The 214114-nt window shown below is 41.9% G+C and overlaps 4 protein-coding genes and 1 long non-coding RNA gene across 14 annotated transcripts; 4 read left to right on the top strand and 1 right to left on the bottom strand.

Annotated features, from left to right (window-relative positions):
• The first annotated feature begins 2062 nt into the window (after positions 1-2062).
• Positions 2063-23074, top strand: HHIPL1 (HHIP like 1). Its single transcript, XM_039552351.1, has 9 exons — positions 2063-2329; positions 7090-7736; positions 10049-10192; positions 10476-10804; positions 12602-12728; positions 13034-13179; positions 16071-16152; positions 17989-18071; positions 20729-23074. Exons 1-9 carry the CDS (start codon positions 2063-2065, stop codon positions 21250-21252), a joined length of 2349 nt encoding a protein of 782 aa, XP_039408285.1. The 3' UTR covers positions 21253-23074.
• LOC120410043 lies at positions 21336-29441 on the bottom strand. The gene is made up of 3 exons (XR_005601968.1): positions 26102-29441; positions 25244-25397; positions 21336-21410 (listed from the first exon to the last, which is right to left on the bottom strand). It is a non-coding gene; the product is annotated as an uncharacterized LOC120410043 (long non-coding RNA).
• A 19-nt stretch (positions 29442-29460) lies between these two features.
• LOC104686436 (cholesterol 24-hydroxylase) lies at positions 29461-43346 on the top strand. Its single transcript, XM_010394859.4, has 15 exons — positions 29461-29611; positions 31437-31514; positions 32019-32100; positions 32647-32720; positions 33390-33476; positions 34073-34211; positions 34805-34915; positions 35680-35836; positions 36158-36220; positions 37431-37503; positions 37950-38034; positions 39845-39955; positions 40216-40304; positions 41194-41260; positions 42078-43346. Exons 1-15 carry the CDS (start codon positions 29484-29486, stop codon positions 42237-42239), a joined length of 1506 nt encoding a protein of 501 aa, XP_010393161.1. The 5' UTR covers positions 29461-29483; the 3' UTR covers positions 42240-43346.
• Positions 43347-48404: 5058 nt separating this feature from the next.
• LOC104688779 (extracellular tyrosine-protein kinase PKDCC-like) lies at positions 48405-56850 on the top strand (the record flags this gene model as incomplete). Its single annotated transcript, XM_039552352.1, has 7 exons — positions 48405-48908; positions 49076-49198; positions 51310-51581; positions 52705-52784; positions 52879-52983; positions 54439-54615; positions 55988-56850. Coding segments are annotated over 7 exons (1365 nt in total), but the record flags the coding sequence as incomplete, so codon positions are not given.
• A 34571-nt stretch (positions 56851-91421) lies between these two features.
• EML1 (EMAP like 1) lies at positions 91422-213857 on the top strand. 10 transcript variants are annotated; one of them, XM_020583442.2, is made up of 24 exons: positions 91422-91623; positions 161413-161595; positions 166777-166909; positions 172527-172577; positions 175887-176021; positions 182409-182437; positions 183873-183899; positions 187018-187147; positions 191271-191420; positions 192949-193018; positions 195255-195365; positions 197191-197286; positions 197800-197934; positions 199033-199132; positions 201252-201406; positions 202623-202748; positions 203008-203139; positions 204418-204485; positions 206046-206134; positions 206639-206736; positions 206862-206949; positions 207134-207229; positions 211879-212009; positions 212297-213857. In XM_020583442.2, the coding sequence occupies exons 1-24, from the start codon at positions 91596-91598 to the stop codon at positions 212420-212422; spliced, it is 2487 nt and encodes an 828-aa protein (XP_020439031.1). In that variant the 5' UTR covers positions 91422-91595; the 3' UTR covers positions 212423-213857. The 10 variants fall into 10 exon arrangements, with proteins under 10 accessions (XP_020439031.1, XP_020439025.1, XP_019149570.2 ...); XM_020583436.2 differs by lacking the exon at positions 91422-91623 and adding an exon at positions 112524-112712 and having other exon boundaries at positions 172530-172577; XM_019294025.3 differs by lacking the exon at positions 91422-91623 and adding an exon at positions 112524-112712.
• The last annotated feature ends 257 nt before the right edge of the window (positions 213858-214114 follow it).

Genomic DNA, 214114 nt, shown 5'->3' with positions numbered 1-214114 from the left:
CAGAGAACTCATAAAAAAAGAAAAAAAGGTGGTTAAAAGTGTGAATAAAGTACACCTTGAGAGATTGCCATGGGGTGGATGAGCATTGACTGCCCTCATTTATGAATGGGAGAATCCAGGCAGAAACAGAGTATCTTGGGAATAGTAAGTTAAGTCTCCAGGCAGAGCTGGAAAGAAAAGTCAGAGCTGTGTGCTCTGTCCACTACACCACAGATCCCTCAAATGCAGCCCATGAGCTCCTACCTGTGGCCTAAGAAGTCTCAAAACTCAGCTCACAACAAGCTGTAAAATAAGCCATCTTTAACAGAGTGATCTCGTTATTGAGCCAAGGCAGCTCCAGTCTCTGCTTCAGCAGTGCCTTGCCCATGAATTGCTGTGCAGTCCACAGCCTGAGGGGTAACCAAAAAATTGCCCTGCCTGAGAGAGTAAAACAGTGGTAGCTCTGGCATGGGAGTGTATTGTAAATGAACACAGAGGACTTCCCAAAGGTATTCTATGCTGTTTCACAGTGAAGAGCAGATCAAATCTATAGTTCTTGCTCTACAACTCACTGCTAAATATGCACAGCACTTAATTTTCCTTTCATTTCTGAAACATTTCATGGGTGCCGAACTAATCAAGAGCTGCAATAGCAAATCAAGAGGTTATAGGATAAATCTCATTATCCGAAATATGTTTGGCTATTGCAATCCATTCTTTATATATTAAGCATTGTTTCAGTGTTAATTAACAGTGTCTAATAATCATTATAAACACTGAAGTGACAGCCACTGTTAACCACAGGAATAAAATATTAGCTGGGATGAAGAGGGAGATGTCTTTACATCATGTGTTTTATGCAATATGGAGTTGCATAACTGCATACTCATTTTTTGCACGGCACGCAAACTTTTCAGGGGCAGCGACTTGATCATGTGCTTTCCAAAGCGCTTGAGAAGGGCGTCTGTGAAAAAAGTGGTTTTAAGTGACCAATAATAAAAGGGCAGAGAATTCTCAAGTGAAATTACCAGGTGTTCTGGTTGCCTGCACATTTGCAGAATTTTGAGTGACCTTAACAGCAGTTACATAAGCATATGGAGAGAAAATAAACTCGTATTAAATGTGTAACACATACAGTTGCCTGACAGGATGTTCCAAGCCACGCAGTGATTTTATAGTCCATACGCACTGTACAGTAGTTCTTTGCTCTCAAAGTAGGAGTCAGAAACAGTATATCAGCACGAACTCCATTCTTTGTTTTTGGGGGGCAATCAGTGTATTAATATTAAAATATACACTACACTTTGGCTAGCTGTGTTTAACAGCAAAAAAGTGCCCTCTATGTGGGACTAGATCTTACTAGCTGATAACATCACATGTGATATGGCTATGTGATGTGCATGTGGAGTAACTATTTTCCTGGGGTGTGGGGTAGGGAAAGTGTCATCAGCAGTTTTATTTTATTTGGGCAAGGGAGCACTTCTGAGTGCTTCACAGAGCAGAGTATGTCACCTGAGCTGGCTAGGGCCCCACGGTGTAAAGACTACACCAGACCTATTCTTTCCAGCCTCAAAGCTATATCTAATCAGTCTCAGCCCAGGATGAGGTTGGCAAAGGACACAGAAGCACTAGCTGTACTGAAGTTACTTTTTCTTGTTATTAGATATATCCATCAGCCGTATAAACTCCGAATGCTGTATTCTGTTGTGTTCGGGTCGTACAAAAGCCCCAGCGCAGGAGACGTCACTTGAGGAGTCGGTCTAAGGAATTAGCTCCCACTACGATCCATTCTGCTGCTGCATGCTCCACTCCGGCGCTGTGTGGCACCCTGTGCCGGCTGTCCAGCCAAGTACCTGCCCGCCTGCGGTCTGGGCGGAATCAATAGAAAATCGCGGGTCCAACCCCACCACCGAAACACGCGCGGCGAGCGCGCGGTGCCGCCGTCCGGGCGCGGACAGCCCTCGGGGCGGCCGCTCCCCGCGCTCCCCGGTGCCGCGGGCGGAGCGGGGCGGCGGGGCCGGCCGAGCCCGGGCGCAGCCGGGCGGGGCAGCGCCCACCTCTCCGGCGGTGCCCCAGCAGCGCCATGCGGGGCCCGCGGGCGGCCCTGGCGCTGCTGCTGGCGGCGGCGTTGGCCCCGCGCTCGGCGCGGCCGCACCCGCAGTGCCTGGACTTCAAGCCGCCGTTCCGGCCGCCGCGGGGCCTCGCCTTCTGCCGCCGCTACGCCGAGTTCGGCTGCTGCGACCCGCGCCGCGACCGCGCCCTGCTCCAGCGCTTCTACCGCCTCAGCGCCGGCCTCGACGAGCGCACCTACGCCGCCTGCGCCGGGCACCTGCAGGACCTGCTCTGCCAGGTGAGACCCTCGGGACTCCCGGAGCTCCTACTGCACAGGGGGCATCCCGCCGCGCGGGGTTCAGCCACGTGGGGGCCTGCCAATGCGCAGGGGGCATCAGGGGTATTCAGCCCCTGCACGGAGCTCTGGTGTAGGCATGGATGCTTCTGCCCCATCGAGGTGCTTTGGCCCACGTGTGTGTGCGTCTACTCATGCGGGGCTACATCAAGCCCAGGTATGGATGGCTCGGCCCAGACATGGGTGCACTGATCCCATGGGTGCATTGATCCTGTGCACTTGTCCAGGCACAGGGACTTTGGACACTCCAGGGGAGTGTAAGCCATGACGTTAATTCCCAAGCCCAGACTGGAGTACCCACCCACATCAGGTGGCATCAGCCATGGCATTAGTGCCTGGGCACATCAGCCCACACATGGGTGCATCAGGAATAGCGCAGCAGCCTAGGCATGTGTTCCCAGGCACTGGAAGGAGTGACTGTCCATCATCAAGTATCCCAGTGGACTTTTGTCCATTTGCAGTTGTCTAAAAGAGGAACAAGGATGTTGCTCTTCATTAGTTTAGGAGCAGCAGTCTCTGAGATAGGTATGTGGACAGTTACAGCTTGCAGACTTTCCTCACCCTCCTGGGGTTAGGACACCAGACCTGGTGAAGACATCCACAGGGGACCTGTCTGCACAACTCATGCTGCTTGTTATGACAAATGATGGAGTCAGGTGGGGTTTTTTTGTATTGGATTACAGCACTTTGAGATACTTTTAGCATGTACCAGGTGCTAACAGTCCTGGTGATGGATGCAGAGTAATGCCTGTGGATGTGGCATAGGAACCTCTGTGGTGGCCATCCTGCACAGGGGGGAATTTCTACTCAGGGTTGATATTCTGTGGCCAGATATGATAACAGGATGATCACAGTCTGCACAGAACAAAGTGTCTGACCCTATTATCAGTGGAGGCCTCGCATGTCTGAGAATGCCCCTGAGACACAGCAGTGGCAGCTCAGCACTGTGCAAGTGTAAACCTTAAATTAATTCAGACAATGGAGTCTTGTCTGCTGTGCTCAGATGGCTTTTCAGAAATGCTACTCCTAACATTTTGCCGGTACCTCTTGGGTTCCCTAAAGTGTGAAGAGAAAGAAAACACTTTACCACACCAGGTTCTAGAGAATTGACTTCTATTTCATCTCACGTTGCACTGGAAGCAAAAACCATTTGAATATATTTCTGAAACAAGCAGTGTCTAAGAGTCCATTTGCTGATAGGAAACCAGTTAGCAGTGTGTGCTAAGCACTCCTGCTTCTGGAAGAGATAAATAAGTCTCCTGTGTTTGTCAGAAAGCCAACCATTGAAAATGTCTTCAGAAACAGAGAAATATTTCAATGTGGGAGTCAATGATTCACTGAAATGTTCTGATGAGCTCAGTGCATCATCAGCCCAGATGTGGCTACAAACCACCACCTCTGGCTGCACAAGCATGTAAGGGATGTTCAGTCATTGCAAACACTCTAGAACATTCTGCTTCTATTCATTCATTGTATATACAATTTATATCCTAGACCTGAATTAATAAGTGTGTTTCTGTGACTTATTCAGCGTGCTTCTGTCTCTTTCTGCTCACAATTCATGGTTTCTCTCAAATGTGATCAAATTATTTTGACAAGTGTCTCAGCTTGTACTTGTGGATTCCTGCATTTTCTTGAGTTCTTAGAATAGTAGAATAGTTTGATTTGGAAAGGACCTAGTCAAACCTCCCCTGCAATGAGCAGGGACAGCTTCAACCAGATCAGGTTGCTCAGAACCCTGTCCAACCTGTCCTTGAATGTTTCCAGGGATGGGGCATCTATCACCTCTCTTGGCAACCTGTTACTGTATTTCACCACCCTCATTGTAATTATACCTAATCTATATTGACCCTCCTTCAGATTAAAGCCATTACCTCTTGTTCTATTGCTACACTGCCTTGTAAAAAGTCCTTCTCCAGTTCTCTTGTAGCTCCTTTAGATACTGGAAGGTGCCACAAGGTTACCTTGGAGCCTTCTCTTCTCCACCAAACTGCAAGTGAACAGATGCCTCACTCTGCTTCTTGGGAAACAGCTTGCTTAAAGGCTTGAGTTTCCAGATGGAGGTGGACATGGAACATTAGGGATAATATGGAAGTTAAACACTTTTTGGAGGAGTCCTGTTGCTTCCTCCAGGCTGATAGCAGCAGTAAATAAGACATTGTTTGATATGGGTGTTCCATCAGATTCAGACTGTTGTAATTCCTCAGATAAGGAGCTGCCACTGAATTCCTGGAACAAATAGGATGCATTTGGCTAGCCTGTCTTAATGTAACTTGTTTTGTTTTCTGATGAGTTATTTTCGTAGTACAAACTAGTTCCAGCCCTTCTGAAGTAACTGATCATCTGCCCATTAGTTTCCTCGGTCTTCGGATCACAACATAGTTTAAAATTAATGAACAGACAGCATCATTTGGAAATGAGAATTTAGATCTAATATTGATCCTGGGCTCTGACTAAGGGTAGAGCTTCTTGGTATTTTGAGTTACGTGAACAGGACAGGAAGATGTGAAGGCTAAAGGACCACAACATTTGCTTCAAAAGCAGAGAAATTCAGCATAAGGCATGAGGCTCCATCTCTTATGGAATAAAATTTGGAAAATATTTCACATGTGTCTTGAAAATACCCTAGGACACGCTTGGGTACTTTCAGGCTAGTGACAGATCTCTGAATATCACTGCCAGTGTAATGCTGCTGTAATTAGCAGTAGGCCACCAGGAATGTGGCAGGGAGGGAGGAAGTTGCCCACAGCTTCTATTCAGACACACCCGAGGCTGTGGTGAACAGCCTGCAAAGACAAAGAGACAGGGAAACCATATCTCCGGGCTGTTTTTAATTCTGATGCTGAAGCCAGGGCATTGCTTTATACTGCATAAGATCACTGCTTGCTTTGAAAGAGGCTTTCAGAGAATGAGATACACCTGAGTACTCAAGTGAGGGGCCTCCTCTCTCTGAATGGGAAACCTCCATAGGCAACAACAGATTCAGCTCCCACTCAGCCTTCCCATCAAATTCCCGTTCTGTCTCATTTCAGTTTGTTTTCTAAGGCAAATTTTTCAATCATTACAAGTGAATTGACAAATGCTCTGTCTCTTTCTGTCCCTGGCACACCTCATGTAAGCAAGCGAGTGTGTTACCCAATCTGCCTGTGTAATTTCAGTGTTTTGTGTCACAAGCAGTCTTCTTTTTACCACATTAATTGCTGCTCATTTGAAGGCATAATAACCTTCATTTTGCAATGAATGGCTTGACATTCCAGGAGGAAGGCTTATTGTGCACTAATGATCTGTTATATGGCCTCTCAGTTCATTATGGTACGTAATAGAAAATAAAATAAAAATTAAATATTGTGTGTGCTTATCAGCCAATTTAAACAGTTCGGAATCTCAGATGTTATATCTTTTCAGCTATTGACTAGTGTTGTAATCTGCATTAAGAAATAGCTCCCTATAGATCTAGAAACAGCTCCCTATTTTTTTTTTTTTTTTAATTAAGCTGGTTTTGCTTAGTAAAAAAATGAAGAAATGCCAGCTAGGAATTTAAAAATACAGAATTTATTTAAGTAGTGGTTTCTCTTCTGACCTTTCTTGCATTAGTTATTTATCAAAATACAACTTTGAAAATAACTGAGCCTCCACAGAGACATGTTGTGTTATTTGAGGAGCACCTTTGAGGTGCTCATTGAGAAGATGCATTATAACTGGAAAATATTGTGTTTGTTACAAGGAAAAACCCTTGCAAAGCAGAACTGAGTCACTGTGGTCAGTTTGTAACTTAGAGTTTTACTGGATTTCAGCTTTTTCATAAGGAAAATGTGTCTGTAGGCGTTCTCATAGTGAAGAATTCAATGAGATGTGTGAACTTGATCCAGTCCTTAGGCAGATTTCAAGGCTGCACTTTCCATAAACAAGGGTTGAGCTGCAGCTGCTGCCAGTGGGCCTTGCCTGGATTATGGCCATTTTGTGCTCACTGTCTGAAATCCTGCAACCTCAGCATCCCTCAGCATCCCTTGCAGAACTTGGTGACTCCTGTCAGGATTATGAGATGTCTTTCCCCACTCCTGGCTGGGGATATAAATGTCTGTAGGCAAAGGTCCACCAGCAAAGGCAACTGGACACAAGCAAGGATGGTGTCCTCCCCTCCTCCTCCATTTTCTCATCCCACTCCTTCCAAGCTGTAAATCACACCCATGTTTGAGGTGCATGTTTGGATTATCAAATGATGAGGTATGAATGCCCCAGGCTTTGGCCCTGATGGCCTTCCCCATTCTCTTGTCAGTGTGGAGATGCAGGGCCTGAATCTTCTCAGCTAACTCTTTGATTTCACTTCTGTTCTGTGATGGATCTTACTATTTCATAGATAAAGTCAGAGCATCCAAGGAAGAAAAGTCTCTTTTTTCTCAGTACAGTCTACTAGGGTGATGTAGCAACATAGGCATCATTGCAGGTTTTTTTGAAAAGTTCTGTTGTTAGAATAAATGAGTAACAGCTTGAGGAAGTCAGCTTTCACCAGGAATATTGAAGATAATTTCCATGAGTGCTGAGACAAACCCCCTTTCTCAGATCTTTCCCTCTGTTAATATAACTTCAGAATAAACCACAACATATCTTTTAATTAAGATGGAGTATCTCCAATTAGTATCACTGCTCAGCTGTTTCAAATCTGGTCCAAGAAATGACTTGAAGCTTTTTCTCCCTCCCTCTAGGAATGCTCTCCATATGCAGCTCACTTGTATGATGCTGAAGATCCCTCCACCCCCGTGCGGACGATACCAGGACTATGCCAAGACTATTGCATGCAAGTGTGGCAAAACTGCCGCTCCATTTTTCGCTCTCTCTCTGCAGACCCGGAGTTAATTGCACTGGAAAACAACATGGCAAAGTTCTGCCGCTACCTGTCCCTGGAGGACACCGACTACTGCTTCCCACACCTGCTGGCCAACCAGAACCTGAACCAGAACCTGGGGCTGGTCACCGCTGACGCCGAGGGCTGTCTCCAGCTCTGCCTCATGGAGGTCGCCAACGGGCTGCGCAATCCCGTTGCGATGGTGCACGCCAACGATGGCACCCACAGGTTCTTCATCGCAGAGCAGGTTGGCCTGGTGTGGACCTACCTCCCCGATGGATCCAGGCTCGAAAAGCCTTTTCTGAACATCAGCGAGGCCGTGCTTACCTCACCCTGGGAAGGAGATGAGAGAGGGTTTCTGTGTATTGTCTTCCATCCTAAATTCAAATTTAATGGTAAAGTGTACGTCTACTATTCAGTTGAAGTTCGTTATGAAGAGAGAATCCGAATCAGTGAGTTCAGAATTTCTCCTAGTGACATGAATGCCTTGGACCATAGTTCTGAAAGGTATTGTACACGTTTCTCTGACAAACAAATTTAAGATCTTAGAGGGCAACTTGTGCATTTTTAAGGACTATTAATGAATGAGACTTATTTAGCTTAATGTTTTTGCATGCCGGATTGGTAGCATGTTAGTCCAAGTCCACGTCTAGGGCGTTGAGGTACAGAATGTGTGTGTCCTCCATGGATGGAGTACAAGTGTTCAGGGATAAAACACCTATAGCTCTCAGTTCTGGCATGTCAGAGGATTTAACTAAACATGGATTAAACATTATTTATACTTAGTATTTTGGGGGGGGTTTTGGGTGGGGCTTGAAGGTTTGTTTGTTTGCTTTGTACTTTTACAATTACCCTTTAAAATGGACTTCTGCAAAGCATGAGTGAAAATCATTTCAAAGCCAAAGGTTTCCAAAATTAGTATAAACAAACTAAGTGATACCAGACCAAAGATGGATTTGGTCCCATATTTTCTCATCTGAACAACAACTCAGCCCTGTGATATTACAAATTTAATATCAAATTAAATAAAAAGCAAGTCACTGTGTTATTACTGAGTGCATTTTAATTGGAAGTGTCACTTGTTTGAGTCTGGCCTTGCAGTTGTTCCACACTAATGCACAGATAATGAGGGACTTGTTTGTGGGGTCAGTTTATAGATTTACAACCTGTTGCAGAACTATGTTATAGAACCATCGTTTTGAGAGACCCTTGAATATTACTAATGCTAAGATTTTTGCTTCCTTATTTGGATTTTATTAGGGGCTTTCCAAATACCCAGCTGTGGATGATTCTAGCTCAAAAATGTATGTAGCCTAATGATAGATAGGGGATACTGGTTTGTAAAGCAATTACAGCAATCCAGTGTAAGCAGCACTGTAGATGACAGGTAAGGGGAGTTACAACCTGGCACTCAGGAAAGTGAATCAGAAACCTGCAGATATCGACAGCCCATGAGTTGTCTTGTTTAAGAATCCTCAGGCTCTATGTTTGTAACAATTTCTTTGCTTATTTAGCTTATGGTTAGTACGGCAAAAGCTTAAGAAAACAAAATTGTGGTCCTGTTGTGCTTGTGTAGGCACAGGTCCCACTGACTTCATCCTGAGCTGCTGCCCAAGAGGGAGCTCAGGCTGACATGTGGTGTGCACTGTCTCGGCACAAAGGCGTGTGTCTGTTTATCCTCAGATGTTTGCTCAGTGCATTTTGGTTTTTTCCATCTTCATTGGGAGGCTGAGGAAGATTCACCTTTATGTCCACACAGAATCGTCTCTCACTCCTTCTGCCAGATGGAGCCTGTGCACTCTTGCACAGTTACCTTATCACAGAGGCACTGACATTTAACAGGCGGTGACAATCACTCCGTAGTCAGGTTCCCTCCCACAACTCACAATAGCTATCAACATTTCAGAAGGGAAAAAAAACTGTCTAAAAATGAGGTGATGTAAGTAAATATTATAATTTGCTTTCATAGCTATTAAGATGCACTGCCAGCATGAAATTCAGACTTTTTTAGAAGCTGGAGTAAAATGAACAATCTTCAGTTGTTATACCTGGGAACCTCCCCTGCATGTATTTATGGCTTTACCATTCTATAAAATTATACTTTATATATTTCACACTTTCTTGCTATGAAAGGGATTCCAGATGCATAAAGTAAAAAACTAAAATAGAGATCTTGGGGTTTAAATTAAGGTAAATTTTGTTGGTACTGCTTTGAATAACCTTTGTCAAAATGTCAGTTTGTTGGTGGGGCTGCTTTTAACTGCTCTTTAAACTCATAAGGTCCTGGGTGTGTAATTATATTTTAAGGATTCTTCTCTCTTTAAGAATTTAACTATTCCTTAATGTTTGAAAAGTTTTATGTTCTCCTTGAAAGCTCCTGTCAGGATTGTGCCAAAAGCTGTACAGATGCACAGATGGACTGGAGTCTTTTCTCTTACGGTTTCCAATTGGTTATAAGCTCAGATACCATTTCTTTAATAAAATATAAAGAAAAATAAAAAAGGAGTTTAACAAGGAGGAAGAAAGAATCAGAGGAAAAGTTGAGGTAATTAAAAGTATATTTTGTCATGTAATTTCCCAGACTTTCCATATTACACAATTTGGTGTTTCTGTAATCTGGAAAATATGTTGAAACTATTTAAGGTTAGAAAATCAGCAAAGCCCAAGAAAAATTCAGTAACATGGATATGGAGGAATTTGTGTCAAAACCAATCTGTAGCTGCTTCCATCTGTCAAGAACAGCATTGGCATGACATTGCTCTGCCCTTTGCTTAGTGCTTGTGCAGTAGGTAATTGCTTTCCTCCCTGTTTTCTCATAGGATAATCCTTGAAATAGAAGAACCTGCTTCCAACCATAATGGAGGGGAGCTGCTCTTTGGAGAGGATGAGTATCTCTATATCTTTACTGGAGATGGAGGCATGGCTGGGGATCCTTTTGGCACCTTTGGAAATGCTCAGAACAAGTAAGAGTGGATCCATCCCTATGGCAGCTCCAGGCTCCCAGCATGTGTCTGCAGGGCAGCAGGGTGTGGGAAATCAATGCCAGCCACATGAAGGCTGGCATTGTTCGGGGGCAAATGAAATTATCTTGAAATGATTGTTTTTTCAGAGGTATTCAAAGACTTCTCTTTTCTGAAACATAAAGAATGAAACCCTAGACTTTCCAAACCCCCCATCTCTGATTTTTTACCAAGGTCTAGTCTTATTTCATTCTCTTTTTCTCTTTCATTTCTTCTCCCAATACAGATCAGCCCTGCTGGGCAAAGTGCTGCGGATCGATGTGAACAACAACGACCGCGGGCCCCTGTACCGCATCCCTCCTGACAACCCTTTCATCAGCGACCCTACGGCTCGCCCCGAAGTCTACGCCTACGGAGTGAGGAACATGTGGCGCTGCTCTTTTGATAGGGGGGACCCTCAAACCAAGGAAGGGAAAGGGCGGCTCTTCTGTGGAGATGTGGGGCAGAATAAATACGAAGAAGTCGACATCGTCGAGAAAGGGAAAAATTACGGCTGGAGGGCGAGGGAAGGGTTCAGCTGTTACGATAAAAAACTTTGCACCAATTCTTCATTGGGTAAAGAGATGGGCTCTCATTTTTAATTCCTGCCTTCAAAGCCTAGCTGCTTGGTGGGAAACACACCTTTTTGGGATGTAAACCTCTACTGTCTCGGTTTAGAAGGGAACTGGCTTGGCATAAGTACTGAAAGTACAAATGTTACCGTTTCTGAGTTAGGAGGAAAGTGAAACATGCTAGCTGTTGTTTTTCTAGGTGATCGGTGTTGTTAGTGAAATTATTTGGTGATTCTGGGGTTTAGAGGGACAATTTAATCTCTGCCACATAAAATAAGCTTTCGTGCAGGAGCAAGAAAAATTTGGAGGAATTGTAGTTTTCTCTGTAACTCACAAGTTTTGTCCTTATTTTAAAAAAAGAGAGAAAAACATCAACTGATCAACCCTTCTGCACGCTGCCTGCTTTGAGGCAACTGAATGTCCAGTGTATTTTTGTTTCTTTTAACTATGCCAAAAAGGAAAACCTCATTTTATTTTCATGTCTTTGAACTGTTCAAAATGGGATTGAGAATATTTGCTGGCTGGCTAAATTCCAGTGCACAGGTGAAGTCAGAACATATTGAATTGCAAGGGCTGATGTGGACCATGTCTTGTGCTGGAACCTCTTTCCAGAGATCAAGGGGGGCAGTGGAGCGGGCTGGCACTGATTTTCATTAGCTGAGATTCTGATTCTTTTCGCTGTGCTGTGTGTTGTTGTTTAATTTTCTTCCTATTATTAACTCAGTTTAAATTCCTTCCTTTTATTAACTTAGCTATAAGTACAATGAGAGTGATTAAGTATTTTTTTATAAAAATGTCAAGAGCAGGGAACAGATTTTTTGCACTCCCTTTGCTGAAGCAGTTGTTCAGAGAGCTCATTTAGTGCTCTCCTGTGTGACAGTACCCGCATGAACATTCATGGCAGACACTTTACTGAGGTCTCCAGGGATTCAGAGCAATTTTTGATGACTTTAGAGACCCTTTTGTTAGAACAGTGAAATGTCACAGCCCCTTTATAATGATAAGCACAGCTGAAGTGTAGAAAACACCTGCTTTAGATGAAATTCCCCTGGTGCAAATTCCTCACTGGCAGAGCTGCTGGGTTTGCTACTTGCAGCATCTGCTACATGGGCAGGGAGAAAGGCTGCGAAGATGAGGAGGAGAGGGTACCACGAGGTACCTGTAAGCCAGGAGTTTCAAAAGAAAGGGGAGGAAGCACCTAATGGAGGCCCTCAAAATCAGGACAGCTCTTTCTGATTTACATCTGTCTTACGTTTTAACTTATATTTCATAATGAATATGCCAGTACTACATCATTCATGCCTGTGCCATCCCATAAATATTTGATGGCCCTTTCAAGTTGCTTCTCCATCTCAGAGGAACAGAAGCTATTTGTGCTGACATCTGACATATCTTTTCATCAGTGCCTGTAGTCTGGAGTTACCCATCTCTTTTTTCCTTTTACTACCTAAACAAAGCTGCATTTCCTGCATGGGTGCAGTGGCTCTGGGGGTAACTGTGAATTCATAGCTAAACCAGATAAGCTCTGTAGAAATGTGCCAGAAGTGGCACTAACAGAGATGGACTGTAGTGGGAGGAGAAGGGCTCAGGAGAGTGCTGAGGTGTCTTGGTGGGGGGCAGGGCGATCAAATGTGGTTCTGAAAAGGTGAAAATCAAAATAAATACAACTCCATCTGCACTTCATTTAAATAGAAGATGCTCCAGTGAACCTGGTTGTACTCTGCCAGTCTCAGAACAATCTAGATAAAGAGCTACTCTGCAGCATGTGCAAAACAAGTCACAGATCTTTTCTGCCCTACAGATGATGTGCTTCCAATTTATGCATATCCACACAAAATGGGGAAATCTGTTACAGGAGGCTATGTCTATCGAGGTTGTGAGTCTCCAAACCTGAATGGCCTGTACATATTTGGTGATTTTATGAGTGGGTAAGTAAACACTTAGGACACTCACTAAGTTGTACCCCCAGCCAAAATCCCCCCAAAAATAGCCTGATAGCCCTTCAGCCCTCCCCTCTAGCTTTTTCATGTGCTTGTGTTGCCCTTGAAAGACAAGGGGTTGCAGGGTATATAGTACATTTGGGTTAATATTAACAATCCTTCACTTTTCAGAGAAGCTGCAGTTCCTATTGCAGCTAGGATGGGTAGGAAGCATTAACTGTCCTTTCAGATGTCCGTGCTAATATTCATAAATCTTCTTGGTGGGGTTGTGGAAGTGCTCTTTTGCCTTGCAGACGGCTGATGTCTTTGAAGGAGGATCATGCTACTGGAGAGTGGCAGTACAGTGAAATCTGCATGGGAACAGGACAAACGTGCATGTTCCCTGGGCTTATCAATAACTATTACCAATACATCATCTCCTTCGCTGAGGATGAAGCAGGTAATCTTCTAACTTTATGTCACACTGAATGACATGTTTGTGGTATCTCTTCAGATGAAAACACCAGAGAAGAGATCAGAGAGGTCTCCTGGGAGGCAGCGGGTAGTGGGGAGGCAGAGCATGAGTCTGTCAGTCTTTAAAATGCCAGTGAGTGAGATTCCCAGCATCTCCCAAATATCAACCCAAAGTTACAATGCTAATTTTGAGGTCTGTGTGCCATGCAGTGCCTGCAGTGGGAATTGGAGTCAGTTCTCTTGGGACTGAGTCTGGTGTGCTGGACGTGCTGCTGCCCTCACACCTCTCTGGAGAACAGGGAGAAGAGGGGGCCAAGTAGAACAAAACAAAGCTTAGAAAAGAAACCTCAATTCTTCACAGTGCTGTGCCATGGAGAATGCAGGCCCTGAGAGCCTGAGAAGCTGATGCCCAAGGGAGAGCAAGTCTATATTCTTGTCTAGTCAAGAAGGCCGCGGGCATTATTAATGGGTACAGGGAAGCAGATGTCATGAACAGCAATTATGTATCTGCTCACCCTGGGCTGCGATATTTGTACCTGTCAAGGTGAAGCAGAACGAAAGCCTATGTCATGTCTTGAGTGAGGCGTCAGCAAAAGGCTGCTTAAGTCCATACTTTATTAGTGCCGGCTGGGATTTTGCCTTGTAGAGGACTGAAGGATACAGTCTCAGTGGGGCTTTGCTGTGTTTTCATGACTGGAGACATTTTGCTTTCTAGAAGGTAGCTGCTGTGATCTGAAGAGGAGGAAATCAAGAGTTCTGGGGTGAAAGCTGGTGGTATTTCCTGTTATTTGTACATGGGTGTTGCAGAACGTGCAGCCCGTGCAGCCCCTGGCTGGGGGCGGGGAGAGGATGAGCCCCACAATGTTCAGCACCATCACTAAGGAGCTTCATGTGCAACCCAGCAATGCAGGAGTTGTGCTCTGTCCTGTTCCAGGGACTTCCTGGCCTGTGGTCACAAGCACCTGCTTCCAGAATGCCCCAGCTTTTAAACATCTGTTTTTTCCTGCAGATTATGTCAAGTTTGGATGTTGCGCAAATCATATAAATGCAAATTTTATCACATAAATGCAAATCCTCCAAGTTAAGTATTAGCTTGAAAGGTTGACTTTTTTTTTGGAGTTAAATTCCATTTTCTTTAATGGCTAATATTCATGGAATTTAGAGCTATTTCACAGTGCTGTAGTGAGAAGGATATCTTACCCTAAAATCAAATAACTTAGTTCAAATCAGCTTTATACTAAGTGCAATATCAAGCTGTTGATTGCAACCCTTGCTCATGCTCATGAGGATGATCTCCCTCATCCTGTGCTTGTCAACAGTCTGGCGGTGGTGAAAGCAGGGGTGAAACACTGCCACTTTTTTTCCCTGCACTGTGCTTTGCATGAGTATGAGAGCTGAGTGGAGATTTGGGCTGGATTTTCTTTCCAGAGGTAGTTAATTGCCTTGTGTTTGCTTTTTAGTAATGGAAAGAAATCTTTTGATAACATTGTAGTGAGGTTGCTTTATCTGCAGTGAACAGTCTTCTCTTGCACCTTTTTCTGTGCTGGGAATCTCATTTTTTACAAGTTTGCCATGCAGTTTATTTTAACAAGGTTTTGTTCACAGAAGAATTTAAGTTTTGGCATTGTTTCTCTCATGAATGTTAATCTACCTGGTGCAGTGGATGTGTGTATGTGGTGGGGAGAGCTCTATTTCTGGTTCATTGCACAGCCATTATAAAGCCATCAGCCCCATCCCTGGCCAGCAGAACATGTCAGAGACACCCCAGGCACTGTATCTGTGCGTCATATGTGTGTAGCCTGTGTGCTTCATGGCCTGAGCACCCACACTCCTGCCTGATAACTTCCAGGAGAGAGGGGCAGGGTGTAAAGCACACATCACCACAAAACGCAGTGCCAGGTGTTTCCCATTCCCATTTGGACCAAGGCTGTCTCTGGCCTGTTGTTAATGAAGCTCACCAGAAGAAGGAAGAAACCAACCAGGGGTAGCCAAAGGTTTCTGCCCTGAGATTATCCGGAGGAGCTCAGCCCAGGGCAGCACAGGAGAGCAAGTAGGAGGAGAGAAGGTCAGCCCCAACTGCCATGAGCTGCCCATTCCTTTGCTCACTTTAACCTCTCCATTCCTTCCCCTCTTCCCCTTGGATTACCCATAGGCCACCCAAAAATATCTGCCTTACTAAGCAAGTCCATGTTGCCTTTTTTTCTATTTTCTTTTTTTTTTAATATTGCAAACTTTTTTTTCTCTCTGATCCTTTTTGTTGCACCACACAAGCACTTGAGCTGTCAAAAGAGAAGAGTGCCAGGACTATTTATCCCAGTCTCCCCTGCACAACAGGAGAAGGATAGAAATTCAGTTAAAAGAAAAGAAGTCAAATAAATGGTGCTGGACATTGTGTGTCTGAAGGTCAAGCCCTGTACTTGTGACCTCATAGAACTGTGACAAATCAATGCCTTTTGTGTGAGATATGTCTCATTTTGTAGGTGTGCTAGAGAAAGCAAAAGCAAAATCTTGTTCTCCTGTAATTCACCCCAAAGGAGTGCTTCATCCAAATGAGCAGAAGACAGTGAACTTTCTTAATTTCCTTTCATTTCATTTCATTTCAGTAATTCAGGGTTTGACTGTCTTACATTAGAGAAGTCAAAGAGCACAGATTAGAATGAGATGACAAGTAAAGTCTGGGCAGGTGAACCTGCAGTGGAAGTTTGTCCAAATAGTACTTCATGATGATTTGTAAAAGCTCCCACTCACTAAGAGTATTATATGCCAATGGACTGCCGATGAGCTCTCAGACCTGTGATGCAGAGTTAGCACCTTTGTGCTGCACAGGACAGGAGCTCCATGGACAGTTTTCATGGCTGTGCCTGGTTTTTTTCCCAGGGGAATTGTACTTCCTGTCTACTGGTGTACCAAGTGCCACAGCTTCCCATGGAGTGGTGTACAAAGTGGTGGACACGTCCAGGTATGAGATGTCCTTGCTGCAAATACCTGGTGATGGTGCAGTGAGTCCTGGCATGGATGGTGTGGATGTGATGGTGTGGATGTGATGAGTGATCTTGGCTGACTAATTAACTCTTCTCCCATGCTGGGCCCTTCCGGGGAGGTTGATTGAGGAACATCTGGAGCAACTAATTGTAGGTCTGCTTTGCTCTTGCAGTCATGGGGACCTACACTGCCTGGTGCCAAATTTTTATGGGGCCTGTTGGTGTTATGTGGGTTGGGAGATTTCCTGATTGCTAAAGGTGTATTTTATGGGTGGAATGTCTTTCTTGGGCAAAGTTTCTCTAGATTCCTGTCCAAAAGGAGGCAGTTTTTCTCAAGCTGTTTATTCTCAATTCCTCTCCACCCCTTTTTTAATCTCCCAGAAGAGCCCTGTACCCAGCCCACTGCTGCCAAAGCTGGACCAGTGTGACCTGCAATGCTTTCTAGGGCAAACCAGACATGAATATCAAAAAGTACATGCTTTTTAGTGCTTCAAAGAGGCATATGGATTGGACAAGAAAATTGGACCATCGTTACACCTCCTGGATTCCATGTGCCTGTATCTGAGACTAGGCAAGGCAGGGAATAGCTGAGTTTTATGGGAAGACTTACAGCTGTTTTTTCCATCTTCGTGTTTTTTAAGTGTTACTATTATTGGCTAAACACCAAGCTACTTTCAGCCAGAAATTGAGAGTGAGATTTTTGTAGCTTTTTTTTTTTTTTTTTAATGGATTAAATTTACAGCTTTATCTATCTGGGCATTTTGAACCAAACCACTTGTCTAGTTTTATGTTGAAACCAGCCCCCAAAGTTAAAGAGCCCCCGGATCTATCATGTGTTTCCTCCAACTCTCCTCTGTCAGGAGCATTTTCCATTATCTAATGCAATGGAAGAGTTCCTGTAAACTATGTATTAAGAAGCTGGTATTACATAACGTTTTCAAAAATAAAGAAAGCAGAAGTCAAACACAAGTCTTAAGTTTAAGTTTAAAAAGAAGTTTTGTTCATGTTCAGAGTACAAAAAATTCATTGGAAAATTCATAAAAGTAGGGAACATAATTTTTGTAGATAGTTGACAGAGAAGCTGTCTGCCTTCCACAGAAATGAAAACAATCCCATTACACAGGAGTTATACCCTCCAAATGCAAACATCATGCATTTTGAACCAATTTGAAAACCTCTGAAGAAGTCTGAGTATTAACAGGACAGCCATCATAGGAAAAAGTGGTGATGAACCAGATGTGGCTTGCCAGAAGTGAGATACACCTCCATGGCAAACAAATGCGTGTCAAAATAATGCTCCATACCAGGAGAGAGCCTCTGGAGGAGACACTTGGAGTTCTTTTCTGAAACTAATGCTTTTTTGGCATGACATTTGTTTGGGCTTTCTGTATGAATAATAGTGTGTTATTTTGCTTCCGTGAAAACAGTCTGAAATCTTGCATACACATGACCTTTGTGTCAGATGTTCAACGTATACTGTCTAGTTTTGTAATTTTTATTTTCAGTTTGATTAATCTCTTTCTGTAGTGCTTGAACCTGCCAGTTTTTATTTCCTTAATGGCTTCAATAGTGGCAACTGAAAACACAGCCAGAGTACTCCACTGCCTTGCAAATTTTTGGACTTTCATCAATGGCGATCTGTGATTGTTTAGTTATGTTTTCTACTGTAAGAGATTAGTTGCATCGTTTAAACAGACTTTTTTTTTTTTTCCCCAATAAGCATTATGTTCTTAGAAAAGCAATGGGAAGCAAAGTGTTGCAATGCCAGAGGAAAGGAATTAATTGTGCAGCATATGTGTCCCTTTTTTTTCAAGGAGAGCACCACCAGGAAAATGCCGAGTTGAGCCATCGCCAGTGAAAGTCAAAAGCAAGCGCATCCCATTTGTGCCAAAGGAGAGTGAGTGTAACTCTTGCTGTTGATTATTGGTTCATGTTAGCTGGCAGTAGATACAAACTCCAGACTTGCACTATGTGTCCACATGTGTGGAGACCACCCACAACTTCACTCTTCAGGGTATCTTCAAAATTAAATCTTACCAGCTGTTTCGGATCTGAAGATCCAAATAAGTTCAAATAAGTCATAAAGAATTTCCCCTTTCCTGGCCATGTGAAATTTGCTTTGTAGTTTCTGACCCTGTTCATTTTCCCTTTTTCATGCTACATTTGTACACATTTCATTACCACCAACTTGGCTTCCCTGTAACTGTTCCTGTCCAGAGACCTTGTGCTCAATGGTGCTTTTCAGTGACAAGTGATTTTTTGCAGTAGCTTCAGGTAGTGGGGAGGATATCATGGGTAAAGGGTTGGGAGGTAGCTCATTGAGCAAGATGAGGGCTGAGTCATTGTGAGTTGAAAGTAAGAAAATATGGGAAGAGAAAATGTTCCCAAAAGAATCAGTGATCACGCACTGAGGTGAACTTTTGGCTTACTCAAACCCTCCAGGGCTTTTTGATTGCTTCATGCTGCATGAAGTATTGGACTGCTAAAGCTGGAGTAGTCAGTGGTGGAGCTGAATCTGCAGCAAGCCAAGTACTACTTATGTGAGGTGCAAAAACCTAAACACGATATTAGGATCTCAAAAGTAGACTGGGCACTCTCACCATTCTTTTCTCCGGTGCATTTAATTTACTCATGTAAGTACCTGGGCAGTACTCTAACAAATTCCCTTCCAACTCAGCATAGTCCCTGAACTTTGTCACAAAGCTAATGGTACTGCAGGAACCCTAAAGTCAGGATACTTTTATTTAATTTTTAATTACATTAATCACGTTACACTGCATTTGAGTCACTAACAGTTCCTACAGCCTTGGCTTCAGGGAATAATGAGGGCACTCTGCACCTTGCAGCATTGAGTCTTTAAGGTGGAACAAACTCAAAGGCTAATTATTGACTGCTGACATGCCTGAGCACTCAGCACATCTTCAGAGATGTTCTCCTTTTCTAGCTGCACAGGCTGTTTCCAAATATTAGTAACTTGGTTCATGTTCAACCATTTTTGTGTTTCTGCTTATGCATTATTCTCCATGCAAGTCCAAAGTTCAGATTTTTAATCTATACTTATAATTAAATCTTTCGGGCCTGTTTACAGGGTAGTTTTCATCATAAATTAAAACTTAGAAATGGTGAGAGAGATTCTACCAAGTGTCTCAAGAACTACATTCACTTTTTGGTGAAAAATAAACAGGACCATTTTGATTCAGAAGCACACAAACATGGAAGTGTAGCTGTAAATATTTATTGTTTTAGTTAGTATTTAGTCTGAATGGAGCAGAATCACCAGGGCATGTGCCTTGTATTAACTATGAGTACATTTTTTGGAAGTGTATTTAATAAATAATTTAACAAAGAGTATTATATAATGACAACTTGATCCAGTGAGGTGAAAAGCACTCCCCAGTGACCATTAGCTTTCAAACAGTCCTACACAGTATTCTATGAGTTCCGGGGGTTTTAAGTACTTTGCCAGATCAGGCTCCATCAAATGAGCTGTGCACAGGTAAGGCCTTCAAATCTGTTTCTTGCCGTGAGAACCTCAGCTTCCAAAGGGAGGAAGTATTTCAATGTCATGAATACAATTCCTATTCAAAGAGTGTTATTTGGAAAAACATGGAGCGCTGCAAGGGTTTGTCTTTTTGGGGGCAATAGATACTAAGCACAAATAAGACAGTGATATTTTTCCTCCTCTCTGTACTACAAAGCAAATGATGAATGAGAGTAGATAAATCTGGGATATAATTCAAAAAGTCATGATGTCTTTACAAATGTCTGTGACACTGTCCCAGCTCTGTTGAATGTTATTCCATGAAATTCTGAATTGCTTCCTTCTGGCAAACTAAAACTTATTCTTAGGCTAAAAATAAAGCACATGTGAATAAGCAAGTCCAGTAAGGCCTGGAAACTGTGACAGCAAAGAATTTTCATCTCTTCAGAGTTCAAGGCTCTTTTATTTTTTTCTTTTTTTTTCATAAGGAAGAACACAAACCCAACCTCAAATCCTGTTTTATGTGTTGTCCTGGCAACTCCGTTCCTCTTGCGCATTCCAGTTGCCAGAGAGAATTGATTTTGAATGTTCCTGATTTCAGCTCCTCTGAATAAAGCATCTGGCCCAGTGGGGAGGCCACGCTCTCCTCTGGTAATGATCCAATTCTTAGTAATGAAGAGAAGAGCAGAAATAGTGCCTGTCTGTAAAACGCTTCTGGCAGCTCTTCACCATATCCTGGTGAAGAGTTCCTCTCCTGACTTTGAAACTCCAGCACCTACCCTTTAAGGGCCAGGCTGATGTTTGCCAGTGAACCACTCGGAGCTTCCTTTTTGGGAGAGGCTCACGAGTTGGCATTCAGCCCTGCAGTCCTCTCTACTGACTAACAGCAGCCCACATTTTTCACTGAGGAAATACTGGGTCACTAAGTGTTGTTGCTTCTCAACAGGGTCAAGTAGGCAAATTCCACGAAGTTAGTTAAATAAGTCAAAAATCAGCACTGGTTTTGTACAGTTGTCTTCAAGCATTGCCCAGAGAGTGACAGACTCATGGTTTTCTGGCTTTTCCCCCAACAGAGTTTATTATGAAAACACCAACACCAAATCCCCGGCTGACGACCACGACCGAGGCCCCGTGGGGAGGCGTCCCAGACCCCAAAACCCCCCGCACGCCGGCAGGGGACCGAGTCAGGACGCCCAGGCCCGGGAAGGGCGGAGAGCAGAGGGGGCAGCGCAGGAGGAAGAAGCCGCCCGTCGATGGCTCCGTGCGGCTGATGCGGCAGGGCCGGCGGGGCCGCGGCCGGGGCAGGGTGGAGATTTTCATCGACGGCCAGTGGGGCACGGTGTGCGACGATGGCTGGAGCTTGCCCGCCGCCGCCGTGGTGTGCCGCCAGCTCGGCTTCCCCTACGCGGTGCGGGCCACCAAGAAGGCAGAATTTGGGGCAGGGACCTCGCTCCGCATTCTCCTGGATGATGTGCAGTGCTCCGGGCAGGAGAGGACGCTGCTGGAGTGCTCCCATGCCGATGTCGGCACGCACAACTGCTCGCACGAGGAGGATGCTGGTGTGGAGTGCAGCCGGGAGGAGGTGACAGACTGGTGACAGAAGAGCTGGGGAAGGCAGCTGAGGGACTCGGAGTACATCCCTTTCTTGTCCAACCCTCTAAACCAGCTGCAGTATTGAGGAGGGTGTGTCCTGCCTTGAGGATGCTGCATCTGTTTAAAGTAATCTTATGTTTTCTTCATGTCGTCCTCATGCATCTGCCTCAGAGGGAAAAAAAAAAAAAAAGTAAAATGAAGCACTGAAATGAGGATGTTGTGGACAGGGACTGCATTTCTAAGTGGTTTTTTGTAGGAACATCAGCCAAACATCAGCCTTTATAGATCAGAAAAGAGATGCATCCTGTTGCCCTTTCCCATTTCAAAATACAGCATTCCTCAGCTGTGTTTCACAATGTTTTGCCAAAAAAAAAAAAAAAAAAAAAAATCCCAAATGACCATGTTTCCCTCTTATGGAAGCATTTGCATTGTTTGCCTTGCTTTGCCACCTGCAGCTGTGAGCTGAGGTTTCTAAGAATGTGCCTTTCTAAATCTGTGCCTTTCTTTGAAAATTACAAAAGTATGAACTTTTTAAACTTTCCACCCGCCAGTTTAAAAGAAAATTATTTTTCTGTAATGTTTTTTATTGGTATAAACCTATTGGTCATCAAGGATAAGCAAAATCAGATAATTTAGAAGAAATCACAGCGTACTGCATGGAAAGTATTTCTGCAATTTACATTAGCCTAAGTGGAAAGAAAATCTGACCCTTTTTACATGAAAAGAATTGAAAATCTGTCCCTTTTTAAGTGAACAGGATCATTATCCAGTTTAACTCTGAACATACTTTGTGCGTCCACTTTCCCAAACTTTATGAAGGCACATGTTTTTTCATTCAGTTTTTCACAGGTGTGAATGACTAGATAAGAGGTAATGCACTGGGGCAATAATCCTGTAATATTTACCCCTTTTTAGAGGATATTAAAAAAAAAAAGCAAACAAAAGCAACCCTATTTTGTCTGAAATGTGTTTTTCACCTGAGTGGTGATTAGAGACATGTGTTCTCTTATGAAAGCATTTTGCCTGGTTATTTGTTTTGCCTGGTGTAATCAGGATAGGTTTTGTCTTGCTGCTCACACAAGAGCATGAGAAAGACAAAAAAACTCCCAAAAAACTCAAATGTAAAATGACCAGTGTGTCCAGAAAAGTTCACAAACAAAACCTTGTATCTAAAACTCTTACTGTGGATATTTATTTTAATTCCCCAATTTCATGTAGACAATATCTTATTAAGCCTAAAACATGTATAGGGTAAATAATTTGTTTTAAATATTTTTCCTGAACTTTCTGATAAATTCTCATTAAATTCTTTTTGATGATGAAGAACACCTTCAATATACAAAAGCAGATGATCCAAAAAAAGTATTTCCCCCTACTTCTTATGAAGTATAAAGGGGGAACAGATGTATAAAGTGCCTTCTGAGAAGTACTACTCTCATTTCATTTGAAAACCTACAAATGCCATCAGGCACCAGACTATTATTAGGCCTTTCCCACTGCAGTGAAATTGCAAACTCCTTTGTTTCAAGTGCAGAGATTCACTTCAGGCACATCAAAACGTTCAGGGAACAGGAGAGTCCTTTGTAAATTCTTCTGTTAAAAGAGTTGGAACCTATTGAGCTGGTGGGACTAGAGGACTGGAAGGAAAAGGAAGGTGGAGACAAGAACTTTCTTTCTCCAAATTCCTCTTCCGCTTCTTTTGGCTCCTTAGCCAAATTTCAGCTAACTCTGTCTGGGAGATTTTAAGGGTAATCTTGGTCATAGTTATACTTCAAAACTTCTGGGTAGAAAAAAAGACCTGCACAATAAAAGTTATCCTAAAGGAATTGAGGTGATCCCGGGATGTCTGCCATAGGAATTTCACCATCATTTTCCTAAGTATTAAGTACTCTTTTTCTAATTTAACTATAAGTTACCTGCTTTAGCCCATTTGAACCTCCTGAGAACAAGCAGAGGCCACATACACCTTGGATATTGCTGGTGGCGATTGCCACCATCCCTGGCTGGCAGGCAGGGTGACACACAGGCTCTGGTGGCAGCCGGAGCACAGGGAAACCAGCCCCCGGGGAGCAGCTGCGGGTGAGAGAGCTGTGCCTGGCTGTGCTGGCAGCGAGCACAGAGCCCTGCACCCCCCGGGTTTGCTGGTGAGGAGTTTGCTGATGCTGGTACGTGGGTGCTGCCAGCTCCACAGGGAAGTATTTATCAGCAGAGGAAGAGACAAGGCTTGTAAGTAAGGGGTTGTTTTCCTCTTATCCTTTCTCCTAGCCTACACTGAGTGGGGAAGGCATTCAAATAGGATCGAGCCAGCTCAGCACAAGTGGCTGTGTGTGCCTGTCTGTGCCTGCCAGCTCAGTGCTCTGCTATGATGCTGGAAAGGTATTTCTGACCATTGTGGTCCTGCCAAGCTTAAAAAATGTCTGTTCTAAATCCGTGTATCTGTCAGTCTCGTTCACTGGTATTTAAATTATGAGCCTGTACTATTTAAAGCACACAAGTACACATGCATTTAAATACCTTCTATCTCATCTGTTGTTTAATAGGATTCTTATTGATATCATTTTTATATAGCAGGATGTGACACCAATCAAGCATTAGATAAACTAATAAACCCTGCTGCTACACTTGAACATGACAGTATACTTCCTGGATGCTAATTCAGGATAAATCTTAAAATAGCCCACAGTGCAACCAGTCTTCTGCATGTATTATGTGGCAGTCCCAAATTTTTGTCTAGTAGCAGTATGGTTTATTGCCTTCTCTCCTGATTCAACTCTGTGACTGAGACTGGAGCACCTGCATTTTTCCTTACATATCTTTCCTTAAGTTAGCACAGCTGCATCACATAGAGGACCCAGCATATCTCTAAGGGAACAGTGTAAACTCAGCCTTTCCATGTCTTTTTCTCTACCTCCAAGGCAGAGTAGCTCTGCCCAGAGCTCAGGATTTTTTGCTTACGTCCTTGTGGTGCCCAGCAGCCAGACTGAGCACTGCCATACTGTGTTGCAGTCTGTGGTATAGACATTATCTTCATTTGGACTTACCATGCTCTTTCTAAGAAATCTAATAGATAAATCTTCCCAACATTTCTAGGAATAATCTTTAGAGCTTGCTGCCCAAGCAGTGGAGGGATAGTGAAATAGGTGGGGTGTTGTATCAGGGGTTCTCACTCAAATGCTGGCAAAACCCTCCTGGGTGCTGAGCCCTGGATGGAGCACACCATGAGGATGTCCTCCATGTCAGGGCAATTTGGGCTGTGTCAGACTGCAGGGTATGAACAGCATGAAGTTCGTGTATCACATCAATAAGCACAGAGGTCTGTAACCAAATTGTACTGAAGGCATGACTCAAGCTCAGAAAGCTCAGCAGTGTCACTGTGGGGGGCACTGGCACTGGGAGCAAAGATGAGCCTGGGGCCCCAGCCTCACATGCCATCATCGTGTTTCTCCGGCCTCTATCTCCTTTATTAGCCTCTCCCCCACCTCTCACCAGATAGATCTTTGTGTTGGACTTTATGATGGCCAAGGGAGAACAGCAGCTCAGGTACTCCTGCCCTGCCCCAGGGCCCAAAGCCACCAAAACCCTCCCAGGGATGTCCCGAGCTCAGCCTGCCTCTTCTTCCATGTGTTAGCATTGATATGGCTGTGGGGGGGACAGTCCCCAGAACTAATCAGTCCCTCTGTAGGAGAGCTGAACCTGTTGCTGTTTGGGTGTGGTCAACATAGAAATTCAGAAGCTCAGAGGAGAAAAACAGTCACAACATATCAAAATCCAAGTCTGCCTTCCTCTCGGAAACATGCCAATAGTCGTCTCTAAAAGGTCAGCATGGCCCCCTTAGATACTTTCAGACAGAAACACACATTTTTCTATATGAAAAGAGATGTAAGCATCTTCTGATAACTACTAACTGCATTCCAAATTTAAGCTTTAAGAAATCATAGTTTTTTCCTCTGTAAACAAACAAGACATGGAACCCATTTGATGTGTTCAGATCATACCTTGCTGCCTCGTATGCGACTTTCCCAAGGTTCTCATGTCTGGGGCACAGGTGTAGCTATAGAACTGCCTCGAGCAATGTTTCAACGTTGTCAGAAAAGCAGCTATGATGGAAATGTCAATCATTCCTGTACAATAATGTGGTAAATAGGGATGCTGTTTTTAACAACAGCAAAAAAAAAAAAAAAAAAAAAGAAAGAAAAAAAGAAAAAAAAAGAAAGTCTGTAGTGTTCAGTCAGTTGTACAAGTATTACACCAAGTAGTTTGTTCCTCAGGGGCATTAGCTGTTGGCAATCACTAAACCCTTAGACTGTTTTTGTTATTATTAACAGCTTGTCAATTGCCTGTCCACTCCACGCTGGAAAATTTTATTGACTGAGAATGATCAGGACCTCAGTATATACGGGCTGGGGGACAACTGACTCAGGGTGAAAATCACTGCAAAGGTCTGTACTTGGCAATGTTGGGTAAGTAACATCTAACCCCCTACAGATTTTGTTTTGCAGAGTTTGACTCCTGTATTCAGTGTAATCTGTGGCAAAACAACTGGGTTTAGATCAGCTCTTTTATTATTATTAACTTTTAATGAGCGTTTTCCTGTGCACATCTGCCATGGTAAATTCTGGGTGATCAGGACGCCCAGCCCTCTGGCTATTCGTGTGCTGCTGAAGGCATTTCCCAGCACAAGAGCTGCCTATGCTGTTTCTTCTCCTTGCTGTCCTCACTTACAGCTTAAACAATGCTGCACCTTCAGAGAGAAAACAGAGTATGTTTTCAAACCTAAATAGCCACGAAAAGCCAAGCATAAGAGAGCGGGACTTTCGGACCAACCCTGTGTCTCACCAACTTTTCAAATTCACCTTGGGACTTCACTTGTTAACAGTTCCCAGTTCTCTGCTCTTCTGATCGGCTCCCAAATCTCTTGCTCCTCGTATTTGCGGGAATGTGCAGGTTGGCAGAGTGTCCACGCGGTGGCAGTTCGGTCCCCGGCAGCACGGGGACACGGGGAAGCTCAGCCCAGCCTTGCTCCTTCCTCCCAGAGCAGCGCGCAGCTGCCGGGCAGATCATAAACACGAGAGTTCCTTGGGGTCATGTCCTTCACTCAAGGGTATAGAAACACGTTAGAATACAAACAAAGGGCTGTATTAAAGTTTGTTGGATCACAAACAAAAGTTTTTATAAGAGCTCATCTTTAAAGCATGAAAAATAAGATAATTTCTGCAGTGTACCCAGGCTGAATACTTGGGGGAGTTATCAGCTGATAATTATAATTGCCTGAGAAGGTTAATTTTGAGAGCTTACCTGATCTACTCGGGGTTCAGAACTGTATCACATAGCCTGTCTTTCCCATCAAAATGTATAAAATACCAAATATTATATCACCTCCCGGTGAGCTGCTCACAAACAAGATACAAGCAGGAATTTTTCACAGGAATTATTCTGAGACTGATTCCAAAAGAAAGAACAACTTACAGATAGTTACAATCTATTCTTGAAGTATGCTGAAAAAACATTGATGAAACTCAGAAAATCAATGTTTCATCAGGAAGGTCATTGAATGTCTTTAAAGACGTGGCTTCATCAGCCAACCTTAGTTTTTAAACATCAGCTAGCTTTAGTTTTTAAACTTTGTCTGAGTGATGCTGTTCTTGCTATCAGCTGTATCTTTCCTAGTGATGGATATTCATACCATGGTAGCATTATATGTACTGCCTGACCAGTGGGAAGGAATGGTGGCTTTTTTCTGAAAACAAGCAATTTTAAAACCACAGCCATAACAGGGAAAAAAAAAAAAAGTAGTTTCAATTAAGATAAACAAAAACAATAGTTAGATAATAATGATGGTCTTCTAGAATATGTACTCAAAACAGAGGCGGAAATAATTAAAGGTTGTTAGGCAATTATTTTAAACCAAAGGAGGAACTACCAGGTCGAGAAAAATCAATGTAACATTGAATGAAAATTCACATTGAATGTAACAGAACAGCAAATAATATTTTAAAAAATACCACCAGCTTTTGCTCCATTGTGTTCCATTGTAACAGCTGGAGACTCTGGTTTCCAGTATTTTGTACCATTTAACTGTTATTAAGAGACACTATTTCTCTGAGGTCGTTGTGTGGTGTCACTACCAAACCCTTCTGCTATGTGATGTGAAGCCAGAAGAGCAATGCTGGCCTCCAGGCATGTTCCCTGGAGCTCTGCAGCAGCTCTGCCCACCTGCAGGCTGGAGATGAAGTGGTCAGGTGTATTTGTTCCCAAAGGACAATTCAAGTGGTTTTTCCCTCCCCTCTGCTGAGCATGGTGGCCAGCAAAAAAAAAAAGCTCAGGAACTCCTGATGGGTTTTGAGAGCTTCCACGGTTTTCTGATGAGTTTCTGGTCCTTCTGCCTCTCCAGGGCCTCCTGGGCTGTTGTGACCCAGACATGGGCAGGCTTCAGCCATGCCTACCGGGAGAGGTGCTGGTTCCTGGGGACTTCAAAAGAAGATTCCTGTCACCCTCTAAGGTCTGTGATACCAAATCTTTCTTCAGCCTAGATCACACTATACAGCCAGTGCAATTCCTTTAATCTGCTCTGGTTTTCCAGCATTTTGTGATCTGTGTTTCCATGACAGGTTTAGTTGAAGGTGACCAGTAGATGTTAGCCACTAAGTTGCTCTGAGGGATACATGGGCACACAACCACACAGGAAAACAGCATAAATAACACATAAAATTTAAGTGCTCCTTAAATTCCCCATCACCATTGACTCCCCTCTTCCTCTGTCACTAACAGTCCATTGAAAATTACTTAAGTTTTGAAACAAAAATTAAATCTCTCACCTTACATCAGCATGTGCTGTGGTTGCTTTGATAGTCTTTCCCTGCTCTCTCTGATCTGCTAGTCTCAAACACCAGCATAAATGACCTAAGAAAACCAAGGAAAACCTGCAGATTGTGGCCTTCTAGCACAGTCAGTTTCCACCTGGAAACTGTAGCAAGCTGACTCTTGGAGGTGCCTGGCAGATGATTGATCCATCAGATGGACAAAAACAGGGGGTTCCACGACTTACATCTACTCCCTCCTTCTGCAGAGAGGCGTGGCCAAATGGGAGCTGCTGTGAGAGAGGTGCAGGGAAAATACACCCCATTGGAAATGGGATGAAAACTCCTGCAGTGTCTTCTATGGTGCTGCCAAACAAGGTAGAGACCCAGGAGTGGAAAATACACATGATAAAATTCCAGGTAGCTTGGTATGCTACCTCCAGATGGTTGAGCAAAGCTTGTGCAGAGAAGGAGCGTGTGATGGGGTTGTCCTGTGAAAGTCTGATTGGCAGCGCTTGCTGTCCTTTGGGCATAGTGGGGCTGCAGGGATCCTGCTTCTGCTTCTCCTGCTGCACTCAGAGCTGTGGGAATGGTGGAGAGGAGCGTCAGCCACCCTGCATGAAAGATAGGCGACCTTCAAAGGGACGGTGTGGGCACAACCTGCTGCAGCATTGGTAGAGGGAACTAGCAAATCTCTGAGGAGGAAGGAAGAAGGGGAGGGTTTATAGAAGGCCATGGAGGTTGTTGCAGTGATTGAAAGACTGCTGGACTAAGGTGCAGCATCCTTCCTGACCTCCTCATGTACTTGTGCAGAGCATCGTCTCCACCCAGGAAAGCATATACCCATACATACACACACACATACCTGTATCATAGAATTATAGAATAGTTTGGATTGAAAGGGACCCGGTTGCTCAAAGCCACATTCAACCTGGTTTTGAACACTTCCAGGGATGGGGCATCCACAACTTCTCTGGGCAACCAGTTCCAGTGCCTCACTAGCCTCACAGTAAAGAATTTATTCCTAATACCTAGTTTTTAAGTTAATCTACGTTCTTTAAGTCCAAAGGCATTCCTCCTTGTCCTCTCACTACATGCCCTTCCTTATAACAAGTCCCTCTCTTGCAGCCCCTCCAATAAGGTCTCCCTGGAGCCCTCTATTCTCCGGGCTGAACAGCCCCGACTGTCTCAGCTGGCTTCACAGGAGCGGTGCTCCAGCCCTCTGAGCATTTTCGTGTCCTCCTCTGGACCTTTTGCATACACGTTCTCATCGGCACACGCCGTGGAGGTGTGTTTGAACGGCGCCGGGCTCTCAGCTCAGGCCGCCGCCGCCGCCGGGCTCTTTAAGCGGGGCCGTCCCCGCCCGCAGCCGGGGATTCTCCGGCCCGCCCCGGCCGCTCTTTGCTCGGTGCGGGAGGAGGCGCTGCGGGCGGCGGGGATGGAGGCGCTGTGGGCGGCGGGAGGGCTCCTGCTGGCCCTCTCCCTCTTGGCCTTCGTCCTGTACTGCTGCTACGTGCAGTACATCCACGCCAAGTACGACTACATCCCCGGCGCCCCGCGGGAGAGGTAAGGGGCTGGCCGGGCAGGCGAGGCGGCGGCGGGCCGGCTCGGTGTCTCCGCAGAGCGCTCGCTGCCCGGCTGGAGCCGAGACAAGGTCAGAGCAGAAAATAAACCCTCCAGCCGGTGTCCATGGGCCGGGCCGGGCCTGGCGGGTGCGGGCAAGGGCAGCGGCGAGGGGTCACGCAGGCTGGGCACAGCGCTCACGTGTGCCCGCTTCCCGGGAAGCGCCGGCACCGCCCGGCATCGCTGAGGATCCTGCTCAGCAGCACGGCCTGGCTGGCCGGGGCTGCATGTCCTGACCTACATCTCCCGGCTGGCCACAGCGGCGTGAAGGGGCGCTTTGGAGTCGCCCACCCGAGCTGTGCGTTTGCTCATGACCCTGAACAGGGACTTGACAGCAGCACCAGCCGTCCCACACTGCTCCAGGGGGCACATTGACACTAACTCCACCAGGCATCTTCCGTGCTCTCCTTCATAAGCCAGGTGTTTGGTTTCTGCCAAAAATAAATAAAAATGTCATAAGTGATAAAGAGTAGTGAGAAAGCTGCCAGCAAGGCAGTGGCAGCACTGTCACAAAGAGTCGTCGTTCCTGCAGCAGCGTGTGGGCTTCCCATTTAACCTCACCTGTGGGTGCACATGCCCTCCATGACATGCCACAGGAAGAGACAGCAGCACTCATACACAGCCTCACAGGGACACCACACCTGCCCACCTCCAGGCTTCAGCCTACTTGTGTAATCGGGGTTGGATACCAAGACTAGAGAGAGGATGATCCTGTCATACCTGAACCTCCTTGTCCTTAGGTTCATTTTGTGGTGTGAAGTAACACTGTAGAATGACGGCATCCAAGAGGAGCTGTGAGTGGACCTTGTTTCCTGTGCTGCAGATAGAGCAGTTTCCAGAGCTAACAAAGGACTTGTGTTGTGTTTGGGGCTTTCACATCATTTTGGAATCCAGTTACAGTGGAGGAATCAAACAAGTAGAGGATTAAAAGTTTCTGTAGATATTGAGTAACTTTGTTGAGTTCTTCTTATTTTAAGCACCTCCCAGTTCCAACAGTAATAAAATAAGAGCCTGTTTTCCCCCTATAGCTTATTTATACTGAAAAGGATGATAGCATGGCTCTCTGTCTCTCAAATGGAAAACAGATCTTGAGTGCAGCTTGATTCATTTAGCAAGGAGCTTGGCCAAATCTTCCCTCAGATTTATGCAAAGCTGGTGGGAATTTGCCACTCACAGCTGAAGGAAGGAATTGATCTACAGGTTTTTAATGCAGCTGTTGAAGAGTTAACATTTTTTATTAATCTCTTCAGTTTCCGTATTAACCAGTGATTATCCTCCTCAGTATTTTAAATTACATGGCTTTGGACAGAAGGAGATGGTTCCTAATTTCCCTTAACAGAAATCCATTGACAGAAATGAAGTTACACTTACCAGGGAGGAGCATGTATTAAAGAGTATTTAATGCAAATGTCAGTTTCATGTACAGCAGCGTAACAGCTGCAGTCGAGATTCGGTCAGCCAGGCAAAGAGCAAAGCAACTTGTGGGGAGCTCCCACCCAGACCCAAACATCTCCTATAATACAGCATAAAAAAAAGACCTCATCCTTCGTCTCTGTACTGGTCTTCCTGGCTTCATGCAAGCACCAGCCTATCTTTGATACCCAGTTTACCAGCTTGGTGAGGGCTGGGCATTGGCACAGCTCAGAGTTATTTGCATCTTCCCTTATGAGGAAAACATGAGCAACACTCACTGAGCAACAAGGATTGCAATCCATACAAAACCCCATGCTGGCATCCTCATGACACTCTTAACCTTCATATTCTGCAGCTTTTTATTTGGACACCTGCCAATCATATGGAGAATGCTGAGGAAAAAGGAGTTTACACCAGATCTCTTCCTGCAGTGGTAAGTTGAGGCACATCAATAACATTGAACGGGGTAGTCCTGTAGCACAAATGGAGAAATCAAGGCACAGAGACCCTGAATTACATAATTAGCATCATTCGGAAGGTTGGTAGAGGAGCTAGAGAAAGAGCATTGATCTTTCAGATCAGATTAGATATTAGAAAAAACTTTTTCACTGAAAGAATGGATAGCCACTGGAATAAGCTGCCCAGGATGGTGGTGGAGTAAGTTTGTGGAAATGTACAAGAGGCGTCTGGATGTGACACTTGGTTTATGGGGTGATTATGGTGGTGATGGGTTGACAGTTGGACCAGATGATCTTGAAAGTCTCTTCCAGCCTTGATGATTCTGTCCTTCTGTGGTTCTCTTAATGGCTTTGTTCACTGGGGACTGTGGTAGTTCCCACTGCATGTGCTCTGGTCCTTCGAGGTTATTAGGTCTGAACTGTTACATGTTGGTAGTTTGTACCATAATTCTCTTTCTTTTAATTTTCTCTTCTTACAGGGCAGAGAAATATGGACCTGTTGTACGAATTAATGCCTTTCACAGAATCTCACTATTGATTGTGAGTCCTGAAGGAGTGAAGGTACTGAAAAATAAAGCCAGATCAATAGTGGGGATCAGCCCATTCCTCCATAAGGGGAGAGCTGGTGCCTGACGATCAGAGCAGCACAGAGCAGCCAATCTGTGCTTGGCTCTGGCTGGGTTAGGAGGATGAGGTGCTTTGCTCTCTGGGCTGCCCCGATTTATCTTTTTCTTGGTCAGTTAATTTATTTTGTTACTTTTATTTGAACAGCACATATAGCAAACATTTACCACTTGTGAAAAGCAGGCTCTCTGCAAGAGCTTAATATCTCAAATGAATGAGGTACAAGAGACCAAATTTCTTTCTCTTAATCTTTGCAATTACAACACAGTGAGATTTCAGGTCATTGGGCAAAAAAGCACTAGAGGCATGCAAAGCAAGCTAGCAGCACAGGAACTGGGGAATCAGGGCACACAAAGTAATTCATCTACTCTTCAGACTATTGCTGCAGAAGGAAGAGAGCTAAAATGTGTGTAAGTGACATTTTGTGTTTTGTCCGGGAAAAGGATTGCACTCAGTATTCACTGACCTGAGGTTTGATTTTAGGAGTTCTTGATGTCACCACAGCACCCAAAGGATCCAATCGTGTATGGTACTCTCTTCAGCCTGTTTGGTGAGAGGTAGGCAAAACCCATCTGAAGCCACTGTGATCTGAAAATAAGTGCAAGATTAATAATATCACAGGCATGACATTTTGACTCAGACCATTTACCTTAGTGTGGGGATTAATTTCTAATTCCAGACATATGTAAGCAGCATGTACCTATTAAAATACATGCCAAGTCAAATGTCTTGCCAGTCAGGGAGGAGGATATGTTGTTTTACCTTGATCATGTATCTTTTTTCCCCCTGGGGATATTCAGTTAGTCTCAGAGCAGTCTGCTCAAGACCATCATCAAACTTCTCAGATTTTAGAGCACTGACTTTAGGGCATTCCATAAGTTATGGCAGTTTGCAGCTTCTAAATTCAATTCCAAAAAAAGGGAATTTTTCTTTGTTTGTCTGAAGCTTTTAAAAATATAATAATCCAATTATTATATTAATTATTTGCGTAACAGCTGTAATGAAACAGCATCTTATTGGACTCAGCAGTTCACATCTACCTGACAAAAATATCTGTGGTTCAGTTGTTGTCCACAGTGATGCAATGGTTTCATACTCAATGGTGCTCCCTACACATGGGAAAAATAAAAGAAAGTAGATGTGAAATACTTATATTTGTGACTACACAGGGTTCAGCTGGCTCCCTTGCATAAAACTGTTCCTTTCCTTGTTTTCCTATGTGCTAGGTTTCTAGGGAATGGCTTGGTAACTGTTTGCAACCATGAGCATTGGCGCAAGCAGCGGAGGATAATGGATCCAGCTTTCAGCCGAAGGTAAGGCAAATATTTCCAGGATGATCTAGTTGTTATTTTTACTGTATTGTCATGCTTCTCCCTGCCACTATTTGTTACTTAGAGGGAAAAAAAAAAAAGTTTCGTGCCAAAATCACATTTAATTTAGAATCCAGCACACTATTCCCATGCCAAGTATAATTTGACCAGAATTCCCATGGAACAGTGACACCCCTATGAACTCAGCAATGGTAGAAAGGTCCCAGGGTTGTGTATCCTGGAGCATGGTTATGGCTGCCCTTATCCTGCTGGAAAAGATAAGGCAGAGGGTTGGTCTGGTTTCCTAGTGTGCCTTGATGCATTGTATGTAGGGTTCAAAGATAAAGTCCATGTGCCTTGACAGGCACAGGCCACAGCCCTTTGCAATGACAGATGTTAATTACATGGCAGGGCAGAGCTGGGCTGCTATAAGAAGAATGTAGCTCATTTTATCTGTTTGCTTTTTAATGTATTAAGAAAAATAAATTATAAATTTTAAAAAATTTTACAATTTTCTATGGAAGATAACAAAAGTTATTTTGCCTGAGCAAAGATGTCCTCTTCAGAGCCCCCATTACTCATCTTTATTGATTGTTCAGCTACCTGATTGGTCTGATGGAAACTTTTAATGAAAAAGCAGAGGAGCTGATGGAGAAGCTAGAGGAGAAAGCAGATGGAAAAACAGAGTTTAGCATGCTGTCGATGATGAGCCGGGTGACTATGGATATCATTGGCAAGGTACCAGCTGTCCCTCTCATTTCCTCTGCAACTGGCAGGAAGGAATGGAAGTAATGCCTACCAGCAGCAGGATGGGATCAGGAGCTGGAGGCAGGGAGAAAGACCTTTACCCAGCAGTGCCAGAAGACCTGCAGGACTAATTGTGCCACTTCCATTCGGGCTGAGCCTTGGGAAGGGGCAGTTAGGGAAGGGTCTGCGTGGTCTAGGTGTGGCTCACAGGATGGGGACCCTTTGCAAAAGTCCTTTCAGCCTCGTACCTCCCACCCCTCCATGCCAAAAGGGACACACCAGGGCTCTTTTCGTGGGTGGAGGTTGTGTTACTGCCATTACACGCCAGCATGAAGTCTGCCTTACACTGCCTTTTCCCTTTCTATGCAAACCAGTTTGGTATGAATGGAGAGCAGTAGTAAATTATTAATCCACCCAAATAAGGGTGGATTAATAACATAATGTAGATATTGCTGTCCCCTTGCAGCCTTCTGCAAGGTAGGATCTAGCCTGAGATATTTTTAGGGGAAAAGGCAGCGGTGTGAGGCTATCCTGCTCTTTCACCCCCGCCCCAGCAAGTTGCCTTTTTCTCTCCTGCTCCTCAGGTAGCCTTTGGCTTGGAATTAAATGCACTGGGCGATGACCAGACACCTTTACCAAACGCTGTGACTAAGATTATGGAGGGGCTGAACAAGGCACGCATCCCCCTCATACGGGTTTGTACTCTCCTCACTTCAGTCCTCTCTCCTCATATCCAGCTGCTCCTGCTTGAGTTTGTGGGCTGAAGATGGGCAAGGTCATGTTGGGGAAACAGTCGTCTGTAGATCTTTCCCTCCAATGTGCCTCAAGATAAAATTCATTAGTGCTTTAAAACACTTGCAAAATTAACATTAATATTTAATGCTTCTTTTTTGTCTTTTCTTCCCCCCTGCATGTGTCTCCTTCTGATATGGTTTTACACTCTCATACCCATAAAAACCTGAGATTTTTGCCATTTGTACAAGAAGGACAAATTTGTTCACTCAGAGTGGAAGAAATTTGAGCATTCTTGCCATAAAAAAATTACATTTTCCACCCAAATTCATCTACTAGGAAATTATGGATGTAATATGAAATATTTAAGTAAAGAATTATTTCAGTGTCTCATGAAAGCTGTAGTTCAGGCTTTTAGAGCTCCTGTTTTCCTTTTTGAGACTGGGGTGAGATTCGGCATTGCATGCTGCAGTTTCTTTCCATGGAGAGGTGAGGAAATTTGCTCACAGTGCCCAAAACACCAACAAGACACAACATCAGCATGCACAAATTGAAATATTTCAGCCCAAACCCTTCATCCTGTAGGCATTCAGTTTATTCCATGGAGAGCAAGTGTTTTTGTGACAATTGTCATTTTGCAGAAAACAAGGCGCTCACTTGTAAAATAACACTGACATTATTTTTTACCAACAAAAGGAATAAAATGACTCAGGAAATTCTGTATCAGTTCATGCCAGGGCAACGGAAACTGGTAAAGGAGGCCAAGGAGAGTGTGAGGCTGTTGAGACGTGTGGGGAAGGAGTGCATTGACCGGAGGAGAGAAGCCATCCAGAATGGGAAAGAAGCCGCGCTGGATATTCTTACACAGATTCTGAAAGGAGATGGTAAGGGACACGTTGCTGTTTGGGTGAATTTCTCTGTGGCATGTTTTGCCATGAAGTTCAGGGAGGATTGTTTTGGGGATCTGAACTTGAATCCTCCTTTAAAGTTGTTTTCACACTGAAGATAGTGAGAGTTGCTTTGAAAATTCCCTGTTTCTTTGTGTTGGATCAAATATTGGTCACAAGTTATCCCTGAAATGCGCACTCTCTCAGTGTCCTCTCTCGATGCCACCTCAGCCAATATGTGCCAAACAGGGCAGAGTGAGTGGTCCAGCTGGGGCACAGGGGCATTTTCTAATCCCATTTGTTTTTCTATCTTGACAGCTCTGGAGGAAAGTAGAGATGATGAAAACATTCTGGATAACTTTATCACTTTCTTTGTTGCAGGTTGGTAGCTATTTCAGTGCTTGTATATGTCATGTGGGAAGCTGTACTCATTCTTGAGCTGTCTACAGGGTCATGATTAACATCCTTGTTAATCATAATTAACACCGTGATTAACATCATCACTCCACATGATGCTGCTGCAACCAGGAGTTTCTTGGTTGGAAGACAGCAGTATTACACTGGCACAGTTCCAGCAGGGTGAGGTCTGAAAAGAACTCTTAATTTCTCATACACAAATGATATATTGTCCTCTTTCAGTGATATCAACACAGCAAATCTTGCCAGGCTGGTGTTTTCCAACCACTGGCTTCCCACTCTGTTTTCCAGCCTCTGTCTTTCCCCTGCCCACTGGGGTGCAAGGCTATTCCTTATGGGGTTCTGGCCCTCCCACCCAGATCCCACTAAACCCCACCAAAAGCATCTTTTACTTATTCCCTGTGTCTTTGCATTACCTCACCCACATGATTAAATGCCATTCTTGCCTAAGTAGGAGAAGGCACTGTCAAGCCAATCAGAAAATGTATGGGCCAAGTAATTATGTGAGAGAAACAACATTTTGCAGATCAATAGGATTTAGGTTCATAAGAAGGAGAGGTCAAAATGCTGTTCTTTGGCAAGAAAGATATTATTGCAGCAGACATCTTTGCAGAAGTATTTTTTCTGTAATGCATTAAAATAGTACATATGCCTATCCATGAAAAAAAGGGAAAACTGTCCACATCACAGAGTCAGAAATGGGTAAGGTTGGAAGGGTCTTCTGGTCCAACCTTCCTGCTCAAGCAGGGTCATCCAAACACGTAAAGCAGACTTTTCAAAGGAAGATGGTAAGGAGCTCTGCTTTCCCTCAAAACCAGTAAATCCTTGTGCTTTGGCAGAACTGGGTGTCCCATAATATGACAAAACAAATACTGGACCTCACGAGCCCTCCTGTTAGGGAGCTCATAACTAATGGGTGCTGCATGCAACCACTGCAGCTTTGACGTGGACAAGATGGGTCATATCCTTACCAGCTATATCCTTTTCTTGTCATTCCTGAAAGCTCTTTATGTAGACTTTACATCCCTTTTATTATTTCTTTTAATTTCTAGCATACTTGAAATAAAACATTTGGGGTTTGATGTTTAAAGTTTCCTATTCACAGTCACCCTAGTAGACCATCTTTGTGTCATGTTATTGTACTAACCTTTAAACTGAGTTTTGTTATCATCAGGTCATGAAACCAGCTCAAATCAGATGACATTTACAGTAATGGCACTGGGCCAGCATCCTGAAATACTGGAAAGGTATGTGTGCTCCAATTTGCAGACCCAGCTTGATGTTAATTTCAAGGTGAACTTAATTGTAAGGATTATTAAAAAGATAGGATCAGTTCCCAATGAATTCTAGCCTCCCTTCCAAAATAAACAGTTTCATAGTACCAATATATCCAAAATTTATAAAAAGAAAAACATTAAGATGGATTATTTCAGTTTCACCTAGGTGACTTTTTTCAAAGCCTTTATACATGCAGGTCCCAAATCCCACCTGATTCAGCTGCCCTATATGCACATTGCCTCATCCTGATATGAGGTACAAGTTCAGGAAGCCTGGTTGGGAATTGGTAGGCATTTTGCCTGAGGATGGGTGTGTAAGTCCAGTGTCAGTGTCTGGAAAGTAAAAGAATGTAATTTGTCACCTTGCCTAGCAAGAAACAGGCATCTGCAGCTAACGAGCTTTAATTGAACTGCAGGGCTCAGGCTGAAGTGGATGAGGTTCTTGGTGCCAAGAGAGACGTTGACTATGAGGATCTTGGCAAACTCACCTACTTATCACAGGTACTGTGGGAGTGAGGTAAGACACCAGGCAAAGCTGTTTGGTAGCACCTCTGACATGTAGTGGAGGAGCCCCCACACTTTTAAAATTTTAAAAGCAATGCTAATATTTTATCCTGATAGTGTTTGTTTCCAGAGAGTCAGCAAGCAGGTAGCCCGAGACGTTTGCAGCAGCCCAGCCTTATTGTGAAGGATGCTCCTCAAATTTACAGGATTCCTTCACTGCTTTCCTTAATTATTACCAATTTGGGAGCTAGAGTAGAGTTGCATAATCCCTACATGTTTAAGGTGAAACAATAGCTGTAATTTTAAGAAGGGTGTGCAAATTTGAGCCCAACCTGTGTGTGAATCCCACACACTTTCGTAATTCACAGGTCTGGTTTTGTTTGATTACTGTTAAAACATTTCCAGCTAGGATCTCACCATATGCCATAAAGTGGGATTTGAGGATAGACAAAAGTTATGGCTGGGTTTTCTAATGTCAATTTTTCATTATTTAGTCTAGAAACCCTCTTCAGTCACTCGGGGGTGGGGGGTGGTAGGGGAAAGAGTTTGGTCCTAAAAGAGGTCTTGTGTATAGAAATGCTGGTTGGTAATGAACTGCAAAGCCAGGGCTGGCTATTAGCCAGTGTTTGTGTTGCATTTCCTTTTTTACAAGATGGGGGACACCAGTAGCCCTCAGGAGAGGCTGAATCACAGTCCTGGCAGCTGTTCTGCATAAATTGCCCAGACTTTAGTAGTCTGCCATGATCCTTTTTCTTTTAAACTGCCCTGCTGAGGTGAGCAACAGTGTTTTACCGTTTGGCACATCCCATCCCACAGATTACTGTGCTTTGATAGCAGATAGATTTCATAGGTCTATTTCTCATAAGGAAAAGGCAACTCTAGGTGATTACAGAAATCAGCAGGCTTCCTTAGGCTTCTCCAAACACCATCACAATTATACCACTCCAATTAAGATGAGGTATCTAAGCCTTTCAGTTTTAAGACAGATCACATGAGAGCTTCTCAAAGCAGACCATTTATTTAACACCAGCTTGGATCTGTACAACCGAAATCAGTAACCCTTGGTCAGAGCCAGTCCATCACTGGAGTATCAGAGACTGTGGGACTCCTCTCCTGTTGTTCAGGCAATTCTGAATCCTTTTGTCCAGGTTTCTTTTTCATTAGTCCACTCGTGCATGCACGCAGTTAATTGCATTTCAGTGTGATGCTCATGTGCACTGTTAATTAGGTTTCACTTTGATGAAATAAGCCATTCTTACAGCTCACTGACACCAAAAGAAATAGTCTTGTTCCATTTTTTTCCTCAACATTCCCTATTCATTTTCCTTTACCAGGTTGTTTTTTGTCATTTTGGAGCTCTGGCCTGGCTCCTCAAGCAGCAGAACCAGGACAAAGGCAGGAGCTGAGAGTGGGAAGGAGGTGGGAGAAATCACCCACCCTCATGGCAGCCAGTGCCCAGAACAGCTCATTGGGGCAGGAGACTTCACTCTTAGATATTCCCTTTGAGTTTGCCTTTTCACTTAGTTGTTGATCTGACTTGAGGTGTTAGATCTCTTCCAGGATTTCTTCTGGGTTTTGTGTCTTTTTCTCTGTATTTTACCAGCTGTAAGAAAGAACTAGGCCTGGAGGAGCTGACCTAGCCATGTATTTTGCCCACAGGAGTCCAAGGCAGATACACCAGCATCTGTTTCAGAAGTCAAAACCTCCCATTTAGCTAAACTGAAAGGCCACAGGGAGGTAATTAATTATATTTCTGCTTCCTACAGTCTATGAACTAACTGACCTCCTGTGCTTTTTGCTGATGAAGGTTTTGAAGGAGTCACTGCGGCTGTACCCACCCGTCTCGGGGACGCTCCGCAGGCTGGAGAAGGAGCACGTTGTCAATGGCATCAGAATTCCTGCAAACACCACAGTCTTTGTGAGTCCCATCCACCACCAGCAGCTTTTAGCTGCCCCAGTTAATCCAGATGTAATGGACCTGTGGTTGAGAGGGCCAAAATCTTCCCTGGGCATATTTGTACTGGCTTCTCTAAAATTTTGACCAAAACTGGGGTATGAATTAAGACTCTCAGTTGGGACTGGAGAGTGGAAAGCATTTATGGTTTTATACCTCTGACAGCAAAGAAGCATTTTCAGTGTGATGCTGCTGACTAACAAAAATAAACTCTTTCTTGCCAGCTCAACACTTATATAATGGGAAGGATGGAAAAGTTTTTCAAGGATCCACTTACTTTTGATCCAGATCGATTCAGCAAAGATGCACCTAAGTGAGCTTCTTTTTACTCCCATGTTATTAAATATGTATTAAGAAACCATTACAGGAAGAGGTTTCAAGGGAAAGAAAAGTAGAATAAAACTATTTTTCCATTCCAGTATGAGTAACACTAAATCATCTGAATGTAAATAGAGAGCAATAATGCACAGCTTTTGTTCAAAAATTCTTTAGACCACATTACCTTACAAAAAAAGACGAATATTATTGTTATTAAATGTTTATATTGAGGTCAAAGCTTTGGGCCCAAACCAGGTTGAATATTTACCTTAGAACTGTACAAGCATTTAATGTGTGACAGCCCTGGCCCCAGAGTGCTTGAGATGTCTCCATATTAGAGAGGGGAGGACGGACTGAGGGAGAGAAGATGCTGTTCAGCCACATGGGCAAGCAACCTAAGTCTAGTCGGTGGTCAGGAGTGCAATAGAAGGGACCAGTGACTAAACAGATGCAGAGATCAGCACCAACTACTTCACGAGTCAGGAGTTTTCCTTCAGCTTTAACTTCAGAGTTAGTCTGAAGTTAGTCTGGTCTCCTGAACCAAATGCCTTCTCACTCACATGGTTAAGAGCTGCCCAAAAGACCAATAATTGAGTGGATTTTGACATCCTCATGACAGGCTGGAGAGCATTTAGAGTGTGCTTGACATTCAGCTTTGAAATAAGGCTGGCAGCTGAGCCATACAGTAAGGAGAGATGATGAGGAAACGTGCTGCGGAGATGTATTGCTTCTCTGAAGCAAAAAAAGAGTTAATTTGGAGACTGCTTTAACAAGTCAGATAGGCAAGGGGATATTTAGACCATTTCCTTGCTGCTGTGATGAAATATTTGCTTGTTTCTTTACAAACAAGTTGTAATTGTAATTTTGAACATTTTTCTTTGCAGGCCATATTACTGCTATTTTCCATTCTCTCTGGGACCCCGATCCTGCATCGGGCAGGTGTTTGCACAGGTGAGTAGAGGCCTGGAAGAACACTTTGTTAGCAAGCACTGTGCCAGCTCAGGGTGTGCTGACCGTGGCTGGTGGTGGGCACCAGATGCCACACTGATGTCCTGTGCACTGACCCTCTTCTCTTTAGAGGGAAGATCTCCCCCCATGCCCATGAGAGGCATGTCTCTCAAATGCAAGAGCAGACATCCATGCAGCCAAGGTCTCTGCAGGGAGGAGCAGCAGGCTGCACTCCCTCCAAACTGTCCTGGGTCAGCCTGCTTGAATCCAAACCCCTTAATGGGAATCACAGTCAACATCCCTTTGCCAGCCAAAGTCAAGCACACAGGGGATGTGCAGAGGGCCTTGGGGATCATCCCATGGCTGCCACTGACAGAATCAAGGCAGGGAAAACATCAGCTGGAGGAGGACACAAGCCAGAACTGGAACAGAGAAGGTGAGGAGGGGGCTACATGGACAGAAGGAACAATTTAATGTGTATGAGCATGGCAGAGAGTGTTTCAGGACAGCCAGAGGCCAGCGCTTCGGGTCTGTGCTGTGAGCTCATCTAAGCACCAAAGCTCAGAGTGCTTTAGTTTTACAGTGTGACTTCCAAAATGGATTTAACACATAAACACAAGGACTTAGGGCCTGTCAGTTGTCTTCAAATCCGGGAAGTCCCAGGGTTCCTGCCCAAACTCAGCTGGCTGCATTAACGTAGTAACATTTAACTTTTAAATCTCTATATTAACAAAGCAGTATAAGATAGTAGACTGACTTTAAGCAGCTGCAGTCCAAGCTGTATTTGCTGTCACTGACCATGAGTTTTTCTTCTTAACAGATGGAGGTAAAAGTGGTGATGGCAAAGTTGCTGCAGAGGTTTGAAATCCAGCTGGTGCCAGGACAGAGTTTTCAACTAGTGGAGGCTGGAACCTTAAAGCCACTAGATGGAGTAATATGTAAATTAAAGCCAAGGAGCTCTGCAAGAGGCTGCCAGGCATGACTACTCAGGGAGCAGAGTGTGTCATGATAGTGCTAGTGTTTCTTCTGATTTTGAAGATTGTGACACTAATCAAAGTTTAGATTTTTCAGACCTCTTTAGACGATTACTAGACTGAAGTTATTTCTAACCTTCCTCGTAATTTACTGAAGAAAACCTTAGGAGGGTCACTCTACTGAGCATCTTCAATCTGGAAGCATACCTGGAATTGCCAAGCTTTTTCTTTTCCTGGGGAACTGTTTCATTCTGACCAGACTTGGAAAAGAACATCCTTTCACTGGAGTGTCCCTGGAGTGCCACGGAATCCCACACTCCAATCCCAGCTCATAGTTTCCACTAAGCTTATATACAACACAACATGGTCTAAGTAAACCCTTGTTTGGGGAGTTTCCTACTTACACAATGAAATCAGAAAAGAGTAGAGCATAGATTTGGGCTGAATTTAGGAAGAGATATTTAGAGATAGTCTCTTGGTCAAAGCAATTTTTCTATCCCTGCTCCAAATGTGAAGAACAATTGGTAGGAGCAATCTGGAAAAAAAACCCAAAAAATTTAAGAGTCTGAGGCCACCTACTTTCTCCTGCTGCTACTGCCTGGTTTTATTCAGTCTCTTCTACTTTTCATCTGATATTATGCAAAGTGTAGATTCCCAGTCCACACTGTATAAAGGGACTCTCCTGCTTCCTTCTACCCCTCCACACAGCCTGTGCTCATTCTTCTGAGACACTTTTTTGTTGGGAAAGTCTTGCTGCCTTTATTTTAACCTGGATCATTTTCCCCATCTTGTTTGCCACAAAGCTACAGTAACACTCAGACCAGATGGTCTAGTAGATACAGGAGGGCTGGAAATAAGTGCCTGAACTAAATGCTGCTTAAAATAGTGTTGCCACTGAAAAAATGTGTCTGTAACTTGAGACAGAGACAGGAGAGGGAAGGCCCTGCACCCCCTTCTTCTGCAGATGTGCCCAAATTGCCACTGCAGCCAGGCTCTGCCAGGGAGAAAAACTATCATTTGTAAATGCTGCCTTCCAGAAATATGTGGATACCTAATGGGAGTTTGGGCATCCTCTATAATGAAATAGAGAGAATTAAAGACATTTGATGCTGCCACTTTTGTTTCTTATCTTTCTGAATTAAAAGGGCAAGAACACAGTCCATACACTGTCAGGTTCCTGTGGTGGTTTCCATACCAGTAAGATGCCAGAGCTTTCCCTGACTTTGCTCCTATTGTGCACCATCTCGTTCAGTGCAGCAGTGGGATAGCAGCCTCAGACGGTTTATGCTGCTCTTAATAATACAATCAACACCTTACAGTGTAATAACATGACTTGCACCTGGGGTACCAATACCTGTATTGCAAGGGAAGGTTTAGCCCATCTATCAGTAGACCAGCTCTTCAAGACCTTGTGCTGGAAATCTGATTATATCCTTCTAGACATTAATAAAACCTCATTGGGGAGACTGAGGGTTCTTCAGCTGGACGTGTGTTCCAGGAGCTGACACAATAGGGAGCGGGATGTTCCATGCTGGTCAGGCTGGATGTGCTGGTGGCATAACAAATGGCTGAATCCTGAGAATATGTCAAAGGCAGGGCAGTATCTCAGTGCTGTGGGGAGTGGGGGGGCAGGCTGTGACAGGAGTGGCATATGCTGTGACCAGCACATAGACAGCTTGACATTGGCAAACTGTGCTGTGGAAATGTGAGATGCCACCACACCAGGGCTCTGCTCAGTGCTACCAACGAATGTGTTGAGATTCATTAGTTACACAAACTCCTACTGCCTTCTGCCACATCTGCAATGGGGTCAGGCACCTCCAAGGAGGGCTCAAGGGGGGTGTTAGCACGTTAAAATTCTGCAGTGGGTTCTGTCAGCCCTCATGTACCCAAGACCAGAGCCTTCTGACTGCTTTGGGCTTACGCTTCGCAGAGAATACTCTTCCTGCTCTCTCTGCAAGCCCAAATGCCATCCAGCTCTTCAAGGACCAGTGGCACATTTTGTCCTTTCCCTACATGCAAGAGAGTCTCCTATCAGGCTGATTGCCTCCCAGCAGATGGCAAGCATTCATTGCTGATGCACCCAACAGCAGCAGCACTCCTCAGCCTTCACAGCTCCTAAGTCAGGCTGCCCTCATACCACTGGAGGAGATGATGGCCTGTGGGGCCATGCAAATGCCCTGCAGTGTTCTTGTGGTTTTATCCTGCACCTCTAGCCAGGAGGTCATCTGATCCATCATCTGACGCCCCCCAAAAAAAATAAATAAAAGGAGCAGGTTCAGGAAAGCTGCTTCCTGGTGCCCTATATGCCAACTGGGTGCTGGCATCAGCTTTGCCAAACCCCGTTGAGAAACCTCAGGCCAGAAGTGCCTAGGGAGACACAGCTGTGCCTGCCATGGGCTATAAAAACACCTGAGAGCTGCAGCTGTCTTGGACACCACAGAAAAGGGCAGTCTTTCTTCATGCTGGGGAAGAGAAACACATTATTCAGTTCCAGGGCAATCATTTTTGCACCAAGCCCTTGGCTAGGGTTCCTAGCTGGTAAGGCAAAAAAGCAGAGCAAGGTCTGTCTCCCTAGTTCACTTGCAGGTGCCCTACCTGTAGCTAACTTTCTTCTTATCCTTTTCCTTGCTCTTGGGCAATACAAAGAGAAATCTGGAAATGGCTGGTGGGGTGATTTTTCCCTGGGTGCCACCCAGGCATGGCCACACACGGGCCGGTGTTGCGTGCCTGGAGCTTGGATGCAAGGTTTCTCAGTTGACATGGGAGTGCAAAGCCAGGCTGCTCAGGAGAGCTCCTGCCCCTGCACTCTGCAGGTAAGTGCTTGCCCTCCAGCAGCTGCTCTGGTTTTCACCCTGCCCCAGATGTGTATACTTTCAGATGGACAGGAACTGTCTGGAGACAGCCAGAAGCTCAGCTGGCAGGAGACAAGGTAACTGCTGCCCTCCAAGGCAAGGGCACCAGTGATGACACGTATTCCCAGGAGTCTTTATTAGAGGTGTCTAGGTCTTCCTCCTGTTCTGAAGTGGCTGCTGCAGGTTTCTTTGATCCCTCTCCCAGACCTATAAACTCCTGTTCTGGACTGATGCCCAGGACTTTCATGTATGTGCTCAGAGTGAAAACTTTCCCCCCAGGATTTTTCCCCAGGTTTTTTTAATGCTAACCCAAGAGCTTGATCTTATCCCTTCTAGATCAGTGTCATAAACAAGAAACAGGGAAATGCTGCTGCCTAGATCTCTTGGGCTAGGAGCGAACCAGCTAGGGAAATTGCGCCCAGAGGTGTCTCTCTTTCAGAAGGCAAACACTTTCAGTGCTGGCATGGGAAAATGGGATGCTTTCTCACCCCAACTAGTCCGGAGCACAGGAGACTCCCAATTTTTCATCTACATTTCATGTACAGACTCATACATTTCAAGGAAGGAGCCCAGCTAGCATTAGTGCCAGGATAATTTTTCATGAGAGGAATCTCATTCTAGCCCTTGCAGGAAGCCAGGAGAAGCTAAGAATCATGGGATTCAATCACACTCATTGAAATTACAGCACAGCCTGATACTTTCTGAGCAGTGGACAGCCTTCTACTCCATCTATAGCCTATAAAGGAATGAATGTAGATAAGAAAGTGTAAGATACTGGTGGGCCTAGTGCAAGCACACAGGTTAACCATACATGCGTTTGCACTTGGTGTAGTTGTGTGATGAGAGCTGCAACAGGCCTTCCCTGGATTTATGCAGCCTCTGCTATCAAGACAAGACAATCACAAAGCAGATACCTACAACACATACCCATCTGCTCCACACTGTGCTCACATGCCATCAAAGGCAATAAAGTCAGGCAGAACCCTCCAAGGAACTAGAAGATGCTCAAGTGACCACATACTCCACTGCTACATCCTTGCTGCAGCACTTCGCTGTGTTTCCCATTTCAGGTTTCAGCTATGTCAGGCAAGGCCACCTCTTGTGCCACAGTCTGCAAAAAGCCTTGCTCAGCAGAGCCATGATCTTGGCAGGAATCCTTAAGTGCTACTGTAAAGCACGTAAATAAGCATTCATTGTTATTTTTATGTATCTGTGGGTCTTCTCTAATAGGTCTTGATACTATTACAGTGCTGAGGACAGGCTGAAATTAGATAAGAGTACACACAGCTGGCATCTATTCCCTTGGAAACACAGGTAAAAATGCATTTAATACCTCTCCAGTGACAATGAATATTCATTAATATGACAGAGATGTATATTTGATTTGAAAATAAGAACAGTAATTAAAGAGCTATTAAGGTTAAAATGCAACAAAGGAAATTCAACTACTGAAAGACCTGTTCTGGGATCAGCTTCTAACCTGTGCATGGGTAAGTACTGACAGCCTGAGATTTTCCACTTGATTATTTTACATATAGGCAGACTGTCAGTTTTGCCTTCCCTCCCCAAACTCTGCCATCTGGAAATTACCTGAATTCAGAGTTCATTTTTCCTGTTCTTTTACCAAGCAACTGTGCTCTGCTGAGGCACTTTACCCTGTCTCATTGGCTGTTCCAGTGGTATTGAAACAACAAGAATTGAAAGAGAAACTTTCTGCAGGTTTTTGGGAAGGAAGCTATTTTAAAGTGATAATTTATATTCATTATTTTTATTAAAATAGCCTTGGGGATCACCAGTCATGATAGCTGACTTGCTATAATCTCTGAAAATCTCCATCCCACTGGCTGTGACAATAAAGTTGAATTTCTTAGGGATGTTTCACAAAAGTTCCTTTCAGGGGTGACTTGTGACTGTGACCTGAGCAGGGAACACACAGAGTGTGTTATGAGTGAGTCAGAAGAGAGGCACTGGCACTGTGGTGCATGGAGGGGAGAAGATGGGGCAGATGTGTCCAAGGGCAGCGGCAGCACGGCAGGACAGAGCAGTCCCACTGCTTGATCACAGCCAGGACAAACCCTGTGCAATCTCACCCACTGTATGCTGGTGGGTGACCTGCCACCCTCCTCCTGGTGCAGGCAGAAGCTGCAGGCTCTCAGCAGGGCCGTGTTCCTCAGGAGCAGGGCAGCAGCATCCTCCAACCCCAACTACGCCATGCATCACCCACTCCCTTTCTGGGGAGGGTCTAGTGGCTAGTTATGCCACCGAAAACATTAGGGCAGAAGATGAAGTAGACCAGGTGGAGAGGCAGATGATTATTTTCATTTCTAATTCCAGTAGCATAAACATAAATAAAAAAGTGAATCAACCCATTTGTCTGGTGTTCCAGGCTGCTCAGTGAGGAGAGTTAACTGCATATTGCCTAAATTAGAAGCAGACGAACTGCATCTGCCTTTGCCCTAAGCTAACCTGACTGACTTCTCTGCACAGCAGAGCCCGGTGCAGACACATGTCTAAAACCAGTGACAGAGCCGCGGCAGGCACCTGTCCTGCTTCTCGCACCCGCGTCGGAAACGCTTTCCTCTCCCGCGCAGGTACACGTGTGTCACAGGAGGCAGCCCTGAGCTGTGTCACCACACTGATCGATCTGATCGCCTCACAAACAAACGATAAATGTGTGTTTTCTGCCTTCATTGGCTGGTTCTGCTGGACGATGGGTTTGGTTTGATTATTTTCCCCCTGGAAAAAAATTCCAATTCCGTGCTTAGGCAGTGTATTGCTGATTCAATCTAATAGGGTTTATCCTTCTAATAAGAGAAACTGGCAGTGCTTCCTCTTCTTAGAAACCTAACCTGAGCGTTTTAAGCGGCAGGGAAACGTGATATCCCAGTTCTCACTGATTTTAACCCGGTATATATCCCTCGGCTATACTCTGCGGCACCCTCTAGCAGGGCTGACGAAATCCACGCCCGTGAAATCGGCGTGTTCTGCTATAAACAGCCGCCCTTGGAGGGTGGGCGGGTGTCTACGGGGATGTGCCGCTCGCACCCGGCAGCTCCGGATCCCAGCCCGGGCCACCTCCTCCAGAACCGCTTGCGCCGCGCCGCCACCGCCTCCCCTCCCTGGGCGGTCCGTGCCGCCGCTGCCCCGTGCGCCCGCGGGGCCGGGCCGGGCCAGCTCGGGCCGGGCCGGCGGGGTGGGGGCGACGGGAGCCCGACACGCCCCCTCGACGGCGCTCGGCTTCCCCGGCGCGGCGGAGCGCGGGCGGCAGAGCGGCGGCACCGGGCGGCCCCGCTCCCCATGGCGGCGGCGGCGGCGGCGGGGCGGGCGCGGCGCGGAGCTCGGCTGAGCGCGGCCGCGCTGCTGGCGCTGCCGGCCCTGGCGCTGCTGGCGCTGCCGGCGCTGCCGCCCGGCCGCGGCGGTGGCGGTGGCGGTGGCGATGAGGCGCAGCCGGGCTCCTCGCCGCCGCTCCTGCTGCCGCCGGGCTTGCGGGAGGAGCTGCGGCAGAGGCGGCGCGACCTGCGGCGGCTGGAGGCGGCGGCGGGCGGCGGGGAAGCGGCGGCCACGGGCGGGCTGGGCTGCGGCGACCTGAGCCGGGCGACGGCCGTCAGCGTGCTGGGCTGGGGCTTCACCAAGGTGGTGGCGCGGGCGGCGCTGGCGAGCGGAGGCACCGTGGCCCTCAAGTCGGTGCACGCGGCGGGCCGGGAGGTGCGGCGGTGCGTGCAGCGGTACGGGGCGCCGGCCGGCTGCCGCCGCCTGGCCGCCTACAAGCTGCTCAAAGAGGTGACGCTGCTGCAGCGCCTGCAGCACCCCGGCATCGTCAAGGTACGGCGGGCGCGCCGGGGCGAGGGGCTGCGGGAGGTGCTGCCACGGCGGGGCGGGGGTACCAGTGCCGGGGCTGAGCCCGTGGTGCCCACGCTGTCCCCGGGCGGCCGACGTCAGCTGGCACTGGCAGCGACATCGCCCCGACCGTGGCTTCTACTCTGCCGCAGCTGCACGGTCAATGCTATGACAACAGCGGAGATGCTGAGCTACGGGTCACAGCCATGCTGGAGCTAGGATCCCCGCTGGAGATGATTCAGCTCCTGCAGACCCCCTGGGAGGAAAGATTTAAAGTAAGAAAACAAAGCAAAAGGGTTTTATCAGTCGGTTTTAGACCACAAACTGGGTAAACCGGCGAAGAACCGGTGGTGACCGCTGGGGCAAACGGGATTCTCCTGCCGACACTCTGTTTGATCACACAAATTGTTTGTAAATCGTTTCCTTTTCATTCCTTTTAAATCACGTTACACAGCCCTAGTTTGGTATCTCACAGTTAGTTTCTTTCTCTACAGAGCGGTGTTAAAAGAACTTCATCTGGGAGGAAATAGACGCAAAATCGTACTCGATGCTGGGGCAGTGGTTAATGCCTTTCTATTACACTGTAACGTTAGTTTTGCCTCTATATTGCTTATATATATATATTTATGCAGAAGGGCTTTGGTCAGGAGGCCCCTCAGCAACCCGAGTCTGACTTGGAAAAGCCACCTCACCATGCTCCAAGTCTGTGGTATCCTATGTGTTACCTGTTCTAGGCAACAAGCTGAGCAAGCTGTCCCCACCATGTGTTTGTGTGGTGTTTCTGATCTTGGCCCTCTAGGAATTACTGTAGTAAAATCACTACTAAACTACTTTCCTCCTGCTGTAGGTGCTAGGATTCCAGCCCTGCTGGTGAGATCTGCCTCGTCTCCCAGGCATCCTGCGTAGGGACCCATATGCTCCCCAGGAATATAAATGACTTGTGACGTGGCGACTTTGGTTATAGCTTGTTTTACTGTTTCCCTCAAAGGCTCAGTTGGGGGTTCAATCCTACTTGTTTGGGTGCCAGGAGGAAAAAAAGCATCCTGGAGAAGCAAGGGTATCTTAGTGTCAGCAAGAAATGCTTTGGGCAAAATAAAACAAAACTCCTAAAATAAAATCCCTGTCTGCATGTGGTCCTTAATGTTGAAGGGGAACCTTGCCATCTGAGCCAGAGGGGGAGTGTGGCAAGCACGCTCGCTCAGCTGTGGGATGCAAAGCTAGGATTCTTATGATTGCTTCACTAAGCAAGTTAAAATAGCATCAGAGCTTCTAGAGTAATTTCTCTTGGCTTGTGGAGTTTTCCTTTCTTCAATTCCGTGCTGGCTTCTACATAGCTTTCCTAGCACCTCATCTTAAATGTGCCAAAGTCTCCTGTAGAGCTAGAAACCCATGATGCTGGATCAGCTCCTGGTAAAGTTTGGTATTGTGGCATTAGAGATTTTAATAATCCCTTGACTGCAGAAGACACTAATTCAGAATTTACACTGGCACTGTCTGGTCCTGTTTCCTAATTAGGGTGTCTAAACATATGGGATTCCCCTGTGATGAGCCACATCAGATACCAGGGATTGTGTGAGATGTTCCAAGGGAAAAAACCCTCATGCCTGCACAGATCGCTATCGGCAGCAGCGAAGGGTGACGTGGGGCTGCCTGGCACACCTAGCTGAGGATGCAGCTTTTCTGATGCCAGGGCTCCTGATACTGAATGAAAACTGCTGCAAAAAGCTACTTGAGCAAAGTGCTGGTGCAGTATAAATGCAGTCCTCTAGCTCTAGATTGTTTAAAAATAATTTACCGAGCTTTCTGCTGGGTCAGGTATTGTCTGGCCTTTCCATGCTGCCAGAAAGTTGTCATAAAAGCAAAAAAGCTCGCAATAAATACATTGCAAGCTTTGACTAATTCTTCAGAGTCATGATTGTGTGCCCAAATTCATACTGCTGAGTGATGCAGCAAGGCATGAGTCTGGTATTAATGACCGTGGAGCCTCAGTCTGTATTGAGCAGCATGGGGGAAGGGAGGGGAATCTATTAGTTTTATGCCAGACTGGGAAAAACCCTTCTGATTTCAGCTAGCAAATCAATATAGCTCCTGAAACATGAAGGCTGCTATTGTTTTCCTCACAGCTTTCTCCTCTAGTTCTTCTAACTGCAAATGTCTCTTTTTGTGTACACACATTTTTAAAAAATGTTGCTAAACTACTTACCAGTCAAATCCTGTGACAATGTTGATAATAAATTTTGTAGCATACATATAATTACCTTTTAAGTTCTATAAGCTTTTTCCCCTTTTAATTTAATTGAATGCCCTCCCCTTTGTTCTACTTCCAATTTAATAGCTGTTTTTCGTTTGGGTTTTTTTCCATGCATATTCATCTTGTCTTCCTCAGATTTGCCTGAGTCTTGTGAAGCTGCTGTTTTACTTGGCACATTCCCCCCTGGGTTCAATAGTCCTCTTGGATTTCCAGCCAAGGCAGTTTGTTATGGTGGATGGAAACCTAAAAGTGACAGACATGGATGATGCCAGCACCGAGGAGCTGTCTTGCAAGGAAGATAATGACTGCACACTCGACTTTCCTACCAAAAGCTTCCCTCTCAAATGCTCTGTGGTTGGGAGATGCGAAGGAATAAATGAAAAGAAGAATCTGTTCAATGCGTATCGGTATGTCCAGCTACCTGGGGGAAGATCTGGGGTGTTTGAGCTCATGCTCTGCCATGCAGCCTCTAGCACCTTGTGCTTCTTCAGTGCCGTGATTCCCCTCACCTCTGTCAAAGGGTAGTTAAGGATCACTTTGAAGCAAGTTATTTTCCTTATAAGGCACGAAAATAGTGTAGTTTTTGTCTGATAAGAATGAAGGCATCTTTCTTCTGTTGCTCCCTTTCCCCAACACCCTCTAAAAACTTGCCCCAGAGCTTGCACCTGTGAATTTGCTGTTTGTCAAACAAGCCCTGGTGCCTGACATCCATGGACTGTGCTTGCTGAAAGCAGTGGCAGTGCAGGCTACCTGCAAAAGCCCACCAGCTTTGAGTCCCCATTGTTGGGAACAGGCTGTCCAACTCTTCCCTTCAATTCCAAATCTCCTTATGGGCTCCTATGGGAGAGCAATGGAGCAGGTAACAGGCAAGGGGCTGAGGCTGCTGTAGCACTTCGTGGCCATCAGCTGAAAACGCCGGGACTTTTGCTCACCACTGATGCTTGGCAGGTCAGGTCCTGGAAGGAAGCCTTGGCAGCTGGATATTTACACAGAAGGACTTGGTAAGGGAGCCTGGATTTCCAGGATTCAGTTCTAAAGGGCACTGAATAGATTACTACATAGATTATTCCAGCCTTGCAGTTGCACTTGTCTCTTGTGCACTTGTCTTCCTAGAACAGGAATTTTGTGGAAGGGTCAGGAAATGAGTCATTCTGACTTTTGAGGGGCAATAAGAAGGGCAAACTTTTCAGGGCAAGAGAAAGGTCTTGTATGAGTCTTCTTTTATACAGGTCCTTTTTTTTTTTTTTGGTAGGAAATACATTGCTTAGTATACAAAAATGGCCCAGGGGAATGAGGGGAATCTTTATTGCATGAACCTTTGCAAGGTAGATTTCATGCAGCAAGGACCAGGCTTCCAGCCCAACTTACAGGAACCATCTGAGGCACCAAGGTGTGCTCAAACATAACTTTATAACCAAAGCAGACCTACTAATTGCATGTGGATAATCGAGTCACGGGAAAATGTAGACAACTTAATCACCAGGGAAATGAAGGCACTGTATTCTAATCAGCCTGTGGGATTTTTTGCAGGTATTTTTTCACCTATCTTTTGCCACACTCTGCACCACCAACTCTGCGGCCCCTTTTGAGTGATATTCTGAATGCAACAGGTACCAGCTAATATTCATAAACTTCTTTATTAGAAGACTCTAAATGGTATTTCGAGGAATTGCTTATCTTTGTCATCTTTTTCCTTAAATATAGGTGATTTACGATATGGAATAAATGAAACCCTGAGAGCTTTTGAAAAGGTTTTACATCTGTACAAGTCTGGGCTCTATCTGCAGAAAAGACCTCTTCTTTTAAAAGGTAGTTGATTTTGAATGCTCTAAGTAAAGTAACTGCTGAGGGAGCAAGGCACTTGGTAACTGGTCAAATTCTGATCTCCCATACATTCAGGCAGTCACTAGAAAAAGCACCAGAAGCGCCTTTTTTGGAGCAGGTTTTTGTTGTTTTTTTCCATGGGAGCTATGCATGATTGTATTGCTTTGCAAAGTAAAAGCAGTGCAGACAATCTGGCTTACAAATGGACACGTGTTTGCACTGCTTCTAAATACTCAGAATGAGCATCAGTGTTTCAAGTGAATGTATTTGGGATAACAACGTGAGTGGCTCTTGTCTCAGGATATCCTTATCCTTTGGACCAACAGGTCAGTTTTCTGGGCTGATATTCAAACTTCCCATTTCACTGTGTGGTTTCTGTCTGCTGAGCACAGATTATTATGAAAACATAGAGTGGGGAGATGACAGCATCGAGATGAGTGTGGTGGGATGACTGGGGCCTTGGTGCCCTCTAAGTTCCTTTTCTCTGAAGATCATTTTATTGGACCTGCGGATGGATAAATGTGCCTTTATGAGGTGCATTCCTCTGAAAAGGACCCATTCAGTGGTAGAGATGAGGCTGATCAAAAGGAAGGCTTCAAAAATCCAGTGGTTACTGTGGCTTGAGTTTTCCTGGGTGTTCACATGAGGTGGGGGGTGATGGTGGCTTGCAAGAGGAAATCTCTTTACATGTGAAAGAACTATAATTTGCACCGTTATGAACAAAGATATCTGGTCATTTGCATGGAAGGCCTATCAGCTTTAACAGGAATTACTGGTATTTTCCAACAACACCTGTCTGTTGACTTCACACTGTGCCAAAATGATCACCATCCTAGAGGTGTGGGAAGGTGGGGAGAGACTTAGCAGTCAGTGAACAATAGCCTGAGCAGCACCTGCTCAGGCTTGTCAGGTCTTTTGTCAGGTCTCCTCGTCAGGAGCAGGATCTGGCCTCCCTTTCCCCACTGGAGTTCCTCAGTCTCCTGTTTCTGTGGGTGGCACCATGATGGGTGGGTCAGTCTGTGCCCCATGTAGCTTTGTGCTGGATCTGTGACGAGCTCCTGCTGTTGAGGCTGGGGTGTAGGAGAGGCTATTGTGAGGTTGGTTTCTCCAGGGAAAAGGTGAAGGGCCTGTGGGTTTGCATATCAGCCTTCTCCTCTTATGCAACCCTGTGGTGGCAGCCTTGTCACTTCACCCTTGAGAGCTCTGACCCCTGTCCCCCAATTCCTGGGGGAATTGCTGTCCTGTGCTCCATAGCAGAACCAAAGGCCAAGATTTGGGTTTCTTTTAACTTCGCAGCTGCCCCCACCCCATCTTGGCAGGTCAATTCAGTCTGTCACTGCTGCAATTCTTTTAAGAGTTTCACTCATTAGGTGTGCAGCCTAACTAGTCCCTGAAAGTGCACCTAGAGTGTTTCCCTAGACCCCCTCTTTCTGTCCCCAGACTACATCTCCCTGAAGGGTTTCCGAACGGTGGAAGGAGAAGACTACAAGTGCTGGCCCTCCTACAGCCACCTGGGCTGCCTGCTGTCCATCCACAGCGCCGAGGAAGCTGCTGCCATTTGTAACTCCCAGTCACAGTGTCAAAGCTTTATCGTCACCCAGCAGAGGACGTGGACAGGTGAGCTTGGGCCAATGTGACAGGGTGCTGCCATGTGGTGCTGCTGCCTTCCTCCATAGTACCTTGAGTCTACAGGCACATATAAAAGTTTCCTTCCTTATTCTCAAGATCAGATGGCTGCCACTGTGGGCATCCAGAATTCCCCTGAGTGTTTGTAAGGAGACACAAGAGGAATTATCTCCCTCTGCACCTTTTTTCCTTACAAATTTTGCCCGGGACTGCCAGGTATTGTTAAACACTTACTCATTTCTTGCAGAGATGGCTTCACTTTGGTGTTAGGCTAAACAATCCCTGTGGTATGTATAGATTGCAAAGCTGTGGGGTTTTTAGAGATGAAAGAAGCCATGTAAAAGAAGGTGGTTACTATTGTTGTAATTAAAAGAATCATAGCTTACAAGTTGTTATCCCCTTTATCAAAACTAAAGCCCCAAGCCAAGGGATTTCCAGAATGTCCCTGTAATTAGCTCTGATTATAGCCTCTTACAGTTAGCATGTTTTCAGAATTATTTTAAATTATCTCATTTAGCTGACATTTCAAGTGTGGGCTGAATTGTTTCTTGAAGTGAAACACTAAATGAGGTAAATGAGTGTTTTCACTCACAGTGGTGCTGAAGAATTGTGTTTTGTTGGCTCAATGACATTTAAAAAAACAAACCCAAGCTACCAAAAAAGCAGCTTTTCTGTGGGCATGTGTGCAATTGACGTGTGGTGATCTAATGACATGAGAGCTCTTACACGGATGCAACATAAATCTCTTTGAGACACCAGGTTTCACACCAGCAATGGATTGTGTGAGCTGTGCCTAGCGCAGCACATCTGGCTTCCTCCCGGGGCAGCTGTTAGTGCTGTGTGCAGTGCCTGCCTGGAGGGAACCCTGCCTGAAACCGCGGTGAGGATGCAGGAGAAGCACGTGGGACAGAGACCCTCTCTGCAGTGCCTTGCTTAGGTGCTGATCCCTGACATCCTGCACCATGCCTGAGGTCTTTATTGTTTCCCCTTCCTGACATTTTTCTTCCTCACAGTTTCATAGCTCATCTTTGCAGCCAAAGATGACAAAAATGTGTGACTGAAATGCCGAGTGCCTAAATTTGGCAGCTGGATTAATGAGAGCTGTGGGAACGTGCTGGTCTCTCTTAGGGCTGCTTGGTAAAACAAAGCAAGACATAAAAGCCTCTGGGGTTAGTGGGATGATGCATTCCTTGTGCACACTCTGAGCATCTGGAGTTTACTGGGAGTGTAAAACATATCTATGGCAGGGCAGAGTGACCCTCCATTGTGCAAGCAGTGTGTTCCTGTGTCTTTTACAGTAAATAGCATGGGTCAAGGTGAACCTATCTCCTCTATTAAACTTGTGTTTTTATTTCCTTTCCAGGACGCCCACTCGCCTCATTTCAGAGTAGCTGGACTGATTTAATACCGGATACTAATGCTGTAGTCTATATTAAACGTTCAGCTTCCTCAGGGGAAAGACTTTAAAGACAATGAGATCACATAAAATGATCCTGGGAGGAACAAACCACTGGGGAGAATTTCATCTGCTGGAAAGAATGTCATATTTTATTTTGCTTTGGGATGGGATCTCCCTGCCAGCTCAGATAGAGTCAAATGCTGCTGTCTCCTTGATCAAAGCTCAAATTTCTCATTGCTGCTCTGCTAGCTTCTTTTCTGTTCCCACACTGCTGTTCCACATAAATGGTCTCAGTTTAGCCAAATGTTGCTAGACTGTGCAATACTTAGCTTTGCTGCTTTGGCCAGCTTGTCAGCCAAGAAATAGAAATAGCTGCAAGGGATCCAGCTTGGGTAGGCTTAGTTATTTCAGTCACCTCCAAAACCTACAGATAATGCACTTTGGGGAAGGCAATGGTTTTTTCTGCAGCTACAAACTGGGATTTCTTACTACTGCAAACATAAAGGACTGGATTTCAGTGATGAGGCCAAGGTTGCAGGGTTGGGATCCATAACCAGAGGCTGATGATGGGGGTGGTCCTCCAAGGAGGGTCTTCATTCAGTTCCTTCCAGTGCAGGGGAGTGAAGTGGTGTATAGGTCAACCCTGGATCCAAAGATGTGTGTGTTTGGATGCAGGATTTGGGGTTGATTCTATGTGATTTCTAATACCAGCTCCCATGTATCAACCTTGAAGGTTTTTCTCTGTTACTTTCCGTGAAAGAGCGAAACATTCAAATTATTTATATGTAAGGTGTGACTTATGATAAAGAATGACTGTTTATTCTAAACATGCTGTGAAAAGTTTGTTTTTAATTGCCTAAGTCTTTACTGTAACCAAATGAAGAAATGCCAGTGTTTCCCACCTTCAGCTCACCCAGCATCACTGTCCACTCCTGAGGCTAATCTGTGAGTGCCCCAAGCAGTGAATGAGTATTCCTGAGCCCCCTCGAACACTTAGGTCTTGAAGGACATTCTGCGGCTGTACTTGCAGGCTCCTAATTGTAGACAGTGTGGTCCCAAGATCTTCCTGCAATCGCCCTTTGCTAAAATTGTAAATGAGGCCTCTGAAAAATAGCCGGGGTTAGCATAATTTCAGACAGTAAGAGACGACAGTGTAATGTGCTGCTCCTGGGAGTCCCTGGAAGCAGTGAGCATACAGTACCTATTCTGTAGCACGGTCGGGAAAGCCCAAATCACCACTGACCTCATGCCTCCTCCTAGGGGAAGTCGCTGGCTTTGTGCAGGAGAGCCGCACTACAGCCTCTGTGTTGATGCCACATTGTTTTCTGCTTAGCCCACACAGGAAATTACAGCTTTTGAGACACAGCCAACACGGTGTGGCCATTTCTATGTGGGACCTTGTAGCAGCTGGGGCACCCCTGGACTGAAGATGCTTGATCTCTTGCCTGGGGTCGTGCTGTGTTTTTGATGGTCTATCCCCGTGTTTTGTAGTGTAGGACCACACCTTTCAGCTCGTTAGTACTCAATTAACCCGCAGCCATGCCTTTGCATGGTGTCTTTCTCATGCACTGTAACCCCTGCTGCTTACTCTGGGGCAGGAGGACTCTGATAGTGATATCAATTAGTGAGAGTTCCTAGTTAGCACTACAAGAAGACTTTTAGTGATGGCCACATTGCTGCAGGCTTTGTGACAGCAAGGCTTTTTAAATGGACAGCCACAGACCCTTCTCTCCATTGCAGTGGGTCCTGTGGAAGTTGAAGGGAAGGTCCTGCCAGGGACCTGCTATTGTTTTACATCGACCCCACTGAACAGGGCTTCAGACATCTGCTGTGCTCTACATTAGCAAGGGGTAATGGGAGTTTATTCCATGTCTCATCCTCCTGAGATACACATCAGAAGTACTTCGCCCAAAGCAAGGCCTTGCAAGGGCCAACCTGAGGTCATTTCAGACGAAGAAACAGAATGCAAAAGCTGAAGTGGTTCCAGTTTGTGTTAGAAAGATCTTCCCATCTTAAAAATTTCTCCTGGTAAAAGGAACATTGTGTATTTTAGTCGTGTGATGCTTCTTTCATGTGGCAGATTTTTCTGTCGAGTTCTCATTGTAGGGTTTCTGCCAGTTAGGTCCAGCCCCTCAGCAGATGGCGAAGTTGCAGGGAATGCCAGCGTCACTTGTATAAATGCAGCTTCCAGCATCAGACCTGCAGTTAGACCTGGGACCAGAGACCACGTGATCCTGCCTTGAAAGTTTAGAGCACAGAGTGCTTAACAAGTAGTAATAATAATAATAAAGTAAAGAAAAAAGGGAAGCTTTAAAGAATGACAATGCTTGGTCTGCTGTTGCCACAGCCAGTGGCTTTTGTAGGACATTTAGACTACCCTGTGTAAAGGAGTAAGCGCATACTTAGAGTCTGAACCCTCGAGAGCACATTCATCTGGCTGGCACAGAGAAGTAGCCAGGGCACAAGCATATCTTTATGACCAATGGTGTTCATGTGCTAGAGACTTAGAAGCTGCCACAAATATGCTGGTGCATGCACTGGTTCTCCTCTTACCTCTATGCAGCTCCCCATGCCACTGGTGGGCACGCCAGCTTCAGTCTGATTTGGGGTGACATCCACTGCAGCCCAATGGTGCCCAGTGAATCCTGGGTGATGGAAAATGTTTTCTCACCCTGCCACATGTAGAGCTGTAGTTTGACATGCATTTGAGGAAACACAGTCACTGGGCAAAGCAGTTCCCACCCTGCTTTTTCCCAGCTTCTTGCTGTTATTGTCTGCTAAGAGACTTTTACCAATGGCTGTGCCAGTTTAAAAGCATGTAGGATTATTTCTCTGATAGACTGCCGTGAGCAGCTTGTGACCCCCAAGTTTCAGGCAGCTCACAAGTGGCTCAGGTGCAGCTTCTGTGCCAGGTCTGTGTGAAGCACCCAAGCTGATCCCAGCCCTAAGGGGAGGCTACAGGAGGAAGCATCTTCTCTACCGCTTTTGGGCCCATGTGGCTGTTTTGTAGTGCACTATCTTTATGTCCCATCTCATTCACTTAGCCTTTATCTGTTCTATCCTTTTACTAAGTTATAACTAGCTCAAGCAACTTTAGACTTTCAATGCCACTGAAAATTTCAGTGCATGCCTAAAAACTGTATTTCAGTAATTACGGTACATACAAACTCAGATATAAACATTTGCTGCCCTTAAAACTCCCAGTTGCTGGAGTCAATTTGTCTCTGCTGTCGCTGATCAGTATTTCAGCCACCATTGTGGAGTATGTAACAGAGGAAAGTGCTTGGAAGGAAACAGCAGGGGATCAATTGCAATGGAAACCATGTGTGCTGGAGGAATAATATTTACCTAAATGTGTCTATCACATCTTCCCAAAGGATGCTGCCTTTAGGAGAGACTGGATATGAAAACGTTGCCTCCATAGATAAAAGTTAGGAATATCCTTTTTTTAGACACAAACTTTAATACTCTTAATTAATTCCGTATTGTAATAACAGAGATAAAGCCACATCTATGAAGGATAATACCATGTACTCCAAAGATATAAACCACGGTTTAATAAATAGCAACAGATGCTGCATTACTCATGTTCAGTATGTTTGCAGACGTTTACATGACCAGTGACTGCGTGACAGATTGAAAAGCAGAGTGAGGGAGACAGAGCCCAGTAATGAAAAAGCACATCCTAGTGCATCAGGCAGGGTTTAAGTACCAGTGAGTGTCATACCTCTACTTTGACATGGCATATTCTGCAAACTTTGATGCTCTAAACAACATTCAGAAGAAATTTCAAATTAGTTTGGGGAAAGAAAAGAGGAATTTGTCACAGTCAGCTGGAGGCCCAAACCACACATCTGGATTAACACTGATTTCTGTAAGGGCACCTATAAATTAGTGTACCAAGCACTTAACTTCATGGAACTTTGGTCCTACTGGGTTGAAAGAGCTGGTTTTGAGCTCCAGTTTGAGGAATCAGTGAAGTGCAACTCCAGTATCCAGAATGGCCCCTCATGATGGATTGGTAGGACTTCAGAGTGTCTTTGTGTCAGACTTCATTTCTGCTAACTGTAGTACTTAGAGAAATCTTTCCCCTTGGTTCCATTGCCCCAGTGTACCAATGTGCCACCACTGGCAACATGGAGGCAGGAAAATTCAGAGAAAATAATTTTATGAGAGGTAACCCTAAGCCCCTCTGCCTCCTCTGCAGCATCTACTTACTTCAGGATGGTGGATTTTCCCTGAATTATAGTTCTTGGCTCATGGGAAAGTGTATCAGATTACATCAAACAGGTCTGGGTGTACCAAGGATGGGTGATGGGAGCAGCTGTCAGACTCCTCTGCTTGGAATTCAGCTCCTGGCTCTTTGTGAGAGCTCCAGGCAAGGGCTTGTGCTTTAGGGCCTTCAGACCCTCAGCCTGCCCAGCTGGCCAACCCAGATGGCAAAAGTGCTGGCTTTACTGGTAGAGAAGATTTCTTGGCATAGTTGTGGAGGAGATGGAGCTGCTGATAGTATTTTAAGAAATATATATGCTTGGACTTTCTCAGCATGATTTCATGTCCCTTCAGTTCACCTGCTGCCACAACTGCCTTATCCTCACCCACTCCCAAGGACCACAACCACTATTCTCCCCCAAGCTCCAATCTATTCCTGGTGCCTGCGCACTCAGGTCTCTCCCTCCTGTCATTCACTCACACCCCAGCTCCCCATGTACCATCCCAGCACACCCACTTTTTAACCCCTTGTAGACCCACACCTTCCACATCCACACATAGCCCCACTCCCTCCTACCCTTGCAGCGAACACATAGAATCACAGGGAATCACTGAGCTTGGAAAAGACCTCTAAGTCATTGAGTCCAACCATTAACCCAGCACTGCCAGGTCCAACACTAAACCATGTCCCTAAGTGTCACATCTACATGTTTTTTGAACACTTCCAGGGACGGTGATTCCACCACTTCCCTGGGGAAGTAGAAACACACAGGACTGGGGAGCCCTTTTTTCTATACTGTCAGAGGTGAAATAGCCCCGTGTGTAGCAGGAGGCCACATCTGAAAGGTGTAACCACAGGATCAGCCTGCCTTTGATTTGTAACCTCTCTTTTCATTTACCATCGATGGTTTCTAGATTAGCAAGTGCTAAATATAATGTAGTAATCACTTCCTGAAAAACAACCAGGTATAAAGCCATGCATTAAAACCACATTGCCTTAACTACATTGTATTAGTCACATGGTGTATCACACCTTCCAAATCCAGGTCTAGACAAGGCTTAGGAAAATGCAAATTCCTACATTATGTTACGTTTATCAGTATTTATCCTCAAACCACATAAAAATCAATAGGAGTCTCAAGTGGACTTTTTGGCTAAAATCTGTTGCCCTAGTTACAGTACTGGAAATGCAAGACATAGCCTCAAAATGAAGTTAAACACCAGTAACACCCAAAATTACAAAATAAACACCCAAATTTTCGAATTCTTGTATCTGTAAGTTATATTTCCCACATAATGTCTTTAGCAAGTGAATTGTTTTTCTTTGCTGGGAAAAACCCAGCTGCAAATTCCCTCACTACTTCAGATGACAGATCAGAGAGTTCAGGTTTAGATCAAAAGCTTGATAATGAAACCTAGGGACAAAAGTTTATCATCACAATGGGAAGCCAGAGAGGTGGTTTATGAATGTCTTGGGAACACTGGAGTGCAAAGGAAGATCTCTTGGACCTCCAATGGATAATGTCAAGAAATATTTTGGCACTGCTGCTGTGTCCTGTCCAGTTCTGTTCCTCATTCGCCTGGGGAGGGAGTCATGTACTCCCACTCCTAATTAATCTTGCCCTTGTTTGTTTGTTCTGATTCTTTAAATACATAAGAAACAAACCATGGTCCCTCCCAGTGGAGTTAATGCCATGGTTTGCATTTTTCTGCTCTTGACTCTTTCACTTTATCTAGCAAAACTATTGTTACTTAACTATAGCAATTAACATTACCTCTGAAACAAAGCAGTGGCACCAGCCTAAATTCACTTGTAGCCCAAAGTTGTGTCAAACCCCAAACTTTCACTGGCACAGCTAAAGAGCAGTTCAAAGCGTACTCTGGAAACCACCTACTCATTGAAATGGATTTGTTTGCTTGCTTGCTATATGGAAACAACAATTAAAACCTCTATCAAGACCCTTATAAATCAGCAACATATTGTTGATTCACCCAGAGAACCTTCAGTAGAAGCTGTTTTCAGCACAGAATAATTAACTTTTCCCTAAAAAAAAAGTAGAGTATTTAAGAACTGCATCTCATTAAATGGTTTTCAATTTTGTTTTAACCGAGGGCTTCATCTTTGAAAGAAATCTGTGAATCGCTGTTATTTTAACAGTGCTTCCTCCATCTTACCAAGACAACACAGCAGCATAAGGATTAGTCTCTCATCCTCACCTCCTGTTTTCCTGCTGATAGTGGCTGTCATTCCATGCTAATGGAAAAGCCCATGTGCACATGCCAGTGATGCCTCCAGACAGAGGGAGGATGGTCTGCAAAGCCTCACTGTGAAGGACCCTGCAGGATGTCACCAAGGCTGTCAAGGGAGCTGCCACCCTTAGGCAGAAGAGATGGACACAGCATCTCCCTTGTCACAGCACCTCGCAGCATTGCCCTGACACTGCCCCACCAAGAGATAAGGCACTGGCTGCCGACAGTGGTCAGGCACTGCTGGGATGCATCTGTCCATGGGAGGAGGGTGGAGGCACCTCATGTAGGGAGACAGCCCACCCATCACTGTCTCTGGCAGCATGCATGGAAACAGAGCTCCTGCACCCACAGGGCCCGACTGGGACCAGCTCCCTGTGTTTTGACATCTTTTCAGCTCATGGCCTGAAGGATCACTGTCCTAGGGCTGAATCTGGTGGTGATGTGCTAAGAAATGCAACAGCCAACATGCACTGTAGCTGCTGTTTGAGATATAGATATCAGGAATTCTTTGTTCAGGGCCATTGTTTAGCAAAGGAGCTTCATTCCTGCCAGTCTGTAGATGAGCTATCTTGGGAAAGGGGAACTGTTCCCACGCCAGGAACCAAATCAAAGTTATACCTTCATCCTTAGAAGTGCAGTTTTACCTTGCCTGACCCTCCCATCCTCCGGAGGACCCCACTGTGGAGAGGATGGGCTTTGCATGTTCATGCACAGGAAAAGAATAGGGAGAACAAACAAAACACCCCACCCTCTTCCACTTATGTAAGATCAGAAGGAGAGTGTAGGCTAAGCCCAGAGGACTGGATTTATGGTTTCAGAAAAACCTAGTTATTAAAATGTTATGAAAATTTTCCTCCCCTTTAAATGCATAAATACGCAGATGAAAGGAGCCATGTGATCTGGCCACTGGCCATGCTGCTGCAGGCTCAGTCTAATTATCAGCTGCCAGCTCTGCTGCATTTTAAGTGGTGAACATGATTAAAGATACACAGACAATTGAAGAAAGTTAGATCAGTTTTTCAGGCCTGCTTCTATATTATAACCACATGGCAGCTTGGCCTTGAGACTAAATCTGCCCTTAGAGGCTGAGGGAGAAAAGTTCTGCTGATCAGATGGGTTTTTTCAACCGCAAGCTCCATGTGCTCTTGAATTCATCATTTTCACAGCAAGCTATTTGCCAAGTCAGACTGTTTCCCTTCCCCTCTCCGAGAAAAAGGGGGCTCTGAAGGGGAGAAAGATGCAGGTAGGACCAGGTGTGTGTTGGGGTCAGGCACTGCAAAAGCATGACCAAAATATAAGCCGGAGAGGTGCAAACTTGTTTCAAATGAGTTTCAAAACCAGAATTTCCTGGGGCTTCTTCTTTCTCTTGGGACAGGAAATATCATCAAGAAACCCAGATGGTCTCGTGCTTTTGTGGGAGAGCCACAGTCCTGTGGGCAGGACAAGGAACTAGGACTTCTCTTCCAGAGCTGCCAAGTTCTTGAGTCGAGTGTCATTGCAGCGACAGCGAGGCCAAACAGTCTGCCAGCATCTGTCCCTTTGTCATCCGTGTTCGCCGGGGGACTGAGCCTGGCTCTGCAAAGTGACAGACCCGTCAAATCTCACTCACTGGGTGTGAATCTCACGCTGTGGGTTTTTGCCTCAATGCTTCCCACAGCTATGGCTGGGTCTTGTGCTGTCCCCAAGCTTCACCCCCATCCCAGGGCTCAGCATGGTGGATGCATCTGCTTGGCTCCCCAAGCAGCTGCTGTCAAGCTGCACCATGCCTGGGGACTTGAAAAGTGGCAGGCTTCTGAGTAACTTGTTTTAGTGTTGTTTCATGGCTTTCCAGAAAGACATGTCTTTTCAAAAGACAAAGATTTGGCTGGTTTTTAGCACCATTGCAAGCGTGGCACAGCTACCCATACAGTCCTGGGAGTGAGCTGGTGTCTGCACAGCTGCCATGGCCCAACCCAAGAGTGGCTGGAGCCGCTGCCTGCCTGCACATCCCTTGGATAGCACAGCAGCTCTGCCCTGCCTCGGTCTGCTGGGTCAGTGCAGAGCAGATTGGTGCCCGTGCACTCAGCATCTCCAGACGAGGCTGTTTCTTAAGTCAGGCAGCAATTTGTGCTGGAAGGGTGCACCTTGCTTCAGGCTAGCCAAGATATCCTATTTCATGCATATTCTACTGTTGCTTCAGCAGAGCCCCAGTTTCAGCTGGGATTTGAAGCTGCCTCAGATATGCATTGACTACCCATGAAGGTTCCCTGAAGGGACACCCTTCTCCAAGGCACCATGTGCATCCCAGCTCCTGAGCAGCCACTGTGGCCTTCCCGTGAGCCACCTTGGCCAGGGGCAGTTGCCTGGGTGCCACCAAGCTGTGCCCCAGGGCGCTGCTCTCTCTGTGAGGAAGCTGTGGTTCTCTATAGCCATGTGGCCGTGGCCTCATGTGGCAACACCAAGCTGTGGGTGCTGTGCCCAGACACCTCTGCCACAGCAGGGACACCTCACCAGTGTTTTGGGGGCAGCTACAGCAGAGGCAGCAGGCTTGGCACACCCTGTAATCAATAGAAACGGCTCTTTCTGGGGCAATGTGTTTGACCCCTATTAGGTATCAATTACATCCTCAGAGCACCTATCGATTAGAGAAGCAGTCCAGGGTGACTACTTCAGACACAGACTTGTGAAATGAACCCTACTCGAGCAGCCTGGTGCCAATACTGGTCTGTATAAGCTGAGACATATGGCTGGTGCACTCCCTGTGCTGCTGGAAATGTGATTCTACCCTTCTGCGGAGCCAAGGTCTTCACATGTCAGAGGTTGGGGAGAGGGGAGCCAGACTGTCTCCTTGCTCCCTGATTTACGAGCTAGATGTTAACAAAGTCAGTCTATCCTTTGAAAAGGAGCAGCACATGAATGCATGTAGCTCTCTCTTTCCGAGACTCCCGCCTCCTCCAGTTTCTTGCTGATTTAACCATCACACATCCAACCAATAAATCGAAGGGGGACAAAGCTGGAAGATAAAACTGATTATTATGTCTCATACCTGGGCAGCCCCAGTGACCCCCTGCCCTACTGCACAAGTTTTAGCCTCCTTGTGTTATATTTGTCAAGACATAAACCGGTCAACAAAATGCATCTCCTCTGTGCCAAAGTTATGCCTTAGGAAGCCCCACTGTAATTTTGTGTTCCCCTCAAAAGTTTTCTGTTTCACTGGTGGGACTGGAGCACCACTGTTCTCAGACAACCAAGGATCCCCAAAGGCACAGTTTGTGATTACAGATTTGCTAAGGTGGAAATTTGCATTTTCCCTATTCTGCTCACCCTGCATTAATTCCCAGACCACATTCTCTCTTTTAGGAATAAAGTAGTGTTGTGCTCTAACTGCTCAGTAAAGGCTATTTCAAAACATAATCTCTTTCACTGTTTGACAAAATAAACATGCCTCTTCCTGGAGATTATTCCATTGCAAAAGATAAGCAAAATGGACCAGTTATCAGTGCTAACTCTCCTATAAAGGCCATTCCACACTGATCCAATACATACAGTCAGGCCACAGAAGTCTGTTTTTTCTAACACATTAATAATGCATAAACATGCTACTCTTTCTAGTCTCAGCCAGATGTCTCTGCATTATTAGCCTACTCTCACTAATATATTCTCTGGTAGCGGAAAAGAGGATTAATAACATGCAGAGAATGGCAGGAATATATATATATTAATAATCCTCTGTTTTCTGTTCTCAGTACTTGTTTGCATTTAAACATGAGGATGGGGTGGGAAGGGGCTGCCTGTCAGCCTGCTGGCTCTTCCCTCTGCTCCTCCAGGCTGTCCCTGAGGTACAGTGCAGCCAGGACTTCTGAGATCCTCTGCCCTTGAAGTCAAATGTTATCTGTAGATTTGCATCTCAACCGTGCTATCAACTTACTGTTTATCCACACTGCAGTCATATAATAGCATTCATTTTGGGTTAGTGAGCTGTTAAATGGATTGGTTCAGAGACTGGGGGAAAAAAAAAAAAGACTACATTTACAAGCCCAATTCACATTTCAAAAACTCCATTTTTATCAGTACAGGGGAGGAAAGAACAGAAATAATTAAATTGGAGAGTGAGATCAAACAGGAGCATCAGACTTTGGTCTGTCAAGCCAAAGTAGCACCTCATCACTGCCAAAAGGGTCCCACAAACTCCTTGTCTGCCCTTGCCTCTGTGCATCTGCCAGGTACCTTGAGCTCCTGCTCCCTGAAAATCAATTTCACCCACCAAAATGGCAGAAAATTTTCTGAGCAAAGAAATTAAAATAAGTATGTGAGGTTAGTGAGAAAAAACTGGCTGGATAAGGGCCAGAGGAAGGGGGAGGTTGCTGAAGAGTTAGAATTTATTGATAAAGAAAGGCTAGAGAATGGGCAGGGGGACACGGAAAGGACAGGAGAATGGGCAGAGCTGTGGCCGGTGTGGCTGGAAGCACCATGGTGCAGGAACATTGCCCATGTGGCTTTGTGTTCCACTAAAACCAATACGAATCTGTGTTTCTGGAAAAGCTTCACCACCACTTCCCTTGCCCCATCCCCTGCAGCAGGGCTGCTTCACAGCCAGACAGAATCAACAGACATTAGAGACAGAAATGAACCCGAAGCAGGTGTTAGTGTTAAGTCAGGGAACTCCCTGCTGTGAACTTGTGGTGGCATGAGTGTGGTCTGGAGGCCAGGGAGGCACTGAGAACGTGGGTGCCAGAACCAGAAAGCTGCATGAAACCCACTTTTCCATCCACTGTCAGGGCAGACTGATTCACCTTAATTAAGAAACTGCCCTCTGGCTCTCCTCCCTTGGGCTCGGCCTTCCACCCTGAGGCTCATGTGCATACAGCTGCTTCTGAGCTGTATTTAATGGGACACAGAATCATCACAGAGTGGTTGAGGTTGGAAGGGAGCTCTGGAGGTCATCTTGTCCAACCTCCCTGCTGAAGCAGGACCACCTACAGCTAATAGCACAGGTTGGTACCTGGGGATTTTTTTAAATTATCTGCCAAGAGTGAGATTCCACAACCTCCTCGGACAGCCTACTTGCAAACACAATGTGAACAACACAAGTGCACATATCAGCTCTCTACTACAAGGGATTTCAGGGAAGATCTCAAATTTGAATATGTGAGATACTGCATTTCATCACCATGCCTGGACTCCTGTGTCTAGTTGTCCCTTTGTGTGATAGGGCAACTGAATAAGCTCCGACACATTGCTTCAAAATTACTTTGGTTAGCACTGGCATGGTCCCTCTCTTGCCAAATGGAAATACCTCCCCAAATGGAGATACACCCTTAGAGGCACTCCCATCTCCCAGACACTGCAATGAGCCAGTGCAGGAGCTTACCTAGCAGAAAGCAATTTTTTTTTTGCCAGATCAGTTTTCTGCTGGTTTAGTTTCCTGAGCTGAATTACCCCATGGTCAGATAAGCATCATGCCAGCAACCAGGTATACAGGAGGGACTGGGACAGCACCAGATGAAACACCTGGTTAGTGATGCTTAACTATTGTGCAACTACAGCTTGCACAGTTCAAGTGAGTAGTAGTAAAGGTCTTGGCCTCAGAAACCCCAAATCTCTAGATAAAATACTGCACACAAAGGGATTCTGCAGACCCATTAACTTGGATTTTGAAAGCACAGTGAGAAAGGCCAGGATGGCAGAAGTGCTAAGCATTTTTCATGACCCCAGCTGTAAGAGGCTGCATGCATCTCCTTGGTGTTGACTCTTGGCCTGATTACTGATGGCAGCAATCTGCTCTCTCATAACAGCAGCAAAGACAGTCATGCCCTTCCTCAACTTCCCCAGCTGTGGGGGCTCTGCCAGGCTGAGGTGATGCCTGTTGGGGAAGGGGCTGTCATGCACTGTCCTTGGTGAAGCCCCAGAGAAGGTCCCATGTGCCCTTGGGTGCTTCATATACTGGTTATTGCACTGCTCCGTGTTGCTGAGAGCTTTCTTCTTAGGAGGGCTGTGTTCTCCACGGGCCCTTGTGCTGGGTGTGAGAGCCAGGCATAGAGCTTCCATGATGTCATGGGCTCACCCCAGCCAGCAGCCAAACCCCAGACAGCCACTTGCTTGCTTCCCCACCAGTGGTACATTGGAGAGAATCAGAAAGGTAAAAGGTAGAAACTCGTGAGTTGAAATAAAGACAGTTCAGTTGGGGAAGCAAAAGCCATGTGCACAAGCAAACCACAACAAGGCATTAATCCCTGCTTCCCATGGGCAGGCAGGTGCTCACCCACCTCCAGGAGAGCAGGGCCCTGTCACACATGACAACGACTTGGGAAGACAAACACCATCACTCCAAATGTCCCCTCTTCCTCCTTCTTCCCTCTGCTTTATATACTGCACATGATGTCATATGGCCTGGAATTTCCCTTTGGTCACCTGGGGTCACCTGTCCTGGCTGTGTCTCCTCCCAACCTCCCATGCACCTCCAACTTCCCCACATTGCAGTACAGAAAGGAGAAAAGGCCTTGGCTCTGTGTAAGCCCTGCTCAGTAATAACAAAGACATCTCTGTATTACCAACCCTGTGTTCAGCACAAATCCAAAATACAGCCCCACGCCAGTGACTGGGAAGAAAATCAACTCTACCCCAGCCAAAACCAGCACATATTATCATAAGTATGCTTTTGGCTTGTTTCACCTCGTAGTCACCTTTGCTGGTGGCAGCTGGTGGGCAGCTTTGTCACTGTGGTGCATCTTCTGACAGGTGCTCCCAGGACTGAGGGCAGCTGAGGCTCCATGAGAACTGGCAGGCTCAAAATCACTCTTAATGGGTTTCATTTCCTCACAAGACATTTAGAATTTGGGTCTGTGTGATACACGGTAAATTCGAAAGGAATAAAAGCATGATGGGTATAAATCATTTTGATCACTCAGCCTTCTAATGGAGATGAATTCTTCCCCTTGTATGAGTCAGTAGAAGAGAATCCACAGCCATGACTCAAGCCCACAGCTAAAAATTGTGCAGGAAGTATTCAGCAGCTAAAACAGTCAGAACTCCAGGCCCCTCTACTAATTTCTGAAAAACATAAGAGGAAAAAAAAGGGGAGGACTAGATCAGCAGGTGGTGCCAGGACAGCTGTGGATTAACACTGGTGTACCACATAAGGCCTGGCTGGTAAGGGAAAAGCGCCTGAAAAAAGTTGGAGAACTGAAAATAGCGCTCTGCACAAATGAAAGCAATGGATGTTGTGGTGCATAAATAGCAAAAAAGCGCTGGGATTTAGGAGAAACATGCCTTCTGTGCCCTATTTTATAGCCTGCCTTGCAGTGATGGCACCAGGCTTCCTTTTAAGGTTTCCTGCATGTTTACAAAGGACACCTTTCCAGGAAGAGTTGCTGGAATTTCCAAGTTCTCCTTCTGGCAGTGCTGCTGGAGGCAATGACCCCAAGCTGCATTGCTGCAGGCACTCCTCCTTGCCCAGCTGGCTCAGCCCCACCGCAGCAGAGCTGGATGGAGCTACACTGGCTCCGTGCTCTGCTGCTGTCTGCACAAGGAAAACAGTGCCTGCTACGAAATTATTTTGAGATGATTTAATTAAACTGATACCAATCTCTCTAATGTAAACACAAAACAAGAAAAAATGTATCCTTGCTTTAAATCCTGTGTAATGTAGCAAATGGATGGTAAACAGGTCGAGGGGAGGGTGAGCCGGCTTGTGCAGGCTTAAATTTGCAGGCTGCACTTAGTGTTTGATGTAAAGGCAGGTAAGATGCTGGTAGCGTTGACAGAAGGTAGGACAGCAAAAAGGCAAATTTGCAACAGTGAAAGCAGTCTTATTATTCCTGTTGAAACTGCCAAAATTTCAGTTGTCTATGGATTTTAGTGTGAAATTAGAAAGTTTCCCAGAAAAGGCGAGTGGAGAAAAGAAGATGATGCCTGTGCTGGTTTAACTGCATTTACCCTCAATCTGAGGAGTGCAGGTAGGGCAGCAAAGGAGAAAGCCTGTGGAGGAAGAGCTGCTGTGGAGAAAGAGACGGGGTTGAAAGGAGGCAGGATAGGAAAGGGCAGGGCTGCACTGGCGATGCTTTGAGGAGAGGCTGAGCTGCCTGAGCTCAGAGGGTGGCAGATTGCTGTCTGGAAGGATGGTGTGGGAATTGTTGTAGGTCCTACCCTGGGAATGATTACACTCTGGGAAATGCTTCTCACCTTGGTCTCAGGTGCTGGGCTAGGTATTTCAGCTATTCCCTCTCTGCCACTGCCCTGAGACCATGGAGACTCCTGTAAAAAGTACATAATATAGAACTGGAAAGTAGATGCTCACTGTCTTTCTGCTGCACTCTCTGCAATGAGGCATCGTGGGGAGCAACCACAATCTTGTTCCTTAAAGACCATCTGCTGTGCTCTCCAGACAGGCACCTCTTGCCAAATGCACCATATGGAAGTTTGATTTGTCTACCAGACATGCCAGGGAGTGGGAGAAGCCACAGGACAGGCTTCCCTAAGATTGAGGGAAGGACAGATTACATGGGCTGTGCCACTGGTGTGGAGGTCAGAGGAGCACACAGGATGGGCTGAGAATGTTTGGTCAACAGGTTTCCTTGCCGTTCATCCAAAGTGAACTATTTCACAGTGCTCATTACTTCTCCAGGTACTGACACAATGCTGGTGATGGGCTTGGTAGATCCTGTATGCCATCTCTGGTGCAGCTTCAGAGGAGGAAGAGGATGCTCCAAGGGGTCTGCAGTGCAGGCACTAGCACTCAACGTCTCCTTCCTGCTGCTGCTGCGTGTTGTGCCAACTTGGTCCATTTCCTGGACATATTATTAAGGCTTGAGGTGGAGCTACAATGTGTTATCCCTCAATTCAGTGGACAATGTGGTGCTTCCTGTCTTCATTTTCAAGCCAGATTTGGCAGATACAGCTGCCACATTGCTATCAGCCCATGGCATACCCACATGAAAATCCAGAATCAGAAATGAGTTTCTGCATAGTCCAACCAATGAGAAACAGGGGTTGTTCGGGGCAATTTCTTTATTTGCTCTAGTGAGTGAACTGAAAATTTACTAGTTCAGATGATCCTAACTTGTCCATACAGGCAGTCACCTACCATTACCCTACGAGTTTGTAGCAGAGCTAGATATAAAACACCAAATGCCTCAAGGTATCTTTGCTGGTGTTTCCCAGACTGACTATGAAAAGTGTTTATTAACTTCAGCACAGAGCAGTGCTAGTGGTGGCTGCTCAGCTCCTGACTCAGAGCCACCTTGTATCCTTGCACCATGTGGCATGGAGAAAACAGATCTGTCTACAAAAGATTGGGCAGCTATGACAAATTTCTGATCTTAAACCTTATTTGTGAATTTAGGTATTATCCCCATTGCAGGTGGGGTATTCAAAAGACCCTGATCTTGTTGGTGAACTTAACTCTTGAACATCTACTGTAGTAACTGGTTATGACAGAGAAGAATCATACCTTGTCCTGCGATAAAATGTGGAGAGGGCATCTTTGCTGGGAAAGTCATATGCTTACTTAAAGTCTACAATGCAACACATCAGAGGAGTCATACAATTAAATGATTTCACTCTTTCCACTTTCCATTTAGCAATCAATGAAAGTTCTCCCTTCAGGGAAAAGCTTGATGGGGAGGAGCTCTCGGCTCATTGTTTTGCCTGGGGTGCCAAAAGGAAACACATCATGATTTACATGTTAATGAGGAATTTTTGTTAGGCAGTGCATTCTGCAAGGTGTTGCAATGAGGGACTGGGAGGCTGATCCATTAGAGGAAACTAATTCATCATCAAAGTGAGACAGGGAGCTCCCTGGTGAGAGCTGTAAATAGGGCATTGGGTGAGTGACAGAGCACTGGGTGGCATGTGTCCCCCACCCCGTTAGCACTCCCACTGACAGCCCTGCCACTGCCAGCTTCCAGGCTCCAGCTCATGCACATTATTTATAGGGCATTTCACATTCCTGGTTGGTATCCAGTCGATGTTGGTTTCAATTAGAATAAATGCTTATTGATTGAGGGGAGATGGGCGAGCTGATTAGCTCCTTGGGAAGCAGAGCATGGTTGGCTGAGGTCATGCTGGGCTCTGCGCAGAAGCAGGAGTGCATGGGGCTCTGAAAATCTGTCAAGGAGTAGAAGTCTTCTAGATTAAATCAATTTATTGAAGAGTCCATCTAATAAAGATAAGCGGCTAACTTCATTAGGGAATTAATGATAGGCTTGATTAAAAACTGCTGTGGGAGCCCTGTTGACTTCAACAAGCTTCGGATCCAGCCTAATATTTGCCCTGAAATCACAGCTCCCCACCTCTGATTAAGCTACTGAACGCTGTATTCCTGCAGCCAGGCAGTGATCAGAGCAGGCACACCGTGCCCTGCTTGAGCTACGAAGCATCCAGAAATGGCCACCCAAACCAGACAAACAACTGTATGTACATTAAGGAGGGATTTTTGTTTGTTTGTTTTAGATACTATAGAGAAGAATCTTAGCTGGTGGATAAAAGCTCCAGGAGCATGAAATCACAGCGCATCATTCCTTCCCCCGTCCGGCGTGCGCTGCCGGGAGCGCAGCGAGATCTGGACGCGTGGTTGGCTCTGCCGCGCGTTCGGGCACCCGGCACGTTTGACCGGCCGAGAGCCCCACGCCACGTGTGACGCACCCCGCGGGTGTCATCACACACACGGCTCTCGCTCGGGTCACGGGCCTCGGGCTGCCCGCATTTACCGCAGCCCTTCGCGCACGATGAGCTGAGCACGGCCCTGGTGTGCTGCGGCGAGCCGGGGGCTCCCGGCCGCTCCCTCCTTCCTGCAGCGCCCTGCCCGGGGGCTCCTGCCGGTCCCCCGTCCCGCAGCGAGGGGCTGGGGCGTGCTGGGGCACAACCTTGCTTCCATCAGGAGAGAGCGGGAGCGGCCGGGTGCGTGCGGCAGCGCTCCCCTCCTGCGGCCGGGAGCGGCCGGTGCAGCCGGAGCGCGGCATCTCCTGCCCCGGGACAGCGGGCACGGCAGGGCGGCTCTGGGCGGGACAGGGCGGGCCGGCAGGGGAACTGGGGACAGCTACGGAGCACAGATGGATGGGGGGAACAGTTACATTTTTAAACAGTTTTAGACTTTACATTTTAAATATTTTTTCCACTTCCTTCCACGTTTTCTTGTTATTTGTAGGGACCACTTCCCTTTAGGTTCACGGCCGACTCAGACCAGTGTTGCGTTTTGTGAGATTGGGCAGGGATCTCGAAGTGGCTGAGCTATGGGCTGCAAAACCCTCTCCTGGTGTGGCTTTTCCCATGCTAGGGACAGCATGACCTTTCCAAGCACAAAATGCTCAGTGGGATTAAAAGAGAAAGACTTCAACATGAGTCTCTCATGCTGATGAATCCACAGGAACAGCTATTCTGTAAATGATTAATGAGTCTCTCCATTATTCATGCCTGTGTCAGGTGCTGCCAGGGAAAGTCCCGTTGCAGTCTGCCATGGCCTGCCTGCTGCTTCACCGGCGCTGCTGCTGCCACAGGTGCAGGTGCTCCAGGGATGCAATTTCTGGGCAGTTTCACTTTGCAAATACCAGATGAAGCATCAGTGGCACAGAAGTGCTGCTCAGATACCCCTGCCTTTTTATGGGTCTCTTTTGCCATTAGTGGATATGTTTCAATGTTTAACAGAGTCAGGATATTCATTAGCAGCTTCTGTGGTACATCATGCAGCACACAGACTGAAGGATGATAATGGTGTTTCCAGTGGTTAAAATCCAACAAAAATCAAATCTAACAAAAACCTCATCTACCATTTTGGTACAACAAACAACATATTTGGTACAACAATAAGGAAGGAAGTTCTTTTGGAGCCCACACATGTAGGAGGAGTCAAATCATTTGAGCAGGACTTCCCCTCAGCTGCAGGGTTTTCTCCTCTAGCCTAAGCATTGGGAGGTGAGGCAAGGATGCTCTGCCCAGGAGGGCCATTCACAGCTCACCACCGTAGCTCTCCTGCCCTGAAGCCAGAGCTCTAATTACCCACATAATTATCTCAGCCTGCCCTGCTGGAAATGTTATCACAGAATATGGGGATTCGCTGGGAACATTCCTTCCAATGCAGGACAGTGTAATTATTATTACCATCAGAGAAGGGAATGGCTAATAAGGACCTTCAGAAAGCATTTCGTTCATCCTTTGCTTCATGGCTTCAAAGACAACTTTAAAAGGCATAATTAAGCAGCTCAAGTGTTAAAACTGCCTTGGCTCTTTTAGTTAATTTCTTTCCAATATCGAGATATAAAGTGGACAATAATTTCCCAGCAGGCCAACAGCTCCACCCTTAATGAGCTAATGGATCTTACATCTGCCCACTCTCATGTTTTGTTCTTGCTGTGCATTTTTACCTGGTGTTCAATTTTTTCCCCCTGCTGATTCCAGTGATATTGCCCAGAAGAGGCGATTGGCCCATTTTCATCTCACTCCAGCCCCTCTTTGTAGAGTAGCTCTTCACAGCTACAGCAGAATGCTGGGTTTTGATGACTATCTGTTTGACAAGGCAAGAGATTTGAATGAGCTGGCATGTTTATCACTCAGCACAGGTTTATTCAGCTGTTTCATAGAACGTGGGATGTTCTTCAAGTCATTCTGGGCCTGCAGGGGGAAAAGCTGCACATAGCATTGGTGACTATGGTGATTTCTCCTGTGTTACCTTGACCAACCATTCCTGATGTGATGCTACAACCTGACACTGTTCCGTTACACAGTGTTCTTTGTTTAAAATATTCTACTTGCAACATTTCCACATAGCGTAGACTTGGGGTTTTTGGGTTTTTTTGTTTTGTTTGGTTGGTTTCATTGGTTTTTTTTCCTGTAAGGGTGACTAAACCATGGAGAAATCCTATGTAACACATCCATTAGGCTCTTAGAGCATGACCATGGTGTCCTGTCCCTTCCCAGCTCACCAGTGCTCACACCATCAGTTGACACCAAGGAGCTTTCCCAGCACAGCTATGGTATAGGAGGTAGCAGGGAAAGGGCCACATCTGCTCTCCCACCCCATGGGTTGCAGCATCCCTGTCTCTATTAATAGGAAATAATGATTGCAACTCATCCCTGCTTCTTTTAGTGAATTTGTCCTTGTCGTAGTCCCTGTAGTATCAATACCAATTTTTAAAAAACATGCATAAACCTAAGACACAGCCAGACCCCTAATTCTCATTGAATTGTTTCCCAACATTAATTTTAAAATATGATGCTCTTTTCTGTTAAAGCAAATATATCTGCTTTAGGTTCTTTCTTCAGTAAAATGCCTTAAAATGAGTTATTGTAAATAAAACAAAATGGAAGGTTAAGAAAAAAAAAGTTTAAATAAACCCACGCATGTTTTTCTGACCTTCCTGTATTGAAGTCAGCTTCCAAAAATAGCAAAGCAGGCGTCTGGTATTCCTGTATACCTCTGTGTGTCAAGGGAGGCTGTTAAAATTAATGGAGTAGTAGCAACATAAAGGAGGGACCATGGATTTGATTGGTTTTATTGCTTCACTCCGTGCTACTGAGAGGTACCAATCTGTTTGCAGAAGAGATTGCAAGACATTTCCAGGTGCCTAAAGACCTCAGCCAATGTAACACTGAATATGGGGCAAACCTAATGAGTCTCCTAAATGATTAATTACATATCCTCTTTCCCACACTGGAGACAAATTAAATATTTTAATACAGCAGTCAAAACTAGGCCAGATATTTTGATGTGACATGATGAAACCTGACTTTTCTGCTCCACAGGTGTTTGGATGGGGATTTGAGCAACCTGGTCTAGTGGAAGGTGTCCCTGTCCTTTGTAGGAAGGGTGGAACTAGATTATTTTTAAGGTCCCTCTGAACCCAGGCCATTCTATGATTCTAAGATTCTGAGATGCCCAGAAGAAAAGCTCATATCTGCGCAGAACAATGGTGCTGGGTAACAACAATATGAAACTTTGTTGCTCTTGGTGATCTCTTATCGCCTGGTTATAAGGAGCTCCTTAAAAGCAGATTTAGACAGAAACTAGCACAATCTTCTCCAAACAATTAACATTTATAAAAACATGAAATTAGTTTTTTGTTAAAACCCCTTGTATTAATTACTTAATTCTTTACAGAGAGTCAGATTCTGTGTATGCTTTTTGCTGAAACTGATAAAAAAATAGGTGGCAATCTAAAAAAGCACAATAAATCTATGTGTATCCTTGATTTATACTCGGTCATTGCTATGATTGAGTATATTATTAATGTAATATATAGGTGAGAGAGGGAATGTAGCTTAGCGATGGGTGTACCTGCACCAGTTACTAAAACGTTTTTCAGTAAATCTAGTAGGATGATAATATTGGTAGCTGTGAAAAGAGCAGGTACAGTTATGAACTGCTGCATGAAGAAGTAAATCAGTTTTAACCATGCTCTTAGAATTGCAGAAAATTAATGTATTTATGCCTTACACATATAGCATATAGTTTATATTTATATGCTATATACACAGTATATTTATGTATGTGTTATATATGTGTTGTATATATGATATAACTCTAAAATAGCAAAACAAAAGTAATTTCCATAGGTCTAATGTTTAGCTGGTTGGAGGAATGCAATAGCAACTCCGTCATGTTCCAGGAGAGGGCAGTCAGATATGTCCACAGGGTTTACAAGCCATTTGTAAACCCAGAGCATACGTCTGGTCACCTAACAAACGTGAACATTTATTTCAGCTTTCACGGCCTTACTGATTGCAGTTCAGACTAAAACATGGCCCTGAACTGCCCAAACCATCAGTATGGGATCAAAAATACTCTCCCTAATGTTACAGCCAAAGTTTTCACTGACCTCCTGAACAATGCTTCTTCAAGCAGCTGATATTAAAGCGTTGTATAAAGCCAAATTTGAATACTGTGGAGCAGGTGGTCCATGTACATTTCTCTTTAACATGGCTTCTTCAGGAAGAAGGACTGTGTTGCACTTTCCCTGCAGCTCAAGCATTCCCACAGCAAGTGGGTAATAGCCCAAAGAGTAGCTAAATCACTGGGAATCATCTGAAAGGTGCTATTAGTCTCTTTTGTTATGCTAATGGAAGGTGCAAGTCAACACAAACATTAATTGCAAACCTGTTCAGTCAAAGTGCTTTGCGTCAAGCAGGCAGGGTAATACAGCTCAGAGTCTTTGTGTTTTATATTAATTAACTCAAGAAGAAAGGCAATTGAAATGAAATGTTTTCACTTGTGTTTTCCAGTGTTAATCAGCAGCTCGTTAACTTTAATCACACCGGTGTTGCTGTTCTTTTCCAGCAGGTGATAGAGGGACTGAGCAGCAGTGTATGGTGGTGTATGACATGGGTGGGGTGAGTGCAGCAAGGAGAGGATGAGTGGGGAAAGAAACCCCCTGCCCGCATGGAGAAAGCTGAGCCCTGTAACCAGACACACACGTACCATCACTGGCACCCACCAGACGAGCAGATCCAGCTGTTGTCCTGCCATTTCAGCAGCCTGTGCTGCAGCATTTTTGAGTGAATGTGCTCTAGGAGGTCACATGAGGCCGTGCTACCACCAGGCAGGTTGGTCCCAGCCCTCCCTCTCCCCCCTCATCCTCACAAGGCATTGGTGACTCTACGGGTGACACTGCACTCTCAGAGATGCTCAAATCCTCATGCATGGTTGCAAAATGATGCCTCGCCCTCTAAGGGCCAGTCAAGGCAATAGGATCTGGTTTGGAGGGGTACCCTTTCCAGCTCCCTGCAGGCCTGCAGTGTGCAGCTTGCTTCAGGGTAAGAGCACCTCTGGTCCCCTCAGAAGCAGACACAGTGCCTGAATCATGCAACGGTGCCAAGTCTGTGAAGGCAATGACAGTGACGGGGCTCTCACAAGGTTCTACCCCAGTCCTAGGGGCCTCTCCCTCTGTGCACCATGCAAGGGACCTCCATGACTGTCCAGCTGTTAGTCCAGCATCCCCAGGGTGACCAGAGCCAGCATCCACTTATCTACAAAAATGTGACACTTTGAACTCTTAAGGAAGTTTTTATAGCTTGTCACTGCCTTCAGTTCATTATTTCCCTGCATCTTCATTTCTCTCCAGTATGAGGGGGTTGACTGGGAGAATGACATCTCTGTTAATTCCTGTAGCTTTTGGGTACCAGATCCAAATGGCCTTTTCTATCTCATGTTTCTGTTGACTTAATTCTCTGCCCTCTAAGCCCCCCATGTCCAATATCGATGTGTCTGTCTCCTTTACGTGTCCGTCATTGCTGACTTAATGACCTGTGTCACCTCACCATGGAGCTGTGGTAGTGCCCGTGCTTTGAGAGTCATTTTGGAAACATCAAGTATCTATATGAGTCTCCAGATTTCAAAGTTTGATAGTTTCTCTCATTCTTCTGTGGTTTATATCTTGCAACATTTAGTACTGACAAAATCAATGATGCTACTCAAAATAACTATTTCGAGGGCTATAGATATGAGCTTGAAGCAGTATTTTGCTGTATTAAATTATACAGTAAGAGGTATGTAGGTAGTGGATAACAAGGTGTGGATGAATCACCCAAAATAATGAAATCCTTCTTTGGAAGATCCAAAAAACAAATTAAACCCAGATGCAATCTAGGAAGAGAGGCGATAAAAAGCCAAGTTTTGACCATGGAGTCATAAAATCTCATCCAATAGTTTGAGCTTGCAGAGCCACCCCACATCTGAGATTTTATAGAACCATAGAATGTCTAGAGTTGGAAGAGACCTTAAAAATCATCTAGTTCCAACCCCTCTACCATGGGCAAGGACACTTTTCACTAAGCCAGATTGCTCAGGGCCCCATCCAACCTGGCAATGTATGTATGTATCTGAATCACTGGTAAGAAGAGATAGCAGTGTCAACTATTGCCAGATTCTAGATTAAACAGCTCAACACAATGCAAATGATCAGCAGGATAAACCCTAGAGCCAGAACACCAAACATGCAATTCTGCTTTTGGGTATTAAAAAAGCTCAGGGGAATGTACTGGGTCTCTAACCAGGCTGTCAGAATTACCCACTATTGGGTATTGGCCCAGTACCCTGAGAGCTGGTGGCAAATTTCCCACTGAGCTCAGCTCTTCCTTGTCCAGATGCTGGGTGCCTGCCCAGGCCCTGGACAGGCAGGAGAAGAGCCTGTGCAAACAGGCTGGGCAGAGCCTGGAAGTGGTCCCTGCCACGATGGCACATATTCCTGCAGAGAGCTGCTGAGTAACACTGCAGCACAACACGGCCCCTCAAACAGAGAAACCAGGCTCAGCAGCCCCAGCTTTTGCATGCCACAAAAACTACGGGAAAAGAAAACCTAAATTCTTTCCTGCTCACAGCCTAAGAACCATAAATCAGTGTCTGAGAGCCCTTGGGATCCTATGGTTCAGACCACCTCAGTTCTTCCTGGAGTTAATGTCAGTGCATCTCCATCCTGCTGCAGGCTGACTTGCTTTGTGGTGGATTCAGTACACATTACATGAGCATGGGTTACACCAGGCAGATCTTCCAGAAAGGTTACCACTTTCGGTTCCCTTTTTTTTTCCCCATTTGAATTGGTTAGAAAAAACACAGCTCGTCCAATATTTGGTAAGCACATAAACCTAACTGCAAATTTGTTCCTCACATTTTTGGACAACCTCTGCAACCTTTTCATAAAGAAAAAGGTAAGACCATCGTTGCTTTGAAAAGCATGAGGTAAATGATCACCAGAAATAGTTGTCAGGGATGACAGTGCTCAAGAACTGAAAACTCAATACATGCACTGGAGCACCAGCCACAGGCAGAACCCCCTCGTTTGGATGCCTGTGATGTATTTCAGGTCTCTTGGCTGTACTGTTGGATGCCACGTAACACTGGGGGTCAAGTTCATTCCTGGCATAAGTTCAGTGAAATCAAATCATCTGCCTTTGGGTTACTGGTGCTGCACCGGGGACTAATTTGGCCCTTGGTGTTTCGTTTCGATCGTATTCAGTTTGAATTAGCATTGATCATTTCACACAGCAGGCAGGCTTTACAAACAGGAGTTTTCTCTTCACCTCCTGCTGCGTCTGTCCCCATGTGTCTTCTTCCATCTTTGAAAAATTATTCTCTTTAGTCCTATTGTATCTGAGGGCAGTATTCATCAATGGAGAGAGAAACGTGGATTAGCCTCACATCTGCTCGCCTCCCCGCTATGGAGCGGGGTGAAGCTGAGGAGTTTTGCCAAGGGAAACAGTACCAGAGAGCACTGTTGATGTAGATAGAAGTAAAAAGTCTGCCCTGAGGACAGCTTGTCAAATGAAGCCTCCTGTGCCATTAATTACAGTTCCAAGGTGCAGATGAAATATGTATGTGATAGAAGAGGTTTGCTTTTTAATGTATTATTTGAGCAATTTTTTAAAGAGACAGCATCAAGCTGAGCCTTCAGCACATACACAGAGGGTTTTCTTTTCTTGTTGCTCATAGACTCTTGTAATTTCATTCCTACAACACAGAGAGTAGTTCTGGTTACACCTCCGAAGACTGACTTCTTCCTGGGAAACCTACAGGAAGGCCTCTAACACTGACAGACAGTCTGTGGCCACATCGGCTCTCACATCAATATCCAGAATTGTGAGAGTAATCCCAAAGTAATTTTATTTGTTAGAGAATTACAACTAATTAAATGGAATTGCATACAAAATAAAAGAGCATAATGTGAACTATAATTAGGCTCTATTTAGTATTTTTGTGTTTCATATTAAAAGTGCAACAAGGCCTTTAATGAAAACATACCATGACTGTACTGATTGTAGAAATATCCCAAGATCTCGGCCAGAGCAGGAGCTCCAGAGACAGGAGCAGTGTGAACAAGTTTTATAAGCTAGCTCCCACCCCAGGCAGGTTATAAGAGGGAACTTTGCTGTCTACAGAGGGAAACCGAGGCAGGGAGAAATCTAATCTTTGACTAGTGTTGGAGAGGCGATCCCTGGCAGAGCCAGGAACTAAACTTAGCCTGCTGAGTCCTGGCGGCAGCAGCCCTTTCCCTGGGACAGGCTGCATTCCTCCCGCGAATAGTGCAGAGCAATAAATAGCAGCAAGAAGGGAAAATGGAAAGGAGGACAGGGAGAGCTCAGGGGTCTCCTCTGAGATTGGTGATGACCTGGCAAAGGAGTGAAATTGCCAGGGAGGAGGATTCACAGCTGGGAAAGCTGTGCCTCCCTCCTCTGAGCAGTGCAGGAGGGGGACAGCGGAGGCAGGAAGGTCAGGGAGGAAGGTGAAGATGATAAAGGTGGCTTTGAGAAACAAAGAGATGTGTTTCCAGCTTCATCCTGAAAGGGCTGAGCCCTACAGAGCTTGAGGTCAAGCACAGCCCCGTGGGTGCAGGGTGTCTGTGGGCAGTGGGCCCTGGGCAGGCTGGCTGTGGGATGGGAACAGACCCTGAACCCCTGCAGGGCTAATGAACACTGCCTTGCTTCTTCCTGGCTTTTTATAGCTGCAATGACTCCCTTTTTACACCCAGGCTCTCTCTAGCATCCCCAGCACACTACAGCAGTCCCCCATGGCCCCTCCAGAGGCCCCCACTGTAGTACTGCCTGACACTCCATCCTCCCATTTTGGATCCCCACCTTCCTCCTGTGTCCGTGTAACCCTGCCTGTGCCACTGGTAGGGATAAAGGTGGCACATGGAGAGCAGCTCTGGGGCTCTGCTTGCGTTGCATGGCCACCCTGGCCACACACACTGACTATGGGCCACACTGCCACCTGCCTCTTCTCAGGCACCCTTAACTACTCCAATTTCTTCCATTTAGGGAGTCCCACAGGCTTTCTGGAAGCTGTAGGAACTTTGATGCCCTGTGAACCTCATTTTTACTTGGAACTAGGCTGTGGAGTGAGGATTTACTACCAAAGGGACTATGCAAATCTTGTTTCTTGAGGAAACAGCAATGAAAAGGAATATTTAAATGGCAAGAAAGAACTGGGACAAACTCTGCTTCTAGATGAGTGGATGGGAGTCTCGGTTATTTCAGTGCTGGGCACCGTGTGCCTTTCCAGGGGCTTAACTTTCATCTGGCAAAGGTGTGGCTGGCCTGGCTGTGCCACAGGAGGAGTGGGGAAAGGAGCCATGACCTTTTAAAAATGAGCAGCCAGATTTCTGAATGCATGTGTGCTGAAAGGAAAAGCTCACTTTGCTTTCTCTCCCTCCCCTTCTCCCACTGAAAAACTCAGCTCAAAGAAAAGAACTTCTCTGCAAATGGAAATACGATTGCCACATTGCTCTTTGCAAGAGAAACAACTTGACATTTGACCATACATGGAATTTCCTTGGATGTGGGCTCTGCTGCAAGACAATTTTCTGTTAGGTTTTTGCTGCTTTCTAAATTAAAGGAAAAGAATATCAACAGCGGTTTAATTTTCAGCTCTGAAGCCTTTGACTTCTCTGGTCTATTCCATGCAAGTTTAATACCTTGTCATTAACAAGACTTTGTAGCTGTTAAGTACAATATTGCAATAAATTGTAACTAACTATACACTCACACTGTACTTCAAGAAGGCCAGGATCCCTGATTAGGGCACATTGGCTGCTGCAGTGATGGCCTGGGGATGGCCCTTCAGCACATCTGGGTCTGCCCTGCACAACATAATGATGATTTTATGTGCCAGCCCTGTTGATTAGCTGTAAACCACGTTTGCAGAGACAAGCGTTCACCTGCTACTTCTAATTCCTGTTATTTCTGTGGATTAATAAAGTGATTGATGAGGAATGGATCTGGGATAAAGCAGAAATATTGGCTTGGGTTTGCGCTGAAGGGGAGTAAAGGCACAGTGTGGGCAAGGCATCTCTGAGAAGAGCAAGAGGCAGCCCTGGGGAATGTCGAGAGGCAGAAACAACCCTGGCTCCACCCCGAGATGAGAGTTCTTAGGTTTGTTTAACTGCACGTGAAAATGCTGGAGTTGGCCTCACTGCTCCACTCCAGTGAGGGTACAGCACCTGTGTGCAGGAAAGGCAGAGGGGGAAATTCAGTCCCTACATTCTTCCTGGATGAGACTTGGTGAGGAAGAAGGAAAAAGCAGCTCCATGCATCAAATTAGGAAATTGCAAGGAAGCTTTTCCCTACAATTTTAAAGCATGAAATGTTTGATCTGGACTCCCTGAATGCCTCCAGCTTTCTGAGCAGCCTGGAATGTTTGCTCATATATTGAAAGAAGCCCTTGCTGCTGGATTGTTGAGTATCTCAAGAATGGTTGTAAGATATTTCAGTCACAGCAGTGATTGCAGCTTACCAGAGAGCAGCCAGGTGGACACCAGGCAAATCACAAAGCTGCCATAGCTCATAGTGGTGATGCAGCAGCTGCAGCCAGGCTGGCGAGTGTCCAAAGGGCACTCCTGGACCAGCTGCAGCACTTCAGTACACTGAGGCAGAGGTTTTGGGTAAGTGAAAGGATGTCACATACTTAAAACCTCATTTCCAGCAGTCCTGCAGCAACTGTACCTGTCCAAACCCCAAGACATCAGTGCCAGATCAGCCCATCCCACAAAAATATTTTTCCATACATTCAGACTTTTAATAAAAAAGAAGACTAGAAGTTCTTACACCTTTCATGAGCATTGAATTGAAACATATTTTTTTCCTCTTTTCTTGTTTTATAACAATAAAAAAATTAGACTTTCATGTTTTCAGGCAGCACTCCAAACTGACTGATTTAGTGAGTTCTTTCCTTTGCCCCTTGCCTCCTGTGGAACAGGGGCCAGGCTCCCCTGCCACCATGCCACAGATTCACAGGGTGACCCCAGGCAAGTCACTTAACCCCCTCCCAGGATTTTGCCATCTCCGTGCTGGCAGGGGGATTCTGATTCCCTTCAGGAGCCTGAGTGCCTGTCTCCCTGCCCTGCCTGGCTCAGCTGAGGCAGTCCCTGCTCTGCATCTTAGCCCAGGCTTCCCACCCCCAAACCCAAGAGTCTGACCGCACCAGGGCAGTCTCGAATTTCTTCATGAGACAGCTGGAGATGCCTGTAGTGAAAAACATCAATATCAGAAAATCTAAACCAAATCCAATCCTGTTTTCAATGAAAACTGTTTGAAAAAACTACTTATGTGCTATTTGAGTAGTCACAAGCACGCCTTCCTTTTGCCCCAGCAACATGCCTCACCCACAACGAGACTTAGAGGTTACTTAAGTGGTAATAATCTGCTTAATTCACTGTTCCCAAGGAGTCTTGTCCTCTTTTCAGAAATTGCCAACAAGGTCACCACTTCCGTTAATTGTGACTGTGTTTATTATAAGAGGAGGTGGCTCCAAGTGACTAAGGATGGAAACTCCTCCCAGATCGTTCCTGCTGTCAAACACCAGTGATGAATGTTGCAGAAAGGCAAATGAAAGTGGGCTGTAAAGTGCACCATGTTACAAACTTCATAGACACCCTAATGAAAGATTTTCCCTGCTGTTCGCCTCTGATTCCATTATCAATTTCTTAATCAATTCTGTCTCCTAGCAGTGCAGACCTTCACTCAGTGTTCTGAGGGCAGTGGTTGCTTTGGTAGAGAAAAACAGCTGGACAGATTATCACCTGGACAATTATCAGATCAGATCTCTCTGGTGCTCTGTTTCTGTTGCTGGTCATTCCCAAAAGCATAGTTTGCTCTTGTTCCAAGTTTGGGATGAAAGCCTGATCTCTTGGTTACCTGTTGTGGCTAACCTTGGCCCGTGGCAATTCTAGCATCTCATTTTCAGCTTGGTGAAAGCATCTTTTTATGCTTGACATAGTGCTGAGCAGGGAGAAAGTCTTGGAGATGAGAACGAAACTGAGATGTCATTTGTCTGAAGGTAGGACTGTGCTTGGCTGTTGCAAATATTCTGCCTTGGTTTTGTGCTGTCTGGGGCTGCTTCTAGTAAAGGTAAGTGAAGGTATGGTCTCTCTCTGACCTGCAGTGGACAGAGGATGCTTTCACTCCCTCAAAACAAATTTCAGAGTTCCCAGGATGAGCCAATAGTTCAGCGTGGCTGACACCTCACCTTCCTTTATCACCAAACTGATAACCTTGATCACAGACAGCTGCAATTAGTCCCCAGAGCACTGATAGTACATGACGAACACTGTGGCTTTTGCCTTCCTAAAGGATGACACTCTGCCTCTGTAATTGCTCTCGAGACTTTCCAGCTCTGAAGCCTTTGTCGGCTAACCTTGGATATACAAGCTGTCTAGGAAAGTTATTGATTCCTCTTGTCTCCACCTCCTCCCTGCCCAGTTAGACTGATTTATAGGAATTTTGGTAGGAACCACAAAAATCCTGGCGGAGTTCATTAATCTGTGAATCTTTTAAAGACTTCCCTCCTTGCAGAGACCATCTGTTTGCCTGAGTGCTATTTTTTCAGCTGCCAAATCAGGTTTGCAAGACTCTCACCTTCTCCTCAAACCCACCACATGATACTGTAATATTTACATTCAGGGCTTGACACTTTTTCCTACCAGATCTCTGCAGAGCAAATGCAGCTTTGCTCATCTGTGCAAGACTCAAATCCAGTAAAATAAACAGCAATAATCTTAAAACCGAAAGCAGCAAGATCAGACTGAATCATATAATTTCTCTTGGCTTTTTATATTCACTGGTGTTTCAGTAACACCTGAAACCTCTGCAGAGGGAACTGCCAATAACTGTAGTCACAGCATGAAAATCTACTATGTATTGGTGGGAAAAGAGCTTTGGCCTATGTCCCCTGTGCTGGGTGACTCATGCAGAGCTGGCCAGCAAAGAACCACCCATGTTTGTCAGCAGATGCCAAAAGCTGGGCTCATGCTGTCATGCTCACCTTTTCTTCATCCTTGTGCAAATGCATCTCACTTGAGTGCCATGGCACGCTCATTTTGGCTCAGTGCGTCATAAGACACTGTCAACAACAACTGTGGCAGCTCAGAAACCAGTTTTGTCTTTCAAATGTAGTTTTTTTGTTTCTTCACATCATTGCAGTGGCCTTTCATAGCTCCCCCCCAGAGAATGCAATCTTTTATAAATTAGATGGGATGAAAATGCCACTGAGATTCAGACTATCAATTAATTTCTTCTTTAAGATAAATCATCTTCTGAATCTTTGATCTTATAATTTTATTTACTGTATATTTGCACTTTTGCATGAAATGTTCTCTCTGTGAGCCAGCAACTATCACTGGTAAAGTTCATATTTCTTGGAGATAGCTTCTTCTCCATTTTCTTCCCTATTTCTTCCCCATTTTCTTTTTGAATGTGCAAAATTATTTTCCCTGCTGCTGGATTGGTGTCACCTGACATAGTTAATCTTCTAATCTTCTCTCTGGGCTGACATCAGAGGAGATGATGGAGACATTTCCTTTCTTGAATACAAAGCTCAGATTCAATTCTTACTAGTGAAAACCTTGCTAATAACATAAAAAAAAATAGAGATAAATGCAAAATGATGACATACCTAGTTATTTTGTGGGGCTGCTATTACTTTTGTATTTGTTGCTTCCTAGATGGCTGTTCTAGCTGTCAGTTGTGTCTTGCCTATTTTTACTCACTCTTCCTTCTCTGGATGAGCCCACAGGAGATCTTGTCAGAACATCAGCTCCTCTTGAAGTTGCATTATTACGCTCCCCATCCATCAAGTTGAAATGTGAAGAGAATGTGTCAGAAAACACTAATGAAATAAAATTCCAATTATTGGGACTTCAGGCTCTGCTTCTCACTGAGCCTGGTTGCTTTTCCTTCTGCTGATTGCTGTACAGAGGTTCAGGCCCATCTGACCAGCAGCTCATTTCTCTGCTGCAGGTGCTCGTGACACAGCATCCCACTGGCCCTGGATTTGGCCCGCTGATCCCATGGGTACATCTGGGACCTCACCATGGCCCCATCAGCAACTCAGGAGATGTGGGGCTGACAGTGGGACTGGTGGTGGCCAGCCAGCATGCTCCCCTCTTGCTTCTCTGCACTTTAACTGGGTGCAATTCAAAAGCTGTGGTTAATTTTACCCCTTGCATTAGAAGAAAGGTGCATTCTATCCCCACAACTACAGGGCCTTTCAAGGGGAAAAAACATGTCTTAGCTAACAAATTCCTAACATTTTGGGCTCTTCAGCACTCTGAGAGAAGGTCATCCACATCCTGATGCCAAGCTGCTTATATCAGCCTGCAGTTTCTCTTCTAGCCCTGTCCTTCCCCTCCCCCTCCCCAGGCTGTGAATCCTCCATACCCAACAGTCAGAAATCTCTTCACACGGCAGGAGAAAACCCAAGGGAATTTGCATAAATTAGAAGGGAGAAGCACATTTCAGCCATTCTCTCTTTAAACTGCGTGGAAATCACACTGATGGGAGATAAAAATGCCTGCTGAAGCGGGCAGTAAGGCGCTTGCTTCAATCTCATGGAAAATTGCAGATTTAATAATCAGATCTGACTTGGTTAGCTAAAGAAATAATTCTCATTTCTCATGATTTCCCTCTGTCAGGAGAGAGAAAGGCAGAGGGAAGCAGAGCAACTCGCCCATGCCCCTACAGTGGTGCTGGGCTTAGCAAAGCCCTCCCACCAGTAATGTCAGCAGGCAGCCAGAGTCTGGCAGGGCCTGAGATCCCACAGTGGGAAGCACAGCTCCCTGCATTTCCTATGAGGTTTGGATGAGGCTGGCTGCATCCGTGGCTGAGCGAGAGGCAAGTCAGCAACAGCAAAAGCCCTGGTCCAGCTGGGAGCTTTCAGGTGGATCAGGCTCTTCTCACAGTCAGATGGCTGAGTCGGTCAGGTGGTGGGGAAAAATTATGACCTCCCCATGGCATTTAAAATCTTAAAGCCCAGATTTTCCAGGATATTTAGGTACTTAGATGAGGCACGGATCAGATGGGATGTGTAGATGAGAAATAAAGTTCCATGACATGTCTTACTTGTGTAGGTGACAGTATTTGGGCACTAAGGTGACTGTGTACTTGTGCCATGGTAGGTGCCCCGCACCCAGGTTTCCCCAAGTATGCCCTCTTTCCCTAGGCATATCAGCTCAGCTCCAGGGGTTTTGCATTGTCAGGACTGGCCTTGAACCTGTCCAGGGATGGGACATCCACAACATTCCTGGGCAGATATTTCTTCCTGGAAATCTCCAGAGAGGGGTATGGACACCATAGCAACTGCTTAAGTATTTCAAGATGCATGAGGAAAATGCAACTGTCTTCCGCAGGAGACTAAATGGTCCAGAATTATCTTTTTTAGGAAATTCTCCAGTGACTTTCTTCCATACGTTGCATTTACTACCCCACTCATGGTACTTGTCATGGATTTATGCAGATGGCTCTCTGTCAGGGAGTAAAATGATGCAGAGGGATTTATAACAGGTTCTCTCTGCTTGTTGAGGGGTAAGCATCCTTCAAGTTCCTTGGAAAGCCCAAGTGAGAGCAGTTATTGGCAAATATTTAGCCAATTTCTCACATTAGTTTAATACCTGCTGAAATAATATGTGCTTTACTTCCCACCTTTTATTGTTTAGTTCAATTTTTGGCTTTTGCATTTTTTGCCATGACAGACACTAGGCTTATTCATAAATTCCCAAAACTTTCTCTATCAGACTTAAATTTTCCAGGCTTGGCCTTTAAACAGGAGCAAACATGGCTCTTCTCTTTTCAGGCTCAGAAACAGGGGAATTTTAAAGAAATATTATGTCTTAAGCAAAGAAAAAAAAATCTTATAATTTATCAAAACCCAGCATTGTAACTAAAGTATCCAGGGATCAAAGCTAATTTTTTGATTGAAGTATCCACATCAAAAGGAGGGGTTTGTTTGTGCGTATCATTGTAAGAATTAGGTCTGATCTGTTCAACTTTTGACCTGCTTTAGTATTTCACTGAAGAGCTCTCCCAAGGCCAAATCCTAGTAAGGGCTCTGGCAGATGAGCTCTTGCCAACTTTGCCGTAATAATTTAAGATGTATTTTTCCTTCCCCCTCAGTCTGCTCTGCTGGCTTCTCTGGCCCTCTTCCAGAAGATGCTGACCACCTGCAGCAGACGTGGCCACGGACAATGTAATGGGGGTTACTGAGGCAGAGGTTTCTTAAATCACTCTCAAGGATGAGATAGAGCTGAGACACCAGTCTGTGATTTGGCGTGCCTTCCCTGCAGGCACTTGTCCAGCTCTGCTGGAGGGCCCTAATCTTTGGTGGAGGAGCACCAGTACACAGCTGTGAGAGGTAACTTCAAAACCAGCTGCAGCTGTTTGCTCCGAATACAAGGAGGAATGGGGAGCCCTTAATCCTGCAAATACTTATGCATGTGTTTATAACTGTGAGCAGTTCCAGGAACTTCAGTGGGGCTTGAAGTTAAATTGGCACGTAAATGCTTGCAGAACCAGGAGCCTGCCTTTTCACAGAGTTGAGCTAAGAAAGCTTTGATTCTCACACATTGGAGAAATATGTTTCTGCAGTCAGATGACACTGCAAGAAAAGTCCCCCAGTCCAGTTTAGGCCTTCTTCCTTTCCCCGAGGCATACCAAGATCAAGACCAGACACCTCCCTGACTGCCAGAATAGCTAATGGCCACTCCTTGGGTCTGTGGGCGGCAGCAGGCTGGAGAGGTTAAGCATGATACCCTGCACTTCTCCTCCTCGCACAGCCTCTTTGGCAGAGAGCACAGCCTGTTTCCCTCAGAGCTGCCCTCCAGGTGAGCCTTACACCAGTGAATATCTCCATGTGTGTTGCATGAGCAGATCAAGAAGCAGGCACTGACAAGGGCTGCCCAGGCAGAACTGTGCCAACAGATCCTCATGCTGGCCAGCCCCAGTGGCCACCAGACACTTCTGGCTCTGGTTGCCCAACCCTGTGTAGGCAACATGAGGAATGGTTTGAGGAACATGTCACAATCTACTTTTGCAGCTATTTTAGCTTCTTAGTCAGTGGCCTGACATCCTGAATTGAATCCATGGTTAGCTGTGCTGCTGAGTAACCAGCAGAGTATTAAAAGGCTTCTCGTCAGAGAGAGATCAGGCAGACTCAGCAGTGTCAGCCTTTGGGTGCTTAGACTGAAGCATCTGAGCAAAAGCAGCCCAGGTCGTTCCCCTGAGGGGCTGGCTCTGGCTGCTTGCTCTGGAAGTTCTTCCCAGAGAATCCCCCATGGAGCCCCCCTTGCCTCCTCCCAGCCCTCCCTCCGGCTCTGGGTCCAAAACCCGGATATTTGTGAAGGGCTCAGACACCAAAGGTCTGAGTCAGGCAAAGCCCTGACTGTTCCCAGGAGGAAAAGTGGCAGCAAATCACATCCCCCACCGGGTGCTGAGGCTCCCACCAGGTCCTGCACATGTCTCTGCCAAGCCCAGCCTGGCTCTAACGCTGCCAGAGCCTTTGCTTGAACTTCATTAAGGTGCCTAATGAGCACACCAGTGTGCAGGGGTATTCTTCACTGACTTTGCGAGTCTGGGAATCTCATACCAAGCAAATACCACATAAACATTTTCAAAGATTAAAAAATAAGTCTTAGGAGCAGCCACTAAACTGGCATTAAAATGGCATGTTTTAAGCAAGAAAAGTCATGAAGTTACAGAGAAATCTGCACTCACAATATTATTATAAACCACGAAGCAGCCTTTAGTAACAGTGTCACAAAACAATTTCTCAGATATTACAATATAAACAAAGACCTTTTTTTTTTCCTTCCCCCTTAAAGAGATACACCCTGGCTTCTGCCACCTTTCCAGCAGTGAGTGTTTGTATTCGGACCCTGCAGAACAAGAAGGTGCAGAGCAAGATGTCAGAGCCTATCCCCCAGCCCACCAGCTCCCCCCGCAGCTCCCCGGGAAGCAGGAGAGCCCTGCGGGGTGGCTCCCACTGCCAACCCCACCGCACAGCAATTAGCTCTGTTCTCCCGCGCAGATTTGCGGCTTAGCCCTTAAAAGCCGTTTCATAAATATTCGATGGCCTTTCCGACAGGGTAATGTGCCTCTGTGACATTAAAGAGGAAACTCTGCGAAGGGGAGGGATGACAACAAATTTATCCACCAATAGCACACTCTTTTGGCACAAAAGCACATTCTTATCTTTACATCCCATAATGAGAAGGCAGGGACGGGACTGTTGCTACAGCTCTCTGGGTGGGTAGATGTAGAGTGCAAGAGAAGGGTGGCTGTAAACTGTTAGATATTTTTTCCCCCTCGCCTTTGCAAACAGAAGGACCCGCGCTTGCGGTCCTGCAGTGGTTTTCCTAAGCCCCCGGTGAGGAGGACTTCTCACACGATGTCAGACTGCGAGGGACTGCCTGTGGGTAAGCGCCAGATTTATATTTACCCCAGTGTCCTGCCGACTGGTTCACATTCTCAGATTGCAAAGTCACACGCGAAGCCGCTTGCTTTTGAAGGGAGCCGGAGCCGTAGCAGGGAGAGGAGAAACTCCCTGAAAACACTGCAGATCCTGGTGCGGTGCCTTAAGAGTCCGTGGTGGAGGGCTGGTGAGGGTGGTAATGCCTGGATTTTCTTTGAAGGCACAGGGGCTGGGTAGGAGGAAGGGTTGTGGAATTCAGACAGATGGTCTGAAATGTTGGTGTCCAGAGAGATGATGGTATTGATGTGTGCAGTCTTGAGCTCACTAAGGAGAGTTTGTGGGGATGTGTGCTGCAGGACCGGGCGCTGTGTGTGGGTCCTGTTTGCTCCTTGATAAACCTTCCCGGACGGTAACGGACACAGCAAGGGCAGATAAATGGGTTTATTTGCTGAAAGGAAATAGAAATGTACCTTATTTTTAAAATAAGTGTGTGACGCACTTTGCCTGTATCTGGGAAAGGGTACTTTACTAGCACTTAGGGCTGTATCTGTCAAACTTCACTGAGCAGAAGAGCACATCAGCAAGAAGCATGTTCCTCAGCTGTTTCTTTTAAAACTTCTGTAGGAACTGTAAATATTCTCTAGGCTGCCTCTACCAAAGGAAACTCTTGTCAAAATGATAGCCTAATTCTCTGCCAAGGCATTTTACTAATAAAGAGATGGACTACTGGAAACATCTTTTATTTTATTTTTTCTTTTGCCATGGCAAGCATTTATCTTTTCATATATGTATATATACACACACGTACTGTGTAGCGTTCAGGTTCCATTGGCCTGTGAAAGCTGTGCATCAAAGATGAGGTTCTGAGCTAAAAAGTGGGGCTGGAGAAGGTGAAGGCTGCCGCAGTGGGTTTTTTTTCCTCCTCTCTCTCCTTCCATTTTGCAAAGCAAATCCCAAGTCCAAAACCGCACACTCATAACCAGAGTGGAAAAATATAAATTATGTATATGGTGCAGAGTGAGCTGCACCATGCACAATTCCCTGTGCTGTTGCTATCAGCTAAAGACAAGAGAGATGAAAACAAGTATTTCCTGCTTACCTGCTCAAAGGGCTGATCTTTAACCAGCAAAGTTTCTCTTCTCCAGGCTTTGATTTTAAAGGCCTGGCCCCAATTTGCTTATTAAGCACTCTGAGCTGGGGGTGGGATATTTCAGGGTGACAGTAGCAGTATCAGCTGGCATCTGATATTAATGATGAAACTGATATTGAGTGTGCATGGCATCTTGTGTGCAGAAGTTACTGATATCTCAATTACCTTTGCTGCTGAAAGGACCTAGGAGTTTTCTTCCAGAAAAATATTCATGGATGCATTGAGGGAAGGGATGTTTTTTATGGGCAGGAATAAAAAATAAAGATAAAATGATGTTTAGATGTGGATCAGAAATGTGCCAGCATACACAGAGGGAAAGGTTTATTTCTCTTTGTTCCCCTAAACATGTCCCCCTGCCCTTTTTCCAGACCCTGTCCTAAGGGACATGTGCTTCACAGACCTTGCATAATATTCTGGTACCTGTACTTATAGATGTGTGGATGCATATATGCATATAAAAATAATCACAAAACCATCAGTAGAGAGAGAAATGGTGGTACTGCTTCAGAGTTATTAAGTAATGTTAGCGAGCCAGTTGCTGACAGCTTGCTTTTCATGTCAAGGAATTTTGAAATAATTCTCTTCGTGGCTATTGCTCTTTGACCAGCTAGGTCAAAGTTTAAAACTTTAGCAGTTTAAAACTTAGCACTCCATAAAAAGAGTTGCAAAAAATCATCATCAAACTTCCTAATACACTAATTAGTGACCACTAGTGCAGAAATGCCCTTTTGCTGAGTCCAATGAGCATAGCAAGGCTGGAATTGTACTTCTGAAATCCTTGGTTTTGAATGCAGCCAGATAATACAGCTACAGAAAGTTGGTGCAGTGACAGATATCATTAGCACTGCAATGTGGCTGCAATCCAGAGCCCTGCTTCTAACACAAACCGTACAGCCCTGTGCATGCGCCCGTGTATACACATGCACATGGCTATAAGTAAGTTTAGCCAAAGCACAATATCAGTGTCAAGTGTATGTACTGCTTCAGGAACCTCTTTGCAAAGGGTATGCCTCACGAACAACCTGGAGAGCTGCACTTTGTAGTTACAGGAAATTAATGCCAGAGTTTTTAGACTGCTTTCAGCCTCCACAAGAATGTAGCAGGAACAGCTGCGTAATTGTTCCCTCAGAAAAGCAGCTCGGGGGAAATGGCTGAACACAATCTTTTACTTAAAGTTGGCTATAGCTGGATATGAACGGGTTGATACACCAATCATTTTTCAAGAGACTTTATTCAGTAAGAGTATCCTACTTCAGTGCTGGAAATGGTTATGCAATTTTTTCATGATGAAAGCATTGGATGTTTTTAAATTTCTGGTTTCTGTTCAATTCCAGCGTGGCTGCACCCTTTCACTGTTGTGGAATGGAAAATTAAACATGTGATGCAAACAAAGTTTTATTTTGTTGTTTGAATGTAGCACAGAAGACATAAAAAAAAATCTTAAATGCCAGAATGCAGATTACATGTAAGCAAGTGTACAGTAATTTTGGATTGAATTCATACCAAAAAAAGGCATGTGAAAGGCTTTTGAGATTTGAAAGTGAACAGAATTCTAAAATTTACACTAATAATTTCCTATTGTAACACAGGGAGATAAAGAAGAAAGAAAGATCAGTCACTTCAGGACAAACGCACTCCTATTTCTTCCTCATTAGCAATTATTGACATACTGATGCTATCCATTAGTGCCAGCTACATAGATTTCTTGTCACTCCTACATGCAGATAAAAGAAAAGCACATCAATTATTTAAGTGCTTCCCCTTGTGTGTAATATTTTCCTCTTGTAAGGAGTCGTAGTTCAGTCCCTGAACTACTGAACAGCTTTTCACGCACCCACCATTTTGATTAGGAATATATGAGTCATGATGGTTCTGGTTCTCAACACAAACCTTTCACTTCAGAAAAATCTCTGAAGTCATGCAAAGGTTCTTAAAGTGTCTCTTTTCTTATTTTCCCCTTTCAGTCACAGACTGACTTTGAATAGCATGTGTAATTTCTTGTGGATAACACCACTGCTGAAATAACACAGGGTATTGAGCTATAACAGATGAAGATTATAATGCTGAAGAAGAACCCCAGGAGTCCCATATATGCATACTTTCTCTGTTATTTACTGCAACAGGGCTAAGAAGGGAAGAAACAGAATTGATGCAGCTTGTTCTGGAGCAGGTGGCATGCAAATCTAACTGAATTTCCTTAAAATTCCTCACAAACTTTTATTGGCTTTGTTTCAGTAGAGGACTTTTCATCTGAAGTATGTTCCTGACTCTTTAGCTAAATACTTCCTTTCAAAGCTAAAATTACATATTTCAAACATGTCTTTAAGACAGACTGGAGCCAGTTCATAAAATTGGTGTTTTCAGAATTAGGATATCCCAGAAACCTGTGGGAATTTAGATTTCCTGAAATTCAACACATTCTGCACTGTCATGGGGAGTCCATTTATCTCAGCCAGAGAGGCTGTCAGTGAGCAAGACCTCCAGCTCCCATGCTGGACTGTCTCTAAACAGCTACTGGAAATTAAATATGGCCCACGTACATTTCTGTAACAAAAAATCATGACCCAGCACAGGCATGAGCACTACTCCTGTCAAATTAAATTCCCCCACTTTCACATACTCATATTAGCATAGGACTATGCTTGAAATTAACATTTCATTAGATTTGGTAAAAAATGTCTATCTTTTTGCAGATAAGTCTATGTCTCCCTTAGGACTAGAGCACCACTTCTGCATTACAGTTTGCAGGGTGAGACCCTGAGTAGAAGGCAACAGCCTGAAATCACCTTGCAGAATGGCTGTGCAGACTGCAGTTAGCGCTCTGGGGTAAGCAGAGAAGTGGGAAGGTTTTTCCAGCATATCAAGCCAGTTACTTGCTGCAATTCAGGAATGAAATGGCATGACTTGAGCATCTCAAGAGAGAGGTCTTCAGGATGAACCATAGCTCCTGACTGCACTAAACCCACCAGCACTGACTTGCATGCTCAGAGCTCCCCAGAAGCATCCCCCTGCCAGGGGAGGGTGAGCCCAGGGTGCCGAGGTGATGAGAGCCTGGCAAGCAGCTCTGTTACTTATCAGGGTTTGTAACTGATAAACACTTCACAGAAACTCTGATCTTGGTGTATGGACCCCCCGGCAAGCTCATTTCCTTTTGTGCTTGGGAAGTCAGCTTAGGAGATGAATGCTAGCTATTAGGAGCAGTCACACATTTTCCAACAGAGTGTTCTTTCATCACAAAACGCAGATGTTTACAAATCAAAATGCAATATTTTGTTGACTGTGTCAATATATTAATACATTTCTAAAGACTGTATTTTTGAAAATTGAAATGGAGTGGGAGCAAGACAGAAAGCCTTTGGATGATCAGGTAAAATCAAATCAAATATAATATCTGGGTGTATTGCCCCAGTTTGACGAAAATGGAATTGAAATACCAGAATTATCTTGGCATCTGGGAGTTCTCCTTCTGACCAGCTCAGTTGCTCCCCCAGAAATTCTGTGCCTTCTCAGTCTGTCCAAGCATTGCCTTGAGCAGCAGAGGCTGTGCATTCAGGGGGCAAACACTGATGATGATGATGAAGCAGTCATCATGGTTTAAAGCTTCAGAGAGGTTTTGGAACATGAAGATCAGGCAACCACGCAAGGAAAAATGAACAACTCTGGTGCCCCAGGAATCCATGTTTTGCAAGAAAAACCCCAGAAGCAGATTTATGGTGACAAGCAAGCCCCATGGAGACACCAGGTTGGGAGCCTGTCAGAGGTATGCCTGGGAAGCCATCTCTGTTCATACAGCATTTTAAGACAGCCCCATGAGCCAAAGTATTCAGCCTACAGTCCATGCAGTGTTAAAATCACCAGGGTGCAGCCTTCACCTGCTTCACAGGTGAGGGCTGAGCCTGGGTTAGAGGGCTCCCTGCTGAGTAGGGGTTCTCACCTTCAGACAGGGCTTTCAAAGCCTTGGGGCTGCATGGCTGAACTGTGGTCTCTTTCCATGCACCTCCTTAGATGTTTTGTTGAGAGGAAAAGGGGCTTTTCCATTTGGGAGAAATCTGAGGCCTCCCCAGACCACAAAACATTGCTTCAGTGCTGAGAAAGGGAGAGAGCCGGGAGAGAGACACAGGGCAAGGAGCAACTCCACATTTGCACTTGGGCAAAATGCCACACACGGCAAAGCTGGTTCCTTGTCAATTCAACAGCAAAGATGAAAGAAGGTGGTCTCTGTTGCAGCCAGGTGTGTTTTCAACTGGAGTTCAGCCTAGCTTAGGCAGACTTAGGGTACCTGTACATAGCTGTGTAGTACAAGCCCCCTCTGCTACTCATAAAGTTATTTCTGACAACTAGCTTAAAAGTTTGCAACCTCTGGAATTAGGAAAATGGTAAACTCTGCTGTCAGCTCTGTTTTTCTCCTCCAGTGTGGTGTCCTGTCCCTTAGGTTTGGTGGTGGTTTGGTGGGAGCTGACTATGTTCCAGGAGTGTCCTGAGCACAGGCACTGGGTTAGTCTTCATCTTCAGCCTCTGCCTTTAAAGTAGCAGGTGAGGTTTCTTTCTGTGCACTACTCTAACTGTTCAGATGGCAGGCAGGGGCTGTGTCAGTTCACAGTTCACTTTTCTGAAGCAGAATGTGAGTGTATGTGCTATGTGATACAGAGGCTTCAAGTGGGGCTATTTGACCTAGAAGAGACATTAACACCCATTTTCAGAAAAGAACTGGTTTTGTTTGTCTGTCTGTTTGCTTTTCTTTCTTTCTTTGAGGAGGGGTGCTGAAGGAGGAGAGCTCTTTGAGGCAGTCAATAGAGGCAGTAGAAGTTAGCACAAATGCTTGCTGCTGGGGTGCTGGTTAAGGATCTAGTAAGGAATAACAGAAGATGCTACGTATTTCCCAAGAGCTCCTCCCCTCCTCCCCCATCCCCATCCCCTGATGGGAGGATTTTCCTTATCTGCAGAAATACTTGGAAGCTGTAGTTTGACCCAGGGTCTGTGAGCAAGAGTACTTGCACAGTACAGCACATTTCTGAACAGTCTTATTCCATGGTATTTACAGTAACTTAAGGCATGCAAAAAATGACCAGTGTGTTCTTTCTTCTCCTCTCCTCCATCCCTCATAACATCTGCAATATTTCCAACGTATTCTGTGTTAAGCCATCAGCATTTAGAAGCCATAATTGCATTTAACAATGTCTGGAGCCTTCTCTTGCTACGGACTTTTTATACAGGCAGTAATTTAGAGGGTGGGGCCCCTTCCCTTTCTTTGCCATTCAGGCTGCAAACTGAATGCCCAGTGTGCCCTCCCCAAAACCTGGTGAGTGCCCAGTCTCTCATCATCATATCCAGTTGCTCTTCTCTCCCTGTTATTGCTTTCCTTAAAGACTGTGATCAGCTCCCTCACCACACACTAGTGGTTTCCACAATTAAATGTATAACATTAAAGATTACCTTACATCTCAGACCTCCTCTAAAACTCACATAGAAGACTGGCAAGATCCTCCAAATGCTTTCTTCTTTGTGGGAAAGAAACTCTGGGGCAGAGGAATGGGCCTCCTGACAAATGCCAAGTGCTGGGCATGGAGATGTTGATAGTGCCCAGGATCAGCTCCCCGAAGGAGTCCTGAGTTTCACGGAGCAGCTGAAGTCACCGTTGAGTCAGCAGGGCACACGGGGACTGGTCATAGCTGCTCTTTGGTTCTGCACACGGTCTGTCAATCACACGAGTTGCTTTTGGAAGAAAAGCAAGCCCTGGCTCAGATGACTCCAAACTGGGCTCAGTAAAATATCTGTGGCCCTTGAGGAATCACAACAAGTTCCAAGAAGACTTTGGGAAGCACAATGCTGTCTCCATCACAAAAAACAAAGAGCATTTCAGAGAGGTGCCAATGGCTGATTTATCTCGGGCAGCTTTTCCACACTGCCCAGGAGGGAACCCCCCCAGCACCACATCACTGCTCTCAGCACTGTTTGGATGGCTCAAGTTTCCACCACTTCAGTGCTCCTCGGGAGAACACAGACTCATCCCCACCACGTATTATGAAGGCATGAAATTAAGAGTTTGGAGAGAAGTTTGAAAGGTTACGGCCCAAAATCCCCTCATAAATCCATAGACACTACTTGCAAACTGGCATTTCATGTGGTTCTCACCTATCTTGAAGATAAATATACACTTGCACACTTATCCTTTGTGGTGTGTTCTTTGTGGAGCTGCAGGACATGCTCTGACTTTGCCAGTACCCCTCAATCACACAGTGCACCCAGAACACTTCCCAGTGACTAATATAGTTGCTGTGAAAATGGTAAAATCCTTGCTTCTGAACCAGAAGGTGAAAACTCCTGTAGCCAACTTGCCTGAAGAGGTCTGCTGAGGAAATAAAGAAATAAAGCACACACACATGAAAAAAGACATGTGTGTAACATCTGAACACCTAAAGAGACTCTAAAACCTAAAGAGGTGACAGCAAGCTGAGTGTCTCAGGTTGTGCTTGATCATGTGATTATGAAGGACTTGACTTCAGGTTGAACTTATAATTTGCACATCTCCCACTCATGCTTTGGGAGCATGATCCAGACTTTTTGGAGTCAAGAGAAGCCTTTCCAGGCCAATGAATTAGGACTCTCAAAAATCCTAAAATTATCATTATCGCCCTGACACAAATTGTACAAATTTTGGCTGGGTCAGTTCAGTTCTATTCCTCAGACCAGCAGCCTGAGCCCTGTGCTGTGTGGCTGGTGACATTTGCTGGGTGAGGCCCCTCCACCAAGCACTCGTGGGGCATGGGAAGCACCAGGCATTAGTCATACTTTGTCCCAGCACAATTGCTCAGAGAAATGTATTTATATATGCACTAATTAAAGCTTAGTGAATGTTTTGTGTTTCCCCTACTGAAACATTGCTAGATATGACTCAGCAGTAAGTCACACAAATAGCCATGTGTGCAGAATTATTCAGAGTTTATATGTGACAGATTGGGGCACATCAAGACTAAGCCAAAAACAGTTGCCAGTGCTGTGGGTGTGTAATTGGAGATGCCAGGGAGCTCTTCTTTCAGAGCACCCAGCACACCACTGTATTTCACATATTCAAACTTCACTGGCAGCTGTGAGCACTGGGCATGTCCATAAATAAGACCTGTGGTCTCTGGTCCAGTACGAGGAGATGAGGACCATGCCATTAGTGACTATTTGGGAAAACCTGGGTTCCCACAGTTTCTCCATGGACCAACACTTCTCCCTTTAAGAGCTGCTCTGCAGCTGAAGCACAGATGAAATCCAATTCCCAGCAGAACTTTTCAAGTAACTTAACCTGAAATTGTTCTTGATCTTCCTGGAATGGTATACTTTACCATGTTCAATATCTTTGACAGGTGAATTGGGATATTATGATAAACAACATATTGGAAACACATGTCATAAAATACAAAACACTCCGGGACCTCATAACTAGATCTCTAGCAATAAGAATACTTGCAATAATAATAATATTAACTTGATATTTCACCAATTGCTTGGAGATGCTCTGCAATGTCAATAGCCTCACACACAAACACCTCTGATACAGGCAGCTTGTCTCTGGGACACTAAATCTGTCATCTTCTACACCTCTTTATCCCAAATCAGAGGCTCCCAGGTTCATCTCATTGCTGTGACAGTCAGCTGGTCTTCTGACATCCATCTGACTTAGGCATGATATCACAATCTCTTTGTGCTGGAGGCATATGGACCACATGTGGAAAGGATTTTGAGAAGGAAACTATTATTTCCTGCATCTGTCATAAATTCCAAATGGTATATTCAGGCATAACTGTTCAAAACCAGATAGTGCATTGATGAAATGGAAGCAATTTCTCTGGGAAATCTCCTCTAAACTGTTTAATTATTCTTAGTGCTGCCAACTCTTTGATGTTTATCATGAGCCTCATACAACTTGTTTTAAATTTTTTTCCCTAAAGCCAGGTTTCTTGGGTCGTGAGTTTTTGGTGGCTGTCAAAATGTCTATGCACTGTCCCTTTTCACCCAGTCAGCAACACATAGGGCTTGTTATGACACTGGAGAGTTTTGGCCAGGTATTTGAACACAAAAGGCTTAGGGAGAAGCATCGTGTGGGAAAGTGAGAGAAAATATGCAATGTCTGGAACAGATATGGCAGGCTGAGGCATACAGTGCTCACATATGTAGGCTGGAGAATAATATTTCTCTAACAAAAGCTGTCTTTTTAAACACCAACCACATTTTCTGCATGTTTTCATTTTGAGTCATTTAATGAAAAAATTGGAGAACTCCAGGGAAAGCATTCAATCTGCTCACAGGTTTTCACAGGACAAGTGTTTGCTTTCTCAGCAAACTCCTCTCCTACAATTGTTTGGTTTCTCCAGATCTTTGGGGAGCATCCTGGCACACAAAGGAGCTGGAGAGCCTTTTTGCTGTCCTTTACTACTCTCTGCCTACTCTGATGTCCTATAAAGTGGGAGGAGCAACAAGATAACTCTTCACTCTTCTCCCACTACACTGGCAGGAGAAAATCACTGAAAATCGACCAGATGACACATTTTTGTTGAGGCATGGTGAGTCTCATTCCCTACTGTAGGAGTTTCCCTGCTCAGGCCAATCAAAACATCACCAACAGCAGCAAGGACTCTGCACCATTTTGGGCTTTGGTGATGCAGAGAGATCATCAGACCCTGAGCAAGAGCATCTCCCTCCTTCATTCTGCCATTGGGATTTCAGCAGGACAAAGCCAGTTCCTGAGGCAGCACATGTGCTCCAGGGCCATGTCCCTCATTTCCAAGGTCAGGTGTCCCTGCAGAGGAAAGGAGGCAGAGGAGCACCCCAAGATGCATGAGAAAACTCACTACTCTCTGGCTGTGAGACACCCCAAGACAGGTAGCCAGGAGCTGAACATCTCCATTTTGTCCAAGGGATACAGGATTAGAAAATACTTGTTTGTACTAAACTGATTTTACTTTCTCCCACAGAAATGTGCCTCAGAGTTGAGTATGTGCATTTGCTTCCTTTTCCTAATGAAGTTCAGCAGCTGGGTTATCCTAGATAATGGTGCCAAATCTTTAAAGATTTCCTTGTTCTGAGATGATTGCTCAGTTGACAATATGCCTTGTTAATTAAGCTGCCTTGAGGGACAGTGGAGAATTGGAGGCAACTGGATGTTTTAATAAGGCACACAAAGAGTGAAACAAGGCTGTAGCAGGAGTCCGTCCCAGCACGGCCCCAAGCCCAGCTAAAGAGCTGATCTTTGCCACCTGCAGTGCCTGCGTTCTCGGAACAATCCCAAATGGAGTTGTTCATAGTGAAGAGCCAGCACAGGGAGAACAAATTTATTTCCCACTACTTGACACAGCGCCTTGCCACAGGCCAACCCGCTCACAAGTCGGGGTCCTGGAGAATGCCAAGGAGTGAACGCAGCTGGGCAGGCACCCTCCAGTACAGCTACTCCAGGCTGTGCGAAATCACTTGTTACTTGCAATGAGTCCCAGACCTGTCCTCTCAGCAGTTCATGGCATCTGATGAGCCCATGCATTCGAATTTCTGTGTTGATCCAATATCAAATATCTATAAAAGTTGTGAAAAATCAGCAGGAATGCTAATTACTCACTGAGCTCAGACTATGGTCAGAGATAGCTCTAGGCTCCTGCCCAGAGATGGAGGTTAACTTTAGTTCAGTCAGAGGTTATTAGATCCCTGTTTCTCCTTCCATTATTTCCCAAAAGCCACTTAGCAGAACTGAGATATCTTCCTTGTCTAAATTCTCCGGCTACTGATGATGTTCGGCTGCCTTGTCTGTACTTGCAAGGCCTTATGCTAAATTTAGACAAGGAGGAGAAGTTTCTCCTCTGGACCTTAATTTTGTGGGTTACTCATTGAATGCTGTGGGCCCAGTGTGAGCTAAAAATCCCATTTGCTGCACAGCCAAGTGGGTTGGGGCTTGAAAAATGGAATTCTTCTTGCTACCTACTAGACCTCCATCTGCCCTTCATGTGAAGGGCACATGCCCTGTGCCCTGAGGGATACTGCTGTGATTTTCCAAAAACTCAGGATCACCTCTTTCTTTTTTATATGTTACCTAAGGCAAGCACTTCTTAAAAATTGTCTCTCTTCTACTGCGTGTGGGGCTCTCAAGAGATCCTAAATAAGTGATGTCTCTGCCACAGTGTGGTGTTCCCTGGAGACACTTCCTCTGAGACCTCTTTGGCCTTTCTTTGGTTCTTTGAGTCCTGCCCATGTGCTGCTGCCTTCCTTGTTCTGCCTGCCAGCAAGTCTTGTAAAAATACCTTGATTTTATCTAGAGAGGAAATAGGAGGCATCAAAAAACCAATTGTATGAATTTATGAGAGTGAAGTTTTTGCATCTGAATACTTATGAAGTAGAAATGCAAAGTAATTTTCTGTTTGCAGTGAAGATTGTGAGGAAATTCTTTGTACTTATTAAAGGAAAGCATCTCTTACTGCTTTCACATCTTTAATAAGAGTGTGTTTCTTCAATTCTTATGTGATAAGCATGGAATTCTACCAAGTATTTGATGATGACACAAGCAACAATAGTGAAATATGATCCAGTTGCTCACGTCACTGAAATCTCAGAAGAGAATTACCGCCTTTAGCAGGGTTCATTTGAGGCATACTACTTAAGGTAATAGGGCTGGACAATCTCATTAAGATTTATTTCCACCCCACTTAAACACGGGTTCAAAAGTACAGCTGGAGCTGTACCGGCTTTATCTTTGGCTTACAGAGGAGATTGGAAAAAGAAGTAAACAGAAAACGCGCTCAGTCGCTCAATCGGCCGGGCCGGGGGACTGCAGTTTAGAGCAGACACAGGCTTATGCCCAGGCCTGGAGGCTGAGGAAAGCAGAACAAACTTTCATCCTTATTACATTTTCTTCTTTTTTCTTCTTTTTTCCGCTCCCGTGGAATTTAGGAGATATTGCATCATTCCATGAGGGAGAGAGAGGCACAAAACAATTGCTTCTGTTCTTCTTTAATGGTAGTTTACCATGTTCACTGGATTTCTTCCAGACCTGAATTTCTCCGTACTCATTTGGGAAATGTATGGGTTAGGAAAAAAAACACTTTCAAACATTGCAGCTTGTGTTGCAGATTCCCTAAGTAGTCTGAGATGTTTACAAAGCTCCCAGCACATCAGGCTTGTCCTGCAGACCATGATATGTGATGACAGTAATCCTTCTATAACATTCCAAGTGCTTGTTCTTGCTTCTGTTGAAGCCATCCAGACTGTGAGTTATTTGGAAGCATTTCTTTTCTTTTTCAGTATAAGAGAAGCAGAGGATGTTTCCACCTGGGAGAGGAGAATTTGCTAGATAGCAAATGCAGAAGCCCACTATATTTGCTGCAGTGACTTCCTGGTAAGGGTGAATAGATGCACCCAGATGCATCAAATGCTCAAGGCCGGCTGCTCCTACCAAAACAGACTCATGGTGATCATGCCCTGAAGCCCAGGAGCTTTTGGAATCAGACACCCTGTAATCCAGAGGCAAAGCTCAAGCTGCCAGCACAGTCCAGCTCTTCCTACTGCAGGCAGCATCTTCAGGCTCATCCTGGTGAGAGGATGGACTGCAGGACTGCAGAGCCAGCACCAAGGGGAGCCGTCAGCAGGCAGATGATGGAAACAGCAGAGGACATGACCTCAAGCATGTCCTTGGTGTTGCTTCCACATGCAACCTAGCCAAGCCCTTTGGTCTGGGAGTGGATTTTCTCGTTTGGACATTGCACTCTCACCCTTCTCAGATTTGGACCATCCTTTGTGGTTTACCCAAATCCAGAGTAAATAACTAAATCCAGAGGCCCCTGGAGAACAGTAAGGCAGGGAAAGGCATTTGGCCCTCCCCAACACTTTCTGTGACAGAGTCAGCTGAGAAGTAGATCCAACGTTGCTATTCCCTAAGTTTGATTTCCTTGGCACTTGTTAGATGCATAGAAATGTACAGTCAACACTGCCATGTAGACAAGACTAAAATCTGAATGTTTGGAAAAAAATGAGGGATTGAATAGAAAGAAAAATGAAGTCGGCAGTTCTAAGGACCCATCACCATAGTATCAAGACACTATTTACAAAACTTCTTTGTTAAGAAGTTTCCGCATGCTCTTTCTTTCAATTTCAGTTAAACTCAATATAGTCACTTAAACTGTGCCCTGAAAGGCCTGTAATCCAAACATGGAAACATTTAAGTCATGTGCTAAAAGAAGAAAATGAAGCTGTATCCAGTGCAATGTGAGGACAACTGGGCTGATCCTGGTGGACCCGCAACAGCCCCATTAACACTCAGGGAAAAAACTCTTGCAAGCCCCAGAGCTGCCATGCTGGGAGGAAAACCCAGACATGCCATTCTTCAGTGGGGAAACTCTCCTGCAAGCCCCAAAGCTGTTGTCCCTAGGTAAAAACTCCCCTGCAAGCCCCAGAGTTGGCCTCCTGGGGTGGAAATCCTCATGCAATCCCCAGAGTTGTTGTCTTGGAAGTCCAAGGCTAGGCCAAAGGTAACAAGAGCTGCCCAGGCAGCCTGGTGAGCTTGGACATAACATGGCCCCTCTGGATCACTGCAACTGCATCTCCAGCACTGTCTGGTACATCCATCCCTGCACTGTCCTCTCCTGTGTGATCAAAGTGTGCTCTGGCCTGAGAGCAGCAGAATAAGCCCTGTCTATTTTCAGTGGCTGATTTGTGTGAAATACAGTTCAGACTCTGGCATGAAGAGGGAAAAATTATTTGGGTAGTCAAATTTCATTTTGTTTAATTTGGAATTATTAAGAACATTTATATTTTTAAACGCAATGTTTAACCTGACAGCATTCCATTAAAATGCTTTATATAACCTCATTAGGAGCTTCTGTGCAGTACTATATTTATTGCAATTAGCAAATATAAGTGGCTCAGACAAACTGCAAGATACTTTTCCTGCCCTGCTCCTATTTTGTTCCTCCATCTCCTTGCCTGCCATAACCTAAGCCTAGCCTAGATTAGATACTTTCACATCTCAGCCTTTCTGTCTGACAAGTCTTAAAGAAGGAGAAATAAAAAAAAGGAAAATTAATGGAAAATTAACCATTAGGAGCCTCTGGGAAATCAAAAGAGCCTTTTAGATTAAGTCTCTCACTAGTGTCAAGGCTAGTAGCAGTACCAATGGCATTAGTGGCACTAAGTTACTTAGTTCCAGTATGATTCAAAATTATCTGTAGCTATGCTCTTATCCAGAGTAAATCCTCATTCTCCCAGGTCTTTTGTTTGCCATCTCTTGACAAGCTAGGTTGCATATAAATGAGCTCATAAAACCTGTGAAGGAGGAATATATTTTCATTTGTATTGAAGTTTCATGCACGCAAATGCTACTGTACCAATACTAGTAACGAATAGTATTAGCAGTTAATGAAGCCAACCCTTATTTGGGCTTTGTTTTGGGGGTTTTGTGCCCTTACTCAGTTATGAAATATGTGAAATGAAAGGAAGGTTTCCCTGAATAAGGACAGAGGCTAATTTTAAGAGATACTTAGACCTCGCTCCAGTCAGTGGCAAAGAGTGGCCAAAATGGCCTGTGTTCCAACCACGAAGGATCTCACAGGATGGCTGGAATTTAGCCTCTGAGGTCTTGCATGGTTTGTGAGCAAATCACAGGCTGCTAAGCCACTTTAAGCCCACAGACTGTTCAAGATCCCAAGAAGGAGCAAAGGTTTGGGTACCTGAGTCTCAAATCCTACCACACATGCCAGAACTCTGATATGAGTGCTAGTTCAGACCTTTCAGCCCAACCTGACACTTCTGTGTGTGCACACAAATGCCTGAGTCTTGACACTGATGAGCAGATAAGCACTGGTGCTTGTCCTGCAGCCTCCGGAGAGGTTTCAGTCCTCTGGCAGAAGGCATCCTGGCTGACTGGGCTGGGATGTTGTGCACAGACAGTGTGGAGGAGCACTTAGGAAGCAGTGTAGAAACCACTTCTAGACCCTCCACAACTGACCTTGAGCTTTTCCCTGGCAATGCCGTGTGGCTGTGCAGGGAAGGGCGGCCGCACCCCTGTCAAGCTCCAGCCCTACCTGGCTGGTCTGCAACACAAGATGTTAATGCTCCTTCTGCCCTTTGTGCTGGACTGCACTTTCCGTGAGTGATGATAGCTGGAAAAAAGCCCAACTTTTCTGAGGCTGTTTGAGGTTTTTTACTTTTTCTGGAAAACAATAAAATAAAGGTGTCCATGAAGTTCACTTACTCACTTAACAGTTAGATAAAAATGCATCCAATCATTACCTTCTTGACTTGAATAGAACTTACTTCAAAGGTGCCAGATACGTGGAGCAGCAATCAGTAAAATTATTTTTCAGTTACTGCAAACATCAAAACTATTGCACAAGGTTCAGAGATCAGTTTAGAGGGTTCATTTTGTGGGCTTGGGCAATGAAGGCCCGGGTTTAAAGGACCATTCTTCAGCTATTAATACCTGTATTTGAGGACCCAATTCACAGACATTTTCTAATTCTGTTCTTTTCTATTGGAGTTGCTTGGGTCACTGCTTCTACTCCCAGCTGCTGCTGCCCTTTCCTCCTAATGCCCTCCAGTGGGACAGCCTGCTACTTCACCTCTTGGGAATCAATCTCAGAGTGTCTCTTGCAGGAGATATGCTCCAAGTGCTCATCACTGGATAAGCACTACCCCCAAAGGCCATTGAACTGTGCTATGTGTCACTGCCACAAGTAGAAACTATCAGTCGCAAGATGTGTGGAGGTAGTTTGCATTCCCATCTGGAAATATTCATGCTGAGTCTCTCTCATTCCTCATATTTTCACTGATTTCAGGGAGCTCTGTTTGGGCTCAACTCATGCTCCTAAATTCTCAAGATCTCATCTATTATTTTTCTTGGAAATCTTTTGATCCAAAAATGCGTCAGCTGACAGGTGTATCTTTGTCTTGTGCCTTGTATAAATGTAATCTTTATGGCAGGTACAGGTTGAACTGAAAAATATCACTGATACCTACTTCCATTGCCTTTCCAGGAACTGATTTAGGAGACATTCTCAAGATTAATGCCTTGGCTGATGGTGAGGAGCATTAAGAGTGGGACCAAGATAGGGTCAGATTACATAAAAGGAGAAACACTTGCTGCAAAATCCACTACTATGCAGAAGAGAGCATAATAGCTCATGGATTAATTTATCAGCATTTCAAAGCTGCTCTGTTGGAGATGGAGCACTACAGCTAGAGTCTGTATTCCAGTTGTTTACTGTGATTTTGTACTGGTTGGTTTACAGAAAATTTTAAAAGAAGGACAAATATTGCCTATAAACCCTGTTGCCAAAGAAAATGTGAGAGGTATTATTTTCAGCTTCTTATTCATTAAGAGGGAGCTGCAGCACTTGAGTCTTGCTTTGCTTTTTGGCTGCTGGGAGCCAACAGTTTTCCTCTTTGAGTGTGGAACAGTGCACGCCCAGCTCTTGAAGGAAAACAGGGAATAAATCACAAGATTTCCAAAGTTACCTTGTTAAAATAATATGTATAGTCTAAGCATGTGCAATCATAAACATGCTGTTGGAAGGGAAAATGTTTGGGGAAACTTTTACAAATTGGAAGACAAATATGCTGGTATCTCTAATTGTGCTCCAGTAGGGACATGTAGTATTATGTGCAGACTGCCTGAAGTCATCACTGCCTCTGCCAGTGGTGTTAGGAAACAGTGTTTCCTAACAAAGACAGATTGTGCCTACAGGGAAACATAAGAGGTGACTGCCAAACAATATCAGTGAATGTATAAAGAAAATACTATTTAGTTACAAAAAAAAAAAAAAAAAAAAGACACAAAAATCTGGTTACGTGGCTTGTCTAAACTGAAGAGACTAAACTGTTGGTAAATAAGATTCCTTCCAACCCAAACAATTCTATGGTTCTATGAACTAAGTATAACTGCCCAAAGGATTCATGTATTATTCCCCAGTTTTCCTACTGCAAATTAAATACCTCACAAAATGGTCCTTAGCAGCAAATATTAAACCAGCTGTATTTTATTAGTTACCAGTGAATCTGCACATCACAAGATAAACAATGTCAAAGAGAGAAAGAGAGAGAGAGAGAAAGAGAGAGAGAGAGAGAGAAAGAGAGAGAGAGAAAGAAAGAGAGAGAGAGAGAGGAAGAGAGAGGAAGAGAGAGGAAGAGAGAGGAAGAGAGAGGAAGGAAGGAAGGAAGGAAGGAAGGACCATTAATCCTAGCATCCCAGATTCATTCCCTCTGAAGATGGTGTTCATGGGCACACTAATTAGTGAGTGGTGGTTTCAGTCCCAGGAAAGGCCTGACTCAGCCATGTGCAGCTGCAGGGGTGCTCTGGAGAAAAAGCAGGTGTTGGCTCCTCTGTGTTTGGGGCTTACATGAGTAACAGCAACATACACTCATTGCCCTGCCCTCTCAGCTAAACACCTCTGATTTACCTGCCCTTCACACTGGAGCAGACATAAAGAAGATCGCTGGGCAACTAAAGAAGCAATCTTGTTCCATTATTCTTCCTAGGGTTGCTAGTCGTGGGTAGAGTTTGCATACAAAAAATAAAGGATAATTCCAGGAATACAGTGATATTGGAACAGACAGTAAAAAATCTAACAGCTCTGAACACAGCCCATTTCAGGTTTAAAATGCCTATCAATAAGCTCAGTTACACATTCATAAATCATCACTTGAACTACAAGGATGTCACCAAAGAGCCCAATTTAATTTCCTCCCAGTCCATGACAATTTACAGGACTCTGATTTAAAACCTCGTCATCACCCTAAGTGCATATGTTTGGGGGCTGGGTAGTCGAATCACATGAAGCCTTCCTCAGCTGTACTTCTAGAAGTCATTCTGTGCAATTATTTATTACTTGCATAAATCAGAGCAATGCAAAGAGGTCTGCCACTGAAGTTTAGCAGCATATTCCTGTTTCTGTTATTATTCTAACATATCTAACCCAAGAAAGGGGAAATTCCTTCCTTGGTTTTGTTTGTTGGGACTTATTTTATTATTATGTTTACGGGGGGGGGAGGGGGGGGCTGGTGTTTTGGTTCTTGTTTTTTTGGGAGGTTTTTTTGACAATGTTATATGCTCCCAGGGAAACAGTAGACAGTGATTTATCGATGATCCTACAGCAGGAGGAAGTCATTCTTGGGTCTTGCTGCCATGGAGGGAGATAAATAAACTAACATATTTAGCTAAAGACTATATAACCCATAGGAAAACAGACTGGAGAGATACACAAGCTGGCACGGAAGATAGTGAGATAGAGAACAGAATGTTTAGATAGAGGCACTTATGGGTACTCCCCACCAACAAATGAATCATCAAGGGCATAACAGGCTATTTTTAGCAGCAGTGTCTATGTTACTTCTGCCTTTTACCTTGAGAAAACTGAAGCACTAGATAGCAGATGCTAAAAATCCACACAGCAATGCTGGGCTTCCTTGTACAGATGGGCAGGACTCGGAGCGCTTTTGGCTTGGCTGTGCAGTAGACCTACAGAGGTGACAGATTAGATAGATAGGTAGATAGATAGATAGATAGATAGATAGCTATTGGGGGTAGTACGCTTTCCCAACACACACCATCACATGGCAGGTATAATGGGAGACCTCAGGCACCCTTTGTGCTGACAGCCTCTACTTCCGTGCTTCCCCTCAGCTCCTCTGAAGGGATCAGGGAGATTGCGTCTTCTGATATCCTAATCATTGCTCTGGGCAAAATCCTTTGACTTCAGCTGTAAAGATCATGATTTAATCCAACAATTTAGCCCAGTAATGGAAACCAGCTGGTAACACAATATTTGGTTTTGTCACGATATTCACCATTTGGAAGTAACGGGCTGCAAAGCCCCTTTGATTTGTGGCAGGACATTCCATTAACATGTTTATAAAAACAGCCAAGATGTTTCCATTGACAGCACTTCACAATTTTCTCTATTACTTTGGTGACTATTCACTTCGAATGGAAAGTGCTTTTCCGCACCAGTGAAGCACAGCTAGTACATAACCTTGGAGCGCTCTGAAGTGCTGGGATGCTACAAGAAGTAACGCTTAGGAGAGCACATCCTCTCTTCGGCACGAACTGCCCGGCGCCAGGCCCCGCACAGCTCCCTGCCTGCAGCACGGCTGTGTCACCCACAAACCGGGATGGAATGTGCCCTGTGGCATCGAGGGGGAGCAGAGCTATTTCATCTGCCTTTCCCTTTTGCGTGATTACCAAGTCGATTTTGCATTCAATCCCTTGTATGCAATTGGTGGTAAAATCTATGCAGGTCTAAGCGTGCTTCCCAAGCTTTTATTGGATATCAGAAACAGCGCGTACTTGTCTGGCAGTGGGGGATATAAAGGCTGTAAGTTGAGAGGCTGATGTTCAAATCCAGCGGATCAGCATAAAGCCCTCAGGATATTATTCTTGCTGCAATTACAAGTAACAGCTAAAGAAAGGGTAGGAGACTCTCACATAGTGAATGTTTCTCTTCAGTTGCTTGTAAGAATACTGCAGACAAGGCTAAATAGTTGTAACTATTGTAAAAATTGATCCCCATTTGTGTCTCTAGCTGCCTCCAGCTTTTCCTTATGGGAGGCAGCAGTGGGTCATCAGTGTGGTCACTGTAAGCTTGGTACAAAATAAATCCTGATTCAAGAGTCTCCTTGAGTGACCTTTGCTTATATGCACAAGTGCTTCTCATGCAAAGAGCCCCAGAGATGTCGATGCTAATAGGTAGATGGTAGAGACAATTTCACTGTGACTGTTGGAGACTGGAGACGAGGAACAAAAGCTCCTTTCTGAGAGCTGCTCATCCATCTCGAATGCTCTGACTCACTTCACCTCGTGTGGGACTGACTGCTTAGAAAAACCAACACTGCCATCTTTTTACCGCGTGTACAGGATCACAGCCTTAGCATACACAAAGCATTACTCATTTCAGCTGATCCCATTAACGCTGAAGACACAGGCTTGCACTTACTCTGGATGAACCGTAGAAGAGGCTTCTGTATGAGAGGATTATGGCTACTGTTCAGATGCTCAACATTTCCTAGTTAAAATATATCACAGTGAAGCAATAGCATCATTAAGAGTTTGCAATGCATCAGCATCTGCTTTATTTCTTCTGTTAAAGCCTTCCTAAAGTTTTTGGGGTTTTGTAAAGCTGTGATGAAATAAAACCTAACTGTTGCTGTTCTTGATTTTCACAAAACTACTTACTTAAGAAATAGACGAAAAAATCTCAGGCTCAGTTGTACAATACAATCAGAATATCAATGCAAAATGGCAATGCAGTGCCATGCTAATGGAAGCAATAAGATGAGCAGATTTCTGGTCACCCAACATGTACCTCTCTGAGCCTGCTTGTATGCGAACACAAACTAAGTCTGGCATAAATTAGATGAACTATGTTATCTCACATCAAAATATTTTCCCAGTTCTACATGTTTCCAAATATATCTAATTTATGCATTTCTGAGCGTGTAGTGTGTATTGCTCACAGCTGAAGCAGGTGTAGCAGCTCTTCTCCTATTTAAATCAGAGATGTTGTTACATATTTCAGTAGATAGAAAAGTACTTCTCCAGGTGGTGCCAGATTTGAGAAAGAAAAAGGGGGTTGACAAATTCACGGAAGGCATCCAACACAAGCCCTCCAAACCACAGTCTTTTGCTGCAGGACATGCACTCTCCCTTTCCAGTGACCTTGCTATCCTAAGCATGTTCTTATGACATCACCTTAATGCTGTGGCTTAAATACAGCTTAATTAATTTAGTGTCTATGCATTGCTGTCTGCTGCCATTGTAACATCCACATAAATAAAAAGAAGAGAAGGCGCTCAGCTGCCTCTCATGCAGAGCCCTTTGAGTCCTGGGCATAACCCACCAGCTGCTCCAGGGGCATCGCTGAGGAACATGAAGTCCATCCCTGAGGAACCAGCCCAGGCAGACCACAGTGGAGCACCAGAGTTCTGTGCAGGTCATTTGTTTCTTCCATTACTTAATTCCACATTGCCTTTGAAAAGAGGATTGCCTTATATTTTATAACAGCTGTGATTTTAACTTAATTTACAAAGTAATTAGTTGTCTTCAATTGTGATGGGGGTTTGCTGTTAAGTAGTAAGTAGACAGGGATAGCACAATGATGATTTCTGTGGTCTGGATGCACTACTGTAAGATAGCATCATTTCTGTATAGTCTGTTTAAATACTGTACTACAGAAATAAAAAATGTTCTGATCCTTTGTTTTTATACGTGTTACCTGTTCAGGGTGACTAGTTTAGTCTGAGTTTAGAACAGAAAATATCTTTCCTTTTCTTCCAGTACAGGCTGGAAAGTAGACAGGTGGCAGTAAAAAAAAAAAAAAAAAGCACTACAAATCTAAAGCAAGCTATAATGCCATTAATGGTTTAAGTTACTTTAATAAGAAAGGATTTGTTGCTTACTAGCTTGACATTATATGTAACTACTTTCAGACAGTAAGGAAAAAAAACCAAGATAAGCTATCAATACAATTAATTTTAAATATATTTCATTTTCCTAAGTAGTAGACTTACAGATCTTTTTATTTACCCATTAACAAAAGTAATCTGCATCCTGAGATCTAGGCAAGAAAATCCAATGTTGGAGCTCATGCAGAGACTAATCTGTGAAGATTACATTTGGCAGCATACCCCCCAAACCAGATTTAAAACAGAAGAATGTGTTGCATTTCTACCCCACCCCAGAAATACCAGCTCTCCTGTACCAGGGCACAGGGACCTGTTAGGAAACGGCAGTGGCTTGGTGGTCTGCAGGTGTGACCCTGGGAGGTGCTGTGTACTGCTGGTGCCCTCAGCAGTCCTTCCCTCCACAGCACTGGCTGCCACAAAGCTTCCCGAGCCTGGCAGTGGCCACTCCAGCAGCAAGGGGTGTTACCTGTGTTACAGATCAAACCTGGGCCCTGCACGGCGAGAACAGGTTCAAACCTGTCCTTTGACAGCCCCACTGCTGTATTTCATAGCATGTGACTCGTTAACTGTGAGCACCTGAGACAGCCCAGCTGGAAGGAAAGATGCTTTTGGAGCTGGCTGCTTTGCTCAGAGAGACCTTCACAAAAATGTTATGCCTGATCTTGAGGAATAGGCACACTGAGGATGGGGGAGATCCATTAAAGAGCCAATACATTTTATCCTGGCACAAGCTAAGCATAGTGCTCAGTCAGACACCCAGGAGCTATTGAAAGACAGAAGTACACTGAGGTCTCTGCACCTATCTGAAGCTATCCAGCTGGGAGGTTGAATGCCAGGGTTTGTGAAAGAGCAGACTTTTTTCCCTTTCAACAAAAGTAGTTTATAATAGATGGTGTGACGAATTCACCCTCATGGGTTCTTCTGTGCTCAAAATAAAGAGATAAGATAGCTAGAGGCGGATAAATTATACTACTTATGTCACACTGCTGGAGTTCACATTGCCCAGCATGTGTGGGATGGGAATCCCCAGCATGCAGGGGACCCATGGGAGGTGGGGACAGTGGCTTTTGGAGGTACCACAAAGCTGTGCAGGGAATGGTCATGCTGGGTTTTCTCCCGTATATCTTCTGGTGTTGGCACTGAGCCATGCGTGCACCCAGGTACTTATCTGGCTTTTATTGCATACTGATGTTCTCCTCCTGGCCATGTCATCCTCAAGATGTTTTTCCATCTCCTCTAATCAGATTAACCAGCTGCTCATGCTTTAAGGACACTAACTCTGTGGGATGTACTTCAGACCACGGTCTGTCTCATCTTCTGATTTACTCCTTTGACAGCTGTGTGCCTGAAACAAGGGGATTGTATCTGTCTTGAGTTGCTGGGGCACCAAAATTCCATCTTCTGTTTTCTGAGCACTGTGCTCCCTCCAAAACAGGGCTCAAGGTGGTACCTTCCCTAGGGACATGGCAGGGACAGACCTGTGCTTTCAGCTTCAGATTGGTATTATCTTCCAAGATATTTTAAGGGATGATTTTTTACATCCCGCAGGGTGACACTGGGCACTCTGGGATGGTAGCAAGTGATCGAGATGGTACCTCTGAAGGGAGCAAACTGCCACCACAGCTGAAGTTCCTTGCTTCTTTGCAAGGACATAGTGAGGAGTTAATTTGTTGTTAATTTACTGTAAAGAGGAAGTAAAACGGGTATGTGAAAATGACATGCCTCTGGTGATGTAAGCCAGATTTTTCATTTGTGTCTCCACAATCCATATACATAGTAGTAAATGTCTATGCAAGCCAAGGAATAAATGTTTCCATTGTTGTGCTTACAAACTGAAACAAAGACCCCAGCAATCCTCTGAATAGTATCAAATATATCCGAAGTAGAACATAAACTACTTTTCCATAAATATATTCCTTTCAGGGTGCCTGTAACTCTGTTCTTAAAACACACTCAGAGTTAATTTGCCAGTGAAATCAGCAGTGGCTGTGCCTATTGGTTGACCAGCAAAGAGCTAACACAATGTTCACAGGACAAAGTCTGGGCTCTGCTCTGCTTCACAGTGCTTAGGAGCAGTGGCCATCACTACTTTTTTTTCTGATATTCTCCAAGATCTTTCAGATTTGCAACTGGACTTGTGAAGCAGTAGTTGCTGTGAATATGCATATATCTTCCCTCATAAATTATTTCTGGAACACATGTTTTAAGTAGGGCAACACATATATATGAACTAGATGGGCTGTAATTGTTTATCTGCAGTTATTTTTTATGAAGTAGCTTGGGTTTGAATCACAGGTATTTTTATTGTGGTGTTCATTACAGCATTAAAGTATTGATTTTGTTCCCCTGATCAATAGATACTGTTTTTAATATAAGGTTTTTTTGCATAAAGCTAATACCTGTGATGCTGTGTTTGTTGCTATATTGTTCCTACAACAAACATTAGCTGCAGAAGATGAGATAAGGTACCTGTACCCAGCTCCTACCTCTGCCATACCAGAGCTGAAGGCATGACCAGGTTTACATTTCCTGCACCTTTTTGCACTGCTTTTGCACAGTTCTACATTTACTGTCTGGCTTTACATGGTCTTGTGCTTATAGCACTGCAGATATATTTGTTCTGTGGGTGTATTTGCACTTTATAAAGCTTGGATAAATGGTCATGTGATCATTACTCGTTTGCCCTAATCACTAATAATAGAGCTGTCCTAAAATAAAAGGAAAACTAGCATTATGCTAGTTAGTCTACCAAAACACAACGTACATGGTTTTCTTTCTGTCTAGAAATTAAAATGTTAAATATAATGCTATTTATGAAAAGAATATTTTTAGCATTTCTTCCTCCAATAACCACTGAATACAATTATCAGAAACAAACAGTGAGACGGAAATATTTTCATTTTATAGCCTGAAAAGTCCTCTGAAAACATTGGCTTGTGTTGAAGCATTTCTTAGAATAGTTCTTTAGATCCATCTGTCAAAGGAAGATATTTAAACAGGCATTGTTTATGTATTTATATATTATGGGCCTAAGTTGACATCTTCCTCTGAAGTACATTTCCTGTGGTTTTCATTGCCCTTCTGAAACATAGATGATACCATGTAGGAACATTGCCTGGTACATTTATTTACTCTTTTTGGTTGATTAAATTCTCCACATCATACTTTCTAGGCTTATGTGCACCAGTATTTAGCAGTACCAACTCCTAAGTGTAATCACATTATCATCACTGACTCAGAAACCTTGTCATCCCCCTCCATCTTCTGTACTTGCATTTCCCTGCCAAAATTCTGTTTTCTTTCATATTCTCATCAAGTGCTGGTACCGTGTATCTTTCCAGCATTTTTTGTTCATAGATGGATGCAGCAGCGTGTCGTTACTTTCCTAAAAAGTGCTTGGGCTGGGCAGGATGGGAAGGAAGCTGGAATTGCTGCCCATCAAAGACCTGCTTCTGTACCGTGGTGCAAGGGAGCATCATGACAGCATCCCTCTGGAGTGGAGCTGCACTATCAGCCCAAGCACATCACCTCACTTGAACTCCTACAGTATATAAAATGGGGAAAGAGGTTTTATTTTATTCAAGAACATCTCCATGAAAGGAGTTTAAAGTCATTTCACTGATTATGAAATCTCTGCCATTAAACACTTACTCAGGCAGAACTGTTAATGGGAAGATCCCCATTACAGCTTGAATATTCTTTCTCATAATAATAATGAAAAACCTGATACATATTATTACATTTTGAATGAAGGCTTCTATGCAGTAGGGTTTTAATGATCTCACTGTTGCCAAGTTTTTCTTTCAACATTCCAGTGGAACATTTTTACCAGACCTATTAGGTAATGCACACAACTTTCAGGCACAAATTCACTATCTCCAATTCAATGCCCTCATGCTGGACCTTGCCAATGTCACAGATGTTATTTTTCCATAAATTCCATCAACCATGGTCTGGAAGCTGTGGGCTTTGTTGTTCTGTTCATCACTGCTTCGTGTGCATTTGTTATAGCTGGTCATTACCCTTTAACAAAAATATTTCTGTTTCTCTTCTTTTTAAATAAAATTTCTGAGACAAATTGTAGAAAGATCCTACTCTGCTGTGGGCCAGTTTTGACCCTTTTGTAAGCATCAGAAATATCTTCAGATTTTAAGATGAGATAATGTGCGTTGTCACAACCAGTGAACGAGAATAATTTTTTTCCCCAAATCTCAGAACAACTCAGTTATACAGACTTTGCATTGCTTACTTCGTGCTGGCTTCTTTCTTACAGGATAGTTCATATTTTGTTAGCTCAAAAGTGGAAGCTTTAAAATTTATGAATCTTTCAAGTGCTACGTTCCATAGGACATTAAGCACTTGATATTTTCCAAAGATTTGAGGCTTCCAGGGCCATAGTAAATATATTTGACTCCAAATCAGTTGCATGGAGGTCTTGCCCTAAGAAAAGACACAAACCTAATCAGTGACTGAAGTCTGGGCTGACACTCCAAACCTCAAATAAATGATTGCCCCAGAGCAATCTCAGTTGGGATGGGAGCCGGAGGGCACATAGAGGCTGCTGTCACTGTTTAAGTCTCCTGCTGCGAATCCTCTGCCAAGGAGCAACCAATTCATCTGTTATAGTGGATCCCTTGGTCATTCCTGTTTTATTGCCTTTCTTTCAGTATTGCTTAAGAAACAGTCCTTTACAAACCAGAAGATTAATGACATCACCTAATTGGTTTTGCTATCCTTAGAGATGATGGGCCAAATTAATCCCTGTTAGAGCTCCATTAATCTTTATGGATTTACACCCAAGATTAATTCATCCCCATGATACTAATCACTTGCTGTGTGGTCTGTGGAAAATCACTTAACTTTGCATGTGGGTTTTCCACCCCAGATGGAAAATGGGGGCAATAATTCTGAGTTCAGTGAAGAGAAATGCTCCAAACACTCCTAGGATTGGTTAAAATGTAAGACAGTTTATAATAAAATGCACATTTTATTTCTGAATGTTAGTTTCAGTTTGCACTTGTATTCTCACTTCTTAGTGAACCTTAGATAGAAACATTTCCCTGTGGGGTTATGGATGTGCCTCATATTTATAACCAAGAAAAGTCTTGGTACTGTAGAGCTTGGTGAGAATTTATGTGCTGATTATCCCAGACCTAGGGTGTCACCGCAGGTTTTACGGAAGTCACACGCTCATACCCAGAGGCAGAATTTGGCCTTTCTCATTTCTGCTCCATTTAGGCCAATTTCTACAGCTGTTCCCCAGTGAGAATCTCACTGAAGATAGCAGGAATTTTGCTTAAGTAAGGATTACAGGATTAATCCCCCTATCTCCAGTCATGTTTACTTTGGCAGTCATTTAGCTTGGAGATTTCCAAAGCTCCCTAGCTTAGGTTCTCTCCATTCTGCTCACAGATACACATCTAACTGCACCTCTCATGGCTTAAAGTAGCAATTGCATTTGCCAGGAGGTTTCTATATTTGCAGAACAGTGTTCCGATAATGCCACCAATTAGATAAAATTGGAACTTCTCACATATAATAGAAAAGAAACTACTGATAAGGGTTGCAGCAATTTATTTTAGCTGGGATCCATGCTAGAGGTGAGTAACAAGCAATCCATCAGTCAGATGACAGAAAGTACACTTGAGTTTTACAACTCATTCTCTTTGAATAACCCCAGGCAGTATTACTCAACCAGAAAATATCGGTGTTGAAATCTGTTCTTCTCTATTTATGCATATTTAATGTGTTCAATTGTCTGTATTAGCAAACATGGGCATACTATAGCAAAGAATAGTATAATAAAGTAGTTAAAAGGTCAGTTGTTGCTGTCTTTTCTGAAGAGGAAGTATAGGGTAAGATTTAATAATCTTTGTAAAAAAATAAGGTGCAATGTCCAGTAAAGAAATAATGATAGGGTTTGGACATTTATTTGATACAGAAGCTTTGAGCAATATATAAATTGCTTTGTAAGTGCAAGTATTTTTCAGCCATGCATTTTATTTTACAGCCAGTATTAGTCATTTCTTCTTAATTCTATATATATGAAACTGTTTTACCTCCTTACTGGAATTTGAATGGACATGCTAAATATACAGTGAAATCATCGTCAATTATTTATTTGAGTTGGCAAGGAAAAATATTTTTAAAGTTTAATGAAGCCAGCAGTATACACAGTTTCATGTTGCTGAGCAACAATACTGGTGGCCAGCATTTTTAAAGTAAGGGAATACAGTATAATCATGTTGATGCCTCAGGACTCCATTGTACCTCCCACAGTAAAACTCAGGGGAGCAGGATCAAAGGGTGCCTGGGACTGCATCAGCTCACTGCATTTCTCATGAAGAAGCAGCAGCTTGCAGGTCAGGAGGGGAAGCTTAGGAATAGTCCCCAAATTCCACAGGTCCCAGAAGGAAGGAAGCTCTCACCTCCTTCAGGGCAGAAATGATTGAAGGAGTTGAGTTAAATTGAAAGGGAAGCTTAAGAGGGATGCAGGAAAAAATTGAATGCTCAAGAGTAGTTGATCTGATGATTCTTGGAGTTCAAGGATAAAGAGTCATTAAACTAAGTAAAAGGCAGAACATAGATTTGATTAAAACAAAGGCTTTTGCACAATGCATAACTGACCCATGGGACTACGTCAGAGTGCTACTGAGGCCAAAACCATAAAGGATTCAGAGAATGGCTAGTGCTAATACAAGCCATGAAATCAGCACTAGCTGAAAGATGTAGAAGGTTTTTTTAAAAAGGGAAAAAAATTATTTATATAAATATATCTGCTTGAGTTTGTCTCATATATATATATATGTGTGTGTATATATATGTGTGAGTACATATATATACACATACATATATATATGTGTGTGTGTGTAGATATATATATATTTGCTTCCTGGGACTAAATAACTGAAGAGGAAAACTGGGGAGGAAATTCTCCTGAGGACAAGATATTTAATAAATGCCTGTTATGTGGCAAGCTGAAGCCCATCAGGTACTGGGCCAGTCAGAGCAGAGGACTGGGTTAGCCTGGGAATTCTTGCTCATGCTGTGCTCTGTAGGGATGTCTCCCTGCAGGATGGCTCTTGCCTTGGGCTACTGCCTTTTTATTTGGGCCAAATCCCAATTTGGTGGGACGCGGGTCAGTGAGACAGGAGATTTCACACAGGGGCTTCCTGTGGCCTCTGTGGTTTCACAACTGAAAGGAGAAGGCTTTGTACTTGGAAAGGCCATGGAAGTAGCACGCTGACTTGACTGAGTCTGTCCAAACATGACCCTTACCGATAAACGCAGTTCCAGCCACATAGCAGCCCTGTGGAGAACAGAGCAGGATGAAAGCAGAGAAGAGTGCTGCTGTTTCCTTCACCACCAGCTTCTGTTTCCCTCTGATAACAGAGGGGCTGAAAATATGCAGCAACATGGCTCCTTATTTATTAATTGCATTCCCCAATAAAAAAAACTGGTGCAAAGCAGCAGCAGATTCTCTTTGATTTGTGTGTATTTTTGAGAAGCGTACTCTGTGCCTACTGGGAATTATGTTTCTGAATGTTCCTTTTTCTGTGCTCTCTGAGTCATATTCCCATCATTCCTATACCTCACAATATTTTCCCATTGCCATAGAGACAGCCTGTGAGGAAAGCACAGCCGAGTAACTTCAGGTTTTTACTGAACCCGAAGTGCCTGCCAGACTGGACCTCTGCTTGAGTTTATCTTACATCAAGAAGGTGATATGAAATAAGTAGTGCCTTTTCTTTTTGAGAGCTTCATAGTTCCTTTCAAAACAGAGATGATATTGTCACCTGTCTGATCTAAAACCCCTCTGATCTTAAATCTTCTGAGCAGGCCTGAGTCTGTAAGCAGCAGTGACTCCACACCTGAATTCTCAGAGAGCAGCTAAACAAATTGAATTGCAATAGTAAAGCCTGTACTGCTTGCTTGCATTTGTGCGTGTCCTCCTCTCCCCTTCCATTGAATTCCTTAATCTTAGAAAGAGTTTGGACTAAATCCGTGTTTCTGAACACCTCCCTCTGTTGGACACAGATCCAAATGCCACAGCTTTCTCACATGTCACACTGTGATACCCAGGCAGAATGGCTAACCTGAGTTTTGTAAGTGAGAAGATATTATTTTAAACGTTGTGGTTTAGATTCAGAAATATATAAAAGATTAATATATTTTATTGTTTTAAAGGTGCGTCTTAGATAATGTAAAAGCCAAATTTCTCTTGTAGAAGCTACTTCTGTTAGCACTGTGAAGGGCAAGTACAGGAAATAGGTTGTCTAGCCTTCGAGGTTAATGATCATTTTGAGTGCCTTCATAGGAGATTGTGCCACTAAGAAATAGATCATATTAAATCTTCACTCTTTATAAGGGAAAGGGAGGACAGAATGACTTTATGTGTAGGTGTGTGTGAATGCAGACAAAAGAGATGTATAAATGCCTTTCATCTCATACAAGGGAATAATATAAACACATCCAACATTCAATTCTGTCCGTAGCAGTACTTTGTGATATGAAGACATATATAGGCTGAACCCACTTTAAAATATTTTCAGATCTGCAGATTACAGATGCTCAGGAGCATCAAAAGCCATGACAGCTCTCCTTTCCATAGGTGTACATGTTTGTCTGCTGAATAGCAAATAGTGGTTTTCAACTGAAAACAAATACTTCAGTCAGTGTGAATTGCCTTTCGACTTCATCAGCTTGTCCATACAAGCATTATAGGAGTGGATACAAAAAAGTGAACAGAGTAGAAAAATGAAATCCCAGGCATCCCACACACTGTCTGGGAAGCAGACAGTGAGGACACCTCAGTCCTAATGCCTGGTCAGGCTTTTGGCATTTCACTGTTGCAACTGTGATAGTGATTTTTTGCCAAGTTTTGACTTTGCTTTGTACCCACAAGAGTGAAAGAGGCATTAGCTCATTTTATAACAAGCACTTAGTGCACTGTGATTGCTTCATGTGGACCTGACCTGACACACACCAGTGGCTGTGAGAAGAAAGGCTGATTCTCCATCACTAGCCCCCAGAATAGTAGCACCATACATGAGTACTCAGTAAAGTGACTTGTTTTTTGGTATATCAACTTTATTTTCTGGTGTGATATTAACTAAACTGTTTTCTTCATCACCTGCTCTTGGAGGTGGTAGGAATATATTACTAATGACTTAAATGGGGAAAAACTGATCTCCTTAGAACACACACACACACACAAAGTGGGACAATATTGTAATTTATATTCCAGCTTCCTAGCAACTGAAAGAGAATTTTCAAAGTGAATTGGAGTTATTTGAGGCACATCAGTCAATTACTTGTGAACCCATGTGAGGAGAGCAACAGCAAAGTGCCCACAGAAATTGGCCTGGAGCTACTTTTCCCCAGAAAGCTTAAGGGGTTAGGCAGTAACTCTCAGGAAACCTAGGCTGGAAAAGACCTTGAGAGTTCATGTAGTCAGTCTGACCCAAAGCAGGACCAGCTATGTCACATCAAACAGGACATACAGCTCCCTGGAATGATTTCACAGGAGCTGTTACTTTCCTAGGCAACTTACCCCAGTGCTTTATTGCTCTTACAAATAGGAAAAGTTTTTTATTCTAATATCTAACCTGAATGAGAATCTTTGTTGATATTATTTTAACTGGACCTAATGTTCCAGCTGAAGCATTACCAGTGCTGAGTAGGGTGGGCAGATTTCTTCATACATTTTCAGGATTATTTATCCACTGTATTATATTGCTTGCCTTTTCCACTCTGCATAGCACAGCTGCATGTTTGGTTTGTGGTCTACCCCCAGTCAAGCTATTTCCTAACTGGTTATTACCCACCTTCCAGCAGATAATTCCTGTCTAAATGTAGCCCCTGGTACTGGTCCTTAGTACATTTTATCTTGCTTTTACAGATAATTCCTTCAAGCTGACAAGGTCTTTTAAAAAATTTGATCTGCCTGTTGACGAGCATACTTGCAGAGCTCTCAAACTGTGACCAGCACATTTATTGAGTATGTCTTCCGCTTCCTTTTTCAGCCACTAATGAAAATGTGGACTGTGGTGGGGTGGAAGATGTGCAGACTCATATTTCATACCCTTTTCCATTTTTTGTCACTGTTTAGGTATGGTTATCTCAACAGTCCTACACCTGTCTGAATGGGTGTAGCAGGGTCAGCGAGGCTGTGTTTCCTCATTTCTCGTTTCTAGGAGTGTCATGAGTGTACAGAAAGCCTTATGGAAGCTGAGCTACATGACACAAATTCCCTTTCCCCCATCCACAGCACAATACAGGCATGGGAAGAACTAAGCTGGTTTGAGAGACTTTGTTCTTACAATGAAAGCTGAATGCTACCCACTTCCCTTTTATTACCTAGGCACTCATGACATGTATGTCTAAAAAATCCTAAGTTTTGGAGCAGAAATTTAATTTAATTTAATCAACTGAACAATAATCTCCTACTCTTTTTTTCTCCAATTTAAAATACAGGTCCCATTCTTTCCCACTTCTGATCCTCTGAAACATTAAACATCCAGTCACTCAGAGACTGAATCATCTGCCCTTTAAGCATCATAGGATGGTTAGCTAATTTAAAATAAAACATTGATTGCAGTACAGCTAAGAGATGGATCAAACTGCATAACTAATTGATCTTAGTAACTACCACCTATTTGCTAGATTAATTTTCAGCTGGAGCAGTTCCCCATCCAGATCTCTGCACGCCCTTACAAATCACTGTGACTGAGGGATGAAGGAAGGCAGTGAGGAGGTGGGAATGGAGGTGTAACTACATTTTTCAGCAACAGCATTGTCTTAACACGTTTGTTGAAATACAGCTTTAATGAAGACAGAAACAAAAAAGTCATCAATCACTTGTACTTTCCTCATGTCATCTGTCTTTAGTTGCCTTGCACCCCTGAGTACTGGACCAGCACTCTCGTGGCCTCCTTCCTATGCACTTGTAGCATGACATCTTGTAACCTCACTGTCCCTGCTCAGATCTTATTTTGTGGATTTTTCTTCCTGATTTTACATGAACATACTTCTGCCATTCATCTATACTTATCCTGGATTGTTCAATCCCTTTCCACACACTTTCCTCTGGTCAGGTCAGAAAGGGGCTTGTGATGAAGCCAGGAGCTTTATTACTACATTTCCTCTCCTTCCCCTGCACTGGCAGAACTTGAGTTTCTGAGTTCCATGGAAAAACATGCAGAGATGGAAAAACTCTGGGTTTCAGTCTTCATATACCATAATTCCTAATTTCACATGGAAGGAAATGGAGAATGAATGACAGAGCACACACTCTTCATCAGACAAATGAAAAAACTAAAAAATGCTAAATCATATCAAGACTTTCCCTTAATTGTACTGCTTGAATATGAGGTAACTCCAAGCAGGACGTAGTTGACAGAGGACATGAACTAAGAGAAAATTACGTTTTTTTCTCCGGCCCTTCAGCAGTTCTGATCTGCTCAGCAGAGCTGAATGTAAACAGATATTTTGCGCTGCTTCTGTCCTCTAATTGCATCATTTTCCACAAGTTCACATCTACAACAGCTGAAAATCATGAGTCACATGTATTCTTTTCCAGCATAAAGTATTATTTACTCCTTACTCTTGGATGGTCATCAAAAGATATTTAATGTCATTTATGAAGTTGGAAAAATGTCCCTTACCAGAGTCTCATGTGGGTTTTCCTCTAAAATATCTTACTTATCTGAAATGAATGCCATCGACTTCTTTGAAATGTCTTTATTTTCTTAATTTGTCATAAAATACTAAATTGCATCAGTATTGCAAAACTCTTTTTCCCCCGCTGAAATGACTGCTGAATACAAAAAATATCCACTGATGTCTTGAAATAAAAGATATTATGCACGTTTAAATCTGACAAATCTGGATCCAGAGTTTTGACTTTGCCAAAGGACTATTTAGTTGAATGGAGTCTCTGATGAACATTAAGCAGCTAGGTTATTTGTAATTATTTCTGTGTGTAGTGCCACAAAGCTATATAACACTTTTTCTAATAAATAAAAAGGAATGAAACCAAGAATTCAGCTGAAGCTGATGGTGCTCTGTGAGGTTACGCATGAAGAGTTGGCCCTTGACCTATTCTACCCATCCCTTAATTTAGGGAAACTCATTCACCTTAACATGGGAATCTTTGTCTGAAAGGATAGTTTGGGCAAAAGATGAAAAATTCTTCAGTGCAAGATTTCATGGCCAACACATTCATTAAACAGCTACTGATATGCAAAAGAGCTGTTTAAGAGGAAGAATGCAAAGGAAAAGGAAGCAGACCCCTGCATAACAGGATTGCAGGCTGATGTTTAGAGCAAGATCTTAGTTTGGACTGCATGGTGGTCACAGAATGTCCCTTGGCAACTCCCAGCCCTTCATCAGCCAGCGCACACTGCAGGGATTTTATGTTCCTAATGGTCTTGTTCATGGCTGCATCTGCTTGTATAATTTTTGGCAAAAAATACATATTTTTCTTTTGAGATTGATTCTATTCTTTATTCCAGCATTTATTCTGTCAGAAAGTAGAGGGACAGTGAGGGGTTATCTGGCATCAAAAAGTTGAAAAGTCTTCTTGCCCTTTTTTTCTTGAATTATGACTGCTAATGACAAAATCCGTTTAGTTTTTCTTCTTTCACTTATCTGAAGCTCTGGTTTTCTCTTGCCTCTTTGAAAGCTTGAGAGAGAAATGTCAGGTGGTGAAATACTTAAGAATTAAAGGGCTGCATCAGGAAACATTTTTCAAATTAGGTAACTTGGTATCTGAAACAAACGTACGATTGTTCCTCATGCTTGGATGGCTGGCAGCCAGGCGGCAGGGCCTCGGCTGTCTCTCAGGGCTTCATTCAGACACTGTCATTATTGCCCCTATTACTTTTTCCTCCATCCAGGACTCTCTTGAATGCCACCACCAAAGAGAAGAATGCCACGCATGGCTTACCCTGAGGAGGATTAGTAATTCTACACCTTGCACTGGCAGAGGTGTTTTAAGAACAACCAGAATTCTTTCTCCAAAAGCCAAATATTTCATTACTGTATGGACCTGATCCTGCCATGTAAACCCTAATGCCTATTCAGTGAAGGCTTCTTTGGTTCAACCACTTCCTTTTTTGCATTTTATTTCTTACATTTTATATGTTCCAAGGAATTCAAAAGTGAAATTTATCTAAATTTCTGGATGTACTTGCTATAAACCTGCAGACAGAAATTACTTCAAAAAAACACATTTAACACAAAATTGCTTTGATCACATTGTGGGCCTTGGGTGATTGCACAGACCAGAACAAAAAAAAAATTCTTCCAAGGCAAATTCTGTTCCAAAGTAAATAAAAAAGTTTAATTCAGAACTATAGTTACCCACAAAAATAAAAGCTACAGCCCATGCTGGAAATCAGTGTAAAGAAATGTCTAAAATTGTAGGAAAGGATTATTTCCTATTGCTTTTTTCTCCAGCCAGCCAAGTTTAGATTAGCTGATGGTTTAACTCTTTCCTTCCATCCCCAGGCTGTGTCTTGAGATCTTGAACTGGGAAAGCAGAAATAAGCTGAGGCAGCAAAAGCAGTGGAGGGATGAAGATCACAATGTAGGTGGTCTTGGGCTCTGTAAGATATCAAAGGAACCTGCAAGTATAGTGGACTGAAATTCCTGCCTAGCCCTTGTAGGTCACACTGCAATCCACTCTCCTGTTCCTCCACCCACTCAAGGAAAGCTCATGGAAATTCAATGAGTTTGAACCAGTCGAGCTGGTATTGACCCCTGCAGAAATAACCCACACCACACAAATGAAATACTGTCTTCTTCCTTCCCCTACTTATTTTGGCATAATTAATATTGTATTTGGTAAAAGATACAGGGGGATGGATAAGCAAAACTTGAAGTTAAGTTAGTTGAAGTGGCAAACAGGCTTATGTGATGACAGGAGTTAAGATTACAGGTAAACTCTTTGCAGCTACTTCCTATGGCTTGTTTAATAGCACAAATTAGTTTTTCCAATAAATCACTCACTAAAAGCAAGCATAACATATGAAATCACTAGAAGAAATACAGTATTTTTTCCGGCTATCTCTCAGAAGATATTTGCCAGCCTTAATTTTCTGTATCTGGGCAAATTTCCAGTAACATAACTGCAAATGTAGAAAGGGCCATAAATGAGATTGTCTAGCCCCTTCTAACATTAATATATTGAACCAACATGGTGTTTTGCCTTACTGATACATTTTTATGTGTGCTTTGTAGTTTATGTGGCTGACAGTAAATTCTCCTGGTACGCATCAGCTCCCGTGAGATGCCCTTGATTGTGCTGGATCCCAAAAGCAATGAAACAGTGACATGGGAATGTGGGAAATTTGGGATATCAGGCCTGGTAAAGCACAAGTTTAAACCACCATCCTGCTGATCAGGGAATATAAAAAAGAGTGCTGAGATCCTTCGCTCTCATCACAGGCACTGTGGGTACCTGCAGAGGAGAGCGACTTCTTCCTCACAGTGCAGCTGATGTAACCTTTGGACATATATCCTGTTTGGTACTTCCAGGTTTTACATGTTCCTGTGAATTGTTACAGTCCAGTTAAAATTCTCATTCTAAAAAAGTGAACAGAATGGGTACTGTAGAACCACTTTGTTAAAAAATAGCAATTTTTGTGTACACCTTGAATTATCAACTTGCTATGCTGTTATTTAAATATAATTTAAAAGGAATATATCTACATTATAGCTTGCTCTAGTCTCATTCTTCTCTAATATAATTCAGAAGGCATAGATTTATGTAGCTGTGGCTTTGTAGAACCAAGATATTAAATTTTAACAAACTATTATTTAAATATATGCATAAAATAGATCTCTGGAACATATACTGTCACAGTAACATCTTTATAATCATAGCATAGAAATTAAAACAAAACAAATCACTTTTTCATACTGGCTGAAAGTATTTCCAAATACCTCCATTCCTGGGGCTGCCTGAGGTTCCAGTGGATGCAGGAAAGGTCCTTCTGCTGGGAGGGAATTCCCCCTGGGGAATGACACAAACCTGTAGGGATGATCCTGTGCCCTGAACGGTGAACTGGTGAACCTGTGCCAAAGCTATTGCACCTGAAACCAGAGATGCCCCTCTCACAGGAGGGCACATAGATATCAAAGAGCTCTGCTAGTAGAAGCTTTCAGCCTCTATTGAGGGCTGAAATAACCAAAAATAGGGTTGCAGAACTGAGTTAGAATTGAAAACTTCTAAGGAGTAATTTTGAAGAGTGGATGGATCATTTTGTGTCATGCCATCCATCATTGCACCTCTTCACATCAATCTCACAAGTATTAATATCTCAGAAATGCTGTTCCCATCTGCAGATTGCAATGGAATATGGAACAGGAGTTGTATTCCTGTGTACCTGTAGTATATTTTGCTTCTCATCAGTTTCAAATCACAATGTCACAGCTGTGGATGTAGTAAGTCTGCACTCGGCCATTACATGCATTGATGTGCATTGAACTCAGAGTGTTAGGGGGCCTTGCAAAAATAAGAGTATTTCTACTGCAGTCACTGTGCTTGAAAGCATTTCATAACAAACCATATGAGTAGTATCTTCAGTGTTTACAGGCAGGGTATTCTCAGTAGACTCATATTGCAGTTAGTGCAATAACTGATAGTTATTCTGGTTTGATTCTGTCACAGACTTCCCAGCATGACTTCGGCTGTGTCATGTTTTTCTTCCCATTTTCCAAATAAGCAAATAAAGCCAACATTTATTTCGAAAAGGTGATGCAAGTCTGAAAGCATCAGTGTTTGCTGAGCAGCCTCCCATCTTTGAATAGGAAGAGTCAGAGATGTGGAAAGCATTATTCTTTTCATCTTCAAAGTCTTCTCTTTGTATTTACAAATTAACCAATCTGCAAAGCAATATTTCTTTTTTCCTGGGCAGTATGATTAAGACTATTGTTATTAATTATAGAGAAACTTCCGTAATTCAAATATATGTAGTTCAAAACAACATGATATATACAGACATATTGCAACATATTTTCATTTGGATTGTTAAACCTGCACAGATTTGATGGTTTCATCCTACATTTGTTATACTGTATTTTTAATGCGCTCAGACTGTGCTGGTATAATGGTGATCCTCCTCTTATACCCCATCTTTCCCACATGCATGAAGTCTGCTTTGTAGTGACATTCATGAAGCTCCCTGCTGTGGCTGAAACACTGGAGTCCTGCTACTTAGAATGAATGATTATTCCAGTGGTTGAAGTGTTCTCACAAAAGAGACTGGGCAGCAAGGTACTTCTTCCTTTCCTACACCACACTAGGAAAGGAAATCCTTATTTGAGCCTATGGTGGTATCCTGACAGCCAATACCTGGAGATAGTCTTAGCAACGAGAAAAAGGCACTTCTGAAGAATGAAGACAATTTATTCACTGCATGAAATTCTCTTTAAAAACCCAAACATTCCTGCTGCTTTCGGAATAGAAAGGGTAAACAAATAAATAAAAAAAAATCACTATAAATCAGGATTTCATCAGATTTTGGGAAGCCAAATCCAAAATTTAACCCCAGAGCCTCTCTCTGCTAAGTGCTGATCTCATTCTGCTAGTGCCTAAACCAGGCATCGGCTCTTCCTTCCCCAGGGCTCCTGCTGTGTGCAGCTTGCTCCTGCTGCTCCTGCTGCTGCTGCTCCTGCTGCTGCTGCTGCTGGGCATTGTGCTGCTCAGCCCAGGCGCCCAGCTTCTGTCAAAGCACTGTGTCCTCCAACACTGAGGCAGGGCACTGTGCCTGTGCTCTGATGCCAGCTTTCAGACCATCTAACTCTCAGTGCTGGTGATGAACAGCTGGAAAAGATGCCCATTCCTTCTGTTTTGAATGAGATGATTCAGGGAGAAACACACTTGTGTTTTGGATTGCAGTCTGGGCCCAGGCACCAAATGTTGCAGTGCTTCAGCTTTTTAATGGCTGAAACTTCTGATTCACAGAGGAAAAGCAAATCTTGAACAAACAATTTAAAAGCTTCCAGGCTCAAGCAGAGACCAACTGCTGCATTAAGTAAGACTGTGTATGGTGAAACGGACTCTTACATGTTAAATGGAAACACAGTGAGCTACAGAAATGAGCTCAGCTCCCTTTGATCACGCTGCAGTAGATGTGACCTATCAAATGATTGCGAAAGAGCTTGAGGGGATCTTCAAAAGTTAGTCATGGTAAAATAGATACTATAATTATATCCACTGATAAATTTTAGCAAAACCAGCACATTTGCTGATGGTGTTAGATGCTTTGCCTGATGAAGATTTTTCCAGTTACAATGTATGTTCAATGTGCCCAGCAGCCATCCAAGCTTCCCTGATCTGTTCAGCAGACAGGCTTTGCACTGACCTGGAAGAAGAGCCCTCCAGCCTCTGTGGTGAACTGAGCCTTCACCTCCTGTAAACTCTGCACAGAAGGGCTCACTGCACCTGATAGCATCAGCAGCTCTGCACAGCGGGCTTTGCCACTGACAGCCAAATCACAGCGTCCTTCCCTTAGCAAGTGCCATCACCTCATCCCCCACACAAGCCCGCTGGAAGCAGTGGCATCCAGCACAGACCCAGGGGGCGGCTATGAAGGGCAGACTGTCCAAGCTACCACACATGGTGAAAGCCGCCTGATCCTATTTTCGGGAAGGGATATGTGAAACATCAAAATTATCAGTTGGACACTGATGATCCTAGTGAACCGCTCCCAACTCAGAATATTGTATGATTCTGTGATATTTGACTACAGCCTGTTAACAGGGAGTGAAAGCAAGTCTTCCTTGTCCTAAAATTGGAGTATATTTATTCCTGAAAATTCAGCACGGGATGGGTGAAAGCTTTTTTGTTCTCACTTAGCTAATAGTCATTTGCATTACACTACTCAAGACAAACAAAACTTAAATAATTAGCTATAAAATACAGCTTTCAGAAATGTAACATCATACAGTTTCTGACTGCCAGCAGTCAGTGTGCACAAATGTACAGCAACAAATCCTCTCCAGATATACCAGCCCCACTGTGCTGCTCAGGATGCCACATTCCCATCTATATGGTTTCACACTTACCAAAGAACTGGCTTTGAACTGTACAAACGATGAAGGTTACAGTATACTGAAAAATGGTCAATTAAAAGTGTTTTTGTTGTTTCACCATACCAGAAGAATTCCCAGAGGCACATTAGTGCATCCTTCTAATCCATTGTCCCATTGTTCCCACAGCCAGACAGAATTTCTTTTTCATTTTGCACCTTGTGGTGCAGTTTAGTGTAATGAGATTGTAACATGTCTCAAAATCATTAAGTTATGAAAGTGTTTCCCTTTTCTAACCCTTGCCCTTAGAGTATAATGGCAGCATAACAGCATCTGGAGACTGGAGCTGAGACCATTTTCTGTCACTTCTCTGAGCTGATTTGCAGCACGCTGAGCTGAACGGCTCCACAGACACCTTCACCACTAATTTCAGTGGGTAATCTATAGTAAGGTTTTATATGTTGTATCTCTCTTTAAGGATGGATTAGATTTGAGTTTCTAAGAGACTTTTAATTTCTACTCTCTGAAATGGAGCTGCATTGCCTCTTTCTGGCCTTTATCCTACTTTGGCAAATCTCATAAAAGTTACTGGGCATTTACTTCTCTTATCTTTGTAGCACTCTGACAACACAGTTTTTACTACAAACATAATACTTTTAGATAGCATAGGTTTCATATATTTATTTTTCAAAACCTGCCCATCTGAAGGAGGTATACGTTATTGACATCTTATGGCGAGCACACCTTTTGTCTCAAGATGGTGGAAAATGAGCATATTAAAACACTTCTCAACTTCAAAAATAATAACCAAATTATAGCAATAATGTTTTAACATGAAAGAAATTCTTAGTCAAAATTTTTACTGAAAATGAGCTTCATTTTTCTATTGTTGCAACTCATCTGCCAAAAATTCCATACATGTCTTTCTGTGTGTGTACAATGTTTTAGAATAATATAGGACGTTTGAAATGTTCGATGGCTTATGAATGAAAAGGTCATGAGAAAACCTAAGGGCTCTGTGTTAATTTTAAGGATGAGAAAGAATCATGACTCATTTAAAACACTGAGAAAACCTATATGCTTTTGTATTTTTGAAGTAATTTTCTATTATTTTTTGATCTCAGGGTTTGGGGTTTTTTAAATATTTAATTAAAGTACCACAATTTTTCTGTTATTTATAGCCCACAGCTATAAAATGCAGTTGTTTTTGTCTGATACAAGTTAAGCACATCAGGCTGAGTAAGTACTTGTGCTGGAGATGACTTCAACTCTACCAATATTGGCACTGGCAATTCAGGAGGGAGCACTTTTCACTCCACTTTAACATGGAACTGATATCTCTGCCTAATTTTATAGCATACTTTTGTGTTAGCACTGCCATGGTTTAGTGGTTGGTGAAAAGACTCACATATACCAAACCCACACCCATAAATGGATCCACATGACGGAACTGCCCTGCAAAAAGCTCCTGAAAGGACGGAGGCCTGAAGACATGATGTGTTAAGTGCCTCGGCATTTTTCAAAATGAAAGGTGCTATAGATATGCAATGTGCTATTTCCCTTGTACCCCTCGAGGAGCTTGAAATAAAAATATATTTCAGTCACTGGATACTTCAACATCCCTTAGCACAGAAATTGAAGCCCAAAATGTATCAAATAACTTTTCAATATTACTAGCCACCAGTTTTGGACCATTACCTTTGTCTCACCATGAATGGACATTATGAACATACCTAGATAAAATATGTAAAGCAGTTAAAGCTATTTTAGTATCCTGTATTGGGAAAGCGTATCACTCTTCAAACTACATAGTTTAAACTATATAAAATGGCATAAGGAATAAAAGTGTGTATAATTCTTTTTGGTTTTGTAAGAGAGTATCAATTACAATGTTATCGTGACAGCTCCACACTGTAGCCAGGAGAATCGCCATTGAAATCAGTGGAGGGCAGAAGGTGCAATTACAGGCATGCTGTTGCTTCAGTGGAAGAAACGAGAGGAGCCTCAGATAAGGCAGCCGAGGGATGCTGAGGCTGTGTGCGCGGGGCTCCCCGGCTGCACAGCTGCCACCGCAAAACCCCTGCCCCGCATTCAGGGACGCTCCGGCCTAACTGTGTCCGTGGCCGTACTCCGGGTTAACTCCGGGGTCACCGGCGGGCACATCCCGCCGCAGGGCCGGGCGGTGTCTCTGCTCCACCTCGGCCCGATCGGGACACCCGGTGGTGCCGGGACACCCGGTGGTGCCGGGCCCCGCGGTCAGGCGGCCGCAGAGCCCCGGGCGCGGCAGCGGGACCGCGGCTCGCCCTTCTCTCAGCCGCGGCCCGCTGCCGGCGGGGCTGCTCAGAAGAGATGGCCGCGCCGGCCGAAAGACGCGGCTCCTCGCTCGCCCTGCCGCCCCGGGGTCCCCCCCGGCCCCCGGGCCCCGCCGTGACGGCGGCCGCCCCGCCCCGGCCCGCCCCGGCCCGCCCCGCGGGTCTCCCCCCGCGCCTCGGCGGCGGAGCGGAGCGGAGCGGCCGCCGCCCCAGCCGCGGCGGAGTGAATGGGTTGCCATGGCAACTGAGTGAGGCAGGCAGCGAGGCCGCCGCGGCCCCAGCCGCCTCCGCTCCGCAGCGTGTGGGCGAGCAGGCAGCGGGCGGCCGCCGGGACAGCCGAGGGGACGCCGGGAGCGCAGCGGCAGGATGGAGGACGGCTTCTCCAGCTACAGCAGCCTCTACGACACCTCCTCGCTGCTCCAGTTCTGCAACGGTAAGGGCGGGGGCGGCCCCCGGCGAGCAGCGGGGTCCCGGCGCTCCGGCGGGGCGGAGGCGGAGGCCGGCGCGGGGAAGGCAGCGCCGGGAGCGGGCCTGGTCCAGGCTGCCGGCGGCGTCTTTGCCGCCCAGGGCCGCCCGGCTCCGCAGCGCAACTCGGGGAGAGCAGGAGGGAGGAAACTTCACCCCCTTCAGCCTCCCCCGTTATACGGCGGGAAACCTGCCAGTCCTCGGGGCGCCTCTGCGAGTAACTTCTGAACCTCCTTCATGGGAATATGCTGAGATACGTGTGCGTATGTGGATGGTGTAGATGTCTGTGTGCATCTTTCCCTAAGGCAGATTTGGTAGCTCAAGCGGTCACCCACCGCTGCTTGTCTCCGTTACGCGTATGCCAACGTACACACACACATACACATATATATATAAATATATATATATGTATAAGACCTGTATTTATATACATGTATAGGGCCGAGCTGCCCGTGACCCCGGGGGCGCAGTGGGACACCGCGGCGAGGACAGGTGTCCTTCAGCCCCCTGCCCGTCCCCGCTCCCAGAGCCCACCCGGCGCCTCTCTGCACCAGCGAAGGGTGGTGTTGAGGTGTGAGATGCCTGTGTGGAGTTACGGGAGCTGGCCTTCAGTTACCGATTTTTCTTTCTGCTGTGTTTTAAGGTAGGGGTTATTGGGGCGGTGGCGTCATCACCAGGGTGGCAGCATGGCAGGGCAGCTGCCAGGTTGCAGTGATGCGTAGTAAAAAAGGAAGGAAGTGAGGAACTGCAAGTATCCTCACAGGCAGTATTGGAGATTGGCCTGCATAGTACTTGGGATTATTCAACTAGCTGATGTTTCCCTTGGGGGGAAATAAATCAGCTATTCTAAATGTTACAGAGAGTTCTTCATGGTAAACTATAATCTCAAAATACCTTATTTTGATTGGAGTTACTGCTTTCTAGTAGCAAAATTGTGAGCATTCATAATCCCATATTTCATATTTGTGGATCTCTTCCTCCACATTTTAGTAGTGGTCTTGCTTTCTACTGCTGTCTGAACAGCTGGAGTCAGGTTTATATGAAATTGCTTCATGACAGTAACTGCATCAGACATAGCTGCCTCTCTCTTTGAAAGATACGAAGATGATAAATTTCACATTATTTTCTTTGTGGTGTGGTGCAAGAAATGGACAGGGTTGCAGAAAAGTCTTATGTGTGTGGACCTGGAGACTGAGGGAGCAGTTTTTTCAGGGCAACAGGAGTTCTGTGTGTGGGCTGTGCGTTGTGCGGTGACGCCGTATTTTTGAGCTCTTCAGGAGAGAAAACTATGAGTATGTACGGGGGTTGTACGCTAATAGCAGATGCCTGTTTTGCCTAAACTTAATAAATATTTCATTGTAAGTGTTTTTAATAAAGAAACACACAACAATGTATTTCAAAGTTTATACTCTAATCCATTTATAAGCAAGCTGTCTTCCTATCAAAATCCCTGGGCTTTGCTTTTACAGTGATCGTGATAGTAGCCTGCGCGTGGGAGCAGAAGGAGTAGCATCACTTTCTGAATAGTTTGAAAAAGCAGAGTAGCTTACTCCAGAGCACTGTCCCTTGTGTTGATTTAGTAATTCTGAGCACCTATTACACTTGATGGAAATAAGCCATATGTACTTATACTGTACAAAGGTTTTAAAATCTTAGTTAATCCTTAAGTATTATGTTCTAGAATGTGTTTCTGATGAAATCACTTGCTTAGTTGTTGTCTCATTGTAAATAGTGAGCTCAAGGGCTGTTGTAAGTTTGTATTATTCTGTGCTTATAAAAGAAAGTGGTTGAATTCAGAAGCCCTTCCTTTTACGAGTTAGCATTTAGTGAGACTATATTAAATGAGATGAGGAATAGATAGTCAGGCCTTTGAGTACAGCCTTGAGGTGATCAGGTATTTCACACATGACCCATGAGGAAGAACATATAAATAGAGGATGCTAGTGAGGGCTTTGAGGTTGAAAAGTGGTAAAGAAAAGTGGAAAGCTCTTGCAAGTATAATGAGCAGTATGAAAAATGATGTGAAGTTGGGAGTGGGGCAGACATATAGAAGAAACCAAACGAAGCAAGCAAGTGGTAGAGATATGAAAGACAATATGATTTTAGTGTATGGTAAAGTGAAGTATGGAAATGGCTGGTAAGCACTCAAAGTGATCATTGCTGAATGCTGTAAAGGTTTCAGTTCTGAACAGGATTAATTTTAGTTGTAGAAGGAAAGACACGATGGAATTTTCTGGTGCTCTCAAAGAGAAGAAATTATAAAGAGACTGCCAGTATGTATCATTTTGAAAGATCAGGATGCAAAGGTTGTGCTCCTGAAACAATATCTTGGATCACCTGTAGGGTAGCAACTAAGGTCTAGCCTGAGCCAAGAATGGCTGCAGCTTCTCCCACTACTCAGTACATTCTAGTTGTTTGGAATATAGTGGGAGCCCAAGAGGGGATTGGGAGGGAGGGAGCAGTAGTGAACAGGAGGCTGTGATGGGAATGAGAGAGCAGGATCTCGGCTGGTGGAGGACCTGGTCAGGGAGAGAAAAGTTAATATGGGAGCAGATTTGCCCCAAACTTGCCCCTGGCAACAAGGGCTCTGGGTTCAGGAGAAGAATTTGGGTCTTCACTCATATGCAGATTTAGTTTGCATGATTATTTAGTAATGTGTTTTTATGGCTTGCGATGTGTAAAAAATAAGGTAAATGGAGAAGGAAGAGAGAGAAGAAAGAGGTGAGGAAAATATGTTAGTTTTGAGCTGCATGTCTAAAATCTAGGGCGGATATTTAGCACAGCTAGTTCAAAGACACCTACTTTCTTCAAACTCTTTTACAGAACAGTAAAGATACAGTTGGCATTTGAGAAACACTGTGTTAATGAACACAAGTGTCAGTCTGAGATAACATCAAAGCAAGAAATACAAACTTCCGATGTGATATTAGGCAAGTTATTTCATTCTTGATGCCTGAGTTTCCTTAGTTGTAAACTCAGCAGAAAGTACATGCCTGCTTTGGAGGAGTTGATCACATTTATTGATTTGTTTGGTATCTCCCTCTTCAGTTTCAGAGGACAGTCCTCAGATGCACAAAGTGTTTTGCTAGTTGCTCTGCCTGTTCTGTTTGTTTGTTTATTTTTAAGAAAGACACTAAAATAACTCCTCTTAATGCCCAAGGACAATTCTCGACTTACATCTCACTTTCTAGGTAATGAAGGACTCTGTTGGTTTATTTTGTAGGTTGTAAAGTAAAGCTTAGATAATATTAACTGTGCCTGGTTATAGATACCTTCCTTGGTATTGAAGTTACTTCTAGGTAGAAAGCCAGTGTGTTTATCTACAGTCAATCAGGTTGTTAGTCATGTGTTATTTAAGCTGAAGGTAAAAGTGGAAGGATACTGATAAGGCAAGATAGTGTTGAGGTTTTTAGCATCTGCTTAAAAACTGATGGAGAGAACCATGCTGGACATGAAACGCTACCAAACCAGACACATACTGGAATTAGAGATAGCGCTCATCTTGCCTCCAGCTGATTTGCTAAACTGCAGGTGTGATCAGTACTGATTATAGACAGGTTGGAAAGACCCGTAGGGTGTGGGCAGAATTTTGTGGGTCCTCTGACCACAAATCCCTATCTATCTATTCTCTCTTTATTTATGCAGCCTTCACCACAGTAATTGCTGTGGGCAGGATTATTAGGTATGTGGAATGTAAAAGGTGAAATCTGGGTTTCCTGCAAAATGCCTCTGTAGACTTAAAGATGGAAGTGAGAATTTATGATTTCCTTGGAACTTGTAGCATCTTTTAAATGTCCTTCATGTGGCTCCTGGGAAAATCGTAGCTGTCAAGTGGCCATTCCTGCAACCACAGATCCCTTTTTTTGACAGAAACTTCAGCTTTAGTATATCTGGGTAAAGCAGTAAAAAAAAGTGTGAAACATTATTTCTTAATGAAATTGATATATTTGGCAAGGGATTCCATAATATTAATTGTGGTTCTATTTATTAGATTACCTGAAGTGTAATTGTTAGAAAAATTGTAACTGTAAAAAAAATTTAGATAAAAATTCAAATTGATACAAACTATACTATAAGTTATTTTTTAAAAAGAGCAGAATCACAGAATATGCTGAGTTAGAAGGGACCCACAAGGATTATTGATCATCCAACTCTTAGCCCTGCACAGCACCATCCCCAAGAGTCACACCATGTGCCTGTGAGCATTGTTCAGATGCTTCTTGAACTCTGTCAGGCTCGGGGCTGTGACCACTTCCTGGGGAGCCTGTTCCAGTGCCCAACCACCCTCTGGGTGAAGAACTTTTTCCTGATATCCAACCTAAACTTCCGTTGACACAACTTCTGGCTATGCCCTCTGGTTCTGACACTGGTCACTGCAGTGGCTACCCTTTCTCTTCCCCTCACGAGGAAGTCATAGACTGTGATGAGGTCTCCTCTTAATCTCCGTACCTCTTAAAAAAGTAATGGTTCCTTTTGGCTCCCTCCCCCCAAAATAACTAAATCATAATATTAAGATTTTTGACAGATAATGGCTTTGATAACTGTCAGTTACTCTTAAGTCACGAAAAATAAATTGTGTGACTCAGTTTTTGACAGTCTACTTACAGTTTGAATCATCTGCTTCTGTCTCCATTCCTGAAAATAAATTGAACATATGTACCTCTTCTCTCCGCCTCCTGTATCCACAAGTGGAGCAATGCCCTGTCGGTGAGGAAGTGAGCACCACAAACAGGAAATCTGTATGGACAGTATTATTCTGGTGGTTGTCTCTTCTTTCCCATTTGACTCTCACGCTTCCCCTCCTTAACCTTCCTAAATGCAGCCTGTTACCCTCTTCCTACAGCTGGACCAAAATCACACAATATGGACTCGGTCAGGGAAGGAACAATGGTAAGTTGAGCTTTGTAGCTTTCAGGGCACTAGTTCAAAGCTGTCAAGGGCTGGAAGAGACTGTAATTTGTTTTACTGTGATCACTTCCTAGCAATAATGCAAAACAAAACTGGATTTAATTTGGTTCTTGCTGGGCAGAGTCATGCACCGTGTGTAGGAAAAGGTGTTGCAAGCATGTTCAAAAAGATGTTGCAAACATGTTAATGACATTACTCATGTTGTTTTTCTCAGAAGTCCATAATGACACAGTCAGAGAGACAAATCAGGCTTTCTCATGTTTCATCTCTAGACGTCTTCTCTCCAAAACAGCAGCATGTTTTCAACTCAGGAATGGAGGAGATACCCCTCCTTGAAGCTTCCACCAGTTTTGTAGGACAGAAGATTTTATTACCTTAGGCAGCATTGCTTAGACAGTGTTTTCTTAATTTTTCTTTCAGAGAGATTTGTTCTGGCTCTTACAGTCAAACTCTTAAATAAAATACTGAATTGGACTCTAAATTAAGTGTCATTTTTATGCATTTGGAGATATATGGAGTATAAGTTGATTCTAGACTATTTTTCTTCTCTGCTGGAGTAAAGGGGAGGGGTGGCATAGAGAAACATTTTTTTTTACGTTGGTATGTGCAGTAATTGAATGCAGAATAAATCAGTATGCTATGAATTAAAAATAACTTGCTGCAATGGACACTTGCACAATATATATTGTTAGCCTATTAGTGCTCAAGCTATTATTACTAATAAGACACTATATAAGTAAACTGAATTTGTTGCCCTTTAATTAGCTATTTATTTCCAAAACATGAATTATTAACACTTGGTTTAGTCATGAATGGTGTTAATTATAGTTACTGGAATTTAATTTTTTTTCCTTTTTTTCTTTTTTTAACTAAGCTTCTAAAAACAAATGAAAATGTAGACCAGTCATGAGAGAATCCTCTAGTGATAGTTAAACCTCAATAGAGAATCTGTGTCAGTTAGCAATATGGAGAGCAACTACAAGTATCAAGTATTTTATCATGAATAAAACAACATACAGAATTGCAAATTAAAGCATTGGGCTCTCAGCAGAAAAACATGCTTTATCTGATCTTCAAGGAGTTTTTAAAAAATTTAATAGTGCTTTACAGAGCGGATAAAATATATGTTTTAAGTTCTAATTAAGAATAGCAAATCTGAAATTCTTTTATTGAACCTTAAACCACATGCAAACAATTCAAATAAGGATTGAAATTATATTAAAAGTGCATTATTAAAAAGTGAATATACGTGTGGAGACAGTGAGGGAGTACATCAGTCAGTGACACACATTTTAATAGGTTTTATTCTGACTTCTCTCGTTTCTCCTTTCCTTAGAAATTTAAGATGAAGATTTTAAAGTTGATGCTGCAGTTCTTTTGTTAAGAGAAGTTTTGTGAAGCTGTAATAAAGAACCTGTCTTTTGATCTCTGAAATCTTGGAGATGATGACAGAGAATAAGTAGGAAGGTTTCATGAAACAGTGTAACAACTACATTTCTTGTTGGGTGCTTGATGTTTGCAAATGACACTAATTGGGCAACCATAAGGAATTGTGAAAGCTTAGAGGGAGTGCAAAAGGAGCTGTGGATGATGCTCTTCTTCCATGAAACAATTTAAAATGTTCATCCATTACGTAATTAAAATGTGGAAGTAGGTCCCTGAGGTTTTTTAGGAAGATGGGGTGGGGATAATGATATGTTAACATGATTTCACTAAATTAATTCTTTGGAAAGTAATTAAGTGAGATTGTCCACACTCCATTACTTCCAAAGGGTAAAATCTGACATGGTCCATCATATTCTCGTCTTGCTTTGAAATGACTGATTATCGAATAAATATAATATATTCACTTGAAAATTAGCATTGGAGATCTCTTACACTGTTTCTAGGTATTGTAGAATGTAGAAACTAATCGCCTTTTTGGATTTAAAATCTGAAATAATCACTTCATTGTGATAAAAGCAGTTTGCATTTCTTAACTGCATAGACCCTGAATTTGATTGGAAACTTACGTCAGATTCCTGCAAACAAGGAGAGAAGAAGTGTTTTCTAGTTTTAAGTATAACTTCTATAATCTGTTTCAGGCCAATGCATGAAGCATTGCTACTGGCTTGTAGTCATTGGAGAATTGAGTGTGGACAGGAGCTTAAGCTAAGGTTTGAAATGTGAGGTTCCTGAGATACAGAATAGATGAACACATTTCAATATGTAAAAAGAGAAACAATCTTTGTTTCCAGCTAGTAAAGGCAAATATTTTCAAATGAAAACTTTTAAAGACCATTGCATTTTATGAAAACTAGATCTTTCTTTTTCTTACAACTGTGTTGAAAAACATAGCAGACTGAAACAGCCTTTGACATTTTCCAGTGCAGCTCCTGTACACCCAAGTGGGGTTGACTGGGCACTGGTGTCTAGAATTTTCTTGAGGCTGTTGAAGTCAGCAGCATTAGGAGCAGCTCTTTTTTTTTTTTTTTTTTTCCTCTTTGTTGAAAAAAAAAATCCCTCTGAAACCTGAGAAAGATCCTGACAGACACTTTCATATTTATGTTATGTTTACTAAAACCAATTATGATTTTGTTGCTTCCTTTTCCCCCTTCCCTATCCAGCATCTCACAAGCTGTTTTACACAGACCTGTTGCTGCCTAGAAAGCACCCTTCCATCTCCCACATGGACATGCTGCTTTAAAGAGCTTGCAGGATGTGGCAGGTGGGTCCTTTTGCTGCCCCTGAAGTAGGTGTGTCAGGGTTCATGTGTTACCCGCATTGTCCCACCGCTCAACACCCAATAAACGGCACAGTGCCCGAGGGTGGCTTCTTGGAGCTGACCGAGGTCTGTGGCTACATGGGTGGTCCAGCAGGCTGGCTGGGCCACAGCGGGGAAAGAGGTCTTTATCTAAACTGATAAAAACCTTACAGGCATTAGCATATCCTGAGGCTCAGGCCAGTCTTTATTCAAACCAGTGTCTGCATTGCTGCCTTTGCATCTTCCAAATATAGGCCAAAATTACATACAGGGCAGTGACAGCCAGGACTATGCTTAAATGATCTGAAAAATCAGGCCATTGTTTTTAGTTTCCTAACTGTGAAGCTAAACATTGAGTCTTGAATTAAATTTAAAAAATTAATTTAAGGAGTTTCTGTCCATGTATTATATGAAGCACTGTTATAAGGCACATGTACAATACCTCAGTGTAACACAGTAAATAATTACTGATGTGATTTGGTGTAAGAAGCAAAATCCAGACAATGTGCAGGTGATAGAAATTTAATTGTGGACTTCAGTAGGACTGCAGTTTGAAATGCTGGAAATGCTCACAGCAAAGTCCAGTTAAATCTGAAAAAGTGAGGATTCTTAGAAATTTTGGCTCTCATAATAATGTAATAATAAATGTAATTTAGTCAACCCTGTATAATGCCACACAGGGAAGGAGGTGTGAGGGTAGGTTCTTTCCTTTTCTCCCTTTTATACTAGACACTGTGAGAAGTCCTTGTGGTAGCTGTATTTTAGTTTGGAAATAAGTGATTTCCTCTGTGCTCAGAAGTTTTAATGAACTAATGAGAGGTCCTTTGGGACTAAATATTTTATACATACAATTTTTAAGTTAAGCATTTGTATGTTTTGCAAGGCTTGTGGCCTTTCTCTACTGAGAAGTGAGAAAAGATCCATTTTTAAAATCTGTTGTTTTGGTGTGTGGTCCGGCAGATGTTTAGGCTGGGGTCAGCTACTGGTGGCATACAGATAAGCCTTTTCTTGACCAGTGTACTGCAGGATCTTGCAGCTGAAGGGCTGAATACTTTAAAGAGGTATATATAAGATGCACTAGCTCTGTTATGCTGCCCTTTAACACTGTGTCCACATTAGCAGGAACTGTGGGACAAGAGGAAGAAATCTGTAAAGCAAAATAGTTTGCGGTGAGGGCTGGGGTTTCCATGTGTTTCTGCATTTATGGTGGGCTAGCTCTAACCTGATGCCATGTGCCAAACACACTTCAGCACTGGAGCACTCCTGCTGTGCTACTGGAGTGCACTTCCAAGACTTGGCCTCTCTATGAACCAAAAAAGGCTGATGGGTGATGATCACTGCATAGGCATCCTTTGGGTCCAAACTGAAATATGTATAGGGAGCTGTGGCAGCTAAAGATGGGGCAGTTTTCGTAGTCTTTGAGAGATGTTTTCTCCCACTCTCTAGTCTTTAGCTGTCATTCATTCTGACTTGGGAAGTAACATGGCCAGTACAACAACAGAGAAGTTGCTTACACAATGTTCTGTTCTGGTTTTCTTGAGAAGAGATTCTTAATATAATGAACAAGGGATCAGAGGACTTGTGTTGGGCTTGAGTACTTCTGTAGGCCTGAAGATTTTTGTAACAGTTTCTTTATCAGAAAGATCATTATGAGTGTTGATCATGTTCAGAACAAAAAATTCAAACTCTGGACTTCTTTCTTTTGAGCAAGTTTTAATGGATCAGACAAAACTAAAATCAAGGCTTTACATTTACAACTGTTCTGCTTTACTGAAAGATCTAAGCCTAGTCATTTTTAAGGCAGAGGGAAGGAAGGGAATATGAGTGTAGCCAGTCTACCTGTGCTTTTTATTATTTAATAGCTTGGTGTTTCCACCTCTGTTTTTAAAGCTGAAAAACAGGATACAGGTAGTAAGGGCTTTGGTTATGGGATTCCCTCCCCCCATTGTTATTGGTTATTGTATGGTGGATTTTGCCTAGATTGTTTTTGCTGCATTGGACAATCTGTTATTTGAAAGACTTAGGATAAGCATATTATCTGTGCAAGCCTGAAAAAAACTGGTTCTGACTATCATACCACTAGTCTTTCAGAACAAATTTATAGCTGAATTACATCATTAGTTATTTGAATGGTATTTCAGCTTTCTTTTATGGCCTGGATGCTTTGTTTTGGTTTTAGGAAAGAGTTAAATAACTGAGTTGTGGGATTAAATGTTCAACTATGGAATTGAAAAATGGTTGCTGTTGTGTTAAGGGAACGCTTTATAACTAAAATCCATGGAAGCTGGAAAACACATTTGTTGGTATGGTCTCCCGAGAGCAATATATTTGTATCTACTCACTCATTTTTTATGGAGCACAGGGTTTTAGGCATTAAGGTGAAACTTTACAGCAGTGAACAAAGAAGTGTGGTTTATTCCAGCATTGCCTCATGTGTAAGTTATTTGAGAGATTCTGTTCTGCAGCTGTCAGTTCTTGGTAAGATACTCTTGCTGGGATTGTAGCTTCTTCTGTGAAGACGTACCCCTGGGTGATTGATATGCTTATTTCTAAATTTTGTTTAAATTGGGGGAGTCTATACCCGGTCAACCTACCACTTCCCACCCTCCCACAGGGCCAAGATGAATCAAAACCACTCTTTCTCCTTTCATCTGCCCTTTTAAAATAAAATTTACCTTGTTTCTGATTCATACTGATGCAATACATTTTTCTAACTTTGAAGATGAGTAACACTATGTGATAATGTTTCAACTGTTTCCTTGAAATGAAAGGATACAAAGTAACATAGATGGGGAGACAAAGGGATGTTAAAGATGACAGGCTCAGTCCTTCAGATGTTATGTGATAAGAGGGTGTATAGTGTTCCTTAGGAGTAGGGGTTAATAAACCAGAGAGCTGTGGGAGCTGGAAGATAGTAGTGTAAAATTCAGAAGACTGAGGTTAAGTGGATTCTGGTCTTGAGGGCAAACCTGATATCCCTGCCCCACTGTCTGTTTCTGTTTTCAGCTTGGGCTGATAAACCACCCCACACTGTGCGGCTGCCCAGGAGGAAGGTCTTGTTTCCCTTTCCCTCACTTGCTGTCTGTGGTTTTACCTACTTGACAGACTAAATTGTCTGGAGTTAGTTTAACATGCTAACCTAATAGTAAAAAAAATAGGCAGTATCTCTGTGTCATATTTTGGGTTTGCTTTTGCTGGGTTAGTTTTCTGCCGAGCTGGAGAATTAAATCAGCTTCCAGGGGCAGCAGAAGATAAATTGTAGGAGAAGCGGGTGCTATGGGCAGACTGGGGGCTTCTAGAATGGCCATTGTGTCTTGTGGAACTGGACCCTTGCTTTTGTCATTGCAGCTGCTTGTGGCACAATGTGTTGCACAGCATCAATAAATTAATCCAAGTTAGAAGTGTTGCCCATCTGTTATGTATTGTAGCAGGTAGAAGTGATCCTCTCTTTTCTCTCTTGTGCCAGGCGTAGTGGTGGTAGGCAAACTTTTAAAACAATGTATAAGGCAGTACAAGGGAGAGACATGCAGCTGCTGGAAGACTGTGATAAAGAGGGGAAACTACTTTTTGACTGCTACAAATATGATTGAAAATTGAATTAAAGGTTCATAAAGGTGGAAAATTACCTATGCGTAAATTTAATTTCCAGTCCACTTACCCATTCTAAGCAGAGTGAACTAACATAAATTTTTTTACCATTGAGATTCCTGTCTTTCTTTGGTATATGTTTAGTTTTTGTGGTTGCTTTTCATGTGTGTCTCTGTGTGTTTTGGTTTTTTTTTCCCTGCCTGGAAACTGTGAATTTCAATGTTTTTTGTAATTCTTTTAATGTGCTTTTCAGAATATGACATCACATTCAATTAAAAAAAAAATCATAGTTAGCCCCAGGCACACAGGTGTACTCAATATTTTTTTAAACTGAAATCTTAATCAGTAATTGAGTATCACCTACCTTTTTTCTTGCACTTTAGAAATTTGTAACTTTATATTTCTTAGAATTTTCCTTTATACTTTTGAGATAGAAGTAAAATTTCTATCAAAAGAACACTGATCTCTTCTTACTTACATTACTTTACTTGGGAAAATACTGGTTTCAGGGGCATGTTCATCAGATTATTCAATAACTTTTCAGGAAAAGGCATACCCTAAAACCAGAATGAATCAGTAACAAAATCGTCGGTGTGGTGCTGTTGCTCTGTTTTCAGAATCAAGTCTGGCTGACTGCAGCTGAAGTATTCTTTTGATTACAGTAGACTCATTGCAGGGAGAAGAGGAAGATCCACAAGATCTCTGTCCATTGAGGAATTTAAACACAAATGCTCTTGCAGGAGCTAGTAATCATCTGCACTTTGCACTTGAGAGAGAGCAGTTGTGTCCTGTTTGTTTGCTCTTCTTTGCTTCCAAAAGATTAAATAAGCCTAAAGCAGCTCCAGTGATTCCTGCAAGGCTCTGTAGGATTTTGTGAAGCCCACAAACCATTTGATTGATGCTGGGTTATTAACCTTGGTAGTTGTAACTCAGAAGGTTATGAGATATTTGTGTGCATATTGTCCCAGGAGGGGGTAACTTCAGGGCTTTTCCTCCTTTCTAGTTTTTATATTCGAGTTTTTAATTTAAAAAAATGTTTAGCCTCAGGGAGCCCTCTAAATCTAAGCCTTTTACTGCTCCTGAATTTGGCAGTTGCTTCTCTTGGTGTAAGTCTCTAGACATGTGTGATGTGAAGCTTTGAAGTAGCTGTTGCCTGGCTGAAGCCTCTCTGGAGGCAAGGAGAAGGATAATAAAGTTTTGACATTTTCTTTCTTTCCATCATGCAGATATTTTAACAGAAGCGAAACAGCTGATTTTTAGTAAAGACCCTAAAATTACAGAATTGCTAAAACTGTCTCTTCTGCAGTTTGGTTTTAATTTAGAACAATTGCTAAAATCAGTGGTGTGGAAAGCCACATGCATTTTGTCAGTGTTTTAATACCTGGCATTAGTAACTGGTTAATTCATTTAAGAAGTAGAAAAAGAGATTCAAAAAGCAGATGTTGCAGCCCAGTTTTCTTAGTTGTTGCCCGATGGACCACTGATGAATACCAGAAAAGGCAAAGACAGATATTTGGGCAGGGGGAAAAACCCCAGTAAAAGTTTTTGGTTCTTTGTAATTCCCGTTCTACATAGTATCCACCAATCCCATGCTCAGTGAGCAAGCAATTGCCAAGTCCATGGCAGTCTGTATCCCAAATAACACCTTACCTTCACCTTTCTGAACAAGGCTCTTCAGATGCTATCTCAGCACTGCTCATGTACTTCTCCCAAGAACAAAATAGATACAAGCCACCTTTTCCTGGCTGTTCCTAACTTTTTCCAGTCTGGCTCCCTTAAAGTAAGTGTCTGTAGTGAATCAGAAGTAAGACAGATACACCAGGGAGGAAAAAACGCTATTTCAAACATCTTGATTATGACATGGTGGAAGTCTTTCTGTTTGGGTGTTTCCAGCTGTGGCATAGAGCACTTCTGACACTACACTGGTTTGTATTAACTAGGTTTACTAGATTTAGTAATGGCTAAAATACATAAAGTGATTTTAAAACAATTGGTGACATGCAGCCATTGCTCAGTTGACCAAGCTGTCTGTGTTCCTCTGTGTTGCAAAGACTGCACTGTGGAAGCTTTATCTTTACTGTAAATATTTTAAGATTTTTTTGTAGAAACTTAATTTATCTTAGTGTAAATTATCTGGTTTTACATGCAGTTTATTGTACTACCTTTTGTTCTACTGCATAGATAAGTAGACCTATAAAAATTAAAGTCACTTTGTGCAGAAAACAGCAATTCTGTTACTCTGCTGACAAGTCAGGGACTTGCACAAGTGTGAAATCCTTCCTCTTTTTTTCCAGTTATGACTGGGAAAAATAGACACGTTCTTACTCTTACGAGTCTGTGTTACCTGTCCTTTAGTGAGCTGTGGTTGAGCACTGCATACTAAATGTCAGTTATCATATTGTGCAATCTGTATGAGCAGAATTCCCACTTCCACAGCTGTGGGAATAGAAATGGGAAGCAGTCAAATAAGCTCAGTCCCTCAACGCTCTTCCCAAGGTGACTGGTGCAGAGTGCAGTGAAGTCCAGGGAATTCTTCTGACCTTTTGTAGGCACAAACCTTGGGAAACAAATGAACGTTGTTAAAGTGATGACATCTTTCAGATGAAAGTAGCAGCTAAAAAAAAAAAGCTTTTGATACTTTTGACAGGCTTGCACATAATAATTAGATAGTAAAAAGAAGTTGTGGGTTGGCAAGGCATTACATATGAATGATATGCAGGTTTGTATCAATTTTTCTTTAAGCAATGTTGCACTGAAGATGAAGCCCTCTGAACAGTTGTGTAAAGCAGATCCATTTGAGATAATTCAATGGAAGCTGGGGAAAGCTACTGGCACTCTCATTTCTTTTTCTGAAGAACTCCTTTGCCTCAGTAAGAAGTTCTTGATACAGCATATTATGGGTATAATCTCAGAACTGTGTGCATTAACTTACCCAGTTATTTATTCACTTTCAAATTAACTTTCAGGAATAATAAGCTTTTTCTTGCATTATACATTCTGAACATTACCTTTCCTGCCTTTACAAGCTGTCGAGGATGCAAGAAAACAGCTAAGGAGAGGATGATTTTTGTAATTTGCATTGAGAAGGAGAAGGAAGAATAGGAAGAGGGAGTGAAGATTAAGCAGGGCCTTAACCTACCTATGGTGTGTAAATTTTATAATTAGTCACAGGAAAATGAATTATGGGGAGATGCACATAAGGCAGAAGACAATATATGGCCTTTAGTATTCCTGTGGGATTTGGGAATCTTCAGCCTAATTTGGCAGGGTGTCATCAGCAGGCCAAATGTAGTAATGGCAGCAGAACTGGGTTCAGGTAGTGGCAACTGCCCCTCTCCTATTGCCATGTTTCTGGCTGCTTTCATTGGATTTTGTCCATGTTCTGCATGTTGTGCCATCTGGGAGCCTGATTCCATAATTTCCACCTGCACACTGGATCCCAGCTCTTTCCCACAACAAACAGAGACCCGCTCCTACCTGCTGAAGCCCCCTGAGCTTCCAGCCTGGCAGTGCTGCCAGCTCTCTGCAGTACCTACTGGTGGCAGTCACTCACCCTGTACCCTGGGACCACACCTCCTGAATGCAGCTCAGATGTGAAGGTATCCCTGCATGTACTGACTTGAGATATGGGGCAATCTCTTCCATGAAGATGGGAGCAGCAACAGCTGCCTGGATTGCAGGGACTTGTCTGTGGGCAGTCAAGAGGCAGTTGTGAAGGCCGGGTCTGTGCTGACAGTTTTTAGATATTATTTTCTTTGCAAATTTTTAGTACCATTCTGATTTCCTGAGAGAAGGTCAGGCTGAGTTTTGGAGGACTCAGCACTGTTGGGGGGACCTTTTTCCCACCACACTATTGCCCTGTCCTTTGTGCCAGGCTCCAAGCTTTTCAGAATTCAGATGGGAGCTGCCAAAATAGCAGATGTTTCTGCTGAGTGTGCTGTAATCTCTCACAGTACTGATGCTGATCAAGCTTTTGTACAGGTCTCAGCAGCACAACTGAATGACCTCCAGCTTTTGCTGTGCCTTACTGGGTAGTCTTTAGCCCCAAAGAGCAGCCCTGACTGAGGCTGCAGGGGTCAGGCTGGGTATTTTTCGCTGATGGTGGAGGTAGAGGATACCTTCCACTAGATCAGGTGTCTGAAAGCCCCATCCAACCTGACCTAGAATATTTCTAATAATGGGGCATCTGCAGCTTCTCTGGGCACCCTGTTCTGGTGCCTCACCAGCTGCTGAGCAGGTTGAAGAGCAAAGGAGTCCGGAACTTGCACCATGAGAGGGTAGTCTCTTGTAGATTCTGTGAGGAAATGCTTTGAAAATTTTTGGGACTTACCTTTTCTCTGCTGTAAGCAGTTGTTCATGAAACAAAATGGGTTTTTTTAATCATCTGGTACAGGTTCATGGATGCTAATGCACTCTCCTTGCTGTCAGTTGTTTTGTGGATGAAGTGGCAAACAGATAGAAAGTTCTAGCACCTCTGAAAAATTAGAAAAATTATTAAGCTTTCCTTTTTAAGATATAAGAAGTAGAAAATGTTAGAACTATGGTTGAATAATGAAGCTGAAAACAAGACTGTTTTAATCCTGTGTTACAAGATTTTTTAATTACTTCATCATTCCCTATAATTTTCGTGGGAATTAGTCCTCATTCATTTCAGAAGAAAGACTTTCCTGGAGTCAGATAAATCCAATAAATGTATTTAATGTAATTTTGAAATGCAGTAAATATAAAACCATTAAATTTGATGTCCAGTTCAAAAGCCTCTTTTTCATGCAAGGGGAGCTAGTAGGAGATCGAACTACTTTGCAATACAGTAGGAAAAAAGATTTTTTTTTTTTTTAATGAATAGGGAAGCAGGAACTATCACACTCTGTGAATGACTGCTCAAAATGTGGTTTTCAGTTAAATATTTGGATTTAGGTTTATTCTTGTATGGATTTTTGAGGAGCAAGTTGTTTGTTTCTTTGCTTTGGGTTTTGTTGGTTTTTTTTACTTGATAGTGTGCCTATGAAGCTTTCTTGTTTCCATGTAAAAGGAAGAAAAGAGAGATGTGGATAGATTTGCTTGAGTGTGTGACCCCTTTGTCTTAGTGGCACTCACCACTACAGCAGTTGCTTGTTGGTTTAAGTGTAACAGGATTCCTGATCAACTGGATCATTTTTCCTTTCTTTTCAACTTTTGGCTTTGCAAATACTGAATGCTTGCTTTTGGTGAAGAATCAGCATTTGGAAACTGTTACAAGTAGGACTATTGAGGCTGAGGAGTTGGGTCACTGGCCTAGGGAAGCTGTAGCTCTGGGGACTTCTCTGCCATGAAAAGAGCTTGACTTCTAGGGGGTTTCCTAAGTGTATCTTACCATGAGCTTGTGTATTAAGTTTGTGGCTTTTGTGTAACTGAGTTTTTTTGTGATGGAGCTTTACTGTACTAGGCTTTAGTCTTGACTGTCTTCTGCTAAAATGAAGAATATTTTGAAAAAGACATTTCCTGCTTGCTGTGGATGACTTGAAAAATTGATGTCCTGCGAGCAGATATTTTTTTCTGAACTACCTCTTCAGTGCAGTTGGGAGAAATGTTTTCCAACCAGTTTCAACTTTTTTTTCCATCTCTTGTAATCCTAGTGATTTTCAAGTTCAATATGGTGCTCACCTTACTGCCCACAGAAATCACTGCTCTGTGCTGTGTTGAGGAAGTTTACTGTACCTGGATATTGTTTTGGGCAAATCTTATCACTGCAGTAATTGTTATGTACTTGTAGACCACTAATCTATGTTCAGGAATGCTTTAAAAAATGTTCCTTTTTGAATTGCAAGTAAAGATTTTACTGTTAAACAGTGCCTTTAAAATAATAAATTAATTTAGTTCAAGTGGCTGTACTTTACCTAACTTGTGTCTGTACACTTGCATACAGAAGTCTGACTTAGGTGAGGTCCACCCGCATCCAGAGCTAAGAAAGCATAAGAGAACTTTTCCCTTTAAGCTGAATGGCCATATTAGCCTTAAAGGTTTGTCTTTGCTGATAGGCTCCACCTTATCATGAAGGTTGAAGCTCAGATTCTCATTAATCACAGAGCTACAAGAGCCTTATCAGCCAGATTTTCTGCAGGGTTTGTTCTCACTAGTCCTTCAGCACAGTGCTGTTAGGAAATGGCTTTTGGAAAAGGATTTGCTCTGCACAGCCTTCACCCATCTAATCTCTCGAGTGAAAACCCATACAGTAGAAGTACTGACTGCCACCAGTAAGTGGGAAATCAGTCCCACAAAGTCCTTGAAGGAGAGGAACGGTCATGAGCCAGGCTCTGCTTGGACCTTGGCCTGGGGCTTGTTCCCAGCCAAGGGCAGACGAGACATCTGCTGACTCTGTTGCTTTTACTGAGGGCTCTCTGTAGCCCTGGGGAGATACATTGCATTCGTTGATCAAAGCGTATTTGTAAACTTCTTTCACCCAACATGAACACTATAAAATAGTTTATCTCTGTCTCCTCCTCCATCTCCTCCTCCATGAAAGCTTGAACTTCTTTTAAAAACAGGCAACGTGCATATTGTAGCATTGCCAAGTCCTGCAGAGGATGGGGCAAGCCTTGGAATACAACTCACTTGCTCTCACAGGGCGGCACTTGCACAGTGTGCTGGGAATGGCATTGCAGCTGGGTGAGATTTGTGACAATGCTCTGCACCCTGTTGTGGGGAAATAAGAATATGATCTCATGCTAGGGAACCCAATTAAAAATAAAAAGAATGCAAATTGTCTTCCATTAGAGGAGTCGCATTTTTAACCAAATAATTTTTCAGATTATGTGTGTTTCTCCGTTTCCTGTAATGAACCTGAATTAATTTTTTATTTAAGCATAGCAAATAAAGGGATTTTTTTCTTCCTTCTCCTAAAAAGCCTCAAGGCCGTCATCTTCCTGGTTAATACCAGGACATCAAACACTGTATCAAATGTGGTTTCTCTGGCTGTGTTTGAGTCCTTGGCAAGGGCAGTTTGTTCTTTCTGCATTTATGTCAGCAAAGGTTTTTTTGCTGGAGAGTGGGAATATGTGATCAGAAGATTTTACAGTAAGAAAGTATATTACTAATAATTATATTACTGTATTATATTCTGTCAGAATTAAATGAAGGGAAGACTTAACCCTAACTGAAGATGAAGATGGACAGTGTGAGTAAAATTCCAGTCTGTTATGGGCATCCTGGATGCTTTTTTACCTCTTCCATTCAAGCAAAGCTATCACTAGTTAATTGAAGTACTTCTCACGAGCACTAGATTAACTGTCCATAGTGGAAAAAATTGCACATTACTGTGAGAGACAGTAGAGAACAAGACAGGTTTTAAAAGAAGACTTAAAATAGTTTTCTAAATTTGAGGTAATTTTTCCTTTAAATATTTAGATTGTGATTTGTCTTCATGACAACCTGTAATGAAGTCTAATACTGCATTAATTTCAGAAACTAAAATATTCACGAGGTACAGAGTTCTAAAGAAAAGTCAGACCACTGCTGGAAGTAAGGCCATTAGCTGAGAGCAAGTACCAGAGTTTGCAAAAGTGATAAATCTGCTTTAGACATCAATAGCCCCTTCTGCAGGTGCAGGAGGAATGTTTTATTCTCTTTGTATTGTGTCCCTGAGTTTGAGTCCACAGAAAACGATTAATAAAGCTGATAAGCCTTTAAGAAATGTAAATGCAGAATGTTTGGGAGTGGTATTTATTTTACAAATAAATGCTATTGATTGGAGGCCGAGATTTTCCAATTCTGATTTCTCAGAGGATACACTTATAGAATAAGACAAAACATTAACTATTTCAAATTGATAACTATGGATTGCTTGCTACTGATGTAGTCTCAGTTTAGTAAATTTTTAATTTCTTGAATGGAAAAATGTTTAATTGCTTTTATTTTTCTGAAGTTTAATAGTGTTTTCAATTTGTTCTTAAAAGACCGTTTACATTATAATTTTCATTAAAATGCAGATTATAAAAAGATATAGGTAAAAAGCTAGCAGTCCAAGTAAATTTGAGTATCAGTTGCTATTTTAATACTGAATACAGAAATTAGGAAAATGACAAAATGTATGCTGACCTAAGTAGTTTCCTAAGTGTTTAAATGGTCCTGTCTCTAATGTAACATAAAGGCTGCATTTAACTGCAGATCAGCTACTGACTGATATGTCTTAGGGTTTCTTGATAGTGTGAATCAACTTTTCTTTTGTAAAATAACTTAAATACACAACAAACAAGAAAAAAATAAAATTGGCTTGTAATGCATTATCACAGGCCAACATCAGTAACTTCTAAAAGTGTTTTAAGTCAGTTTTCTTGCCTTTTGAATCTCTCCTGACTGCACGTAAAAGTAAATCTTTCTACTTTTATGCATATGGCATAGTTGAAGAATCGAATGGGGATGTCTAGTTTTTTAAGGCAGTGAAAAGATGTTACACTAAACACTATAAAGTTTCTAGGAGAACGTTTTTTGTGAACTGATGTGAGGTGTTTATTTGCATGTGGTTTAAAGTACATTTAGGAGAAGCTAATCTCGCATCTAAGTTGGTTCTTTTTGTCTAGTAATGCTAAACAAAAGCTGAAGGTTTTTTACCTTACATCATGTGATGAATTTGCATTCATTCCTTCCTAGCTCTTGTTGGATGACTTGGCCATTGAGCCATAGCTGTGACGTGGAGATGGAGAGTCATTGCAGATGTTTTCCCGTGTTTCACAATCTATTTTTCTTCTCCTGTTTTAAGGGTGTGATACAGGTACAATCTCAGCACATCACTGAGAATATAAGGTGGAAAAACACAGCCCAGCTCTTCTGCCCTGGTACCTTAATTACCCTTTGGTTCCTTTATTAGCAAGTTTGTGTTAGGCTGTATCTTCAGCTTCTTAACTCCAGGAAGGTGCCATGGAGTCACTTCCTTTTCAAACTGCTATTCTTGCATTAATATTATGCTACGGAAGGTTGTCTTTACCCTCCTGATTTCTGGTTGCAATGCTGGGGTTTGGGGTTTTTCTCAATGGCATCAGCTGATCCCAGCATAATGTGGTGGAATCATAACTGGCTAAAACATTTTCTGTTGACTTCTGTGTTCAACAGAGGCAGCACAATAGTTTTGAACCGTAAAGCATTTATGTTGATAGATCTCTTCTGGGTAAAATTCTTCTAATTTATTGATGTGTCAAAAATTTCTTCCATCTTCCTCTTAAGCGCTATTGGGGAAGATAATTTTTAACTGGTTGATTTCCAAGTAGAAGCTCATCTACCATCTGCTTGGGAAAAAATGGTAAGCTGTTGGCTATAGCTCAACAGCTACAGGCAGGTCAAGGGCACATGCTAATAATTTTGCTGCAGTGATTCCTAACTAATTAGCCACGAGGAACTTTCTGAGAATGTTCTGTTAAGATCATTTTCTTCTCTCCCATTTTGTTAATGAATGCAGTGCTCCCAGCTGTGAGGCTCTGAGTGATGATTGCTATTATGGATTTATCCTTTCAAATTCTGCCTCTAATTTTAGGAAATTATATTCCCTGTCTCTAAGTTTCTAGTGGTAAAACTGTAAAAGGACAAGTTATTCCTCAGTAAGTGTTGGGAAATACAGTAATCAGATTTTATAAATACTGGATTGTATAAATACTGGATTGTAATAGCTAGCTGTATTAGAGGAGGGAAAATACTGTTCACAAAACTAGAGTAGTCTGTAGTCCATATTAGTTCATGAAAAAATATTTGTATTATAATTCTTATGAGAATTGTTTAGGAGTGATCCGTTCTCACAAGATGATGCTTTAGATCACTGTTACTGTGGTTCCCAGTACATCCAGAGTAAAGCATTAGGCACATATGTGGGATAGTTTTCTTCCCATTTCCTCCTACACATACATACCTTGTGAGGACATGGAAAAACTAATCTGGTCTGTTCAGATTACTTAATGTGAGATGTACCTGATTGTACCCAACCAGGGCATCTCCTTGCACTGCTAATCACTCTTATCTTAAGAACGTGCATTAGAATAGAGAATGAACTGAAAAGTTGTCCTACCTGTTCAAAAATGGTACGTGTGTATACATACATAAGCTTATGGATAGGCATGGCATTGTTCCTGTAGCTGTTTGGTTTAAATATTAGATGTGACTTCTTGTTCCTCATAATCCAAATTTTCCATCTCAAAAAGTATATATGATGCTTGCACTTTTATCCTATTATATATACATTTATAGCAAAATACAATTAGAGGATTAGACATTCAGCTATTTTGATTTCCAAAACTTCAGGTAAAGCAATGATGTTTACAGTTTTAACTGCAAGTAAGAAATTCTGCCTGATTTTTTCCCCCTAACCACACAAAGTAACAAAATTAAATAGGATAACATTATTTTGGGCTTTAAATCCACTTGCTTCTCACAGTGGAAAGCTCTAATCTGGCAGACCAGTCCAGTATGTGCCAGAGTTTATGATATGCTGTTGCCCGTATGTGTTGTCATTGTCCCCAGGAGATGAGCCTGGAGGGCAACTGCTGTGTTTCAGGTATGGTACAGTGTTCTGCATTAGAAAAGTGAGCAGAGGAAAGATATTTAGTCTGTGAAATACTGTCGACACTAATCTTTTAAACAAAGGAGCTTGGCATGGCGTTGTCAAAGGAAACTAAACCTGCTGGTTTATTTTCCCATTGTTCCCTTGCACAGAGACTCTGGTCTGCAAACGACCACTGACATTATGCCACAGAAATTGCTACACGGAGAATACCTGGTACTCTCCAATCTTGCTTCGAAGCCTGGCAACAGTGTTGTGGCTGCATTCCCCTGTTTCTGCGCTACCGTGAATTGCTTGTGTTCTTTCTGAGAGAAGTCAGATGGTTTTCTCTCTTCCTAAGTTTTTTCTCTCTCTGTTGCTGTCAGCTCAGACAAACTGCATCTATTAAATAGTTTGTCTGTCTGACTTCTGTGCCCCAGACTCAAAGATGCATGAAATTAACCAAAAAGGAAGGGCAAAATTTTGAAGATGTAGGAGATGCCTGCCACAGAGGGATGTTTCTCTGCTCTCTTAGAGTTTCAAGCTAAACATATGGTATCAAGAGAGGTGAAGCAGAGAGGTCATTTGAAAGTTAGTGGTAGTGTTACTCCCAGGATGCTTGAAGGAAATAGTTGAAATATCTCAGTTACTTGCACGAGATCTCAGTGATGATGTGGGCAGGAGGAAGGGAACTTGCCAAATTTGTGTCAAGTGACATGTGCCACATCTGACAGCTTTGCAGTTAGTGGAGTCCAAAAACCATGGGCCTTTATGGGTAGAAAGATGTTTCTGGAAGTATAGGATCTTCAGTGTTCTTAATTGCTTTCTAGTATACTGAATCAAATTCAGTCTGTGAATCTCCCAATTTGCAGGATTGTGCTTTTTTTTGTTTGCTTATTTTTTCATAAATACTATTTTTAGCTTTCTCTCCTTTGAGGGCATGGCTTTCTCAGCAACTGCTGTGTTCTGCCATAGAGTTAGCTGCATGCTGAGGGTGAAGAATTCCTTTCTGTCCATGTGCAGTTTCATAAGGCTCTAGAAGTCACTCTGAAGTTCATAGCTATTTCCAAGGAATGTAAATACTTGTACCAGCTGATTTCAGGAGAAGTGCAGAGCGTGATACACTTAGTAATATCTCTCAGTGACAGAAAGTATTCTTACCAGTTGAGCTCAATTCAGGCTTACTGGCACAATCTATGTCTTTATGCTGGAAGAAGAGCTGCTCTGTGTGTGGGTGATGCTGCCTTTCCACTGCCATCCCTTGCCATGTTTTTCGTCATGTGGGTTATCTTTATTTTTTACCAAAGACCACCACTGGAATTTGCTATCCTCAGAAGGCTTGCATTTTCTTTCCTGATGTCCTGCAGAGTGTCTAAACACAAGGACATCACTGCAAAGGCTTTGAGATGCTGCTTTTAAAATGTATTATAGAAGTGTCTAGCAACCACAGTTGCAATCAGTTTTGGAAGTACTTCATGTACACTTTTATCCTGTTAATTGGTGCTCCAAAGAGGCCATGTAGATTGAATAAACTCAAATTTGTTTGCCAGTCTTTTGAGAATCAGTACCTAATGTTTCCACTGCATGGTCAGCTGCGGTGGTCTGAGCTGGACAAGATAGCCTCAAAATTAATGTCTGCATAATGCAAAGGTGAAATATGTTTATTAAAGTAGTTCTTCTGGGGGGAGAATGCCAAGTCTATTTTAATTATTTCATACTCATTAATGTACAGTTAAAATTTAGGTTTTTCAGAAGGTAGTAATCTACAGAAAATAGTATGCATCTAATAGGCTTCCTTCTAACTTACAGTGTAAGTATGTAATTTAGCTTTAGCCTACATACAATGAAATAGTATTGAAATCACTCTTGTAAACAACATACACGTCCTGTTGTTGGCTTTGCTTCAGCTGTTTCTTCACATTTGGCTAAGCTCAAGTAATAAATTGCTGTAAAACTGGAATACGCTCTGGAAGGAGATTAATCATCTGACTCAGTATTGTCTTTAGTTTGCCACGAGAAATCTTTCCAATCTATGAGATCATGGATTAGTTGGTTGGACAATTTAGAGAGGCATGTAGTACATTCCCCTTTTTTGCTGCCTTCCTTTTGAAACTGTAGAATCTCAGCAAAGCAAAAATGACAAATTACTCTTTTTTCCAAGTATTACCACAAATACGTATTGTGATGAAAAATCAGGCATCTGAATTGCTACCTCCTTGTTTTATCTAATTTTTGACATTGTAGGTGGCATTTATATCATGAGATGTAGATTAACTCCCTGCCCATTGCAGGTGGGCAGAAATCTTTAAGGTCCCTTCCAACCCAAACCATTCTATGATTTACATGCTTGAGATAATGATTTAGACTTGCATTAAAATCTGTGAAAAGAAATTAACATTGTAGAAAGTGACTCACTTCAGGTTTCTAAAAACATGTTGCATAAATTTCACTGTAAAGTCCTTTTTCTTCCCATTGGTGAAAAAAGATAATGATTAATTGTTGTGCTGTTGATGCTACTACCCATGTAGGTGATACAATGTCTGTTCTGTCCATCCTTGGGCAAGGGGTGGTAGTGACTGTTAAGGAGATCTAACACTTCAAGGCAATTTGCCTGGATTTGCTGTCTCCTTCATATGCCTTTCCAAATTTCATTATGAATGTGTGCTAAAATACTCCTTGCAAATGTCCTTTGCTGTGAGGATGAGTGGTATACTGCAGAGGCAGGTCACAAATTAGGCTAACAATATCAGTCTTGCTTGTGTGGGCAGAGTAGGTCACATCTGTTGTGACATTTTTGTTGTTGTGTTGTTAGTTTATAGCATTAGTTGTTTTTTTCTCTTCTGATGCCATACCATTTCTCTTATTTGGCTGTGTTGAAGTTGCAACTTTATTGCTTAACATACTGGGATAGAATGATCTCAATGGCAAGAACATTCCATCCTCAACTTGCATAACAAACAGGTTATGCTTATTTTATAATTGAACTTTGCATTCTTCATAAAATGTAGTTTTATTGTATTCTGTGCCTCTTTTCTAGCTTACTTGTACATGCATGCAAAGAGGAGGTAAAGTGAAGTGGTGCTGGACTGTAAGCAATCTTGTCTCCAGCTGCAATCTTACTGAAAGCCGTTAACTTTTTTTTTTCTGCATCCTTGGAAGGGAGCTGCACCCATAAAAACCAAACAAGCTGTAGGTTACAGCAAGGATGAGGATTATGTTGCCAAGACCGTACAAGAATGATGATAGTGGAAGGTACAAAAGTTATGTGTCCCACAAAAGGGTTTGCTGGGGTTTGTTGGTCAGTGAGAGTGTGATGGAAAGAGTCACAGTGGCAGGTGGGGGAAGGGGGAAGAAGGGAGAGAGCTGTACATCTTAACAGTTACTAGTGGGAGAGATTTCCTACAGGACTGTAAATAAACCAGTGCCACTGATTTACCACTTGAAGATTAATGTCTGAGCAAAATTACTGTTTCTACACGCTTAAAAAGTAGTGAAATGGATGAGAGTGTTTTCTTTTTTAGCAATGGCTAGATCATTTCAACACCAACTGATTTTCGCCTGGGTTTCCTTTACTGACCTGGTTTTGCAATTTGGCTATTTCTTGTTGACTGAATTCAGAGGAAAACTATTTGTGATGATATTGAATTTAGCAGAATGGCTGAAGTTTGAATTTGGCTTGTATTGGTTAAATCAAGCTTTTGATTTGGTTGCCTATTGTCCAGTATGCTAATCCATGTTATTTCCAGCTGAGTTAAAGTGTAAAGTCATTAGAGCAGTGTGGGGCTTTTGTTTGTAGAGGAAAGGTTAAGTTCTGCAGGCAGCTCATACTGCTGCCAGCATAGCTGCTAATCTGAGTTTGGGGACTAATTACCAGTAATAGCTACAGGACAGAGTCCTGTGTTGAGCAGAAGTCTGATTAGGACAACGTTTGGAAAGCTTTGTCATGGGAAACGTTTTTTAACATTTTTCAGGAACTTGGGTTCTGATTTAGTTCTTTCAGAACCATTACTTGCCTTACTACTATATTCAGCCTAATAATATCCTAATGCTGTTATTTTAGATAAGGTCTGAAAATCCTATAACAGAATTAACATACATTTTAAACTGTCATAGCCTATAGCTATTTATGGACTGTCAATATTGTTATATTGTTTCTGAGTTGTTTCTAATTCAGCTGTTGGTAACCACAGATAGCTGCTGGGGGTGTGAGGGATGAGGAAGCCAAAACTGATCTGATGAACAGATTTCAAAACCAATCTGTATTGGAGTGGTTTGGAGATGAATAGATTTAAAAAAAAAAAAAAATTAATGCAATTTTTCCCTAGACCCTTATGATTAAAAGTTTGTGTGCATTAACATTTTTGGATATGCTTTTAGAGGTACTCAGAAACAGTTGTTTTCCTTTTTCAAGCACTTAACTTTGTTTTAAAATTCAACAGGAGTTATTATTATACACAAACCATTTAACTTTCATATTGTGCCCTTGTACAAAAAAAGTGGAAAACTCTGATTTGGAATGGAGGTGAATTAAGAGCACAAGAAATGAAAACAAATAAAATCTTCTTCTAAAGAGAGGTCAGCTTTAACAGAAGAAATACAGGCTGCAGACTTGCATTGGGAATGAGGGAGTAGTCAACTATGATTGCAGATAGTAGCATAAATATCTATTTTTGCTACAGTATGACTTATTAAGTAATGAATTGAAAGCTATGATCCTTGACTAACATTACTTAAGATCATCCAATAAGTTAGTACCCCACTTTTTTTTAGGTTTCAGAGCCTAGTTCAATAAAACTTTGCAATTTTCTTTAAAAACTGTGCATTATTTCCCTAATTGTTACTGACTTAGATGTCTTTGGTGTTGCTTTCTTCTCATTTCTCCTAACTTTGTATTGTAATAAGTTACAGTGTTTCTATGTGATAGAACAAAAGTGCTCATTTAGGAAAAATATTCTTATTATTAGTTTTGAGTGGAAAGAATGTGTAGTCCTCATCATGGATTTGCAGACTTGAAGCTTCTATGGGTTATTTCCAAATAATGGGCGTATTGTATGCAAAGTAATGACCCTTTTAATAATTTGCAGTCTTAGAGTATAATTACTGAGTAATTCTGAATTTATTTGGGGTTTTATTTCAGTCAGAGGGAATGTTCTCAAAGCTGCTGGTATAAACTAGGAGTTAGCAGATGGGGTCAATATCTGTTCTTCAGTCTGTGTACAGTAGCTTGAAAAAGTGTAAGCCTATCTGTTACTTTTATATGTATAATGTATCTCTATCACCCGTATGAGAAAGAAAAATCTAGACGGGTGTGTAGCATATGAGGAAATGTAACTCTCTACCTGAATGCCCAGCAGTGTCAGAATGCTGTGTTGAGCAGAACAGTGAAGGGTGATGATTGATCACTGCAGTTCTGACATGCAGATAATTCGTAGTGGAACCCAATTAACAACTGGCTCTGAAGCCAACCTCATCATCACATCTTACTTAAGTATTCATCTTTCATTTATTTATTTTTATTTCCATCTCTTCCTTTTAGTCACTTAAAAACTTTCTTCCTCAAGAAGTCATCAGGTCTGAGAAAAGCCTTGTTTTTACCTGCAGTCAATTGCATAAGGTACTTCATGATGGCTATCCATTATTGATAATGCTTATTTTTTTTCTGCTGTTTTGTTTAGATGACAGTGCCTCTGCTGCAAGCAGTATGGAGGTAACAGATCGCATTGCCTCTCTGGAGCAGCGTGTCCAGATGCAGGAGGATGACATCCAGCTGCTCAAATCTGCCCTTGCTGATGTGGTCCGACGCTTGAATATTACGGAGGAGCAGCAAGCCATGCAGAACAAGAAAGGACCTACCAAAGGTTTGCATTTCAGATAGATGTAAAATAGATAGTGCACTTCAATGAGTGTTTCATATGTATTAAAATGAGGTATTCATTAGCTCTTGAAATATTCAAAATTAACAAATCAATTTGAAATTCAACCTGTTAAAAAGAGCACATAAAAATCCAGATGGTTAAATCTGTCAGCCTTCTACAGTTTACATGAACCAGCAAAGCATTTGCATTTTCTTAGTGCTTAATCCACAATCTACATTTAACCATTGCTACCACTTCCTTGCTTCTGATCAGGATTAGTTTATAAACTCTTTAGGAAGGCATTGTCTTCTGTGGGAGAAACTCCTAATAGGTTGGGGTTTTTTTATCCAAAAAAATGAATTAAACTTAAGTAAAATGTAATTAAAATTTAATTATACATGTCTTAAGTGTCTGTAGATGATACAGACATAAGGCAGATCTCTAAGCTAGCAGAGTTGACATAACTAAGGAAATGGTACAACACCAGCTGCTCAGCTACGAAAGAAAGGTAGAGCTGTGGTGGTTGCCTGACCGTGTTCCAGAGCAGCAGATCCAGAGCCAGTGAGGTGCCAGGTGTGACAGATGTCACTTCTTGGCAGAATTCTGTGCTGTGCCCACGTGCCACAGCGTGCTCTCTCGTGGCTCCTGCTCTGCAGGAACAGGTTTGTCTGTGCACAGCTCAGAAAAGCTGGACCTGAACATCCAGCGCTTCACAGTAGTAAAAGTTTGAGAACCCGACTAGTGTGATTTACTGTAGTGTGTGAGGCTGCAAAGGCCTGGGAGGCTGCCTATGTGCAGCTTAGAGAAACATGCAAGGTATTTTAGAGTGGTTTTAGGAGTAAGAGTGGTGGCAACCTAGATGTTGAAAGAAAGTATGGCTGACTTTACAGGCTGTTGTCTAACTTAACAAGTTGTTTCTCTAATCTCAGTTATATATTTGTGACCTTGCAATAAATATTTAGTTCTAGTCATTGATTTAACACACTAGGTAGGAACTACTTAATTTGCTGAACTGAGATGTCATGTTTGTTACAAAGTTTTGTGTCAAGAGATGAGGAAAGCTGAAAGGGACGGAATTACAGAGCCAAATTTTGAGTTGGTTGTGTCTCATGCTTGCTGTCAGACAGAATATGCACTAAATATCTGCAATCTTGTCTTCATGTTCCCTTCCCTTTCTGTTGTAATCTCCTTATTTTGTCTTTGTTTTATTGAAAAAAAAAATTAAAATATCAGATAAATTAAATGTTACTAAAGATAGCCTTCACTGTGATAAAATGTTCCATCAAATCTGGTTGTACAAGGGATTAAGAGCATTCATGTTGCCTGTGAAATAGATACTATCTGATGCAAGGAGGAAATAAAGTCTAGTAATTATTACTGAGTTGTAACCAAATCTGTTCTTGCCTGCTGGCTTTACTTAGCAAAATACAAACCAGATTTTCATGGATTCTGTGAGCAGAGTTGAACTCTAAATCAGGAGGAGTTTTCTTGGTCATGGCAGATCATTAGAGCCATAGTTCAATGTACATTGAAGAAAAGCTGCTGTAAGCCTATCCACCTGTCTTCTATGGCTGTTTTTGGGGGGATTCATTTGTTTGTGGGATTTTTGTGTGCATGTGGTTTGGAGGTTTTTTTTAATGTAGATATGGCATACCTGATTCTTTACATGTATGTGAAATTACAGTGTAAGAAGTTTTACTGTAATAATGCAAATAGGGGGCTACAAATATCAACTGCTCTTCCATTGCAAATTACTAGAATGAGTCCTGGTATTTGCCAAAAAAACCCACCTAATTTCTGGAGAAGATCAGCACTGTGACAGTTTATGTAAAGAACTTTCAGTTTGCTGTACATCAGCTGTAACATTTAGTGTATGCTCAACCTTATTAAACATGAATTATAAACACGAAAGAGAATCTGAAGTATTCTGATCACTTGTTTTTTCCACCTGTTTGTCAAATATGATACATTTCACATGATGGCCTGTAACTCCTATAGTAGGCACAACTACTTTATAACGAATTGTATACAATTACTTAGCATAAGAATAATTTCAGTATTTTAGTTTGGAATGGCATTATGGAGGCTCCTGATGGAGACTCTTGGGAGACGGGCTTTTTTAGACATGGGAGGAGCTGGAGTGGCAGCTTCTCATGCTTTACCCCTTGGGCTGCATGGACCGAGTTTGTTTATTTTCCCTATATTGTTTAATCACTAATTCCACATTTGAAATTTTAAAAAGTGGAATTTGATCCCACAGAATGTCAAAGAAATTGTGTCCATGCAAACTGGAGCTTGAAGCATACTGTATGCTGCTGTTACCATTTGATCTATAGATGAAGTAGATCAGGATTAAGTGTGTGTTGGGGGAGGTCTATGCCTTTGGAAAAACAGGATCCCCACTGTACTGTATAAAGTCTGGAACAAGAGTCTTCATGGGACAAACAACTTAATTTTTCTGAGTACTTCAGATTTAAAATTAATTTAAAGATTTCAAGTTCCAGACTTTCAAATCTAGAATGGAAAAATCTTGAGCTTGTTTTCAGTCTTTCTGTTCTTGTTCTAAACTTGAGCTAAGCAGTTTAAAAGCAGCATACATCATGGAAAGGGAGCAGCTTATCTTGTCCATTTGTGGAGCTCCTTCCCTAATGGTGTTTTGAGTTTTTGTTTGGGTTTTTTTTTCCCCTTTCCTTATTTAATTCTACTACTTGGTGGAGTTTCAGTATGGCTTCCTGCCTTTGTTTTACTTGTGTTTGTTGTTCTTTCCTTTTGCAATTACTGGTTTGTTTGTAAACTTAACAGCCCTATTAATCCATAGATCAGAGTATGATTAAAAAAGCTGCTGCTGAGGCTGATAAACTTGTCAGTCCTGCTACCACAGGTAAGACCTTGAAGCACCAGAACTTCCAAAATAAACATTACTGACAAAGCAGTAATAGCACTGTGTTACTGACTTCTAACAGCAATGACATGTTTGGGATTGTGTGACTGTGATGTCAGTTACCACTGGTGTGAACTAGCTGTTGTAAATAAAACTAAATAGCTCCAGTATAAACAGTGGATTAATTGAATTATGCACAGTTTTTCTGTGTGCTGTGTAAGAGTTTCATGGTGTTGCTTTCTACACTAGCTGACCATTTAAATCTCTATTTCCAGAAATGTGGGTTGTGGGTTTGTGCTGGATTTGAAGCAAAACTTCTGTTAAAGGTTGCAGGGTTTATTCCTGGCTGCTGCTAGTTTCAATTTCATAAGGTTAGGAGAGTAAACAGACTCCAGCTAGTTCACTCCAGCTACTTTTTAATGGATGTTCTTTTTAAATAACTATAAATAAGGAAAATATTTTAGTAATTAATTTTTTTAACTTTAATTGCTGTTCTAATTTGTCTTCTCAAAGCTCAATAAAGTTTTGTGAGCTACAGAAAGCTTGCCAGGAGACAAGTCCACAACTTCTCAACTGTAGCTACCTGTGATTCTGCAGTATGCTACCGAATCAGTTTTATACATATGGATTAATTACAGCAGTGCAGCAATTAGGAAACAAGCAGCAGTGCTTCCAGCACAGAACAGTAAAAAGAATTTAATATACAAAAAATGAATAAAGTAGAAGTAAATAGAATGATGTTATCTGAAATTATTTTTAAAAAAAGAAATAGATGCATGGGAAGCCAAGAAAAATTCAAATGTTTTGTATAAGCTCTAAAGACAGCATTAGTCAGTTAAAATATATCATGGAAGGCAGGGCTGGAAGGCACCTTCAGTGAGCATTGAGAAAATTTTCTTCTTTTGTCTCCTTTGTTGACTTTCTTTCCTGTCATCCTTCACTCTTCTAAGCCAAATAAGCCTCATTCCTTCAGTATTTCCCTTATAGGTTGTTTTCTAAATTTCCCTCCTCTGAACAAATAAATGATGTACGAATAACAAGTAAGTTGTGTATTCAAACAAAGTTTCAAGACAAAGTTTGTCTTGCAAGTTGCATTCTCTAGTAGACGGTATTTACTGGCAGTCTTCTGAAGACACAGTCTTTCACATCTTTTTGTTCAATATATAAAAATTTAGGGTGAACAAGTCAGTAAATGCTTGTTGTCAGTGCTACAATAAGATGTTGTTACAATACGACCAATACAACTGTACTGTTTCAGTTTAGCCTTTTAGATCTTTTATCCTTGGCAGTCTTTTTTGAGGAACATTTCATAGGTATTCTCCCTGCCATCCTCTCCAAGTTTAATGAAATGTTATGTTCGTAAGGTGACTTGTGACTGCTGCCTTCTCTCAGGTGGTGTTTCTCTGAACCCAGAGGTATTTGGCATCTTTACAATGGCTTGTAATACAAAGTCCTGTCAAATTTCAAGTGATTCAAGCTTTCTTCCCGGCTGTAGAGAGAGCACTAGTCATGTTTATGTCTGTTTCAAGGCTATGATCCACAGTAGTTTTCATGTTGGTACTCATTGCTTGCAGTTTTAAACATCGTTTTTGCAACTAACTTCTAACTACTCAAATGGGACTTTTCTGTTATTCTAATCTTAATTGTGGCCATGACACTTAGATCCCTTTTTGAACCAATGTTTGATCAGAAGAATGTAGGTAGATAATGTCAGCTTATTACCTCCACTCTTCTGCTGATTTCAGTTGCTTTTTCTGAATCAAAGGTACAATTCCTTTCTGTCAAACATAAACCCACATTGTTTGAAAATAAAGCTTTTGGGGGGAGTAATAATAATTTCCTTGTGGAAAACCTCCAAGAAGACTGAGGGGTGAAGAGCAGAGTTTCTGGGATGACAGCCTGCCTTCATTTCTAGCACTTCGCTGGATGCTGTCCAGGTGGGCAAGAGACTGATGCTCTTTTGAGAGAGCAGGATTGTTTTTGAGGACAACTACTTTTATGCTTATCACTAAGCTCCTTGATCTAGGACAGAGTTTTACACATGAGGGAGGTTATAGAGTGGTGTGCTCAAGCCGTATGCTGTGATTAACTTGATAGGGTGATGATGATGATGATGATGATGATTATTAATAATAATAATAATTCCTCAATGTTAAAACCCTCATCTGTGCTGAATTTGGCAATAGTGACACAAAAATGGCACACTACATGGATAATTTAAAATATTCTAGTGTTGTTTGCTGAGGAAAAAACCAGGGAAAAGTAAACGGAGACAATGATTTCATCTTATGCTTGTTTTATAGCAAGACCACTGGTACAAACCCTGCCTTTAAGGACGACAGTTAACAATGGAACTGTGTTACCAAAGAAACCAAGTGGCTCTTTACCTTCTCCATCAGGAACCAGAAAGGAGACTGTATCACCAGCAGCAAAAAGGTAGGCGTCTATGAGAAACCTTATAACCATGGAATTGAAAACATGGTATAGCTCCTCTTTTAACCTTCTAGATATGTAGTTTTTCTTAATTGCAAAGCAGCAGTGTAAATATTTAGCTTGGAAAGAAAGGGAGATGGATTTTGTTCTAGGAGGCTTTAAATTTATTCATTCTAATTACAATTAAGGTTATTCCCATGAGTACTGAAAGGATGCACAATGCTTGGTCTTACTGGTTTGTGTTCTTTTCTTGCTTTTGAGAGTTTAGCATAGAGAGAATAAAGCACTTCTACTTTGCTGTTGCCCAACATGATGTGAAAAGTGGTGCAAGAATTCTTTGAGTAGCTAGTAGAAAATACATAGTCTCAGAGAAACAGTGTTGTCATTGCAAATCAGTATGTTATCTTTGGTGGTTTTCTCTCACTAACAAAATTATCATATAAACTGCATGCACAGTGTTAGCAGCATCTCAGGGAGGAGGAAAATTCTATGCCTAGCACATATTTATGCAAATGAAAGCATCCATCTTTAGATATCTTACCATTAGCATGTATTTAAGCCCTTTTAAAATTACTGCTCTGTCCCAATCTGCTTTGTGTGTAACTGTTTTTAAATAGGCTAAATGTTTTATACATCTGGGTTATAAGGAACCGAATGGATTGGGTGAAGCAAGTTCAAGTTATACATGGCAGTTACTGTGGTGCTAATCTGCTGTGTGGTTTGTCTGTAAAAGATATTAGAGTGGGGTTTTGGGTTGGGTTTTTTTTGTACATTTCTTTTGTGTGTCTCCTCATCTTTTTGTAGTGATGATGCTGTCAGGTCTGAGGGAGGGAAAGTTGTAGAGATGAGAGCATTAACTTGCTAAGATCTGAGGTCTCTCTCGTAAAGAGATTTTGTCTTCAAAGGTGAGATGGTGGCTAAGGGTATGCCAGTTTTTACTAGTGTGTTGAAGGGGACTGATTTTCAAGAAACTCCAGGTTCTGTTATTGCAGAGAGAAGTTATGCTGTGCACAATTAAAATTGGAAAATACCATATTTGTTTATGTCACAAAAATGAACTCCTGTGAGCTCTTACAAACTGGAGCTCACTGCAGCCATAGGCTTTGGCAGGCTGGTCTGAATCAGCCCTTAAGATAAGAGAAGGAAACCAAATACTGTCTAAACTGTTCCGTTATTAAATTGTATCACCAGAAGTTTGAAAATGGGTGAAAGAACTTTCCTTTTAGAAAAGGAAATGTATTAGTGTTTGAAAAAGAGTACTATTTAGTACATGCTGAATTTTAAAACACATTTGTTCTTCACAAATTATTTTTTCTTAATAATTCTCAGAATTTCATTCTTTCTAATTAAGTTTCAACTAGTAGTTATAAAACATCTGAGAGCACAGCCATTGGCAGACTTCACCTGTGTACAGAGGGTGTGATTCCTGAGTCTCTATGCTCTGTCTCTAAGGTTCAGCATAGGACTTTCTGTCTCAGAGTCGGGTGGGTGAAGTGCAGGTCAGGATTGTACTCATGCTTTCTCTATTCTTGGAGGCCTTTATGTAATTCAGGTGTTCCATCTGGTATTGCCTGCAGCCTGTAGGCATTATCCTAGCTTAGGATCCCTGTAGGTAAGTGGCACTCTGTATCCCTTCCACCTGACCATCGTGCAGCCTGGATACCCAGAATGCCAGTGGGAAAGTCCTTAGCATCATTAGGGAGTATTTTTAGACTGTCTTGATTCCTGTAAGAGAAATTCTTCCACAGGGCAAGTATTTAATGTCCTTTTATTATGCTGTGTCCCTTCTCATTGCTGAAGAAGGTAGGCTGAAGGTGCTTTAAATATGCACCATGAAAATGTATATTCAGTTTTGGAAAAGAAAAAATATACATGGAGAGTTTTGCCGAAATAGGTGAACACTTAAGAGTGCTTAGGAGAGCAGGGTTGCTCCATGTCCTGAAAAAGGCAGTTGTAAATTCAGGTGCTGTAGAATTATTGTTCTCTTCAAATGCTCTAAAATTCTGTATTGGTATCTTTAACATGCAAATTTTCATTCTCTACTCTTACCTTTATTAAACTATATTAAAGCATATTTTATGCCTTGCCTATAAATATACTTCAAGGTGAATAAAGTGGAATGGTAAGGACCTCACCAATTAATTACTGTACAAAACATTTTTTGGTAAATTATTCTGTAATCATTTAATAGTGAACCTTGAAATAACTGGTTGAATTTCAGGGTTTTATAGTAAATGGTGTTTCATATATTTGGTATTCAAACATGATACAGTGAGTGCTCCAAATATATTTCTTGTATACAGTCAAGTAGAATAATTCATTAGGCATCCTTAAGGTGAATTCAATCACACTTTGTATTTATACTGGGCCCTTTTACCTTCAGGAACTGCACGTGTTTATGCATGAAACAGTAATGGAAATACCTCAGCAAGATCAAATAGCTTCCTTTTCAAAGGATAGGACTTGTTTATTTGTGTTAGAAGCTTCTTTCAGTGTTGCACAGTTTACAGATGGTGGGAAATTTTGAGCTATTTTTTCGATCTGATTTTTGCTAAGAAGTGCTCTTCTCTTATGAACTGGTTCCAGAACTGTAGCTAATTCGTAGTGTAGCTATTCTTTAGTCCAAAATATGGTCATGTGACACAGCAGCTGCAAACAGTATTAAGTGTTTATAGATGTTTTAAAACTTAATTTCTGCTTGAATGCTTTCAATAGTTTTTCTATACAACATGTGCACAATTGAAAAGATAGAATTTGAAAAATGAAAGTAAAGTTAAAAACAACAGTAGAAAGGGAAAAAATAGTTTTTGCTGGGTCATCTTCTAAGCTTTTGATCTGCTGTTGAGACTGACATATCTCATAGGATTGCAATAGTAAAAAATAGCATCTTCCATTTTTTTATTACCTATGACCATATATTCAAGAGAAAGTGCAGGTGAATGGAGTCCTTCCCAAATGTTTTCTGAATTGCCTTATGAAAAGAGGGCTTACAATCAAATAATTTGATTCCTCTCTTCTCCTATACTTAGAACCATTAGGTTAGGACTGTATGATGTCCAGTTGAAATGACATCAATCTATCCCTTGAAACAGTTTGTTGTGCATTATTTATGTAAATATATTCAAACAGTCTGTGTGGGGACTATGTGTGCATCCATACATTCTCCTGCTTAGACATAGATGTATTTACTGGTATGTCTGCAGACACAATCTCATTTCATACAATAGCTGTGTTAAATGGGTTGGTTAACTCCTATGAACCCACAGGTTGGTATACAGCTTATCTGCCTTGCTGGATTGCCAAGGAGATGTGGTTCAGAGTTCACTACATTTTCTGATTTCCCATTTAATATTTGAAATGGAAATTACTTCTTCTGGCAGGAATATAAAATTGGAGGTAATAAAAAAAGCTTGAGGCTGAAAGGGTGGAACTAACAGGCTTTTATTTGAGTTCCATATATTCTCTCAGTGACCTTATGCAAATCATTTAACCTCTATGCATATTGCTTTTCCATATGTAAAACATGTATCTCTGGATATCAGTAGGTTCTTATAGGGCCTAATGTGATAATTAGATCCAGATCTTGCAAAGCGTTGGGTAACCTCAACTGACTCTGACTTCAATTAGAATTGAGGGCACCAAACCCCGCTTCAGCATTCAGATCTCATATAGTCAATACCCAATTATCCAAGTTAAGGAAGGACTGAAATAACTTGAATAGAGCAAAACCACAATCCAAAACATGGATCAATTGGATTATAAAAGTATCTGGTGGTAATACAGTGCAAGATAGAAGGCCTGGTGATGCTGGTGGTACCAAGAACTGTGGTCAAGCACCAAGTGGAGCTGCTGCACTCAGGCTTTGGGGGCCATGTGAACACAGCTGGGAGTCTCTGGGTGCCAGCCAGCTAACAGAGAGCTGGAGTGGTTCTGAGATGGGCTGAACAATCACCTGACACAGACAGACAATCAAGAATTACCTGGCTTTGTAAAGTGTTCCCATGTCGTCTTCACAAGAAACCTTTGATCAGAGGATTTGATTTTAATTTTAATATATTTACTAATTCTATGATATAGAAGTGTATAAGTTATTTTGAGTACCAGCTTTTTGAATGCTGCTGTAGTTTTATTCTGAACTTTGTGCTTAGAATAATTATTTGAAATTTTCATTCTGAATAAGATAAGTTTAGTGTATCATGAGCAGAACTTTCCCTTCCCCCTTCACTCTTTCTTTGGCATGTAATGTGGCTTGAAGTTTGCTGCTTAACACTAAATTTGTCTTTGGAATCTGGCCAGTGCGTAGTAATGATGTTTTGTGTCCCCTATTAAAATCTAAGGTTTTGTGACTCATCTAGGATAGCTTTGTTTCCAAGAGTTGAGGGGGAAAAAGAGAAAAAAAAAAAAGTAAGGGAGGAGAATGCGGACAGTACCTTTCCCAGTAGGGATGCTGCTGCAGGCTGCAGGCTAGCACATACTTTGCCTTTCAAAAGGAGACAATCAGTCATTCTTTCTCCCCCGGCAGATTGAAAAGTATTACAATGGTGCAAAACTCTGACAATGGAGATCAAAAGGAAGAAGCAGGAACAAAGAAAACATAAAGAGCTTTGTTTGCAGGGAGAATAAAATACTTTAATATGATAAATTCCTGTTCTTCTAAACTCTAAACACATGGCCCCTAGGAAATTGTTCAGTCGCCTGGAATTAATGTTGTGCGTTTTGTTGGGGGGCAGCGATGGTTTGTAACTGGCGCACACACAAACTCTGCATCAAATCTTCAATTAAGTGCTCTGTGTAACACTCAACTCTCAAAGAAAATGGTTTAAAATATTTAGAATATAAGTTAAAAAAGAAATCCCTCTCCGTTGAACTTCGGGTGGCAAAACTATTACACCACTTCACAATATCTCTAACAATTAAAGTTATTAGTGCATTTTGCTCAAAGGCATAATGAAATTAAAGTCATATGTTATTCCTGAATTCATTCTAATTGATTTAAATAAGGGTCAAAATGAGTGCTAGACAAAATATTAATGCCATCAGTTACTGTCTTAAGAGCGTTGTGTGCTAGTTTTTAATTTCTTTTATTAAAAAGCTTTTATATTTTTCCAAATAATTTTAGTAATAAAATATATATCTTTTTAATTTTGGCCAGATTTGTTCACCACAATTCAGTAATGCAACTACCTGAAACATTCATGCTATGCAGTGGTATATGTATGTATATATGAGGATTTATTTTCTTGTCTTTGTTGTTGCTTTTTTAATAGTCTTTGTCTTTTAGCTGGATCATCTGTTGTGTTCCTTCAGATAGCCTCTTTGATTTCTTTTTTTTTTAAATTTTATTTTTTAGTTGCTTTACAAATGGTCAGTCTATTGGGGCACTGCTGAGATTTTGTCATTCAAAGATACATTGGTGTTCTTAAATGTATGGTTTGAAATGATCAAACATCTAACTGAGTCAATAAACACTTTGTTGTTTACTCCTGCACGTGACTTCATATCTTGAAAGCATGCAATTTTGTCTTTTAATGTAAGTCTTGTAAATGTCTTGTTTCCACATTTTATTGTTGCATTCACTTTTTATTCTGCTTTGTTTACGCACCTCTCAATCTGGATTAAGCAGGTCTGTGAATCTTCTCAATGCATGCAAACTGAAAAAGCCTGCTCTAAGGTGAGGGATCCTTAATAGCTTTGTAGTGTTGAAGTTCAGTTGTTTTTCCTTTCCATTTCAATTCAACACATAGAAAGTGGCTGTTTTAGTAAAAGCGTTAACATGATAGAACTGTAATTATTATTGCCATTTTTAACATTTTCAGAAGTACATGTCTAAAACTTTCTCATCATTGATAAATGCATCACACAATTTAGATAATAATAATTTCAGTGATGGTATCTGCATTATTTCATACTAACATCATTTTTATTATAGGAGTGTTAGACCACATTGCTGTCTTAAGTTAAAAATTGTGTTACTAAATGTTATCTTCCTAAATAATTGCAAATGCTCTCCTTTCATATCACTAATGAGGAAGTCATATTCTGGGATCCAGTTATACTCTTACAAACCTGTAAGTTAAATGAGTATTTTCTGTTGTTTTAAATTCCTCCTCAGGTGACAGTGTATCTACTGTAGCCATGGATATAATCACTGGTGTTTAACAGTCTAGCTAACAAAATGTGTATAGTGCCAAAATTGAGTTAATATAATGGAGTTACAACCCGTGTTTCCAACCACCAACTAATACTTCTCACTGGGCTTTTGTTGTTGTTGGAAGTTTAAAATAAAATTTGTCACAAGATATCATTACTAATTAGTTTAAGCAGTGATGGATATAAATCAAAAGGGTTTAAAAGAATTTTATACCAATGGTAAAAGTAGTTTTAATACTGATATAAGACTTCATTATTCAGAAAGAAGATAGAATTAAACTTCTAAATTTTAGTTCCACTCTTTCATTTCTTATCCTCTAGTTCATCTTTTGAACGTTGACATCTATAAAAATGAAACCCCAAGCAAGATTTGTTTCAAACTGTTTCTGTAACTTAAATTTTTTTCTGAGATTGGTATAATTTGATAATGTCCTTAATTTAATTTCAGTGTAGGCTGATGTTGACGCCTCTTATCCTTAAAGAAGAAAATATGCGTCAACATCAGCCTACACTGAAATTTTCTTAACCAGGAAAGGATGCCAAAATAAAGATTTGATCCTGACAAATCACACAGGATGTTTCTGTAATTAATGTATATAATAGTGGAAGGCACATGCTAAAAGCTATTTTATGTGGAATAAACATTTTCAGTATCAAAGTTTTATTTTCTAACTGGAGTAGTATTAAATTGGATGATGTTATGGAATGCAAGGAGGGTAGTTAAATATTAACAGTACAGTCTTTAATTTACTAGAGAAGGTTTTTTTCATGCATTTGACATTGAGATGACTTGGATAATGTTAGTCTAGTGTAGGAAGTACACTTCTGAAATTAAGACAGAATTAAATTCTTGTTGCTGCCTTTTCTCTGCCCCTATGAATGTATTTTGTTCTGTTGCTGTGTGTAATTTTGCATTCTGCTTGCTCTCTTACATTGCTTTCTCCACAGAAACACTACTTTTTAAGATTCAGCTTAATCATTTGAAACTTGTTTTTATTACAAGAATGCAGCACTGAACATCTGTCCTGCCATTGCATGTTCCAGAAGGTTTTTTTGTCAAGCTGCCTGAGATACACCTTAACATGCATCACCTCTGCAGATCCGCCCCTGGCTGGGCTCTGCCTTCTTTTCAGAAGGGCAATTGCTTTGCAGAAAGACTCTGGTTCAGGTGTTCCCATTGTTTCTGTAACTGAGTCTCAGTTGAGGTGTTCAAACATTCCCCTCCTTGCTGGTAAAAAGACATGGGGGAGCAGGAATAAGTTTGGGGTTTTTTTAAAGCAGGAAGTGTATCAATGGTGGTGTACAGTTGCTAAGCTGAGCATTTTTTGACCAGATGGAAAAGTCTGTCTTGTTTCTTCTAGTTATGGAGAGCCAGCTTGTACCACACATAAAGTGGGACAGAGCCAGAGGAGCTGACTGAGATAACACGGTAGGGATAGCTGTTAGGGACTGATGGGGAGGTTTGGAGAAGTCCTCAAGAATGCATGGGATGAGTATTCTGGTAAGCAGAGCATCTCTGGGAGCGTATGGAGGCCAAGGCAGAGGTGGCTGGGGATGATAAAAGGTGTGACTAGGATGAAACTGTCCTTAAAGGAGCAAGTACTGAAGTTTTCACAGTGGGATGGAGCTTGTGGTTGGGATTTGGGTAGAGATGTGAGCTTGAAAGCAATCATTGATGTCCATGGTTTCTGGGGTGAGAGAGCTGCTGAAGGTGGTTATTTAGTATGGGGATTTTATGGGTAAAGAGGATATTTTCATTCTGCTTTCTGCAGGGCAGAAAACAGTACAGGACTGAAGTGGGGGGAAATGAGATCTGGACACTGAGTCCTGTCATTCAGCTGCTGCCATGGGGAGATCCCTGCCTCAGTCTGGGTACTGCTGCCTGAGCCTCTCTGCTGCAAAGGGCTTGCAGCAATGTGTAAAGCATTTTTGGCCCCAACAGCTTTGGGGCCTCACCCTTAGCTGCTCCCTCTCTTGCTAGGAAGCACTGCTTTAGGGAGAAGTGCTTTGGTCAATAATTTGTCTCCTGTAAGATGTAAGTTCTGACTGAGCTTCTCTTAATTTACTAAGTAACACTGCTTGTGTTTTGGCTCACATTTTTCTATCAGAGAGAGCTGGATGTCTAAGGAGTGCCATAAAGCCACATGAGAGCTCCCTTGATAACTATCTTGGCAGGAAGGATGGCTGAAGAGTGAGAGAGTAGGGTGAGCTTTAAGCCTTTGAGAAACCTCCTGTTAGGACATGTGGGGAATCTAATCTATTCATACATGTAACTAGGAAGCACACATTTTTGACAACAATCAAAAAAATGCAGGCTGGCTCACCATTAATTGCAGTTTGGAGTATATTAATACTAGCTTTGAACCACAGAGTAATTGATATTGAATGAAGACCCAAAGTTAGCTTGCTTGTGTTCAAATTTTGACCTACTTTTGGCATTCTCTTTAGTCTGGCTGGAAGTGTCAGGTAATATGCTTTCTCTTTAAATCTTTCACTTCTTTGTAAGAGAATCCAAAAGTTCAGAAGTATGGAGTGGTAGTCAGAGATTTGAAATGTGACCCAGAAAAAAGATTGCAACTACTCTATGTAATTGGTTTAGCCCTTCTTCTATTTTATGGTTAAGGAAAAAGCAGTATGTTTGTTTCTGTTGCACCAGGTACTCAGCAAAACTCTTACATAGGCTCTTTAATAAATCAAGTTAAGAATTAAAAAAAAAATGTAGTTGATTTTTAAGGGTCAGTGTTCTACTTGATACATTTCTCAAACATATTTATTGTAGAATATATACTTTTACAAGTGCCACTGTGAAACTTGCTCCTTGTTTTATTAGCACCATTAAGAGAACCAGTTCAGCTGAGCGTGTGTCCCCAGGAGGTCGGAGGGAAAGCTATGGAGATTCCAAAGGGAGTCGCAACCGCACTGGTTCCACCAGCAGTTCATCTAGTGGTAAAAAGAACAGTGAAAGGTAATGTTATCTAAGTATCTATCTCCTGTCTCTGCCTCCTGCTCTAATAATGAAATTAGTTTCTTTAGTGAACTTAGTTTTTCTTGTTTAACAAATATTGGAAGCTTTCTTTTTTTACAAAGCTCCAATTCTTGGACCAAAGTATATATTAAAATATTTGAAATAAAACAGGTTTTCATATTTAGATTAAATTTATTTGCCTTATTTCCAAGCTATAAACAGTGTGAGAACCTAGAGTTTCCCAGGAGAGTTCATAATTATTAAACATGCCTTTTCTAGTATCTTAGTAGTTTCCCTTAGTCTTCATATTCCTGACAAATACTTCTTTGAGTTTCTGGTTGTGGTGCATTGACCCCAGCTGGCATCTAAGTTACTGCACAGCCATTCACTTCCTCTCCTCCAGTGGGATGAGAGGAAGAAAATAGGAAGAGCAAAAATGAAAAAACTCATAAATCAAGATAAAGGTAGTTTAAGAAGTGAAGAAAAGAGGAAGAAAAACCAAAACAAATGCTGAGAAGCGTTCACTCACCACATCCCACATGTAGACTGATATCCAGCCAGTCTCTGAACCATGAATGCCTCGGTCTGAGGGCCAAATTAAAGATAAATGAGGGGAGAGATTTACATGCAAGTGCTGTTCAATGAAGCAGAGTGAGGTGATGCCTATCTCTGTGTATCTCTGATCATGCTTCTCTGTATTGCTGACAGCACAGAGAAAAGAGAGTATCTTGTCCAAGAGTTTCAGACTTAGGATGGCCTTGAACAAATAACTACTTCATTGAGGTTCATCAGTATTGTCAGTATAGGTCAAGCAGTTCTTTCCTGTATTTCCTACTCAGATTTTAGTTTTGACCATTTCACTTGACCCGTTCTATTGCAGTTTCCTATGCAAGAAATGGTGTTGATGGTACTGTTTTACTGTCTCACAGATGATGTGACCATAAAAACACATGGTTAATGAAGATCACATAATAACCTAATTTACCTGCTCTGTCTGGGAATCAATGCCATTATACAAGTCATTGTCAGTGGTGTGGCACAAAATGTTCCTTCCTTTTTATCCCTTCAGCATATTTGCTTGAATAAGGAGTGACTGAGCTGGTTGTGTACTATTTCACAGCCCAAATATGGGTGATTACATTATTAATAGCTCGTTTTCTGGCTTATGTTTTCAGCTATGAAGCAAGACAGCAAGTGTGCAAACTACAGAACTTATTCAAATTTATGGGTTGGGATAAAAGGGCAGATTACTAAGGGTGGCACTTTGTGGCTGTTTGCTACAAGCTGCCTGAACAGGACGAAGTGCATGGGGTCTTTTACAGGCAGCTTGAAGCAGCCTCAAAGTCACAGGCCCTGGTTCTTGTTGGGGACTTTAACTACCCTGACATCTGCTGGAGGAGCAACACAGTGAAGCACAAAGAGTCCAGGAGGTTCCTGGAAAGCATTGATGACAACTTCCTGTCACAGGTAGTGGAAGATCCCACAAGGAATGGTGTGCTGCTTATGCAAACAAATAGGGAAGGCCTTGTTGGAGATGTGAAGGTTGGAGGCAGCTTTGGCTGTCGTGACCATGTGGTGGAGTTCCATACCAGGAAGGGATGAAGCAGGGTAGCAAGTAAGATTGTAACCATGGACTTCAAAAGAGTTAACTTTACCCTGTTCAGGGATCTTCTTGGAAGAATCGCATGGGAACAGGCCCTGGAGGGAAGAGGGATCCAAGAGGGTTGGTTGATATTCAAGGATCACTTCCTCCAGGCTCAAGAACAGTGCAACCGGATGAGCAAGAAATCAGGAAAAGTGGGCAAGATACCTGCATGCATGGATAAAGGACAAGGACGTGGGTGTTCTGGTGGACAACAAGCTGTCCATGGGCCCTTGTGGCCCGTGCGTGTGCCCTTGTGGAAGGCCAGTGGAATCATGGGGTGCATTAGGAAGAGTACTGCCCGCAGTTTGAGGGAGGTGATCCTATACAGAATCATAGAATTGTCAAGGTTGGAAGAGACCTTTTAGATCATCAAGTCCAACCATCCAATTCTGCCCCTCTACTCAGCCCTGGTGAGGCCACATCTGGAGTGCTGTGTCCAGTTCTGAGTTCCTCAGTACAAGAGGGACATGGAGCTCCTGGAGTGAGTCCAGTGGAGGGCTACAAAGTTGATCAAGGAACTGGAGCATGTCTCTTATGAGGAAAAGTTGGGGGAAATGGGCCTGTTCAGCCTCAAGAAGAGACAACTGAAAGGGGATTTGTCAGTGTCTATAAGTATCTGAAGGGAGGGTGTCAAGAAGATGGAGCCAGGCTCTTCTTGGTGGTGCCAAGCAAAATGACAAGAGGCAATGAGCAGAAACACATGCACAGGAATATGAGGAAAAATTTCTTTACCGTGTGGGTGACCGAACACTGGAACAGATTGTCCAGAGAGATTGTGAAGTCTCCCTCAGTGGAGATATCTGAGAATTGTCTCTGGACACAATTCTGTGCCGTGTGCTCTGGTATAACCTTGCTTAAGCAGGGAGGTTGGACCAGATGAATGACTGTGGTCCCTTCCAATCTGACCTGTTCTGTGACTCTGTGAAAGACTTAGCAAATTAAAGGAATAATGAAAAAAATTAAATACTATCAGAGAAAATGTTATAAAATTGTAACCAAGGAAGATGTAATATTTACACAAATTAAAATCTTGTTTGCATTCTGCATCTGTGCATGTGAATGAAGTTTTGATAAGCCAACAGAATTCCACAGGACTGGACCTTCTGGTACTTATGGAAATTTGACTTTATCCTAGAATCTGAATTTTCTTCCCTTAAAATTTTTTGTAAGATAATTATAGCAACAAATAACTAATAGATGTGGGTTTCATTTTGTTTCTAAGATTTTTATACTTCAAGATTTCTAAAAGACAAATGTAACTGAAAAAAATTTACTGTAGCGATACATAATACCCATAAATAAATACTACTTTTGTGAGGAAAAGCAATCTATTATTAGTTTATTTAGGAGCCAAGTGTCTTTTTGCATGTGCAGATTTGAACAAAGTCTTTTCTCAGACCCTTATAGCAAAGAGAATGTATACCTGCACGCGTCTGAATCAGCAAACCAAGCATCAACAATCTTAGGGACAAGTGAGCCTGAAAGGTTTGAAAGGCAAAACCAAGCAAAACCCATAATGATCAGTGAAGGGACAGCTAAAAAAACCAGCTCACTCTTAATTTAAGCTGCAAATTCTGTGAAGTGTTGCAATGGTGCATAACTTCATGCAGCTGCTTTGCCTTGGTGAAGTCGTTAGCATGGAGCTGCTGTTTTCTGTATTGATCTCTTGAAGTGCTTGGATTTTTTTTTAAAGGCTTTGCTTTTTATTTTGCATCTATGTGTAACTTCTACTCTGTCACACATATCACATTATATCAACAGCCATTATGTGGTGACCTCATTGATTGAAATAACCTTATCTTCTATAAACAAAACAACATCTTATGGATAGTTTTTGTTAAAAAACAAACTTTCTATACTTAGATGGGTAGACATGCTTCTGGAATATGAACAGGAATTACTTCACCTACCAATGGTGAATCTCACTGATTTTCCACTTTGCTGTAGTAATTTACTGTAGTTTTTGAAAAAGTTTAAACAAGCATGATCCTACAGTGCCCTTGCTCTGTGTATCTTCTGTTTATCTTCTAAAAAACAAATTCATTAGATCAAGTGCCCAAAAGATGAATTCAGTGTGTGGAAGATCTACATGTCAAAATCTAAATACAATACAGTGCTTTGCAAAGTCCATTTTATGGATATATCACTGATCCTGCTACCTGCTAAAGGTGACAGTTATCTGAAATTAGTTATATGTTAAAGCTACTAAACAGATAAGGTGAGACTATTAGTTAGATTATTCACTTAAATTAAGGAAAGCTATGACTTCTACTAGCTATATAGATGTACTGTACATTTGAAAAGTGATTCCAAAATAGCTGAGAAATAAAAATGTTACAACAAAATAATTGTTATCTGCAAAATATTTTGGTTTTGTTCTAAGGTTGACCACAGTACTTGAGATGCTTTTTTAATTTTTACATACTATTTTAACAAAAACTCAGCGGTTATGTCATTTTGCAACTGTTAGGCCACAAAGGGTTGAGCAACAGCTCTGATCAGAAATCACTCACTTATAACTTGGGGAGGAGGTCCAGCACACAAGAGATGCAATGCTTAAGTAAAGTGCAAGTATTCCAAGGAACTAATTGAGAGCATGTGTTAGATTGCCTTAACTGGAGCTAGTGATGTTGCTACCACTGTGAAAAACAGTCATTGTATGGTTAGAGATTTCCCCTCATTTCTGTCCCATGCAGCCTGTTCATCACCCCAGCTTTCACCTCCTTGAAGAGAGAGTGTTCTTATCCTATGGAAGAGGCTGGCTAAAGACTTGCCACATGCTTCCTTCTGAAACTGGGCCACCATGCAAAATACAAAGCAAGAGTTACGGGAAGAAAAATTATGATTCTGTACACTGGGACTAAGACTGTCCCCTGAAAGCTGACTGTATGAGTGAAAGAGTGAGGAAGAGTGTGTTAACCTAACCATCTATTCCCAGTCTGTTTGTATCCTTGACCACTTTGCATCCCTTCCGGCCTGAGATACTCTATGACGCTTTGTTTTTCAAAGCATACAGAGTTGTAGGCTGTTATGCAAAGCCAGAATGCTATAGAAAGCTCTTTTAAGAAGCTTTAAGCATAAGGAGATGACCATAATCTCCCATGCTACTATGAAGTGTCCCAACTCCCGTAGCTATCAGCCAGGAGTAAGCCTTCCTGAGGGTTAGTTAAGTAGGATGTGACTCAAGTTCAGGAAAAAGGGTAGCCAGAGCTCTGAGCTGTTTGTGGTTAGGGTTTGTATAATTAGAAAGCACAGATGATTTGCTTTATTACTGTCATGAATCAGCCTTAAATATTAGCTTGATTAGCTTGAATAAGTCTGCATGGTCTGTTCAGAGCTAGGGACTGTTTTGTCTCTAATATGGCAGCATTTCTGACTAGTGCTCCATCCCATAAAGTTTTTTTGTTTTCTAAAAATATCTTCATTCATAAGAGAAAATGTTAATCTTGGTGTTAACAATGGCAACACATCATGCTATTTATATAGATAACATTGGCTGTGTATGCCAGCTTGAAGCATGTATTTTGATGCATGATTAACACAAAGGCTGATATTATAAAAAGTTGCTAAATCGGGAGTAGAATCAGAATTAATTTGGTTTGGTTTGGATTTATCAGTAAGTAAAGTCTTATTCTCAATATAAGTGTCAAACCAAAGAAAAGGTAAAAATATAATAGAATTATTTGTTACAACTTTCATTGTAGTGAGAGACAATCTTTTATGCTTAGAAAAAAACCTTTGTGCAAAAATCCAACACTGTTTTGTTTCTTTTTTTGATTTCTCCTCATCTGCCCACTGCAGTCTAGGAGAGGGTCTTGAGATGGCATCAAGCTCTAGGAATACTTCATGCTTCAGCATTTCTCCATCAGAATGATAGGGAGTTCAGCCCTTTTGGGGTGAACCACCTTAAGAAACATACAGCAGTTATCTGATACTTCAAAAGTTTTACTGGCTTAAAAAGAGGGAACTGGGAGGAAAAATAACTGCATAGTATAACTTAGTGTCCCTTCCATTCTTCATCAGAAACATGACCCTTGAGCTTGATTTACAGGGGCAAAGGACAAAGAAAACAAATGACTAGCATTTCTTAACAAAGATTCCTTCCTTTTGGCCAGGGTAGTACTATCCAGAGAGCTTCTCCACGTGCTTTATGTATTTTCCCCTCAAGTTTTCCCAAATATTTTCTCAAGACAAAAAGAAAAACCCATTTCCAGTTGTCTTCCAGGCAGCAGTGCAGTGACAAAGAGAAGACATTTTAGTCATGGTTTTGTGCTTTCTGTGTTTTACCAAGTGCTGTCATTCACCAAGAAACAACTGGGCAGTTCCGTGTTTTACGTGAACTCTTTGGAAAAAACAGGATTCAAACTTTAGTTTGCTCCTTAAATCCAGACCAGAAACAAAAAAAAAATACAGCTGCTTGTCGCCAGTTCCTGTGTTATCCTGTAACTGGACTAATTTTGCAGAAGAAGAGAATTTGGTAGTTAGTGGAGGAAAATCTATAGTTTTGAGAATGTAATGAGAATTGAATGTAAAAGTGCCATCAAGGATGTTTACTGGTTTTAAGTGTGTTTGCCTGGGGATTTACTTTGTAAATAATTTAATCAAAAAAGTATTTTTATTCATACCTACAGTCAAAAAAATTATAGTATTATGTTTTCAGTTTTATATTATATTGATACATATACATGTGCAGACTGTATGTGTATGCTTTTAAAATAGTAATTTCTTCATTATTTTCACAGCAAACCCAAGGAACCAATGTTCAGTGCAGGTAGGAACTCTCAAATTTTTTAAGCAGATTATAACTGTGATAACATATTTGGGTTCCCCCACCAGCCCCCTTTCTTCTATGGCTGCTAGAAACTGGTATTGGGAATCTAAACATGATACGGGCTGCTGCTGACATATTTTTAAAAAGTTGATCAGTTCACTCTAGATTTTATTGATCCAATAGATTTATTTTACAGTTGGGATTCTTTGTAAGAAGACAAGGACAAAAAGGGCCATGTCTTCTTACTTCACATATGTCTTCTCTTTCAAAGCATTATTAAGGTTTTTGTAATTAAAGCAATGCCAAGTTACAGCTATGATGCTGTCATGTTAATGTAATCATCAAATGGTGCCCTCTACAACTGTTGAAGATTTCCACATCTGTCCCAAAGCCTTGTAATGTAATTAATCAAATTACAAATGAAAAGGTGGTTTGTTACTAAATTTGTGGTAATCTAGCTTTAATTTGAAAAGCACTTTAATATTTTCCAACTTAGGTATTATCCCCGCTGAAAGATTTTGAAAGTGAGACAGTAGGTGTAAGTGAAAGTAATGTTTGTCCTTGTCATTAGACAGTTAAAAATTTTGAAGAGTCTCAATAAAAATATGAAGCTGAGTAGTGTATATAACAGTTATTTTTGTTCTGAAAAGTCAAGGACAATTAAAATAAAGATTTATTTTAACAAATTAGGAAGGGGAAAAACCCCTGTTGATTTATCAGATGTATTGTATTATTTTTATGCATAGTTCTGTGACAGTAATCATACATTAAGCTGAAAAAGTTGGAGTTCTTTTGTTTACTGCATGGATTGATCAACATCCAACAAAGCTCTTAAGCCATATTTCAAGGTTTAGTGTAACTGATTTTGAAGTCAATAACACATTAAACTAAATAAACACTTAAGTCTCTTGTGACAGTATAATCATGGTTCATGTCCCTTCCCTGAAAACTGATGGTTTAGAAAAAGAAAACTTCCAATTTGCACAGAATATGCTTTCCTTGCCTAATTTTTCTCCTTCCCTTATACTGTGTACTCAGAGGTATATGTAAATTTTTTTCTTCTGCCACTTTTTCCATAGATAAATGTCAGTAATTAAATAGGTGTGACACTACACTGGTGTCCTTCTTACCTAGAAAAAATTCCTACTGAAATGAATGGTTTTTTCTAAGGTTATACTTGTTATTTTACTTAAGTATATGGTTGCATAATGGAGCTTAAGCCAGTGTTTTAATGGTAGAACTAAACAGAGCCCCCTAACTGAGGAAAGCAGTTTAGAAGGTAATTACCCAGAGTATGGTTCAGTGTTTTGTCAAGCCCCAGGTTAGCCTGCAGCAGAATAAGACTGAGCAGCCTGTAGAGCAGGTATTTAGAGAGTTTATTGTATTCAAACACATCTTTATCTAGCCCTTCTGTCTCTGTCTCTGTAATCACAAGGGAAGCGCCGTGTGACACACTGCAAAGGTAGGCTTCACGTCCAAAACCTCATAGCTCTCGAAGCAAAATGGCTCTGGTGGGATAAAAGCTCAATGTATATACAGCTGTTTTCTAACTTGTGTGCATTTTGCAATGTTAAAACTTTTCTAGTTCTTTTGAGTGAAACAAAAGTGTTATATACCATTTATTATATGATCTACTGAATTATAACCCTCAGGTGCACTTTAATCATAATAACGGGTTATAATTTACATTCCTGTGGACTTATTCCTAAGAATTTGAATTAGAAAAAAAATGTTGAGAGAGCTATATGGCAACACATGGATGTTCACTGTGTTTGAAATGGCATTCTGCACTTTTGCTGAAATTCGTATAGAATTTGCCCCTTTGTTGGCTGTTTTGCTGTTAGCCTAATATGATCATAGAAGCCTTTGTTTTTCCCTTGCTTTTTCTTACTGAGTAGATTGTAGATTTTTCTGAATGTTAAATAAACAGACCTAGGCCTTCAACTAATTTCTCATTGCTTTTTGCTCAGTGTCATAAAGCAGAGTTACTTTTGGTAAACATACCATATTGGTGTCTAAAGCTTTAGTTAAGTTGTAGTGTTAATATGCACATTTTTGATGCATGTTTATATCTGTGATCTAATCACAGATTTATCTGCTTTTTAGAGGTATCTATATCCTAACAGTTTTTCTACTAATCAGCATCTTTCAGCTTTGCAATAAATGTGAATTCCACAAAGCAAATTGTTTGTTCTCAAGGCAAAGTCTTTTAGAGAGTCTCTACCTCTGTGTATTCTTTGTACAAATTTATACCTGCAGTCAGTGGTGGTCTCCTTTGAAGATCCCACTGGCATTGATGTGTCTTCTTATTTCAGTTCATTAACCGTTAATTTATGCAACACCAATATCAAATTTACAAAACTGCAGATGTAAAAGATACATTTGTCTAAAAGTTTCACTGTTGGTCTGTCTTTTTAGCTTGATGATTGTCTGTCTTTACATCTATATCTTTACATTTAGAACTCTGCTGTCTTATAAACTTACTTAAGAAAAGTATGAAGAAAAGGATGGAGATTGGTTGTGTAGATAATTTATTTGGATTAGGAATTAGTAGAGATGGAATTAATATTACCAAAAGTTAGAAATAAATACACAATATGACTTCTATGCCTGACCTAATCAGCCTAAGTTCCTCTTTATAGTTAGGAGAGAGACACACACATTCTGAAGGCATAATTCATATACTTGTTGTAATATACATGGTATGGTTTACTGTACAGGTTAGTATGTATGTGCTGTTTCCTGGTCTTGTGTGACTAGGTCAAATGCTCCAATTCTACATGACTAAATGCAAGTTTTATGAGTCCTGTAGGCCTCAGGTGAGAAAAGCAGCTCAGTGAATTTAACTTTGGTTCATTCACAGCCTTTGACAAGTACAGCCAGTAGTTGTCATTGCTGAAAATCTGTGCGCCAGCATCAGCAGTATTGGCACGTGTTTGAAGCTCATTAAATAGATGCTGCATGCGCATACAAATAGTGCTGTAATGCTTTGCTATTTAATGCTCTACCCTCTATTTTATTTTCCAATACAGATCTATTGGAGTAAATTTTTAAAAACAATTCCAATATTCTGTCATTTTAACGGTCATCTTGAAGTTCCAACCTTCTGTCACCATTATTTCATCATTATCCCTTCTTTTTAGCATTAAGCTTTTTGTTGTTTTCATTTTATGTATGCATTCTGTAAATGAAGCTAGAGAGACATAGCTGTAACTTTACTGTGACAGATCAGATAGATCTCCTTCCCATATGACTTCATAAAAAGGCAAAATACACATCTAGTTAGGTAATACAGCATAGCTATGATAATTGTTTGTTCAATCAATAATTTTTATTAATTTAGTCAAGATTTGTAGCATATGCATATTTCCAATTTTAAAAAAACCTTAGCTTTCAAATTAAAAAGAACAGTAGTATATTTGTAATGATACTTAACAATTCATAGCATAATTTTAACACTCCTAAATTGTATAATTTTTTTTTTCATTTACATGATTTTTGTTACTTTTGCCCTTCCATTTCCTCTGTGCCCACGATTATTCTGTCTAGTAACTCTACAGATGTCACTGACTCCAAAACTGCTTGATTCGCATGCGAACAAGGCTGAACCCCTTGATCTGCCGATGGAGCAGCAAGAGCCAGCACGTTCTGAATCTGGACAAACTTCATCAGAAGTTCACAGGACACCCACTTTGGCCTTGCCACTTCCCAAAAGTCCTAGTCAGACCTTCATGGCATTTCCCAGATCTCCTAGTTTTATAAGCCCCATGAAGTCCCCAAGTCAGTACTTCCAGATCTGTTATTAATCTCTGCTTCTCTCCCCCAAAAATATTTCTTACCAGTTCAACACATTACTTTTAGTGTTTTCTTCTAGAAATGTTTACTTCTGTCAGCCAATTGAGTTTTTGTAGCTTCTTTCCTGTATGTCATTTTCCTTTCTTTTAATGTCCTGTCAATGTTGTCATTCCTTTTTCAATGTTTAGTAATTCGTAAAGCACATATCTTTTCTGCATGTACATCAGCATGATTCCTCTTACTAATTGTTTGTGTTCCTTATTTCTAATGTATCTCTAACACTGTATCAAGTGTAAAGCATATCTTTACACTGGGATGCAAAGAATGCGACTGAGTGTTGGAAAATAATTTAGATGCTGATGCTCAACTGTAAACATTGATTAAAAAATAAAATTAATTTTAAGTGGCATTTCTGCGTTAATTGTAATCTTTGATGTATTCCCCTCCATTTTTAATATTTAAAAAATGTAATATTGTAGCATTTACCAAAAAAAGTTTCAATTTCAGACCTGTTTTGTAGTTCTTCATGACATTGTTTAGTTCTAATTCTGCTACTCAGAATATTTAGAGGAAGAAGGGACTTCGTATGTTTTTTAAAAATTCTGCTTAGTGATTGTGATTTAGGAAAAAAAAGAACCTGCTAAATTTCTAAGTTTGATTTTGCATGTCATGTCATTCTGTAATTGTAATACACCAAACTGTTATGTGGGAAGGGATGGAGGAGCACTGGAATTCTCCCCTGATGGCTTTTTTGTGTAACAGTAAACATTTCTGACCTTTTGTAGAGGAAGGATACGTAAAAATGTTTCTTCGTGGACGTCCTGTTACCATGTACATGCCCAAAGAGCAAGTGGAATCTTACAATTTGGAAGCAAAAGTAGAACTACCAGCCAAGAGGCTTAAACTGGAATGGGTGTATCCTTTCTGTGCTGGAGGACTACTAGAAATCAATCATTCCTTAATGATTTGGGTTAAATAACTTTTTGAGCTAAAGTATAGCAGGATTAAGGGTTTATTTAATTGGTGAAGTGACATTCCGTTGAAAATAGGTGTTAATTTCTTGAGGCTGCTGTTCTTCACCTTGTAGAGTACAGGGTGGCAGCTTAAGAGAGATTTAGCTCAAATGTTGCCTGGAGGTTAAGTATGAAGCATGCTAATTAGCCAAAGATTAAACTAGGCATATCATAAGAATGTAGTGAGCTGGGATTATTAATTATGGTATGCATAAGACAAGCTCAGGTTTTTTTCTGGTTCTTAGCAGTAATTTATCATTTTAAACTGTTTTATAAAATGTACACCATTGTCCTTAAGAGGATGGTACATTCAACTTCAGCACGTGAATAAGCCCTGAACTGAGTAGTGCTGTGCAACTGATACATGCTTAGCCATAAAGTTTATAAAATATCATATATGAAATAATATTTGAATTTATATCTTAAGGGGGCTTACACACCAAAAATACCGAACAAGCAGATTTTTTCCACTGACTTCTATGAGTGGACATAATTGCAAAAATCTAACTTAAAAGAAATCAGTGTTTCATTACATACAGAAGTTTTCATATTTCACTTTTAAGTATAATGATAAAATATATTCTTTATTGAAAAAAAAGACATTTCACTTTTGTATAATCTTATTACATATAATAGATGATTCAAGTTTAAATATAAACACAACAAGATCTGAGTCTATTTGTAATATATTATCTTTATTATCTATATTATCATTATCTTTAGAGAGATGATGTCTTCATAAGGTTTTCTGTTTTAGGAAAAAGACGTTTTTGGTCACAAACAATGAAAATAGGAAATTACTTTGTCTTCATAAAAAAAAGACAGACTGCATATAGTCTTTTTCAAAGTTGTATAAATAGAACTGCATGTGGTTTCAGAATGTTCAGAGAGTTTCCAAAAGTCCCTTTGTATTCACAAGAGATTAATGACAGATTTAGTAACCATTCTTATTATTCCTATTGCAGCTGAGCCTCTAGGTTCTATGCCATTCTGCTGGAACTGCATAGATAATGCATGCACAAATAAGTGAAGATGAGTTAAAAAGACAAAAAATCCATAAAATTAATAAAACAGGTGAGATTAGAGTAGTAAATGCTGCTTACAGCATTTTGCCATCTAATTGTTGTACAAGTTCTCACCATTTCTCACAACAGAATTGAATGATGTCTTTTGTAGCTGTAAGGAGCTCATCGCTCTGGGGGCCTAAGGATGATACAGGAGAAAGTGTTAGAAAACTTGCTGAAATAACAGAACGCCCAATGATGAAACAAAGCAGAATGTCATTTGGCAGCATGTAGGTGGAGCTTGACGTCAATATTTCAGACTATTATAAGAAATTATAATTAGGGTAGGTCATGATTTCAGTCTCATTAGTTTCTCACTTAAGCTTATTTAAATGACTGAGCATTTGCCAGATGGACTATTATTTTTAGTTTGAATATTCATATGTCCTTCCAGGTGTGTGTCCGTATACCCAGCAGAATCCTCTCTATTAAGGTTGTCTATGAATAGAAAAGGTGTGAATTAATAAAATGATCTAACTAACCCTAAATGGTTATTCTAAATGGTTATTGAGGAGGAGGTGTTTTTTTTCCAAAAATACTGTGCTAGCTTCTTCAGTTTCTAATTTATTTGCAGTTAAATGCAATAATGATAGCCATACTTAATATTTAGAGCAATGACTAGGTATATGGAAGGTTTAGAAAAATAATTTAAAATAATTTTTAAAAAAGAGGGAGAAGGTAATGCCCACTTTACAGGCTAACAAGGAGAAGAAAAGCTGTGAGCAGGAGCATAAGATAATTTAAGAAGAAAGACTAAGATAGCAGAAAACCAAGCAATATTGTAGACATTCTTTACAGCTGAGTTGGAGAAGCTGCACTGTTTGATTGGAGGGTAATGAAACTGGAATAGGAAAAAACATCTTTGTAGCAGACGCATGTCTAGCTGTGGGAGTACAGCCAGAAATGCTCTATAATGTAAGAATGGGGATAGGGAAACAAGATATTGGAGGTGGCATGGACAAATGGAAAGGAAAGCAGACTATGATGAGAAACAGAAGGAAGAAAATCTAATGGGTATAGATTTCAGGGCATACCAGAACCCTAAAGGGGTGTTACAGTCACATTAGCAGCTGCCCAGGGAAGCTGAAAAAGGTTCACACCTTTGATATATTATCATATATATTAGGACTTGAAGAAAGAAAAATGCTGAGTGATGAAGTGTGAGGGGGGCTGGAGCAGAGGTGGAAAATCCAAGTGAGAAATCAGCACTAGGGACATCAGGGCGGGAGCAGTGGCCTGCCCAAATCCATTTGAGAGCAATTCTCTTGGCAAGAAGGAGGATTGAAACAAAAACTGCAGGCCAAATGAAAAGAAAAGGTCAAGGTAACATTCCCTGAAGTGCCAGCTCAGCAAATCCAAGTAGAAGCCACCAAATCCGAGTGTGGGAAACAGTGAGGAGAAGGAGGGATCAACCCCAGGAGTTTGCATCTGATAAAGAAGGCTGATAGAAAGAAATTGAGTGTTTGACAACAGCAGTCATGTGAAGGGTTGAATGCAGCATTGTTCCCCACAGGAAGAATAGTAAAGAAAGGAGATTTTCCCTAAAGAATGTAATCTTTCCTATATAATGGCTATTTTTTGCACTGAGATTTGTTCCTTGTGAACGTCTGTGTAATGTTAAGTTCAATTCCTTACTCTAACTTCAGCTGCTGGTTCACTATAAATGTGATTATGCGTTGTTGAACTAGGGAAATATTACATTGGCTTCCGTAATGGTATCTGGCCTGAGGAAGAAAAATAAATTTAGACAAATAAAGCATTGTCCAGCAATCTAGAGTAGTAACACCAAGCATCACAGACAGATTCAGATTGATAGTAAATTCTTTGTAATTGAAGATATTGATTGTTTCAGTGTCATCACATTTTAATATCTCAAACTTGAAGAAACTTTGGCTGAGATGTTTCATTTTATGAGGCTAAAAGCTCTGTTTCTGAATTCACACTTTGATAATTGGGTATGCAGCACTATTTCTATTGCATTTATAAGCAAAATCAGCAAGATGTTTCTTCTAAAATAATTTAAATACATTAACTATTGATCTTATTATTTCAACATTAACATTACTATTTGAGTGGCTTATCATTGACCATACAGAATAGTGCACAAGTATCTTGTTTAGATCATGTAATTGGGGTTTCATTATCTCTCCATATATTTTTCACAGCCAGTTTCTCCATATTGACTGCATTAGAATGCACTTCTGTTTTGCCAAGATTCTGCTAATGCTGTTTCTTTCTGTTCCCATAAAAAAAAAGAAAGCTAAAATAGTTGTAGTCCCTAATGACACTTCAGAAGAATAAAACTACAAAATTTGGCTGAATTAACATTCAGTCTAAATGAGATTATTATTCCTGTCATTTCACTGAATTAATTTTAGATTCATGTTGATATGACTAGCATCAGAATCTGGGCCACTGCCTTTTAAATACTACAAAAATAAATGGAAATGGATGATGTAACCCTTTTATGGTTTTTATCCATCTGGCTGGTCATGTCCACATTAATGAAATCAATCAACCTGCACACAGGGTAATGCAATCAATCCTCGTGTAATGCAGGGAGATGTGCTGAACGACTTATTAGTGTTTCTATCAAGTCTAATTTTTTATTTTAATTAGTCAAGCAGTGTAAATAGTAAATACACCTGGGACAAAATTAGTATTGCCTTAGTCTGGTGTTTATCAAATTCTAGAGGATGCTAAAGGAATAGTACGTCTGCAAATTCCCACATTCTTTGCTATGGATTTTTTATAGGATATGTAGGTTTTAAAGTCTGCAAAGTGCTTCAGCTCTCGATTGTAATAAGGCAAAGAGTTCTGAAGGTTGTCAAGTAATAAAGCCATGCTCAATCCAAGAGATGCAGACTACAAGGACAGAGAATCCATCTTTTTTTTTTTTTTTCTTGTTTTTAACATTCTTCATTGATAGACAATGTTATTGCAGCTTGACCAACATGCTAGCTATGGATATAGGGGTCGGGACTGTCGCAGCAATCTCTATCTCCTGCCGACGGGAGAGACGGTGTACTTCATCGCGTCTGTAGTTGTGTTATTCAATGTCGAAGAGCAACTTCAGAGACATTACACTGGTCATAATGATGATGTGAAGTGGTAAGTCATCTAATAACCGTTCTTTTTTTCTTCATTAAACAGTATTTGAGATAGATCCACTCATTTTCATTACTCTTCTTTTAGGATGATTGAACATTATCTTCTTCTTCAGAATCTTCTCCTTCCCATTTTTAAGTAAGGTTGAATTATTGCCCTTCACCAGGGCTTGGGTGCCCAGTACAGTTCCTTTAGGTTCAACCTAACCAGCAAAATAGTTTTAATCTCACCTGTGGTCTTCCTGGTAGTCTTCAGGCTGCTGACATCATGGCAGATAAACTAGACTATAAGCTAGATTTGGTTTGTCTGCTGCCATGCACACATGCCAGATTGGGCTTCAAAGTGATTTAAGTGTGTTGAAGCTCAGAGGTTACTAGATACCGGCAAATATCAGAAATATTAAACTGAAATCTAAATAAACATATGGTTTATCTTGATGGTATCAGTCTGCTTGCACAGTGTAGCTGAAAAAGAGCACCTGGATTATCTGATGGGCCCTAATGTATGAAATGAGTTCAATACCCCTTCTTTAGATTAGGCATTATGAAACACCCATTGTCCCTTAAAGCCAAAAATAGGCCTGATAACCAAATCTGCTTGAACTGTGAGCATGTTTCATAAATTGAATTATTTGTATAATCTGGTTGTTTTACAAGGAGATTTTTACCTTGGACCTGTTCCATCTCATTTCCTTCTTTCAAATTTTCTGTCTCTAGATATTTCAAAGCTTTCAGGTTTATTGGAAAGAGGATACCTTTCTGGTTTGTAAAGCTAAATGAATTATAGCCACAGTTCATTTTGTGTGGTACTTGGCCTCTAGAACTGCATGCAAAGCAGATGCAGTGAAAAAAGAATTCACAGGATTTTAGGACAAAAATAGACTGTACTCCAGACTTTATTATAAATTTTAGGTTGCTTTTCTTAGAGGCATCAGTTAACATTGATCACAGTTTTTAAAACCTCAGTGTTAATTTTAAAATTAAAATTCCTGATTTCTGTATCCTTTCTTAATAAGGGACTTCTTTTACTTTTTGAAAAGCATTAGAGAAAGTTGGTGTCTCCCTGTAAAAGTCACTGAATATCTGGTCATACAGTCTGAAGAACACTGTTAGAGTGGCTACATCTATTTGCTCTGGGGGCTGTCACTAGACAGCTCTGATGGGACTGACCAGATCTCTGCAGCCTCTGACTAGAGATACTGAAGTTCGGTGACTTGCTCAAACCAAAACCTTGTACGCTGCACTCCTTTAAACCTAGGTGAGCTGAATCCCACACAAGTGAGCCTGGGGCTTGTTTGATACATGCATTGAGGTATTAGGACAAGTAAATTACTGCCTTCTTCAAAGGGAAGAAAAGTTTTTTGAATAGAAGAGCATGGCAATTGTTTTGTCAGTTCTGTTTTTATGTAGTTAAGGTTACACGTATGCTGTGTGCTTCATATGATTAAAATAGGGCTATTTATTAGAAGTTCAGGTAATAGCTTGTTTAAATAGATAGTCAATAGCTTCGTTTGGCCTCTTCTCTTTTTTAGCCTGGCTGTTCATCCTGACAGGATCACTATAGCAACAGGTCAAGTTGCAGGGACATCCAAGGATGGGAAAGTAAGTGGCTGCTTTGCTGATGTATAGTTGTTTATATTTTGTAAGAATATGTTATTAGGAAGATACATGCTATATTCTTTTCCTGTTGTAGTTAAATTGCTCTTACATTTTTGGACTGAACCAAGCAAAACTTAATTTGAGGGTTTCTATTGCACACTATCACAGTTACCCAGTTCTGTTGTCAAGACTGGTCAATAGTTTCTGGTTCCATGACTCAGACAGACTGAAGATAAGTTTGGAGCTGGTCTCTGAGAGGCATGGAGGAATAAGGCTGCAAAGAAGACCTGAGAGGGCAGAGGGATGTTGGGAAAAGGAAGACATTAAATTGTGCAGTATACAACTTCATTTCTGATCACAGCTGCCAAAATCAATCTACAAAGAATGGGTTTGGGTTGTTTGCTGAAAAAAACTGAACTTTCACTCTTGCCATCAACTAGGCAAGAATATTTTTCTCTCTATTGCCACCTGTATTATTGTAAGCTTAGCTGTAAGCTAGGACTTTATTTGAACAGAGTAAGATGAACCTTGCTCCAAAGAGCTAACAAAAGGGAAAAAGAATGGGAGCAAGCAGAGGCAGTAAAAACCATGAGGAAAAAGTTACTCAGCAGAGTATGCAGCTGTTGTCACAACCAAACTATTGCAAACTTTTTGGCAGATGCCAAAGAAGAATTTTGGGATAAAAACTGGGTTATCAATATGCTGACTACTTTGAGTGTTGTGATTTAACCCGTCAGCAATTAAGTACCACACAGCCACTCATCCACCCCCCACACCACTCAGTGGGATGGGGAGGAGATTGGAAAAAGGATAAACCCTGTGGTTTGAAATAAGAACAGTTGTTATTATTATTAAATTTTAATTAGATAACAAGAACAAAAATAAAGACAACAAAAAGAGAGAAATAAGACCCAAGAAAGAGAAATTATGTACAATACAATTGCTCACCACCCACTGACTGATGGCCAACTCGTCCCCCAGCAGCAATTGGCCTCTCCTGGCCAGCTCCCTAATTTCTGTGCTGGGCATGATATTCTGTGGTATGGAATATCCCTTTGGCTGGTTCAGATCAGCTGTCTGAACCATGCTCTCTTCTGGCTTCATGTGCTGCTCCTCACTGTCAGAGCATGGGAAACTGAAAAGTCCTTGACTTAGGGTATGCACTGCTCAGCAACAGCCAAAACATCTGTGTTATCCACATTATTCTCATCCAAAGCACAGCACTGCACCAGCTACGCAAAAGAAAATTAACTCTATCCCAGCCAAAAAGAGAACAGTGAAAAAAAAAAAGAAATACCAGTTATGCAATGTAAGTTTTATATAAAGATAACTTAGCTGAGCAACATAAACCATTAATTTTTATTGTGTGTTGGAGCTTTTTTAACTTACCATTGGATTTATGAAATAAAACCCAAAAGCTTGATGTCTGTGCTTGAGAGGAATTTGGTGTATAGGTATATAAAAACCACTTCTATAACCTAGGTACTGTTGTGGCCTTGGGGCTTTTTTATATATTTTTATTTATGTTGAAGGACAGTTTCGCTGCTTGTGAGCAGGAAAGACTCCACCAGCTTTCCCGGGCTGCCCCCTGGTGTCTGTGGGAGGCATCGCGGGGCTCCCGGAGCCAAAGGCTGAGCGAGGGGAGGGATGGAGGGAAGGGGGACCACGGAGCTTTCACAGGGAGTTGGTCTGGAGCCAGGATGTATAGCTGGAATCTTATTTACAAAAATCAATCTCGTTCTGATTACTGTTTTAAAGAAGAGTTTAAACATAAAGTTATTTTCCCTAGCCATTTTCATGATGTTAAAATGAATTACATTTTAAAAATTCCTAAGCTTCTTTTCACACTTTTACCTTTTACATTTACCGGAGTTATCTCAGTAGGTACAGTTTAAACTGTTCCTGGGCCTACCAGTAAATCCCATGTCACAAAGTCATCAACTATGTTCACTTCATGATGACTATCTCAGTGGCCATGAACTTCAGTGAACTAACTGAGGTCAGTGGGACCTGAAGTGCTGTACACTCTGGATAGTCAGTCCCAGATATTGGTCCTAGGCACAGTAATCAGCAGACTATTTGTAGTTTGCTTACAGGGGTGACTCTAGAGAAGTTCTGATAATTTTCATACCTTCAATTGTGATAATTTCTTTTTTCAGATGTATTCTCTTTTTAAAAATCCTGATGGGTTTTTGCCATCATTGTTTCAGCTGATTCTTTTTCCGTGTGTGTTTTATAGCAATTGCCACCACACGTGCGTGTCTGGGATTCTGTAACTCTGAATACGCTGCATGTCATCGGAATGGGGTTTTTTGACCGAGCTGTCACTTGCATTGCTTTTTCTAAATCTGTAAGTAAAGTAAATGAATAGTCACATTAAGGCTGTTTGCTGGAAAGATCTTCGAAATCTTTCAAATTTAGTTTAGTTTGTTTCAAAACAAACTTCCAAGCTGTCTCTTCTCTCAGGTTCCTCTTTAGAGGAGGAAAGCTTGCAGGCCACTTGTTTCCAACAGTTCAGGTTGCTATTAAAGTTAACAATATCTCAGCAGTCTCGGAGATTTACCATATGCTTAAAATAAACTGCAATTAATTTCTTCAGCAGCTGCAAAAATACTTGTGTACTTGAAATTTCAGCATCCCTACTTTTCTTGAATCATCCTATTCTGTTTCTTCCTACATAAGAAATTTACTCTCTCTGCACCTTTTAACCCTCTCACTGTGCCTAAAGTGATTGATAAAAGACTTTTAAAAAATGGAGGCTCCCATAGGAGAGTCAAAATCTTTTGCTTAAAAGCAGCGAAAGCATATGGAGAAAGGATTGTAGAAAGTAAAATCCTGTTGTTTGCTTGCTGGCATTATCATTTGAACTCTAATCTATCAGAGAGATAAAGAAAATATTTATATGCTGATATAGGCAGCATTTGAGTCCCATATAAAAACTTGAGTCTGTGACCTGGCACGTGCAAGCATCAAAACGTGCCATGTACAACAGAATCTGTAAGCAGTGTATGTGGTGGTGTCTGGTTATCTTGACAGCATATTTAAATAGGAGAGGACTACCTGGTGTACTCCCTAGGCAAAATTTACTTCAGTGAAAGTTTCTACAAAGAATTGAAATCCATTGATGACTATGTTTATAGAAAGTAGAAAAGAGAGGGGTGTATTGGGAGAGCTAGTTAAGAATACAAAGGTGAAAGCTAACGCAGCTCGACATCACCTTTGAAGGATAAAAAGGAATAGCAAGCAAATGCTCTGTAAATATCCCCCTGGAGGGAAATAGGTGCATAATAACAGAGGAGCACTATTGGCATTTGCCAGAAGAAAGCAAGTGTTTAATATGTTTGCTTTGTGATTTTGTCTTGGCCTGTTCTGAGCATCACTTCCCATTCTGTAGCAGTACTTCTCTCATTTTAGGCAGCCCTCTCTTCAGGTTTCTTAATCCTGTCTCTCATGGGTTGCCTTGGCACAGTTGTTTTTGTAGTTGTGTCTGATGTGTATTGTGGGCCTGAATCATCAGGATAACAACCAAGCAACCTCATATGTAAAAAGACACATCAGAAAAATGAGTACCAACAGGAGAAGGTCTAGGAAACATGATGCATGAAGAAAAAATGAAGGAATTAGGGTAATTAAGATTAGAAAGAGGGATAAATGTCGTAACTACAAAAAAGACACTTGTCAGGAATAAGTTGTTTTCTAATTCCTTACTGTGTTCTCTGATTTTGATCTATTATACCAATATGAAGAATAAAATTGTTTCATGTGTTAACAAACATCTGGGAAGAAATAATTGGTTTAAATTGCAAAGAAAGAAATCCAGTATAATTATCAGGAAAAGCCTTCTTAATAAAATAGATAATGATGTAGTTTGCCTTTGGAATTTCCACTACTGAATATGATAAGAGATCATATTGTAAAGAGATACCTAGCACATTCCTGACATTTGACTGCAGTTTGCAAGAGTTCCATTTCTAGGTCCCTTTTAAGCCTTGTTTTTCAATGACCCTATAAATTACTATATTTTATGGAGATATAACTACATGTATAACAGTTAAAGTGTAAATATGTATAAATATCTCCACTTACACATACGTATTTGATTATTTTGAATGCGTATTTACATGTTCCTCGTGTTGTTCGGGTGATGCATTAATATTTCCCATGTTTTGCCTCAGAATGGAGGAAGTAGCCTGTGCTCTGTGGATGACTCCAACGACCATGTGCTTTCAGTGTGGGACTGGCAGAAAGAAGAAAAGCTGGCAGATGTCAAGGTGTTGCAATAAGATATTTTGTACTACTTGCTTGTATGTAGATCTGGTTTCTTGTAATAAAATATCTTTCTGTATTTAACTTTCTGTGCCTTTTTAACGTTTTCACTGTATAAAAGGCAAGGAACATGAAGAATGGGAATACTTTCTTTCTGTTGAGATTATCCCAATAGTTTTGGATTTTTTTAAATTTTGCTATTGTTGTCATTCTAGAATTGATCAGAAAATTCTGGGCAGAAATGATAGGAGCATGTGCAGGAAAAATATCCTGAACTAATCTTTTGTGTAGCAGGTGTCATTACCTGACATGGTTTTGAAGAATACATTTTGATATTAACTCATAAAGACATGAAATCTTTTGACTACAAAGTATTCCAGACCATGTTAGTAAAATTAATAGCTCCGAATTTTTCTTACATCAGAAGTATCAGTTTATCTAACTAGAGAACCATGTAATATTGTTTCTTTCCTGTGCATTTTAGATTTTGATACAATGTTTTTCTTTTTCCTTCCAAGTGCTCTAATGAGGCTGTATTTGCTGCAGATTTTCATCCTACTGATACAAATATAATAGTCACTTGTGGAAAATCACACCTTTATTTTTGGACACTAGAAGGGAATTCCCTTATTAAAAAGCAAGGATTATTTGAGGTAAAATATTTCTCTTAATTTTATGTTTATAGTAATGATACAGTCATACAGAACTAAGTTTTAATAAGGTTTGAGTAAATCAAAACAAGTGATTGTTATTAAACTTGAAATGTTGCAGAAACTCAGGTGGCATTCATGGTATGGCACAGAGAGTGTTTCCATGGGTAAAACTTCCACATTGAAATTTTGAAGTGCAATTACCATATTGTTCCTTGTATTCCTTTTCCTATATTCTCTTTGCCATGTACCTCCACCCTCCCACCCCACACCCTGGGCAAAATAAAATTACCTTAAAACTCTCTATGATTATCTCAGGTTAAAAAAATAAAAGAAAAAACAAAAGCAAAAACAGAGAGAGTGATAGAAGAGATTTTTATTTTGTCAGAGGAAAGACCCCCAAAAAAATACATCTGTATGAATTTTCTTCCCTTTGCCTCTGTTCTGCTCAGACACATGCACATATGTCGTTTAAACACACATTGAGATGACCACTATTTGGTAAATATAATTTTCATTTCAAGGTTTTGATTTGGTTTTGTTCTTGAATATAGACTAAGCTATACAGCAGTTGCATGCACAACTGAGGGATGTTTGCAGTGACTGCAGATAACTCCAGTGGCTGCTAGTTAACTGCTTGTGGAGTTGTGGCTCCCAAGGATAGTGACAACAACTAAATGCAATGTCAATTAATGTACTTTGTGTGAAATCAGGAGGAGATGCTGAGAAAATGCATTTACATTTTGTTAACATTTTATTTCTCATGCATTTTTAATAGATTTTTCTCTCTTTGGCATTCTGCAGTAGACTTGGTTTATCTCAGAGCGTTCCTGGTCAAGTGTTACATGTTGGCAGGCTTTCTCACTCACTCTGTCCCCAGCTTGCAATTAAAGGGTGCAGAACTGGGCCACAAACCTCAGCTGATGCATCTTCTGCCCTTGCACAGACTATTCTGTTTAGACTGTAGGAATGTGTTTAACTCTTGTAGATATTTAAGTAATAATAGAGCTGTATAAGACTAAACTAAATTGTCCAAATGCATAAAGTTAAAATCCATGGGTTGTGTGTTGCTGTGAGTGTGTATTTTTCATAACCATGCAGAAACAAGAGAAGCCAAAATTTGTCCTGTGTGTGACCTTTTCTGAAAATGGTGATACTATTACAGGAGACTCAAGTGGAAACATTTTGGTTTGGGGGAAAGGTAAGATAAAATTTCACTATTAACTTCAATCTTAGTATTACAGACTGTGAGTGTAGGCTTGACTGTAAAGCATCATTTTAAGAAGAATAAGTTTTGTTTTATCTTGAGCTCTTTCCCAAGACCAGTCCAGCAGATTATGTCTGGATTCTTTTCTACAAAAAGCTAGAGTATCTATACCTAACTGCTAGAGCACAAAATTCTATTGAACGCATTCCCTATGGTCAAATACTGAATCACAGAGCTGTGCCAGCATGTAGGGCTTTTACTGATGTAAGAGATGCCAAGAAAAGTTCTTTCCTTAATCATTGGGATAGAAAGAAATATTTTTAATGTAATTGATGATCTCCAGTCTCCTATACTGGCCCTCTCTACTGTTTGCAGAAATTATGCCTATTGACACACGCCTTTAAAAAGACAACAAACAGCAGTATTTGTTTTCCTAGGAAGTCAAGCTAAAATGTATTCGTATGTAATTGAATTCCTCAGCTTTATTTCAGAAGAACAGATAGATAGGAAGAACTTCTTAAAAAGCATTTTCTAGTAAGAGGAGACCTTTTTTTAGGCAGCAAAAGTCAATGCCTGCTGGAGGGCAAACAGCAGCAACATCCTAAACGTTTACTTAGTGTCTGAGATGCCATGCAGGGGAATAAGGAGAATCCCTTAAAGGAGGCTTTATTAGTAAAGGAAGAAGGGATATGCATGACAGCTTTCTCTCATTTACTCAGTGCTTTCTCCCAAGATACTACTCAAAGGGATAAGACCCTGAAAACAACACAGTGAATCAGTTACCCGTTTGGGCCTTACCGAGCTGTTTTTGTAGATTTCTTTTTCAATCAAGGACTGTCAGCTAATTATCTCCTTGGCCACTACACTGCTGTTGAAGATAGGGGTGGATATGGTGTTTGTAACTTGGCTTCTCATTTATTTACCTTTCCTTTTACTTATAATAATTTAAAGCAAGGCACTTCAACACTTTTCCTTCTAAGCTGACTTTAGAAATTGCATAGTCTCATGTCCCTGTTCTTCATTGTTGTTTTGGACTCTCGACAGACAAGGGAAACAGGGGCAGTGCGCTGCTCAGGGGCCAGTTTGCCATCATGCTGGTAGACTAATTTCTGCCTTGACTGCAAGCCCTTCTCCCTTTCTCCCTCTTCTGCCCTTTCTCCCAGAAATAAAAGGCAATTCTCAGTGTGCTCAAGATCTCCTCAACTTCTGCCAGCTCTTTAGAGTTGGACAAAAATGTTTTTCTTGTTTTTCTTTCTCAGTACAGTGTACTTTCTATGTTTTCACTACTTTTGACTCAGAGCTCTATGTGCAAGAGAGGGCTGCTTCCACCAGGTCAAAGTATCCTTAGCAAAAACTTCTCTTAATAGAAATTAGTTGTACCTGACACATTATATGCATAGATGTGGATGAAGGAAAAGGCAATTGTTTTTTCCTAACTTGCATCAGCCCCTCTTTTGTGCTAAACATCAAGTTATCCAAGATTTGATGCAAGGTGCACATTTCAGTAATAGAATCACTAGTAATCATTTATTTGCACTTCACAATAGTAATGATTCACCAAATTAGAGATACTTAATCTAATGTAGTTGGTTTTGAAGGTGTTGAGTCTAAGAAGCTACATGAACAAGCCGAGTTTACCAATAGAGAAGTACAGGCTCCTCTGGAGACTGATCAGCACATTCTGCCAGATATACAAGGACCTCTAACTTAGTCAAATTTTGGTACAAGTTCAGGATCAGGAGGCTGTGGATTATCTTTGGAGGATAAAAGTGACTGGGTTATGGTTTCTTTGCTGATAAGGCGTGTAGTGCTACTGCAGGTCAAGTGTGATGTGAAATTATTTTGCTAAACCCCCATGGAAGGTTTAAATGAACCTATTTTACTTTGTCCTTGGCCTGGACTGAGTATGTATACTTTTCATTTTTGAGATGGGGGGAATATATCATAAGACATATTAATTCAGCCTCTTCTGTGGGTCTGTGTGTTTTGGTCCAGCATTTCATGCCCACTGTTATCACTGTTTAGATGCAATCCTTGACAGATAGAGAAATGGAGAGAAAAGGAGCTATTAAGCTGAGTATTTCAGTAGTAATGTCTTTTTTCTTCTATTCAGGTACCAACAGAATAAGCCACGCAGTTCAAGGAGCACACGAGGGTGGAATATTTGCACTGTGTATGCTGCGAGATGGCACACTGGTATCAGGAGGTGGAAAAGACAGAAAGCTGATATCTTGGAATGGAAATTACCAAAAAATTCACAAAACTGAGGTGATACGGCCTATCTTGAAATTACTTTGCTACTTAAAATGAAATCCTCTTGTCCTCTGAGCAGCTTTCTTAATAATTTTTTTTGTTATGGATGTGTATTCTGTGGGAAAGCAAATCAATGGTAAAATACAATGTTATCATATGCTGAGTTGGAAGGGATCCATCAGGATCATCGAGTCTGGCTCCTGGCCCTGCACAGGACTTCACAAGTTTTGAGTCCTCAGGTCGTTCCGGTGATTCCCTATTCATTAACATAGTATTTCCTTTCTAAGTTCTATGGTAACTGGAAAACAAATCTTGTGTTCATATCCTTCTGTATTATTTCTTCCTTTCTTTGCATTTAATAATGTGAGGTAATGTTTAACTTCAGCATATTACAGTATTGAAATGGTCTTGTACTTTCTTCTTTCCCAAAATGATGTGAGGATTTTTTGAGGGTTTTAATACTTAAAGTTGATGTTGCTGTTTTTTGAATATGATTTAAACAAAATTTGAAAAGTAATCTAGTTGCTATGTAGAAACTTAAAAGATTAAAGCAGAATTTGTTTGGACAGAACTACAGTGACTGTTTACATGCTGAAAGTAAGAGAAGAATCAGCGTAAAACTCTGAGGAAGGGCTTCAACTCTACTATATAATAAATAATAATATTAAGTGTTGCAAATATATATGCAACTGGAATGGCATGTCTGTTTCTGTAATTCAGTTTTTAACACAGCACAAGGTACATGCTTGTTGTGCTGTTTCTAACTGTAGAGTCCTTTTTCTCTTATTTGTTGGTATTCCTTGTTATTTTATATCTTCCCTTGAACTTTATTTTGGAGATTTGCACTGGCTCTTTCAGAACCTAGGCTGCAATTAAAGAAACATTCATTGCAAGAAAATACTCTGAGTAGAAATGTTTAGTCTGATATCACAGCTGCAATTAAATTCTATTGAATTAACGTAGCATGAAGGAACCTTCTGTGTTTCTTGAAATACTTGGTTTATCTGAGTATTCTGTAGGTAAGGATATCTTGTCTTGCAGTGTTACAGAAGTTACTGAGTTGATGCAAATTGTTATAAAGTTTTGCAAGACAGGTACATGTATTAATGTGTTTCATTTTTTCTCTCTGCAATAGCTATTAAAAACACATTTGCTAGGCCATGTGTCTTTAAAAATGGCAATACTTGACAAATTGCCTGACTTATCTACCCTTTGGCTGTTATGACCACAGATTCCTGAGCAGTTTGGTCCAATAAGAACAGTAGCAGAGGGAAAAGGGGACGTTGTATTAATAGGAACAACCAGAAACTTTGTCCTACAGGGCACACTATCAGGAAATTTTTTCCCAATTACCCAGGTAAGCTGTGTTTCCTTATGAGAACACTTCTAAGTGTGTAAGAGCAGTAAAGATACTGCTTAAAGTTAAGTTGCATAAATATGCATCTATTTGATTTATTATTACAGTACTTTCATCAATAATCATTATAAATATGTATCTACCTAGAGCTAACGTATTTTTGAAATGTCTTAATATGTAGTTTGGTCATTTTAATACTGTTTAAACATGTTTCGTTTTGATGGCCTGTCCTTGTCAAAAAACATCTCTGCTTGTGTAGGGTCACACCGATGAGCTTTGGGGACTTGCAGTCCATTCCTCTAAGCCTCAGTTCTTCACATGTGGACATGACAAACACATTACACTCTGGGATGCAACCACTCACCATCCTATCTGGAACAAGATTATAGAGGTATAAATTTATTAAATACAGCTCTCCTGTTATAGAAATTCTCTAGTAATTTTGGTTTTTTCTTAAGATTATTGATTTTAAATATCTTAAAATACTAACATTGAGGGGAAAAATCATTTCATGTTAACCTATTTTTGTCATAGAGATCAGTGTAAAAGCTTTTTAATGTAGCTATTCTGAGTACAAGTTACATTAAATGCACTGTTTGAACCTCTGGTTTATTCAATGAAATATCTTAGCATTTGCTATGAAATCATACTTTTAAAAAATTAGGACATTTTCCTTTCTGGAATGCTGTAGTGTTTTAGAAACTGTGCATAGAAATCCTGGATCTCAAAAATTCTCTGAAATTTTCTTTAGAGTTAGTAATTCTTTTAAATTAGTCACTTGCTTATAATTAATGAGAATGTCCTTTCCACCTGGCCTCTAGGGCTAATAATCACCAGTTACTAAAAATATCAACAGGTTTACTAAAACAGCTACAGTGTGATACTGTTTTAAAATACAGAAAATTAAGGACACAAGCATTTCCATGAGATAGATAACTAAACTGGGGTTTTTGCTTACATTTTCAAATTATGTTTTAATGGTATCAGAAAAAAAAAAGTTATTTCTATTGGTTTTGTCTGCTATAACTTGAAGAGTTCTGGACCTCATTCTTCATAACTGGACAAGTGTTAGAAAGAAAATGCTTGCCTTGTTTTTTAGGCATATGTTTAAATTGCAAGAAAAACACTAGAATTTTACAAAGTAAAATGTTTTAAGCTTGCATACAAAATAAGAAACCCAGTTTATACCCTTAATCCCCCACTGAGCTGCAGCTTGGCAGGTGCTGGAAAAAGGTGTTGTTGTGTGTAGGAGTTAGGCTTTATCCCTCCTGCAAAGTGCCACATACCTTTGTTGGATAAGGGGATTGTTTGTTCTTTAGTCTGTAGGTAAACTGCAGCTTTGATGCTTAATTCTCTAGTTTAAGAAGTTATTTTTATCTCTTACTTCTTTGTGATTTGTTGTTATTGTTATGAAATCACTTGCCAAGTTATTTTTAGACAGTAAAGAAGAGATAACAGCGGCCTTGTATAGAGGGAAAATAAGTTAATTGGATAATATTTCAATTAGTTAATTTTTTTTGCCTCTCAAGTTTATATTGAAAGAGAAAAAAAAAAAAAATCAACAAGAGAGTTTTACTATGTTCCAGAGGCAGATAATTGAATTGTGTTTTTGTTATAACTTGGTAACTTGGACTGGTAAAAAAGTGTGCTTCTTTCTGAAACATTTTAGGATCCAGCACAGTCTTCAGGTTTTCATCCTTCAGCATCTGTCGTTGCAGTAGGGACGCTGACTGGAAGGTAAGATGTGCAGAGCTACACTTTGGGCACCAACAAACACTGATTTTTCCAGCTCATGTCCAAGTTCACGTTCTGGCTTTGCAGATGTATGCATGAAATATCTTTATTTCCTATTGATTTCTATTGAATGTCACAGTGAAATTTATTTGTATTGCCTTAGTGCCTAGAAACCCTAGGCTTGGGCTAGCACCCTGTGTTTGCTGAGTGTTGCATGAACAAAGAGATGGTTTCTGCCCTGGGAGAGTGACAGCGTAAGATCAATGGGAGCAGGACATTTAGAGAGGGCAGGAAGTCTAGGTTAGCTGTGAGACCAAGCATGGAGGCAGGGAGATATTGTCACCGTACCAGTGACCTCAGTGTTAAATCTTTGTGTCCACTGGGACAAATGAGAGGCTTGAGGAGTCTGAGATAGTGGGTTAACTTTGCAGATGTGGAGAGATTTCCTCCGAGGTCTTTAGGGCTGCATGGAGGAAATCACGTAGAAGAATTTTGTATGTTGGAAAATGTAGCAAGTGGTTCATGATCCCTAATGCAGTGACAACCAGAGGCTTTAAAAAAATTTGGTGAATGTTCCACTGTGCTAGACATAGTGTAAAAATGCATATTAAGAAACTTGTTCTGCATGAAGAGTGAGGGGTAAACAAGGCAGAGGAAACTGAGGTGCAGGAGAGTATTTTTCACAGGAGGTTGAGCCCTTGGTCACAACAGTGGCAGCTGGTGGGTTTATGTGTGGTTGTCTCTCAGAGGAGGGACTGCCTTTGCCTAACTTCATCCTCTCCTTTAATGTCACTTGAGGGCAGACTTGGCTGTTAGTAATGAAAACAGTTCCAGTTCACTGAGAGCATATAGGAAGCTTGTAGGTTATGAGGCAAGCTTGTTTCAGATTGTATGTCAGTCCTAAATAAAGGACTGACTTTTGTTACTGAATGTACTTTATTTACTAAATAAAGGAAAACAAAAGGAGAAGCTTTGAGAGGAATCTTTTCTTTGTCTTTATTAATCTGATTCAAGTATTGAAATGCAAATTTTATCTTTGTCCTTTCTACATGTTTCCACAAACTAATTTTTGGTTCAGTAAAATTAATTAATTAAATTAAACTACTGAAAAAATAATAAATTAATTCACTTTAAAATAAATTACCTCATCTCTTTCTTCTATCAGTAGATAATGGTCCTGATGCTTGCTTGTGTTTTCCCTTGCTCTAGGATTTAATACAGGCATCAATTTAAACATCAGCATAGCATAGAGGAAGGTCATTAAAGGAGAAGGGAGATCAAAAGCAAAGCTTACTTTATTCTTATGCATGACATATTAAAACAAACTAAAATCTGAAGATTGCTATTGGGGTCAATGCCTGATCATTTTTATGCTTAAAAAAGATGTGAAAGAAACTATCCTTGTGTTAAAGTAAAAATAGACCAAACTGAGTAGCAGTTGCTGTTTTTCTCTTCTTGGTATAAAACTTATGCTATTTTGACAGAAGAAAAGTTGGTCAAGATTACAGTAGATTTAAATTCCTTATGGAATGATTTATTGGCCTCTTTCTGTGTTTACAACAGGTGGTTTGTGTTTGACACAGAAACAAAAGACTTGGTCACTGTACACACAGATGGAAATGAACAGCTGTCTGTAATGCGTTACTCACCAGGTTTGAGAGCATTTATTTACTGGGGAAAAAAAAAGGTGTTGAATTTTTTTATTAAGTTAGGGGTTGGTTTGTTTTAAAATAATTCCCTGCTTGCCATACTGAAGTTGAAAATAAGTGTGCCATGAAACATTGGCAGGACTTTTTGGGTGGTATCTAAAGTTCTGGTTCTCTTTTCCCTCCCTCCCCAATGCATTCAATATGGTTTCACTGTGAATAAGGGAAAAGAAAAAGAAAAGACTTAACTCTGCAGGTCGTTGCAATCAGGACAGATGGACTATAGCTGCTTCCAGAAATGTTATGTGTTTTTAACAGTAATATTTATTGTATAAAATTGCTGTTTTGTAGTCTTGAAAGATACATCAATATGCAACTGGAAAATTAAAAATAGAATTTCATGTTTTCATTTTTACAAACAGTTCCTCTTGTCTGTGGCATACAAACTTTTCAAAATTAGCCTAAGTTCTTTCTTACAGGAATAATTGCAGTACACTTTTGTGTTTATAGATGGAAACTTCTTGGCCATAGGTTCCCATGACAACTGTATTTATATATATGGTGTAAGTGAGAATGGAAGAAAATACACTAGAATTGGCAAATGTTCAGTAAGTAACCTTTTTTCTCCTGGTTCAGTATTACCACCCGAAGTGTATTTTGTAGCACTGTATTAATACTGTCACATTGAGACACACTGTTAGTGCAGTTAATACAATATTTTTCCTCTTTGTAGGGTCATTCCAGCTTCATTACTCATCTGGATTGGTCTGTTAATTCACAGTATCTCGTGTCTAATTCAGGAGACTATGAAATCTTATACTGTGAGTAAGAATTATATTTAGTCCTTTCGTGCAAAGTTCAGGCAGTCTAACACAGATTTAAAATTTAAATGAGACCATACAACTGCCAAGATCAACCATATGTTTTAATTCATCTGGTGTAATCAGAAATCTATATAATTTGAGAATGAAAAATGTTGTTATGTGGGGTTTCTTTCTTTTGTAGGGATCCCCTCTGCTTGTAAACAAGTTGTGAGTGTTGAAACAACTAGAGACATAGAATGGGCCACTTACACCTGTACTTTAGGATTCCATGTTTTTGGTAAGTATACTTCCTCTTACAAGCTCTTACCATTCTTCTTATTAACAAACACTTGGAATGCCAACTTTTGCTTATGAAACATGACTATTCATAATTCAGGGAAAAATACAGAACTTCTGTTATGCCATTTTTATTACAATCTGTCTTCTTATTTCAATCCAGAAAGACTCTGATTTAATAGTCTTGCAAGCTTCAAGTACAAATATCAAATTACAACATAAGTGGGAGATAAGGAAAAAATCACACACTGCCCTTTCTGTCACAGTAGAGCAGCTTCTCATCATTTTTAATTTAGAGTACCAGTCCTGTGAAATTTTCATGTATTTAGGCAGCTACTGAGTTGAACCCCCTTACCAGAACTGGTTTCATTTGCTCTAGTTACTGTGCAAACACAAAATGGATTATAGTCTCCCTCATTAAGAACTTATCCTGTATTGTGATACAATCTGTAGCAATTAAATTGAGTGAAAGGAATTCAAAAAGAAGAACAACAAAATCAAATGGTTTGTTTCCATGGGACTTCTCTTTTGCCAGTTTTGAAGGATCCACTTTCCCCAGTGTAGTCTGAAGCTTTGTACTCATTCTACAACGTGTGCAGAACTAGACAGATGGTTACAAACATTGAGTACAAGAAGCTTCAAATTCTTGAGTCCTCAAGAGAAAGTAGGAAGCCATGGTAGAAGTTCAGAGAAGAGTCTGGTTTAGTGTAGGTGGTAAACAAGGAAGATTTGCACCCATGTCTCAAGTAGAATAGATGCAGTGATGTGTTTGAAGGCAGCCAGAAAGGACATGTTTTCAGTGCCTGAAGATGCTATGGCAGTAGCAGTATGCTGGGAAAACACATTCAAATTTTCTGTCATTTAACTGACAAGCAGTGCTTGGATATCACTTGGATATCACAGCATACAGATTTAGTAAAAGCAGGCAATCCTGGATGATTGGCTGCATGTTGACATAATATATGTTTCATTTAAGGGATGGGGGCCCTTATGGAACTATTAACATGTTTCTGGGGTTTGAGTACACCTGACACATAGTTACAGAGCTACAATGTCTTTGCATTTAGCATCACAGGTTCAGATACTCTGAGATACTAAATACTTTATGTGAGGATTCCTTACTTGTTAATTCAGATTCATGCAAAATACAGTGCTGTTGGAGTCTGGGGCTGCTCTTGGTGCATAGAAAGTCAGAGGAGGCATGTCACACCTGAGAGAGATTTTCCCCATGCCTTACAACAGATCAGCTTTTGGAGACAGACCATGGGAAAAATAATCTACTGAGCTGAGAGGAGAGATGACACTGCTAAAGCTGAAGTGTTACAGAACCCAATGCTTTTTAAAGTATTTCTTTAATAAAAGACGTACTACAATTTGATTACAAACCCAGTTAGTGCCTACTGCTCTCAGTAGGGAAGGAGTAGTTTGGGAAGTTGAAATAAGTCAGATATTTTCAAAGTATCTGAGTTTGATGAACTCTGTTATATCCGTAAAAAAAACTGATTAGTGTCAACTTGAGACCATTAGTACTTATTTTCAGCACCTCACAGAGAATAAGCAAAGTACTGAAAAACTGGAGAATGAATGCAATATCTGGAGGATCATATATCTACCTTCAGAGCCCATATGGAGAGGGTAAAGTGCAAAGTGAGTGGCTAGAATAATAAATTGAAGAAGCACATAGATAATGAGTTGGAAACCAGTCCATTTTTATTGGAAGTCAGTCAGTACTTCGGGGCCTCAGAGCAGTCAGTTAGAACAGTCTTCACATGCTTGCTGGGATCGCTCTGCTGGACACAGAAGCAGCAATCACAGCATCCAGGATGTGAGGCTTCTAGTATATTGATTTTTCAGTAGCTACTGGCTGACTGAAACTAGGGATATTTTCTGCCTCTGGTAGAACCACATAAAAATCACAAAATATGCATAGCACCCACAGATCAGCATAAACCAACGCAGGGGGAAAAAGGAACACTGGTCTGTTGAACACCTGTCTTTGAGCATGGGAACAGATTAGTCAGTTTGGAAGTGTTTAGAGATGATTCAACTGAAAGTCAATAGCATGTAAAGAAGTGAGCTTGAGGGAGGATATTTTAGTGATACAAACACCTAAATGTGAAGGAGCAAAGACTTTAAAAGCACTTACTGATCTATAAACTCTTTCAAGAGCCAAGTGCTGCTGGATACACAAGCAAGGTATCAGTTCATAGCACATGCCCAGATTTGAAAAGAACAGTGTTTGAGGTGAAGGACAGGAACAGAAGAAATCTAAGATACTGTACAAAGCCTGACAACACTGGAAACAAAGCAGAGCTCAGACTGGTTGTGTTCAAAACCAACTAGAACACTGTAAATTGAATAATATGTTTGTTTTAATATATTTATTAATAGCATGCACGATAAATCAGCATGTAAAGCTTGTAGGTGGTGTAAAGCTCAAGGATTAGCAAGTTGTCTTGAGAAGTAGAGGAGTGGTATGAAAAAAGGAAGCAATTCAATAGAGCCAAAGAGGAGGCTCCACACTAGAATGGCAGAACCCAGTTGTACAAATGCAGAACAGATGAGAGTAGATCTGCACAGAAACATCAGATTACTCTTGCATACAAACTGAACATGAGTCAACCACATTATACTGTTGTAGGAAAGGCAGATACATTAGTGGGATGTGTAATGAAAAGGATGCTGTGTGAAATGTGAAGCAATCATCCATCTATCAGTATCTGCTTCAGTCACAGCTGGAATGGCTGCTTCTGGTTTTTGCACATTGGACCAACAGATAATGTTCTGACTAGCAAGAATAATTAATTATCCATCAAAATATTGTTCTGGGAGAAGAGATGTAATGAATGAATTTTAGAGAAGAGGAGGAAAAAATAGCATGGCATCAGTCTTTAAATGAGAGAAAGAAAATGGTCTCTTTTACGTGTCTGCAGAAGATGGGAAAAAATAAGGACTACTTTTTCAGCAAGGGGGATTCAATTTGCATATTCATAAAAACTGATAGTGAGGCACTGGGATAAATTTTGAAAGAACCAAAAGATTCAAAGAAAAACCCTGCTATTATTCTTTCCCCATTTCAACATGGCAGTCTTGTTTCTTTAACCATTTCCTTCAGGATTTATTTCCAGCTTGTCATAGTGACCTCTTGGGAAGACTCCTGCATCTTTTCAGCTAGCATTTGATATTCATACAGCCTCCTTTTTGCCAAAGCAGATATTTAAAAGAGCTTTTCTGTCTGTTCTGCATGTCCATAATTCCATGAGTAGCAATTACTGTTTCTCTTTGCAGCTTCCATTTCTTTGGGCCTCTTTTACTATCGCTGATCTAGCAATGAGGTGTTTCCACACACATCAGGAAAGTTAAGAGCAGTCTACAAATCAGACTTTGTATTTTATTTACAGAAATTTGTAATTCCTTAAAAAGACATGGAATCACCTCTTGTAGTGAATTGCTGTGCAACAATACAAAGGCTGTATTTGGGAAGAATCACAGTGATTGAAGGATAGCTGTTCCCATGGTGCATGGCAAATGCCTGCTGTGGGGTTAAAAGTATCCCAAAGAAGGAGGAACTGAGTGTGCCTGTCCTGCCTGCAGGAGTTCTTAGGGGAGTAGCAACTCTCTCACCCTCACCTGCAGCAGCACCAGAGGAGGAAGGTGCACTCGAGTGGGCAGGGCTGCAGGGGCACACTGCAGAGGATGGGTGTCTAGGACAGGCACTGAAAATCACAGCACCAAGACAAGGCAGGGGGTTTGCCAAGTCATAATGGCAGAACACATGCTGTGACTGAAGATGACAGTGGTCTCTGAAAGCTTGGTGCCCTTTATGTTGAGTAGGGATTAGATAAAATCTAAATTAGAAAATCATAACAAAAAGAAAAAAGCCCACAGTACTTCATACAAAATCCTGAAATTTCAATAACTGTGTGGATTTTAGTAAAATTGCAGTTTATTACAGGCAAGTATTCAGAGGCTTTAAAGATGTGGTGCACAGATTTGGTCTTTGCACTGTTGACCTTAAAGTTTAATTTTAAGACACCACTTTGTGCAAGAACAGCAAAGAGTACAGTATGAGGGGAAGGAAGAGAAGTACTTACAGTATAACAAAAGCATTTAAAAACTATATAGTAGGTTCTTCAGTTTCTTTTCAAAGGATCTTTTAATTAATAAATAATAATTTGAACTATATAATGTCTTGTTTAATAGGTTTTAGACTTTAGTAATACAAAGAAAGTGCTTTTGGATCATGCTCTAGTCTAAAAAACATAACCCATGTAATGTGAAAAAAGTGTGTTAACTCATACATAAGCAGAAAGGAAAATAAAAGCAGTAACCCTTACTTTTCCACATAACCATATAAAAATTCTTTCAGGCTCAGACACATGACTGTCATTCACCAGAATGCTTTTTCTCAGAGTAAAAAGCACCTTGCTGACTAGAGGGAATAAAGCATTTTTTTATGTGCTTGATTACCTATTAGGATCTGGATTTTAGCTGGTACGGAAGTAAACATTCTGACTCAGGTGCAGTTCTTTTTTTTTTGGTTTTTCTTTTCCTTAAACAAGTCATCCTTTATTAATATTTTAACAGAAACTTAGGCTGTCACTTTTATTTCCATTATAAAACCCTTTCATTAGTCCCTCTGTGTTTCAGGTGTATGGCCTGAAGGTTCAGATGGTACAGATATCAATGCTGTCTGTCGATCACATGGAAGAAAACTGCTATCAACAGGAGATGACTTTGGCAAAGTACATCTCTTCTCATATCCATGCTCACAGTTTAGGGTAAGGTATTTCCCAAAACTTTACTCTTGTAGTTTGCACAAATGCATTGAATGTTGTTTTCCTAAGAACAAAAAAAAAAACCCCCAACACATTAAAACAGGAAGAATGGGAGCATTTATACATCTAAGGCATTTATTTAAGGTTGATTGGGACAGTAATTAAATTTAAAAGTTAATATTAAAATACTTTAGGAGAATGATGTGATGCCTTGGTTTCATTGTCACATGAATGTTCTAACGAGATGCTTTAATGACAGCTGCTATTCTCACTAATATGGTGTTTTCTAGGCTCCAAGCCACGTGTACGGTGGACATAGTAGTCATGTAACTAATGTAGATTTTCTCTGTGAAGACACCCATCTCATCTCCACAGGAGGAAAGGACACAAGTATTATGCAGTGGCGAGTCATTTAAAGGAAACATCTGCATGAACATACACAGTTGAGTCGACCATGCACAGAACTTATGTATAAATTGTATATTTAAAACTTAACAGTATGTTTGCAGTTTAGCCTGGTCACTGTGATTTTTGTTTAAAAAATTCTTACAAACCTCAGGAAAATTAAGCCCTGTGCTGGTTACCTTACTCAGTCTAGTATTTTTTTTCATTGTGTCACACCTTAAGAATGATCGTTCTCTGTTGTACAATATACAATGCAGTACAAGATTAATATAAGAAATGTGGCTTGACAGTTTGCAATACAGTGGTATCAGCAGAATGTGACTATCTTAAATGTTTTCTATAAACACTGCTAAACTGGTCACAAAAATGCCTTTCAAAGACTGTATATATGTGCTTATTTGTTTCACTATCTACACTTTGTACTGTATATCTCCTTATTTAGAAAAATCTATGACAATGTCAAGGTATTGAACTGTTTCTGCTGGAGACTGATGAATAGCTACAAAAAGTATAAACTGCAATGTACGATGCAAAAATTAGTGTTCTAGACCTGAAAATGTGAATGCTGGTGAATTTGCATTCTCTTGGGAACAGCACACCGTGGGTGTCACCCATGAGGAGTTGTGTTCCTTTTCCAATGAATCAGCAGGCTTTGTCCCAGTTTGACCTGAATTTCTCAGCAGGGCTTACAGATGTCTGTGTGGTTCAGGTAGTCCGTATGAGTTTAAATTAAAAATCTTTTTACTTGTATATGAACAATTTCTTTTTGAAAACAAAACAATAAAGCTTGGCCACATCCCCATTATTGGTTCATATATTTAACTAATATGTATATTAATCAGCATGATGCTATATTGTACATGTATAAGATTTTAGCAGTTCATAACAAATGGTAAGGCCATCTAGCTTTACTTTTTTATGCTTATGGATATTGTATATTTGTATTTTAAGACCAAGTAGACCAAGTCTAAAGATATCTTTTTAAGTGTACCATAAACCTGCAGAGGGTAAAGGAAGACTTGGAAGCCTACATGAAATATTAATGTGTAACTTCTGGCCCCTGTGTTTTGTGCATGGATGGGTATTTATAGTATGAAATAAGATTGTGTTTTGCAATGAAGTAACAGTGGAGGTGGTATAAAATGGTTAAGAAGGCCTTATCAATGTTGATTGTGACACAGATTGAAATGTATCGTTTACTATGAGGAATGTATCCGAAGAATTTTAAAAGAGGAGTTCTAAGTGGACTCAAAAAAGGTAATATTAAAATTTTGCTTGTAATGGACAGTAAATGTTAATTCTCTGAACTCTAAAGCACTGGTTGTTTAGAGTGGTTGAAATGAAATTGAATCAATAAATTTTGAAACTTTTTTATTACATCTCCAGCCTCCTACACTGAAAGTGCAGGACACCAATAAACATGTATTAAAGTGAATTCTCCATGCATTCTTCCTGTTTAGTAAGGTATCTTTATTTAAACATGATATAGAAGAGACAGCCTTTTACTTAATAAGACACATTTGTGATTTCTGAATTAGAGATGCATTTGAAAACATTCAGCAATAAAATCTAGATTTTGGGGTACATAATTTCATGTGTGACCATGACCCTGGGGACATAATGACAGTGCATACCTAGAGAGTGGAACTCCAGCTTTGCAGCAGGGAAGGATACACCACATGCTCTCACCTACAAGCTGCCTT

The sequence above is a fragment of the Corvus cornix genome, chromosome 5, assembly GCF_000738735.6.
Source record: "Corvus cornix cornix isolate S_Up_H32 chromosome 5, ASM73873v5, whole genome shotgun sequence".
Classification (NCBI taxonomy): Eukaryota; Metazoa; Chordata; class Aves; order Passeriformes; family Corvidae; genus Corvus; species Corvus cornix.
The sequence above is the reverse complement of the archived record's forward strand: the minus strand, read 5'-3'. Positions and strand labels throughout refer to the sequence as shown.

Coding starts and splice junctions, on each gene's coding strand:
- HHIPL1 (XM_039552351.1), top strand. CDS start 2,063: ATGCGGGGCCCGCGGGCGGCCCTGGCGCTGCTGCTGGCGGCGGCGTTG. Junction 2,330..7,089: donor TGCAGGACCTGCTCTGCCAG/GTGAGACCCTCG, acceptor CCCTCCCTCTAG/GAATGCTCTCCATATGCAGC. Junction 10,193..10,475: donor TTTGGAAATGCTCAGAACAA/GTAAGAGTGGAT, acceptor CTCCCAATACAG/ATCAGCCCTGCTGGGCAAAG.
- LOC104686436 (XM_010394859.4), top strand. CDS start 29,484: ATGGAGGCGCTGTGGGCGGCGGGAGGGCTCCTGCTGGCCCTCTCCCTC. Junction 32,101..32,646: donor TGAGTCCTGAAGGAGTGAAG/GTACTGAAAAAT, acceptor GTTTGATTTTAG/GAGTTCTTGATGTCACCACA. Junction 41,261..42,077: donor TCGGGCAGGTGTTTGCACAG/GTGAGTAGAGGC, acceptor TCTTCTTAACAG/ATGGAGGTAAAAGTGGTGAT.
- EML1 (XM_019294025.3), top strand. CDS start 112,586: ATGCAGAGCCCTTTGAGTCCTGGGCATAACCCACCAGCTGCTCCAGGG. Junction 161,596..166,776: donor CAAGAAAGGACCTACCAAAG/GTTTGCATTTCA, acceptor CTTGTTTTATAG/CAAGACCACTGGTACAAACC. Junction 166,910..172,526: donor GTATCACCAGCAGCAAAAAG/GTAGGCGTCTAT, acceptor ATCTGGATTAAG/CAGGTCTGTGAATCTTCTCA.